At 43.7% G+C, this 288,358-nt stretch overlaps 3 protein-coding genes and 1 long non-coding RNA gene across 33 annotated transcripts; 2 read left to right on the forward strand and 2 right to left on the reverse strand.

Annotated features, from left to right (window-relative positions):
- Nucleotides 1–7,731: 7,731 nt before the first annotated feature.
- Zcwpw2 (zinc finger CW-type and PWWP domain containing 2) lies at nt 7,732–152,607 on the reverse strand. Of its 23 annotated transcripts, none has more exons than XM_087563663.1 (12): nt 152,196–152,591; nt 150,769–150,857; nt 140,070–140,371; nt 131,780–131,955; nt 130,978–131,357; nt 122,903–123,062; nt 87,516–87,630; nt 82,877–82,923; nt 76,527–76,585; nt 74,381–74,448; nt 65,291–65,388; nt 60,192–60,803 (listed from the first exon to the last, which is right to left on the reverse strand). In XM_087563663.1, the coding sequence occupies exons 5-12, from the start codon at nt 131,283–131,285 to the stop codon at nt 60,642–60,644; spliced, it is 1,017 nt and encodes a 338-aa protein (XP_087419789.1). In that variant the 5' UTR covers nt 131,286–131,357; nt 131,780–131,955; nt 140,070–140,371; nt 150,769–150,857; nt 152,196–152,591; the 3' UTR covers nt 60,192–60,641.
- On the forward strand, nt 152,302–176,935 carry Azi2 (5-azacytidine induced 2). Of its 4 annotated transcripts, none has more exons than XM_087562490.1 (9): nt 152,302–152,711; nt 154,741–154,826; nt 159,870–160,090; nt 162,032–162,157; nt 162,741–162,840; nt 163,594–163,742; nt 167,890–167,984; nt 172,404–172,519; nt 175,096–176,935. In XM_087562490.1, exons 3-9 carry the CDS (start codon nt 159,875–159,877, stop codon nt 175,506–175,508), a joined length of 1,215 nt encoding a protein of 404 aa, XP_087418616.1. In that variant the 5' UTR covers nt 152,302–152,711; nt 154,741–154,826; nt 159,870–159,874; the 3' UTR covers nt 175,509–176,935.
- A 1,632-nt stretch (nt 176,936–178,567) lies between these two features.
- Nucleotides 178,568–236,320, reverse strand: Cmc1 (C-x(9)-C motif containing 1). Of its 5 annotated transcripts, none has more exons than XM_087562989.1 (5): nt 236,142–236,222; nt 215,491–215,580; nt 204,507–204,575; nt 185,332–185,422; nt 178,568–178,883 (listed from the first exon to the last, which is right to left on the reverse strand). In XM_087562989.1, the coding sequence occupies exons 1-5, from the start codon at nt 236,158–236,160 to the stop codon at nt 178,763–178,765; spliced, it is 390 nt and encodes a 129-aa protein (XP_087419115.1). In that variant the 5' UTR covers nt 236,161–236,222; the 3' UTR covers nt 178,568–178,762.
- A 43,888-nt stretch (nt 236,321–280,208) lies between these two features.
- Nucleotides 280,209–287,466, forward strand: LOC108351794 (uncharacterized). The gene is made up of 4 exons (XR_015628242.1): nt 280,209–280,315; nt 284,399–284,653; nt 284,791–284,874; nt 287,235–287,466. It is a non-coding gene; the product is annotated as an uncharacterized LOC108351794 (long non-coding RNA).
- Nucleotides 287,467–288,358: the final 892 nt, after the last annotated feature.

A 288,358-nucleotide genomic window follows, 5' to 3' on the forward strand; every position in this document is an offset into this window, starting at 1 on the left:
TTTATGGAATACTGATACTATAACCTAAAATACTAAAACTAGAGGAATCTGAGCAAAACGTTTATATAAAACTCTACTTTTAAAACTTTCCCGCGAGTCTAAAATAACTTCAAGTTGAAACACTTTTTTTAAAATTCCAAATGACCAACAGGATAATGGATTCACCACCACAGCATCCTGTAGGGTGTCGTTCAGACTGTGCCCCTAGTAGGATGTGGCTGAAGGGAGGAGTGGATTCATTTTGTCAGCCAAGTACTGTCTGTGGCATGGTTCTGAGACCCTCTAGGTCAAGGTCACAAGAAGGGACAACTTGACCGGCTCACCAAGGCCTTTGTCAGAATGGAGCGTAAAGGAGCTACCTCGTGCCACTTCATACATGGAGGTGAAGCGAGGGGTCGAGGCAGAAAATAAGGGAGAGGATGCTGTCAAGAGGATGAAAACAAGAAACATCCCCATCACCCACATGGGACCAGGAGAAAGATTTACACATTTGTATGAGTAACTTTGTAACATGGTGGGGGGAGGCAAAAAATGCATTATACAAGTAAGTTTCTTTCAAAAGTTTCATAGTAGACAATTAAAGTTATCTGGTGCAAACAGAACATTTCTAAAGACGTTTAAAACCAGGAAAAAGATACTCAGTGCCTTTGGAAAATTTGGTGAGAACGTTTTGAGGTCAGGTGTTTTAAATCAAGGACAGCTTTCAAGGATTTGAAGGTCTCTTACAGAAAGAATCTTTTAATCTTTGGTCTTAGGACTAGAACAAAAGAGATCTGCCCAGCTTCGAACATCTTTAGACATGAGGAAGAAGGCGGTAGAATGACAGGTGAGGAAATACCACAGTTCTGATTGGTACAGAGGAAGGACACTGCCTTTAGTCAAGGCTTAATGAGAAGGCAGAGGAAGCTAGGTGGTAGACTCAGGTTCTGCTCTGACTCGTGGGGCTGCTGTAATATTTCCTTTGAGAGTAGCTTCAAGAGAAGAACCAGGTAGCACTCCTACAGGAGAGAATGCACTAGAAACATGAGGGAACTCTTAGATTTAAGAAAAAAAACCCCAAAAAACAAAAAGCAAAAGACAAATTCTCTTTTAGGCCAGCTAGATGGCTGTGTGAGTAAAGGTGCTTTGCTGTCAAGCCAGACAACCTGAGTTGACTCCCCAGAACCCACAGGGTAGTAGGAGAAACCTGAAAGTTGTTCTAAGTCCACACACATGTTGTATTACACACACACACACACACACACACACACACACACACACATCGCATGCACACTCTCCAGTATTCTCGACACTTACCCTCAGATGCTACGATGACATGTGATATATGATTTTACATGTAACATTACATGGCTAATTAGGAATCTTCCCGCATGTTATGTTTTCGATAAGACAATGAAGGTAAATTATCCAAGAATAGCGCACAGCCCTGAGGCAGTATCAAAACACAGTCAATGAGCCAAGTGTGGTGGTGCACACGTGTAATTCTGACATTTGATGGACGTCAGGAGGCAGGAGATCCCAAGTCCAAGGTCACCCTCTACTACATAATGAATTTAAGGCCAGCCTGGGCTATATAAGACCCTGTCTCAAAAGAAATCAAAAGCACACAGACAGAAACAACTTCCTTTGCTCCTTCAGAGCTGCATGTTCAAGGTTGCACCCATTCACATCTTATCAGTGGTGCCCAAGTACGGAGGAAGAATTAAGCAAAGAATTTTTGAAGGTTCCAATCATCCTCATGATGAATGCAAAGAAAACATTATGGCCCACCACACTGCACTGCACACGACAGCTTCTAAGTTCGATGTGGCGTTCTACCCGTCTTACTCCAACAGCCCCATGGGCTGCAGGCTATACCATCCAAGGTTTCTTCCATTTTTACCTTCAAGCAGAATAATTTAGCCAGACACTGATAGGTCTTTCTACTCAGAACCAGGGTTTGCTAAGGAAAACAAAAGTAATCTGCCTTCATATTCATCAAAAGCAAGAGCAGTCATTAAGGCTCGAAATGTAACGGCTGCCCACCCTCCCACCCTCGGAATGGCTAGCCAGGACCGCGCAGACGTGAGCGAGGGTTAGCACAGCTGATTTCCAGGTTCAGAGAAGGAAGCCACACGATTTAAGACAAACACCTGGAGAACTGGGTAGGGAGTAGTATTTTGTTTTTACCTCAGGAAAAAAGAAATTGTAGGCAGACATGCAGCAAATCACATCGCAGGGATAGTCAATTATCTGAACACACTAATTAAGTAAATGTAATCAACCGGCTTTCAGTCCTCTCCTTGCCTGGTGTGTATTTCTAAAGCCCCGCTTTTCTCCTTGCTCATAGCGGGCAGACCGTTAGACCGTCTACATGGTGCAGCAGAGGGAAACAAACATGCACAGAATTATTTATTTATTTATTTATTTATTTATTTATTTATTTATTTATTTATTTATTTATTTTTTGCTGACGGCAGGAGTTTCTTCTCACGCTCAGGGCGAAGGAACGCACACTATGGTGAAGGCAGCACCAGCCATGGGTTTTAATTACCCTCCTCACCAATTTCGCAGAGGAGGCTTAAAGTTCAATTAGGTCGGATGGTGCTTGGTTAGGGTGTTTTCATAAAACTGGGCACAGGCTTTCAAGGGGTAAATATGCGGCCATGACAGGATTAAATATTCATGAAACCAAGCTCGACTGGAAGGCTGGGGGTATCAGACTATTAAAATTCATATAGTTTTCACAATGTAAATCTTGTAACCACTCGTAAGGTGCCCCGTTCTGGCCTGGTTCGGAGTGTGTTCAGATATCAACTCTGTAGCTTACATTTAAATAACAATATTGATTTTTGTAGATAAACAACAGCCCCGATGCTCACCTCAGGTTTCAAAGTGCAGAAACAATTTTAAGCATTTGCAAACCCAAACTTAGGGAACCGTCTGCTGACCAGGAACAGCAACACTCCGTGTGATCCCGACATGCACCAGCTATCTGTTTAATCTACTGGTGTTTTACCAAAGGTCCAAGGGAAAATCGTAGTATTCCCCAGGAGGAGCATTCTCCGAGATGTGGGTCGCTTCTGCCTAACACGAGTGCCTGTCTGCCCGCACGCTTCCTTGAGACAACGTGGAAATAAAGTACATTGACTCTTCTTGGGTTCCAATATTCTGATTTGCTGAACCAACTTTCCCCCAATATTAGCAGTCGCTTTCAAAATGCTTTAACAAACACACGTGCGCACTCGACACAAACGGAACTAAACAACTAGCTTCCACCGAACTCAACTCCGAGCATGGGCAGAGGCAGGAACCTCAGAGACAGGACTCTCTGGGTATTACCGAAGCATCGTCTTCCGTGCAATTTCCCCTACTGTACAATTTTCTCAGCAGAGGAAACATCAGCACCAGAGAATGACATCTCAACCATGTCTTACTCGAATTCAATTACCTAAAGAACTCCACACAGTCAGGCGCAAGTCTCCCCTGGTCTACAATGACACAGCAGGGCTGCAAAGGACTCCCAGGGTCCATCTGCTGCCAGGCGCTGGGTCCTTGCCCTCCTGGAGAGGAGGGTGCCCGCTGAGAAGGACCACCTCCAGCCCAGAGCTCCGGGAAGCAAGGCTGTCCAATCTGCAACAAACCAAACTTTGCTTCCACCGGTAGAAGCATGGAGCCTCCCCTCCAAGAGTCTAGGAAGCCACTTGCCAGGTCTTAAGGCACACTTCCCTTAGACCCACTGCAATCTAAAGGCGAAGTCTCAGCCCTGCCCCTCCCGTGGGCTCAGCCCTGCCCTCAGCCTCGCACCGTGTGTACCACGACTTCGCCTGCACACATCACTGAACACCGAAACCAGAGCAGACTTCTTTCTGCACACGCCTTCCAGTTGAGAAACTCACTACCGGCGTGGATTCCTTTAAATCCCACGCCTTCTCCAATCTGCCACCCCACCCCCCACACAAACGGAGGTAAGGGGGTTGGGAACGGAGGGGTTAAAGAGACCGGCCACTACTAGTCCTCCTCCGTCTGGTTCAAAAGATGTCACGGCGGCCACACCGCGGACCTTACCTTGCTCTCCCCCCTCTCGCCGTTGGGTCTCGCCTCCGGATCGTCGCTGTCCTCGGCGCCCGCACTCTCGCTGGGCACTTCATCCTGAGCCAGCTGCTGCTGGGGCTGCGGCTGGGGCTGGGGCGGCTGTGGCGGCGCCTGGCAGGCTCCGCCAGCCCCCTGGGAGCGGGGGATGGGCTCCGGGCGCGGAGAAACTCCCTCCACATCCATCTCCATCTTCCCATTCACTGGAGGGCAAGACAAAAGCGGAGCGGAGACTTGGCAGCGGCGCCCGGCGGCTCCTCAGCGGCCCGTGGCACGCATGGCTCGCCGAGGAGGGGCCGCCTCGCGCGCGCCCTCCCTCCTGCCACCCTTCGCCCGCACTCCCCGCGGCTCGGCTCCGGCGCTACGGGGCGTCTGGGCCCGGGAGCCCGCGAGGAGCGGGTGGCCGCGTGTCCTTGGAGCGCTGGCCTTCAGGCGCCCCCCGGCAGTCCCGCTACACCGAGCGCATCCTGGCGGTGGCAGGGCGCCTCCCAGCCGCGCGCCCCAACCAGCCCTGGGGACAGCCCCAGGGACTTGTTCTCCTTATCCTCGATCCTAGATCCCAGATCCTCGATCAGCCAGCGTCTCCTGCCCCACCCCCCTGGGTGTTTCACCTCCCTTCCAACCTTTTGAACAAAGTTACTGGAAGAACGAACCAGATGGGCCGGGTTTGCCTGGCAGCACTGACAGAGATAGGAAATGTCAGGTGCAAGTGAGATAGGGTTCGCTGACCAGGCAGGAACCCTATCTGTCGCCCCCTTCCCAGCGCAGAGGAACCAAAGAAAGGAGGGTGTTTCAACCTATCCATGAGTGTGTCAGTGAACACTAGGAAAGCGGTAAGGGGAGGGCTGGTGGCTGAAGAGACCACTCCAATCCCAGGTGACTACCACCTCCTGACCCTGGTTTTCCCTCCTCTGGCCTCCAAGTGTCTGGAGGACCATTCCCTCCCTGCGTGCCTGCATGTGGCTCCCAGAGCCCAGCAACCCGGTCCGCCCTGATGCTAGGTGCAGGGGTGCAACCCTCTACTAGGGACCCAGAACACAGAAGCAGCCAGGATCAAATACCAGCCAGGCAGGAAACAGTCCTACCAAGACCGTCCTTGTCTTGGGCACATCACTGGTTAAAACTGGGGACAGGTGGGGCTCCACGGATGAGGATGCCACTGCACTGACCCTGGCCAGCCTTCAGTGCTGGGTTTGGCACCAACGTCTGCCTAGAGGGTCAGTGGAGGAGGAAGAGAAGTAGGGTGTACTTGGCTACCAGGTTTTTACTGCAACGTGGCCCTGGGGTGGGCGCCAGCTGGGCGACTGCTCTCCCAAGCGGCCAGTTCTCTCATGCAAGCTGAGCATATTCTATTGGAGGTGAGTTAGGGGCAGGCAGTGAAGTGCTCTGTAAATACAGAGTTGGCGAGAATGCGCCCGGACAGTCTTAAGTCGGGATTCCCTGTCAGTCCCGTTCATCAACTCTGTGCTACTCACATACAACTTAAGAGTTGCTGGGATGGTGTCAGCCGTTCTGGGCCCCAAAGTGACAAAAACTCATAGGCTGAGCCACTAGACTTAGCTTCTGCTTCGGAGTCCTAAGAACTGGAGGGGCAGGGCTGGAGGCTTTGTGAGCCGCAGTCATAAGGCTGTGGATGCTCAGGTGGGAGGCCTGCTACCCTGGGCTCTCATTCCCAGCAGCCTGACCCTGCTCCGCAAAGCTAGTATCCTCCTTGGCGTGCAGAGTTGGAACTCACCAACCTTGGGTGTGGGGAGGGCCCGGGAGCATCTGCAGTCAAGGGTCAGACTCCAGAGCAGATTCCAGACCCTCGCCTGCAGGGACTGGAGCTCTTCCAGCAAGTGGCCACATCCCTGTCTTCAGCTCTCCAGAGGTCTCTGCACTTCTGCTACCCACCATCCTCTCCGCTTCTCTCACACCAAACTCATCGGCTGCCTTTTAACTGATGAGGGAGGGGCTGCCACTGACTGTTGTTGCTGTCTCCTCCGGAAGTTACGGACAAGACTCTCTCCAATCACAATGAAGATCACAGGTGAGTAAGGAAAGGGCGGTTGGCAGAAACATTTTACTGGGTCTAATGCTGTAACACCAGAGTGTGTTAGCACAGGGGGAGGCTTCAGTCTTGTGACAAAACCAGAAAGGGGGTGTGGCAGAGCTGTAGCACGTAAAGGTGGCACTGTAATTTGCACCAACCATAGCTTCCAGATCGAGAACATTCTGTAGAGGTGACCAAGGAGGTCTTCTCCCTGCCTCCAGTCAGAACAGCGGTGGGTGAGCAGGGTCATCTAGAGCTCACCCTTGCTTGTGTTGAAGTTGGTGTCTTCCTGCCCTCCTGTAGGTTGTTAGGAGTGGATTGTACATCCTGCCTCCTAAAGGGGGGAGTGGTGTCTTTTGTAGTATCCATGGTTAATGTCACCGCACAGCCCAGATGCTCAAGTGTTCTCACAGGGACTGGACAGTGTTAAAGGCAGTGTGGGAGGGGTCTGTCAAACCAGCTGCCAGCACAGGGGCTGCTCTGGGCTCACGGCCATGAGATCTGTGGGAAGAGTCTGTCACCTGCCACTTCAGGGATCTGGCGATGTCTGGGCATGAAAGGTAGGTTACAGTAAAGGCATAAGCAAAGGTTCACACCAAGCTAACATTCCCAGGGGCGTTTAACAGGGAGCAGATAAGCAGAGCCCTAGGTTGGGCTGAGTGAATCTGATCCATCTCCGAGTGGGCAGGGTGACTACCGCAAGGGCGTGTGTGGAGGGACTTGCAACCTCAACTGTGCACAACACTGGGAGGGACCCTGGAAAAGCAGCGAGGGGAAGGAGGGTATGAAGAACCTGTTTAACATTAAACAGTCGTTTGTTCTTGGTTTTGAGTTCTAAGATGCCCCCTACTGATCAGAAGATAAATGAAATGCCCATGTGTTTTCTAGTAGAGAGTGGCCTTTCCCTCAACAGGCGGTGTGGACTGCACAATGTGTGCCTGAGAGAACTGGGGGGCTACGCTGCCCACCCTGCTGCTCTTCAGTGTCTGACACACATCGCACACAAGTACGATGACTAAGTTACACCGGGTCCCTCGGTAGAATTTCTCCTGTCCTTCTGTCTCTTACTCTCCAGGTTTTGGCGTGAGTATGCAAACATTTGATGGCTGCTTTAGTCAGTACAGACAGGTCAGGGAAGGCCACCGGGCCTGCTCTGAGGAGGCACAGGGTTTGGAGGATGGCTTACCAAAGCTCCATTGTTGGGTTTTTAGTTTTGTTATTTCTAAAAGCTACATGTCAAGTTTATTTTCTAGATTGAGAACTCATCGAAGACGCAATGAGTTTACTTGTAAAAGCCGATGTACCAGGCTTTTAAGTGACATTAGGACCCCACCCGGAGCACTGTTATGGAAGAGCCCAGATAGTAAAGCTGGGGCTGTACGAGGGCTCTGTGAGTAAAGGCTCCCATCGCCAACCCCAATAATACAAATCTGGTCCCCAAAGTGTGGTAGAACGAACCCCCCAAAGAGTTGTCCACTGACCCCCTGACATTTGCTGTGGCACACCTGCCCCCCCCTTCCAAAATATTTATTGTAAAATTTAAAAAACGTAAGGAAGCAGAGCTGTGTTCCTTTGAGGACATTTGTTCCTTGCCCCCATTTCCTCTCAGCACCCACTAATAAACCAAGAGTTCTTACAGGGGTTTTATTAAGGTAAATTAGATTATCTGTGTAATGTGCTTAGAAAATTACATAGCACGCGGCCCTGTCTGTTGAGCTGGGAGTAGGGAGATGATAGAAATTCTCCTTGAACACAGAGCTGAAGACCTTGGTTCAGGAGGAAGTAAACACAGTTAGTGCCACTTGATTTCTCTGCAAGATGGTTGGCATCTTCGGAGAAGAGGGAGGGACTCAGCCTTGTTGCGAGGAACTTTTGAATTTGACAGATTTCTCCTTCCGTACTGCAGAAATAAAAACCACATGTCAATTCAGACAGGAGCTGGGAGAGCTGTTAATATTCTTCCACGATTGTTACTTCCAAAATGTGTTTGTGAACTTTTTTCAAGGCTCAGATGAGGATTAAATAAGTAAGAAAGATAAAATACTGTAACTAAATTCGTTCTAAATTTAGGCATGTGCTTTTAAAGGTCCCTATTGTTCAATGTGAATATTATTTTCTTTCCCTTGCCCCTGTAATTATTTGGGGGGGGGCGCATGTGTGTCTTTTAGCATCTGTCATAAGTAAATATGGACTCGGAAAATATATTACATTTCAGAACTGTTGATTGCACCTAATTATGCATGTAAATTGCTACTCGAAGCCTGCAAACAGCTTGCAACATTTAGAGGATTTTGCCCTACTAGTTGTCTGAGGTGTTTGTGTGGTGCTTCGTGTTGCCTGGAATGACCCTTTACATGCCTGCTAACTCCCCCTTAATGGTGAATCTGAGTAACTGGGACCTTTTGCTGTCTCTCTTGGAAGACTAGGATTCCTGGGTCATCACTTTTAACAAACTGTACCTTCTTCCGATTGACACCTGAACATTCGATCTTTTCTTGACCCACTGCGACCACAGAATGTCCTCAGAATATAGTTGGTCTAGACTCTTGTTCCTCAAATAGTAGTCAGTAAACCCATGGCAACCCAACTCTCCAGGAATTTGAAAGAAATGGGTTCTTGGGGCCTGCCATAGGTCAGCCACTCAGAATTTGCATCTAACAAGACCTGCAAGTGATTCCTGCCCATTGTGGGTTTAAGGGGAACTGTCCAAGAGTCTGCCCTGTGGCTCTTACCTACTTATGTGCATCCACGGTCATTCTCCAAGGCTACCCAGAAAACACTCACTAGGAAGGCTCAGGGTGGGACTGTGAGATGCTCCATGGGTTAAAGGACAAGCCTCGAAAAGCCTGGTGCCTGAGGCGGATCCCAGGAACCCAGCCATGGAAGTGAACCCACTGTCAAAGTGATCTTCTGACCCCTTTATGCACCTGGGTACATGCAGACACACAGACACTGACACACCCCCACGCACAGACACTCACACACACACAGACACAGAGACACTCATACACCCCCCCACACACACACGCGCGCACACACACACAGACACTGACACACAGAGACTCATACACACATACACACATACACCGAGACACACACAAACACACATGCATTCACACATACACACACACAGAGGCACACACATACACTGTGACACAGAGAAACACACACACAAAGCACATAGACACATATACACAAATACACACATATATACTGAGACACACAAACACATATACACATATACAGACACATTCACAACAGACACACCATGATAAGATATGTAAAATGCAGGGTAACTCCTTTTCCCCTCACGACATTCTTGGTCTCAGCCTCCCTCGCATACTTAAAAGCTTCATGAAGGAAGAGCAGGGCTATGTTTCATATTCTGGTGATTGAATAAGAATCATGAATTCTTCTAAATTCAAAAGGCATTAGCCTAAGAGCATTTTATCTCGAATAACGAACCTTCTGCAAAAATGTGACAAGTTTGGTTATCTGTGTTCTCCTCGAGACTGGAAACTCCGGTGTCTCTCTGCTGGGACTACCGTAGACTTGAGGCACAATAGAGGCCAGCAAGGACAAAGTTTGTGTCTACGTAAAGAAACATCTAGCAAAACCTCCATAATGTGAAATATTTTTTGCACTGAATTACGCAGCCCAGTGTTTTTAGGAAGTATCAGAAGTCGCTAATGAATTCCTCTGAAGCACACACATACCTAGATAACAAACTGGTCTTCTCAGTTTTTACCAGTCTCCCTGCAACTCACTTGGAATTTGCTATGTACGTTTGTTACCTTCAGACTCCCAGTCCTCCTGCCTCAGCCTCCCACAAATCCACGCATCCATGTGTAGACGTAAGAAGTTGATAAAAAGGGTTTTCCTCTATAACTCTTTTTTTAAAGCATCTATCAATGAGCTTGGAGCCCTGAACTTGTCACTTGACCTTCTGGCTACATTGTCTGGACAGTAGGACCCAGATTGGCCTATCCCTGCCCTCTAAATCACCCCCTCCTGGAATTACATACTGTGCCACCATGCCTGGTTATTTGGGGGTCCAAATTCAGGTCCTCGCTCTTGGGTAGGAAGTACTTCCCGTCTCTGAGTTGGTGATTTCAGGGCTTTGGGAAACAGCATTTGGGAAACAGCAGGTCTCACGGCTAAGGCATACAGACGTCACCTGGAGAGTGCAGTGGCTCTGCAGGGCTAGGGCTGAGCACCCACAGGCCATCCAGCATCCACGTGGCCCTGTGCTTGTAGTCTTCCTACCTTAAGGACTTATATCCATGATCTCCATGCCCACATCACTCAGGGAACTTTTACAAGCTTCAGCTCCTAGAGACTGAACAGCCGAAACTTCAGGGCATCTGGAGGTGCAATGTAAGCAAAGGTAGGGTGGGGGTGGAGCTGTTTTGTTTGTTTTCAGACCAGAGTTTTATGTAGCCCAGGCTACCCTCGAACTCCTGATCCATCTGCCTGTATTATGAGTATGCAATACCACATGTGGCACATGGGTGGTTTTTAAGCCTTATAGGTGGTAACCAGGAGTGGCCACAACTGAGAATTGCGCCTTCATGGACTAGCAATAGCAGTTGGGACCTTCTTACCTTCCTTCCTTCCTTCCTTCAGAACCTAAAGAGGACAGAGTGCTGTGCCCTTTTCACAGGGCGATGTTGTGATGCAACCTCGGGTTTCAGGGCCATTGCTGTGATTAAAGGCTCTCTATGGCTATGTTACAGTCATTGGGAAGGTGTCCAAAAAACACTGATTTTCCCCATTAATCAGTGAAATGAAAATCTGAGGGCAAGATGGAGCCCGGTGATGTTAAAAGTGCTCTCTGGTGACTCCGGTTGGGCAGACAGCAAGGAGCAGTGTCCCTACAGACTGAATCTTTATGCATGCAAACTCTGTTTCCCTGGAGCAGCGCTCTCTCTCTCTCCCTCTCTCTCTCTCTCTCTCTCTCTCTCTCTCTCTCTCTCTCTCTCTCTCTCTCTCTCTCCCCTTTCTTCCCTTCCTTTCTTCCCTTTCTTTATTTCTTTCTTCCTTCCTTCCTTTCTTTCTTTCTAGTTCTTCCTTAATCTGAGGAGATGGAATGACCAGGAAGGTAAATGAGAGAGACTTCCAGCCCAATTAGCACAGGTGCAAATTAGCCTGCTCACCATGGTGTTTTCCAACAAATCATCCCTTTCTTTCCCACCCCTTCTCCACTCTGGTGACTGCACTTTCTCCTTGCTGCCATAAGACTTTGATGTGACAAGTCCCAGTTGAGGTGGACCAGCCTGTGGGGACTCAGGATTCTCTCCTTGGGTTTCTGAGTCACCACAGAGGATGTCCCTGTGGATGAGAGGTTTGAGAGAACCTTGCCACCCAAACTGAGGTTCACAGACCTGCGGCACCGACAGCACCAAGAGATGAGGCACAAGCGTTGCAGTGTGGGGGCCCTGGCTGTGTCCTCTGAATCAACGCGTGCGCTTTAAGGATCCCTGGTGGGTGGCAAGGCCATGAGCCTTCAGACACTGAACTACAGTAGACGCCTGTAAGACGCAGAGGGCCTTTACCCGCCTACCTGGTCCTTACTCATCCAGCATCCTCAGAACTCCGTAAAAGAATGCTTTAATATTTATATTATGTATAAGAATAGATGTGTACATTATATATATACTATATTATTTATATTAGTATCTATTATATTGTTATATTATATACACGTATTATATATATATTTTGCTTATATATATTGCTTATATAATACTCATTGTTTATAGTATATATAAATGATGTTGTTTTTAAATGTAAATATAGAAAATTGCTTTAAATATGCATGTGTATGAACATATGCATAGTTTACATAGATTACATGTACTGTTTATAATATACAGTTTTCAGTTTCCGACATGTATCCATTGTGTGCCGGGCATTCGGCCATGCCTCAGGGCCCCTTTCTTCGCCCCTCCTCCCATTGATCCGGTTTGTTCCCTTAGCCATCTTGTAATCTATATGATCATGACCATGTATGAGGCTATAAAATCCAGGAACCAGAAATGAGGGGAGACACGTGAACGCAGTCTGTCTGAGACTGGTTTAGTTCACTTAATCTGACCGTTCCTGTTTTGTTCATTGTCCGCAAAGGATGTAACTGTGAGGAAATTGCCACTGAGTGTAGACACATTTTCCTGGTGTGTCCTCTGATGCTGGGCACCAGGCTAGTTCCATTTTGGCCACAGTGACTAGTGCTGTGGCAGACACTGATGTGCGTGTGTCTCTGTAGTCCTTCAGAACCCTCTAGAACACGTGTGGATGCTGTTCCAGTTGACGAGAAAACCCCATCGATGCTGCTCATTCTGTCTGAGGTGAACATCGTTGTCCACTGGAACCTTCTTCGATGATGGGCAATGCTCTTTCTGTGTTTCACTGGGGAGCCTCCCTCCTGTGCGTGGCTGTGAGCACACGAATTATGGCTAGTGTGACTCAGAAACTGGATTTTAATTGTATTTCTTCCTAATTGATCTAAACTTAAATAGCTTCATGTGGTTAGTGGCTCCAGTGTGTTGGACAGCACAATTCCAAAGCAGCCACCCTTCCTCTTGCTGAAGCTCATTCGTGTTCCCAGGTTGAACACTTGCCCATCCCACCCTGCCTTTGGATGTATTAACCCCTCCTGAATTCGCCAAGATGAAAAGCATCTGCTTTGCCACCTAATTTGCATAATAAGTAACATTATGCTTATTATTTTGAATGAGAAGAGTTTAACTTGAATTAAACGCCACCAAAAAGTTGTCAAGACCTCTTTCATAGTATTCATAATTGTGGAGGGTGAAATGCAAAACCAGAGGGATCTCCAAGCCAGAGAACACCAAACAAAAGTTCAAACAGAACAGGACTCCACAGTGCGTCCGGCCATAAGTGTCTGTTATGTGGAACTGATGGAACAGGCACCATGAGATGGGTTAAGAGGAAAGAGAAGATGAGAAAGGAGGTCTCAAAACAAAAGGACTAAACAAACCCTGTTTAAGAAGTGAGAAGAGTGTTCATTCAGTACACACACATGCACGCATGTGTGCATCCACACGTGTGCACACACGAACATACGTGTACGCACACATGCACTCACTCACTAGGAGAATGCACACTGCTTCTAAGCCAGAGCAGTCACAGCCTATCTTAGGAAGGAAAACGTCTCACCCGGGTCTGTGCGTCCCCAGCTGAGACTTGCTATCGGGAGTCACAGTGATCCCTACAAAGAATCGTGTAGCTAAGGGCAACAGCCTCCCTTCTGGAGGGCAGGGCTACTTCATAGCAACTGAAGCCAATAAATAGGCCACCGCTGTCATTCTCAGGAAAGAAAATTCCACGGAGTCCACGCGGCATTACCTGAGGACAGGCTGGGCGCTCAGACACCACCGAAAGCATCTGGACCTGCACCCAGGCATCTTAATATCCATTGCATCCAGACCCTCTCGATTCTCCGGGACTATAGGCTTCTTCATAGTTCACATCAATCCACCTTTAAAAGAAGAGAGAGAGAGAGAGAGAGAGAGAGAGAGAGAGAGAGAGAGAGAGAGAGAGAGAGAGAGAGAGGAGAGAGAGAGAACAAAGTGAAGGGCCCCCAAGGTGGTTCAGATGCTAAAGGCACCTGGCAACCTGAATTCCAACTCTCTCGGCTCTACATGGTGAAAGGAGAGAACCCATTCCTGCATGTTGTTCTCACATCGCCACAGATGAACCCAATTTAATTAATTTAATTAATTAAATGAGTAAGGAAAGACAGGTCTGAGAAGATGGCTCAGCTGCCAAAGTGAACACGCTTCAGCTACTGTGTGTGAGAACCAGATCCACACGGTTGTCCGCTGACCTCCACAGGCATACAGGCATTCTGTGGTATGCATATCCTTATACACACACACACACACACACACACACACACACACACACACACACACACGAGACTTCTAGAGCCCTGACTTTACTGGGTAGCTAGAACCAGAGAGTTCAAGGCTAGCACAGAGCTGCTGGGAAAGATACTACTCAGAGATAAATTATAGTTAGTTCCATGGGGCTTCAGGATGCTGACATGGAGCAGGCACTCCCTGTGTGCTGACTTCTGACCCTGTCTACTCCCTGAGTGCTGGCCTCCTAGCTTGGGACCCCATTACTTATGAACTACCTTTCTCTATGTTAGTTTTGTTTTCTAGTTTCTTTGTGGCCCATGGGACACGGAGATGAAGCAGATTGTAGAATTCACCTTTAGAACAACAGCAACGGGGCTAGGAGATGGCTCAGTCAATAAAGAGCTTGCCCTGCAAGCATGAGGCTGACCACTAGAGCCCTGCAGAACAGACGGCCTGGTGTGGTGGCCCCCGCACATCTAAAGCCAGTGCTGGGGAAACAGACTTAGGGGTCCCTGAAACTTTCTCGCCAGGCAACCTAGCTTACACAGGAAGTCCCAAGACAGTGAAAGACCTTACCTTAGGTTCCTATTGCTGTGATAAAACACCATGACCAAGAACAAGCTGGGGAGGGAAGGGGTTATTTCGCCTTAGGATTCTCAGCTCATGCTCCACTGCAGGGAAGTTGAGGCAGGAACTCAAGCAGGGAGGGAGCTGACGAAGAAGCCTTGGAGGAGTACTGCTCACTGGCTTACACCTCATGGCCTGGTCAGCCTGCTTTCTTATAGTTTCCAGGACCACCAGCCGAGGGATGGTACTAGCCAGAGTGAACTGGGCCTTCCCACATCCATCAAGAAAATAAACCAGGGCTGGAGGGATGGCTCAGTGGTTAAGAGCACTGACTGCTCTTCCAGAGGTCCTGAGTTCAACTCCCAGCAACCACATGGTGACTCACAACCATCTGTAATGGGATCTGATGCCCTCTTCTGGTGCGTCTGAAGACAGCTACAGTGTACTCTCATACATGAAATAAATAAATAAATAAATAAATAAATAAATAAATAAATGATTCTTGAGAGAGAGAGAGAGAGAGAGAGAGAGAGAGAGAGAGAGAGCGCGCCACAGGCTTCCCACAGGCAATCTGGTGGAGACATTTTTTTTTTCAACTGAAGTTTCCTTTCCCAAATGACTCTGGCTGGTGTCAAGTTGACATAAAAGGAGCCAGAACAGATCCTGTCTCTGAAGGAGGAGACAGTGCTGCTGAGGTACGGCTAGAGGGATATAGGTAGACTAGGACCTGGAAGCAGGCTTCCTGAGACAGCTGCTTCTGGTTCCCAGCCAACATCCGAAGGGGCGATGATGGAAAGGCATGGGGGCAGGTGTCTAGACAGGACCACGATAAAACACCAGCAGCCCGCATCATTTTCATGGCTTCTAGACTTAAGTTTCTCCCAGCTCGGATGTGTAGAGCTCTTAGTTTCCTTCTCTCTGCAGCTTGCTTCAATCCTTCATGCCTTGGAACACATTCGGGAATTCACCCGACAAACAACCACCGCCAATCTCCCCACCCCGACCCCGTGCCTTTTTACAACCAAGGTTGTCCTGAGCCCTGCACGTGCACAAGCACACATATGTACACATGCACTTGCACACCCACCAGCAACAGAGACACAGAGTACACTACAAATGACCATCAGAGTACCAGGAAAGCTAAGACTGTACAACGCACTCCAGTGTTCCAACAGCCGGAGTATTTCTGCAAGATCCTATAGGCAGCTCGGACAAAGCACCTATGGGGGAGCTACTTCCTGTCCAACGAAGCACCGATGGGAGCTACTTCCTGTCCAACGAAGCACCAATGGGGGAGTTACTTCCTGTCCAACGAAGCACCAATGGGGGAGTTACTTCCTGTCCAACGAAGCACCTATGGGGGAGCTACTTCCTATCAACGAAGCACCTATGGGGGAGCTACTTCCTGTCAACGAAGCACCTATGGGGGAGCTACTTCCTGTCAACGAAGCACCTATGGGGGAGCTACTTCCTGTCCGATGCGTGGACATAACCATCTTGAAGATCTGCAAGGGTCTCGTGAGATGGGATCCATTAACGTTTCTTCTTACAAGTGAAGACCAGTAATTCACTGGTTTAAAAGCTCCTCTTTTGTTCATTTTTTTGTCAGCGCCTATGAGTAAGACACCCACCTTGGATTGGTCTGTTGAGACGTGATCTTTGTGTGCAGCACAAGCTGGTCTGGAACTAGGGCTCTCACTGCCTCAGCGAGAACACTGAGATCATGGGTGTGAACTGCGAAGCAGGGCTCCCGTTCCAGTGGCTTTAAGTTTTGCCGTTTGGGATTGGTGTTTTCATTTGATTTGGGCTTTTTTTTTTTTTTTTTTAAAAACAGGTTCTCCCTACATATACCTGGCTCTTGGCTGGCCAGAACACTCCTGTTAATTCCAGACTGGTCTCAAACTGATGGCCGGCAACCACTTATCTCTGCCTCCCCTAAGTGCTGGGGTTCCAAGCATACCCCATCGCGCCTGTCTCTACCAATGTTCTCACATTATGAGATAAAACCGGGGAACATCCAGAACTAAAATATCCTTCTATTACTCATGAAGTCGGGCTTAGAGGACATTACTTTTTGTTGTAGGCAAATGGTCTTCCTATTTCTGAACGCCAGAGCCAATCAGACAAATCTACTTAGTCATAGCAGTGTGGGCGCATGCCCTGATGGCAGATAGCTTCTAGCAGGTCAGAAAGGGAGGCTGGCAAATCCAGAGCTTTTGCTCCACGTTCCCTAAGCAGCTGAGACACATCTCCTGCAGCATCGGGATGGGGGAAGTTGAGTGAACTGGGGAATTTATGCTAAACTTGCTACACCTGTTAAAAGAAATAAAATCAGAACTAAAAAGTGCGGCTTCCCCTGAGGGAGTTCTGTATCAATTTTTGCCCTCTCTCCTAGCTCAGATCCCAGTTTCTTGCCTACCTGGTATATCCTGTGGCAGGGAATTCTGGGAGACTGTCTAATGAGGGTTTCTATCGCTGTGATCAAACACTGTGACCAAAAGCACCTTGGGGAGGAAGGGGTTATTTCACTTCACAGGTCTTAGGTCCCAGTCATCACTGAGGGAAGGGGGGGGGGGAGTGCATGAATGAAGCAGAAGCTAAGGAAGAACCTTGCTCACCTACACTCCCCAGGGCCACCTGCCAGGATATGGAATCACCACAGCGGCTGGGCCCTCCTACAGCAATCATCAAGGCTTGTCTACAGGGAACTCAAAGGGAGGGGGGCATTTTCCTAGTTGGGGTTCTCTCTTTTCAAATGACTCCCACTTGTGTGGAGTTGACAAAAACAAAAACAAAGCAAAATGAACAAACAAACCCCAGCAAACACAGAGGTTAACCTGAATTGCTTCTTACCCAGCCTCTTATCCACTTCCTGATCCTTTATGGCTGCTAATTCAGCATCTCCAGCTACAGATCTTACTTCCTGGATCCTGGACATCCCTAGTACAAAGTGGGGAAGAGCTACAGCTACTGACCCAGCTCTCCCAGCTCTCCCAGCTCTCCCAGCCCTCATTAGTGCCGTCCTCCATTACTCTGAGCAGACTTGCAGAAGAGGGAGATGCTCCCGCCGGTACCCTTTATATTACGAGTGCCGAATAAACATACATTTTCATAATATGGCCTTTTAAACCAGAAATTATCTTTCATTTGCTCATATAAGCATATTTTAGAAGACTTACCTAATGCCGTATCTTGTGCATTGTGGGAACTAAACAAATGTTTGAGAATGAATATTAAAAACCTTAGGTGAAGGCAGAAAAAAAATGACTCTGCATCTCATCTTGGAAATTTTCATCTTTGAAAAGAAAAGTTTAATAAAAAAAAAGGCTATTTTGGGGCTAGCGGAGAGATGGCTCAGTGGCTGAAGGTGCTTGCTACCAAGCCTGAAGATCTGAGTTCCATCCCAGGAATCTGCAGGGCGGAAGGAGAAAACCAACTCCCACGTGCTGTCCTCTGACCTCCGCGTGAAAGCTATAGTTCCTAAACGCACAGGCATCGTCTACGGCCATACCACCCTGAACGCGCCCGATCTCGTCTAAACTCACAGACTCCATGGTGATAATAACTAAAAAAGAGAGAGGGGAAAAGAGAAAGAGGGAGGGAGGGAGGGAAGGAGGGAGAGGGAGGGAGGGAGGGAGGGAGGGAGGGAGGGAGGGAGGGAGGGAGGGAGGGAGGGAGGGAGGTCTAGCTATTTAGAAACCAGGCCTTGATACATTGTGAATCTTGGGATCCTGTACACCTTTCCTTTCACCAAGCTATTGCAACAAGTAACCTTTCACAAGTACATTTCCTAAGTCTCTGGTCCCTGGTTTATTAAATGAGGAGCTCTTAATTCCTTTCAGCTCAAAGTATCTCAGAGAACAACCACACATGCTTCCCAGCCACCTAAGTGCACACCCAAAATATCAAGCCACCAAATGGGGAAGAGAAACCTATGTTATCCTTAGACACACTTTCATTAAAATAATTTGTTACGTTTATCTATTTTGTGTTCCTGTATATGTGTAGGTACACACATGTCACTGACACATGCAGAGCACATATCATGTGGGTCACAGGGGTCAGACTCAGGATGTCAGGCTTGGAGGCAAGCCACTGGGCCATCCCATGGGGCCTAGACAGGCCTGGTGATTATCAGCTGCTATTTCTAGTTGTGGCCGTCCGTCTGCTTCTTGGGGGTGTTCTCCCTCTGTGCACTTCGCTTTCCAGTTTGAAGCCAGAGTACAATAAAAACATAACTACAGCTAATAATCTGCTGCTGAGAAAGTTTGGAAAAATGGGGGTATGAATATGAAACGCAAGCGGAATAATCACGGAGGCATAATGAATGGAATAGTAAGTGGACACGTGAGAAGCCAGCAGGCTAAGGCTGATGATTACAAGTCCACCTGGAGCGGCTCAAATGGAGTCTCAAGGTCCCACGGTGAAGAAGGCTATATCATGTGGTAGACAAACTGTCCCAGGCTGCTGGCTGGGAGCTAAGAGGCTGGGGGACCGGAGCCCCGGTCCTTTCCACATGAGTTACAGCATGGTGGCTGGGTTCCATGAACCTCCTAGAATAAGGCAGAAGTGCAGGTAGCCCTGGAACTTACTGGCATGATACCAGCTCTGGTAAATTTTGTACATCCAGGCGAGCACAGAGAACAACCCAAGTTCAAGGTCAGGGGGCACAGATGCCAAGATTTGACAAGGTACCAGAAGCAAAAGACTGTGTAGCACAGGAGGGACCACTAGCCGTACTCAGAGCAGCGAGCTACCACATAATGATTCCTCTGTAAATCACACCTGTAACGGCAACTTTCAAATCCTTTCTGTGTGCTTGTGTTAGGCACATGTGTATGCAGGTACGTGTGCCTGTGTGTATAGATGTGCATGTGGGCAGACATGCATACTGTCATGTGCAGGTTGTATACCTATGTGTGCAGGTGTGCATGCCCATGTATGTGTGCCCTTTTCCATGCCTGTGTTCATGTAGACATCCTGTTGTGTGCAAGTATGCATATCTGTATCAGTGTGACACCTGTGCACGCATGACTTGTGTGTGTGCAGATGTGCATACCTCTGTGTGTGCACATATGTATGCCTGTGTGTGCAGGCCTTGTGTGAAGATGTGCATACCTTTGTGTCCATGTGTGCATGCCTGTGTGCACATGTGCATGCCTGTGTGTGCAGGCCCGTTTGCGTGGATAGAGGCCAGAAGCTGCTATTGAGACATTTTCCTCTATCAGTCTCCACCTTGATTTTTGAGGCAGTGTCTCTCAATGAGCCTGGATCTTGCCAATCTGACTAGACTGGATGGCAGGTGGACCCCTGGGATCCACCTGTCTCTGCATCTCACTGCAGGTACGACAGATGCATATCTTTAATAATGGCTGGAGAGAGGGCTCAGCGGTTGAGAGCACTGACTGCTCTTCCAGAGGTCCTGAGTTCAAATCCCAGCAACTACATGGTGGCTCGAAACCTTCTGTAATGGGATCTGATGCCCTATTCTGGTGTGTCTGAAGACAGCTACAGTGTACTTATATGTAATAAATAAATCCTATAATAATGTCTAGCTTTTATGTAGCTACTGGGAATCTGAACTCATATCTTCATGCTTGTGAGCGGAACGTTTTTCTTACCCTGCCACCCCTGCAGCTCAACCTGCGATGCTTGAACTCTAATCCCTGAGTCTTTTCAGAGGCAGTTTCTGCACTTCTTTTTTTTTTTTTTCTTTTCTTTTTTCTATTTTTCAGAGCTGGGGACTGAACCCAGGGCCTTGCGCTTGCTAGGCAAGCGCTCTACCACTTAGCTAAATCCCCAGCCCCAGTTTCTGCACTTCTAATTAAAGTCTTCCCCCTTCTCTGTGGTGTTTTCACTGTCAGCATTTCCTCCATCGTCGAGGCTGAATGGCTCATGTGGGGCTCTAGCTCTCCTCGCCTCCATCTCCTCCTTCCCAAACACATGCTGAAACTTCTTCATCCAGGCTCACTAAATAACGCAGGTGCCCATTTCCCCCTTCTTTTAGTGATGGAGACACAAGTGTACCCACGCATATGTGTGCATGACTATAAGATGTATGTGTGTACTATACACCATACATCATATATTCTGTCCTCTTCTGTATAAGCACATGCTGAAAGAGTAGAAAAGTGAACCACGTTTTAAAAATGATCTTAAGCAGGGGCTGTGGAGATCACTCACTTGGTCAAGTGTCTACTATGCAACCATGAAGAACTGCCTTCCTCCCCCCAGAATCCGTACAAAAAAGGCAGGTACATGGATAGTGCATGCCTGTGATCCCCACACTTGGGATGGAGACAGGAGGGGCCCACTAACTGAATGGGGGAGCTCTGGGTCCAGAGAGACCCTGACTCAGACATGGGAAGGTGGAGAGACTGAGGCACCCACGCACATGTGCACAGAGATGAACACGTGTGGTCCTTACAGATATTGTATTCAAATGCACTGAGGGGACTGAGGTGGGGGAACCACGGCAAAGGCTGTGAGGCTGAGTGTGGGACAAGGGAAGGGAAGAGAGGGAGAGCCACTGAGGAGAGGATTGAATTCTGTTCTACTTTAGAGTAGCTGAGTTCTTTCGTCTGAGCTACTCTTTTCAATGCAGAAAACAAATGAAACCAAAGGCTGCCATTTCTCTCAGATGACCATCGGGTGGCCTTCCAAGAGACATACTCTGAGCCCTGACTGATACATAAAGCCAAGCCTCTGAGTGTTTGTCTCTCTATGTTCTTTTCGGTTCGCCCTACAGAAGTAAATTAAATTGATCGCAATCGGCACTGCTGAGCTTTCTGGGGGCTGAAATTCGGCAGAAAGAGTTTGTTTAAACTCTCTTTTCTAAACACGTTATATGTGCAGTGACAGCGCACAGCGCAGTGATCAGAGACTTGCAGAAACCTTGGTAATGAGAGGGAAAGCAATAGTTTACATCCCGTCGTGCTGGTGTGTAGCCAGCTTGATCTCAGACAAGTGACCCGCAGCCCTTTCGCAGTTCTCTTGCTAACTCCTGAGCAATGGCTTTAGTCCACAGGAGGCAGTAGTGGGTGACCCTGGGGTAGTCTCCCTATTGCTGCCTTCCTGTGCCTGCCGTGGCCCATCCCCTCTGGCTGTGCCTCCTGTCAAACAGGCTGCGGGTACCACAGCACAGTAATCCTCCGTCACTGTGCGTCTACGCTCCCGAACCGCCTGTGTGTGGACTTCGTCCTGGGTGGTCTCTCCCCACTGGTGGCCATCTCCTTTGCGACCAGGACTGCTGTGTGGCTGCCTGACTGGGCCTTGGCTGATAAACACCTAATGTTTTAAAAAGCATGCTAACTGACACACAAAGCCAAGATGTATCGCTTGCATACTTCTAGGCGTGCAGGTCGGCAGCAGTGGCTTACACTGTGAATCGCCGTCACCAATTTCTATCCCTCAAACTCTCTTGTGAAAACCAACCCACACCCACTCGCAGCTCCCTCGTGTCCACATCTCGGCCCAGCAAGTGTCACCCAACCTGTCTCCCAGTGCCCTTGCCCTCTTTAGATACCTTGTGTCAGCCGGATCACACAGTACTTAGCCTTTTAAGATGGTTTGCTGCACTTAACCTAGTGCTCCCAGGGTTCTTCCAACACACACGGTATAATGTTTTTATAGTGTCAGAATTTTACTCTCTTTAAACACATCAATATATGTTATGATATGTTTATTCATGATACACATACTTAGATAACACAAGTTTTTACTCTAATAGTTAACGTATGTTTGTAGACACAGACTCTTTGCATCTGGTCCTTTAAAGGAATGTCTAGGCTCCTCCCACATTTGGGTTACAATGACTAATACTGCTGTACATGTTGGTGTACACATCTCTTTTTTAATTTCTTACTTTCAATTCCTTTTTTTCCATTAATTAATCTATTTACTTTACATCTGTTATGACTTTATACGCTCAGCCCAGGGAGTGGCACTATTAGAAGGAGTGGCCCTGCTGGAATAGGTGTGGCCTTGTTGGAGTGGGTGTGTTACTGTGGGTGTGGGCTTTAAAACCCTCATCCTAGCTGCCTGGAAGCCAGTATTCTGTTAGCAGCCTTCAGATGAAGATGTAGAACTCTCAGCTCCTCCTGCACCATGCCTGCCTGAACACTGCCATGCTCCTGCCTTGATGATACTGGACTGAACCTCTGAACCTGTGAGCCAGCCCCAATTACATGTTGTCCTTATAAGAGTTGCCTTGGTCATGGTGCCTGATCACAGAAGTAAAACCCTAACTAGGGTAGCATCCCAATCACAGCACCCCTCCCTCCTCTCCTCCCAGTCACACACTTACAAACCCTTCCACCATTACTCCTTCCTCTTCTCCATAGAGAAGGAGAAGCCCTGCTTGGGTACCACCAGCAGGACTAAGCACATCCTCTCCCACTGAGGCCCAACGAGGCCGTGTGACAGGACAGGGACCAATTCTTTTTTGTATATAACCTGAGGTAGAAATACTGAATGGAATGAGAACCTGGCCCACATTGCCCAAGTGGCTATGCTATTTTACAGTCCTAACAGGTGTATACCAGAGCTCTGATCGCTCCACATTTTGGTCAACACCTATTTCCTATCTTTATGCTACTCAATATTCCAGTGAGTGTAAGGTGCTTTCCACTTACCTGCACTAGGATGATGGTCTTTGATGACAAAAATTGCTCACTGACCCATGCCTCCTGGTCACAAGGTGAGTAGTAGGTGAGTAGTAATCACAATTGCTGGCTGTAGTTTGTTGTTTATTGTATTTCCAAGACAGATGTCCCAGTCAGCTCTTACTGTCGACATGATCCAGTTTAGAGTCATCAGACAGGAAAGTCTCAAAGGATGGATTGCCCAGACCAGACTGATCCTGTGGGCATGTCTACTGGGGGCTGTCTTGCTAGTCAATTGGTGGGGGAGGGCACAGTCCACTGTGGGCGTCACCATCCACAGGCTGATGGCCCTGGGCTGTACAGGAGAACTGGTCGGGCCTGAATGAATGAATGAATGAATGAATGAATGAATGAGTCGCCAGCAGGGTCCTCTAGTTTCTACCTGACTCCACATTCCAATCTTGAGTTCGTGCCCTTCCTTCCCTTCCCTCAGTGAGGGAATGTGATCTGAAAGCTTAAAGCAAATCAACTGTTTCCTCCCCAGGAGGCCTTCGTTCAGAGTGCTTTGCCACAGTGGAAAGAGGAAACCAGAACAACTCACTGTGCCCAACTACTGACCCCAGGAGAGATTCTGGAGAAGATGGGTCTTTGTCTGACTCCACCTCAGGCACTCGTGATGAGCATCATGGGTGCTTTCCCTCCCATCCTGCTCTGCTTCTCCATCTGTCCATCAAACGCTCTAAGCGTCTACTTGAGGCAGCTGGGAGAAAAATGCCTCCCGTATGTGTTTACTTATATTTCAGATTCTCCCTTTTAAATATGTGATGCTTCACGTCTTGCTAGCATGTTTATATAGTTAAAACTTCATATGCTTTTGTTGATACAGTACCAATAAAAAGAGCTGAAAACGTACATGTGTTGCTCTCCCTGGTGGCTAAGCTTCAGGGGTGGTTAATTAAGAAGGCAAGTCCCTGATGTCTGCCAGAGAAAGTGAAAAATCCTCACTCCACAACCAGGGGATGTGTGACTTTGGAAAGTTCCCTGCATGATTTACTTCCTCAGATCCTCAGGGTGGCTACCATTAAAACGGGGTGGGAATGTCTGACACCTTTGGGCTGTTGGGGGATCCTGTGTCATGGTTAGGTGGAGCCATTACGAGACACGTTTGTAAATAAGCCTCAGGTCAAGAGAAGATGCACTGAAGTTTTAAGTCCCAAATTTAACATGTTCGTGGGTCCAGTGGGAAGGATCCTCTGAAGCCCTCCTCTGCCGCAGAGGGATTCTAGTTCAGGCTGTGACCAGAAACAGCACAGATGGCCTTCTGGAGGTACAGACCTGTAATCCCAGCTACTTAGGAAGCAGAGACAGGAGGATTGCCAAGGTCAAAACCTGCTTGGGATGGAGTGTGTGTTCAAGGTCAGCCCTGGTGACTACGTGAATTCCTGTCTTGAAGTAAAACTCATTAAAATGACTGAGAGTGACAAGGGACACTTCTTGTCCATCAGGACATTCCCAACTATGCCCTGCCCAATTGATAAGAATTCCCCTTGCTCTTAAGGATCTCCAGACAAACCTCCCTGAGTCGCTCGCCTTCCTCCGGTTCTTCAAACCCACTGCACTAAGAAACCCATCCTCACTGCTACTTCTGTCCCCTCGTTTGGTGTAAGATACTGGTTGGCCTCAGGTGAGCTCCTGCTAGTGCACACCTGACGCATACTTGCGCTCACCTGGCTCTTCTGGATACAGATGGCCTCTCTCTCTGATAGACCAAGGTGGTGACACTTGTGTGACTTCCTGCAAGTCACCCTTTCCAAGTCCCACAGTTGTTACAGTTTGAACATAGAAATGTTCTGCAGCTTCTGTAAACATAGGATGTGGGAGTTACCTGGGGTGGACCAGGAGAGGCTGGTTTCCAGGGTGGCAGTTCAGTCTGGCTTCTGTCTCATTTCTATGTGCTGACTGGATGGCCCAAAGCTGCCTCATGTTCTTCCTCCAGTACTGCCTCAGACACCACGATCACTGTGTCCCCTCAATGGGTCAAACAGATCTACCTCTTCTTCAATAGAGCTCTCCTCCACTAAGTTGCTTCTGTCAGGAATTTGGTCACAGTTACCTAAAGTAACTAACATAATGCCTGGCCATTCAATACGTGCAGATAAAAGATTATCGAGTGTCTACAGCAGCAGTGGATCTCACTCTTCCTAACGTGAAGACCCCTTAATACAGTTGCTCAGGTTGGGATGACCCCGAACATGAAACAATTTTCATTGCTACTTCATAAGTGTAATTTTGCTACTGTTATGAATCATAATGTAAACACTTGGTATGCAGGGTATCTGATGTCCAACCCCGGTGAAAGGGTCTTTCGACCCCCAAAGGGGTCACAACCCATGGGTTGAAAACCACTGGCCTTTTGGAAGATTGTTCACTCTGAATGTTACCTCTAGAATTGAGCCCACTCTCAAACACTTTCTGTTCATCTCCCTTGCTATTTTTATAGAATTAAACAAACAAACGTGACATCCACTTGGGATTTTACAATCAAATATGCTTTTTTGGTTTCAGGTTATATATCTTATAAGTTCCCATGTCTAAGGAGGTCTTACTAAGCTGGACAATCAGATTTCCCCACAGTCAAGAATGAACCTCATTTTGGGGAGATGCTGAGCCTTGGGTACAAGGCGATAGAATCCAGGGTTGGAACCCCGCAGAGACATGAAAGGAAAATTAAGAATGAAATGAAAGATCAATTCAAAGCTGGATGAAGAAAAAGGTACTTTTTTTCCCAATAAAGATATTTTAGGCTTTAAGTGATGAAAGTAACTGTTTCAACAAAGACAATGTATCGATCTGTAGAATGAAGGTCTGGAGAAGTAATACAGTTTCTGCAGTAGTGTTAAGTGGGTTCTGTCTGCTGTCTCACTGGGCCTATCTTTCTCTGCTGTGTGATCTTTTTGTCAGGTTGTTTCACACTCAAGGAACTAAATTAGTCATACATGCTCTCGTGAACTAATCACCACGGCTGGGCGGACACTACAGTGTGATTGGCACAGCCGATCATGTCCTGCCCCTAGATGAAGTGTAGTGGTTCAGTGCCAGCAGACCTAGCCCTCTGGTACAGGACAGCCTCAAACTGGAGTGGAGCTTGCCTTAGATGGCAGGGTGATTATATTATTCCTGTGTTTCTGGTACCTAAGAATAACTCCTAAAGAAGACTTTGTGACAGGCATTTCCTGGTTTTAATTGTTAAGGAAAGTGCAGGGATGGGTATAACATGTGAGCGCTTGTGACAGCAAATCGCTACTCTAGGGAAGAAGGGACATTCGGGCGCTTTTTTCCCCCTTCAAGCAATAAATGGACTATTTAGTAGATGTCTGCTCTTAAGGACCACACAGAACACCAAACATTTCATTAAATAAAATAGCTCATTTCCTAAGAACTGCACTGTGCGCAGTGACAAGATGTTCCAGGACTGACTGATTCCTTTGACAGGAACAAGAAGTTACTCCCTGATGTTGAACAGGGAGGCAGGCAAAGGTCATAGCCACTGAGTGAATGCATGGCATGACGTATGAAAGCCACAATGCAACTGCCATCTGGTTTGTTGTTGCTTGTATGAGGACATTTTCTCTGAAATTGTAATTGGCAAACACAGTACTAGGAGTACCCAGCAAGTGCTCTGTGGATTTGAGAACAACTTCTAAGTAGTGTGGCAAGGAGGGGCTCAGTACAGGTTCCCCAGCATTTTCTGTGCCTAAGAATTCACATGGCATCCCAGACTGTAAGAAGGCTAAGTCAGTATAAAGCTGGGGTGGTATGAAACACGGGAACGTTGATGTCCCAGGGACACATCCTAATCAACGACCTCTTAATCAGTGGCTGATTATGTATCTAGACAGCAAGGTCTAAGTTTCATGGTGTCTCACAGAGGTCCTGGGCAGAATTAAGCTTGGTTTCCTGTAGCATTAACTTGCTGTACTAGCCCCAACCCTTCCTTCTCACTTTCCCACTGTCCTGCACAGTTGCTGGGGTCCCTCCTGATCAACTCCCTCACATGGTAAGGTTGCCTCATGAGCTCAAGGTCAGCTTCAGGAGAGTAGCACCATCCTGGTAGCTTTCTCCCTTCCTTCCTGGCCAAGTGAATGCTTTGGAGACAGGCAGTGTGTTACCAGTCCAGTAACTGTGATAAAACGCTCTGACAAAAGGCATTCTGGGGGGGAGGAACTGTTTCAGCTCACAGTGCAAGAATACGGTCCATCGTGGCAGAGAGGTCAAGGCAGCAGGAGCTCGAATCAGTTGGTACCTGACTCCCGCCAACAGGAGTCAGAGCGATGAATGTTTGTGCTCTGCCCACTTCCCCTTTTCACACAGTCTAGGACCCCAGCCAGGGAATGAATGGTGCCCCTATTTTTAATGTGGATCTTTCCGTCTCAACCTAGCCAATACAGTTCTCCCGGGCATGCCCAGAAGCTAATCCCTCCGGTGACTCTGTCAAGCTGACAATCAACACTAACCATCACACGCAACCACCGGAGTCCCTCGATCCGGGTTGTTCCATGTTAAACATGGCAACATGGAGATCTTGTTTGCCGACTTTCCGGTCATGCTTTCAGCCACTTGGGAGTGGTACGGTCACTGCCACCGGTCGAACATAAACAAAAGGCTGATGATGGAAGAGTTCTTTACATACTCATAAGAACTTAGATGCCACCGTGGTTCTTCTGCACTGGATATTCTCAGTCCACTGTCTGGAGCATCAGCCAAGACATCCACAGCGAAGGGTCTGCCAGTGTGCCAACATCACTGACCCACTGACCTGCTGACCCACTGAGCCAAGGAGAACAATGGCCCACCTCCGTTACTGCTTGTTATGGGAGGTTTTCTTTTTCTTTTTTCTTTATTGGATACTTTTTTATTTATTTACATTTCAAATGTTATCCCTTTTCCCAGTTTCCCGTCCATAAACCCCCTATCCCATCCTCTACCCCGCTTCTTCTATGAGGCTGCTCCCCCACCTATATGCCCACCCCTTCCCGCCTACCCGCCCTGACATTCCCCTACGCTGGGCGTTCGAGCCTTGGCAGGACCAAGGGCTTCTCCTTATGGGAGGCTTTCTAAGTCAATTTCTTAAAGTCAGATTTGTTCCAACTCTTGCTGCCTTTGTGTAACACTGTGTAAGGTCTGAGAGAGACTGCGTTTAAAGGGGACAATTCGTTACTGCTACACTAGGGAGTGAAAACTCATTTATAAGATAATTAGAGTCATTTTTATTAACTCTAAGTTAATGGGTGTTATATATTCAAGCATAGGTTGAATAATGACTGCAAGATTACCATGGCTTTAGTGGGAAATGTCCCCTGTAGGCTCATGCATTTGTACATGTGGTCCCCAACTAGTGGTACTATTTGGAAAGGTTCTGGAACCCTCGCCAGTGGGTCTACCAGTAGAACGTGAGTTTCTGGAGAATGGGGGTTAACTATTGTACCCAGTCATCCTTCCAGCCCAAGCTCTCCCTGCCTCCTTGTTAGTACCATAAGATAAGTCACAGCACAAAGTTCTTGGCACTGTGGACCACGCCAGGCTTGTGCCCTTTGGAGGGCTGTGTAAGAATGTGGATCTTCAGCTGGCAAAGCCCAAGAGTACTGAGTGTAGACCTTAATGGGAGCGTTCTGGTGAGAGTTTGGAAGATTGGGGGTGCAATAGGAAGAGGGACAATGGAAGCCTGGCTCATGAAGTCACAGAGGGATACGAGGACAACCTTGAGAACTGGGCTAAAGGCCACTAGCGTCACACTAGTGACGTCACTGTAGGTTACATGTCCTGAAAATATGAGTGAGGCTGGATTCAAACTAGGCTAATGTACTGGCAGGGGAAACATAAATACGGCGCAGCACCCAGCCTTTGGCATGCTTATAGCTCATGAGTCTTTTACATAGATAATTGTGATTTCTTTTACAGCGGAGCACAGAGGTATGAAACTGTAAATTAGTGAAGAAATGGGAGGGAGCACATTTAAACTCACAAAGGGGCTTCAAAAGAAGAAGGTATTGGTGAAGCCCCTGTAACTGCTAGAGAGACTGCTTCGATCACTTAAAGCTTGACCTGTGGATGGGGGTCCTGGGCACGGTGACCTGAGGGTAAGACTCCTTCGATCAATGGCTCCAAAGCTGATCCAAAGCACTAGGACGAGATGGGGTGGGGTGGGGAAGGGTTCCCCAGGCCCAGGCTCAGTCACAAGGGTACTTAAGAGGTTAAAACAAAGTGGTGATGGGAGGGAGCAGGCTACGTCTCAAGCCCACAGCAGAACGTGAGAGCAATGTCCTCGGAATGCAGGTCTAACAGCCATGTAGAATGTAAGGGTTATCGGCCTGCACTGAGGTTCCAGGCAGACACTGAACCACACACAGTGTGTAGGCACAGGCTGCGGAGAGCCCCCGAAGCCAGCGTGTGAAGATTTGAAGGCAGATCTAGAAGTTGCAATGGGGACCACAAAATGAAAGCAGAGAAGGCCATGGAACAGCAATGCAGGCATGGAGAAAAACTCACGCCAGAGAGGCCAAGGTACGGTGACACTGGTGTGGGCACTGGGGCTTAGACAGGGAGGGACTTGGGAACCGTCAGAGCTGGAACATGGAGCGAGTTCAGCGTTTTCCCTGTTGGATTTTGATCTGGCTTTCACCACGTATCTGTCTGAGGTTCTGTTTCTCCCTTAGGGGTAGGAATGTCTGTTTACTATGTGCCATTGTACACTGAGAGCATGTACCCCCCATTTTATGGGGGGCAGTCACAGTTAAGAAAGAGACTGCCTCGAGTCTCAGAAGGGATTTTTAGACTTTGGCCTTTCAAGTACCTTTGAGACTGTTACGACTATGGAGACTTTTGAAGTTGAAACGAACGCATTTTGCATGATGAGATGGCCAGTGTGTAGAGGGCCCAGGGGGTAACGATGCGGTCTGAGTCATGAATGGCCATCGTGGACTCTTGTGTTTGAACACTTGCCTCCTAGAGCACTGCATTGACCTAGGAGGCTGTGGAGCCTGTAGGGGGTAGAATGTAATGGGATGAAGGGATGGTCTGGTCACTGTCTCATAACTAGCCTTACTAGAAGCCAGTCCGGCTTCTAGTCCTCACCATGGTGGACCCTTAAACTACAAGCCAAAGTAAATCCTTCATCCCTTAAGTTGATTTTGCAACAGCAATGAGAAATGTGGTTAAAAGAGACATATTTTAGTGCTGTATGATGTTTGAAAGGGAGGCGCTCTTCTGGTCTCCTTCTTCCTTAACTTTCTGACGCTCTCTTCCTGCAGAGAAGTAGAAACGTCAGAGTGGCATGTAGCACTGCTGGGCCAGCAGGAATTTCAGTAAGGTTTGCAGGAGAGGAGAAGACAGAAACTGGCCTTGGACAGACTGACTTCAGTGAAATAAAAGCCCGTGTGCAGTGTGGAAACCTGTGATGCAGAAAGAGTGCCTGCCACGTGCAACCCTCCCTCTCGGAACAGGGGTGGCCTTGTGCCCCCAGACTAGGGAGGCTGCAGCTGCAGACAGCGGGTTTGACTTCGGTCGGATGCAGACGCACACTGAGGGCTATCCTGGAAGAGTTACCTGGAGCAACTGCTGTCCCCGGGGTGAGCCCATCCTGATCTAAAATCCTGTAGGAATCTCAGAATCTGCTCAATAGATAAAGACAGATGTGTTAACTTTGGTGACACCGTGCTCTGAAGACGAGTCTAGGATGTTATCGGGTGAGCTGTTAAACTCCACTCTGGAGAGAAAGTGGAAGAGAGGGATGGGGCAGACACCAGACCCCCGAGGGCAGCCTGTTGTTACTGCTAGGCATTCAAGGGCCCTGATTCGTTAGCCGTTCCCGAGCAAAACACTGTGAACTTTACTCATGTCTTTTTAATGAAGAAATCAAGAGAGGATCAAGCACGAGCGGAAGGAAACAAGAGATCTTTTTGGTCGTGAGGTAAATAAGTGTTATCGACAGTCAGGATGGCGTGGTCCTACAGCTTGGGAAACTGTACAGTCCCAGAATTAGGACTATCTACTGCGTTAAAAGAACACAAACAAAACCAAGAAAACTACTGACATCTATATTTTTTTTCTGAGGTGCTGTGTCCTGTTACCCCAGTGGAGCTCCTAGAGGTTGGTGAACCCGGAAACATTCACTCTTCCACAGCTGAGAGACTGAGAGGCCCCAAATCAAGGGATTGACCGAAGCCCACTTGGCCGGTGAGGGGCAGGGATGGAAGGCAAGCTCTCACTCCCCGTCACTCCGCTGTGCCATGCAGATTTGAGGTACAATCAGTCAGTCTGGCAGCCAACTAGGGTTAGTGTCCACATGCGGCTGTCCTTAGGGAAAAAAGGGCCCTTCTTAAGGGGCTTGTGAAGGCTGAGGGACAGTTTGAACTGGACCTGACTTTACCTCACTCCTGTCCCTTTGCCCCTGTATTTCTCCTCTGTGGGACAGTTCTCTTTCCGGAGACTGGCTCCGCATCGTTGAACTAACTCAGTCATGCAGCCCACCGTGAGCTGATCATCCCACTCGAAAACATCAGTTTTATTGACATAAGTCAATCATGGGATGACTGGGTGAGGGCTTTTTCCTACTGAGCGCAGGATTTAATCTCACTTTTGAAAAGCTTACTACCTTATACCTAGAACAAAATGTATTCCCTAAAACCACATTTTTATCTGCCTTAGAATTTTGTTAAGTGGATCAAGAAGAATAAGGTGATTCCAAAAACTGAACAAAGGAGGAGAGCGAGGAGGCCAGGAATGAGCCCCAGAACTCAATAGCAGCACTGACCTACAGAGCTGTCGAGCACAGGGGAAACCCAGCTACCTCTCTCCCATGTGGCACCTGTGCCTCTGTCCTTTGAAATGTGGCTGGTGTATGCAGAGAACCGAATTTCACATCTTGTTCCATTTAATACCTTAACAGCCGCATGGATCTGGTGTCTCTCACGCCGAGCACAAAGGGTCTCTGAGGTAACTGAAGACAGAAGAACTGGAACTGCTCACCTCAGGGTGAGGAACTCTGTGTGGTAGTTCAGGGTGAGGAAGTGCTCTGTGTGGAAGTTCAGGGTGAGGAGCTGCTCTGTGTGGAAGGTCAGGGCAAGCTGTGGCTTCTGTTTGTTCAGAGGCTCAAGTACATTTTCTAAGCAGTCAGTACTTCCGTTCCTACTGAGAAGAGAGGTGTCATTCCTGGAAGACCACTGTGGTGAGCTGGTGGGAGAAAGACTGGGGCTTCTGGGAACTGGCGTCTGAATCCAGGCACTACTGACATTTAATGATTGAATTCCTACTCTCTGCTGCAGGGTTGGCACCACTTTTAGACCATTAAAAGAGACTTGTGTGAGCTGGGACTGCCAAGAACTCCTGCAATCCAGCACTCAGCAGGTAGAAGCGGAGGATCGGGAGTTCGAGGCCATCCTCAGCTACGGGTCAAGTCTGAGGCCATTTAAGCTACTCGAGACCCCGTCTCAAATAAAATGAAAAGCAAAACAAACAAACGAAACTGCACCCCAAACAGAAGTGAAACAAGAGGAGACTGTGGTCATGCAGAAGGCAGGCCCTGAGGTCTGTGTGCCTGTTCTGGGTATATGACAGATGCTAATCTCAGGCATGCGGCGAAGGGAAGGTTAAAGCCAGGAGGGCTGGCTCTTTCTCTCAGACTGATTTTTCAATCCATGGCATAAAAATATTTTTCTTTACCCACTAGTAAAATAACTCTGCTATGCAAATGTTTCTGTGAACAAAGCCAGGTTGAAATGCAGGAAGAAACTAAGGCCTACGACTTCCAGCGTGAGGTGGTATGGTGAGAAGCTTCAGAATTGCAAGGAACAGACTCCATTCTTGGGGAGCGGGGAGGGTGTGCGTAGAGATCGGAAGAGTCTAGATGCTCACAGAGCCAAGGACAGAGAGGATAAAAGTCTGTGAGAGCAGAAAGCCAACACGGCAAACGGACAGGTTGTATGGAATTCCAGTCTTGGCTTCCCGGTGGAGGGAGAGGAACCAGAAGCCACATCTAAAGAAATTGTAAGGCAGGTGGCACAGGTGAAGAGATACAGATCACTCAGCTGACAGGAGGAGCCACAGCTCTCTCTAACAATGAATCCACTTGAGGATCTTGGTAAGACAATGACTGCACCAGGGGAACGGGCTGGCAGTAGAGAGGTCCGGGTGGTGCCTCTGTGAGAGGCTTAAGACAGAGCTACCCTGTGGGCTCACAGCTGAGGAACCTGGTGGTCAGCCCTCCTGGGAGAGAGCTGCAGGACAGTGGGACAGGGTAAGAACCTGACACCAACACGACACACACCAGAAAGTGCAGGCGGCAGGACACCAGCCAGGCACTGAAGGCATCCTGCACTCAGCCCCTACCTTGGTGTCAAGGACCCTGTTACCTGAGGATAAATGTGGACCCAACGCTCCCTCATGTCAGAGGACAGCACAGCCTCTTCTGCTCGCACATGGACCTCTGAAGCACCTGACTTCCACGGTCTCATCCCTCCAGGAGGAAGGTGGGTAGTGTTCAGTGGGCTTTGAAAACAGTGGAGCCATTAGCCCCTCTGTATAGCTCTCAGGACTCAAACTGTACTCCTCCTCCACTCCAGGCACACTCGGGAGGATGACCCCTGGCTATAAAACTAGTCACTCCCCAAAGTGTGACATTTGGAGTCTTGGAAGCTTGGGCAAACCTGCACTGGCCCAGAGACTGCAAAACTAAGTGTGACCAGTAGAGGCTCCTGGTACACAAAGAAAGGAAGTAAGTAAAGCTACTCCTGTCAGACATCTCAGCAGCAGCCTAAATGACAGAAAAGACAAGAGTCCTCCAGTTAGGCTGACCCCACGCTGCCTCAGCTGGCAGATTCCAGTTTGGAGGGAGTCATTGGGATGGACTGTGTCTTGCACAGCCTAACTTCATTTTTCTTCTTGACTAAAGGCTAGTGAGATTCCCACTGTGTCTTATTGTTTAAACGCTTGTGTTTTTATTTTCACTCATCCCCCGATCTTAATTCTATGCATTTTCATTGGGACGTCAGACGTCTTTAATGTCCTGCTCTGTCCCCTCCCTCTTCATAACAGGCGTTCCTAACTGTCTCCTGTCCTTATTTTCAGTCATTGACTTCCCTTCCTTCATTTTCTCCTCCCCCTGCCCTTCATTTGACTTCGCTGATACAATATTGTTACATGTGTCCCCGGGCTTAGGTGTGGCCCTGAAAGTTCTCATGTTGCAGACCTTAGTATCCATTTTGTAGTTTGTGAGGGAGGCCTAGTGGATGAGGTTGGGTGATGGGGGCAAGGGGTATCTTCAACCCACACTTAATGTGTACGTCACAGGAATGATGTCAGTTTTGTGGGAGTTCGGCTCTCTGCTGGCTGGACTTATGCCAATCTGACACAAGCTAAAGTCATCTGAGAAGAGGGAACCTTAATTAAGAAAATTCCCTCATAAGATCAGGCCGAGGGCAAGCCTGTAAGGCATTTCTTAGTGATTGGTGGAGGAGGGCCCAGCCCACTGTGTTGATGCCATCCTTGGGCTGGTCCTGGGTTCTCTCAGAAAGCAGGCTGTGCAAATTTTGGAGGCCAATAAGCAGCTCCCCTCCACCACCTCTGCACGAGCCCCTCCAGGTACCTGTCCTGTTTGAGTTCTTGTCCTAACTTCCTTTGATAATGAACAGAGATGTGGAAGTGTGAGGCGAGTAGCCCCTTTCCTCCCCAATGTGCCTTTTGGCCATGGTGCTTTGTGTCAGCAAAAGAAAGCCTGAGTAAGATTTGCTCCTTGTCTGCCATCCTCTGTGTGCTCTTGCCTGCTCATCTGCTTTCTGGTACAGGGGAAGTCACATGAGGTCCCTCCCAGAGGCCAAGAAAATATCAGTGCTGGCCTCGTGGACTTCCTAGCCTTCAGAACCATGAGCCACACACCCTCTTTTCTCTGTAAATGTTTCATCTCGGCTATCCTGCTGAAGCTCAGAGACCTGATGTACTTAGGAGGACACAGATTCACGGGAAGGGCACTGATGGCCAAAGTCAGGGATGACAGTAGGAGTGGCCAGCGATGGTCAGGACCCAAGTCTTTGCCACTGCTCCGAGGTCCACTGCTGGCTGAATGTGAAATCCCAGTGTCTCTATTTGTCCATGGACAGACCCATTATTAAAGGAGAAGCTGGGGAAGCCCAACTTACAGGGCCAGTTTCTCTCACCACCCTCTCTCCTTGGATCCTAAAATCCCACCTGTTTCATTAAAGACAGCCCTCGGGGGGGGGGGGGTTGGGGATTTAGCTCAGTGGTAGAGCGCTTGCCTAGGAAGCGCAAGGCCCTGGGTTCGGTCCCCAGCTCCGAAAAAAAGAACCAAAAAAAAAAAAAAAAAAAAAAAAAGACAGCCCTCGGCCTGACGGCTGACTCACTCATGAGTACACACTGAGCAGCAGACATCTTGGAAGGGCTCCTTAACTAGCATGGGAGAGCAGTTGCCGACAGGTAGCTGTCACCTGGGTATGTGAGAAACTCAGACATGTGAAGTGCTCAGAAACGAGAAGAGAAGAGATCGTTGACTTGATCTGAAATTGGGCTTTTCTGTGCACTGTGGTTCTCGGACAATGAGCTTCTCGTCTAATTTCAGTTTCTGTACACCAGACCGACTCCGCTCGCACTGAGTGAGCTGGAACAGAACACAGTTGGCACCATCCCCTGAGTCATCTTGGTCCTCGCACCAAAGGTTCCAACTGTGGCAATCGGTCTTCTGACCATCTACATCAATCCCCAGAATGACCCAGATAATCTGGTCAGCCACAATGTAGCTCAGTCACAATTCACATCAGACCATCTGGTGACTGTGTCTCCTCCAAGGGTAGCCTAGGAAGACCATCTGCCTTAAAACTCTGTGTGTCTTGCCCACAGAGGCGAGAGCTGAGGCAGGTCACACAGCCAGCGAGCCATTCTCCCAGTGCCTCTGCACGAACCAACTATTCCGAAACACCGTGTGGCTCAGCTGCTCTCCAACCTGCAGAGCCTGCTTTGCATTCTCAGCGAGTGTGTAGGAATATTCCAAATGCAAATCAAACTTTATGGGTGCCATAACCTTGGCCATTTATTACAGCAGATCCTGTAATTGCCTGATGTTGCAAAATACAACCGAGGATACTCTGGCTACTCCTCCTCTCCAACTTTAAAATATCCAACTGTCACGTTGAATAAGCCGCCTTCCTGTTTCCTTACACCATTTCTTTGTTTAGTGCTTTTGGTGAGAGCCCTTCTGTATATAAGCAATCAGAGCCAAGCTCAGCAAGACATGGGCTGGAAAACTGGCAGGAAAACCGGCAGGACCGCACACATCAGTCCTGACAGTAACTCAGAAAGAAGTGGGGTTAACACGCTGAGGGAACACAGACTTTCAAAAAATGACAAGGGAAGTTAGAAAAGAACAGGTCAGGTAAAGTGGTGATTACAGAATCTATGGAGATCAATATTATTCAGTTGTAAGAAAAAATGTAATTTGTAGGAAAATGAGTAGGCCTGGAAAAAAAATAAATGTTACGGGAGGCTGACCCAAACGGAAAAGGAAACCAAACCCAACCCATATGTTCCCTTCGTAGGTGGCTCTTGACTTATGTGTAAACACATCTGCATGTACACGAGTGTAAGTGTAGGCACAGTATAACATTTAGGAAGAAGACTGAGAGAGGGACCGAATGTAGGCAAAAGGACTCGTGCAAGAGGATGCAAAGCTAAGTTTTCCTACTTCCAACTCTGTCTTGTTTTTTTGTTTTGTTTTTCTAACGGTGGATGAGAATTTACAAGAGCCAGTTTTGCATCCAAAAGGACCCAGTATGTGCTATTCTTCCTGGCAGAGTTAGTGCTGTGTAGATCTTATCAAGGGCTGAAGTGGTGGCCTTGATCTACAGCTGCATTCACCTGGTGTCAAAGCTGGGCTGACCAAGGGTCAAGGGCCACTGTGCCAGCACAGGAGGAATGCAAATCAGAAAATGCCTGTGTCCTTAGGGGCTTCTGTTTTAACATGGTTTCCCCCAAGCCCTGGAAGGAGCGAGTAGGGGAATGCAAAAACTTCTCTAACTCGATTTGGGATCCTGGTTCCTCTGTCTTGGTGGATAGCACTTGGCTTCCCCAACTCCTGTTGGTCTCTCCGAGCACTCTCTTTCCTGTGCCATAATCTTCCGGCCACTCTTCCTCTTTAACTAGGATTCCACCTTTAATTTGGTTCCTTTTTATCTTCTCCTTTTAGGAGCAAGGTGGTGCCCTGTGCACTTGGAGATTTCGTCTATAAATATCCTGTTCTATTGCCTTTCAATTCTGTTTCCACAAAATAGTAAGATGCTGACATAATTCAACCAAGTTCTTTCCCCTGGTAAGAAAATCAGCCTTTCCTCCAGGCCCCCCAAGATGCCCCTCACCATGGACCAGGAAAGCATCAGAAGAGTTGTTTCCCCAACTTTCAGCCCGGCGTTCTGCTCACAAGCACTCAGACAATCTCTAAGGGTGACATGGCTTCCCACAGCTGCTACAAGAGCTTCCCTTCCCACCCTAGCTGTGATAATTTAGACCTGTTCTAGCCTACGGGATTGCAAAACAAGTGGAAATGTGCCAGGTTTGGTAAAGGTAGGCTTGGGATTCGCTACTGTCACAACAAGGTATATTGCCGAGCACAGGGTAGCTGTGCCAGCCTCTGCCCGTGACCCGTCTCCAAAGAGGAGTTTGTCATAGCAACATCCCGCTTCTCTGGCACCTTGTCTAGGACATCTTAATTTGTTTGCACTTACGTAACAAAATTAAGACTGGGGAGTGGAGAACAGAAAGAAGTTCATTTTCTCACAGCTCTGGGGGTTGAAAAGTACAAAATCGTGGTCCTGGTGGAGGCAGCATTCCCTGTTGTGGTTGTATCCCCAAGGGAATGGACACTATGTCTTCACAGGGTAGAAAGAGCTGAAAGACAGTAAGCCTCCTGATTGTTCCCTCCAGGTCTTCCCTAAGGCACTAAAGTAAGAGCTCACAGGACCAGCACTAAGGTGTGTGTGTGTGTGTGTGTGTGAGAGAGAGAGAGAGAGAGAGAGAGAGAGAGCATGCATGCCTGCCTGCAGCATATTCTAATTATTGGCAGCATCTTTGTGCACTGTGATTTGTTTAGGCCAAGTTAAAGGTGACAGAAAGGATGGTGTGTACGTCTGTGCCTAGGCTTCAGGAGAACACGAATGCTCCTGTTTGCTCTTCTGTGCTTCTCTGGCTTTGTCATGGGATGACATGCTTGTCCATAGGCATATGTCCAAGGGAAACAGACATATGCCTCCATATGCCATAGAGTGAGTCCAAGGAGGGCCGGGCAGTCCACACACATGTGCACCATATTAAATGCATCCCTGTTGTAAGCTACCGAGGTTTGGGGTGACTTGCTATATGCAAGGAGCAAAGGGAAAGACTCAAGAATTCAGTTTTGTGGGCCAAGTTCACAGACTCCCGTAACTTGCAACAACTCCAAATTTTTGCAGTTCCGTCCAGTTGCGAGCCTCTGAGACAAGTGGCTGCATGGAGTAAAACCCCAGGGGACCTGAGTCTTTGGCTGCTCAAGATAGAAAAGTTCTGTGATGACAGCTGCCACCACTGGGCCATCAGCCCATGCCATACACAGGGAGCAATTCCTTGGATGGACCCATTTCTCCTGGTGCTGCTGGATATCAAACGCATTAAGGTAATAAATCAAAATGCCATCCATCCTCATGTCTGCGTCCTTCTCTGTCACGTGCTCTCCCCTCAGCACAGTTGTGGTCAGTGGCCATGTGTGACCTCTGGACACTAAGTCCTCATAAAAGTCGGCCTCTCTGTGCAAGCTAGCGCTTGATCCGTTTCTACCCAGAAACGGGTGCTCTGTGCCTCTGGATCCTAACTGTCCAGGAAGGACTCGAGCCAAGCCGTGCCCGCTCTGTGGAGTTTGCCAAGTCTTCCACATGCTCTCAACATGCAGCCAGACCCCAGTCAGACCCCTCCCCCCCAGTCCTGTCGGTCCCGCTCTTGCTTCCTCTGTTCAAGAACGCAATGGCCAGGATGACGTCACTTCCGGAAGAATCTGTGCTGATAACGCCACTTCCGGAAGTATCTGCGCTGATTGCCTCCTTGCATTCTGTGCTGCTGAGAAGCTTGGAAACAACACCTAAAAGCAGCTTTCCTGGTGCTTTGCGAGAACTAACCACCCCATCATTGCAGGGGGCGGGGAGGTTGCCTTTTGTTTGTAAAGATGAATAACTCATCTTGGCCTTTTGGATGCCTGGGTGATGACATTAAAGAATTACATTGTTTATTTTGTGTATGCCGTATGTGGGTGGGTAGAGGGGATGCACGTAGAAGTCAGAGGATAACCTGTACAAGTCAGTTCTCTCCCACTACGTGGATTCCTGAAATTAAACACAGGTCCTCAGACATGGGGGTCTTTACCCACTGAGCCATCGCATCACCCCACTTTCTTTTTGAAAGTATTTATTCTGTATAGGTGTGTCTGGTATGTGTGTACATATGTGTATATAACATATGTTATAAACATGTATGCACATGTTTATATAAGGATGTATGTGTGCATACATGTATATAAGTGTGTGTACATATGTTTATATAAGGGTATGTGTGTGCATACATGTATATGAGGGTGTACGTGTGTGTATGTGAACATATATGTATATGAGGGTGTATGTACCATTTCACACATGTAAAGGTCAAAGCTTGGGTGACAGTCCTCGACTCCCACCTTGTGGGATCACATCAGGATCTGTCTTGGTGTCCCTGCTGCACTGGCCCATAAGCTTCCAGGGGAGTCTTCTTTATCCACCTCTCATCTCACAGTTGAAGTGCTGGGACTATAGACATGCACCATGCATGCCATGACCCTGCCACCCTGTACACTGGATAAAACAAACACACTGTCTTAGGGTGTCACTGCTGTGGATAGACACCATGGGCAAGGCGACTCTTATAAGGACAAGATTTAATTGGGGCTGGCTTACAGGTTCAGTCCGTTATCACCAAGGTGGGACCGTGGCAGCCTCCAGGCAGGCATGGTGCAGGAGATTAGAGTTTATCTTCATCTGAAGGCTGCTAGGATGAGGGTCATACAGCCCACGCACATAGTGACACACCTACTCCAACAAGGCCACACCTCCGAAACCCCCCCACCCCACACACACACAGAGTTTCCGGGACCCTTGAGCTTTTCCAGTGCCGGCTTTATAGTGTGTCTGTGTGTTTGTCCTTTCTTCATTTCCTCACTGCCCCAGTTAAGCCAATCCCTGAAGCCAAGCAGGACACAGAAGGACAGAATAGTAAATCAATTCATAAGACTTAGCGTTCTACTCACCCATAGGTCAATGCATCTCTCAATCTGTATCTGAGAGCTTCTATATCCAGTAGATCGTGATTAACACAGTGGCACACAACTGTGTAAAGTACAGAAGATACATGTGATGCTTTGCATGGGAATGGCCCACGGACTTATTCTCCAGGGAGCAGAACTGTTTGAAAGGATTAGAAGGATTAAGATGTCTGTTCTTGTTGGAGTAGGTGTGGCCTTGGAGGAAGTTTGTTACTGAAGGTGGGCTTTAAGGTTACAAAAGCTCCAAGCCAGGTGCAGTCTCTGTCTCTGTCTCTGTCTCTGTCTGTCTGTCTGTCTGTCTGTCTGTCTGTCTCCCTGCCTCCCACCTCTCTCAGCATGTGGACCAGGAAAGAGCTCTCCGCAACTACTCTAGTGCCATGCATGATCCCGTGCTCCCTGCCATGATGATGGCCGAAGCCTCTGAAACTGTAAGCAAGCTCCAATTAAGTGCTTTCTTTTATAAGAGTTCCCTTGGCCATGTTGTCTCTTCATAGCAATAGAACAGAGTAAGACAAGACTGGAAAATACTCAGCCCTAAAGGGAACATTTATACTGAAACCCCCTAACCCAAGGCTTGTGGTCACTGTAGGGGCAGAAAGAGTGTATGAGTCAGAGGTGGTAGCAGACCGTAAGGGAACAGTGTTTCCTAAACATAGCAAGGCAAGATACACATATGAATTCAGTGTTTGTGATAGCATGTATGAACCATGTGCCATCCCATGTGCCATCCCAAGCCAGACTAAATCCCGGCATGGACTGGGAGCCAGGCATACATACCACTCCTACTTGTGGGGAAATTAGCAATTTTTAGCTGCTAGGAGAGAGGAGAGACCACTGTTCCAAGAGTGTAGCCGCTGGTATGTCAACCATTCTCCACCGGATCATCACGGTTGGTCACTCCACCCAGAACAATACAATAACTCTCTTCTTTGTCTATCAACTCAGAAGCGTAAGAAGCCCAGAGTGGCCAGACAGAAACCTTATCTCCTAGTTCAATAGAATATAAAATCATGCCTCCATTTAAAACTAAGAGATTTAGGAAAGGAAACTCGTGCTGGTTACTTTTCTTACTGTGAGGAAATGTACAGCAAAAACAATGACAGGAAGGCAGGGTTTGGGTCTGAGGTGTGAGTCCCTCATGGACGGGAAGGCTTACAGGTGGGCCTGCGAAGCAACTGGCTGTATTGCATCTACAGTCAAAAAGCAGAAGGAGATGAATGTTCTACTCCACTCTGTTTTATTAGGCCAAGGACTCCAATCCTGGGCTGATGCCATCCAGAGTGCATCTTCCCTCCCAAGTTAAACTTTTCTAGAGACTCCCTTAAAGGCATACCCATAGGTGATGGCCAGACTAGTCATGTTGATAGCAAACAATAACCTAATCATCACAGAGCATAAGCTAAAGGAATGGCAAATGGCATGTGCGAGTGGTTCCAGGGGATGGGACCAGTCTTGCCAGTCCTGTGTCCAGTCCTTTATTCTTGGCTGTGAGAGTCAGGCACATATAGCCTTCTTAGAGCCTTGTCCTCCCTCGGGAAGGTATTTCTATCAATTTAGTACCAAGCGTGCCCTCCAAAGGCCGTACCACAGTTCCGGCCCTGAGTAGTGGGGAGCCTTCCCCTGCCCAGGTATACCTCAAAACTAGCATGTGTTGAGTCATTTGGTAAATGGCCACACCAATAGACAGAAGGAGAGAATTCATTGCCTCCACCAATACAGAGGGGCCCAGTGAACATCATGCTTCTTTCTTGGCTGCCAGAAGTAGACACAACAACTTCTCCTTCACCATAGAAGAGATACTTCAACACTGCCCACACCACTGGCACCTGAGAAAGTTTACTCACCAGGATGAACCGGGCCCCACTGACTGCTGGGTGTGTAATCCCACTAGCAGCAGAGAACAAGCCCAAGTCCTCAATGTGGGATCACTGCTTAGCACGACCACCTACCTTCTTAGATTACACTGGACAAATTCCATCACAAAAGGAGCAGTTGTTTCATAGACACTACAAATCCAGACTTACCCTTTCTGATAGCTCTATGTGTGCCATCCACGGGCTTTCGGAAAGTTCTGCAGTCCTCGTGGAGTTTTTGTCGCACCTCTGGGACGCAGATGCTGATAGCTGTGCTTTGGGCTCCCAAGGTCCGAATAGCATGAAGTCACCACTGCACTGATCTGCGACATCTGTGGGAAGGAGAAGTAATCAAGATACCTTCAAGCCTCAGTAGGACACGGGACGTAATGCACCACACCCTGAGGTGGGGTGGGTACTGCTGGCCTTTCCAGGTTAAAACTCCCGGTTCTGACGGGCTGTGTTGGTAGGGATGATAAAAACACAGAGGTAGGGGATCCAAGATTTCAGATCATCCTCGACTATATGATGAGGTTGAAGTCAGCCTACTCTACATGAGGCTCTGCCTCAAAACACAGACTTATCAAAAGAAAAGGGTATTTGACAGATCAGTAATCAACATTGTTTAGTGGAGGCCATGTTCATTTGATGAAGCCATGGGACCACGTCTGGCAGGAGCTATGTGATGCTTTGAGAGTATTCTCTCCCCATTCAGGTACACCAAGCTGACAGTAGGTGGCATTTAGGTCATGGGAACCCCTGACTTAAGAGTATGATAAAGGCTCTCCCAGGAGAGCTTTGTGCAACACTCACTTAGCCATCTGTCTCCTACCTTGTGAGAATGCAGTGCTCATCTGCTCCACTGGATGTGGCCATGAAGGCCATCTTGGAAGCCGAGAATAGCCCTCATCCTACAACTGAAACTACAGGTGCCTTGATCTCAGAACTGTAGTGGTCTTGATCTTAGAACTCCCAATCTCCTCAACTGTGAGAAGTAAATTTTCATTCTTTATAAATTACCCAACCTGTTGTATTCTGTTATAAATGCACACTGATACGAAGAGACAGCAATTGGGGCACCCGTGGGTAAGTTTAGCGTGATATAACACTGTTCTCTGAGGTCTGCCTGTATTCCTCACAGGCAACATGGGAGAGTAGAGAGTGGTTATGTGAGGGTAGACACAATGTATATTGTCCAGGTCCCTTTCAGTGGCACTAAGTTTTGCAGTCCCTCTAGAAATGGAATGTTGATTTAACATTTTCCTAGGCCTAAGTTTTGTGGGAGCAAACGCTTGCAGAGGTTTCCCCTGATCTCAACTCTTAACGTGTGAGAACCAACCAGGGCTCTGGCAGCTTCTGATCACATTCATTACTAATGCATTCTGGGACTGGGGAGACCACTGTAGGACCATCGGGTGCACAATGAGCTCACTGTGAGGAGGAGCCCCCTGGGAGGTGCACCTGAGCGGATCTCCACCGGTTGGTTACCTGGCTTGTGGCAGCACGCCAGTGGTGTTCAGGGCCTCCAGGATTTAGGTCAGTTCAGAGCCAGGGTCCACAGTGTCCAAGCCATCTCATTTCTCCCTTTCCCCAAACGCCAAGTTTACCTTAGTAAGAGCCCAGAAGCTCCTCTGGGATACGAGATAGATTACTGGTGAATATTCTGAGCAACGTTTTCGAGTCTTTTCTCAAAGGGACCCAGTGTCTGCTTCTGTGTACTTGCTGAAGGCTGGGAATTGAGTGCAGAGTTGTAGCCTCATTATTTTCAATTTAAAATTTAATTCACTTGACTTAAAACTTCTGTGCTTAGGCAGATCAAGTAAAATTTGCGTACGGTTCCTATCTACCGTCTGAGAATACTGTTCTAATTACACCTCTGTGGCTGTGGTAAACATACTAACTGACAGCAACTTTGGGAAGGAAGAGGTACATGTCCTCCTTCGGGTTTCAACTCACCACTGAGAAGTCAAGGCAAGAACTCCGGGGCTTGCTTGCCATCCCATACAGTATTACTCATGGGAAATATGTTGCTTGAGGGCTCACTTGCAGGCTTGTGCTTAGACACTTAGCTAGCTCTCTTATACGGCCCAAGACCACTTGGTCAGGGAATGGCGCCTCCCACAGTGGGCTGGGACCTCTTTGTAGCACTTGATAATCAAGACAACCCTTTCGCAGACCTGCTCATAGGCCAATCACATCTGGAAAAATCCCTCTACTGAGACTCGATTCTAGGCTTTGTCAAGGTGACCATTAAAGTGAACAAGAACAAAGGCCGCAGTCAATGGACCATCGCTGTAAGTCTTAGAAGTCAGACCACCATGACTACTGCCTTTGCTCCGCCATCCTTCATAGCAAACGTGACCCCCTGGCCTTTGGTGGTTGAGTATTGCTACATGGTTTCTTCATCTCTGGGATCCAATTAGTCCAAACTGCATTTGGGTTTCCCAGTCCAATCACTGAAACCTTCACTCTGAGATCTGGCCTATAGTGAAGTGACCATGGACAGCTTCAAGTGTGATTAAGGAGCCATCTACAAATTTAGCTCACAACATGCTCTTGGGAGGTACCTCTAATAGACTCCTTCCTGCAGGCGTATCTTAAATGACAACTATGCTCGTCTATCTCTCAGCCTCTGAACCCACCGTTCTCAGGTTCTTATCTCTCTCAGCCTCGGAACCTATTCCTCTGGCCTCATGCAGAGCATTGTGGCATTCTAAATTCTCTCTTGGTGTTACATCTTGTAGTCAAGTTTTAATCAATCATAAATTCCACTAGAGTCCTTCCTAGCTTCACTTTCAACAGTAGATGAAGAATTTCTGCCTAGAGAACTCACATTGGTTAATTCAGCTTGACCACCATGACTTCTTCCTGCCTTTACCCTATGCCTTCACTGTCCCTAAGCGCGTCCAGATGCAAATGTATACATTAGAAAATTTCAGTAGTTTCTGTTTTGTATAGTTTACTTGCTCTTGGATCACAACTTGTACCTTACCTCAGAGAGACTATAAAATGGTCAAGTTACAGTTATAGATAAAAGGCTACAGTTGTAGATAAAAATATTTCGTTACTGACACATCCAGAAATAACGTTTATTCACACATTTGGGCACTACACTGACATTCAAGTTGACACATAATCTTACCCATCATCGTGCTGAGGAAATGGCTAGGCAGTTATTCACTGCTCTTCCAGAGGACCTGAGTTTGGTTCCCAGTACCAACTGTTGGTAACTCCAGCTCCAGAGGATTTGACACCCACTACAGGCTTCTGTAGATACTGCACACACACACGCACACACACACACACACACACACACACACACACACACACACACACGTACGCACACACACGAGGGGGAGAGAGAGAGAGAGAGAGAGAGAGAGAGAGAGAGAGAGAGAGAGAGATGCACAGACAAAGTTAAAAGTAAAATAATTTGAAAAAGAAAGCCTATTGCCCCATTTGCTCTCTCCAGACTCCTGATCCTTGTGGAGTCCTGCACCGTGGATCCCAGGCTTCCATCCATTTTTCTGCTTTGCCAGATGCGTGGTGTCAGTGTCCTGTGTGACAAACTTAGGCACTGCTAGCTTCACTTGTCCAAAACTTACTGTCAGACCAAGGTACGTGTTTCTGAAGTCAGAATGAATTTTAATTTTTCTCTATCATTAGGCCTTGAGGGACAAACCTTTTCATGAGTCAATGTCTCTCTCTATGAAGTGCAGAAAATAGTGCCTCGCTCACTAGAAGTGGGAATTAGATGTTTTATTCTGAGCTGAAACGTTCAAGGGAGAAACGGGCATATCCAATAAGGTTTAATTAATGTTAAGTATTATTCATAAAAATTAAAAGATATCAGCATGAATATGCCCTGAGTTTGGTTTGAACTAAGCAACAAGGTCTTCAAATCATTGGTTTGCAACAGCCACAGCTTTTGGCCAAAAAAACCATATTGAATCAAACAAAATTTAAATATGTAACAAAGAAAACAATTTAGGTGACTTTGCCTATGCATTTTTAGGCTAATTTAAAAATAAGACTGCAAAATGAGGAGCACACTGTTTTCGTAAACTACAGGAGTATTTACAGCAGAGAAAGAGTAATTGTAAACCACACTGTGTCACACATTTTAGTTTGTTTTGGTAAAATGCACAAGAGTAAGTTTTCAGGTGAGCTATTTGGGAAGTGTGTGTCTTTTCAGTTATTTCTAATATTTTGCTTACAGTCTGAATGGACCCATTTTTACTAAACAAGAAAAAGAATGTATGGTAATTGGTTTTTTTCCAGTAGAAATGTTCAAAAAAAATAATGATGGACACTTCTTTCTACAAATAAATCCGAGTCAAACAGTTTCCTTGTTCCTTTCTGGTTACATCTCCATGGCTGTTTCTTTTTCTCTCTCTGTCTGTCTCTGTCTCTGTCTCTGTCTCTGTCTCTGTCTCTGTCTCTGTCTCTCTCTCTCTCTCTCTCTCTCTCTCACACACACACACACACACACACACGAATTTGTGTTCACACAGGGAGACAAGGCTTCAGCATCTGGAAGTGTGTGTGTGTGTGTGTGTGTGTGTGTGTGTGTGTGTGTGTGTGTGTGTCTTTCTGGCTTCCTGTCTTTAATTCTCTTACTCTATCCTACCTCAGCCCACTCTTGCCATGTCCCTTTCTGTGAGTTAATGCACAAATGACACAGTTCATTAATTTGCCAGGCTAACACTTATAAAGGTGGAGAAGCAGTAAAGAAGACCAAGAGCTCATATGCGTGAAGAAAGAGTAATGGTCACTCCCAGCTGAGCAGTGAGAGGGTACTGTTTACACGATGGCCTGGAGCACTGACTGGAAGCTTAAGCTGTGCTTCTGTGTGCTTACCTACGTGTTAGCGGTGCTGGCTCAGGATACTTCCCAAGCCCTTTGTCTGTCCTCTGCTTTGAGGCAGCGTCTCATCGAATTACCATGGCTGGTGTTGATCAGTGTTCCCACAGTCTCTGCCTACAGCTGGAGTCACAGCCTATACCGCTGGGCCCAACAGATGTTTACCTGAAGTGCAGTGTAAGAGGGAGATATTCAGGTGTCTGTGAGTGGCCACTTATGTGTGCTCACCAGCACGCTGTTATCATGGGAGGATCTATTATTCATCAATCGCCAAGCTCCACATGCAATGAGGGAAAAGAACAGTCAACCCCATTGCATGGGACAGCAGAACATTGAGGAAACAGAATTGTCTTAGTTCTTCTCTAGGGAGGGCTAATTAGATGGTGTGACATCTTATGTCTTAGTAAGTGTAACTAAGCTTGATTCTTTCGTGCCGTGTCAGTCACCTCAAGCATATCTGTGTTATCCCAGAGCTGTGCGCCTTATCAATGGATAGTAATGGTCTTAACGAACGCAGAAATCAGTGAGAGGCAGAAATAACAAAAGACTGCAATCAGCGCTCTTCCTTTTTCTTGCAACAAATATTAGCTGCGTTGACTCGTTAGCTGTGTCTATCTTTATACAACGATGAATGTGCACTGACAGGTCTGCTTAATACGGACTGGTGTCTAGCATTCCGTCAGGAGAGACCCTAATGACACAGGTGCAACTGGGAGGGACTCGACTGCCTGAACTGTGGTGTCTTGAACAGAATGACCTTGGCCCCGGGCACTGCCTTTCTGCCCGTGCCAGGCCTTTCCAAGCCCCTGGGCTGTGCACATATGGCTCCTTCTGCTTTGGATGCTCTGTCACAGGCAAATGCATAGCCCTTCGCTCAGGTGTCATTAGAGAAGTCACTCAAAGCTAAAACACATAAAACAGCATCTCCTGTCTCCTCCATTATTGCTTCCCACTCCCAGTGGCCCCAATGTCTACTTTACCTCTACCTTGTGTGTGTGTGTGTGTGTGTGTGTGTGTGTGTGTGTGTGTGTGTTCATCTCTGTGTGTGCTCTGTGGGAGCCACAGGCCAACCTTGAGTGGCTTTCCTCAGGAACTACCCACCTTGTTTTCTGAGACAGGGTCTCTCTGGAGCTTAGCAAATAGGCTAGGCCATCCAGCTAGCACGTTCTACGGATCTTGCCTCTGCCTCCCTGCCTGTGCGACTGTAAGACTGTACCGCCATTGCAGGCTTCTGAGTATTGCTTCTGGGGATCAAACTTAGATTGTCTTGCTTCCAAAGCGACATTCTACTACTGGTCAGTCTGTCTGCCCAGCTTTACTGATTTCTGTAGGGGGAGGTGTTTCCCTGATTGGTTTTGACTGTGTCAATAAAAAAGGTGAAAGCCAATCGCTGGGCAAAGGGGAAAAGGTGGGACTTCCAGGTTTTTACGACTAGAGAAAGGGAATTCGGACCAGGCTGTGGAGTGGGTAGGAAGACGCAGATGCGTAGGTCTTGGGGCACCTAGAATATGGAGCCTCTGCTGCAAGGGCAATGGAGGGAGCTAGTTTCTAAGATAGGGCAGGAAATTCTTTGGCCAGCCATTGGGTTATCTGGCTACTCTTAAAATAATAAAACTGTCTAGTGTTTTCCATCTGCAGTGATAAGGTAAACAAGAGAAAGCCAGGGTGGTTATTGGTGGGTCAGAGAAGCTAGCTGTGCAGGACCACTGGACTGCAGACAGCAGCTCCCAGATTTCCCAGATTGGGGGATGGTCATAATCAAGTTAGAGCGAGGGGAACCTGGAGAGGTCATAGTGCTAAAATTACATGCAACAGGTTTCCATAGCTCAAGAAGAGCGTCTAGCCGGCATTCCATAAATGCATCCTGACTTGCTTAGGGGTTAATTATAAAACCTTAGCATCATTTATTGAGACCAATAATATCTCAGTATTGCATAGCTGCAGGTCACTGTCTGAAACGAACGGTGGGTTTTCTGGTTGATGTGTATCATCTATTTGGTGAGACAGGCTCATCACATGTTGTATTAGTTACCTACTAATGTACCAATGACATCACTAACCACTGGCAACATGGCTTAAGAGGCTTTTATTACCTAACAGGGTTTCTGTGGGCCAGAAATCTGAAAGCAGTGCTGAGGGACTCTAGTTCAGCCTCTCATGGCTGCTTGCATCATAATTTCAGCCTCACATCTTGTCAGATGAAGGCTTGATTGGGGGTGGCTGATGCCCTTCCTGAAAAGCAAACCCACATGGCTCTCAAATTGGTGCTGAGTAAGGGCAGAAAGCCTGCTTTCCTTCCCACACGGACACCTCTCTCTATAGAATGGCTCAAGTGTACTCACTATGTGGTGGGTGATTCACCCAAAGGCAAATACAATGGAAGCCAGCTACAATGCCCTTTATGACTAATCCTTGGAGGCTACCCAGTCCTGTCTTCAGGACTGGTTGATGAAAGGCAACATTATTCACTCTGGAAGGAGATTGAGCATAGCAGAATATAACTAGAAAAGGTAAGGAATGTTCAGAATACTGGCTACCCTGCACTGAACTCAGAACTGGATCACACTGGATCACAAGCAAGTGAGAACTAGGCTGCAAATGGCTCACGTTGGAGCACTGCTGGGAAGTTGAACTTTTGTCCATCTATTCAATGATTCTAAAATTTCAAAGTCCATAAAGTGAACCACTTGACCTGGAGGGATCCATACTCTATTGTGTAAAATGTGGTATTAACAATGGTTTTGAGAAAGACAACACTGGGCTATGAGAAACACCAGGAGTAGGACTGTGGCTCATTCTTATTAACTATGGTCTGAATAAGAATCCCTCCATAGAGTTGAAGAGTTAGTCATCAGGAAGTGAAGCTATTTGAAGGGATTAGAAGGATTAGGAGATGTGGTCTCATCAGAGAAGGTTTGCCATTGTTGGAGGAAGTATGCCACTGGGAGTGGACTTTAAAGTTTCAAAATCTCAAACGAGGTACAGTCTGTCAGTCTGTCTGTTTCTCACTCCTCTCTCCTCTCTCTCTCTCTCTCTCTCTCTCTCTCTCTCTCTCTCTCTGACTACAGATCAGGATGAAGCTTTGAACTACTGCTGGAGTAACATGCTTCCTGCCGTGATAATGACAGACTATGCCTCAGCAGGCCCCAGTTGAATGATATCTTATGAGAGTTGGTTTGGTCAAGGTGTCTTGTCCTAGCAATAGAACAGTGACTAAGACAGATTAGAAAGCAGCCCTAGAAGTAGTTTTCCTCTGACCTTCTCCTGACCCCATCTCTTATGTCTTAGTCTCCCTTCAGGTAAGCAGGAGAAACCAGAATTTCTCTTCCCAGCATGGACCTGAATGCCTTCTCCTCAAGACTAGCTATAAGCACTAAAACAATTATTCTAGCCACCTCTGATCTCTGAGGAAGAGTTGGTCATAAAAGCCTTCTCTGTCCTTCATTCTGGAATAGGTCATGAGGCTCTACTTTAAAAAAAAATCCCTACTTCAAACCTAGCAGACTTCTTGAGAGGTTAAGAATGGTCTGCACAGAGGTTTCCCCCCTCTACCACTCCCATGACTATCAACATTACATCACACACCTGTCTCACTGTGCTTCTATATGATGCATTATTCACTAGACCTAAGCATAGAAAGTGGAGTATCCCCAGGATTTTTGGTTCTTCATTCTAGAAGCTTCTTGGTCACAGAAAACTGTGACTAATTACATCGTGTGCTAGTCTTTTGTCAGCTTGCCTTTGTGATTGGGGTGTTGGTCATGGTGCTTACAGTCAGGAGACAGGTCATACCTTTCAACCCCAAAGAGGGAAGGATGAAGGACCCAAAGGCAGGTCTTACAAATAGAAGCTATAAAAACACTAACCAGGCCTGCGCTGGTCCTGTGCCACAGCTCTCTGTACCCAGATCCCACAGGAAAGAGCTAGTCTCATAGGAGTGCTGACAGGCAGCCCTACAGGAGGGTAAAGCCACTATCAGAGACAGCAAGACCAGCTAACACCAGAGATAAGCAGATGGTGAGAGGCAAGGGCAAGAACCTAAGCAACAGAAACCAAGGCCACTTGGCATCATCAGAGCCCAGTTCTCCCACCACAGCAAGTCCTGGATACCCCAACACACCAGAAAAGCAAGATTCTGATTTAAAATCACAAGTCATGATGATGTTAGGACATAAATGACTCCCTTAGAGAAATACAGGACAACACAGGTAAACAGGTAGAAGCCCTTAAAGAGGAAACATAAAAATCAACCAAACAGGTGAAGGAATTGACCAAAACCATCCAGGATCTAAAAACAGAAATAGAAACAATAAAGAAATCACAAAGGGAGACAATCCTGGAGAAAGAAAAACCAAGGAAAGAGATCAGGAGTCATAGACACAAGCATTATCAACAGAATAAAAGGGACAGAAGAAAGACTCTCAGGGGCAGAAGATAACATAAAAAAACATTGAAACAACAGTCAAAGAAAATACAAAACACAAAAACTTCCTAACCCAAAACACCCAGGAAATCCAGGACACAATGAGAGGATCAAACCTAAGGAAAATAGGTATAGAAGACAGCGAAGATTCCCAACTTAAAGGGACAGTAAATATCTTCAACAACATTATAGAAGAAAACATCCCTAACCTAAAGAAAGAGATGCCCATAAACATACAAGAAGCCTACAGAACTTCAAATAGATTGGACCAGAAAAGAAATTCCTTTGGTCACATAATAGTCAAAACAGAAAATGCACAAAACAAAGAAAGAATATTAAAAGCAGTAAGGGAAAAAGGTCAAGTAACATATAAAGGCAGACCTATCAGAATTACACCAGACTTCTCAACAGAGACTATGAAAGGTAGACAATCCTGGGCAGATGCAACACAGACCCTAAAAGAACTCAAATGCCAGCCCAGGCTACTATATCCAGCAAAACTCTTAAATTAACATAGATGGAGAAACCAAGCTATTCCATGACAAAAACAAATTTACACAATACCTTTCCAAAAATCCAGCCCTACAAAGGATAATACAAGGAAAACTCTGACACAAGGAGGGAAACTACACCCCCCAAAAAGCAAGAAAATAATCTAATTTCCATTATCCCAAAAGAAGATAGCCACACAAACATATTCTACTTTTTACAACAAAAATAACAGGAAACAACAATCATTGGTCCCTAATATCTCTCAACATTAATGGACTCATTTCCCCAATAAAAAGGCATTGATTAACAGACTGGATAAATAAACCTGACCCTACATTTTGCTGCATGGAGGAAACATACCTCAGTGACAAAGACAGCTACTACCTCAGAGAAAAAAGCTGGAAAACAATTTTCCAAGCAAATGGTCCCAAGAAAGAAGCTGGAGTAGCCATTCTAATGTTGAATAAAATTGACTTTCAACCAAAAGTTATCAAAAAAGATAAGGAAGGACATTTTATATTCATCAAAGGAAAAATCCACCAAGATGAACTCTCAATCCTGAATATCTATGTTCCAAATGCAAGGTCACCTACGTTCATACAAGGAACCTTACTAAAGCTCAAGAATAAATTGCACCTCACACAACAACAGTGGGAGACTTCAACACCCCATTCTCATCAATGGACAGATCATGGAAACATAAACTAAACAGAGACACAGAGAAACTAAGAGAAGTTATCAACCAAATGGATTTAACAGATATCTATAGAACATTTCATCCCAAAACAAGAATATACCTATTTTTCAGCACCTCATGGTACCTTCTCCAGAATTGACCATATAATTGGTTACAAAACAGGCCTCAACAGATACAAGAAGATTGAAATAATCTCATGCATCCTATCAGATCACCATGGACTAAGTCTGGTCTTCAATAACAACGAAAACAACAGAAAGCCTACATACATACACATGGATGCTGAACAATGCTCTACTCAATGATGACATGGTCAAGGAAGAAATAAATACAAAAATTAAAGACTTTTTAGAATTTAATGAAAATCAAGGCAAAACATACCCAAACTTATGGGATACAATGAAAGCAATGCTAAAAAGAAAACTCATACATCTGAGTGCCTCCAAAAAGAAACTGGAGAGAGCATACACTAGCAGCTTGACAGCACACCTAAAAGCCCTAGATCAAAAAGAAGCAAATACACCCACGAGAAGTAGATGCCAGGAAATAAACAAATTCAGGGATAAAATCAACCAAGTAGAAACAAAAAGGACTATATAAAGAATCAACAAAAACAGGAGCTGTTTTTTTTTTTTGAGAAAATCAACAAGATAGATAAATCCTTAGCCAGACTAAGTAGAAGGCACAGAGAGTACATGAACTAACAAAATCAGAAATGATAAGGGAGACATAACAATTGAATCTGAGGAAATTCAAAAAATCATAAGGTCCTACTACAAAAGGCTATACTCAACAAAACTGGAAAATTTGGAGAAAATGGAAAATTTTCTAGACAGATACCAGATATCAAAGTTAAATCAAGATCAGATAAACCATCTAAATGACCCCTTAAGTCCTAAAGAAATAGATGCAGTTATTAAAAGTCTCCCAACTAAAAAAAATTCCCAGGACCAGATGGGTTTAGTGCAGAATCCTATCAGACTTTCATAGAAGACATAATACCAATACTGTCCAAACTTTCCTCAGTGTGACGCTAACCAAGCAAGTGAAAGATCTGTATGACAAGAACTTCAGGTCTCTGAAGAAAGAAATTGAAGAAGATCTCAGAAGATGGAAAGATCTCCCATGCTCATGGATTGGCAGGATTAATATTGTAAAATGGCCATCTTGCTGAAAGCAATCTACAGATTCAATACAATCCCCATCAAAATTCCAACTCAATTCTTCATAGAGTTAGAGCAATTTGGAAATTCATTTGGAATAACAAAAAACCCAGGACATTGAAAACTATCCTCAACAATTAAAGAACCTCTGGGGGAATCGCCATTCCTGACCTCAAGCTATATTACAGAGCAACAGTGATAAAAACTGTATGGTATTAGTACAGAGACAGGCAGGTAAATTGATGGGAGATCACTTGATCTTTGACAAAGGAGCTAAAACCATCCAGTGGAAAAAGGATAGAATTTTCAACTGGTTCAACTGGAGGTCAGCACGTAAAAGAATGCAAATCGATCTATTCTTATTGCCTTGTACAAAGCCTCAAGTCCAAGTGGATCAAGGACCTCAACATAAAACCAAATACACGGAAACTAGTAGATGAGAAAGTGGGGAAGAGTCTCGAACAAATGGGCACTGAGGAAATTTTCCTGAACAGAACACCAGTGGCTTATGCTCTAAGATCAAGAATCAACAAATAGAACTTCATAAAACTGCAAAGCTTCTGTAAGGCAAAGGACACTGTCATTAGGACAAAATGGCAACCAACAGATTGTGAAAAGATCTTTACTAATCCTATATCCAATAGAGGGATAATATGGAAAGAACTCAAGAAGATAGACTTCAGAGAATCAAATAACCCTATTAAAAATGGGGTACAGAAGTAAACAAAGAATTCTCAGCTGAGGAATATCAAATGGCTAAGAAGCACCTAAAGAAGTGTTAAACATCCTTAGTCATCAGGGAAATAGAAATCCAAACAACCCTGAGATTCTACCTCACACCAGTCAGAAGGGCTAAGATAAAAAACCCAGGTGACAACAGATGCTGGTGAGGATGTGGAGAAGGAGGAACACTCCTCTATTGTTGGTGGGATTGCAAGCTGGTACACCCACTCTGGAAATCAGTCTGGAGGTTCCTTAGAAAATTGGACATAGTACTATCTGAGGACCCTCGGACTATCTATACCACTCGGGGAAATACCCAAAATATGCTCCAACATACAACAAAGACACATGCTCCACTATGTTCATAGCAGCCTTATTTATAATAGCCAGAAGCTGGAAAGAACCCAGATGCCCTTCAACAGAGGAATGGATACAGAAAATACAGTACATCTACACAATGGAGTAATTCTCAGCTATTAAAAACAATAGCTTCATAGTCAAATGGACAGAACTAGAATTTATTATCCTGAGTAAGGTAACCCAATCACAAAAAACATACACATGGTATGCACTCACTGATAAGTGGATATTAGCCCAAAAGCTCAGATTACCCAAGATAAAATCCACAGACCACGTGAAGCTCAAGGACGACCAAAGTGTAGATGCCTTTAGTCTTTCTTAGAAGGGGGAACAAAAATATTCACCAGGACAAATTACAGAGACAAATTTTGTAACAGAGACTGAATGAAAAGCCATCCAGAGACTGCCCCACCTGGGAGATCTAGTCCATATACAGCCACCAAACCCAGACAACATTACTGATACCAAGAAGTGCATGCTGACAGGAGCCTGATATAGCTGTCTTCTGAGAGGCTCTGCCAAAGCCTCTCAATGACAAATACAGAGGTGGATGCTGGCAGCCACCCATTGAACTGAGAACAGGGTCCCCATTGGAGTAGTCAGAGAAAGGATTGAAAGAGCTGAAGGGGCTTGCAACCCTATAAGAACAACAATACCAACCAACCAGAACTCCCAGAGACTAAAGCACTACCCAGAGTACACATGGACAGACCCATGACTCCAGCTGCATATGTAGCAGAGTTGGACACCAATGGGAGGAGAAGCTCTTGGTCTTGCTAAGGCTTGATGCCCTAATGTAGAAGAATGTCAGGGTGGGGAGATGGGAAGGGGTGGGTGGATGGGTGGGGGAACATCCTTACAGAAGCAGAGGGAGGGAGGATGGAATAGGGGCCTTATGGATGGGAAACCTGGAAAGGGAATAACATTTGAAATGTAAATAAAAATTATCCAATAAAAGAGAAAAACATCAACCAAACACACACACGGGTGGAAGAACGGGCTTTTATTATAAACACTAACGATGTGACCCAGAGGAAGGTAGAGTCTAGTAGGAAACACTCAGTGGTCAGGCTCATGATGCAAGAGGCAAGCTGCATGACCAGCTCATCGAGGACCTTCACAGTGATGTCCCTCTGGAGTGCTAGCTACTTCCCTGTCTATGCCTACATGGAAATGGCCCAAAATTCTATCATCCCACCAGACTGTTTCATAGAGAAGTGATTCTCCACTGATATTTCTTCATAATGATTTACTGAAAATACATGTCACGACTGAAGCAAGAGACCAGTCATGTCTTCTAATATATGCTGTCCCTACCGACCATCTAATTTATTACTTTTATATGATGTTCTTCTATGAGCTACTCTGAGGCTCGTTTTGACCACTTTTTAAGGAATTAGCAAAAAAAAACAAGACAAAAACTCCAAAGAAAACAGCAGCCTGCCCATCTCATAGTCCCTGGTTGTAAGTGAAGCTTAGCCCAACATAGTTATAAGCAATGTCCTCCCTCAGAAACCTGTGTATGCCTGACTTGGCTGATAAAACTCAGTGGGCACAGATAGCCTTAAAACTGTACGTTGGTACTGGACCATTAATTTGTCTCTCAAGACAGACTAGGAAACACTTGTACATGCATGCAAGAATGGAATGATGGATTTTTGTTTATAATTATGAAAATTAAAACAATTTAAATGTCCAGTGTAAGAGGATAATTCACTATATGTCGATATAAGTGTAATAAAATATCAAGGGACTAGTAAAACCATGTTGTAGAACAATTTTATAGTATGCAAATATTTACATTAACTGTTAAAAAGAAAAAGTGGGGACTTCTATTTGGCTATAAATTCATAAATGCTCTTCAAAGTACATATTCACCTGAAAGTAAGTTTGTGAGGGTTTCAGCCATCAACGACAATTTGTCTGACGTTCTTAAGACAGCAAGTGAAACATTCTCTTCTTTAATGAGCAAGTGGCAGGTACAAACAGAAGCATCCTTCCCTGCCTGGCACTGTCACTGGGGTCTTTCTCTGGATTCTCCTCATCGCTCAGATCATTGCGCCTTCCATAATTCAGGTAAGGCTTAATGCTATGTAGAACATAGGTAGGAGATAGATCAGAGTTATGCGGAACCCATTCTCGAGGGGTAAGACTAGACAATGTCCAAAGGGGCCATCGTACTGATCTATATCCCAAGCATGTCTTATGTCACTTTTCTACAAGCAGATCTTCTTGTGGCGGGGGACATTGCTTTGTCCTGGTGATTGACAGACCCACTTGGGTTCCTTCTAATGAGATGAGGAATCACCATATGTCCTTGTTCTTTAATCAGAAAGCCCACTTCTAGATGGAAAGCATGTAGGATTTGGGGCTCTGAAACCCACTTTCGTTATCTATCGATGACCCATGGGCAGCTGAGGACTAATTAGAACCCTGCTGCTCTAGTCCTTGGCTTTGTATCATTGTAATTATTAGGGAGAGGGGTCCAGAAACCCTGTCCTCCAAGCTTGTTAATATCTAACCAACTACCTGACAGTGAGGCTCTTTCTTACTCTGGTTGCTTTGCTGTCTTCGTGAGAACAAGTCTGGGTTAGCCTGGGGCAAGAGGGAAAGTGAAATATGAAGCAGAATCAAACTGCGCTGACATCCCCACCTAGGGATGCTCTAGGTCAGAGAGCAGTTGTCTGCTCCCCAGACATATGAGGGGGAGCCTACAAAGGTCAATGGAGCCTTGGCCAAGCAGACTTGAGGCTGACCACAGACATAAGTGAGATTCACTGAAACCAGCCGAGCAGATGGACAGAGCCTTGTAGACGTCCCAGCTCAAAGGAGAGGTTTTAATTGTCTGATCGTAGCGCTTGGAGCTTGCTGGATACCTTACAGAATTGTAGCGGATGCCTGTTGTAAAGAGTCTGGGAGGAGTTAGGGAGAGCAAACAAACAAACAATCCCTAAAGGTATCTAAGAATACAAAGCGACACATTCCTGCTAGACTGCCAGCGCCAGGAAATGTCAAGTCAATATCAAAGTGGTAACTGTCAACATGTAAGTCATGCACTGGGCAGGCAGGTCATAAAACTCATATAGCCCTCACCTCTAGGAACACGCACGCACACACAGACACACGCGAACGTGCACACACACACAGACACACAGACACACACACAGACAGACACACAGACACAAACACGCACAGACACACACAGACACACACACAGACACACACAGACACACACACAGACACACACACAGAGACACACACACACAGATACACACACACAGACACACACACACAGACACACACACACAGACACACACAGAGACACACAGACACACACACAGACACAGATACACACACACAGACACACATACACAGACATACACACACAGAGACACACACACAGACACACACACAGACACACACACAGACACACACACATACACACACACAGACACACAGACACACATACAGACACACACACACAGACACACACACACAGACACACACACACAGACACACAGACACACACACAGACACACACACACACACACACAGACACACACACACGGGGAACTCCTGTCATAGCCACTGCTCTCAGAGAGTTAACAGCAGCTGTCTGATGTGTCTGATGCACTACAGACCAGACCTTTCAGTTGCTTGAGTTGGTTAAAAATCCATTAGCTCCTCACCAACGCGATTCTGAGAACAGAGAGAACCAAGGGGGCTGTTGTAAGCATCCGATGAACTTGAAGTAATAAGGTTTGTAAGTTTGACTTGAACAGACGAAAATGATACCAAGCTTTCATGGAGGACAAATGAAAGTATCTACCTGTGACATCCCTGTCAGGCAGAGACCCTTGCCATTGAAAACTCTGTTGTGGTGGTGTGCTCTTTCCAGGCAGCTGGGGGTTTAATAAGACTGTGCAGACACCTCACCAGCCAGTCGCTGGCTGCCTGCTGACACCCCTAAGGCTCTTGATGTGGAGGCTGACAATCTGAGCTAACATCAGGGCAATGGATTCCCTCAGACACGGGGGCAGAGGCTGGCACAGTAATGTCTGTCTGCTGCCCTCTCATGCATGCCAGCCTCACTATGGTCTGATTACAAGTCAGTCCCATGGTCAGACTGGGCATTTAATTCTAGACATGGCTCTTCTGCCCGGAGCGCTGCCCTTCGCTGGGACATCCAGGTCTTCCTTGAACAGAACCGGCCTTAACTCTGTGGTCACCAACCTGCCGGCCCCTCACTAGGGTTGCTTACTTGCTCCCGTTTCTCTCACTGGTGAGCTACAGACCCTTCAGCTGCTTCCTGTTCTCTCAGAATCAGGCCGCACCCCTTCCTGCAGTTCTCTCTCCTGAGAAGAGCTGATGATAAAGCAGGCTGTGCTGTGGCCTTGTATTCTCCCTCCCACTAGCTGCTGAGAGCAGGCTCCGCTCTCACTTCTTAGACCAGGAACAACCTTACATTACTGCTGGTCTTTATTAGTGCCTTCCTGCTTTGGGCCACACAGGGTAGGTCAGATTTAGCCATGGGAATGGAACTTGCTACCTGCTTCAGTGTCTATGAGTCAGAGGCCTTTGTCCTCTGGTCCTGAAGGGTCTGTCTGTCATCTCAGAGCTTAGGATGTGACAGTAGGCAGCTGCTCTCACAGCGCTGTCCCTCTTCGAGGCCTGATCATGGTTCTCCATGGTTTGAGGCTCTCTCCTAATGAAGCTCATTCTGAGGGTAGTTTCGTGTCAGCTCTTCTCTGTGAAGCCACATTCCATTTCTAACACCTCCCCGCTGGTGTGTGGCTGTTATCTTCATTAGGTGGCCCGCTATTTTTATCTTCAAGTACGGACATGCACTGTGACTGCTCATGACACCATTGAGGAATGGCATGCATTTGCCTTCCCTGTAGCACGGGGCATCTCATACAGAAGGCGCCGACTTGCCTTGATGTGCTTTCCGCACCCCAGCCTCACCCGCACAGACACTGACTCAGCAGGGAGGGGCCAGGACCCGGATGTTCCAAAGTTCCAGAGTCTGCAACGCTTAGGAGCCATGTGGAGGAATAACTGTTTCCAATGCAATAAAACAACTGACATTTTTGTCTTTTGAGAATTCTCAAACTTTATTATGACTATATCTTTAATATTTCCTTATAGCTTAAAAGTTCCATCGAACTACAAAAACACTTTGTACATGTGTTACATTTGAGTTCTCACTGAAACTTGTTAACAGAACAGGTAGCCATTCCAATAGTCATATTTAAAGAAGGGTGAAACACTCATGTATAGCACTTGTTTACGATTAAGTTTCATAAACAACTGTAAAATAAAAGCAAACAAAAAGTTTACAAATACAAACATAAAGATTTTTTAATCCTAATTATAACTTAATGCCATTTGATACACTCCCACAGTCATGGACATTCACAAAGTAAAATTTATAACAAATACCAATTTTTATCCCTAATTCATTAAACATTTTAAGATATTTGAAAACAAAATATAAAGACTGTGACTGTTTTTATAATTAACTTTTGGGTACCACCCTAAAATTCAGATATTAGGGCTTCTATCATTTTTAAACCGTTAGTTACAGTCTCAATACATTCCCCAGCTTTAAGTCCTGTCCAGTCAGACACAATACAGTCCTCTTCATGGCAACTCTCAAATGGACTGCCTGTCGGAGCTTCCAGGCTGCACTGAGACAACTGCAAAAAGAGCCGTACAGTTGATCAAAATACAGCAGGTCCTCCACACAGCTCACCACAGCTACAGCAGGTCCTCCACACAGCTCACCACAGCCTCAGCTGCTCCTCCACACAGCTCACCACAGCCTCAGCAGGTCCTCCACACAGCTCACCACAGCCTCAGCAGGTCCTCCACACAGCTCACCACAGCCTCAGCAGGTCCTCCACACACCATAACTACAGCTGCTCCTCCACACAGCTCACCACAGCTACAGAAGACTGCTTCATTTTTGAGGTCAGTATTCCTCCCACACATCAGTGCACAGGGTTTTCTGTGCAGGTGGTCAGGTGATAAGTGTTGTATATAACATGAAGTCCACTAAAGACATGCACAGGTGCATGTGTGTATGTGGGAGTGTGTGTGTATGTGTGTGTATGTGTGTGTGTATGTGTGAGTGTGAGTGTTTGTGCGTATGTAAGTGTGTGCGTGTGTGTATATGTGTGTGTATGTATGTGTGTGCATGTGTATATGTGTTTGTGTGTGTGAGTGTGAGTGTGTGTGTATGTGTGCATATGTGTATGTGTGTATATGTGTGTGAGTGTGTGTGTGTGTATATGTGTGTGTTTGTGTGTGAGTGTCTGTGTGAGTGTGTGTGTGCGTATATGTGTATGTGTGTGTGCGCGAGTGTGTATATGTGTGTATATGTGTGTGAGTGTGTGTGTGTATATGTGTGTGTTTGTGTGTGAGTGTCTGTGTGAGTGTGTGTGTGAGTGTGTGTGTGTGCGCGTGTGTGTATATGTGTGTGAGTGTGTTTGTGTGTGTATATGTGTGTGAGTGAGTGTGTGTGTGAGTGTATATGTGTGCGTGTGTGTATATGTGTGTGAGTGTGTGTGAGTGTGTGTGTGTTTGTGTGTGAGTGTGTATATGTGTGTATATGTGTGTGAGTGTGTTTGTGTGTGTATATGTGTTTGTGTGTGAGTGTCTGTGTGAGTGTGTGTGTGAGTGTGTGTGTGAGTGTGTTTGTGTGTGTATATGTGTGTGAGTGAGTGTGTGTGTGAGTGTATATGTGTGCGTGTGTGTATATGTGTGTGAGTGTGTGTGAGTGTGTGAGTGTGTGTGTGTTTGTGTGTGAGTGTGTATATGTGTGTATATGTGTGTGAGTGTGTTTGTGTGTATATGTGTTTGTGTGTGAGTGTCTGTGTGAGTGTGTGTGTGAGTGTGTGTGTGTGCGCGTGTGTATATGTGTGTGAGTGTGTTTGTGTGTGTATATGTGTGTGTTTGTGTGTGAGTGTGTGTATATGTGTGTATATGTGTGTGAGTGTGTGAGTGTGTGTGAGTGTATATGTGTGCATGTGTGTATATGTGTGTGAGTGTGTGTGAGTGTGTGAGTGTGTGTGTGTTTGTGTGTGAGTGTGTGAGTGTGTGTGTTTGTGTGTGAGTGTGTGAGTGTATATGTGTGCGTGTGTACATGTCTGTGTGAGTGTGTGTGTGTGTGTGCGTGTGTGCGTGTGTGTGCGTGAGTGCGTGTGTGTCTACACTGTCACACTGCCCATGTCATCTCCTCATATTTTCAGTTATATCTTGGGATACTATGATCTTCCATCTGAGTTTTCTATATTGGTTAGTTTTTTAAAATATTATATGAAATACATATTAAAATAGCTTTAGTTACATATTCTGTGGCCATTTTTAATAAGTATTTACTTTACCCACAATAGTCCTTGTTATAGCTTAGATGGGAAAGGCAGTAGTGACGCACTGTGCACACATCTACTAACATGAGTCTCAGTTTCAAGACCAACTACAGAAAGACCAGCTCATGCGATGAAAAGACAAGGATATGCATGCAGTTCCTGATATAATATGTGTCTTTTAACCCAAATAATTATTTGGCAAACATCCTTATTTGCATTCAGATTATCTATTTAAAAACGAGGTGGCTATACCAAAGTCTGATTAACTTCTCATCGTTGCCAAGTCAGACCAGCTTGTCAGCAGTGTTCACATTAGCTAAAGAAGAGCGTCCTTGGGAGGGGCTCAGGGGAGGAAGCTCATCTACCAGAGCACACAGAGAAGAGCTTTGATTGTGGGTGGGCATGTGCGCTCTCTGCCTTCATGACGAAGAAAACAGCAAATTCACAACTCTGAAAGGGGTCACATGGCATCTGCTCAGAATCAACACAGTGCAGATTGGGAACATCTCCAGTTTTAAGTAGAAGCCACATTCTTTGCAGAAACAATGAAAAGAAAGAAGAAATAAAAGAACAAATCCCAGGGGGATGTGATATTTCTTTACTTTTAAGGTGGAAATCGCTGCACTTTAATGGTTGGCTTCATGGCTGCTCTGCTCATTAACAGTGAGGAGGCCCAGGCATCCAGAGCCCTTCAGGAGCTACCAGTGAAGCCTGCAGGAGCTGCTCACCTGGTGGTGAGGTAAAATAAGTAACTCCCACACTTCCTAAATGCCTTTGAAACACAGAACAATATAAGAATCTAAAACAAAAGAAGGCCTACCTGGGGCTGTATTAAAACTATGCATGTGAGCATTAGAAATAAAAATCAAAAGTGATTTCTATTCCATCAAGCTACTAGTTCTAATGGCAAAACAGAAGCGAATCTATGGCTGTAAAAACCCCAGGATGTCACTATAAAAACCAGTCAGGCTGTATTTTTGAAAAGACAAACTGCTGGGACTGAAAAGGAAAGAAAAAAGGGGGAAAAACCAAAAACCACAAAACACAAAACACACTGCATAAAACCATGCAGTGTTGAACTGAGCACACAATGGCTAAGGAGGAGTAATGTGTGTACTTATATTTGCATTATAATTTGTATTACCGTATAGATAGCTGTATATTACACACACACACAAATACATATCACACACACACATATCACACACTCACACATCACACATGCACACATATCACACACGCACACATATCACACGCGCGCGCGCACACACACACACACACACACACACACACACACAATTTGTATATAACCCATGTCACCAGTCTACACACCCTGTTTACAAGTGCAGCCATACATGGGAAGAAGCCTGTGTACTGGAAGCATGGCGGAGAAGCACTGTAGGCTGACTCAGCCTGCAGATCAGGGCAGCTGCGCTGCTGGCACTGACTGGGAGCTTTCTGGGTTTTCTAAGTCAGCAAGGGCTGATGCTTACTTCCTCTAACACATTCATTTCCAGGATGCTAGATTCTGTATGCTTTCCTTAACCTTTAACTTAGTAAGAAGGGCGTTAAAGACTCATCTTTAGCTGAGCACCAATGATTCCAGCACTCAGGAGTTACAGCCGAGACAGGCAGACTCATGTGAGGCCAGCTCCTACTGCACAGAGAGCCCACACCACCAGGGAAGGCTCTGTCTGCAGGGGAGCTAGAACAGGATGAAAGAGCCACGTCTCCATCCCGGCTAAGGGACTAAGTGAGGCTGGTCTAACTCTTCAGACAGTTCTTTGGGTAGGACATGTCCTTAGAGCAGTGGCACAGTCCTCAGCAACAGAACCTGGATGTACACTAGGTCCACGTTATTAACAAGTAATAATAAGGTAATGAAGCTCCAGTGACTGTACCGGGGACTGGCCTGGTGTGCTCTCTTGACTGGGGCGCAGTATGCATCGGAATGAATTAATGAAGCGTGTTCTGGTGAGCTCCACCTCTGCTTGGTTAACACTGGGGGGTTTTTTGCCTTTCAGTGGCCAAGACATGCACAAGTCTCAGTGCATCGATGGGATAGAAAAGGTCCCACCAAGCTACTCCCCTGTTCCAGGGATCTGCTACTGTGTACCTCACTTCTCTCACCTGGAAAGATTGCAAGCATGGGGGGAGTCGACTGCTATTCATCTACAACTGTCAACATCACTGGGTTAAGAAATCTCCATAGAATTAATGGCATTCGGAAAGCAGGTGTGTCAGTTTGGGCTTCTGTAGAGACAGCCCGTGAGGACTTTGGGCTAACCAACCATGAGTTCTATGACACATTCATAACACAGCTGACCTACTCAAGTCAGAATCCAGCGGTGTTACTGGGAGATAGGGAGTGGCAGGCCAGAGGGCCCCGCTGCTGGAAGCAGGTCACTGGGAGCACGCCCATGCTCCCTGCCCTGGGCCTCTCCTGTCTTCTCTCCCCTGCTTCCTGTCTCACCCGGATATGACGTGCCCTGCACCAGCACAACCTCCAAGATGAACTGGGAACTCTTGTACTCATTTCTCCTCATTTAGGTCAGGCATTGTTTCACGATGGCCAGATGAGTGAGGTCCACCTCTGCTACAGGAAGCCTGCACCTTCCTTCATCCCAACCCCAAGATCTAAACTTAGAGCTACCTCGTGCAGACACTTAGTTTTCCAGGAATATAGTTTGGTTTCTTGACAGCTTCTAGTTTATTAATATCATGATGATCAAGCTTCAGACATGGAGAAAGGTGCTGTGCCTGATTAAAGTGGACAGAGACCCTGAGGCTGGGTGGTGCCTCCGCACACTGACCTGCTCGAGCCCTGGCCCGTCCTCTCTTGCCGTGGGCTCCTGTACTTGCTGCAGCATTTTCTCCAGTTCTTTCAGCAAACCTTCTGTCTCGGAGACAACTAAGGGAAATTATGAACACAGTAATAGCTGCATCTTTAATCAATTCCATCTAATTCATAACCTTAACCACCCAGAGAGAATTCTTCTAAGTAACACAGAAATAGAAAGAATAAACTTTAATATTTTTTTAAAAAATTTATCTTTACTTAGCTTAAAACGTAAAAGATTTTGTTATAGCTTTTCCTTACCTGCTTAATTTGGGTTATCATATGGTTTTTATAGCTTTTCCTTACCTGCTTAATTTTGGTTATCATAAGGTTTTTATACAGGACCTCTGCTTGTTGCAAAACTCTATTATGAATTTCCAGGGTAAATTTTTATAATTCTTTGAAAGAATAGCTAATTTTCTTGATATGTATTTAGTATAGAATGCTTTTGAAATATAAAAAGCTCATTAAAGTCGTTGCATATTTCTTCTTAATTAGGGCTCTAGGGTACCAAGTTCAATTATGTTTGTAAAGCTCACATCACAAGCACGGAGCTATAGGCAGTTGGTGGTGGGGGAAGTTGGTTTTCTTTAAAGGGTATGTCCTCTGAGGTCCACAGTGTTCCTCTAAATGGCCCCATCGCCATGAGCACCGAGACTAGACTACCAGATTATTTTTTTGGTGGGGGGACACAAAGTTAAGAGAGCTGAGAAGTAGGGCATGGACTTCGGAGGAGAGGGTGTGGGGGTGACGATGGTTGGAATGCTTTGTACCCACGCAGGGAGTTAAAGGCTGCTCTTCGAATGGGAAAGCACACAGCAGAGCAGCTGGGCTGAGTGCACACTTGTCCTTTCTGTGTGAGAGGGGCCTCTGCGGGTGCACACGCACTTTTGTGGGTGCCTGTGGAGGCCTGGGGTTGGTGTCAGGGTGATCTTCCCTTGTTCTGTTCCCTTATTTACTAAGAAAGGAGTCTGAGCTCCTGGACATGGCCAGTCCTTCTGGCCAGCTTGTGGCCCACTGACATTTGTCATGGTTTCTGGGGATTCTGACTTCGGTGTCACACTTACAGGGCTGGCAATTTAACTACTGAGCCAGGTCCAAGGCTCCATAGGTCCATCCATTTCTAATCCAAGTGACAACATATGTTAACTGCCCAGCATGATTTTAAAAAGAAAACATTATCCTGATAAATGTTTTTTTGATAGCTATGAAGTAAAAAATGTGTTTACTATTTCATTTAATATGTTGAGATAAAACAAGAACCCCAACACCACCTAAGAAAGAGCCTATGATAATGACAGAATTGTATTCTGATTAACAATATGCAGTTGAATTCTCTACCTATATAAAACCAGTTTTAGTTGACACAAAGTCTTGCTGAAGCAAAGATCAGAGAAGACAGCTGCCTGGCACCAGAGACAGAAGCCTGCCCAAAGCCAGCGTAACCCAGAGGGAATGTCACACCCTTGCCTTCCACTCTGATCCCTGCAGTCTGACACAACACTTCCTCTTCTCTGCCAGGGCAGGTCACCACAAGTCATAGCACTTGGCACAGCTGGAAGGCCAAGGAACATCTAAATGTAACCAGGCAGGACAAAAGAAAGGGAATTCTAAATCCCGATAAAGCACTATTAATAGCAGTGTTGACCAAAAACCAGCAGTTGAGAAACAGAGCCCCCGTGCTTATTGCTATACCACAGGCTGTACGACAGGCAAACCAGTTTTCCTTACACACACCACGATCTGCATAAATGTGCTGACCAGCACCTCTCTGCAGAAGCACCGTCTGTCTATTCAATCAATACATGTGCACAGTGCACCCACTGTGGGCCGGGAACTCAGGGGAGTGCGCAGAGCCTAGGAAGCCTCTTACTGTGGACTCTGCACAGCCGACATTAGGGTATTTGCAAAACTTGTTTTGAAATAACCCAAGAGAAGCTCAGGAGTAAGCTCTTACGTTTAAAAGCAAGACAAACAAAGCTTGCAGCTGACATGTTGGTGACCTCCCAAAGCATCTGTTTTCTTTGGTTACGGCTGAAGACAACAGAGTACTCCATTCTGGACGTGGAGTACTCAGAATCACCTGGGTGATTCATTTTAAACATGGATTCACCGTGTCTACTGAATCCTCAACTTGCTAGAGGTATGAATGCTTGTACTAAAGCATATTGAATGAAATTAATGTTTACTTATTTACGTGTATGTGCGTGTGTGTGCATTTGTGTATGTGTGTGCACGTGTCTGTGTGTGTGCGTTCGTGTCTCTGTATGAGTGTGTGTGCATGTGTGTGTGTGTGTGTGTGTGTGTGTGTGTGTGTGCCACAGCATGCAGGCAGAGGTCAGTAGACAACTGTGAGAAGGAGGCTCTCTCCCTCTGCCTTGGTAAAGCGGGATGTCCATTGCTGTTGGTACACGCAGCTCGCCCAGGCTGGCTCCAGTCTCCTGTCTCCTCCTGTCTCTTGCTGGGGGCTGCAGTTACTGCTGGGTGCTGCCCAGCCTTTCCATGAGCTCTGGGGACTCAGTTCAGGGTGTCAGGTTTGAGCCACAAGTGCTCCGACCCATGGAGCCGTCTCCACTGCTTCAACTGTGGTAGATTCCTTTTCAGTAGCCAAAGTTGTTAATTCACAGGCCACTGTTTGTGCTTACCTCGGGCTGACTCTCCTCTCACAATAATTTTCCTACTTTACATTCTGAGTTTATGAAAACTGACACTGAAATTTAATACCCTGTTGAAAAGATGGATTTTAAGCTATGCTATAAAAGAAAATGGCAAGCAAGCATCTTTATACTTCTAACACTGGGCTAAAGCACAATCAGGTTACGATGAGGTATGTCATTGCCAAGTTCACTGTAATCTCTGTTTGCAAGCACTCTGGAAAAGTGTCTGCACTGCCTTTTGATCAAAGGGTAGACAGAATAATGGAGGGCTTCAGCACTTGGCCAGGACTCTGAACAACTTGACTGATGTTGATTTCTGCTTCCAGAGCCACAGGAAGCTTGCTTTTCTATAAGCATTCCTGTATTGTAAACAGAAATTCAAAAAATAATTCTTAAGAAATGGCAGTTACTGTAATCTGCAGACTCCATTATCAGAATTGGTCAATGACATCCTCCAAAGCTGGAGACAGAAGAGATGCCTTTGCTGATTGTACAACCAATCGTCGCCTATCTGATGACTATCCTTAGTTTCCTGACTTGATTCAACTCACTGTTGAGAGTAGAAAGGGAGAGGGAAGAAGGAAAATATGGGAGAGAGTAGGGAGAGGGAGGGGAGGAGGAGAGAGAGAGGAGAGAGGGAGGGAGAGGGAGGGGAGATGGAGGGGAGGAGGGACATTCTATCCCAAACAGTAAATCTGAGGCAGGAAAGTAAGAATCTATCATGTGAGTATGAGACGAATTGTGGCCAAGAACTTGGACACAGGTCCCTTCCTTCACAGAGCAGGGCTGACCTCACCCTTATTGGAGCCACAGCAACGCTTTTGTCCTGTTGCCTGCATTTGTCCTTTGCAAGGTGACTTCTCTTTCCTTTGCTTGGCATTCATATTTCTAAAGCAAAGTCACAACAAAACACCTAAGTGGCCAAAGCCTATTGAATCTGAAGACAATATAAAGATTGTATGTCCGTGACTAAGGTGCTAGCTGTTAAATTATCTCTCTCTACACTCATAAACCCTACAAGGCTGGCTCCTTCAGGTTACGACCACGCCATGAATGATCCTCCTTGTCCTTTAGTTCTTCAAGTCAAGTAACACAACACATGTCACTCACCATGAAGCTTAATCTACAGAGAAGAAAGGTTGTCTAGAGAGCAGCAGGAAGTAGCCTTAGAGGCCAATTTTGCACCTGCTGGAGAAGAAAAAAGGAGACTCTCGCCCTGAACTACAGAAGCCACTGGGCATCAGTAGATAGCCCTCACAGGAGCCTTGTGCCCTACTCTCCCTTCTCTAACAAAGCTCTGTGTATATCCAGCTTCTCAAAGTGGGTGCTTTGATGCTGGCATGCCCTTCATAAGCAAGGATTGCCCCTGAATTAATGACTTCTTTTCCTCACCAGCTCTCTGTTCTGAAGAATTGGCTTTCAAGCAGCAAGCACTAGAACAGAGGCCCACAATGCTGTGAGGAAATTGGATGTGGATGCTTGGACGCCATCTCTGCATGTATGGAAAAGCCATCAAGCATACTCAGTAAAGACATCACCCACACTCCTGCCGTGCTCTATCAGTAAGCTCAGTAAAGGCCTTGGTTCCCTGTGGTAAATCACATGCTGTGTTGTTAAGGCCTTTGGAGGGAGAGTAGCACTGCTCACCTCACCCATCCACTAGCCCCAAGGAAGGGACTTTAACAGTAGGGATGGATCCACAGAAACACTAAGAGAAATGCCAAAGTTTGAAAAGTGTTTTGCAGTTCTTCAATGCTGTTGGGTGTTTATTTTTATTTATCTGCTTTCATTATCATTTTTATTTTTTCTTTGATGATCCTGTACAATGGGTTTGATGAAATTCACTGCCCCCCCTTCCAGATCTATCTCACCTTTCTATCCACACGGCCTGACCATCTCTCTTGTTTTCTTGATCAGCTGACACCTGTACCCTCTGGTATGTGTGGTCATCACTGCAGGGTGATGTCTACTGGCCATGGCTACATCTGTAAGGGACACCAACTCTCTCCCAGCAGCTACTACTTGTGAGGAGCTCCTCAGCCAGCAGTCTGATGTAGTGCCCTCCTTCCATCTCCATTCTGGAGTTCTGTCTGTCATAGCCTCACTTGTCTTGTGCAAGATGTCTCAAATTGCTGTGAACTCTTAAGAGTAAACTGCCCTGCTTTGTCCAGAAAAGTTTCCTTGTAGTCACCCAGCACCTCTGGTTCTTATTTTTCTGTCTTCCACCATGATCCCTGAGCCATGCATGGATGTGTACAGTACGCCTGTGTGTATGATTTAGGGCTTCACATTCCACAGTCCCTTTAGGTTCCTTTGCAATAGATGATGATTATTTAGTTTTTGCACAGGATCACTCATGCATCCTTGGCTTGCCTGAGAATGACCTCAGAGGCATGTGATACCACACCAGGCTTCTCTGGTGCTGAGCACGAGATCCTAGGCTTTGTGCTTGCTAGGTGAGCGCTCTGCCAATGGAGCCCTACCCACAGTCCCAAGGAGTGTTGAGGATGAAAAGGAACCACTGCTTCCTGATGTTTCCTCTGGGAGAGAACTCCATGGAGTGGTTTAGTGACTCCTACTCTTTAATTGTCAATGACGAGATAGAATAAAGTGGATTATTGAGTGTTTTCACATCTTTACAGGGAAGTCATACCTAATAGTGTTAACCTTCCATACTTAATAAGGTCATGGGCCTTAAGGAGTACCTACTATTACTATTACTATAAATATTACCACTTTCTCCAACCAATATAATTCCTAACTGCATTCTAAAACTTATCCTTATATCCAAAGGTAAGTGTATATCTCACTCATCACCAAAAAAGCTGCTTCTTTTACAACAGACTGAGTCTTATCCTCAAAGTGATGTCCTCCAAGACCCAGGTGGAGTGTCTAGGTGGTCATGACTGGGGTGAAGCCTTCTGGAGCAGGAGTCCTGGCTTCCCTAGCTATGCTCCCCGCAGCTAGAGTGAAATGTTACTCATAGTGCTGGTGGTGCATTGAAAATAACTAGGCTCTCTTGGAGGCCATCTGGTTAACTGCCAATGGGCTATCTGGCTGTTCAGTTCCCACTTGGGAAGGTTTCTGACAACTGTTCCTTGGATTAATTTTCTCATCATTGTGACAAAATACCTAGCAAAAACAATATATGGAGAAACTATTTTTTTCAAGACTCAGAGGGTTTCCACCTCTGTTTGCTTGACCTAGTGCTTGGGTGTGCGGCAGAGCAGAGCAGAGCAGAGCAGCGTGCTTCAAGGCCGAGCAGGGATCAGAGTGGGGCTAGGACTTGGAAGCTAACGTAACCCTCAAAGGCATGCCTATGGCTCTATTTCCTCCAGAGGTGCCTTCCCCAGAAAGCCTCCAATGTCTGAAACATTAGCCTCTGGGGTCATTCTGCATTCAGTCCACAACACTGCTCAAGTGATGGAATAACTTATTATCAAAAGTCTAAGTTACTCAGAGGACTTAAGAAAACTTCTTATTAATGAGTGTGTGTGTGTGTGTGTGTGTGTGTGTGTGTGTGTGTGTGTGTGTAAGGATTTACCATGAAATCACCGTTCTCTACAGGGTCTGTTGAAAGTTCTTCTTACACTGCTTAACTATTCTTGTGTACCTGACAAATGGTCCTAGGAAGGGCTGGGTTCCTCTAAGCCTTCTTCAGTTCATAACCCAATTTGCCTCCAAAATTAAAGTTGGCTGTCGCATTTTCTATACATTCACATGTATAGTGCACATACTGCTTTGACCTATCCTGTTACAGTTCCCACTGTCAATCCTTCATTCAATCTGTGTTTGGGCTGCTTGGTGCAGGCTGCAGATGATGCTGGGGACTTGGAATGGAAGGTCTTAATGTGACGAGATATGTGTAGATATCTTCAGCATCACTGAGGTGAAATCTTCTGGGAAGTGTTTTCTGAGAGCACAAAGAAACTGCTCCAGTGATAGCCAAGGTTGTACCTTGTACTGCAGCTGGACTTGGTAATGTATAAGAGTCTCCTAGATGGTACCGGTTTTGAAGGCATGAAGGGGTCATGGAGAGCAGCTGAGGCTTGGTGCTGTGAGAGGCCATGGAAGGCCATTGGTGAAGGTGCAGCCTCAGTTGCAGTTGATGGCCTAGGACTGAAGGGGTCATGCAAAGGAGCTGAGCCTTGGCACCATGAAGAGAGCATATGAGAGTCTATTGTTGAACCTCTGTTGCAGTGGAAGACCCCAGTGTATTGAAGATGCCAGTACCATGGGATGATCCCCAAGAATAGCAGCAGCAGTGGAGTAGATCAACTTGAGCTTAGAGGGCTACAGAGGACAGAGCTGGAGAAGTGAAGCCAGCCCTCTGGAGGAGCCCAGAAGATCATGTGTGGATCTCACACATTGAAACAAGAAAATGCAACATTGAAGTTGCTTTGGAAACCCCAAAATGTTTGAGATGCCAGAGCCATGGGCTATCTACTGAGGAAAGCTGCTAACAGGGATTGGAACCAGCCGAGGAAAAGAAGTTTGTTGCAGTCAACAAAGATAAAAAAGATGCTGGAGATCTGAAGACCGCTTTGACATCAGACATGGAGATGCAGAGTTTGAAGTTTGCCCAGCTGGTTTCCTGTCTTGCTTTGGAGATTACAGTTAAGTAATTGTATGACTTTCAGAAGAGATTTTGAACCTTGGGCTTTTAACACTGTTGAGACTGCTATAAACTATGGGGACTTTGGAAGTTGGACTAAATGTATTTTGCATTATGCTACGTTTAGGTATCGTCCCCGGGGCTGGGGATTTGGCTCAGTGGTAGAGCGCTTGCCTAGGAAGCGCAAGGCCCTGGGTTCGGTCCCCAGCTCCGGGGGGGGGGGGGGGGGGAAAGAAACAAAGACATTTTAGGTATCGTCCCCATTGACTCATATGTTTGAAAAAGCCTATGGGGGCCACGGAGTAGAATGTGATGATTTGTAAATGTTCAGCCCAGTGAGTGGCACTACTAGAAGGTGTTGCCCTATTGGAATAGATGTGTCACTGTGGGTGTGGGCTTTAAGACCCTCATCCTAGCTACCTGGAAGCCAGTATTCTGCCTTCACATGAAGATGTAGAACTCTCAGCTCCTCCTGCACCAGGCCTGCCTGGATGCTGCCATGCTCCCCCCTTGATGATAATGAACTGAACCTCTGAACCTGTCAGCCAGCCCCAATGAAATGTTGTCCTTATAAGAGTTGCCTTGGTCATGGTGTCACAGCAGTAAAACCCTAGACAGAGCCTTTTGGAAGGTTGGCTCGCCCTTCTCTGTGTATCCATTTAGGGACACACAGACCTTTGCCTCACGATTGGAGCATAGGAATGAAAGTCAAAAGGAAGAAGTAGCCAAGAACAGACGTTAGGACTATGAAAGCTACAGCAGACTCTGCTCTTGGCAGTTCCTTGGCTATACTGTCATGGACTCTAATCCTCTGGAACCATAAACCAAATGAAACATTTTTACCTTGGTCATGGTACTTTATGACATCAATGGAAAAATAATGAAGACAATTACCAGTGGCAATTAATTCAGCCTAGGCCATAGACTACTTTTGGTTCCATTTTCCCTCTTTCTTTGGATTCCAATGGGTTTGGGATGGAAAGGTCTGGGTTGAAGCACAGTAGATAGCATTTTCTTCTGCAGTTGTCAGTACTTCATTTTAAAACACTAAATATGTGGCAATTTCAGAGACATTCTAATTAACACAGAAACTCAAAGAAAACTGAAGACCTCCCATTTGACACAAAATGACCCATTAACCTTTAAAACACACACACACACACACACACACACACACACACACACACTAGCTTTGATTTCCTTAAAAACAAACAACTACAGTTTTCATTCTTTTCCCATGCAGACATATTGACCTCAGCTTCTCTCTCTCTCCTCCTGCCAGTCCTTCCACACACCTCACCTCTCCCCTACCCCTATCCCCACCCCACCCCCATCTCCTCCTAGAAGAGACCAGGCCTCCCAGAAACGTCAATCAAACATGACACAGCAAGACAAAGTAATACCAGGCCAACCTCACCTCAAAGCTGAGCGAGGGAACCCAACAGGAGAAAAGGGTCCTAAGATCAGACAAAAGAGTTAGAGACACCCCCACTGCCTCTGTCAGGAGTACCACAAAAGCAGCAAGCCACAACCATATATATACATACATATATATATATATATATATACACACATATATATATATGTATATATATATATATATACACACATATATATATGTATATATATATATATATATATATATATGCAAAGGACATGCAGCACACCCTTGTAGGCTCTGTGACTGCTACTTCAGTCTCTGTGAGCCTCCCTGAGCTCCACTTAGAACAACTACATTTTTTTTGAAATTATATCCAGGCAAAGAAACTAAAACCATGACAGCTTCACATACCCATGTTTTCCTTTGACAGGGCTTCATCGGAACAAAAAATGTCAACAGAGTACTTTAAAGCAGCATCCCTAAAAAAGATTTTGATAGATTTAGTTTCAAAAGAGAAACCCCCACATACAGACATGCATTACACATTATGTCCATACATACAAATGCATACATCTCACAGGGAACAAGTATGACCTGTGCTCTCAGTAGCTCCCAAGCACAGAGAGGCTAGTCCAACAAGCACTCACACTGACAGTCTTCATATAATTATCTTCCAAAAGCATGCATTAAATAAGCATTTCTTCATTGTGTAAGAAGCTGAGGTGCTGAGACTAGAGAGGCGATGAGAAGTCCAGCAGCACAAATAAATTGGTGGCATGACAGAGCCTGTTCTGTCAGATACCACAGCCGTGCTTCCCAGTCACACTGCACTCTGACAAGAAAATGTCTGTGCCAATGCACTGCTGCCATCAGGAGGTCCCAGGAGTCAGTTCTGCAAGCCATAAGCTTTGCCTTTTAAATGGAGGTAACTGTAAAATGCTGTCCACTCTATGTAATGGGATCACTGTGGTGTGTAACTAGGGCAACCGAAGCCTGTTTTTAAGAATGAGTTATCTAGGGGGTGGAGATAGCCTTGCACAGGCCTGACAACCTGAGCTCACTACCAAGACCCTCTAAGGTGGGAGGGGAGAGTCAATTCCTGAGACTTGTCCTCTTCCCTCCACACACGTACATGGATACATGCCCCACACACTTCTAACATACAAAACAAAACAAAGTAAAATAAATACATAAGTAATTTAAAAACGAGCTTTATTCCACAGAGGCACAGCAGCCTTCATTTGTGAGTGGGAATCCTCGTACAGCCCTGGTCGCACACAGGAAAGTGCATGCTGTGCCCAGCTCAGTGCAAAGCACTGGGTCGCATTACCAGTGTCCTGCTGTTTATTATGGAGGTCTGACCCTGCCTGACCTACGTTAAGCTAAAGACTGCCTTGAATATGTGAATGATAATACTCTAAAAGGTCTGCTTCAATCTGGGAGGTGAGAGAGTCTAAGGACTTAAGGGGAGTGACCTCAGCTGAAATACCCAACAGTGGGGAGAGGGAACTCAGAGTCCACCTCCAGTAGATAGACAGGGCCTCAAGTGGGGTTACCACCCTGTCGAAATTTCTGACCAAGAATTATTCTTGTCTAAAAGAACTTCAAGGACAAAAATGAAGCAGAACTGAAGGAAAGGTAGTCCACTGTCCAGCCCAACTTGGGATCCATTTCATGGTGGGGCATCAAAGCCTGACACTATTACCTGATGCTATGTTGTGCTTACAGACAGGAGCCTAGCATGGCTGTCCTCTGAGAGGTCCAAACAAGGGCTGACTGAGACAGATGAAGATACTTAACACCCAACCACTGAACTGAAGTCAGGGACTCCTTCAGAATTAGGAGAAGGCTTGAAGGTGAGAGCAACCCCATAGGAAGACCAGCAGTCTCAACTAACCCAGACCCCTGGGAGCTCCTAGACACTGAGCCACCAGCCAGGAGCACACAAGCTGGTCTGAGGCCCCCAGCACATACACAGTAGAGGGCTGCCCAGTCTGACCTCAGTGGGAGAAGAGAGACTTGAGGCACCAGGGTTGGGGAAGGCCTGGTGAGGTGGGGAGCATCCTCTCAGAGACAGAGGGGGAGGAGGAATGGGATAAGGAACTGCAGGAAAGGGGACAGAGAGGGGGAAAAGGCTGGATTGTAAATAAATAAAATTTAAAAATGAAATAGCTGATAGACACACATACCCTGAATGCATATGCATACATATGTAAAAGAAAAGTTCTGGTTCAACATACTTATAAGAATATAAAACTTTCTGAGCCAAGTTCTGTGACTTGTGCCTGTGATTCCAGCATCCAGGCTGAGGCAGGAGGGGAGGTAGTCTGAGGGTAGCCTGGGCTACACAGTGAAACCCTGTTGGAAAACCAAACCAAACAAAATAAAGCATAACTTTCTCTGCACTTCCAACTGATACTTTACGAGTTCTTTCAAAGAGGTTTAAGCACAATGTTTACTCAGAGAAGAAAAAAAGCAGGGAAAATGTCATACAATAATTAAACACAATTTATACATCTCAATTTTATTCTAATACTTTTAATTTCACAAAACATACCTTTTCCTCTTTCTAACCCTGGGCCTTTTCTTTTCAGTATTATTTTTAGAACCTTGAATCTATAAACAGAGATCAAAAATGAATTAGTTCACATTGTTTTAGATCTGTTCAATATACTAGTGGGTTGTGTGGCCCAGATTCCCCAGTGACACCTTTTGGTCTAGCCTGCACCTCAGCCATTGCAGAGGCACTGGCCTGCCTGACCCCAGAGGAGAATCTTTAAGTTTGACAAACCTTTGGCTTTAAGGAAAGCAGAAGCACTCAGCCCACGGAAGTGTAGGGTGCAGAGGTACCTGCTGGGAAGTGGCATCATAGAAGCCCCCACAGTCTGCAGCAATGCACTGCCCAAAAGACATGGCTGCCTTTTACATCTGAGCCACAACAAGCTCTGTGCTCTCTGTGACATGGTCGGATAAGGCCTGGGGTCAACAGGGATTTTCTGACTATAAAAAGAACAGGCAAGTTTACTTACTAGAGCACAAAGCAGGTGTTACATATCTGGCCTGTCGGGTTAGATGGGAAAAACAGTGCTTTTGACATAAAGAAAACACTCAGCCTATACTATTAAAGTAAAAATCTAAAGTTATGTCTCCTGAGAATATTACGGTTTCCAATTCTAACAAGCATGCACGTGCACACACGCACACACACACACACGCACACACACACCACACACCACACACACACACACACACACCACAAACCACACACACAGGTTCTCTAGGATTCCTAAACTAGGAGAGGCAGAAGCACAAAAGCAATTAACATAAAAGACTCACACAGGATCTCACACACCACCTTCACTAGTTAAGAATAACTAAAATTAAAGGCATATAGAACATGCAAGAAAAACAAAACCCATAAAGCAATGTTTTCAATGTATAGTTCAGTTGATATAAAGTTTAAAAGCAAGCAAAACTAATGAATGGTCCCAGACGTCGTGACAGTGGTTGCTCTTGGAGCACTGAGGAACGGACTACACTGGTGCCTTATCACCAACCGTGCAGAAAAGTATTATCAATTAGATTATACCCAAACAGTGTGATTCCAGTGGGCAGCTCAGTGTCCTGCTGCCTGAGGATGTTCGACTAACACAGCAGAGGAACACGGAACTCTTTACGAGTTTCAGTTGTTAATTTCTATGATTTTTCAGAAAATCATTAAAGCTTTCAAAATAAATGTGAACTGAAATAATACAATTCTCCCAAAAGAGCTATGAAAGGCCATGCTACAGAGATTTAACCTAAAAGAAAAACCAAAAATAAGTGGAGATAAACAAGTCATTAAGCATCATGTACCTCTACATGAACTCAAGACCTGGGCCGGCTCAGGCCATTCAGAGGGGATGTGGGTAAGAAGTCCCACTTCCACATGAGGGGCCATTGGCAATGAGTAGAAGTCACACCTCCAAGTGTCATGAACAGTGACAACTTGATTGGTTTAACAAAATCCAACAAAGACAAAATAGAAGCCAAAAATCCTGCACAGGCTGGGGCAAAGTGGTGGATCTGGGAGGAGTTGGGGTGAATCTGATCAAATGCACCACACAGGACGCTCTAAGGACCGCCGAGAAAGGATAAACTAATTAACCATGAACGCCTAACTGACGCTGGGTGTAGAGCTCAAAACTAGAACTTCTACAGACAGAGGTTTATAGAGCAGACTGGAGACCTGAGTTTGATTTCTAGCACCGAGAAAGACTTAAAAAAAACTCATTTGTAGAGAAGTGAAAAACAAGGAAGATTCATAATGAAAGACAGTAAAACAGAAGAGGAAAGGAATCAGAACAGGGCATAATACATATATGGTATTGAACTGTTCACAAAGAAAGATGTAATCACACATTTATGACCAACAGAGGAATTTTAAAAATACAAAACAGGGTTCCAGAAAAGTCATGGAAGATTAATATATTGACAGATAAGGATAACCCCCCAAAGAAGAGGACTGCAGTGTGTAACTTCTAGACTAGTAAGAAGAAAAAGAGGGAATATATGTACATATGTGTACACACACATACAACTAGAAGTGATGACTGGAATGGCAAGCAGTAGAATGGCCTTTAATTCTAAATGAAGAAAATCCTTGGGAATTATACGTACATTAACTTTATATACTCTGACTCAACACTGCCCATCTGACTAAGCCGTCTGGTGTCTAATGAGTCTGTGCTGTGCTTGAACAAGAGCCACGAGCTGCCTGAGGTCTGACATGTAAAGCACAGACAGAGCACGTTGTCCTTAGAGCAGGCGTAAGTCTGTCCTGCAGCCTTCTCTCGAGGGTAACTGCCAGTCGGCACTCACAGAGCTCCTACCTGCACAGACTTCCCAAAGGCGAGGCTGCAGTCTTTGAATAATGTGAAAACTTGGTTCAAAGCTATGCTACAGAAATCTGCAGAGCCAGCGTGCCCATTTCTCTTTAGAGAAGATGCCAGGGCTGTGTGCATAACGGAAGGATGCAAACCAGCTTCCTGCGGCAGGCATAAATGATGGTGGCAGCTTAGCCTGAGCAACGGCAGGGCATGGCTAATAATAATAATAATAATAATAATAATAATAATAATAATAATAATAATAATAATAATACAGTCCAGAGTGGACAGATTGCCCACAGTATTTCCTTGACAGGGATGAGAACTGAAATGATTGTTTTCTCTCCCTATTTTGGATGCTATTTTTAAAGTATATAATTCTATTGTTCCTTACGTAAACATTACACATCAATTAGCATAATTAGCATATGCAAGCCCGGTCAATTTGCAGTAGAGTCTGGCATTCCCATGACCTCTGGCCAGCATCAGAGCCCAGTGCCTGGCAGTGTGACTCACAGACGCCTTGCTGCCTCCTGCTCTCTGCAGTTGTAGTTAAGCTCTGTGGGCTTCTTTGGTTGAGGGTCTCACCAGAGGGAACAACTAGAGTGTGCCTTCAAGCAGTGAACAGAGGCACAGAGGGAGTTTTCTCTAAAAATAGAAGCTGGCTCCCAGTGCCACCTTGAACAAAAGCCGTGAAGGATTTCCTATTAGCACCTCCAACTGTGGCTACGGATGAGACTGGCATAAAGCTTCAAGGGGCTCTGCAATTCCGTGTCTTAACTCCGAGGTCTTAAAGGCTTGCTAGTCAAATTTTCTACAAGGCCTGCTCAGGAACGGAGCACAAAAATTCCAGGTGGCCTGTCACCCTCATTTCACTCTTATCTGTAAAACCCTTAAGAATGATAAGAGTTAACTCCAACAAGGCACCCAGGAGGAAAGAAGGCCTTGGGATCTGGGTTTGCAGTAGCGCTGCTCAACTCACAAAGGAGCCTGGGATCAGTAGCTGACCTCTGGCTGGTGGCTCTGTGCACATTCGCAAACGCTTCCTGTTTCTGCACAGTCCCTCTCCCACCATTGGTCATTTCAGCAGGGGTGAGCTGGGAGGAGGGTGGCAGGGGCCCTGCTTCTGTGCTGGAAGGGGGTTGACAGGAGACTGTTAAGAGCCCATGTATGGAGAACAGCTAATGGTTATAATACAGCACTACTTTTTGACGACAAAGAAATGGATGTTCAGAATGTTGTTATGTGTTTCACCATTTTTGCTCCTATTAGCCTCAACATTAAGAATACTCGATGACTTCTCATCCTGTGGGGATTGAGTCAAGTCTTGTAAGCCTAAACCCCAGCATAATACACAAGAACTGTTTTCTGATGGGATAGACAGAATCCCCCCCCCCAATTATACAATAAAATGGCATAGTCTTAATCATTTTGTGAGGCTTGAATACTTGGCACCAACCCTGTGATAAATCCAGAGAGGACTCCCTGCACATAGGTCCATGGGGGAAAGGGAGGGCATAACCCCCTGTGCTGACTGTGTTCTCCAGTGTGCACTGGTGTAGGGATTTCTGACGTGTACCTCATATGGGAAAGTTATTTTTGATACATTTGAAGACATTAAACATATAAACAATAGATAAATAGTACCTCAAAGTCATCAGTAGATTCTACAGAAGCCAAATGTTTATACACCAGAGTATATTATAAACACGAATTCTGTAATAAGTCAGTTCTATTAATTCTCACTGACATTGAACAGCAGTTGAGCAGAGAAAGATCATCTAATATCCAGGGACATATCTGCAATCTATGAAACATAAAGTCATTACTCAAATTTCTACTTTATGTTATGCTAATAACCATTATTGATTTTGGTTTTGATGGGATGAAGCTGAAGAGGGGGTGGTGGATAGTATCCCCAACAGACAAATTAAAAAGTATTTTTTACCTTCAGCTAGTTCAAGCCACAGATGCAAAACCCATACAAATACAGAGTAAATTTTAGTAATAACTCAAACTTCAAGTGAATTAATCTCAACTAAATCTTTAAATGAATATTATGCATAGAAAATCAAAAGTAAAAGAAAGTTATTCCTAGAACTTGAGGGTGATTTTCAAAAAGGAAATTTTTTATAAGTAATAAGGACTAGAACGGTTTCTAAAGATGGGATCTGGTATAGCCCTGGCTGGCCTCGAACTCACCTGGAAGCCAAGGATAGCCTTAAACTCCCGATCCTCCTGCCTCCTGGGGCTGGCACTACAGGTCTGTGCCACCTTGCCCAGATCAGTTTTTTTCTTGGTTTGCTTTTGTCATTTGTTTTTATTAATAATGTTTTAATTTTAAAGATTTATCACTAGAAACTTACTAATAAGCAAAAATACCACACACTTAAGTTAGCCAGATCCCAAATCTATACACCCGGATGACCTGTACACAACCAGAACAGACGTTCTGAGCAGAAGCCACAGAGCCTCACATTAAGGTTCACACTTTTAGTATCAAACCAAGTTTATGTGCTCCTCCATGTTTCAAGTCATGTTATTAGTCTTCGGGTGGAGTAGTGTGTGTGTTGTGACGTTTGCACTCATATTTATAATAAGCAGCCTTTCCCTAAATCTGATGCTGCCCTCCTAGGGGACAAGAGTAAATGTGAAGGACGCATGGAAAGGGCTAATGTATATGTAATGTATGTCTTATTCCATCTAATAGAAGAGTGTGAAATCACAAATTCTGCCCACACACTGCAGTGACAGGGCTGCACTGCCTCCCACACTCTGCAACACCCCCGTGTGCACTCAGTACCTGGCCTGGACTCCTACAGAAGATAGCTGTGTCTTCTGTGACCCTGAGCTCCTTCCTGAGGAAAGATAGCAGACTTACTTCACATGTAGGATGTGGTATCACAACTCTATAAAGGAATGACAAGCAGGGGTCCCTGGCCAATGAGCCTGGGGCCAACCTGAGCTACCTAGCAAGACTCTGCCTAAAAACCAAAACCAAAACATGAACAATGACCAAAAAAAATAGAAATTTAGTCTTAAATGAGCCCCTCCTTCCCATGTGCTCAAGTGAGTGAGCAAGTGTACACACACACACACACACACACACACACTCACATACACATTTTCTCTCACTCTCTCTCACACACACATCTCTCACACACTCTCTCTCTCTCACACACACACACACATTTTCTCTCACACACTCTCTCTCTCTCTCTCTCTCACACACACACACACACACACACACACACACACTCACATACACATGTTCAGCTCATGGACAATCTCATGTAGAACAGCCTTTCTGTTCTTCATGCTCCACTTAACCATCTCTGGTCTCTCCCTCAAGCCCAGCCACAGACCCAGGCACGCACACACAGGTTCCTCTTTCTAATACAGGTGGTTTTCCCACGTCACTGATGAATGTGTGTCCAAGCGTGTGTGCTGTAAGCATCTCTCTTTACACCTCAGCAATGTCCTATAATTAGATATTGCCATCTGAGAACGCCAATATTGTAATCATATTTTGCAATAGAATTCAACACTATTCAATATGTAAAATTCAAAGTAATGCATTCATTTTTAAAAATATTTTTTAAATGTTCTTGGGTCTTTAAGCTTCCATTAAAATAGTCTACCTAGAATTTTATTTAGTTGTTCAATGTTATTTTCTATTAAGTTTGATAGCCATATTAAGCTATGAACTTATTAAATTTTCTAGGAAAAAATAATTTCTCATGAATTCCAGTAACATAAGTATGAAAATGTTAATCTGAGTGTCCATGTGAAGCATGATTTAAATAAAGTACTTGTTCCTTAATTCCATAAAATTAATGGAAAACATCACAAACATTGTTCTTAGTCAGCCTAAGAAAGCAATATATATATATACATATATATGTGTGTATATACATATACATATATATATTCAAGTAAACTTCAGAATGAAAAAAACAGATTATATGATTTTGTTAGTAATTTATTTTCCCTTAAAAAAAAAACAGAGTTTGAAGTTAACTCTAAAACACAGTCTTACCCTTTCCTTGGTCACCACAGGAGCTTCTGTGCCTCTTCTGGTTCTGTCTGTAAGATAACACAATATATCTACTTTAAAAAAGAATCCATCTTCCTGCTGAAATAGATGCATAAGTACTAAGTTGGAATTTTCCGCTTTATCTCACATTAGTAACGGACTGTTTACAGTGGTCCTTTTAGCTAAAACACTAATAAAGTCACCTCCTCGGACTTGAGTAGAACTACGTAATCCAAAAGCCATAATGTCAAGAAGGAACTCTTGTCTGGTGGATGTTCCTGAAATATTACTAGTTAGCACGAAGCCTGCTAACTCTGGTTTCCGGTTGGTCTGTGGACTCTGGAGCACATAACCCTGAATAAGTCCACGCTGTGTCTGTGGCGCACCTGCTACACTGGACACTGATACATACAAGCTACTTCATTCAAGCTAGCAACCGTGGAGGGCATACAGTCGTGTTCCCTGTGCAGCTGAGGACATCCTCTCGCACCCTGCCTGGGCTGTGCTGCGGGCAGACGCATCATTTGATTACGCGCCCCTCGTCTGCTTCCATTTGGGACCAGAGGGACCAACGCTGCCTTGAATGTGACTCCACCCAAGTCTGGGTACTGGTATCCGTCCTCAGACTACTGCTGAGATCAGAATGTTTAGTACCCAGCTAGCTCTCAGGAAAATCATCCCAGCACATTATGTTGGTACACAGACTATATGTATGTTAGGAAAAATCAGCAGAGAATCATTTTCTTTGAAGCGGAAGCCACTGGAAGGTTTCCTTTACCCAGTGAACAGCTTGCACCTATACACCTCTGGGCGGCACTGATTGGATAATGTGTTTCTGAAGAAAACATGTTAGTGGGGGAGATGCTAGGACACACAGGGGTAGTTGGAGAGGGAAACAGGGAATGTGTCATGTCACTCTACACATGTATGAAGTGATCAAAGAATATTAACAACTGACAGAGAGTAAATGCCCAGGGAAGTGTGCTGTATTTATATTTCTCACTGGCTTCCACAGTGCACTGTCCTCTTTCTGTATCCCCCTAATACTTAAAATAATCATCCTCCAAGAAATACCATTTCCCTTCACTGGAGAACATAAGACTATCCACCATTGTAAGTGATCTCTCCAACCAGGAGGGCCCCACCGTCTTTCTGATATCTGCATGTGTCTAACATTATGCAACCAGGAGGGCCCACCATCTTTCTGATATTCTGCATGTGTCTAACATTAGGCAAGGTTGGGATAGTGCTCAAAGTTAAGGAGAAGTGTACATGCAGAGGCGTCTGGTGCCACTCACGGCCTCCGTAAGACACTTCTTTACTCCGTAAGGCTTCCTTAAGTGCAGCAGCTGAAAGTGCTTCTCACAAGGGGGGAAAGCAGGGGACTTAAAAGTTGCCGCCACATCTCAATGGTAAGAGCTACACTGAAATCTATAATTATATCAGGGAAGAGGGCTTCTACACTTCTGCTCTCAAATCTGAGGAAACAGACATCAGTGTGGAGAATTATGAGTTACCTGAGCAGAAACACATCAACAGAATCTTCCATGGCAATCAGTCTAGAGGTAAGAAAATCTCAACCCTAAATGGCCTACCCCTGGAGGTTAAGTCTGGACAACACTGTGAAATAAAAACTGCACAGAGACGCAGGGTGGGAGATCTGGCACTCTTCCGTGAGTTCTTCCTCCTGAAGAGCCACCAAGTTCTCACAGGGAAAGCTGGAGAAAACTCACCCAGGCATCTGGCAGAGTGAATGGGAAATACACTCACAAGATCCGCCCACCCGCCCACAAAAGAAGCTGTTTCACTACTGTCCAGTGCACGTGAATCCTCTCAGAGCCTCAGCCCTCATGGAAGCAAAGACAACTGTGATCCCTGCAGATGTCCTTACTACTTCAGTGAGTAAGAAAGAAAAAAATGAGATGCCTTGTCACGTTCTCAGCCTAGAGCTGAGACCTAATACTAGAACAACAGAACCCTCCGGAACCCCACACCTTAGTTCTGTCTAGCTGACTAAAGACTGAGACTGTAGTTTCTGTTGTCCAGGACACCACACCCAACTTTGAAGAGAGATCGATAAATGAATGGACAGACAGACAGATAGGAGGGGAGGCAGGTAATTATAACTGTCATGTTAAGAAACTAAAAGCCAACAACAGCAAAACTGATGGGTAATGCACAGAAGCATGAAACCTCTCAGAGCCGGAAAGAAATGCTAGAGGATCAGCGGTCCTTTAACAGAAGGAAGGGTGTCTTTGACAGGTCCGTGAGTAAACAGGCTGTGGCCTGGGGAATGAAGCTCTAAGCTTGAGACTGTATTAAATGAAACTGACAGAAGTGAAGAAGAGACAAAGAAAGAAGAAAAGGAGGAGGGAGGGAGGGATGGGAGAAAGAAGCAAGGAAGGTTCAGCTGGGCATGCTGGCGCAGTCCTATAAGCCCAGCCTTCATTTGGAGACTAAGGTGCAGGAAGACTGCCATTTAAACAAACGGCCAATGGCCAGAAGGCCTGGAAAGACACTGCAGCAAAGAAGACACAAAGGGACAAGTGCGCATACGGCAGTGCTGAGCACCAGGGAGGTGACACATTTTGGAGAAAGGGAACACAATGCTGAGAGCCTGCACAGCAGCAAAGGGTCTCAGTCACTGCTGACACAACGCTGGCAATCTCATGTCTTCATCGTGGTATCTACAGTCATGGCTGCTGTTTACTACGGGGAGTTGGAACTCACAGCCACAGGAAAACTACACCAATCAGTAACCACCCAAACTTGAAACAATCCGAATGCTCCTAGGTGGATGAGTGGTGGAAAGTGTGGTATGTATAGGAATAAAATATTATTCTGCACCAAAAGAGATGAGCTATAGAATGATGCAAAGACGTGGATGAGACTTAAGTGTGTGTTACTATAGGAGGGACGCCAATATGGAAGGATGCCCGTGAGACATTCTGGGGGACAGTGGTAGCAAACGTAGTTTCCGAGTGTTAGCAGGAGAAAAGATGAGTAAGGAGGACTCAGAATTTTAAGGTCATGAGGTTATTGTGTGCAGTGTGACAATGATGACAGAGTGTAAAACTAGAGTGAAGCCTCATGTACAGCATGAACTCAGGAAGTTACGAGAAGTGTTGGTGTGGGCTCACTGGTTATAACAAATCACATGGTAGGGCTTTGATGGGAGGAGAGGGTGAGTTCTGGGTGGTACAGAAACTGCCTACATCCAATTTTTGTGAACCCAAGATAGCTCTAAACATGAAAGACTATTTTGTAAAAACATGAATAAAATTCCAGGGAGGGAAGTACTAATGGGCAAATCCACTCCAAATGCAAAGCACAGGCTGAGCAGGCAGTCCACTGGAGGGTTTGCCGAGCAAGTGGGAGGGGTTTGCCGAGCAAGTGGGAGGGGTTTGCCCAGCTAGTGGGAGGGGCTTGCCCAGCAAGTGGGAGGGGCTTGCCCAGCAAGTGGGAGGGGCTTACCCAGCAAGTGGGAGGGGTTTGCCTACCAAGTGTGAGGCTCATGAGTATAGTTATGCTTTATCAAGCATAGCCTTTAAATTCACCCACCCGAAAGTTAGTAGGTACGGCATACTTAACTTTAAAAAGATTATGACTGTCCTATAAAATAATTATAATAAACTCAAATATGCTTTAAAATATTTTTGTACAGTGATCACAGTAATTTTACATCCCACACAGCCTTCTGTCTATTACCTTAACTTGGAAAATACAGTGCTTTGTGTAAAGCTCTGGCCTTCAACTGAACCCTACAGGAATGGTGAAGCTTTTTCTCCACTGGAAAAGTTTCATATACATTCTCAGTAAATATGTATAGGAAACTTTTTATTTGAGAACAATCTTAAAAACCTATCTACCTACTACATTTTCAAGTCATTCAGTTGGCCTGGAAGTGAGGAGAACACAAAGGACATGCATTGTGGCTCTGGTCACCATCACCAGAAGAGACGCTGGCTCCTGCAGTTACATGTGAGGAAAACTACTTTCAGAGGAAGCTGTGAGCCTGCGAGTGGGTTCAGGCAGTAAAGGCGCTTGCCTGACTCTGACTGACCCCCAGGACCCACCTCACAGAACTGAGTTAACTGATCCCCTAAAGTTGTTCTCTGACCTCCATTAGAACACCATGGTATGTCCACAATAAATAAGGAGAACAGAATAAAACAATCCTAAAATTGTATTAAATTCACCCCTGCTTTGAAATTATTTTAAAATCAAGCATTTTGAAAACACTGCACTCTCAAAAAAAAAAAAAACAACAACAACAACAAAAAACAACAACAAAAAAAAACCAATACAAAACCCGGACTATCCCTGCAGAACTACCAGAAGAGGAATACATTTAAATCTGTGGTTTCTAATTTTTAATTATATGTTTTGAAGCAATGGTTTGTGGAATCTAAGAGTAAACAAAATAGCAGAAAGCACTAATTACAGGCCTGTGTTGAAACTGAGTTTAGTCACTAAGAATAATCTCAGAGAACAAGACACGTGCTATCAATTCCCTTGAACGTCCCTTCACGGTGAACAGAAGCCTGTTTGTAATAAGGAAAAGACAGAGTCACGTGTGCAGACACAGGAGGCGCACATCCGGGAGCCCGCTTGGATGAGGAGAGGAGGAAGCTCTGCATACCCCGCGTTGGTCGGCAGCACACTGCTAGTCTTTGCTCTGGTGAACACCTGTAGAGTCGGTACGCTTCCTCGAGGGCACTTCTATACCACCTCTTCTTATTCTTACATTCTGCCGTCTACAGAAATGCATAAATTCAGACAAGGAATAGTGTTTAGTTTTAAATGTTAATTTTGTTTTAGAATCTATATTTGATGGAACACTTGCTGGAGCTAAGTCTAATTTGAGCACCATATAAATATCACATAGGCTTGGTATCTGGCTATTATTCTATTGCTTTAAAACTTAACAGTCTTATGAGAATCTTGCAAATTAATAACCCACTCATTGATATGATATAATATGATACACTCCCAGGGTAAGCAAGCAGTCAGAAGAGTTTATCTGAAGGGTAACGTTAACCTCACTTTATGTGACAGAGAATGAGAGTAAAGTGGTAGGGAATGACAAAGCAATGTTTTTAGTGTAAGAACTTTAATTCTATTTGCACTCACTTTGGCATTGTGTCAGACCTACACACACACACACACACACACACACACACACACAAAATTTCACCTGCTGTGTCCAGCCTCTCCATGTATATAATATGTGAGTATGTGAGTCTGGGCACACACACACACACACACACACACACACACACACACACTCCTCCTACTGTGCCCCAGCCTCTCTGTGTATATAATATGTGAGTATGTGAGTCTGGGCACACACACACACACACACACACACACTCCTCCTACTGTGCCCCAGCCTCTCTGTGTATATAATATGTGAGTATGTGAGTCTGGGCGCACACACACACACACACACACACGCACACACACACACACACATACACACTCCTCCTACTGTGCCCCAGCCTCTCTGTGTATATAATATGTGAGTATGTGAGTCTGGGCGCACACACACACACACACACACACACACTTCCCCTGCTGTGCCCCAGCCTCTCTGTGTATATAATATGTGAGTATGTGAGTCTGGGCACACACACACACACTCCTCCTACTGTGCCCCAGCCTCTCTGTGTATATAATAAGTGAGTCTGAGCGGCCAACCACAGACCTTTCATGAGGACTACTGGAGACAATGGATGATAGCTTCTATGACAGGAAGAACTCAGTGTGTGTCATTTTAATAAGACATTGCACATTTTCTAGATGTTTAAAAAAATCTGAGTTAAAAATATAAATCATCTTATACAGCAATTTTTCTAAAATTTTTAATTGCTAGGAAGTTTATGTGTTTAAATATTACAATTTATAAAATGCATGACAATTTTCCTTTTGAAAATGCCATCAAAGAGAATATGGATAATTCTACTGATACAAGTTTACTACCCATGCATAAAGATCTTAAGCTTGTCCTAGATAAAAGAAATGATGCGTGTGTGACACAATTGTCTGCCTCTACAGCAGTCCCTCTCTACTCACAGAATGAAACTGTGTACAAAGTCCTTTTCGAATGCCACATGATTCTTGTAGTCCCCAAATTAATCAACTATGTGTTCCAACTATGCCCAACATTGTCATTTAATGATCTGCTGCATTCTGACATACATCATAGTTACAGATGGCCATGACTATCACCGCTACAAACGAGGATCCATGACGACAGTGGATGTTTCTCTTTGTATCTTTCGTGGTGCCACGGGTCTGACATCTCACTGAGCGTTGAGAACATTCAGAAAACACCTCTTAACTATGCTTCTGAACAATCACTGATAATTGAAGCATTAAAAGAGTTTAATCAAAAATACTTTTTACATAAAATGTAAATTTGATTCATTTGCTAAGTTATTTCTCAGTTTAAAAGAATGAAAATGTAATCAACTCAATTTGTTAACTGTAATCTTTAGTGTTTACAGTTTTTGTGCTTTGTGTACGGCCACAGTGTGTTTGGAAGCTAAAGGGCAACTTGAGAAGCTTAGTTCTCTCCTCCTACCAGGTCAGTTCTAGGGATTAAGCTCAGGTTATCAGGTGTGGAGACAGAACCATCTTGCTGGCTTTCACACTGTAAATGTAAATCAAGACTGTCAGGGAGGGCATGGTGACCCATAGCTTCAACCCGAGCACCCAGGAGGTAGAGAGAGGTAGGTGGATCTCTGTGAGTTCAAAGTCAGTCTGGTCTCCATAGTGAGCTCTAGGCCAGCCACAGCTATATAGCAAGATCTTGTCTCAAACATATATGTTAGTGTTTTAGTTCATATATCTCTGGAGCACTAATGTAGTCATGATGATAATGTAGTCAAGCTGTACAGTGGAAATATCTTCATAAAACCGAACAGATGCTCTGCGACTACCTTTAAAGAAACAGCTTGGGACCGTTAGCTACAATGAACTACAGAGAGTGAAGGGAGCCAGAAAGCTGTGACTCTGTCTGTCTGTCCGGGCTTCTGGAAGAACTTATGGTAGATACAGGACACCTAGTGGCTGGACAAATTAACACTTTTCAAAGGTGCTCAACAGTTGAGCCTTGACTTCACCAAGAATTTTTAATTCTACAATTAGACTCAACTGTACAGTTTTTTTTTTATTCAACAGGTGGCAGGTTCAAGCTCTAGGGGTTTTGAATTTCTGTTTTTGCCATTCTCTGAACTCTTTCTCACTGAGTCAACTGTAAGTAGGGCTTTTTCTATTCTTCAAATACAGTATGCATTTATAAGCACTTGAAAATGTATAGGCATTTATTTTACATTGTTATTAATATATATGTGTTTTATTTTCAACTTTCTTTCTGATTATGCAATTTTTTGATTGATTCAACACAATGTAGCTCCTTCTTGGGGATCTGTAAGTGAGCAGACAATACTCATCTCTGGCCTACTGTGTGAACTCTGTGTGGGGTAAAACAGGCCTACGGGGCAGGAGGCAAGGGCAGGAGGCAAGGGCAATCACCAAGCAGAGTGAGTGAGAGCAGCAGGGTGGGCAGAGGATCCACTAAGATGGTGTCTTTTGAACAAAGACTTGAAGGAGGTTGGGGAGTCAGCCATTTAGCTCTTCAAGGGAAGAATGTTTCTGGAGAAGACATCCTCAAAGATCGGATATGGATACATATTTGGGATGCATCAAAGAACCCAGGGTGGCAGAGAGAGAATGATAAAGAAGGAAAGTGCCAGAACAGTGAGAGCCATGAAGCCATCAAAGGTGTTTGGTCACTACCCACCATGAGCAGTGACACTGCAGAGCTTCGAGGAAATGTTTGCCTGCCTCTTTCCCCCTTTCTGAGACATGGTCTTAACTCATACCCAGGCTGGCCGGAACTTGCCATGCCCGTCTCACTCTGAGAACTGGACTCACACGTACCGCCATACCTGGCTTTGTTTATTGCCCACCAACAATCAGTCTGACTGCTTGGATGAGATCTGCTATGCAGAAGTGAGTGCAGCTGTGGAACGGCTGCTCAGCAGACTACAGTAACAGCCCAGCTAGGAGAGCACGGTGATACGGGCCAGGGAGACACTTTGAGTGTATGGATTCCACTCCGGCTTCCATTCCTGTAGTAACGTTAGAAACAGCTGCTTTAACTGTTAGAGTTTTATCATTAACACCGTGTGTATTTTTTTTTACTTTGTTTTTTAATTTTTTTTTTATTAACTTGAGTATTTCTTATATACATTTCGAGTGTTATTCCCTTTCCCGGTTTCCGGGCAAACATCCCCCTCCCCCCTCCCCTTCCTTATGGGTGTTCCCCTCCCAATCCTCCCCCCATTGCCGCCCTCCCCCCATAGACTAGTTCACTGGGGGTTCAGTCTTAGCAGGACCCAGGGCTTCCCCTTCCACTGGTGCTCTTACTAGGATATTCATTGCTACCTATGGGGTCAGAGTCCAGGGTCAGTCCATGTATAGTCTTTAGGTAGTGGCTTAGTCCCTGGAAGCTCTGGTTGCTTGGCATTGTTGTACTTTTGGGGTCTCGAGCCCCTTCAAGCTCTTCCAGTTCTTTCTCTGATTCCTTCAATAGGGGACCTATTCTCAGTTCAGTGGTTTGCTGCTGGCATTCGCCTCTATATTTGCTGTATTCTGGCTAACACCGTGTGTATTTACAGACCAACACCACCACTCTAAGTCCCAGTTCCCACAAATACTGAGACTGTTCTCGTTCACACTGAGGCTTTGCTAACAGTCAGTCCCACAGACGTCCTCTGAGTTACATCTTCCACCCCGGAAAGTGCACTCTGCTTTTCCACCTTAGGCTCATCTCCTGTCGCTGGAGTAGGATTTTGAAGTTTTACATAGCAGGCTTGACGCTTTGCTTCACACACTTAGACCAGGGCATTGTCTACAACATAGTCATCAAAAATGAGTATCACAATTGTATTTTCAAAATTGTCACTTGTTCACAGCAATCACACTAGCTGAGATATAACTGAATTTCCATTTTAGGTATTATTCAGTAAAGCTCTGTTCGTATTAGGTTTTCTTTTTTTAAATTTATTTAATACATAATAATAATTCTTTGGTTTCTGGGCAAACATCCCCCTCCCCCCTCCCCTTCCTTATGGGTGTTCCCCTCCCAACCCTCCCCCCATTGCCGCCCTCCCCCCAACAATCCCATTCACTGGGGGTTCAGTCCTAGCAGGACCCAGGGCTTCCCCTTCCACTGGTGCTCTTACTAGGATATTCATTGCTACCTATGAGGTCAGAGTCCAGGGTCAGTCCATGTATAGTCTTTAGGTAGTGGCTTAGTCCCTGGAAGCTCTGGTTGCTTGGCATTGTTGTACATATGGGGTCTCGAGCCCCTTCAAGCTCTTCCAGTTCTTTTTCTGATTCCTTCAACGGGGGTCCTATTCTCAGTTCAGTGGTTTGCTGCTGGCATTCGCCTCTGTACTTGCTGTATTCTGGCTGTGTCTCTCAGGAGCGATCTACATCCGGCTCCTGTCGGTCTGCACTTCTTTGCTTCATCCATCTTGTCTAATTGGGTGGCTGTATATGTATGGGCCACATGTGGGGCAGGCTCTGAATGGGAGTTCCTTCAGTCTCTGTTTTAATCTTTGCCTCTCTCTTCCCTGCCAAGGGGATTCTTGTTCCCCTTTTAGAGAAGGAGTGAAGCATTCACATTTTGATCATCCGTCTTGAGTTTCATTTGTTCTAGGCATCTAGGGTAATTCAAGCATTTGGGCTAATAGCCACTTATCAGTGAGTGCATACCATGTCTGTCTTTCTGTGATTGGGTTAGCTCACTCAGGATGATATTTTCCAGTTCCAACCATTTGCCTACAAATTTCATAAAGTCATTGTTTTTGATAGCTGAGTAATATTCCATTGTGTAGATGTACCACATTTTCTGTATCCATTCCTCTGTTGAAGGGCATCTGGGTTCTTTCCAGCTTCTGGCTATTATAAATAAGGCTGCGATGAACATAGTGGAGCACGTGTCTATTTTATATGTTGGGGCATCTTTTGGGTATATGCCCAAGAGAGGTATAGCTGGATCCTCAGGCAGTTCAATGTCCAATTTTCTGAGGAACCTCCAGACTGATTTCCAGAATGGTTGTACCAGTCTGCAATCCCACCAACAATGGAGGAGTGTTCCTCTTTCTCTGCATCCTTGCCAGCATCTGCTGTCACCTGAGTTTTTGATCTTAGCCATTCTCACTGGTGTGAGGTGAAATCTCAGGGTTGTTTTGATTTGCATTTCCCTTATGATTAAAGATGTTGAACATTTCTTTAGGTGTTTCTCAGCCATTCGGCATTCCTCAGCTGTGAATTCTTTGTTTAGCTCTGAACCCCATTTTTTAATAGGGTTATTTGTCTCCCTGCGGTCTAACTTCTTGAGTTCTTTGTATATTTTGGATATAAGGCCTCTATCTGTTGTAGGATTGGTAAAGATCTTTTTCCCAAGCTGTTGGTTGCTGATTTGTCCTAACCACAGTGTCCTTTGCCTTACAGAAGCTTTGCAGTTTTATGAGATCCCATTTGTTGATTCTTGATCTTAGAGCATAAGCCATTGGTGTTTTGTTCAGGAAATTTTTTCCAGTGCCCATGTGTTCCAGATGCTTCCCTAGTTTTTCTTCTATTAGTTTGAGTGTATCAGGTTTGATGTGGAGGTCCTTGATCCACTTGGACTTAAGCTTTGTACAGGGTGATAAGCATGGATCGATCTGCATTCTTCTACATGTTGCCCTCCAGTTGAACCAGCACCATTTGCTGAAAATGCTATCTTTTTTCCATTGGATGGTTTTGGCTCCTTTGTCAAAAATCAAGTGACCATAGGTGTGTGGGTTCATTTCTGGGTCTTCAATTCTATTCCATTGGTCTATCTGTCTGTCTCTGTACCAATACCATGCAGTTTTTATCACTATTGCTCTGTAATACTGCTTGAGTTCAGGGATAGTGATTCCCCCTGAAGTCCTTTTATTGTTGAGGATAGCTTTAGCTATCCTGGGTTTTTTGTTATTCCAGATGAATTTGCAAATTGTCTGTCTAACTCTTTGAAGAATTGGATTGGTATTTTGATGGGGATTGCATTGAATCTGTAGATCGCTTTTGGTAAAATGGCCATTTTTACTATATTAATCCTGCCAATCCATGAGCATGGGAGATCTTTCCATCTTCTGAGGTCTTCTTCAATTTCTTTCTTCAGTGTCTTGAAGTTCTTATTGTACAGATCTTTTACTTGCTTGGTTAAAGTCACACCGAGATACTTTATATTATTTGGGTCTATTATGAAGGGTGTCGTTTCCTTAATTTCTTTCTCGGCTTGTTTCTTTTTTGTGTAGAGGAAGGCTACTGATTTATTTGAGTTAATTTTATACCCAGCCACTTTGCTGAAGTTGTTTATCAGCTTTAGTAGTTCTCTGGTGGGACTTTTGGGATCACTTAAATAAACTATCATATCATCTGCAAATAGTGATATTTTGACTTCTTCTTTTCCGATCTGTATCCCCTTGACCTCCTTTTGTTGTCTGATTGCTCTGGCTAGAACTTCAAGAACTATATTGAATAAGTAGGGAGAGAGTGGGCAGCCTTGTCTAGTCCCTGATTTTAGTGGGATTGCTTCAAGTTTCTCTCCATTTAGTTTAATGTTAGCAACTGGTTTGCTGTATATGGCTTTTACTATGTTTAGGTATGGGCCTTGAATTCCTATTCTTTCCAGGACTTTTATCATGAAGGGGTGTTGAATTTTGTCAAATGCTTTCTCAGCATCTAATGAAATGATCATGTGGTTTTGTTCTTTCAGTTTGTTTATATAATGGATCACGTTGATGGTTTTCCGTATATTAAACCATCCCTGCATGCCTGGGATGAAGCCTACTTGATCATGGTGGATGATTGTTTTGATGTGCTCTTGGATTCGGTTTGCCAGAATTTTATTGAGTATATTTGCATCGATATTCATAAGGGAAATTGGTCTGAAGTTCTCTTTCTTTGTTGGGTCTTTGTGTGGTTTAGGTATAAGAGTAATTGTGGCTTCATAGAAGGAATTCGGGAGTGATCCATCTGTTTCAATTTTGTGGAATAGTTTGGATAATATTGGTATGAGGTCTTCTATGAAGGTTTGATAGAATTCTGCACTAAACCCGTCTGGACCTGGGCTCTTTTTGGTTGGGAGACCTTTAATGACTGCTTCTATTTCCTTAGGAGTTATGGGGTTGTTTAACTGGTTTATCTGTTCCTGATTTAACTTCGGTACCTGATATTTGTCTAGGAAATTGTCCATTTCCTGTAGATTTTCAAGTTTTGTTGAATATAAGCTTTTATAGTAAGATCTGATGATTTTTTGAATTTCCTCTGAATCTGTAGTTATGTCTCCCTTTTCATTTCTGATTTTGTTAATTTGGACACACTCTCTGTGTCCTCTCGTTAGTCTGGCTAAGGGTTTATCTATCTTGTTGATTTTCTCAAAGAACCAACTTTTGGTTCTGTTGATTCTTTCTATAGTCCTTTTTGTTTCTACTTGGTTGATTTCAGCTCTGAGTTTGATTATTTCCTGCCTTCTACTCCTCCTGGGTGTATTTGCTTCTTTTTGCTCTAGAGCTTTTAGGTGTGTTGTCAAGCTGCTGACATATGCTCTTTCCTGTTTCTTTCTGCAGGCACACAGCGCTATGAGTTTTCCTCTTAGCACAGCTTTCATTGTGTCCCATAAGTTTGGGTATGTTGTACCTTCATTTTCATTAAATTCTAAAAAGTTTTTAATTTCTTTCTTTATTTCTTCCTTGACTAGGTTATCATTGAGTAGAGCATTGTTCAATTTCCACGTATATGTGGGCATTCTTCCCTTATTGTTATTGAAGACCAGTTTTAGGCTGTGGTGGTCTGATAGCACGCATGGGATTATTTCTATCTTTCTGTACCTGTTGAGGCCCGTTTTTTGACCAACTATATGGTCAATTTTGGAGAAAGTACCATGAGGAGCTGAGAAGAAGGTATATCCTTTTGCTTTAGGATAGAATGTTCTATAAATATCTGTTAAGTCCATTTGGCTCATGACTTCTCTTAGTCTGTCTACGTCTCTGTTTAATTTCTGTTTCCATGATCTGTCCATTGATGAGAGTGGGGTGTTGAAATCTCCCACTATTATTGTGTGAGGTGCAATGTGTGTTTTGAGCTTTAGTAAGGTTTCTTTTACGTATGTAGGTGCCCTTGTATTTGGGGCATAGATATTTAGGATTGAGAGTTCATCTTGGTGGATTTTTCCTTTGATGAATATGAAGTGTCCTTCCTTATCTTTTTTGATGACTTTTAATTGAAAATTGATTTTATTTGATATTAGAATGGCTACTCCAGCTTGCTTCTTCTGACCATTTGCTTGGAAAGTTGTTTTCCAGCCTTTCACTCTGAGGTAGTGTCTGTCTTTGTCTCTGAGGTGTGTTTCCTGTAGGCAGCAGAATGCAGGGTCCTCGTTGCATATCCAGTTTGTTAATCTATGTCTTTTTATTGGGGAGTTGAGGCCATTGATGTTGAGAGATATTAAGGAATAGTGATTATTGCTTCCTGTTATATTCATATTTGGATGTGAGGTTATGTTTGTGTGCTTTTCTTCTCTTTGTTTTGTTGCCAAGATGATTAGTTTCTTGCTTCTTCTAGGGTATAGCTTGCCTCCGTATGTTGGGCTTTACCCTTTATTATCCTTTGTAGTGCTGGATTTGTAGAAAGATATTGTGTAAATTTGGTTTTGTCATGGAATATCTTGGTTTCTCCATCTATGTTAATTGAGAGTTTTGCAGGATACAGTAACCTGGGCTGGCACTTGTGTTCTCTTAGGGTCTGTATGACATTTGTCCAGGATCTTCTGGCCTTCATAGTTTCTGGCAAAAAGTCTGGTGTGATTCTGATAGGTCTGCCTTTATATGTTACTTGGCCTTTTTCCCTTACTGCTTTTAATATTCTTTCTTTATTTTGTGCGTTTGGTGTTTTGACTATTATGTGACAGGAGGTGTTTCTTTTCTGGTCCAATCTATTTGGAGTTCTGTAGGCTTCTTGTATGCCTATGGGTATCTCTTTTTTTAGGTTAGGGAAGTTTTCTTCTATGATTTTGTTGAAGATATTTACTGGTCCTTTGAGCTGGGAGTCTTCACTCTCTTCTATACCTATTATCCTTAGGTTTGATCTTCTCATTGAGTCCTGGATTTCCTGTATGTTTTGGACCAGTAGCTTTTTCCGCTTTACATTATCTTTGACAGTTGAGTCAATGATTTCTATGGAATCTTCTGCTCCCGAGGTTCTCTCTTCCATCTCTTGTATTCTGTTGGTGAAGCTTGTATCTACAGCTCCTTGTCTCTTCTTTTGATTTTCTATATTCAGGGTTGTTTCCATGTGTTCTTTCTTGATTGCTTCTATTTCCATTTTTAATTCCTTCAACTGTTTGATTGTATTTTCCTAGAATTCTTTCAGGGATTTTTGTGTCTCCTCTCTATGGGTTTCTACTTGTTTATTTATGTTTTCCTGGAATTCTTTCAGGCATTTTTGCGATTCCTCTCTGTAGGCTTCTACTTGTTCTCTAAGGGAGTTCTTCACGTCTTTCTTGAAGTCCTCCAGCATCCTGATCAAATATGATTTTGAAACTAGATCTTGTTCTTCTGGTGTGTTTGGATATTTCATGTTTATTTTGGTGGGAGAATTGGGCTCTGATGATGCCATGTAGTCTTGGTTTCTGTTGCTTGGGTTCCTGTGCTTGCCTCTCGCCATCAGATTATCTCTAGTGTTACTTTGTTCTGCTATTTCTGACAGTGGCTAGACTGTCCTATAAGCCTGTGTGTCAGGAGTGCTGTAGACCTGTTTTCCTGTTTTCTTTCAGCCAGTTATGGGGACAGAGTGTTCTGCTTTCGGACGTGTAGTTTTTCCTCTCTACAGGTCTTCAGCTGTTCCTGTGGGCCTGTGTCTTGAGTTCACCAGGCAGGTCACTTGCAGCAGAAAAGTTGGTCTTACCTGTGGTCCCGAGGCTCAAGTTTGCTCGCGGGGTGCTGCCCACGAGCTCTCTGCGCAGGCAGCAACCAGGAAGATATGCGCCGCCCTTTCCGGGAGCTTCCGTGCACTAGGGTTCCAGATGGCGTTTGGTGTTTTCCTCTGGCGTCCGAGATGTGTGTGCAGAGTGCAGTCTCTTCTGGTTTCCCAGGCGTGTCTGCCTCTCTGGAGGTTTAGCTCTCCCTCCCACGGGATTTGGGTGCAGAGAACTGTTTATCAGGTCTGTTTCCTTCAGGTTCCGGCGGTGTCTCAGGCGCAGGGGTCCTGACGCTCCTGGGCCCTCCCCTACGGGAACCCAGAGGCCTTATACAGTTTCCTCTTGGGCCAGGGATGTGGGCATGGGTGGGCAGTGTTGGTGGTCTCCTCCGCTCTGCAGCCTCAGGAGTGCCCACCTGACCAGGCGGTGAGGTCTCTCTCCCACGGGGTTTGGGAGCAGAGAGCTGCTGCGGGCCGGGATCCGCGGGTCCATATTAGGTTTTCTATTTGGGTCCCACTGCCTTGTCAGGCACACAATCATGCTACACACATTATTGGAACTAGAGATGATTCAGTAGTTCAGAGCGCTGGATGCTCTTCAAGGAGACCCAGGTTTAATGTCCAGTACTCAGATGGCAACTCACAGCTGCTTTTACTCAAGTTCCTATTCACATAAAATACGAATTTAAAACCATCATTTTGCTTTTTTCTTTCCTGTTTGTGCAATTTTGCTTTCTTTTAGCTAATTATATAAGTAAAACACAATATTAAATGTTAGAATGTAGAAATTTAACATACTTTTTTATATTCCAATTTCCTACACAAATGATTAGTTTCTCCTCTAGTTAAAATAGTCAGATGAGTTCATGTGCTTTCTAAAATATGAACTGGATCAAATCACTCTATAGAGGACTTCATAATAAGTGTGTTTGTGTCCTGTACCTGGAGGTGACCCTGTGATATAGCTCTTTGTACACAGATCCGGCAAGGAGAGAGCTGGATTCTCAGAAGTGTGGACAATCCTGAGAGTGCAAAGGAGAACACCACCTCTGAACATATTCTTGGCCCAAGAGGAATCCACCTGGAGCCCTCTGGACACAGGAACCTAGGAGCAGTGTGGGACAGGATCCTTACAGTTTCTAGCCACGCCTGGAGCTGACCAGGTACCACAGCTCTCTGTACCCAGATACCGCTGGGAGACAGTGGGTCTCCAGGAGTGCTGACACACAGACTCAGAGGAGGGTCAAGTCATTGTCAGAGACAGCAACACTAGCTAACACCAGAGATAAGCAGATGGTGAGAGTCAAGGGCAAGAACCTAAGCAAGGCCACTTGGTATCATCAGAACCTACCACACACAACGTACACCACAGCAAGCCCTGGATACACTAACACAATGGAAAAGTAAGATTTTGATTTAAAATCACAACTCATGATGATGTTGGAGTAATTTAAGAAGGACCTAAATGACTCCCTTAAAGAAATACAGGACAACACAGGTAAACAGGTAGAAGCCCTTAAAGAGGAAACACATAAGTCCCATAAAGAATTACAGGAAAACAGAACCAAACTGGTAAAGGAATTAAACAAAACCATTGAGGATCTAAAAATGAAAATAGAAACAATAAGGAAATCTCAAAGGGAGAAAACCCTGGAGATGAAAAATCTAGGAAAGAGATCAGAAGTCATAGACGCAAGCATTGCCAACAGAATACAAAAAATAGAAAAGAGAATCTCAGGGCCAGAAGATACCATAGAAAACATTGATACAGCCGTCAAAGAAAATTCAAAACACAAAAAGTTCCTAAACCAAAACATCCAGGAAATTCAGGACACGATGAGAAGACCAAACCTAAGGATAATAGAAGAAAGTGAAGACTCCCAACTTAAAGGGTCAGTAAATACCTTCAACAAAATTATAGAAGAAAATGTACCTAACATAAAGAAAGAGATGCCCACAAACATACAAGAAGCCTACAAACTCCAAATAGATTGCATCAGAAAAGAAATTCCTCCAGTCACATGATAGCCAAAACACCAAATACACAGAACAACAACAACAAAAAAAAAAAATACTAAAAGCTGTAAGGGGGAAAGGTAAAGTAACATAAGGGTAGACCTATGTTACTTCTCACCAGAGACTATGAAAGCCAGAAATCCTGGGCAAATGTCACACAGATCCTAAGAGAACATAAATGCCAAGGCAGGCTAACTATATCCAGCAAAAGTCTCAATTACCATAGATGGAAAAACCAAGATATTCCATGATAAAACCAAATTTACACACTATCTTTCTAAAAATCCAGCCCTACAAAGGGTAATAGAAAACTTCAAAACAAAGAGGGAAACTACACCCTGGAAAAAGCAAGAAAATAATCTAATTTCAAAAGAAGATAGCCACACAAACATAATCCCAGCTCTAACAAAAAAGGTAACAAGAAACAACAATCATTAGTCCCTAATATCTCTCAATATCAATGGACTCAATCCCCCAATAAAAAGACATAGACTAGCAGACTGGATATGTAAAGAGGACCCAGCATTTTGCTGCACACAAGAAACACACCTCAGTAACAAAGACAGACACTACCTCAGAGTAAAAGACTGGAAAACAATTTTCCAAGCAAATGGTACCAAGAAACAAGCTGGAGTAGCCATTCTAATATTGAATAAAATCGACTTTCAACCAAAAGTTATCAAAAAACATAAAGAAGGACATTTCATATTCAGCAAAGGAAAAAATCCACCAAGATGAACTTTCAATCCTAAATATCTATGCTCCAAATGCAAGGGCACCTATATTCATAAAAGAAACCTTACTAAAGTTCAAAGCACACATTGCACCTCACACAATAAGAGTGGGAGGCTTCAACACCCAATTCTCATCAATGAACAGATAATGGAAACAAAAACTAAACAGAGACACAGAAACTAACAGAAGTTATCAACCAAATGGATTTAACAGATAACTATAGAATATTTCATCCCAAAACAAAAGAATATACCTTCTTCTCAGCACCTCATGGTACATTATCCAAAACTGACCATATAATTAGTCACAAAACAGGCTGCAACAGATACAAGAAGATTGAAAAAGTCCCAGGCATCCTATCAGATAACCATGAACTAAGACTGGTCTTTATTAACAACAAAAACAACAGGAAGCTTACATGCATACACATGGAAGCTGAACAATGCTCTACTCAACGATAACTTGGTCAAGAAAGAAATTAAAGACTTTTTAGAATATAATGAAAATGAAGGCACAACATACCCAAACTTATGGGGCACAATTAAAGCAGCACTAAGAGGAAAACTCATAGCTCTGAGTGCCTCCAAAGAGAAACTGGAGAGAGCATACACTAGCAGCTTGACAGCACACCTAAAATCACTAGAACAAAAGGAAGAAAATACACCCAAGAGGAGAAGAAGGCAGGAAATAATAAAACTCAGGGCTGAAATCAACAAAATAGAAACAAAAAGAACTATATAAAGAATCAACAAAACCAGGAGCTGGTTCTTTGGGAAAATCAACAAGATAGATAAACCCTTAGCCAGACTAACCAGAGGGCACAGAGAGTGTATCCAAATTAACAAAATCAGAAATGAAAAGGAGACATAACAACAGAATCTGAGGAAATTCAAAAAAATCATCAGATGCTACTACAAAAGCCTATATTCAACAAAACTTGAAAATCTGCAGGAAATGGACAGTTTTCTAGACAGATATCAGGTACCAAAGTTAAATTAGGATCAGATAAACCAACTATACAGTTCCATAACTCCTAAAGAAATAGAAGCACTCATTAAAAGTCTCCTAACAAAAAAAAGCCTAGGACCAGATGAGTTTAGTGCAGAATTCTATCAGACCTGCATAGAAGACCTAATACCAATATTCTCCAAACTATTACACAAAATGAAAACAGAACGAACACTATCCAGTTCCTTCCATGAAGCCACAATTACACATATACCTAAACCACACAAAGACTCAACAAAGAAAGGGAACTTCAAACCAATTTCCCTTATGAATATCAATGCAAAAATACTCAATAAAATTCTAGTGAACGGAATCCAAGAACACATCAAAATAATCATCCATCATGATCAAATAGGCTTCATTCCAGGGATACAGGAATGGTTTAATATATGGATGCAGGAATGGTTTAATATATGGAACTCCATCAAAATAATCCACTATATAAACAAACTCCAAGAAAAAAAAAACACATGATCATCTCATGATATACTGAAAGAGCATTTGACGAAATTCAACACTCCTTCATGACAAAGGTCCTGGAAAGATCAGGAATTCAAGGCCCTTACCTAAACATAGTAAAAGCCATATAGAGCAAACCAATAGCCAACATCAAACTAAATGGAGAGAAACTTGAAGCAATCCCACTATAATCAGGGACTAGACAAGGCTGCCCATTCTTTCTCTACTTATTCAATATAGTACTCAAAGTCCTAGCCAGATCAATCAGACAACAAAAGGAGATGAAAGGGATACAAATTGGAAAGGAAGAAGTCAAAACACACAACTTGCTGATGATATGATAGTGTATTTAAGTGACCACAAAAGTTCCACCAGAGAACTCCTACAGCTGAAAAACAACTTCAACAAAGTGGCTGGAGCTAAAATTAACTCAGACAAATCAGTAGCCTCCTCTACTCAAAGGATAAACAGGCTGAGAAAGAAATTAGGGAAACAACACATTTCACAATAGTCACAAATAATATAAAATACCTCACTATGGTTCTAACCAAGCAAGTGAATGGTCTACATGACAAGAACTTCAAGTCTCTGAAGAAAGAATTTGAAGTTCACAGAAGATGGAAAGATCTCCCATGCCATGGATTGGCAGAATAAATATTGTAAAAATGGCCATCTTGCTGAAAGCAATCTACAGAGTCAATGCAATCCCCAACAAAATTCCAACTCAATTCTTCATAGAATTAGAAAGAGCAATTTACAAATTCATTTGATATAACAAAAAAACAGAATAGCAAAAACTATCCTCAACAATTAAAGAACTTCTGGGGGAATCACCATCCCTGACCTCAAGCAGTATTACAGAGCAATAGTGATTTAAAAAAACAAAACAAAACTGTATGGTATTGGTACAGAGACAAGCAGATAGATCAGTGCAATAGAACTGAAGACCCAGATATGAACCCACACACCTATGGTCACTTGATCTTTGACAAAGGAGTTAAAACCATCCAATGGGAAAAAGATAGCATTTTCAACAAATGGTGCCAGTTCAACTGGCAGTCAGCGTGTAGAAGATGCAGATCGACCTATTCTTATCGCCCTGTACACAGCTCAAGTCCAAATGGATCAAGAACCTCCACATAAAACCAAATACACTCACACCAATAGAAGAAAAAGTGGGGAAGAGCCTCGAACACATGGGAAAAGTGGGGAAATTTCCTGAACAGAACACCAATGGCTTATGCTCTAAGATCAAGCAGGAATTGACAAATGGGACTTTTGCATAAAACTGCAAAGCTTATGTAAGGCAAAGGGCACTGTCATTAGGACAAAATGGCAACCAACAGATTGTGAAAAGATCTTTACTAATCCTACATCCAATAGAGGGCTAATATGCAAAGAACTCAAGAAGATAGACTTCAGAGAATCAAATAACCCTATTAAAAATGGGGTACAGAGGTAAACAAAGAATTCTCAGCTGAGGAATATCAAATGGCTAAGAAGCACCTAAAGAAATGTTCAACATCCTTAGTCATCAGGGAAATAGAAATCCAAACAACCCTGAGATTCTACCTCACACCAGTGAGAATAGCTAAGATAAAAAACGCAGGTGACAACAGATGCTGGCGAGGATGTGGAGAAAGAGAAACACTCCTCCATTTTTGGCGGGATTGCAAGGTGGTACGACCACTCCGGAAATCGGTCTGGAGGTTTCTCAAAACAAAACAAAACAAACAAAAAAAAAAACATAGTACTGCCTGAGGACACAGCTATATCACTCCTGAGCATATACCCAAAAGATGCTCCAACATATAAAAAAGACACATGCTTCACTATGTTCATAGCAGCCTTATTTATAATAGCCAGAAGCCAGAAAGAACCCAGATGCCCTTCAACAGAGGAATGGATACAGAAAATGTGGTACATTTCACAATGGATTACTACTCAGCTATTAAAAACAATGACTTCATGAAATTCATAGGCAAATGGATGAAACTAGAAAATATCATCCTGAGTGAGGTAACCCATTTAAAAAAAACACACATATGGTATGCACTCAGGGATAAGTGGATATTAGCCCAAAAGCTCAGAATAGCCAAGATACAATTCTCAAACCACATGAACCTCAAGAAGAAGGAAGAGCAATGTTTGGATGCTTTAGTCCTTCTTAGAAGGGGGAAGAAAAATATTCATAGGAGGAGATATGGAGACAAAGTTTGGAGCAGACACTGAAGGAAAGGCCATGCAGAGACTGCCCCATCTGGGGATCCAGCCCATATACATACAGCCACCAAACTCAGACAATATTGTGTTGCCAAGAAGTGCATGCTGACAGGAGCCTGATATAGCTGTCTCCTGAGAGGCTCTGACAAATACAGAGGCAGGTGCATGCAGCGGACCATTGGACTGAGAATGGGGTCCCCAATGGAGGAGTTAGAGAAAGGACTGAAGGAGCTGAAGGGGTTTGCAACCCCATAAGAAGAACAACAATATCAACCAACCAGAGCTCCCAGGGACTAAACCACTATCCAAAGAGTACACATGGACTGACCCATGGCTCCAGCTGCATATGTAGCAGAGGATGGCCTTGTTGGGCACCAATGGGAGGAGAAGCCCTTGGTACTGCCAAGGCTCGATCTCCCATTGTAGGGGAATGTCAAGAGGTGTGGAGGTGGGAATGGGTGGGTGGACGGGTGGGGGAGCAGCCTCATAGAAAAAGGGGGAGGAAGGAGGGGGTAGAGGTGTTCATGGACAGGAAACCAGGAAAGAGGAAAACATTTAAAAATATAAATTTTAAAAATTCCAATTAAATAAAAGTGTGTTTGTAACCATCCTTAAAAACAGCTGCCCTAGACACAAGTCATTCACTTGGAATCCTCCAGGCCGAGGCCTCTGGGTTGTCAAGAGAGGCCCAGTACCTCACTAAACAAATTCATCCCACATCCTCATTATTAGGTTAATATGTATCGAGAATGAATAAACACCAAGCTTGAATGTATTGCAATGGTAACATGGTGATTCATGTCACTTCCTAACACAAATAACAGTCATGAGGTGACATAAGCCTTTGGTTTCAGGATTCGGGAGGCATAAACAGGTGGTCCTCTGTGAGTTCCAGGCCAGGCAGAGGTATACAAAGCAACCCTTTCCAGAAGGAAAACATTTTTTAAAGATGAATACCTACAGGAGGTCATTTGACTCTTCTGCTTGTCTACTAACTTTCAAAGGATAAAATGTCCTCCAATTGCTGTATCCCTCACAAAATTAAAAAAATTTCCACTAATATGTTCAAATTGTTTAAATTTCTTTTCATGCCATCTCTTGCACATCATGTACAAGAAGCACAGCCCAGGCTGCCAGTAGCCCCCGTGATCCTCAGACCACTCTTCTCCCCAAATTACTATATCCTCTGGTGTTAAAATGAAATAGAAGAGAAGCCAAAGAAAATGTTTTTGTTGATCTGCAATTATACAATGTTATGGTTGATACTTTGTAGGCTTGAAGAAAGTATATTTTTCATGGTACTTTTTAAAATTTTTTGAGATAATTAAAATAATTACATCATTCCCACCTTCCCTTTCCTTCTTCCAAATCCTCTCGTGTACCCCTCCTTGCTCTCTTTCAAATTCACAGTCCTTTTTGTCTTTAATTGTTGTGAATGTATGATGTGTGTGTATGTGTATGTGTGTTCCTAAATAGAGAAATACAGCTGCAAAGTACACATAGTATTGCTTGGATGTCTATGTATTAAGGGCTGGCCACTTGGTATTGGATACCAATTGGTGTGCTCTTCCTTGGGAAGACTATTTTTTCCACTCTCAGTATTCCTTAGTAGTTCTTTGTCTAGGGTTGAGGCCCCATGAAATCCCCCTTCCGTGTAAACACGTCTGTTGGTGTCGTCCTTTCTTAGGGCATATTTACCTAGCCATGTTTTTGAGACTTCACAGGTGTAACTTCATAGGCCTAGCATTTTGGGGAGACCCACTTCAAAGCAAACTTCCCATTCCTGATTCTTTTAATCTTTCTCCTCCTTTAACATAATGATGCAGAAATTGCACTGTAGAGGCATCCATTGGTGCTGAGCGCAGCAGTCTTCCTTTTGATTAGTTGTGGTTTGCTACAATTCTCTTCATCTGTGGCAAAGTGTTTTCCTGAGGGGTGAAAACTATACTCATCTGTGTATACAAGGATAACTGTTCAGGACGTAGTTAGAGATGCTGCTGGTTCAGTAAGGGCCATGACGTAACTGCCCCAGAGGGTCATGACTTAACTGCCCCAGAGGGTCATGACTTAACTGCACCTGAGGGTCATGACTTAACTGCCCCAGAGGGCCATGACTTAACTGCCCCAGGCAGCTGGTTATGTTCCTAGCACCAGGCAGGATGTCCCCTTGTTGAGCAAGCCTTAAGTCTAATTACAGAGATGCTGCCTACCACCAAGTATGCTTGCCACTCCTGCGCACTTAGGGTTATGGTGCCATACTGGCCATTGAGGTGGTTTATATGCAACATTGCTAGGTCAGACTATTGGTTGCTGCCCTCCCTTGGGAGCTTGCATGGTACATTCTAGTAACAGGAAAGAGAATCCTCATGAAGGAGGCTTTCAAGTCAGATCCAGCTCAGGTCTCTGGGCCCTGAGTCCAAAGTACATTCTGTTTTTGACAATAGGGACTTACTTTAAAGAAATTTATTTTTCTGGCTTAAACGTGTGGTCTTAGGAATGCTGCCCCAGTCTCTGTGGTTTCCAATATGAAAGACACTGTTTCCTTGGATCATCACCTCTGGCTTTTAGAATCCCCTCCACATCGACTCCTGAGCCTTGGATGGGAGGCAGGAAGGTTTGATAGAAACATCCCATTTAGGATTGAGAATTCCAAAGTCTTTCACTCTTTGTACACTGTACTGTCTTGGGTCTCTGTGTTAATTCTCATTTACTGTGAGACGCTTCTTTGATGAGGGTTGAGAGAAACATTAGGAGTCGTTTTATTGCTCTGCTCCTTCAACAGATTTAGGGCGTTAGGGTTTCCCCTAGACCCATGACTAGCTAGCCTCAGGTTGATGGCCACTTTAGCAGTGTCAGGTGTGGCTTCCATTCGATTGATTAGGCCCTAAATCCCATCAACAGCTGTTGTCCCCATAATGCCTGTGCCACTACTGCACTAGTAAGACCCTGTAAGCAGGCTCCTGCTGAGGGTTAGCGTTTGTAGCCAGGTGACACTGATGCTTGCCGTTCTCTCCTGTAGTGTGCAGGGCATCTTCTAGCACCAGGAATGCTGGTCAGCGGAGGGGAAGCATCTAGTTAGGCACAGCTTGACTTCTGGGTCTGAACACAAGTAAGTATTGTTGGAAAGAATTTTTTATTGTGAATGTTCTGTGGCATGTTGGTTGTTTTGTTTGTTTGGCATTTTGTTTGTTGGTTTGTTGTCTGGGTTTTTTGTTTTGCAAGTCTATGTGTGACTGGTATGTCTGGGAGCAGCTCCATTGGCGGGGCAGTGTCTTCCTTTTAGCAGTTACTGTAAGCACATATCTCACTGCTATTCCACATCGTTCTATTTGGATGGCATGTGGACTCCTTTTTAAGCTCTGCATCATTATCTCTAAGCACAGTCCAGACTGCCGGCCATTCTCAGTAGCTTCATCTCTCTTCAGCTGTGATGACCAGAAACCCTCACTCTGCACAGATTTCCTGAGGGAAGCTGGACATCAGTATGCGGTGTTACTCAGGCTCTTGGGTACATGCATCGCATGGTCAAATGAACAACTCTTGTACTTTGCATGACGTGAAGGAAAACAACCACCTTTCTTTTCCCTCCAAGGATAAAGGTGCAGGAAACTTCCGCAGCATTCTGATGTTTTCTCTCAAGAAACATTTGTATGTTAAATGTCAGTGGTATAGACTTAGGTAAATTAAGCTGTTTCGGCAATTCCCTTTGCATGGTCTGCATAAATTTCTGGGGGGCAGGGGAGTGGAGAGAGGGGAAGGGAGAGGAGAGGGGAGGGAAGGAATGGGAGAGGGAAAGAAGAGGGGAGACGGGGAAAGGGGGAGGAGAAGGGGAGATGAGGAGCAGTGGTAGATGTTTGCATGGTGTATGTGCAGGTACTTATGTGTGTACCTGTGGAAGTGCAGAGCTAGAGAGAAGAATGTGTTTCCTAGCCTGCCACTCTCCCTGCTATTCCCTGGAGACAGTCTCCCACTGGACCTGGAGCTTGCTTGTTGTGCTGGGCTGACTGACCAACAAGTTCCAGCAATCGTCCTATCTTGGATCCTAATACTCCTGGGAGTACAGGTCCTCTCAGCCAGGCTCGGACTGCTCATAGGTGCTGACATCTAAACTCAAGTCACAATTCTTATGCAGCAAGTGTGCTTAGCCACAGAACCATGAACCATCTGTCTGACTCTCTCTCTCTCTCTCTCTCTCTCTCTCTCTCTCTCTCTCTGTGTGTGTGTGTGTGTGTGTGTGTGTGTGTGTGTGTGTGTCTTATTTTATAATATAGAAATACAATTTTTGTCCTTGGATTAGAGGTGTAAAATCTCACATAGTTTACTAAAACCTGACTATCTGTAATTAATGTTTACTTTCAAACTAGCTTTATTTCCCATCAACACAAAATTGTTTAAAGGTTTATTTACTTATATTTTATGTTTACAATGTTTGCTTGCCAACATGTATATAAATGAACCACATGTGTGCTAGGTGCCCCTGGAGGCTAGAAGGGGCTATCAGATCCTCTAGAACTGGAGTTACAGACAATTGTGAACCACCATGTGGGTGTTGGGAACAGAACCTACGTCCTCTGTAAGGGCAGAAAGTGCTCTAAAACGCTGAGCACCCACAGAAAGGTTTCTTAAACCTGCCATTTAAGAAGGAAATGTCAAGCTCATAACATGCAGGGTTAAGACCAATAACCTCAGCCATGACTCTGACTCTAGAAAACTCCATGCCTTTGTTACTTCTCTACTGCCCCAGCATTCAGGCTCTCTCCATTACTGAACTCCGGGCAGAGGAGGGAGCGGCACTGGAAACTTGGGCACAGTGTAACTCCAACATCTGGAGAATGTGAGGCAGTGAGACAGCCAGCCTAAGGCCAGCACAGACATCTTAGGGAGACTCGGCCTCAAAAATCACATTACAAGGCTTATCTTATCAGTAGTTGAGTATTTGCCAAGCAACTGTAAGGCCCTGGGTTCGATCTCGTACACTACAGAAACAAATTTGTGGGTAAACAAACATAAAAAGAAGCAGTAAAGAGAGAAGGGAAAGGGTTGACACCTACCGTGATCTCATGAGTGTAAATTAGATGAGTTTGCAAAGATGAGTGTGTGTGACCATTTCCAGAGTCGGGGAAGCTTGAGACTGAAGAGAGAGGTGGACAGGGAAGGGAGATAGCACAGTATGTCTGAGAAAGTCCTAGCTGTGTCCAATTCTTAAGTGTGTAAGTCACTGTCCCATGTAATCTTGTCCCAGTCAGACACCACTGGCCAACTAGAGGCTCTGCATCATCTTTCTTCCCTCTCTCAAGACTTGAGAGGCTGAATGTCCCTTATGAATGATGCTTAACTGAATGTCCCTTATGAATGATGCTTAACTGAATGTTCCTTATGAATGATGCTTAACTGAATGCTTTCCCTGTTGCTTTACACTGGTATGGAGGGGAGCTGAAAAGAGGATGGCAGTGTGTGGCGCGTGTGCACGCCCAGGACAGTGGGTGTAGAGAATCCTTCAGTCTGGCACAAATTCAAGTTTCTGTTGCTTTGTACCTTAAAGATCTTTTGTTCACCAAAGAATTAATCAAGCTGTGAGGACCTGGAGAGTAAAGAGGATAAATCTTGCACCTCAGGAAGCAACAGCAGTGTTACACTACTTCATTTTTGCTAAATCAAACCAATTTGTGACATGTTTCACCTAGCCAAGGTGGGAAGTTTGATCTCGGTCATTGTGAGGCCATGCTAGATATGAGTGAATTGTAAGGACATATATAGATCTGCAATGCCACAGCAGGTAATTATCCTGCCCACCATGGCAACATGAATACACAGTCCAAATTATTTCCTGCCACACCAGGACACAAGTACCGAGTATCTTTGTGACAAGGGCTCAAGTCCCCAAGTCACTGTGCCACTCTCCAAGGTTCTGCTACTTGCCCATGGCACTGGCAGGGCAAACTGCCATCCTGCTTCAAGTAGAGAATATGTCTTCTGTTCCTTCCCAGGCTGACCTTGCTAGTGACAGCTTAATCTGCCCACCAGTGAGAAAAACGGGAGGAAAACAGGAAAACCTGAAGTTTGACCAGAGATACAGAAAATGCTTCTGTATTGGAAGACAAAATCTTAGTTACTTTTGAGAATGAAAGAAGAGAAAAAATAAAATCAAAACGAGAAGTCTTGTTGCCCAACCAGTGTGCTGCTACTGCAGAGAAGAGCACTGTGCTTCTGGGACTTGGACATTGCTACATCCTTCCCCTCCTTGGTCCCCTACAATGCTTGCATTCCTCTTTATGGCTGCCCCAGATTCTTCTCTATTGCACTTACAAACGAGTAGCCGGTATCCTCTATTTGTCTTCTGTGTGTCATGGCTGCTAATTTAAGTCTCATAGGGGAACCAAATTCATGTTTTATTCAATCCCACATGTTTAGGAGTCTTAAGTATGAGAGCTCAGTAAATACTGAGTCTTGTAAAGACAGATTTTGTTACATGTGGCATTGGTAAACCCAGCCCAGACTCTGAAGGTGAAAGGCAAAACCATACAGCACCAACGAAATCTAGTTACATTTCGTCCTCTATAAAAGTAAAGGGAAACAATCTAACGAATGACCATCTGGCACAATGATAATGTTACTTCTAGATGATCTGGAACCTCATTTCCATATTACTGCAGATCTATAAAGTCTTTTATGAAGCACTGGTTTATCTCAGGGTCTATGACCTTGGTGGCATTTATTTTAAAGACTTTTTAAAATGTGCATGTGTGTTTTGTCTGCATGTATGTCTGTGTGCTGTGTGTTTCCCATCCCCCCAGAGATGAGAATAGGGTGTTGGAGCTCCTGGAACTGGAGATATGTGTGGTTGGTTGTAAGTCATTCTATGGATCCTGAAAGTTGAACCTAGGTCCTCTGCAAGAGCAACAAGTACTCCACTGATCAAAATTCTGGAAAACTGAGAGCATATTAGAGGATGCTTTATTTATCATCCTAAATTCACCAAAACAACTTAAAATATTGACCATAACTGTGTTCATTCACTCATTCATTCATTCACTGAAGTGCTGGGATTAACCCCCAGGCCTTATGAACGCTAGGCAAGTGCTCTACAATTGAGCTGTTTCCTAACACCTTTGTTAGGAGACAAGGTCTCATCGAATTGCCTGGGCTAGCCTCAGATGTACTGTGTAGTCTAGGCTCAGTTTGAAAGCCTATCTTCCTGTCTTTGCCTCCACAGCTGCCAAGACTATGGTGCATTAACTCACCTAGCCTTGTACATGACTTTATATTATTTCTTATGTATTACAGTTTTAGAAACACACAGTTATCAGCCATAGATATCGTAAAGAAACACACGTGACTTTTGGAAGGCATCTCCAATAAATACTTGAGAACATTCTCACTAGTATTAAGATGCTGCAGGGGGCTGGAGAGATGGCTCAGCGGTTAAGAGCACTGACTGCTCTCCCAGAGGTCCTGAGTTCAATTCCCGACAACCCCATGGTGGCTCCCAACCATCTGTAATGGGATCCGATGTCCTCTCCTGGTGTGTGTGGAGACTGTGACAGTGTATTCATATACATAAAATAAATAAACAAATAAATCTAGGATGCTGCCTAGCTTGGAGGCAGGAATCAGCGGCAGTCCTGCCACTCACATCCTCAAACTGTAGATGACTCGCTAAGCCAGCCACATGCTGTCCTGAGGCACTGTTCCATTTTACCGAATCCCCACCCTTTTCTTCTGCCAGACAGACTGCTCACACATAAAGCATTTCAGTAGAACGTTAATCCCAAGGGTGCCCTGTCTTCCGTAACGGGTTTCTCCCACAGAGGGGACAACAGGAGTGTTCTTGTTCCTCTGATGCGAAGAGAAAACAGCACAACATCTCACCTTGTGGGCATGGAGAGCACACTGTGGGCTGCTCAGCTTCTGAGTGAGCCTCCTGTAACCTGCCGTCTTTTGCAGGCATTCCGTATAACCAAGGCTTCACTACTTAGGATGCTGACTTAAGTAGGTGAATACTTCAAACAACTGCTGCTTGTAAAATCTAGCTCCCTTGTCTCGTGGTCTAGACGCAAACAGAAGTCTTACTAAGTCTAACTAAGTGGGATTTAAAAATCAAACTAATTTACGCATTTCACATTTCATATCACCGGTAAGCATGAGCCGGTTCAGGAAAACGCCCAGCCTCATGTACTGGGGTTTTTATGAGACTGAGAGGTAATGAGAGCACCAGAAGAAATATGGAAACAGAAGAGATAGGAAAATTTGAGAATAAAATATCGACAGTGTATTTTTATTATGTGTCTTGAAATACCAAAAATGAGTCCACCAGGAGAACCACTTCCGTCCCTTGCTGGGTGCTCCCTGCAGCATTAGGAGTAGGGATGCAGGAGTAAGAGAGTAAGCGGTCTCAGAGAAAATGGCCTAAGAGGTCAGAGACACCACTCAGTCCTAGATATGCTTCTCATTAATATAGACTTCCACATGTATTTCAGTGTTTTTATGCCTTCAGATTTCCATGGAACGTGAAAATAACAACTGCTATAGGCTATGACTGTTCTTAAGGAACCCGCCTGACACTGCAGGCCGGCCGATCACCCGGAGTGAGGCGCTCCAGAAGACAGTTTTCACCAGTGCGTGACTGGCGCTGGTGAAAGAGACTTGAAAGCAGAGTTCATGAGAGGCCAAGGGACAGGCCCCAGCCAGGGAGAATCAGATGTCACCTAAGGAAGGACAGCAGTGTTCAGAAGAGCAAGAGACTCTTCTGTTTCAGTTCCCTTAAGTTGCATGACCAAAGCCTCATAAACCATCCTCTGTTCCACAAAGTCAGTACAGTAAACACAACACACATTCACAACCCTGTCTGTTTGCTCCATTACACAGAGGAAAGCATCCTTACAATGCTATAAAATAGGTTTTCAGGGTCACCAAGAAAGGGATGGCCAACTGGTAAAAAGCACAGATTTGTGGACGGCTCCCTGGGGAGCAGGTTCAAGACTATGAAAGCCAGTGTTAGGAGCTTTACAGTGGCATGTGGTGTAAAGAAAGTTTGGAGAGCAACTGTGAAGAAAGAAGACAAACTGTGGTGTCTGTCAGAACCGCAGCATCTGTATCACTAACAGCAATGTATTGCTAATATCACATGGAAATTAAGTGAATTCCAGGTTTAAAATCAGTGAGGAGCAGCGCCTTCCTGGTGAGGAAGCAGTGTGCTAAAGGGAAGAAGAAGCCACTTGTAACTCTGACTACCTGAAAAGCTAATGTAAGGTTCTAAATCAAGCTGACTAAATTAAAACAGCAAGAAGGCCTTTTGGGGTTTTCCAGTTGGCAGAGAATAGTTCATTATGGATTCCACATGCTTATGAAGGTTAACAGATAACTCAATGCAAATTACAAGCAGGCTGACACAGACTGAAAATTTGGAGTTTATGGTCACACGCCTGGGCTGAGGCCTCGCTGCACTGCTGACTGACTTCAGGTAAGGCATGGGATTTGCGCCTCAGCCATCTTAACAGTGAGTTGGAACCAGAGACGAGACATTTAGCCTCTGCAGGCCCAGAAAATGAGACAAGAACTCTGTTCACATCAGGGAGAAGTTGATGGAGAGAATATTTCATTTATAAAAGAGTTCTATTATTTAAAGAGCCTATTACTATTTTTTAATTTACTAGCCTATCTAAAGCTTATGTAGTTTTGCCAAGCACCATCCTAAACACTTCACAAATGACTCATTTAATGAGTCCCTCATAAGCGTGTGAGGGGTGCGTTATTACACTTCAGAGATAAGGAGGCCGAGTTTACAACTTGCCGTGCCTGTATAGCTATTAAAGCAGAGCTGGAATGAGCGTGCCGGCAGCCTGGCTCTGACTCCCAGTGCTGGTGCAGCTCTGTTGCCTTAAAGAGTTCTGAAGAGCTCCTAGCACGCACTGTGATAGATAAGTGGTGTTGAAAATTATAAGATACATCTTAAGTGTTGTGTAATTCTTTCCAAATCAGAAAGGACACTTAGTAACACTCCTAGGGAAAAATGTTTCTAGGACTATTAATCAGTAGTTTAAAACTCAACCACTGGGCTGTGCATTAAAAACAGCCAAATTGATAAATTTTATGTTATGTACATGTTAACATAATTTTAAAGGGAATTTTAAAACAAATCAACATTGATATGTACAGTTTTAAGTATGTTATATACTCAGATTTCAAGTTGTAATATTTTTATTTTACAAAATTGAATTAAGTTCCATAGCAAGAAAGCAATCATAAACATTGCTATGCAAACTGATAGTAAAGCCATCGTAATACATTAACAAACGAAGCAGGAAAAATCAACCAATCATAGGCCAGGAGGTATAAATTCTAGATTTTTTAAAATGTATGTTTGTATGAGTATTTTGCCTGCATGTATCTATGTGCACCAAATGTTTGCCTACTGTCCAAGGGGGTCAGAAGAGAGTATTGGGTCCCCTGAAACTAGAGTTATGAATGGTTATGAGCCACCATGTGGGGGCTAAAAATCTTCCTGGGTCCTTTGGAAGAGCACCAAGTGCTCTTAATTGCTGAGCCATCTGTCCATCCACTCCCAGTAGGTAATGCTTAAGACCAGTGTCTGCCTAACCTGCAGGTCTCTCCTGCAGCTGGAGACACAGGGCAGGAGTGCTGGGTAGAGCTGACCAACATGGAAAGGCTTAAGTGAGTCCTGAACACAAGTGTGTACTCATTTGTTCTGAGCCTCTAAAGGGTCAGGACTGGCCCATGGTATCTAAAGTAGCAGGACTAATGGGTATCAAGGTCTAAGCCTATGAGAACACTAACATGCATGGCCGCTATGTTCTAACCTGCACCTGCTTGACTGTCTATGAACAATGCATTTGTGGGCAAACACTAGTTATAGCTATTGCAGACAAATGCTCAGACTGTGTGCAATGACAGTGAAAAGAGCAGTGGAGATCTGGTGAAGAGGACAGCTCACATGTGGTGCCCAGACAGTTCTCTGCTCTAAATACAGAAGTGGCCATTCAATTTATCTAATGAGGATTATTTAGGGTTTAAGGATTACAGATTTTACTGAACTCATAAATAGATTTCAGTCCTTTGCTAGACTATACTTCAAAAAATAAAACACAGAAGGGAATTTTTAAAAAGAAAATGAAAGTGACATTAATATATCAAAGTGTACACTTAGGATTATGAGTGTGGGAATTCACCACTCGCTCCTGGAAGAGTGTATCAATGAGTTCGTTCACAACTCTCCCTAATTTAAAGGCTTCCATGGCAGGCTCACTAAAAGGTATCCCCACTTTGCTCATATGGGGTTATAACTCTGAGGACAATTTAGTGAGTCTTATACATCGTGAAGGTGGACACATTTCCATCCTTTTCAGAAACCTAATGAAGTTGCTCCTGTTGTTTTGATTTGGATTTAATGCAGCACGAGCTTACAGCTATCTAAATTCATAAGAGATCAAGGAGAGACCTCGTTCACACAGCTGACTCAGCACATACGAATAAGAGTTAAACTGAAGAGATATAGAAAAAGAAACTGGCTTCTCTCAGTCACAAAGAACATGGGAGACAGTGGTTCTTGTCCCTGTACAAAGTCCATCGAACTAGCCCCAGTGTGCTAGAGTGAGAGGTTGCAGACGGTGACTCCCATCATTCAACAGGAAGCAGACTGCAGAGGCTCTAGCTTACCTCCTGGTTTCAATAGATTCTAGCACGACTGTCTACACCACAGTAGAAATATGCTGCGGTTATGGCCTTAACGAAGATCATTAGCTCTATTTCCATTTTTTTTTTCAGAGCTGGAGACCGAACCCAGGGCCTTGCGCTTGCTAGGCAAGTGCTCTACCACTGAGCTAAATCCCCAACCCCTCTATTTCCATTTTTGATAAAGAATATTCTCCACCCAATTGTTCCTTCTATCTTTTTAGAACTTCCTCCCATTCACATGGATTCTATGAAAAGACTATATGCAATTTAACTTGACATTAAAGAACTAGCTAACATTAACTGACAATCTACTATAATTGTCAAGAATTCTGATTGTTCTTCATGACTTCCTCAGAGGAGGACACTGAGTAGGAAGTCAAGAAGGGTGAGTTGGCCAAACACAACCATCATTCCACATGTACAATGAAATTAAAAGGTGAACACTGTCCTCATTTTAGAGGCAAATATTCAATAAATAAAATCAACCACTGCTTGTAAGCTTGTAAGTTGGCAGCGTGCACACAAGGAGAATGGGAGCTTTGACTGAGACAACTCTGTGTCACTTAGCACTTGGCTGACCTTGTAGACATAGTCTGAACTTCATTTCTACATCCCAAGTGCATCAAGCAGTGGGGGTGCCTACCCTTGTGAGGTTACTGAAGACTGCATACAGAAAATGGATGTACCGATCCTTGCCTTCAGAGCACTTGTGGGAGAATGTGTCACAGAGCAAGCTATGTTTAATGCTCCAATCATCTCTTGGTAGTTCCTACTCATTTACAGAATTCTTACTTGATACATTACTGTGGACTAACAAGTTCTGTTTACAGGCAGGGAAATCAGAAGAAAACAATGAATCCTTGAGCCAAGTTCTAAAGAGATTTCAGGAAGCTCACTATCACAAGGAAAGAAATAACTGTAAGTTTTGTTCTCACACCCAAGAGATCCAATGTACTCTTCTAGGTTCTATGGACACTCACACAGACACACCACAAATAAAAGTAACAAAAAGAATCTTTTAAACAATTCCAAGGGCTGGAGAGATGACTCAGACATTAAAAGCATTTGCTACGGGCTGGGGATTTAGCTCAGTGGTAGAGCGCTTGCCTAGAAAGCGCAAGGCCCTGGGGTTCGGTCCTCAGCTCCAAAAAAAAAAAAAAAAAGCATTTGCTACTCTTGCAAATACCTGAGTTTTATTCCCAGAATCCTTACAGAGTGGCTCACAACTTCCTATAAGTTCAACTTCAGGGAATCCTATGCCCTCTTCTGGCCTTTTGGGTGCTGGAATCAATTGCACATACCCACACATAGGCACACACATATGCATAATTTAAAATTATGTGTATTAAATAAGTATTTAAAATGACACTCTCAAGGGTACAAGTGAAAGGCAGAGAACTGGGAAGTACTCATGAACCACAGCAATGACTACTGTCCTCTGATGCTGTTAGAACGACCTCCCCTCAGCTTATTCAAGTTAGTGAGAGCAATGCAAAAGACATTCAGATGGTGACTGTGTGTCCTGTGCTCAGCTTAATTCATGTTTATTAATTCTAACATGTGTGCATGTGTGTGTGTGTGTGTGTGTGTGTGTGTGTGTGTGTGTGTGTGTGTGTGTATCTTGGGAATACATAAGAATTTCATACTCTCTGTGAATAGACATGATTTCCCTTGCTTCTTTGCAATTTTGATGTTTGTGATTTCTTTCCTCTGGAAGAGTAAGTTAACTAGAAGTGGCAGAAAGGACACCTGCATCTTGTTCCTGACCTTGCAGGGACAGTCTTCAGTCTGTGGTCAGGGGGCAGGATGCTTACACTACAGGGTTTCATACATGACTTTGCTATATGGAGGCAGTCTCCTTCATTGGTGAGTGCTTTTATCATGAAGGGTGTGGAACCTTGCCAAATGCTTTTTCTGCATTGATTGAAATTATGTTTTTCCTACATCCTGCTAATTTTGTATACTGCCCTGATGGATTCTCATAGTGGATACATCTTTGCATTCTGGAGTAATCCTATTTGGGTATAATGAATAATTCTGGCAAATGCTCCCTATCAACACTGATGCAACAAATCTCGGCAACAAGCGAGTAGGAAGCCCTAGAGCACAGGATACAGACATACACTGCTGAACATCTACCCCGGCTAGTCTGCATTTACCTTTGTAGCTGTTTCCTATGTGATAAACAGGAAAATTAGATTTAAACCCTGAATCATGGGATCTGGAGTGATGTCTCAAGCATTAAGGGCACTTGTCGCTTTTCTAGAGAACCTGGATTCAGTTCCCAGTACCCACATCACAGCATCCTTAACTCCAGTTCCAGGGTTTCCAGGACCCTCTTCTGGCCTCCATGGGCATGAAATACCCATACTGTGCCCTTATATACACACAGATAAATTACTCAGAAACATAAAATAAAAATAAATACTTTTAAAACCTGAGTTTGTGGGTTGGGGATTTAGCTCAGCGGTAGAGCGCTTGCCTAGGGAGCGCAAGGCCCTGGGTTCAGTCCCCAGCTCCAGAAAAAAAAAACAAAAAAAAAAACCTGAGTTTGTAACCTGAGGTTAATTTACAACAGCCTATCTTTGACAATAAACAAAGTTTCACTTCTTCAATAGTTCTACGCCAATCCTTTCAGCTCTTGATGGTATAAAATTATGTTTTTATTTCAGTCTACAGTATGAACTAATTTTAATTCAGTTAGTCTTTTCTGCACATAAAAATGTAAATAAAAATCTATAATGATACCTGACTCAAAAATATTTTAAAGTATCAATCTCAATTCATCTAGCATATAAAAATGAAGTTACAAGATATTGTTACAATACTGCCTTTTATATTTTCTCATGTGTTTAATTGAGAGTCTTATTATGTCTTCACTAGGCTCCACGGTTTTGTCTAGGGTCCTTCAATTCACCCCACAGGTTCCTATATTTCATGCAGAGCAGATTTCGTGACAACGAGCTCTCTCGGCTTCACTATCTGGGAATGCCTTTGCATCTGTCAATTTTGAAGGACGGTTTTGTCAGACTAAGCTTCTTTATTGACAGTTTTTTCTTTCAGTAATTTGAATATGTCGTCACATACTGTGTTGGTCCAGAGAGTTTCTGATGGGAAGCTGCTGACTCTTACTGACCCTGTGATACCCGCTGCATCCAGCCTCTCCCTGCCATTGAAGCTATGGCCGCCTCCTAGCCACTGTGCTCATCCTAGTTGAGTTTTCTGCATAGCTAGATGCATGTCTCCCATCCCATTTACATAGCTTGGGGACATTATTTTTTTTAGATGCTCTTTGGTCCCATCTCTCTTGTGCTTCTGAAACGCCTACTTACTGGTTTTTTGGTTTTGTTTTGTTGTTTTACTGCTTTCTGAAATCTGCTTCTAGCTCCCTAAAATAAATGTTTTATTTAGTTATTGAATGTGTCTGTTTCTGGATTTCCTTTTGTGGGCAGGGAGCACAATTCAATGGTAGAACATTCTGAAATCAAGCTTGAGGATGCGGGTTCAGACAGCAGCGTCACGTACACATGCACAAACACACATGCGTACACAGAGAGTGATAATCTGTGTTTACTCCTGGGTTTCTGTCTCCTTACTGATATTTCCATGCATGCCTCCTATGACATTTCATAATTATCTTCCTTTAGTTCTGTAAGAACTACCCACAGTCCTCTATTTCCCCTTGCAGACGCAGTCACTCTCTAGAGTCTTAGTCTTCTTATCTTTAATGTCAGGTCCCCATAAAGAGAAAAAAAGGTGATCAAAGATGAGGAAGAAAGTGTTTCAATCTCTTGCCACACTGGGAGCCACTTTGGCTGAGGGGAAAGGAGCCTGCAAGAGGGAAGGAAGCCGGCAACTCACTTGCCCGTCCTTCTTTGTATGTGACCTGGTAATCACTTGGACTCCTGGGAGTAAACATCCCCAGGGCACGGGGGACAGGGGCCTTTTGGTCAGCTTATTTTGAGGGCTGTGTAAGTTTCTCCAGGAACTGTGACCACTGCCTGACACAGGGATAGGTGGGGGTCTGGAAGCTGCTCCTGCACTAAATCCTCAAGTTGACTGAAATGAACTATACATAGCCCAAGCCTTCCCTGAGAGTTGCAGGCCTTTACTACCCATGGGCTCAACACTAGTTACACTGGGCAGATCTGCCACTTCAGTTAGTGTCCAGGTAAAATCAGATCCTGAATGTCTCCTGGTCCATTATCACAGACCCTTATCCCTGAACACCTAAGAGAAGCGAATGTTCTTTACCAGGGGAGGAGTTGGTTTAGGTGTCCTTACAGATAGTGATAAAGGGGAGGCATGAACACTCTAGAGTAAATTACACTCTAGAGTAAATTAGGTGTCTTTACAGATAGTAATAAAGGGTAGGCATGAACACTCTAGAGTAAATTACACTCTAGAGTAAATTAGGTGTCTTTACAGATAGTAATAAAGGGCAGGTATGAACACTCTAGAGTAAATTACACTCTAGAGTAAATTAGGTGTCCTTACAGATAGTGATAAAGGGCAGGTATGAACATTCTAGAATAAATTCCAAGTCTACACTCTAAACTAGGAATGGCTGACATTGTCCAGTACTTTGGAGATAGAGAAGATAGTGTCTCCAAGTTACAGTTTTATTGCCCAGATTTCAGAGATTTCCAGAGAACTAATGATGCTTTGGTCCTCTGTGCCCTGGAGAGCCTATGCATGCCCTGACCTAACTCTGCATTGCCTTCGACCCTTTTTGGAGTATATCTCAGTGTAACAATCGCTAAGTGTAATAATTATTGGTAAGGAAAACCTGCTACCTTTGTGTAGAGACAGTGAAATTCGGTCAGCAGACCCATAAACAAGTAAGTCAGGTAAAAATAACTATTCCAAAAACTTAAAACCAAACAATTGTGACTGAATGAAAGGGAGAATACTTTTCATTTTGTAAACTAGAAAAATTAATGTTCACACAAATGCATATAAGAATAATTCTAGACAGTCTGTATTTCTGTCTCATAGTATATAGATAGTACAACATGTATAGTCCATAGTTTACAGGAATTCTAAAAATATTTAATTACCCTTTAAACTAAGCTGTGAGGTAAGCTCCTGTCAGCATAGACAGATGGTCTACTGCTGGAATTTTTCACCTGGAGTTAGAGAAAACTGATCGTATGCTTGTAGGACTTAGGTTCTTCCTCCCCTGCCCTGAAAAATTTAGGAAAGCCTGTATGGTCTTGCGTCCCTTATAAGGTAGTACAATACAGGAGCTCCAGGGTGCAGAGGACCACACAGCATTAATTTCCCAGGAAATCTGGGCAATAAAACTGTAGGCTGGGGTCACTATCATCTCTGTCTCCAAAACATGGGAAAATGTCAGCCATTCCTACTCTGAAGTTAATCATGTTCAACCAACTCCTCATATGCCCGTCAGCCTTCCCTAAATCCATCTCCTTGCATTATTTTCTGAGCAACTGAAGCAACAAGCTCCTGTCATCCCTCAGCTCCCTGTCCTAGTGAGCTAACTCTAGATAACCAAGAGCGGGGGAGGCTGGCACAGGAGGACAGTCTGGCATACAGTAGCTCAATTTGAGAAACTTCATTTAGTGACGTAGAGACCCCGAGAAGGCATCCTCATTCTCTCGGCTGCAAAGGCACGAGAACAGGCTAGAAATAGGAGTGAAGGGCGGCAGCAGCAGAGCCCTGTGCAATACCCACAGTCTCTCAGGCCTGTGTGCATCTACCGGAGCCGAAACCTTCAGTAAGTTCCAAACACAAACGTGTATCTCCTGACTCCTGAGCTTGGCCATCTTCTCTATCTGATCTTTTCCTTTCCCCAGGGAACAGTGGTAAGACAACCCTGATAAAATTCAAACATGGAGGATATTCTAGATTCAGATAACAGAATACATTTTGACTTTTGTCAATATAACCTTAATGTCCCCAGCTTCATGAGCAGCTGGGTTCCCACTCCTTAGGAGGAAGGAGAGGACAAAGAGAAGCAGTTGTACTGTCTGTGGTTCTGTGGTTCACCAGCACAGCGGTCTAAGGGGAGAACAGGGCTCACCCTGAGGTGGTGGGGTTGGCTAACATGAAGAGGTGGTCTGCCAGGGTTACCTTCTAACAGCGTTTGAACTAAACGTTTTAAAGCTACATGTGCCAAAATAAAGCAAATCCACTTAAAACGATCTTAAATTACCAATGTGATTGAACTATGTGCTTTATCTATACACATACTGAGATTTGCACCTGAATACATCTTCTCACTATTAAAAAAAATAAAGTATATCAAAACTGAGTGGAAGGTATCAGTCTTCACGGTGCCGACTATGTTTGACACGGGTTTTAATGACAGCATGGTGCGCAGACGAAAGACTCCAGGGTGGCTTTCAGCACAGACAGCCTATGCTCACGATGGCTGCTCTGTGGGTCCAGGTCCAGCTTGCCTTGTGCATCCCCGGCCTGAGAATCTGATAACTAATTCGCTGGAATATGTGAGCTAAGGTTTAAAAGAGTGAAAAGATACTAATGGAGTCAGTGTAATGAAAACCCCTGTTTGAAATTTGAAAAGCTTGTTGTGCTCCATAATTAATTTTCTGTGACTGATGCTGACACTTAGAGGCTTGGGAGAATTTAAAAATGACAATCTTAAGACCATGTCAAAGGTGCGTTCTTTATTTGATTTTCACTGCATTGCCATTGGCAGAGAAAAGCTGTTAAACCCCACAGCTATTTCATACCCATGATTTCCTTAAAATACTCATGTTTCGATTTAAAGCACACTATGTATGACTGCTCTATAAATGCAGATGTAAATACATGTTAAACCTGAAATAAGAATTGACAGTGACGAAAAGAAACCAGAGAAAGGATGAAGTTTCGTGGTACTGCACCTACCTTTAACGTGAGGCTAAAATGTCCAACGAACGCTGCGCTTATCCATGCTGTTGAGCGGGGGTGGCCCAGAAACTCTATGTAATACTTATCAACATTTCCATCCCGGTCATAGGTTACATAGTTCCCTTTGAAAGGATCAGGACAAAGGATTCCTGGCCAACTTGAAAAGAATTAAAATAAATTTTATTATGTTAAAAATGAAGCTATTGATACATTTATCACAATCAAATGTTGAACTTATTTCTTTGAATTTTAATGATTTCTGCAAACATAAATTCATTCCTACTTACACTTTTCAAAGATAATAAGCAAGTGATAAATTGCATCTTTGTAACAATAAAATGTCTTGATATTGTTATAGACAAGATGAAAAAAACTAAAAGAAATGATACCCAGAATCCATAAGAAACACCACTGACAGGCAAAGAGGGGTAAAAGATACATTGGATTCTCTGCAGAGTTAACTCTAGCCAAGAAAAATGATTAATTACCAGAATACTAACCACTGACATGGCTTCTGCCAAAGTGAGAGAATGCTGTGTGCATGGGTGGGTGGGTAGATAGATACATAGATAGATAGATAGATAGATAGATAGATAGATAGATAGATAGATAGATAGACAGACAGACAGATAGATAGATGATAGATAGGTAGATAGATGATAGATGACAGATACATAGGTAGGTAGGTAGGTATGTAAATGATAGACAGACAGGCCAACTGACAGATAGGAAGTAGGTAGACAGGTAGGTAGGCAGATAGATAGATAGATAGATAGATAGATAGATAGATGATAGATAGGTAGATAGATAGATGATAGATGACAGATACATAGGTAGGTAGGTATGTAAATGATAGGCAGACAGACAGACAATAGGTAGTAGGAGGTGGGTAGGTAGGCACTGTAGACAACAGACATGACACATGGATGGCAGGTGGTCGGTGAGAGGTAGATGATAGGTGGTTGAGAGACAGATGATATGCTGGACAGACACACTTGACAGCTTATAGGTAAGTGATAGATGTTTAGATAACAAACGACAGCTATAAAGCAATGATAGCTAACAATAAATGGTAAGAGAGATGAAGAATGTATAGCTATAGTTGTAGGCAAACAGATAGCGGATAGATTGATAGGCAGACAACCCTCAGAGCTCAAACAGTGATAACTTTGCCAACTACAGAGAAACAGGACATTGGCTCCGCCTTTCTAAACTGTTCCCTCCTCTTCATCACTCCAGTTACAAGCCATTAATCTGCTACAAAAATTTCAGAACTTAAGTAAATTTTTATTTAAAATATTTGAATATGTTTAGAGGCTGGAGGGGTGATGGGTTCAACTCCCAGCACCCACATAGCAGCTCATGACCACCTGTGACTGCAGTTCCAGAGGATCTGAGCCCTCTCCTGGCCTCCAGACACCAGGCACAAAGGTGGTGCATAGACAAAAACATCCACACACATAAAATAAAATTTAAACAAAAAAGATGTGTTTATTGTGGCAGAAACCTCTATAGACCTCCAATTCCCAATTAGGTAGCTTTCTATTTTTCTACTTTCTGTCTAATTTATATTTTTCTTTTAACTATCACTTTTTAATATAGATATGTATAACACTGCTAATTGCTAAGCCATCTCTCCAGCTTCTGCTTTTTCTTTTCCACATCAACAGCTCAAAGCTGAGCTCCATGACAATATTGCTAAGCAAAACCTGAAAACAATATCCCATGTGGAGACCCAACCAGAAATTAGAGAGAAGTCCCGAGTCACACCCACTCCATTTATTTGATGTATTGGATTCTATAAGGAAAGGTGAAAATGAAAAGACACACAGCCACAGTCATCTCAAACATCCTGACTGTGGTATAAGTGGAAACAGACTTAGACTGGGACATACAGGCATTGGCACGGTAGAGGCGGGCGGTCTCTGTGAGGGTGGGGCTAGCCTGATCTACATCCAGTTCCAAGCCAGCCTGGCTACATAGTGAGATCATGTCTCAAACAAAGAACTTTAGCACTAAGAAAACCGACCGTTTCAAATAATGCATTTGTTCAATATTTTTAAAGTAATTTCAAACTTTTATTTAATGCTACAATAGAACAAAGCAGAGTAGGCTTGGCAACTGTGAACTCCTTCGTCCTGACCTGGGCTCCGGGATAGAACTGGCAGAGGAGAGAATAGAGTCCTGGGCAAGTTAACCGGCTCCCAGAGGATTCTGGGGCACCTGCCATCACCACTAACCTCGCATCAATCTGATGAGGTGGGAAACTGTCGTCTTCTTTATTAAACAAGAAAACGGGGTTTTACAGACAGAACTTTCAAGAAGAAAGTTTTTGCTGCTGCTGCTGTTTTGTTTTAGTTCAGTTTAGTTTTTCAAGAAGACACTTGGTAAGACATAATTCAAAAGAGGTCTTCTTGATCAAAGGACATGGGTCACAAACAGGCCCACAAGCAAGAGAGCCACAGAGTCCATACTCAACTCTGAAAGAATGCCTACACCATGGTTACATCAGAGACGGAGTACTTAGCCTCACAGCAAGTACTGGTTAGCAGCAGAACTTAGCGGCACAGCTCTGACTGGGCAGATTTTCATTACAGGCAGCTCCTCAGATCAGAAGCTCTAGCGGTCAGCATTTACAGGTACTGCTGCTCGAACGAGTTGACTCAAGAAGGTTAAAGAGAAATTTATGTAGAATCTAGGAATGCTTATTTAATTTTTGTATAATAAAAACAAACAGGTCTCAAGAGAGTAGTTCTCTGTTGATATCATAATTAGTTTTCTTCCACATTGTGGCAAACCACACACCTAAGAGCCTGTAAAGGCACACACACAGCCTCTTGTTAAACAAGGAATGCTAAACATTCCCTACTGGTTCTCACTCTAAATGGCCTCTGACGGATGTGGGCTGTGGTTTAGGGTGTGTATGGTATGGTGTAGGGTGTGTAACGTACAGAGCTGTGGTGTAGGGTGTGTAGGTGTGTAGGTGTGGTGTAGGTGTGTAGGTGTGGTGTAGGTGTGTAGGTGTGGTGTAGGTGTGTAGGTGTGGTGTAGGTGTGGTGTAGGTGTGGTGTAGGTGTGGTGTAGGTGTGGTGTAGGTGTGTAGGTGTGGTGTAGGTGTGGTGTAGGTGTGGTGTAGGTGTGGTGTAGGTGTGGTGTAGGTGTGGTGTAGGTGTGTAGGTGTGGTGTAGGTGTGTAGGTGTGGTGTAGGTGTGTAGGTGTGGTGTAGGTGTGGTGTAGGTATGGTGTAGGTGTGGTGTAGGGTGGACATATGTCCAATATGATCATCACACAGGAGTAGGACCACCACTTGGCTTCTCCAGACTGCCTGCTCTGTGATAAATCTGAAGTTGCAACACAGTCAAAGGTAAAGTTACTAAAATATGAAAAAGTCTTTCTCCATTACCCAATCAAGCAGTGGAAAACACTGCTGCCTTAAACTGAAGCACAGAACAAGGCCTGCCTCCAGGTCCTAACACCGATCAGGATGTAGGTAAGTCTGTCTCAGAAAGGCTACTTTTGGCTTTCAGATATAACATGCTAATTACTGCCATGTATCCTGTTTATCCTATTACTAAATCAACATTTTCTAATTCATATTTTACCTTACATAAATAAATTGATTATTTTACAAAACTGCACCTCTGAAATTAAAATTATTATTTTGTATTTAAGTGGCAAAATATAGATTGTTGGCTTGAAACACTGTGTTGGGATTCAATCCATATTTTATCCAGAGCAAAAATTTTATACACATACATTAATTATCCCATCTAGCCTCAAATGATCCTCCTGCCCCATCATCTAGAGTGCTAGGACTACAGGTGTACAGGCATGCCCAATTTTAATTAAGTTTTAAATAATTTTACCAACATCCCAACAGCTGGCCCAGCACTCTGGAACTACAGCAGGAAGAAAAGGCAGAAATCAAGTGAGGATCCCATGATAGGGAGTCCTGGCAGCACTTGGACAACAGTTCACAGCTCAAGCTCTATAGATTATGCACAGTTAACGCTGCAACACTGAACCGCACACCTGCCCAGTTCTGCGCAGCCAGCAGTGTGAAGTGGGAGAGTCAATGGCCGTCAAGTGAAGAAACCCAGGCTCTCACTTGAACCTGCAGCTCTCGGCCTTTCTGATGGCATCAAGTTCTTGCTATGATTCCTCATGTGTTAGGAAGTTCAAATAAATGTGTGGTTTGTACATTTTTGTTTTGAGAATTAAAAGTCTGTCATCATCACAGGGCTTTAACTGTCTCCTGCCAAATGTAGATGTTGAAAACCGAAAAGACAGCTAAGGGAATGACTGAGAGAGCTGGACACAGAGTTGTGTGTGTGGATCCCTGCAGTCAGGAATAGAGGCAGGAAGATGGACTCCAAGGCCAGTTCAACTACTTGAGGGCCTATCTCAAAACAACAACAGCAACAGGTAACTCAGTTAAAACCCAGCTCACTAGGACAGACTCTGTCCAAGATAACCTGTCTCATGGGAGAGATCAGGACACAGACATGCTGAGCAAAGGAACATGGCAAGAAGGTGGCCATCTGTAAATCAAGGAGAGAGCCTTGAATGAAATTAGCTATGCGATACCTGCTCTCAGGACTTGCGCCTGTGGAAAGCACACCCGTGTTATGTAAGGCAGCTCACGTGTGCTAGGAACCCTTGGAAGCTAATATGACTATCTATGCAGAGTAACAGGTCAGCTGACAACAGTGGTTTAGAAGTATCTCCCCTTTGTTTAGCAAGAGGCTGTGTGTGTGCCTTTACAGGCTCTTGGGTGTGTGGTGTGCCACAATGTGGAAGAAAACTAATTATGATATCAACAGAGAACTACTCTCTTGAGACCTGTTTGTTTTTATTATACAAAAATTAAATAAGCATTCCTAGATTCTACATAAATTTCTCTTTAACCTTCTTGAGTCAACTCGTTCGAGCAGCAGTACCTGTAAATGCTGACCCGCTAGAGCTTCTGATCTGAGGAGCTGCCTGTAATGAAAATCTGCCCAGTCAGAGCTGTGCCGCTAAGTTCTCTGCAGGCAGCAGCTGTCTTTCTGCTTCAGCGTCTAGAGCACTGCTTAATTAAGATCCAATATTTGACTTTTCTTCTGGGTTGATTCTATCTTTACATTGTACTATTGTAATTTGTCTTGTTATTATCATTCTCTACCTTTGTGTCACTGAAGAAACAATGCACATAGATTTCAGTTTCTTGATTAAAATTTAAATTTGTGCTCAGCTTAGCTCATGAAGGAGAAGGAAGTGACAGGCAGTCAACTTCTCCAAGGAGCGAGGGTGCAGCTGTGTCAGGCATGGCCACAGCAGCAGTCACACACTAGAGATAACTTAGGAACTGGTTTAAAATACTTTTCATATGAAAGTTTAAGTCCTTTGCCTCAGTTACTAATTCCTAATGAAACTTTGTTTTTCAGATATAATGATTGATAAAAGCAAATTCATATCCTGAATTACAGTTACTGAAACATCAAATTTCCCTTTTAGGAATTGCTTTCAAAATGCATTTTCAACTCTGCTTTCAAAATGTTTGCTTTAGAGATGAAAAATAGAGAACTATAAATCTGTCTTTGACAACTTCCGGAAATGTTCATGTTACACGCCCCTTAAAATGCTGGATCTTCCATAACTGTTGGCACCATTTTGCCTGCTAGGCAGGGTCAACACAGAACAGGTTTGTGACCTGGCAAGAGGCTCAGAAGGCAGGCACGTTTCCTGGCCCACTGCGGCATGGAGTGATAAGAGGAGATACACTTGAGGCTCAAGGCGAGGGGCCTCCGGATGGGAACAGATATCCTATGGACGTCGGTCATTGTTTCTGCTAGCTTGTGCTTTTGCTTCCCAGGGCACTATGGGGTATAAAAAGGCTGTAGTAGTCACTGGACAGTCGTCCCGATTCTAACTCTTGTCTCTTTCTTTCTGTCTTTCCTACAGTCATCCTCACTCCCCGCTAGGAGGCTGTTTGACTTCAGGCCAGCAGTTCCGGTACACACTCCATTAATGTTTGTGCTAATTATTAATCTGGGGGAGATCTGCTAATATGGGAGAGAATAATAACTTTTACAATACTGTCACATTTGGTCCCCAGAAAAGCCCTCATTTAAAAAGGGCACAAAGGGCACCCATTCGTTAAGACAGTGAGTATATGAGTTTCTTATGGCTGTTATAACAAAATATTATAGACCTGAAGAATGACGCAAGAGAATCTCACTTTCTGCAACTTCTGTAGGCTAGTAATGCAAGACCGGAGTAGGAACGGTTTGTTTCTTCTGGTCTCTTTCTTATTTTTCCCCCTTAATTTAAACAAAGCTACATTTTTTTAAGAACGGTGATAAACAGATGCACAGTATTTTATTGTTCATCTTGAAATAGTTGCTAAGTCTTTATTGAAATAAGTTATTTAGAAGTATGTTTGTAAATGATAACTATTTGAGGATCTTAATTATTTCATAGATGCTTAAAGTATTTTTCATTTAATTTATGTAGCTTTATTATATTTCAGAGTTTGGCATTCTTGGTTGAGTTTTTCTAAGTATATACTATGTATCGTCAGTGTATAAATCTCAGATTATAGTTGAACTTTCTAGAAGTAAGGCACTTACTTGCACTGTCTTATCATGTGGCTTTGGCTTTTTACTCCAGGACTCGATGTTACCTAGACGACTGTTTCTATCTTTGGTATTTTCTTTCTTGAACTCGTTTTCATCTTTTGGTCCTTTAAATTTTTAATTTTTTTCTTGACATATTTTATTTTTCAGAAAGCACTGGTTGTTTTTTATTCCTTGCAATTTAGCATTTAGTTTTGAAGTATTAAAAAGGTTTTCATTAAACTTTCCCCAAATCTTTATTCACTGTTTTGATTTTTTTCTAGTTTACACACAACACACAACACTATTATCTACACTATTTTTTTATTTGTTAGCTTGACTTGAAATCTTGAGTACAATCTAATATTTTGAGAATACTTTGGAAATCATTCTTCTGTGGCAACCTTTCAAAATCTTTAGCGTTTCTGCCTCACACTAGGCTAGTATTAGCTTCTCCTGTGACGTGCGGAGACAGAGGAGGCTGGAGAAGTCAGTTATTTGCTGTGCGGTTAGCCTGACCTGGTCTCAGAGCCCAGAGAAGTGCTCCTGCCTCAGCACCGAGGGCGAGGTGGGCAAACACTTCTCCTCACAGTTGCCTCGGCTGCTCCAAAGCTTCTCACTGTAGGCCCAGCTTCCTCGTCTCCGGGTGCCCTGTGGTAGTTGCATCTGTTGCCCTCAGTTCGGCTGCTGGATGCCCCCAGAAAAGCTTGCCGCTGTCTTGAATTCTCATTTCTCAAACGTGTCAGAGGACCTCTGTGCTGCTCATACTCGCCTTTTATCCTCTCACAGACACTAATATGCCTAGGTCTCATAGGGAGTTGTAATTATTGATCCTATTTTGGTGTATATAGCAGCCTATCTGAGGTTTATTGTAGGCGTTATCTGGCAAGTGTAGAGGCCACCTCTCGACTGCATTTTCACACAGACTTTCCATTCTGCATGTGCATCCCTAAATCCGTCTTATAAGAATGCCAACTGGATGAAGGCAAACCCTAATGTGTCTCATTTGCAATCGATCACTTCTTTAAAGGCCCTGCATCCTCATATGGTCATTCTAAGGTGATAGGAGCTATGGCAGTGTTCAACATAATTCAGTGCAAAGTAGTGCGAAAACAAGAACCTCAGTCTACATATTGACTGGATCACCTATTGCACATACGAGCATATCAGAATTTCCTCTAAAATACAGAGAGAACAAATAGATAAATAGACAAAGATACTCCAAATATAAAGCAAAGGGCTGAGCATGTAGCTCAGCAGAAGCTCTTGGTATTGTATTTACTGAAACACAGAGATAAACAGAAACACACACACACACACACACACACAGCACACACGTGCACACACACACACACACACATATACACAGGCTCTCAAGCATGCAGGCACATAAGTAAATGTAATATAAAATATTAAAGAAATCAGTAATTATGTAATGATTAATTAATAAGGAATAAGCAATAAATAAATTCCTACCTTGGCCAGTTCTGCAGTTTTACCAGAACCAGGCTTCCGAGAGGAAGCTGTGAGTAGACGATCTTATACCCACTTTCGAGGAGCTGCGATTCTTCAGGGAAGTCCTGCTCAGAAGCCGCACAGCTGTTGTAGCTGGAGTCAGCATTCATGGAGCAGAACCAGGGCTCACCCAGGTCCACCCTGGCTGCAGCCGCAGGGGACAGCAGCCTCCACTTCAAGCAGCTTTCATTCTCACACTGTACCCACATTGTGTTCACAAACTCGCTGCTCCCCAGGGCCGGGTCCATTGGGCTGGTGGCACTGACCATTCAGCTAACTTGCTGCTTTATTTCATTTGACTTCGCTTTGTCTTTGTTTTGTTTCTCAGAAGTGAATCAAATCTGGAAAATAAAAAATAATACAGACTCAAGGGTACAAGATATAATTTCAAACACATGAAGAATTTCTTTTATATTTTCTGCCCAATCCTATGCCTCTGGCAGAGATGTGTCTGACACGATGTGTTCTCCTTACAAGCAGCAACAACACATCAGACATGTAAACAACCCTAACGACAAGGGCTCTGAAACTACAGACCGGGCAAGTGTGCCCCTGCGGAGAGTCTAGTTCAGCAGTGTCTACTCCTGACACTCATTATGTACAAGGTATCGCTTGCTGTTTTTGAGTCAGCCTATGCTGTAGCCCAGGCTGGCCTAAAACTCTCCATGCCTTTGCCCAAGCCTCCTGGGTGCTAGGATGGGCATCACACACACAGAGCTACTACATATCAGGTCGCAAAGCCTCACACACAGCTCATATTTACCCATTTTGCCAAGGAAACTGAAGCTAAGCAAAGCATTTTAAGCCCGCGGCTGGTACCCTGTAGAGCTGAGGTTTAAATGCACAGCTGGGCTCTGAGCTCCGTGGTCTGTAGATGGACGGACAGCATCGTGCACTGCTCTAGAACACACGGACAGCATCGTGCATCGTCCTGTTCTTCTAAAAATGAGGAAAGCCAAATGGAGCAAATGCTTCACATCATGAAACTTAATTACTTAGAAGCCAGAAGAGCAGCCTCTTCCTTAGGAAGGCCTGCCACCATCTCACTAATGGAGTCTCTTCTCAGGCTTCATATGAGGAGTCCACATACATGAACAGAGCTGTATATCAAAGCTCCCCAAGTTCAGCATCAGCAAAGACACTGAAATATACACTAAGAACATAACTAAAATACAGACAAAATTATTGTTGACAATGTATTTCACAATAATCTATTTTTTAAGAAAAGAGATGTGGGGGCTGGCAAAACAGCAGTTGGTAAAGACACCTGCTGCCAAAACCGACCACGTAAGTTTGATCCTTAGAACTCATATGGTGAAAGGAGAGAAAGAACTGATTCCATAAGTTTTCCACATACATGCCATAACATATGCGTGCTCACACATATACACATTTGTACACATGTATGCACACTAAGTAACTAAATAAACAAATGTAAGAAAGACTGTGGTCTCCAACAGTGATGGATCAGCACAACACTACCATCCAAACACTGGCACCATGCAAACCGACCTTCAATCCCCACAGTAACCAGATCTCCTCCTCCTCACTCATGTCCTTTCATCATGCCCCTGACTTGAGCCCCTGCAGCTTAGTTAGCCAGCGATTACAGTGGTTTGCATTTAAACTTTTTATTAGCTGCATTTTCATTTGTTTTTATTTCCTATGCATGCTTTAAATTCTCCGTGGTATATGTTCGTTGTGTCACGACTGTCACATAAGCTCATTTTCATACAGGTAGAGATTTTGGGTTGAGCGTGTTCCCCCTCGGAGCCTTCTACCATGCTCTTCCTGTCCACCCCTTCTCCTTCCCTTAAGTCCTGTTTATTTCCTGAGAATCCAGTTTCATTTTTATATTTAAGTTATGCATACATTGATGACTTTACATATCTACATTAAACCTAGGTACCATGAATCGCAAAAACATGTTTACTTTCCTGGGACTGCCTTAATTCATCTGACATTATTATCTCCAGTTACATACATTTTCCTAGAATAACATAACTCCAAACTTTACAGATGAAAAAAAAAAACCATTGTTTATACATCTTAGATTTTCTCCTCCTTTTCCCCATCGTCTATTGTTATTGGAGATGTAGGTTGGCTCCATAACTGAACTACTGTAACCACTGCTATAATAAATATTGCTGTACAAGGGTCTCTATGATATGTCGTCTTGGGGTTCTTTGGGTAAACGCCCAGAAGTGGTAAAACTAGATCACGTAGAATAATTATAGTCTTTTGGTTTTTTTTTTTAGAACCAGCATACCGATTTCCATAGTGGATGTACTAGCTCACATTCCCACATGCAGTGTACAAGCATTCACTTTGGTTCACACCCTCACCAGAATTTGTTGTTTTCTTAATGACTGATATTCTGTATGATAGAATCTTAATGCAATTTTAATTTGCATTTCTCTGATAGTTAATGAGGTTGAACATTTTTATATGTGTTTATTGAACAAATGTGTCTTTTATTGTTTGAGCACTACCTGTTCATTTAGCTAGCCCATTTCTGGACTTGGTTGTTTGAATTCGTAGGTTTTTAGTTCTTTGTATATTCTAGGTAGTAATCAGGTCATGTGTACAGTTAGCACATATTTTTCTCCCAGTCTGTAGGCTATTGGTAAACTGTTGTTCCCAAAGCTGTGCAGAAGCTCTTTGATTTTATGAGTCCCCCTTTGTCAACTGTTGGCGTTATATCCTAAGTGAACAGTCTCCTATGTGGGAAGCTATTGCCACTGCTTATGTCTTCAAATAAGTCCTTTGTTTTTTCTTCTAATGGTTTTAGTTTCAGGTTTTATATCAACATCTTTCATCCATTTGAAATTGACTTTTTGTACAAGGTAACAAATCTAGTTTCATCCTTCCATGTGTGAATATTTATTTTTCCACAGCATTTGCTATAACAATACTGTCCTTTGTTCATATATGTGCATGTGTGTATGTGTATGTGTGTGCGTGTTTGTGTGTGCACGTGTGTGTGCGTGCATGTGTGTGTACAAGTGTGTGTGTGTATGTGTGTGTGTCATTGTCAAATCATGTGACTATAGATTTATACCTGTGAATCTGTATTGGGTCTTCTATTCCATTGACATCTGGTTTTGTGTCTGCACTATAATGCTTTTGTTAATACGGCTTTGTAATATAACTTGAAATTGGTGACACCTCCTACATTAATCATTTTGTTTATGATTTCTTGGAGTACCTGGGGTCCTTTATGCTTCTGCATGAATTAAACTTTGATTTTCTATTGCTATGAAGAACGGCATAAGGATTTGAATAGTATTGCATAGATCACTTCTGAGAAGGCAGCCATTTTCACAGTGCTAATTCTTCCAATCCGTAAGCATGAGTTTTTTCAATCTAGTATCTACTTCAGTTATTTTCCTCAGTGTTCTAAGTTCTCATTGTCGAGGTTTTGCAATTCCTTGGTTAGATTTTTTTTTTTTTTGTATTTTTGGCTTGAGGTAAAAGTAAAAGGAGTAATGATTCTATTTCCCAATTTCTTCCTCAGAATGTTGGTTATTGGAACTCAAACTCTATACCCCATCCTCCCTTCTCCATTTTACATTTATGACTCTTTTATTTAGTATCCACTGTCAATTCAGCAGGCTATCTCTGCCCCATAGATGTTCAGGTCTATCCTGTAACCTGGCCATTGTGACTAGTAGAATGACAGAGGTATTTCTATAGACACTTGGCTGCATTCTTTTGAATGTATATCCAAAATTGTATAACTGGATCAAAGTATAGCTCTCGCCTTAGGTTTTACAGGAATCTGCATGCTCACTTGTATGTTGTATTTTATAGTATATTGTAGTTTATAGTGCCATCAAGAGAATGCAAGTGCTCCTTTCCCCTCACTTTCTCACCATCATGTGTGGTTTACTTTTCTTGATGTCAATTCTGGTTGGGTGAGATGGACTCTCAATAGATTTTTAACTTGTATTTACCTAAGCCAATCCAATTTTAAATTCCTGTTATTCTTCCCTGGACTGTTGGAGTCTTATTCAGAAAATCATTCCCTATGCCTGGATCTTAAAATGGTTCCCTACGCTCTCCTCTAGAAGTTTCAAAGTTTCAAGTCTTTAAGTCATTGGTCAATGTTGAATTGGTGATCTATTTGCCTTTTACCCATGGATATCCAGCTTTCTCAGCACCAGTTTCTTTTCCAGTCTAAAGTTTGACCACTTGAGAGATTAGATGGAGGTGGCTGCAGTCATGTTTCTGGGTCCTCTGTTTTACTGCACACCAGTTTGCTTTTACTTCATTTCACACTGTATCACTTTATCACAATTTGGAATTTGGTCTCAGGCACTGTGATGCCTCAAGATAGCTTTAGCTATTCATGATCTTTTATTTTTTCCATATTAATGTTTCCCTAGTTCTATAAAGAATGTCATTGGAGTCTTAAAGGGGATTATATTGAATCTGTAGGCCACATTCAGTAATATGGCCATGTTCTCAAGACTAACTTTGCTAATCCATGAACATGGGATACACACACACACACACACACACACACACACACACACACACACACACATATATATATATATAAAATGTTCATTCTTGATTTTTATGTGAAGAGTTTGCATCCTGCTATTTTGATGAAAATGTATATTTGAATTAAAATTTTTTATAGTTTTTAGGGTCTTTTACAGATGAGATTAGGTTGCTTCAAATATATTTTTACTTCTTGCCCTTTGTAACCCTCTTATTTCTTTCTCTTGGGTTATTGCTATGGCTAAGATTTCAAACACTGTGTTGAGTAGTGAGAATGGATACTCTCATCTTATTCTTGATTTTAAAGGAAATGCTTTCAGTTTCTCCACATTCAGGATAATGATGGTTATATATTTATCATAAACGACTTGTCTTAGATACAATCGTTCTGATCTATTAATCACTTATTTGGGTTATTGATCATGAAGAGATGTAAGATTGTTGCAGACTTTTTTGGTGCATCTGTTAAAATGAAATGTTTTCTATTGTATTTCGCATATTTTAAACCATTCTTGCACTTCTGGCAATGAACCCACTTTATTATGAAGTAGTTGTAAATATGTCATTGAATTTGCCTTGTAAATATTTTGAGGATTTTTCCTTTTAAGCCTACCAAGGAAAACTATCTGTAGTTTTCTTTTGTGTGGTGTCTTTTATCTTTGTTGAATACGCATGAAGGAAGGTACTGTTTTACAGAGCATGCTGAGGAGCATTGATGTTATTTCATTAAAGGTATCAAAGAATGCAATTCCATGCTGCCTTGGGTGAGCCTTCCTCGGGACCCTATCACTGCTTTGTTATTATTGCTTCTCTGTTTGGGATCTTACATGACTTAGTTTGATTTTGGAAAGTTACATATATGTATAATTTTATTCATTTCTTCTAGATTTCCAGATTTTTTAGTACAAGTTTTCAAAATATCTCCTGATTATCCTCTTGGTTTCAGAGGTCTCCACTATAACATGCTCTCTTCATCACTAATTGTATTGGTTTGGATAGTCTCTTTCTTTTGGCTAGCTTGGATAGGGCTTGTATATCATGCTTATCTTCCCAAAGAAGTAATTCTTCACTTCAGCAAACCTTTGCATTCTTTGCTTAGTCATCATTTCATACCTGCCTGGTTTATTGTTTCTCAGCTCTTGAGATGCATAGATAATTTGTCTAGTATCTCTCACCCAGAATTCTCCATGTGGATATTCATATCTGCACACTCCCCCCTTAGAACTGTTTCTTTAACCCAAAGATCTGGGAATTTCATTTTCAGTTGATTATAGAAGTTTTCATTTTCCTGTGTGTGTGTGTGTGTGTGTGTGTGTGTGTGTGTGTGTGTTTTAGTGACTCACCAATTATTCAAAGGAATATGGTTTAGTTTATAGGTGTTTGTATGTTTTCTGTAATTTCTCTTGCTTCTGCTAATGAAATTATGATCCAATAAGGTACAAGAAATTATTGTCGATGTTTGTTGTTATTTAATAGCTCTCTTTTTCCATCTTATATTGACCACCGAACAGATCACTTTCCCTGTCTTCCTTAGAACACTGATTCGGGGCTACTAGAAATCATGTGTACCACACTGAAATTTCCAAAAGCCCCAAATCAATCCTCTTACATTTGTGATTTCTGGCTATATAGTTTGACAAAATGCAAAGTAATCAAAAAAGTGACACCACATTTGTACAATAAATAGAATATTAATTACATCACCACAACTTTTATAAGAACTGAACTCTCCACTTTGTTTTTATATTATTCTTAATATGTTTACATTAAGAATATATGTATGTATACTGAAAGAGAATATTGTAGCCATTCAACCTTGGTTCTAGTAACCCGATTCAGCTATAATTAACTGGCTGCTACAGCAGAAAAGGCTTCAGTACCTTCCAGTTGCATCTAAACTGTCTTCAGCTTTATTAACTCTGCCTTAATGCCTGCTCTCTTTACTTTTAGTTTGTTGAATAGAATAGTTTGCTGACTGTCATAACAATGGGTCAGAACTGACCAAATACATAATGGAAGGAATACTGCTTCTGAAGGAAATCTCCCTTTGTGATATCTGACGAAGGAACAGTTCCAAGACTGACTTGGCATTTTTCTGCCCTTGGTGGCTTTAATTATTTAAAGGCTTTTCTTAACAATTGCATCTTTCAAATATGATCAAATATTTAATTTTCCTAATTATTGATAAAATATTTCTTATCAATATCTTTACCTACATCCATAAGTTAACGTAAGTTAATCACACATACCACTCATGTTTCTAATATAGACATTGACTATTTTTGTGGCTCTCTCTCTTTGTTTTATAGTTCTTTCCTGAGGGCAGCATATCAATTCATTTCATGCCTATGAGCTTTATACAGCATAACATTAAGTCAACGCAGCATGCACAGTATGACTGATGCATTTAGTCAAAGGACTCTGTTTTTCTTTGTTTTGTTTTGTTGTTTTTTCAGTTTTGGGCTAGTAGAAGCAATAATATAGCAAATACCATTGCATATTTGTTAATCCATGTGTTTGAACATGCATACTTCTACAACAGAAATGCTACATTAAAAGGTATGCACATTTTCAAGGAGACAATTCTGAATAGACCTCTGGAAATCTATTCTAATTTTCTATTTCCACTAACAGTTTATAAGTACCAATTTCCTCTTAGTGTCCCAACAATGGGCCTTAACAATGACTGTTCAAATCTAATTAACTGAGACTTATCTCACTGTAGTATTAATTTACACTTCCCTGACCACTAATTAGGTTTTATTGACTATTTGTGTTTTCTCTTCTTGGAGAACCTTGTTTCTACTCTATACTTGGGTTTTATTGTTTTCTTTACAGAGGTTTGGTAGAGCTCATGATGTATTAGGGATATTAACTCATGTTTCACATGTTGGAAACATCTTCATATAGTTTGTCATTTTTAAACTTTATATTTTTATTTTCTAAAGCTAAAATTTTATAGAACTTGAATTTATGTGTGTTAAATACTGCTTATCTGTCCCTGAGATTTTAAATACAATTTTCCATATATTTGTCTCAATTGCTCTGTTTCTTACATTTAGGTATTTAATGCAACTAGAATGTTTGTTGTGCTCACAAATATTGAAATAAAATACTTTTACCTGTGTAGCTAGTAAATTATCCAACCGCATTCATTAATTAGTGCATTATTTTATCATTAATTTGAAATGTATTTATTTTTATACATACACATGAATCAATATCTACATACTGTATTTTACTTCCTTGATCCATGTTTTTCCTTGCACCAATAAAGACTATCTTTTGGGTTGTTCCAATATCTGATACAATCATTCCTCCTTGCTTAATCTATCTTAAATCTCTTGGTATTTTAAATTGATATATTTTATCATGGCTTATATAATTCATAATATAAACTATAATAAGCTTCTTATTTTTACAATAATTCCCTCCTTCTTCAACAATGACTCATTTTGAAAACAAGTTTTTACTCCATGCAGTACAGAAGAACAGTCTATTTTCTTTAGTTTTTAACATTTCTAGCTGACTTGTTCTACAAGTCTCTAGGACTTCAAGGAATGTGCCTCCAAACACTGGCGATGCTATGACAACGTGTTTAATACTAAAAGTGTACCTTAAAGCTTTTACATTGGCTCATGAAGAAGGTAAATGATATCAATATTACATATGTCTTAATCTTGTTGTGGCTTTAGAATCTCCGAGGCATGAATCTGACCACCAAAACTAGAAGATATCAACTTATTATTTTTGCCAAGATTTTCTTCCAGTTATAAGCCCCAAATATTAACATCCATCCTTCATAAGTCCTCCCATGCTGAAGCAAGGAAATAGGCTACAAGGCTGTGTGCTGGGAAAGAGGTGCAAACCTAGAAATCAAGTGTAAAGAGAGATACAGAAGATTCCAGGTCTAAAGCAGATACTAGGAGACATTATGTTTAACTGAACTGATGGAAAAGCATTGAGATACAATTCCAGAAGGAATAAGAATATCAAGTTGATTCAAGAGATTTCTGTTTATTTTATTGCATGTGTGTATATGTGCATATGGACCATGTATGAATGGTATGCGTACCATGTACATGTCTGACACCTCTCATAGGTTATAAGAGGTGCAGATTCCCTGGAAGTGGAGTTACAGATGATCGTACACAGTCATGTGGGTGCTAGGACCCTGGCACTCGGTTAGAGCATTTGGAGAGAGTGCTCAGTGGTTGAACACTAGTTGTTCCTGCAGTCCCAGCACCGACATGTGGCTCACAGCCATCTGTGACCTCTGTTCTAGATGATCCAAGGCCCTTTTTTGCCCTCTGCAGGCACTGCATGAATTTGGTGCACAGATATATGAGCAAGCAAAACACCCATAAACATACATTAAAAATAACTAAATCTTAGGGAAATTTTATAGAAAAGATTGGGCTTTTATTAATATTTAACATGAGTCAATACTTGAATCCTATGTGTCGGATGAGTTATGATGTCACCTGCCATCCAGGATGGAAGTAACATAACTAAAAGTCACAGACATCCCTTTGGTCACTCACCTTTTCCACACTGAAGGTAACGGAGTACTTTACCAGTGGGTTTAGCAGGATTACAGCTCATTGGCTTAGACCATCCCTCACAAAATGGAGTCACTTAAAATATTTACAAAGAAACAGCAATGCTGTATGAAACTAGATAATAAGAAGAATGCCAGCAGAGTGGGGGAGACACGAAAGCCATCCCGTGCCAGCCAGCTGCCCTGGAGCCTGCCCATCTGACACGCACCCACTGCCAGGGCAGAGAGCACGCTCCATCTGCAGCAGGACCTCACCGGAGAGCGTGTGAAAATCCTCTGCAGTGCCTATTACAAAACACAAGAGGATTAAAAGATTACTTTTGAATGGTAGATACAGTTTCTAGATGGCTTCAGTCCCATAGTGGATAATGCTGAGAAGATAAATTAACACTAAGAAAATGTCATTATTACTTGGTGATAGTTTCAATTGCATCTAACTTAAAGCTCTTGGTAATCTGGATTTGAGACATTTTTATGCAGCCTAATAGAATCCATACAGATTACAAAATCTTCCATTTCTTCAAATTAGACTCTCATTATTTGTTACTTTTTCTCACACACTTTGCTTGTTCACAAACTTACTGCCACATGCAAAACACACAGTGGCAGAAAAGACAAACTCACCCCAAGAATGCTCAGCACTCTGAAGTCTCAAGTCACCCGTAAAGAATCCATACCTGAGGCCTTGACACGTGCAACCTTACCCCAACCACCTTTGCTTTACTAACCCACTTTAGAGTTTCGTTTTCCAATTTAACATACTGACTTAGATTTTTTTAAAACTTACAATTAAAAAAAATTGCCAACAGAGTGGCTATGTAAGTTCAGCCCTGAGCTCAGGGTTCCTGCTCGTGTTTCTCTGTTCAGTGCCGTGTAAGTTTCCTCACTCTGTCCTGTCTACAGCCGAGCTCTCACTGACTGGCTCGGCTGCCTGGTCAGTGAGCCCCAGGGACCCTCCTGTCTCCCTCTCCAAGCCTGCAGCTCCAGGTGTGCAGCTCCATGTCCAGCTTTCCTTGTGCTTCAGGGAATCAATCATGTTCAGGTGCTCGTGCTTGCACCACAGGCCCTTACAATGGGCCTCCTCCCATCCCCAGACTACTTCTATATATGGAGATGTTTATACAATTCCTTTTCTTAGCCTTTCGTCTAAAATCAAGTGAAAAACTCCTTAACCACCTTACTTCATTTCTATTTCCCTTGTTACACATACAGAGAGATAAGGCCACAAGTTGGTGTCCATTCAAAGGGACTTTTAAATAACTCAAAAATGTTTTTAGTAATTAATACAGTATACTATAATTCAACCCAGCAATTTTTATTTGTGTTAAAGACAGATAAAATAATGAACAGAATATTGCGATTTTAGGGCTCTCTGCCGTGACCTGGCAGGTGCTAACAACACCGCCTCATTTGCTATGTGTTTAAACTTGACTGTAGGGAGGTGGGTTCTTTGGGAACCTGTCATAAATAGGGTATAGCCCTCATGATAGAATTAGTGGGCTTAAAGACAGAAACAACAGAGAGCATGTAATTTCTTTCTGAATGGCTTGCCATCATACAAAAACATCAAGAAATGTCAGGCACCTCAAAGTGAGGAAACAAGTCCTTACCAGATATGGAGCCCACTTGTCACCTTCCTCATATACTTCCTTCTCTCTAACACTCCATGAAAGAAACACTTGCTGTTTTAACTACCCCATCTTCAGTAGTCTTCTACAGCAGGCCACTGGCTAAGTGCCTTACACTCATTCAGTGTTGCAAGAATACAGCTCCAGAGAATAGACTGTAAAGTGCAGAGAAATTAGAAGAGCTAACCAGCCGGCAACACAACTACTACCAAGCACATACAGTGACACGGACCCCTGGGAATACAGGAGATGATGCTGTGTAAATGAGAGGCAATGAGAACTTGCTCAAGGATAACGGCAACAAACTGACAAGCATGAATGAATATGAAGGTGAGAGCCAGTCCCAAACAGTTGTGTTCTTCTCCCTGTGTGACCCTCTGTCCACCTCCTTCTACTGTTACGCCCGGTGCTTACATCACTCGACAATATACTAGTGCACACCACCTATCTAACACCACTAGACCACAGGCTCTTTGAGAGCAAAGACGCTGTTTTTGTATCTCTGGAAATGAGTGAGTTGATTTGATAGACATGCTGTTCTCTATGCACTGACCCTTAAATACCTCGACAGTATTTAATACCCTGGAATTCACTGATTCTGTTCTCCCACATTTCAGCACAGCATCTGGAATTTGCTAAATATTCCAACAGATGGGTAAGGGATCAGGAGCAATGTTTTATTTGTAACAAGTTAAGCTGAATTTATCTGAATTTATTAAAGAGACCACCAAAACCTACATAGTCACTAAACAACTCTAAACTTAATCCAGTATATTATAGATATTTATAGCCTTCAAGTAAAATTCATGAGCCAAGAATGTCTATGTGAAATGAATATATATATATACGGTATATATACATGTTCACATATATATTTCATATATATCATATATAAATATATCACACATATATATGTATACCAAAGATTTCTGTATTCCATGAATATTAAAGTATTATATTGCAGCAGCTTTTGAAAAAAATCAGAAAATACATTATTTGAGTTGATATATTATATTGTCCTATTGTTGAACGGAACAAGGACAATATAAAATGGAGAATCACCAAGAAAATCTGATGAAGCATCAATTTTTATTACAATGTATATGTATTTTGTGACTGATGTGTCCCAGATGGTGAAATTACAACATACCCAAGGAGTTCTGAACAGCATCAGAATTTAATAAGACAGTATGAATAAATACATACAGAGTAGGAATGAAGATAAATGACTGCTTATAATAGAAATAGTTTTTAGTATTTGTGTGTGAATGAGAAAAATGATTGTTCTTTCAAAATGAGAAGGAGTAGGAAAAGGAACAAGAGCAGCAGGAGGAAGACAAAGAGAGGCAAGAGGAGGAGGAGAAAGAGGAGGAAGAGGAAGAGGAAGAGAAGAGGAGGTGGAAGAAGAGAGGTATCAAGGAGAAGGAGGAGGAGGAGGGGAGGGGAGGGGCAGGGAGAGTGGCGGTGGGAAGAGGAGAGGGAAGGTTTCGCTACACTGTCCCTGCACTGTGGTTAGAGGAAGAGCACCCGTTTAGGTCGGGTTCTCACAGATGATGGGAGTCTCCTGGATTGGAGGAAATAATGGCATCCATTCCACTTCTTAGGAGTTGGCCTGTGTCTTTAAGCAGGGGCTCCCTATGTACCTGGAGCTGCTGTGGAACTCAAGATGCGCCTGACTCACCAGCTTACTGAGATTGCAGGCTTGTTCCTCTCCAAAGCACACAACCGTTTTGAATTTTCACCATTTGTATTTTCTGGATAACATCTCACTTATAATCAAAACCATAGTTTTTAGTATATATCTTCAGTCAATCATTTATTTTAAAAATAAAATATGTAAATAGTATCATTTAGAAAACAGGCAATATTACAGGCTGCCCGTGTGTGTCCTGCCTACCTCCAGAGAAAACCTAACATGATGAATAAGATACATTTAATGTTCTGCATCAGATTTCATAACACAGCAGAAAATGATCGGGACTTGGTCAAAGCATAAGGCTGACACCGGGAAAGAGGGAAAATGCCTAAAATATGCAAACTCATGAACATGTAAAGTGCATACAGCAGAGGTCTAGAACAACACAGAGTGGGAGTGGTTGGAGTAGAAGTGACAGAGTCAAGGTCTGCATCCCTCATTGGGTTGAACACCAGGAAACAGAGATGGTGACTTTAGTCAAGTGAACCAGAGATGGTTGGTGTTGTAGTGAGATTAACCGAGGCCTTCAGAAAACCAACAGCTGCAGCTGCCAACAGCTTTCACATGCGGAAGCAACTGCCTTACTCCGTGTAGGAGCTCATCACACAAAGTAAAGAACTCATAAACAGGCTGACAGTCAATCTTAAATACACAGATAGCCACATGGTAATAATAATTAAAAACAAACAAAAGAGAGGAAACGTGAAGGAAGAACTCATAGCCCATAAAACATGATTTTAATAATGAATAATACAAGAGTCATAATTATATAGCCTCGATTTAAAAAAATTACAGAAATCTAAAATCAGAACATTAAAACTGTAAATCAATTCCCATGTTACTAAATAGTAAAGCAAAAGTCTTATTAAGGAGCTTAGATTTCAGTTTTAGGACAGCAAATGAAGATAAGTGGGAAAGGGCACTTAACAGAAAGCCGGAGACTTGCTCTATGCTGAGAGCCAACATGGCGGAAGGAGAGAACTGATTTCTGCAAATTGTCCACTGACTGCCACACATATCCCATGACATACCTATCCCCAATACGTATATATTCATGCATGCACATACACACAAATAAATAGTTTTAAATGAAATTTATAAAATGCAGTTAAAATTTTTTCCCAAGACATATCCCAAATTTGAGAAATGGATTTATAAGAGAAATAGACAAGCAATCAAAAGCAAACAAAGAGCCAGTAAGTTTTATCAATGTATTAGTTTATGATTGCCACCATAACAATAATTTTGTTAGTAATGTAGACTAGTCTAAGACACAGGTTCTAACTGTCTGATTTTCTGGTAAACATTCTCTTGGCTAGGAGACCAAGACTTGTTAATTTCTCACTATGGCATTTCCTTGTTGTGTGCAGGAGAAGCCAGAATGAAATCTTTGGTGTCTCTTCTTGTGAGAAACTGATTCTATAAGGACTTTTGTATTATATTTTGAAGGTTGTGGGAGATTTCATTCACTTTACTAGGTAATTGGTATATAACCTGTTTTTTTTTCCAAATGGAAAAACTATACAATTTTAAATTTAGATAAGTAACTATAAAATTGGAGGTTTCAAGGTGGGTGTGATAGCTCATCCCTACAATCCCAGCACTTAGAAGCCTGAGGAAGAAGGATTTGCTATGAATGTTTGAGGTTAGATTAGGCTACATAATACAATTCAGGACAGCTTGGACAATAGCATGAAATCCTGTCTCTTAAAAATGGAAAAAAAATATTACAAAGAATGGCTGCTTATTATTGGTTTTATCCATTTTAAAAGTCCAATTTTTAAAAACAATAATGAGCAACAAGTCAAAATTTTAGCCAAAATATTTTTCCTTTCATGGGAAATCTCCAAGTTGGTGATTTTTTTCCCCTGAACCTTTAGGAAAGGCGAAGTGATGGTTCTTCAGCAGGCTTTAAACAGGAGAAGGTTTTAGTAAAGAACTCCAGCATCCATGACTCAGCAGGCATGGAACACGAGTGACTAACGGAAGCCACACCAGACCAACACCACCTCAGCAGCACTCAGCATTAGTACACATCTCTGCTTCCAGCAGTTCCTTTAAATATGAAGTGAGGGGAGGAAAGAGTCCTTTAAAACAAGCCAAAGGTCCACTCTGCTGGCGTAAAATCCTCACAAAGACCAACCGAATCCATAGATGAACCCAAATCATGCAATTTACAGCCAAATCACCTGCCGTAGTCTGGTACTACAAGTCCGTTACACACATAGAAAGTCATCTAGACACAGGACGCTGTCCACTCCTTTCCCCCTGCTGTGATGTTCTGATAGTGTGTGTAGAGCAGCACTGTTAGGGTTGGGTTCTATGCATCCCAGAGCATAATCAAAACCTAGCATTATGATTTGCCACATTCCCAAGATAAGTTGTTTTTTTTTTAAGCCACACATGAATTAAACACTATAGAATATTAATACACGGAGAGGCGACACACAATACCACACAGTCAAGTGCCGTGCTTGAACATTTAGGAGTCAACTTGCTGCACCGGTAGCCCTGTCTACCCTGACGAGGATTTTGATAGTTAGAAGAGTGAGTGAGCGGAACTTCAGCAGACCGTCACTCAGAGTTGCCAGCAGCTCCCGTGTAGGGACTGTGTGTGTGAGTTAGTAAAGATCTGCTGTTCAGGAAGAAAACAGGCACCCTGGAAAATGCTGCAACCACAGCCTCCCACTGTAGAGAAACACATACGGTCTGTCGTTCGATGAATACTCTTTCTGTTGCCTGAATCTCACCTACTTCCATTCATTAGTGGAGCATTTGAAAAGGCACAAGAGCATACCACAGCACTAGCCAGTATTTCTCTAGGATATCCAGTATCTTAAATGGCAAATAGACCCCCTTTTTTTTATTAAGATAGACACTAGCTTGATAGATGGTGAAAATGGAGGGAGAATCAAAAACATTGTAGAACTTGTCTTTATCGGAGTAACAAGTCAAAAGTGGGGAAGCCACTTCTATGGACTGAACTATACCCCTATTTCCCATCCACAACCATCAAATTCATATGCGGAAGCACTAGTTCGCCAGTAACTCAGAGTATACTGTATTTGGAGACAGTGTTTTAAAGTGATAATTAAATGTGGGTCAGCAGGGTGACCAGATGTGACTGGTGTTACTGTATAAGAGGAAATCAGAACACAAGCATACACACAGAGCATGATGTGAAGGAACAAAAATGTCCATTCAAGCCAAGAAAGGACATCCTAACCTCCCTGACACCTTGTCCTCAGACTTTTAATGTTAACAGGTACTTTACATGTCAACTTGACTGGGGCAGGGACTGAATTAGTTAAATGATATTATTATTATTATTATTATATAATTATTATTTTATTATTATTATCATTATCACTATTACTATTATTTAGTGTATCTGTGTAAATCTCCCCAAAGGACATCAGCATTTCTTTCGGCTGCTGGGGTGGATAAAGCAGACAGCCAATCTCAGTGGCACCAATAGAACAAACGGCAAAGGAGGACTGACTTCGCTCTCTTGATGTTTCTGCCAGGATATTCGTATTCGCTCCCATCTCTCCTGATTTTGGAGCTTTCAGAACCTAGAATGAAACCTCTATCATTGGCTAACTGGCCTTCAAATTACAGTACTCCTACATTGGCTTCCCTAGCCTCAGCTAAACCTTGAGATACAATCTGGGTACCCGACACCTAAGTATATGGCTAATGAAATCTAAGTCAGTGGATAGCAGAGATACCTGCACTCCCATCCTCACTGCGGCACTATTCACAATAGTCAAAGCACAGTTAGCCTAAGTGCCCAGCAATAAATCAGTGGATAGAGACAATGAGCTATATATGCACAGCACAGTACTATTGTTACATAAAGGAGAATAAAATGTCATTTGCAGGAAAATGTTTCTCTTACATGCAGACTCTACATGTTTTTAAAAGAAAACAGGAAAGTAAAAAAAAGCTGTTTGTTGATGACGGGGAGCACAGAAGGAGGGTAGATGGGGCCAAGACACTGTGCTCAAAGTGCAGTTAGTAGGTACGAATGTCATGCTGAAGTCCATTATTTCATACAAATAATATACACCAATCAAAATAAAAACTTTTAATTATTTTTATTAATGAAAACATAGATTAAAATCCAAGGGAGACACCTGACATCAACTTGAGCCTCCACACACAAATGTGCACACACATGCAAGTGCACCTACCCAGACATTCATATTCCCATAGGAGAACATGCAGAAACACAGATATGCATGCAAAAATAGTCTATGAGGAAAACCCATTTAGTGCTTGGCACATTGAAGATACAATAAATCAGAGATTTCCCTTTTAGACTCCTTTTAAATGTAGTTAGATAAGAAAACTGAAATATGCTAGAACAAATGGAGAATGAGAGCACTTTAATTATCTTGTCTTTCATAATTTTTTCTCAAGTGATGAACTTAAATATTTAGTTTGCATCTAATCTTTAAAGTGCATTTATCCTTAATCTCCTCTATGATGCAAATTTAACATTCACTGTTCATTCATTTACCTAATTAACAAATTTGTGCCTATAAGTCAACTGTAGATTACACTTAATGACTCAACAAAAGCTTATTAACAGCCTATTATCTGGGAGAGACTATCATTTAGAGGATAGTTTATGCAGATACTACTGGGTAGCTCCTAGCACAGTTTGGAGATGCTTAATAATAATTTTTCATCTGTTCAATAGTGAAGATCACTAGTGGATTTCATTCTGTTTAAGAAATCAAAGTAGCAGGAAAATGAAATGTATTGGCATGATTAAAGGCTAGGGTCCACTATAGCAACTATATTCTGCTCCTTTAGAAATTTTCAAGGCGGGGCTGAAGAGATGCTCATAGTTAAGGGCATGTACTGGACGGGAATGTAGTCCCCAGCACCCACACTGGGTGGCTCACACCACATATAACTCCAGCTCCACATGAAGACACCCACACTCATATTTACACACACACACACACACACACACACACACACTCTCTCTCTCTCATACAACTAAAAGGAAATCTTTAAAATTGTTTCAAGAAAAAGTAAAAACCTAATAAAATGAAAAGCATAATCTCTGAAATCTCATAAACTGTATTAAATGCCAATTTCAATCTGAGCAATCCATCTGTAGGCTACTCGGGACACCCGCCAGTGAGGGACTGCTTTGATCAAAGCGTAGGAGCTCTGTCTTTGAGTACCTGGCTAACTTTAAATAACCCAATGTTCTCCACTTTCACCCATGCTGTTGCCAATGTCAGGGTTTCCTGTTGGAAGACCAGACAACATGCGAAGTCTGTATTGCAAACACCGTTTTCATCATCCAGTCACCGATGGCTTGCGCCACTTCTTAGTAATCAGAGCACCATGAGACAAACATACCTCCTACAGGTCCCACTTCAGTCTTTCTGGGAAAACGCGATGCAGCAGGATTACTTGATTAGTGTTATTTCTATTTCTTTTTTTTTAATTTTATGTTTTGCTGTTGACTTTGTTTGCATGCTTATTTATTTTATTTTTTCTTTACTGAACTATGAGGTGCAATGAGAGTGGCTGGGATTCACTGTTTAGCCCCAGCCTAGCCTAAAAGTCTTACGCTGCTCAACTTCACATCAACCTGATGGGATTTAGAAACACAGTGGAAACTGAAGTCTGGCCAGGGCGTTTCCAGACTGAGTTATCAGAGAAGGGAAAACCAGCCATGTTTGGTGTCATTTCATAGGTAAGAGTCCTTGACCACAATAAATGTAAAAAGTGAGCTAAGCACCAGATTTCAAATCCCTTCTCTGCTTACTGACTGTGGATGAAATATCAACAGTTGCTTCAAGCTCTCCCTACCATGATGTTCTTGACATGATACCCTCAAACCATGCACAAAAATCTAAAATCAACTTTTTTCTTAAATTGCTTTCCAGGCATTTGTCACAGCACTGCAGACAGGACCAAGGTAACCGTGGTTCAAGCGGTCAGACACATCTTAAGCTGGTAGCAGAACTTGACGGTGTTTTTCTATGTGGCATTGGCTTGAAAGGCACAAAAGGTGCAAGATTGAGCGGGACACTTCAGAGTGCCGCTGGCTGGCAGCGTGAAGCTGTGAAAGTGAAGCCTATTGCAATGGAGGCCCAAAGTTGTATAGCTGTCAGAAAGGTTGTCTTCTGAGGAAGGCTGACAGGGCAGAGTAAAGATGCATAAGAGAGAGGCTGTATTGCTACTGTCGTCAGAACTGGGTGGGAATACTTAAGCCCCTTGAAATGCAAAGGATTCCATCACCAGACCCAGATATTAAACATGGAGCCAAAAGACTTGCTGTTTACCCTGCTGGGCTTTGTCTCACTTGGGCTTGACCTGTCCTGACCATGCCCTATTCTCCTCTTTTGGAAGGGACTATTTATTCTGTCTACTGGATGCTGGATGCAATGTGGGATAGGTACCACTTACATTTTTGGATAATGATGTTATTGTTAGTGACTATGAAGACCTTGGAAGGTAAAATAAGTATTTTTTCATTGTGAGATGGAAACACTAGGGGGCAGGGATGAGATGTTATGACTTTAAAGTGATATGATTGTCAAGTTGGCATGGGATGTGTTGATTATTCTTGATCCTCAATTTAGTGGGATTTAAAATCACCCTGCAAACAAACCTCTGGGCACATCCATGAGGGAGTTTTAGATTGAATCAAACAATAAGGGAAGACCATCTTAACTATGAGTAGCACCATTGATGCACTGGGGTAGCAAGCTGAATAAAAGTGACAAAGGGAGCAAAAAATCATCACTCCTCCATCTGATTCCTGACTGCAGACACCTGCGGTCAGACACCTGTGAACAGACACACCTGTGATCAAGACACCTGTGAGCAGACACACCTGTGATCAAGACACCAGTCTCCATGCCTTCCCCACCATGATGCACTGTACCCTTAAACTGTGAGCCAAAATGAACTCTTCATTCCTTAATTAAATTACTTTTGTCAAGAGCTTTGTTTTTGTTTGTTTTGTTTTGTTTTTTGCTACAGCAATGAGAAAGGTAACTTACACATCAAGTTTTCTCATGTACCAAGTTTTCTACTTTTGGCAATATTTTAAAACTTTTAATATTTGATATTTTTATTAAAACCATTCCTTCCCTAACATACACATGACATGTAGATAGAATGCTTCTGAAGAGAAATGTAGATAAAATGACACTGAAGATATTATTAACATGAAAACACTCTGCTATTACAACTTAGCAAGTCTGACACCTTAATTCTGTTAAGGGTACAGTACTCAGAATACAGAACAAACCACAGAAAAATGAGTTATAGTGTGGTATGGTGAAATTTCAGTCTACAATTTAAATCTAGAAACTTACTTAAAACTTTATTTTTCGGGGTTGGGAATTTAGCTCAGTGGTAGAGCACTTGCCTAGCAAGCGCAAGGCCCTGGGTTCAGTCCCCAGCTCTGAAAAAAAGAAAAAAAAACTTTATTTTTCTAAAAATATGTTGTTACTGTTTCTCTATAGTATTCTTCACAGATGCAGCACTTTTAAAAAAATTAGGGAAAGTGGGCTGGAGAGATGGTTCAGTGGTTAAGGGCACTGCCTGCTCTTCCAGAGGACCTAGGTTCAATTCTCAGCACCTACACAGAGGCTCACAACTTCTGTTAAATCCTGACCCAGGGAATACAACGTTTCTGGCCGCCACGGGCACTGCATGCTCACACACATATATGCCGGCAAAGTACAACACACATTAAAACCAATGAAAAACAAAAACAGTTTCATTGCTCAAACAAGCTATGATTAAAATAATACTTGTACTAACCCTAAAAGTAAATATTTGCCCCCAAAGAGAGCTGAGCCACAGTTGTAAGTTATAGCAGGGTATATATATATATATTTGTTCAATCCCAAATCTACTCCAGTGAAAAAGGTATCCACCCATAGGCAATACTATATTCCCAAAGACCTTCCACAGAACACTGATGGAATTTAGCATACAATGCTTGCCTAGCATGCACAAGGCCTCTGGCTCAATCTCCAGCACTACATAGCTTGGTAACGTATATAAATCCAGCACCTTGGAGACAGAAGCAGGAGGAACCAAAAAAAAAAAAAAAAAAAAAAAAAAATCAAGAATTTGAGGGTAGCCTGGACTACTTGAGGCCCTATCCCAAATATAAAATTATATATAGCAAACTACAGGCATGGAGAATTGTAGATGACTAAAATGCTTCACCTGGTGACGGAGACAAGCGTGTTTGTGGCCATTACGGGATGCATAAGACCCTGCCTCAAAAAAGGAAGGATCATCACCTACATATAATAACCAAGAGAGGGGACCGCTCTAAGGTGGCCAGTCAAGAGTTGGCCATGGTCGCCTTTTTCTCCCGCTACATAGAAGAGCATGCAGGAACCCCAATTGAGTCAGCGAGGGATCTTGAGCAATACACAGCGACTTTGCTTTAAAAGATACCCAAGGACACCGCCACGGGACCCGGAACACCGGGCCTGAGTGGAGATTCCTGGGACCCAGACGCGCATCAGCTCTCGGGTTAGCACCTCCTCGGTGACGCGCGCCTCCTAGCTGAGCCGCACGGACCCACCTCACGGAATCCGAGTGGCCGCTGAGTGGAAAGGACGCGCTAGAGGGCGCCCTGAACGCGAGCCTCAGCCCAACAGCCGCAGGCCTGCGACGCTTTCTCAGCTCCACTCCGCCTCCCCGCGGCTGGGCGCGACGCCTCACCCGCCGCGGAGACCACTGGGACTGGTAGTACGTACGCCCCGCCGCGGAGACTCACGGGACTCGTAGTGCGCCTCAGCCTCCCGCAGAGACTCACGGGACCTGTAGTACACCCCGCCCGCTTAGCGGCACCCCCTTAGACCTCAGGTCCGGCTTCCGGTTTCGTTACGCTGCGCTGGCACACAGCCTGAGCGCAGCGGCGACACCTTTGTGGGCTGCGGGGCGTTCCTAGACCCTTCTAGAACCCTCTCGGCCTCGCCGCCCCTGAAGAGGGCAGCGGGCGCCGGCGGCCCCGGAGCTGGCGCGCGAGCTGCTGGGTAACAGGCCTGGCCGCCCCTGCTCCGGTCGTCCGTGACCTCCAGGGCCCCTGACTGCGGGAGCCGCGGCGGAAGACATGGGACTCCCTCCGTGCACCTGTGACGGCCACCTTGACTGGGGAAGCGGCGGCGTCTTCGAGGAAACCGGAAGCCCGTGGTGACCCCTGGCGACCCGGTTTGTTTTCAACCGGCTTCCAAACACCGGGGAAGCGAAACCCGGTGGCCTTGGGGACCGCCCTACGTAGCCAGGGTTCAGGGTGAGTGGATCGCTCGCGCTCGCCCGGACGGTGCAGACAGCCAGGAGGGGCCTGGTGGCTGTCGCCTGGCCAGACGCACGTCGTTTTCCGCCCCGGCGCCCCTCTGCTGGTCAGAGCGGCCCACTCTAGCATCGCTCCCACACAGCCCCACAGCCCGGCTGCCACAGGCTCTTCCATTTAGCTTTCGCTGCTCAGGGATTGCTCAAGTTCTGTCCGTGCTCTGGCTCGCGGGGAACGCCTTCAGTTTTAATTCCTGCACTGAGGTGGCATTTATATCGGAGAGGGAAAGAGGGACGTGGGTAGTGTTGGTGGCGTCTGGGAGTGACCGTCAGTCTAACTTGTGTGTTTCAGTCCCGTTTTCCGGCTGGGTAGGCTAACTGTAGCCCTCCTCGCAAGGAACTCGGAATATTCAAAAGTAAGATAAAATAACCCACGGAAGCTACTGGAAATCAGAACAGAATACCATGTGATGATCAAAAACATTGACACACTGGGGTTGAAATTGATCTGTACTCTTAAAATACGGAAGAAGCCCCCGGCGTTTGAATTTTAAGTTAGATTGAACAAAATGAAACATAGTTTCATTTCTAGTTCTCAAAAAAATTTTCTCGTTACCCTGTCCATAGTGATCACTCCGTCGTCTCAAATGGGCACTAATTGGAATTATTCACTGAATGGCTATGAAGTGTTGACTGCCCTAGGTTTGTAAATGGTGGTTTTCATGTAAAGTCGAGCATTTCATATCTAAAAGGCAGCATGCTGTCATGGAAGTGGGAGTGGATTATAAGCATTGAGTTTTCCACTTCCTCGTTTACCAGGAGGAAAAGGTTAAGCTTCTTACTCTGACTTTCTCCTTCCCCCTTTTCTGAAGCACAGTGCTTGCTTACTTCACAAGGCACCCAGATACAGTTTCTAAGAGCCATGCTGGCTCCGAAGTTGGTAACTTATTTGTATGTTAAATCACTTCACCTGTAAATTGAAGCGTGCTTACCCATCTTACTGTTTTTACGTAGACTTAATACATTCTTAAGAGCAAGTCAGGGGTGGTGGCACATGCCTTTAATACACCCAGCGCTAGGGAGACAGAGGCAGACTGGTTTCTGAGTTCCAGTTTAGCCACTGCTATACAATGAGACATCTTCAAGAAAAAAATAAGGCGAGGCACAGTTTCTAGCATCTACGCACCTCTACCAGAAGTGCTTCATTAATGGTACCAGAGCATGTCATGCTTCCTGAGTGAAACAGTATGATTTAAGGAAAAGCTGAATGGGATCAACATAACTTTAATGGCACCTACATTCTAAACTGACATTGTTTTTATTGTCAGGAAATGTTATTAACATTTAATGTAGGTGTTTGGTTGTGTTGAGATACATTATTCTAGACAAGGAGTAGAAAGAAGGCCTGCTCTTGGAACTGTACTGTGCTTGAGTCTTAAGATTGCACAGCCATAAAAACTGACCTCTATTACTGCAGTCAGTGAGTCAGGAGCATAAAAACAAAAGTTGGCATTTTTCATATTATATGTCTGATACTGGTTTTGAACACTTAATGAATTACAGAGCATTTAATTACTGAGGCACAAAGATTTAAGTGCTGGCATTGTTAAAAAAGGGCACTTCAGGTATCCCTTTTAGAGAAGAAGCCATTCCTGCCCCTTATTATTTAAAGTGACAAAAGAAAAGGAAGACCTTGTTATTTCCTGGTTTTCTAAGATGTATTCTTTTTTTTCTCCACTGTTTCTAACTAACCTGTTTGAAGTAGGTTCTTGAATATCCTGGCTTTTCAGCGATAGAAAGCCAGTGGAAACTGTAAACAGGACTCACTTCAGGCAATGCACAATAGGCGTTGGTTAAAGCCCAGCTCTTCCTTATATGATGATAGACAGGTGTGCTCAGCTTTTTATGCCTCAGTTTCCTCACCTGTGCTGTTGATGGTGCCTTTCTAGCCAAGTTTAGTGTCAAGATAAGGTCTTTATTCAACTTAGTAGTTTCTGGCACAACTCTTGAGTGTCTTTTTATCTGTTCAGGTTCCCTTTCTGTATTTGGATTGAAAATTCGCCTTGGTAATACAAGGAGATGATATCTTGATACACTCCGACTCTGTCGCACACAGGTATGAAAATTAAGATCTAAGAGCTGGAGTGGTGATAATCAAGGTGATAGATCATAGACTAGAATTTGAGTTTCTGAACCATTGTACTACAGACAGTGCCTTGTCTGGATTCTTACAGGGAACAATTACAATCACAACATTCAGATTATTTTGTAAAGAACCTAGATTTGACCTGATCACTAGGTCTAACTCACATCCCCATCTGCAGAACTCCCAGTGCAGGCAGGTAAGAGCTTCCGCGTCCTCCCAGGCCCAGACCACTCAATCCAAATTCTTTCTGTCAATCCTGCTGCTGGCATGGGCAGATCTGTACTGGGTCAAAACTTGATCAGAAAAACTTCCATTTGTATAGGTCAGCAGAGAGATGTATACTGGGTCACAGTGAGGAGAGTTTAAGAGTCTGCATGCTCAACCCCGAATGGGACCAACGGAGGTAAAAAGAAAGAGCAGAAGGAAGGAGAGAGGTGCTGTGAAAAGCTGCCCTCTAATACCAGATGCTCATCACAGTCTCATAGCAGCTCTTGTTACCTTACAAGACTTAACACAAAATCCCAGTGTGGACAGGGTATATAATCTTCAGGCTTTACCCCATCCTCAGGAGTTATGATGATGGATAGTGACAGGGAGGCAGAATCATTCGCTACTGCAGAGATGGCCAGTGCTCCAGTCGATGGCCCACATGCATGGCACATATGGGCAGCACAACTGCACTGGGGCGGGGGGTGGGGGGTCACCAAAGGAAATGGGTAGGACGCATGGGCATGGGAGGGCTGTGGGGAGGTCAGGTCATGTCACAGTAGTTGTATTAAAAAGAAGCCCAAGGTTTAGGAGGTAGGTTATCTAGGATCATAGCTCAAGTGGATCTCTGATTTTTTTTAAGCTTTGTAAATTGGGTTAATAGTAGCCACCTAAAAACTAGGAATACATATGTACAAGCATGAGTGGTTGGCACCTGACAAATTATCTAAAAGGCAGGCATTGAAAATGGCAGAATAATCATTAATTCCTTGGAAAAAAGATAAATCTTGTGTCAGGAGATATTTCTGGGTTTTGTTTATCAAATCCCATCATATATAGACTGATAGAGGCCATCTCGGTATTGATTCAGTGAAGATGGAAATTACAAATAATTTTGATTAGTAATGATTGAGTGTCTTTTTCTACGTATGTCTCCATTGGTCATAGACACTACCCACCTTATCTGGCAAACTGCTCATTACCATGCCTGGCATTTTACTGCTCTCCGCAGTAATCGGCAGCATGATTAACCTCAGTCCTTCCTGTTCCTCCTCTACTTTATGTTTAGTTTACACTAAACTAAATGTCAATATACAGTAAACTAATGTTAATATAGTCATTTACTCTATACTCTAAGGTATGGCATTGTCAAACACGAGATGTTTGCACACACAGCTATTTTTGTAGCATTTAAGTGTGTTATACCTTACTCTCTAACACTCATGATGCAATGATTACGCTCAAATACTTCCGGAACTATTACTATCTTAATGCAAAAGGTCAGTGGTCACCAGTTGATACCACAAAACTAACCTTGCCTGTAGATAGTAAAGAACACTAGTTATAATTTGGATTCTATAAATCATGTAATACTCTTTACTTCTTTTGCATCTCCATAATAGTTCTCAAATAAGAATAGGACTCAACATAACTTGGAATGCTTATTGTAGAGTACAGTTTGAAGTTGTCAACCCAGATATTCTGATTTACATGGATCTCCAGTAAAACCACACAATATTCTTATCAGGACGGCCAGTAAGTCTATGCTATAGTCTCCGCCTTGTCAAACACTGGATTAGACTGCTTCCACCATCCTCTTGCTCTTGAAAAAACTAAACCTGTTTACTGCATTCCCTGGAATACATTACAACTTCATTACTGCTTTTATAGTTGAGGGTGTAGACATAATGTTTTTGTGCACTGTATAACAATTACCCTTGTATTACTCAAGTGCTGATTTCTCTGTCCCCTTATCTAGTTGCAATCCCGACACACAGCATTGTGATGTTTATTCTAAGTATCTCCAGTCTGAAGTTTGTGTGAACCTTGTTCCCTATTTATTCTCTGACTTGTCAATAAAAGCTGATCAACCAATGGCCAGGCAAAAGAAAGAATAGGGCGGGACTTCAGCATCCTGGAGACACCCTGGGAGAGCACCCCGATGTAGGGTCTTGGCTGGGAGGGAGAGGGTTAGGTTAGACGGTTAGGATAGATCAGTGACTCAGGTATTGTACAGTAAAGCTCAGTTAAAGAGATCTAACAGTCTTTGACTCAGCCCTAGAGAAGCTAGCTGGGGATAAAGAAATACTGCCACTTTTAAACTTACTTTTACAAAGAGGAGGGACCCATTTAGGCTTGTCTTTGGAGAATATGTTTACATTGATTAAATTTTGAATTATTAACCAGTTCTGGCTAAGGAATATTCAAAACATCAAAAAATTTGAGTCTTTCAGTTAATTTTTTGGGGGGATATAAGGGTGGTGGGATTCTCTTTTGTAGTGGTAAAGATTAAACCCAGGACCTTCTGTATGCTAGAAAATGCTCTCCCACTGAGTTTCAGCCGCAGTGTAATAATCTCCAGTGATTGTATTTTCTGAGTAGTTATGAATGAGTTTCTTAAATGTACGTGTTAACATTAGCTTGATCCATTTCAATATAGTACCATTTATCCAGAAAAATCAAACTTCAAAGCCAGCTGGCTGGTTTTGTAAATACATTTTGTCGCACGGTTTCATACTGTAGCTAGCCCAAGGCTGCTTGGAATTCACTATATAGCCCAGGCAGCTTTGAACTGGTGGCAGTCCTTCTACCTCAGACTTTCAAGTGCTATGCTTACAGATGTCTGCTACCTACCCATTCTCTAGAGTCATGATAAATGTAAGGTTTTCTAAAGAAAAGTTCATTGTGGGGGAAAATATTACTAACTCTGGTCCTAAAATCAAACAGCCTCCACTGCACTCTAATCTCACCTGACTACATTTATGGCCCAGTTTTCTCATTTGTAAAAAAAAGCTTTAGTAAGGTTTTATACCTCGTAGTGTACCCATGAAGATATAAATGCAAGCATAGTGCCAAGTAGTTCATTGGTGATTGTCTGAATTGGTTTGTATGGCTGGTGGGAGGTAACTATGAAGGGTTACTTAGGAAGAAAGGAAAGCCTTATTAGGTAACCGTTTTAGAAGTTCTGAGTTTTTATAAAGATCGGTGCCCGAACTTTCAGCCTCTAGCAAGGGTAAATGGGTGGTCCATCATGATGGGTCACTGAGGAGTAAACTGTTCCCATCAGGAGTTAGGAAAAGAGGTTGAGGACTGAACCAGGGTCCAAGAGACTCCTTTAAGGATATGCTTCCAATGACCTGAGGGCCCTCCATAACACCCCCACCTCTGAAAGATATACCATATCTACACTGCCACTGTGGACTATAACAGTTGTGAGTATTCTTAACAAATGTTGTGTCTGGGCTTTCGATTTTATAGAATAAGGGCCAAAATTGACACCCTCTTCTTCATCAAGAATCATCTCACTTGATCTCCAGTTACCTCTTTACCTCCTGTCACTCCCTCTCAGCTCCTTTCTCCCCACACTTTTACATGTCTTTAGAGTTGTTCACATGCTGGAAGCTAGCAGCATGTAAAGGTTTAAGTGTAAGGGTCAGCATGCCCTCTTCACTTGCAAGGGTAAACTGATGTCATTTTGGTGCCTTTTTTGCAAACTATCCCTCTGGTTCTGTTGTTGTAAAAATACAAAAATAAAAAAAGTATGGTTGTCTTTTACCTCACTGGGTCCTGCACCGTGGTGCCCTAAGATGTCTGCTAGGTATCTTGGCGGAAACACATCCCCACTCCTTGGCGGCCCAGTGTCTCTTGCCGCCACACACTTTCCTACACTCAAACCCTCACATAAAAGAACATACAACACAATAACCTTTGACCCAATTGGTAAGATATAACTGCCCACCTAAACATAGAAAGCCCAGTACCATCCATCCCTTAAGAACATTCGTAACAACCTGTAAAGGTACAGCGTGGAGTCTTAACGTCACCCACCATATTGTCCTGCCACAGCTTCTCTCTCTCTCTCCTCTTGTCTCTTCCTCTTTTCTGTTCCAGTCTCCTCCTCTTCCTCCAAACTTCTCTCCCGCCCATCCTTCTTTCTTGTCCAATGACAGGCCTCCTTCTATCTTGTGCCTGCCTCACCTGTGACATCATCCTACATGGCTCCAGAACACTTTGCATTTTTTTCAGATATATTATTTGCCTATACAGTATAATGATTATTTTTTTCTGTATACCTGTCTCTCACATGGGTTATGAAGGTTTTATTTTGTGTTTTTGCTTAGAATATGATTAATGGTAAAAACAATTGATTTAGAACTTTGTTTAAAACAGAAATGCAAAAGCTCGGGTCTTTAAAATTATTTCTTTGTAGAGCAGTTTATTAGTATTTGGTTTTTAGAGGATACTCAATTCATTAAATTCCATCCATTTGGGGTAGGGTTTTTATTTAAATCAGATGAGTAGTCTGGGCACTGTTTTTACCGCTCCTGAAACTAGTCTGCATTATATATAATAATATTATCTTCATACGTGTGTGTGTGTGTGTGTGTGTGTGTGTGTGTGTAGTGTTCTTTTAGGTTAAACAGTACTTGACACTTTCATTTAGCCAGGGATCAGGGATCAGCCCAGGACCTGATTCATGTTTGACAAATGTTCTACTGCTGACCCATTCTCAGTCTTACTTCACTCCTTCATAGACCTTGTCTATAGTAATTGTTTACGGTTCTAAGTGTTTGTCTGTATTCGTTTTCCATTTTTCAACTCTAAGAGCGGTTATCCCGTTATCAGCTGTCCCACCAAGTCACACAGCAACTGACCTGGAGAGCTGTGCTTGTACAGCAACGACGCTGTGTTGCCTGAAAGAAAATAGTTGGAAGTGACGTTCAGTATTCACATTGTGAATCCATCATTCCTTCCCCTGCCCACTGACCAAAGACAGATAACCTTCATACCTTTTCTTCTCCGTAGCTGCCATGGACACACTGGTAGAAGATGACATCTGCATTCTGAATCATGAGAAGGCCCACAAAAGAGAGGCAGTGACCCCACTCTCAGCGTATCCTGGAGATGAGTCTGTTGCTTCCCATTTTGCCCTGGTCACTGCTTATGAAGACATCAAGAAGAGACTTAAGGATTCAGAGAAAGAAAACTCCTTCTTAAAGAAAAGAATAAGGGCTTTGGAAGAAAAGGTGGTTCCCCCTCTCATTTGACTATATTTTTGACATAAAAAATAATTCCAAATATTTGAAATTTAAAAAATTTCTAAACAGTCTTCCAAGAATAAGTAAGAATTTCTAAATTCTTGTCTATTAAATTAACTATGCTGTGTCAGCCCTACCATGTGCTCAGTGATACTGTAGACTAGATTTTAACAACTTAAGATGTTGTCTTCCAAAAATGTGCTTGTCCTTTTGTCAGAGTCCCTGCTGTCATTGCTGTGCTCTCAGTGCCTCGGGAGCTTTCTACTTTCTGTTCTGAGACAGACCTTTCACTGGGTCCTTGACCCATCCAGCAGGTCCAGTTATTCAGGGTCCCAAAGAGGCACTACCTGAGGGTCAAGAGGGGGAGAAAAGAAGGAGACCAAGCAAGGTTCTGTTGTCAAGGTCTCGTTTATTGAGAGGAATGGACAGCATTTAAAGCTCTGAAGCAGGAATTGAAGCAGGAACTGAAGCTTAGGGCGGGGGAGTACTGGGAAGTGCCCAAGGACATAAGGTAAATCATTAAACTGCAAGATATTCTCCTTAGACACTGAGGCAACAGTCTTCCGGGGACATGTTCTTTGAAAAGGTCCAGCCCTTCTCAGGGATCTGCTCAGGGGAGGGCTCTAGCTTTGCTTAGTTCGGATGTCCGGTCCCGACAGGTCCTAGAGCTTACTAATTAGACTAGTCCCCATGTCCCTGTCACTGGGATTACAAGTACACATCACCACACCTGGCTTTACCTGAGGATTGAACTCGAGTCCTGCAATGAGCAGTTTACCAACTGAGCTGTTACCCAGTCCTGCTATATATATGTAACTTAGAATTTTCAAATCTGTACAAAAGAATAAAATACTAGTAAAGGAAACTGTTGATGGGGGGGACCTTCTGTGACATTGCTTCACTGTGTTTAACCAGCTCTTCACCAGAGTAGAACTGTAGGACTAGAATACTTCTGTATTCTTTTTGATTTTCTTCTCACAAAGTAGGAGTGATACTTTGAGCTACTAATGGCGTGTTTTTCTATGCTGAGTGTTGCATTCCTGAATGCTGTATAAGGTTATTTAAATGCATTCTAAATCATCAGACTTAAGTTGATTTTGTATGTTGGAGTTTTTCTTAGTTCCCATTTATGGCATTGCAAGATTTGAGTTGGTTTATAGCTCTTCAGATTTGTATTTGTGTCTTACAAACACAAGAGCTTCCTTCCAGTGGTCAAAGAAAGGAGTTCTTAGCAATCAGAGAAAGGATTTTCCTGTACTTAAAACTGAGGGTGGAGGTTGTTAGAATTTAATTTGTTTGTTGTGTTGGAACAACAAAGGAAGTCATTTATTAGTAGTATTACAGTTTCTTACTAATTTTATCTTAGTAACTAAGTATATTTCTCATTTATTAAGATAAATTACTGAGTGTAACTTTATAACTAATTGTTATGCTTTTAAAATTAAATAGAAACGTGGAATTTAGTACATAAGCTAACATAAAAAAATCTATATGTTGTGACCATATAGTGACCAGCCTATTAATTTCTGTTTTTAGAGTATGTGAGGTTTAATGAAGTGACATGTCTATTCCTTAAGTATGATTTGATACTTTTCTGATGATAGAAATGAGATACTGTAGACTGGGAAAACCCCCAGACACGTCACAGGACAATAATGCTGTACTATAGTGTGATGGTTGAGTCTGTTATAAAGCGAACAGTACAAAGCATACATTACTGATGAGCAACAAAGCATTTGCCTTTTTCTTTACTCTTTGTCTTCTTAATAAAGATTGCGTGGCAATGAGAGAGTCCGTTATACCCAAAGGTAGGCTTTAGCCTTGCATTACACTGAGTAGGGTAAGATATAGAGCCATCTGGAGATGGACTGACTTGGTTCTACAGAACTCCCACTGAAGATTTGCCCCCTAATTTCTTACTGTTATTAGCTTGTTGGAGCTCGAGTAGAAGAAGAAACAAGTTCTGTGGGCCGAGAACAAGTGAACAAGGCCTACCACGCTTACCGGGAGGTTTGCATCGACAGAGACAACCTGAAGAGCAGACTGGAGAAGATAGTAAGTTGGTTCGAAGATAAGACTTTATATTGAATTGTCTGTCTAGCAAGAGGCTTAGAATTAAAATAATGGGTTAAACAATTATTAATTAAAATATATGTGTTTACGGATATGGAAAGTTTTAATAACTATGTTTTCCACTAATGTACAAAATACTTAGAATTTCAGGATTTCAGCTCTAAGCATGTTAAGCGATGTCTCAGCATCACTAACTTACTTTGAAAACAGTCATGGCGAGGTCGTCACTCAGTCACTGGGGGCTTTTGTTTTGCTTTTAGTAGAGTGAACAGTGATATCCTAAGAAACCGAAAGAATTTTTTTCCATCTTGTTTTTAAACGTTAGAATGAGGTTTACTCAGTATTGACCTAAAAATTAGGAGATAGATATGGATATAGATACAGATATAGATATGGATATAGATACGGATATAGATATATGAATGATATGGATACGGATATAGATATAGATACGGATATAGATATAGATATGGATATAGATACAGATATAGATACGAATATAGATATGGATATGGGTATATGAATGAGGCGTTACTAACTGTCGTTTGGCATCCCCCTTGGCTAGAGTAAAGACAACTCGGAGTCCTTGAGAGCGCTGACCGAGCAGCTGCAGTGTAAAGAAGTAGAGCTCCTGCAGCTCAGAACCGAGGTGGAGACGCAGCAGGGTACGCCGCTTCCTGCTTCCATGTTCAGCTCCCCTGAGAAAACCGATCCATCTTCCGTTGTGTGAAATCCACAAGTGCCCTCTGTCTGTGATAGAGCCTTGATTTTTTTTCTCTTCTTTTTTTCATAACTTCCTGTAGCTGAAAATTGTACTTTTCCTACAGAAGCTGTGGTGTGTCTATTCAGGGGCAGTGTGTGATAAAGGGGTGGAGGGACAAGCCCTCACCCTAACTTAACTGGGCTCTCGCCCCACTGCCATCTCCTCATTTACTGATATCACTGCCGCCCCTGGTTAAACACTTTGTTATGGAGCAGCTTCAAGAAGACTCGTGATTTTTTTCTTCCTGAAAGTTGATAAACTGCACAGATAAAATGCTGAGATGGAAAGGTCTTCTGGGAGTTGGAATAGTCTTGTTCCCATCAACAGTCTTATTAATTAAGCAAAAGAATCAACTATTGAAAAACCCTTTCCAGGAAAATGGTTGGGGCTTCCCAGAGCTGGAGAAATGAAGGAGTCAGATAACGTAGGCTCCAGCTGTTCTGTGTCCACAGTCAGGTGTCTGTGAGTACGGTTGTTCTGACGCGATGTTAGACCTGTCAGTCAAGTCTCAGACCTTGATGGAGTAGGTGACACTGAGCCTTCAACCTGCATGTTTAGTACTAGTCACTTACTGACACTTGTACTGGTGTCACCTAGGGACTGTAATTGGTGTAAAAAGCAGAGTTAATTATTTTGTTGTCTATCCTTTTTCTAGTGATGAGGAATTTAAATCCACCCTCGTCCAACTGGGAGGTGGAAAAGCTAAGCTGTGACTTGAAGATCCATGGTTTGGAACAAGAGCTGGAACTACTGAGGAAAGAATGTAGTGACCTCAGAACAGAGCTACAGAAAGCCAGACAGACGGTACCCAAACATTGTTAATAAATGGAGGAGAACATCTGTGTGCTTTGTGCATCAAATATAGGATTTGTAACTAAGTACTAAATCATAGATTAATTAATTATAACCATAGAATAGTCTCATTTCCTGAAAAATTCATGTTTATCTTGAAATTGTTGCTGCTGAAATTCCATTCATTCTGCACATTCACTTTTATCCCAGAATATAGTTTTACGATTTGATTTAAAATGTATGTTGGGTTGTGTCTTAGTTACTTTTCTGTTGTTGTGACAAAAGAAAGCATTTAATTTTGGACTCATGGTTTTCATGGCTCACATTTGATCCACAAGTACAAGGTAGAAAGAGAAGGAAAGCTACCTGGGAATGCCATGGGCTTGTTAAACTTCAGAGCCCACTCCCCTTGACGCAGCTCCTCCAACAGGGCCGTACCTCCCAGCCATTCCCAAATAGTCCTGCCAACTGCAGATGAGCATTCAAATACGTGAGCCTGTGGGGGACGTCCTTAGTCAAGCACCTCGGGGTGTTTTAACAGTTTTTCAAACTCCTTTCCTTCCAGTTCTCTTGTTTTGAATGTCTGAACATTTTAAAGAGCGCTTAGTCTAAGCCTTGCCCTTTATTTAACAATTTGGTTAGCTTGAACATAGGAGACTACATTATAGAATGCTTGAAAAACAACAAGCTTACGCTAACAAGGAAGCCTGACTTACACGGCCTGTTTCCTTTCAGAAGACGGATAGATTTAGCCAGCTTGAGAGTAAATTAGGAAAACCAACAACAGAAACACGTGCCGGGTCTGCCGCTGTGCAGGCCTCTTAGCTCCTCCCCAGGAGTCTGTCCACTGTAGGGGGACAGTTAGGAGAAAGGGGAGCATGAGCAAAAGTATTGGGTAGTTGTGTGTTTAAACTAATCACAGCCAGTTAATCTTCAGCTCAGCCGTTTGCCCGTCAAAGCCTTGCATACGGTTGAGAGAACTCCTCACCTTGTTCCTTTGCAGGTCACCTTCTAAAAGTGGGGCTACGAGCTCTCCTCTCTATGTACCCACATCCCAGGCGGCCTTGAACGCTGCTTACACATCTCACTTCTGTCAGTGACCACTGGCTGAGAGTGAGTGAGCTTCAAGGAAGACTGCAGCGTTCTGCTTCCTCTGTGGTTCACCTGAACTGGACGTGAGAGCCACATTGGAAACTGGATCTGATAAAAGAAACCACATACTGCTATCTAGTTGGGTTGAAGCCCAAGTGGGCTTTGTTTCTTTATTACTTGACTGCAGAACTTCACTGCCCTACCTTTAAGTGTGTAGTTGGTCACACACCATTTCTTCAGACTTCCAGTATTCTATTCCATACTCCCAGTTACCATAGCCACTAGCAAGTCCCTTTTAGAATAGCTGCTTGCACAAAAAGATTGCACTGCAAAGCTCTGAGTAATTGTCAGTGTTTACACTTTTCATGAAATAATTGATAGCTTTAATACATAGAGTATGTTTACATTTTACACATAGTATATTTCACTGTAGAGTAAGAAACAGTCCCATGTGATTATGGGACTTTATCTTATTGTGATTTTATTAAATATGGAATATAGGAATGTCATTTTTAACTTTCAGGAAATTTATTTCTAAAGGCATAGAGTACCTCTTTTCATAAACATTAAGTTAGGGATTGTAAAAAGAGGTTAGCATACTACCTGGACAGAGCATGTTCATACATTAAATCAAGCCAACGACTTTGTTTAGAGGAATCTATGAAGGCAGTGCCATTAGTTGAGTCTGTTGGGGGCAGAGAGTCAAGTTGTGGTTCGATTACTCCTGTGCTCCACTAGGTGGCGCTAGGGAATGAAGACGGTGTTGGCTTACATTTGCCGCATGCGGTTCAGAGACAGGGATTATTGGAAGCTCAGGAAATATTTAGCTTCATCAGGTTAAACTGGTGATGACATTAATTCCAAGAAGCAGGAAACTTTTAAGATTTTTATGTGAGATGAAGGGAGAAATGTTGAAAAGAAAAAAACTGAGCGTTTTGTCTGTTTTTGTAGTGTGTATTACTGACAGCAGGAGATTGGGAAGTGGAAAAGCCCAAACTGGGATCATGAAGCAAACTGAGAATAATTGAAGTGACATTTTTCCAAGATTTCCAACTTAAAACCATGGTGTTTTATGTCCTTTTGGATCTGGTTAGAATCCTCTTGGATATGGGAATGTAGGAATGAGCCAGTGAAAGAAGTCCATGTTCACATTAATAACTTGCTGTATCTACTCTGGCCATATTTTAAAATGCTAAGACATTATATAACACATACTTTAGGTGTGTGACAACATCCCTTATTGTCACACTAGTAGTAGCATTCTGGTTTTGATCATTAGCAACTTTGTCCACTAGTGGTTCTTGTTAATAAGGTCAGCATTTCAGAGACCTTTCTGCTGGGGCTTTTCCAGTTTTATATCCTCACTGTTCACATTCACAACAGTTGATTTTGAGACTTCAAAGTCAGCCAAAGTGAAGTAAGAAACAGTGGTTCAAAATAAATAGCCTGTGAGGAGTTCTAGTTAGTGTCCTGCAGTTTGTTAAAGTACCAGAGAAGCTATATTGCAGGGACCTGTGAAACCTGCAATGAATTCCTTAGAGTGGCCTTCAACACAGTGCATCCTGCATACCTGCTGTGAGGCAAGGTCTTTGCGTTGGGGCGGTCCTTGTGAGGACTCGTGTTGTTGGTGCTTCCCAGTCAACTTTTCTGAACCGTCAGTTGGTGTGAAATGTTCCTATTGTAATATACTGTATTTTCATACTGTTGGCTTTAAAGAACGTTTCCTGGAAGCACGTGTGTTTTAAGTATACACTAAGGAACATGGTTTTTAATTAGTGATACAAAAAACTAAAGGCTGTCTGGGGACAGTTTTATTTCTTATGGAGAGCAGTAAAGAACAATACCAAGGACGCCTACCTACCTTTATGGTAGTTTTTGAGATAGAGTCTCACACCATAGTCCAAGCTGGCCCAAGAACTCACTCTGGAGCCAGGCTGACCTGACTCCAGGGCAGTCCTCTTCAGTTTCCCAAGTACTGGGATTGTGGGAGTGATCTGCTCTGCCCAGTTTATAATTACGTCATGTAAGTAAGACTGAATAGTAAATATTGGTGTTTCCACTTGTACCAGCAGTTCCTGTGAGTTTATACTTGTGAGATTGATGTGTTGTTACAGATTCTTGAATAAGAATACATTGTAAATAGTTATGATACAGAAGATCTTGAATATATTAGATTTAAAAGTATCTTTTATAGATGTGGGGGTTTAGGGTTTGTTTTGTATTGGTTTGGCTTGGGGTGTTTGTTTGATTGTATCACACCTACAATATAAACAACTTAAAAGGGTGTGGGGACTTTAAGACGTTCTTGCCGAAGCCATGCCTTGCAAGGCAGTTTAGGAAGTGTGGGCTTAAGCCGGGGACACTGTGTCAAACCCCAAATCAAACTCTGTTGTCACTGAGAAAACGAGGACACTTGCAGAGAACTGCTATATTCACTGGGAATGGTTCTTTGTCTAATGTAGCACAGTGTCTTAAATAATAGTGTATGTAACATATACCGTTTCTACCTCTAAACCGGGGTCCATGGGGTGTCCATGAGAAACAATAAAGCTCAGTAGCTGCAGGGCTGCTCCAGCACGGTTCGTGGTTCTTCTCAAGGTAGAGTAGCATTCTCTCACACTAAAATCATCTGCTTTTGAAAGTATGGACCAAAGTATTTGCACACACAAGAAATTTCTTTAGGGGGGAATTTATGCTGTCATAAATTATGCTTGTTCATTTTCTGCCGGTTTTGTGTGCAGAAATTGCCATTTCCCCATAGAGTTGACATAGATGTCCTTTGAGCAGGGATGTGATAGATGTGTTCCCTTCGCGTATCTTCAGAAGTGTGTTTATAGGTTCCAACTCCACAGGCATGTGTACAGGGAGTGAAAGCATCAACACTCAGGTGACCGGAAGTGAGTCACACAGGGACAGCTGGCAGTGTCTCATCAAAACTGAGTCTAAAATGTAGTCTTATACTTTATACAACTGTAGCTGTATTCTATGAATGCTGAACATCTGTAGTAAATGAAGAACTGAAAAAATTGAAATAATTCCTGTCCTTTCCTTTTTAAACACATGACAGGGTCCATCTCAGGAAGACATTCTGCAGGACAGAGATGTCATCAGGCCGAGCTTGCCGAGGGAAGAGCACGTTCCACACCAGGGCCCTCACCACAGGTCTCCTGCGTGCATTCTACCTTTCTAATGTGGCTTAAGTTGAGCAGCACTCTGTGTGCCGCTGTAATCTCTGACCACTGCATAAAAATAGTTATAAAATGATAACTATAAAAATGATTATATGGTTATAAAATGATTATAAAAATGATTATAAAAAGTTATAAAAATGATTCCATGGTTACTTGCCAACCTAACTTGCTATGCCAGCCTGTCAAAAAAAATACTTGAAAGACATTTGTTTGAGAGAAATCACAGTTGTCAAAGTACACATCTTTTAGTTCTGTAACAAATCCCATCTTTACTTTTAGTTCCTTCAAAGCCATGGTTCTCAACCTTCCTAATGCAGCAACCCTTTAATATAGTTCTGTAAATGTTTTATTCTCCTGAATTAATTGTTGTCTGGAGGCTCACTGCCTCTGTCTGCTAACCTAGGCCCAGTCCTGGAAACTTCTAGTCTTCGTACCATCTTATCTAGGCCTAGAATGTTCTGGGACTTCCTACTGAATAAGCTCACCCTTTCTAGTTCTTTCTAACCTCTGGCTAGGTGGTTCAATTCAGCTGTTGTGGCTCAAACTCCTCTCCAAACAGACTGATTGTAGTCTGGCTTCTGTCTCTCAGGCTCTCCCAAAAGGCTCTGCTTGGCCTTACACTTACCGGCAACTGTTCTAATCTTCAGGCTCATTCTTTCTTCACCTGTCTTCACCTGTCCCATTAGAACTGCGCTGCCCCTGACATAGTTTCCCTTTCCCCCTCTGAGCATTGGGCTTATCCTCTTCTGTCAAGTAGGATTTGTCACATTGTCTGCCCCTCAGTTAGACATCACTTTCAAGTATGGGTGCTTCCTTCTACAAATAACTTTACCTTCATCGTTTGGGATTAAAGGTGTGTGCTAGGAGTGTGTGTGTATTCCAGCCAGAGGGATAGAGGTGTGTGCTAGGAGTGTGTGTGTATTCCAGCCAGAGGGATAGAGGTGTGCGCCAAGGCTAAAACCATGCCACACTAGAAGCAGCTCTTTTCCGAGTAAACACACAATGTCACATAGTGTGAACAAGTATCCTGCAACACAGTTCTCCTGCTTGGACCCCAGTCATAAAATTATGTCATTGCTACTCCATGACTGTGATTTGCCTCTGTCCTGAGTCGTGATGGAAAAACCTGACATGCAGGGCGGCTGATGTGCAGCTCCCAAGGGGATATCGACCCACAGGTTGAGAACCATTGCTTTTAGGAAACATTGTAAATTGTCAAATGCTAAAGAAAGTTAAATCATAGAGAAAAGTAGCACTTTTTAGACATGAACAGTGTTCATTTCTTTTACAAAAAGGTTGGTATAAAGTGTCAGTCAGCTCTAAACAGGGCGGGCAGTGCTTTCATGAGTGCTGACAAGCTCCGGAACACCAAAGTCAGGTAGAAGTTCACACATGGGCTGAGCATGTCTGTGTGGGCATCAGCCACTGTACAGGTTCTTTGGTGTGTATACATGACAGTGCCCGTAGGACACAGGGTCCCTAAAAGGGCAGTGTGGTCAGTACTTAGGAGTGGACAAGTACCACACTTCGAGAAAGGAACCTTGTGGCCTGGAGCTGACTCTGACTCCTGAACCTGTCTCTTCATGAACAAAATGAGATGAGATTTTCTGTTGTCCTCTGCAGGGTTACTGTGGCTGTGATGAACATCATAATCAAGACAGTTTGGGGAGGGGTGGGTTTATTTAGCATACTCTTCCACATCACTTCATCATCAAAGATCAGGGTGGGATCCTGGAGGCAGGAGCTGATGCAGGGGCCATGGAGGCGGCTGCTCACTGACTTGCTTCCCTGGCTTTCTCACCTGCTTTCTCATAGAGCCCAGATCACCAACCCAGGGATGGCTCCACCCACAGTCAATCACTAATTAAGACAGTTCCCTACAGGCCTGCCTACAGCCTGATCCTATGGTGGCATTTTCTCAATAGCAGCTCCCTCCTCTCCAATGACTGTAGCCTGTGTCAAATTGACATAAACCCAGCCAGCACAGCCATTTTGCCAGGCTGGTGCAAGAAAATGGGTGAAGTGTCTCATACATAATGAGTATTCAACTATAATTATTCTTATGTTTTTATGTTTTACATTACTGTTTTTCAGAGCTCACAATTTGATTAATAGAATTTTAGTACTCAAGAAACGGCTATATACATTATTTAGAGGCAACCATATACTTGACATTTTTTTAGGTCATTTAGAGCAAGTTCAGGTTTGTACTTGCATTTAAGAAAGTAGGTATGCAGTCCACATATAGTCTCAAAAGCACTTGGATAAAACACCCAATATTCACAGGGATTACTGCTAAGAAGTGGAGAAGTAACTTGCCTTTTCAGCTCTGTTTTTAAAGGTTTAAACATTGCTCCCTGTATAGAATCTTTTACACACTTTAAAGACTATAACACTCTGATGTTACAGCAACCTGGAATTATTCTGTTATCCATAGAGGAAGACTTGTAATTAGTACCAATCTTAGATACTAGGGTGGCAGTGTGCACATGCGCCACAGAGCCTGTGTGGGCGTCCGAAGCAGCTCAGTGGATGGGTCAGTTCTCATCTCTACTCTAAGTTGGTTACAGGAGTTAAAACTCAGGTCAGGTGCCAGTCTGGAAGGTGTTGAGAGACACGCCTTTTTATGTGCATGTTGTAGAGCCTGCGTGAGTTGATGGGGATGGTAATGCCGAAGCCCATAGAAGCCAGAGGAGGGAGTTAGAGCCCTACAAGTGGAATTACAAGCGGTTGGATGCTAGGAACTGAATCCTTGTCCTCTGCAAGAGCAGTAAGCAGTCTTGAGCTACTGAGCCATTTCTCCTGCCCAGTCGTAGCTGTGTTTTTTAGTCTGTAGTTTTAGTGTAGGTGATGAACAGGGTAGTTGATGATGTAGTTCTATCTAATCTAATTTTAAGTAGTCTTCATTAAATTGAACTTTTAAAATGTATAGTAACTTCTTTATCATCATATTCTTTGTCTAGCTATTTGAGTGATTACATGTACTTGGGGTTTGAGTACCCAAGTATTATCATGAGTATTTTCTTTTTTGTAAGTCAGGTACAGATTCACCATTTTATAAGGATAATAAACTATTTTCAAACTGTTATTCATGCCTGTGTGCCTAAGTTAGCATGTGTACAACACTTCCACCTGCTGCTTTATAATGAGTCACCCTTTGACAAGCATGGAATGTCCAGAATTACACCATGAAGCCAGACTTCACTATGAAACAGTTATTGTAAAAAGCATAGCCAGTGTTTACTGGCAAAAATACACCAAAGATACTTAAAATACTAGGTTTTCTCCAAAGCAGTAGAGTTCGCTGCACTGTTTAGAATAGTTATAGTCTAACTTGGGTAGAAGTCAAAAGAGGTAAAATTTTACCTCACACAATTTGACCTACTTGTTTTTAAATATCTATTGCTTCTTTAATTAGATACCAGATTCAGATTTCAAGATTATCCCTTTGAAGTTTAAGTTCTGTTTACTAGACAGACAAAAACTGCAACAGGAAGTAGCGTGTTTGTTTAGTTTGATTTTCATACCACTTAACATCCCTGACAGTGGCAGTTGTCGTGATACTCTGAAGTCGGTTATTCTTATATTGGCTATTTCAGGTGTCACTGTACAAGAAAGCAAGAATAATATTCTAATATTGGCTATTTCAGGTGTCGCTGTACAATAACATAAGGACATATGCTGAAGGTTCTAGTCCATTTAGTTGAAAATTAAGAACCTAAAGGAAGTCATGAGCCTCGGGGGTTTAATGGAAAATAAAAGCTTTTATAACTAGTTATAGACAGTTTCAGATTCGTTTAATTGTAAAACTGGAAAGGCATTTTGAAGCTCTGTCTCCTGTAACCCGCTTCTCTAGCTGCTGCCTCGTTAAGGAATCATGTGACTCCTCATGTCTGTGCTGTCACGTCACATTGGTTTAGAACCAACAGTACGAGACAGCCCAGTCAGACATAAAGAATGGAATGCATGAATCTTGTCTTAATGTGGCTTCATTTTACAGTGTCAGAGCAATCCAGAGACAAAGACGAAGCCCAAGACTGTACAAGAGTGAATGCAATTCTGTTCTTGATCAGATTGACTAAGGGATGGCATACTCCTTACTAATTATATTAACAGCCCTGCACATTATTGGTTAAAAGCAATCCTTGGTTCTGATAGAGCCAGTAAGCTCACTGGTTAGAGTATTTTCCATGATCTGTTTTATATAGTAGCTACTGCCTGACAGCAGAGCAGTGTTATCCCTAGGTTTTCCCCGTACAACATTCTAAATAAATACCCTTTGGTTTCATTTATATTGTCATGAAAGTATAAATGTAAACCTGTTTGTATTGTAAAGTTGTTGCCCTTCATAAAAAGGATGGGTGTAACTGGTTTTAAAATTCCCTTTCAGTGACCACATGCAGCACGTGTACTGGGAGCTGAGGAGGGAGATGGCTAACCTACACCTGGTGACTCAGGTGCAAGCCGAGCTGCTCAGACAGCTGAAGACGGCAGCTGCGGGCAAAGGCAAGTCACTGCCGGCTGGGAACGCCGCCTGCAGCCACAGCAGCAGCTGCCCACTCACGCTCTGCTCCGGCTGCAGTCTCTGGGCGGGCAGTCCCACGTGCACGGTGCCGCCTTGGTTTTTCTTCAGTGCTGTATTCTTTTCCCCTTGTGACTTCTCTCAGCCAAGTGTTGCTTATGTGTGTATGACCACGGTGTTAGGTTTGTGCTCAGGGGCCTTTACCACAGCTATGTGGATTTAGTTAGATGTTCAAAAGCTCCAAAGTCTCATTTCAGTACTGTGAACTACACCAGAAACCTAGATTTTATTTTCAAAATAACTCTGACTCATTTTTACAAACTTTTCTTTTTCTTATAGGATGTGATTTGAAGGCAGACTCAATCAAAATTTCCACTGCTTTGGTTGGTTGGTTGGTTGGCTTGTTTTCTTGAGACAGGGTTTCTCCATGTAGCTGTGACTGTCCTGGAACAATATATTCATATGTTCTCTTCTCTCCCTCCCTCCCTCCCTCCCCCTCCCTCCCTCCCTCCCTCCCTCCCTCTCTCTCTCTCTCTCTCTCTCTCTCTCTCTCTCTCTCTCTCTCTCTCTGTCCCTCCCTCTATCTCTAGTGTGTGTGTGTGTGTGTTTGTGTTTGTGTGTGTGCGCGCGCGCGTGCCCGTGCCCGTGCCTGTGCCTGTGCCTGTGCCTGTGTCTGTCTGTCTGAGAGTGTAGACCAGGCTGGCCTCAAACACAAGAGACCTGCCTGCCTCTGCCTCCTAAGTGCTGGGATTAAAGGCCTGTGTCTCTACCATCCAGCCACTGCTTTCTTTCTAAAGACAATGTTTGACTCAAGCTTTTTGAGTTCTGTGTTAGTTGGCAGTGGGTATTTGCCAGTGCTGTTTTATATTTTAGGAAACAGTCTGTGCTTGCACTCAACATTACATGATAGATTTACATCCAAAGCATACAGGATACCTTTATGCTTTAAATTTTACATTTCAAAGGAATGTGGTGTGACTTCGAAAGGTGGTCATCATCTAATTTAAAATTGTTACTTGCATCTCTGCTTGTCCTAAAGGAGAACAAAAAACTGTTTATAACTATTCTCAGGAGTGTTTATAAGGGATGTTTGACATTGGGGGGAAAATTAATTCAAAGTCTCTTGATTTCTGTGGAGTTGGGTACTTAAGAATCAAGCAAATTAATGTGATTTTGAGCAAACAGCCCATTTTGTAGTTCCCCTTGCCCTTTTGCAGTTGCTAAGATTACTACTGAAGGTACCATAGGTACTGTGGAGGTACCATAGAAGTAAGACTTGTCCATACAGGGGCTCGGCTGTTACTGAGTATGCTGTCAGTGCAACTGCTTACATCATAAAATAGTGTGTTCTGGAGACTAATAAAGGGGACTAACTTCCCATCCTGTGTTCCTTTTAGTTGACTGTAATACAGTCTTTTGATGCCCTTGCACTATCAGTTACTAGAACATTTCCCTGGACAATGTTAAGCACAGCCACCAGTCCCTACAGCTCTTGTTTTAAGTAGACTGGGTTATGGCTCACTTATCCCTAACCCGTCCGTCACTGTTCCCCAGAAGAATGAATTTCTTTCACTCTATCCACCCCCTTCCACACATTACCCAGATGTTTCCATTTGTTTCTATGATGAGTGAGTTGGTTGGCCAGCAGGATAGCCCAGCAAGTGGAGGAGCCCACCTGCAAGCGTGAGGACCTGCCTCTCCCGGAACTCACAGTGAAGGGAAGAACCCACTCCAGAAATGTGTCCTCTGACCTTCATGCTCATGTGTGTACCTGCATTCACACACGCACACACTCACACACGCACACACTCGAGTGCACACACACAACGTATTAGGTAACATAAAGCCAATTAGCTTTCAGTTGTGGCAGACTGAGAAGCATGATTGCAGGATGCTGGCTGTAGCTAGATACTAACCTCAGCGCAGTCTCTTTCTAAGCCACTGTATGTCTGAAACACCTTTTTATTTACTTTTTAAGTTGGCCTGTTGTTGACCAAAGCAGAGTTATTATGTTTACTGTTATATTTAATCTAAGAAATTGAACTTACAGCTTCTATTTCAATTATTTTATCCACAAAAGCCTTTGAATACATGCTAAATTTTCATTTGACTCTCAAGAATCCAAGGTATACTTATAAAAATAAGTTACTTTTGAGCCCTCTCCTATTGAGAAGTTTCAGTAAGCAAAAGAATATATTTTAAACCTAATTCTACACAACTTTTTTTAGACTGTGGTCTAAAAACAAACTTTCACTAACCACATTAAAGACCAAGAACTTTTCTTCTCTTTGCCTTGTAAAAAAAGTTAAACATTCTTCATCAGCAGGATGACAAAAGCAAGAAAGGATTCTGACATCCATTTTTTAAAGCAAAGCGGTTGGTGAATGACCTTAGCTCAGGGTCAGTAAATATGTGATCTCCGAGAACACAGATCTAAGTTATCTCAGATCAGTTTCCCAATTGGAAATGCTAATTTTAGTGTCAGTTGTGAAACTGGCATATGACATGTTTACAGTCTGAAAAGCTAGAAGACTGACGCATGGCTGTGCTTTCTTTTTAGCCTGTACCCAAGTGGGATGTGTTGAAGACCTTGGGAGAGACAGCGCAAAATTGCACTTGGCAAATTGTACTGCAGCTTACAAAAGACATCCCCCTTTGTCACCACATGGCAAAGCTACGTGTTATGCTCCACCCTCCACTTTACCAGGAGATAGGAAGGCTTTCTCAGACAAAGCAGTTCTTCAGTCATGGACAGACAACGAGAGACTGACTCCTAATGACGGTGCAGACTTTCAGGAGCACAACTCCTACGGGAGAAATTCTCTGGAAGATAACTCCTGGGTATTCCCAAGCCCTCCTAAATCAAGTGAGACAGCATTTGGTGAAAATAAAAGCAAAATCTTACCTTCACCCAACCTGCCACCCCTGCATTACCTGGATCAGCACAATCAGAACTGCCTGTACAAAAGTTAATTTGACTTGGGCTTTGATCGGGACACTAACTCACTGGTTCTCTCAGACCGACAGTGGACTCTGACTGACGTCCTGTGGAGCTCTCCAGTGTGTACATCTGTACAGTCTGCAGCATTATGTATGTAGTTGATTTTCCAGTATGGGAACGGAACCTCCGCGGTTGGACCTTTGCTAACAATTACAAATTTTTGCTTCTTGGAACACGAATGGAAATGAAAATTTTAGACATGGTTTCATAAACTATGACCTGCCTAAATATCCAGTCATTAAATAAAAAGCAGCCTTTAATATAAGAGAAAAACCATGTCTGCTGGTTCAGATTGTATCAAGAAGCAATTGAGAGTGTGACTAGGTTGTGCTTCTGTAACTTCCTGATGCATAAAGATTTGAAATATGGAATAAAAGTAGGTTATGACACCTCTGTGCTATTGTTTCAAGTTTTAAGATTTAAAGTCATTTTTAAGTAAAATGTTTGTATATATAAATTTAAAGTGCAATTTGAATTTTAAGACTTGAACTAAAGACTATTGAAGCCAACTTTTCCCCAGTATATTCAAATCCCAAATAGTTTAAAAATGATGTGGTATGTGAGTAAACTATTAGAGCTTTATACAATGCCCAGTTAAAGTAGAAAGAGCCTCTCACAGCAGGGCAGTCTCCTCAGTGCTTCATGGCGAACTCGCCGTGTGGCTGTCATCAGCAGGACGGCTGTTCATTTTCCACAGAGCAGCTTACAGGCTGGTAGACTATGACATTTGAGAAAGTAAATGCTAATTAGCTGCATCTAGAACTAAATTTTGTGCTGTACAATTACGAAATATCCCCAGACTAAGTGGCCAATCACTTGTAAATAAGTAAAGAAAGAAGATGGCTTTATGTGGAAATTCATCTAAATCCCTTCAAGGTTGAAGTATTAAGAGTATTAGTGATCATGCACTACCTATTTGATGTGAGAGGACTTTGTCCTTGGCATCTCACGTATGCTGAATTCAGAGGATCTCCGACCTCTCATCACTGAATACCATGCATAGCCGGCACTGCTCACTGTTGAGTCATCTCACTCACCCCTGCCCGTGATTAATGGGATTGATGTCAGATGCTGGAATGTGTTCTGACCAATGAGCACGGCTGACTCAAGGGAGTACAGGCTCCTGCCAAGTAATACAACAAGGCCCAATATGCATAAAACAAATGCAAGACTCCAGGCTCCCACAGAAGGAGCTAACTGTCTGTGTAATAAGAAAGCAAACACATTTCTCCTGTGGCTGCAGAGGCTGTCCATCCTCTTATGTCTAATGCAGCTTACTTCCTCGTTTGCCTTTTTTAAAACCAAGATGGGAAGTTTTCTTTTGTAAAAAGAGTCTTATGTTTTTGAACAATGCCAAGAAATTGTTTTAATTAAAATTATTTTTGTTTTTAAAATGGAATTCGATGTGAAATACTGTCCTTGCCTATGTATATTTCCAAAATCTGGTATTAATTTTATTTCTCCAACGTTTCTGACTGGAGCAAATTCCCTCTAATCAGTAGTTACAGTTATCAAAAAGGATTGCTAAAACAGTCTGATTGGTGTTAACAGTTGGAAGTGTCATGGCCTGTATAAGACTCCTTAGCTAGAAAAGATAAACCCTAAAATATTTTTACCTGGTCAGAAAATGTTTAAATATATACTTAGTCAATGGTACAATCTGTATTTTGTGATTCATTAAAACTGACAGTTCTGTTGATCCTTTTCATACTAGCTGACAACCCCAACGAGCTTCCCTTGAAATTCTCTATAAGAGCTGGATTTCTTTTCTAAGAAAAATCCAATTAAGTACACCTGTAACTCAGTAATACTAGGACACAACTTAAGCAGCCACCTGGTCCTTCCTCTTGGTCCCTTACTCTCTTGAGCCAAGGCCAAATAGAACTGCCCATGAACTGGTAAAAGCCCAGTATCCAGACACATGTGCAGCAGGTACACCAGTCAGAGCAGAGGTGAGCATGAGCAGAGTACATCTACTTAGTACCTATCGGTCAGGAGACACAACAGAAATAGCGTTACTATGTCCCCGGCTGCTTGTAGTAACCGCCTTTTCTTTGAGTCACTGAGAACAACTATAGCCTTGTCCACTAGGAATATGCCAGTGCCAACAGGCCAGCTCAGAAGTAAGTCGGCTGCTGCCCCTCTCCCCACGCTGCGGTCTCCTCACTGTGTTTGCTCTCCTTGGCCTCGGTCAGCTTTTGATTGCAGTCTAGGAGAATGGATTTTTTTGAGTTTCAAACTAGAGTAATCTAGTTCTTTGGTCAGTACAGTATGAAGCTTTAACATGCTCTGGGTTCATTTCATTTGAATGAGGAAAAAAATTGTTTTCATAGGATTGGAGCCAAAGTTAAATCTTGCCTTCCTGTTTTTTTAAAATGGCTTTTAATATAGAAAGCTTAGACTAAGGTAACACACTAAAACAGAAACTTAGCACAGTTCCTCCCAAATCCCTCATGTTACAAAACAGAAGTTCGCACTTAACAATGCTAACTTCGTTTTTTTTATTTTTTTTAAGATTTATTTATTTCATGTATGAGTACACTGTCGCTGTCTTCAGACACACCAGAAAAAGGCTTCCAATGCCCATTACAAATGGTTGTGAGCCACCATGTGGTTGTGGGATTTGAACTCAGGACCTCTGGGAAAGTAGTTAGTGTTCTTAACCACTGAACCATCTCTCCAGCCCATACAATACCAACTTCTTAAAACCCAAGATTATACAGTATTTTTGGGTAGCCAAATTCAAAAGATCAAGAAATAATGCAGAAAAACTTCTATCAAAGGTTTCAGTAAAATAATTTGCCTAATCTTGTTTCCAAATAAGCCCATAGGAAGTCTGCAGCCCTGCCCACATGCCTCTGATGGGGTAACAGACTGCTGGGTGGCCACCGCTGCCGTCAGCAGTGTTGAAGGTGGTCCAGTCCTCCCCTAGGGCTTTCATCCCACACAGGCCGTCAGCCCGAATGAGCAGAAGGAAATGCACACATGAAACTATGACAGTTAGCACTGATTACAATTAGAGGTGAAGAACTTGGGTTAAGGCCAGGAAAACTTTATTTATTTTCCCCATCCCATATTTAATAAGCCAGAACTCTGAAATAAATATTTTTATTTCATTAAAAAAAATGAATGTTTTCATGATTAGGATGAGCAACGTTGTTCCAGTCCATCGTTTGATTGACACTACAGATGGCTTCCATGATGGGACGTCTGACTCACTGTTTGCCTACATGCTTGTGGGAAGCTTCTGGAGCCTTTTCTTGGTAGGAACTCCAGTTCTTCTGAATTCTTCCCTTTCCTTGAGATACTCCAGTTTGCATTCTTCATAGAAGGCTGGATCATTATAGCTATAAGAAGTAAATCCATATATTTCACAATAGATAGAATATAAGCTTTAATAACATTTAGATATTCGTGAGGTTTAATCTTGAAAAGCTGACTTTCAATTTCAAGACACAATAAACATAAACTAGTGAGAAAAACAATGATTTTTAAATTTTGTAATAGTAATACAAGACCTTGGGTTTGGTCTTGCACAGGATGGAACGATGAATGATGCCGCCTTCTAGAAGCCCATGGTTCAACAGACACGGGCTGGACTAGAACAAAATATTAGAAGGACAAGGAACGGCATGGAGACAGGAGGAAGGAAGGGGAGGTGCGGGTGAGAACCAGGGCGAGCGCTCCTTGCAGGACCACAGAGGAGACAGTGAGGGAAAGTGAGAGGCGGGAGACACTGCAGGTGGGCTGAAGCTCACAGTGGACTGTGCATACGGCAGGACGAGCCCAGGAACACTGAGTGCACAGCTACAGATCTGCATAGGCCACCGATGTCGCACCACAACAGTCTCCTGAGAGCAGCAGGACAAGACTTAACTGCAAATAAGAGTCTTGAATGAATGGCAGTGTGTGGCAGGTAGGCTAAACGGGAACAGCAAGGACTTTAAAGTTGGATCTCAAATCATAATATTCAAGCAAGAAATGGTGGGCACGTAAGCTAACCCAAAGGAAGAGATCGATACGGGGATGCAGAAAAAAATCACCCTTTTGCTGATTTGGTAACTAACCAGAGTTAGAAGAGATGACTCTAGATTATAGAAAACTAATTCAAGCCACATGACACAGACTGAACAAAAACATTCCCTAAGATGTTTAGAAAATCAGAGAAGCAGAATCTAGTGATTTAATCCAGGGGTACAAACTACACTTAGATTTAAGATTCTTAACAGAACCCAAAGAAAGTGACTTTAAGCAATAGCTTATGGAAGACAAGGCTGAGTGGAGAAATGTGCAGCCAACTGGACAGCATTTCTAGGGCAATGAAAGCTACCACTATGGGAAAGGTTGGGAGAAAGAGGGTGCTTCTGCTTCTTGGCTTTGGCCATCAGCAAGCACACTAGACTAGCAGTTTGAGAGGGGTCAGAACTGGGTCCTACTATAGTGAGAAGTGGAGAGGGCAGACATAGTGAAGGAGCACACAGCGCTATCAACATGTTGCTAAAAGGGAGCAGCAGCCACATGCACGTTGTGACCTGCTATAGTAATGAACAAAGAGTGCTTTCTGGGACTTAATGCCAAAGAAAAATTTCATAACTTTCCATCATTCTTCAGATAATGTCAAATCCACCTTTGGCTGCCTTTCTCGATTCAAAAGCCAACAGCAAGATTCCTCCTTCCCCACAACAAACTAGACCCTGAGGTTCATATTTCCAAGAGTAGGAAAAGGATGTTCAAATAGTAACAAGTGCCAGTCAAATAAGAGTCCATCAAAAACGTAATGCTTACTAAGCGCCTGCCGTGCACCAGGCACCCTGGTCCATGTGCTATGTATGCACAGTACTTCACCACCACGCCTAGAGGAACGGTCCCTTCTCGCTAGAGGACAGTCAAGGTTGCAAAGCTGGCCACGTTCTCCCTGAGCCAGTCGGGCCCAGGCTGCCCTCTCTGTAGACTCTTCCTGCCTCTCTGTTCTAAGGCTGCCCCACCTAGAACAGGTTTATGTACAAATAAAGACAGGCTACTTTATTAGTGAATTAGACACAAGAAATCACATATCAAAGTAGAACCATAGGCATTTAGGGAAATGTTTCATGAAATTTGCTAGTGCCTTCAGGACCTAGCTGCTGAGGCCAGATCGTTCCTATCTATACCTCCCACTGACAGTGGATTGTTGCTGTACATGCACCACTTCATGGCCCAGCTCACAAGGGACAGCTCAGGTTTCCTGATAACTTGTGGTCCATTATCAGATATCCAATTTCCAGTAAGACCCCAAGCAGGTCAAGAGCTCTCTCTCAGAGGGAAAATAATGTACTCAGATGAGAGTACAGCCTTGCTCCCAAATCCCAAAGTCCTCTGAGACTGACCCAAAGTGGACCCAGAGGCTCCAAACAGCACCCCTCCTGCCACTGACACCTCAGTAGCAAGTCTGCTGGGTCCTGTGGTCCAAGGGGTAGAGCAGCCTGCACAGCAGCCTGGCCCTGCTCAAGAGCCTTCTGCTCCAGACCCCACTCAAAGCTAGCAACTCTCTGTGTCACTTGGTAACAGACCCAAGTGAGCAATGTGCTGTCTGTAGAATCCAATGAGGTCCACTAAACATTGCACTTCTTTCTTGAGGGTGGGAAGGCCAGGCACACTAACTTATCCTTCATCTCAGAAGGAATAGCTCTCTCTGTATGCCCCCACACCACTGACTAAATAGTCCACTGAGGCAGTAAGCCCTTAAATTTGGTTGGATTTATTTCCTATCTTCTAATACACATATAATTACCAAAGAGTCCATAGTGGCTGCTACCTCCTGCTCACTTGGTCTAATCAGCATAATGTCATCAATGCAGTGCTCCAGTGTAATACTCTACATTACAGAGACGATCACGATCCTGTCAGACTGTTATGGCACAGGGCTGGAGTTAATATATACTACTGAAGGGACTATAAAAGTATACTGCTGGCTTTCGGCAACTGAGAGCAAACTGCTTCCGATCTCCTCTGTGGACAGGTAGAGGGCGGCATTGCTAGACCAACAGCTGCATACCATGTACCATGTGGTACAACTGTTCAAGTAAGAACACCCCATCTGGTACCATAGCTGCCACAGGAATCACTACCCGTGGTTTCTAAATGAAACTGGCCCCCATGGGCTTGTGCATTTGGATGCTAGAGCCCTCCTTGATAGGAGGACTATCTGGGAAGGATTAGGAGACGCCTCCTAATGGCCTGGGAGGAGGTATGTCAATGTGGGTGTGCTTTGAGGCTTCAAACTTAATGGCAGACTCAGTCGTCTGTCTCTGTCTTGTTTGTCTTTCTGCCTCCAACTTGGAGATAAGATGTAAGGTCTCAGCTACTGCTCCAGTACTATGCCTGCCTTCCTGCTTGTACCATGCTCTCCGCCATGATGGTCAGAACTCACCTCTGAAACTGTAAATGAGCCCCCTAATTAAATGGTTTCTTATATAAGTTGCCTTGGTCATGGTGTCTCTTCACAACAATAGAAAAGTAACTAAGTCGCTACTTGACTAGGTTTTTGTGGCCAACTGTCTGTCATTCATTCCCCACAATCCATCAGTCATAGGCAGTGGCCAGAGAGTTAAAGGGAATGTGATGAATCAATCTATCATCCCTGCACCCTCTAGTCTTTGAACAGTGACACTAATTCCCGCCATTCTTCCAGGGATGGGATACTGTCTATATTCACTACTTTCCGTGGTAGGGCCAAGTCTACTGGTTTGCATTTGGCCTTTCTAACCACACTAGCGCTCACTCCACAGTTATGAAAGCAATGTGAAGTCGGCCAGCTTCGCCGTCATCTGTCCACTCATGCATCTGTGACTGGGAAACAACCACGGGATGATTTCTAGGAACTATACCTGCTGTGGGTTGGATGTCAGTAAGCAGCTGCCTTCAACTGGAGGTCCACACTGCTTCTTGGGGTGTCCCAATATCAGTGTCAATTCAGAACCTATACCCAAGATACCCTGGAAAGTCTGATTATTTCCTTTCCCCAGTGAACAGTTACCCTTCTAAAAGGCTGTAGGTCCATGTGGGAAAGGATAACGGTAAAACTCAGGTATTTCCACTATATAACGCTGTCGTACATGAGACAGTAATATCATGTTAAACACAATTATGATTTTTTTCAATTTGGAAACTAAAATTTATGTAAGGAGATATGATTGTGTGTCAGATTGACAACTTGTGATGACTAATCTAGCTTGTAGATGCGTCCTCATCTAGAATCAACTGAAATCCAAACACCTGGGCACACCTGTGAGGACTCTGTCTTGATTGGGTCATTGGCGGTCAGAAGACCCACCCTAAGTCTGGGCCACACCTCCTGGTGGAAGCGTCTTTCAGTGGACATGGTAGAAGGAAGCTTTTGCTTTTTGCCTGCTTGCCTTCATCTCTCTGGCAAGCCCATCTATCCTCCTGCGGAGGCCTTCCTTCATGGGCAGTGGAATGGACATCTCTAGGATCCAAACAGACCAAAGACCAGCTGAGACACCCAGCCCTGAGGACTGATGTCTATAGATCACTCCGTCAGTTCTGTTCCTCTGGAGAACACGTATGTAAAACAGTGTAACAAGTTTCAGATCTGAGCTACAGTTGAAGACATTTTCCTATCAGATCTCTACCATGGTCAATGGGAAGTCCCCACCAAACTCCAAACCTCGTACCTAAGTTGTGGCAGGTTTGTTTGATTTAATCACTGTTTTACTGCTGGGCAAAACAGCAGCTATTCCAACCCCTTCCCCTCCCAATTTTTCTGTCACCATGGCTAACCAAGTGCTACTCGGGGTGATTTTGTAGTAGTCAAACAACTCCTGAGGAAAATATTCATGTTGTAATTTCTGTGATAAATGTATTTCACGACAGGCTTCCCACATACCCTTTTCTCCTAACATGCCCCCTTCCCCCACATTTTGCACCTCTTGAATCTGTGTAGCGTGGACTAGCCTTGAACTAGCATCAATCTTATCTCAGACTTCTGAATGCTGTGATGACAAGCAAGTGCCATCATGGTTTACTCTGCACTTTTGGAGAAAACTCAGAGATTCTAGGCTGAGAAGGCAGAGGGTTTCTCTGATCAGGCAAGATAGAATGACATCAGACATGGTTCCTCCTCTCCAGTGGCTGAGGGCATCGTGTATCCGAGGGACATCCCCCATTCTTCCATATACCCAGCCTATGGAGAATGCGCAGTGGGAAACAGCGATTTACAACCCTGTGTGACATGGGAAGAGCGGTCTCCTGGCCACGGTGAGACTCTGATGATGGGAGCAGAGCTGTAGTTTTCATTTCCCATGATAACTCTGGACTGACTGGCCAAGGCCTGCAGGAGCTGGCTCGTTCTGTGTACAGCCTCGGCCTTTGAAAACTGGACTTGACTCTCACATCGCTGTGCACATACATCGTCTGAGGGAGTCTAGGAAAGGCAACTGCAGTTTGTGGGAACTTGTATCGCCTACAGACTTAAATGAAGGTGTTCTGCTATGCAGGAGTGTGCAATACACTCCTCAAGCACGCACTTCCTCCTGTTGAAGGGCTCTGATGCCTTTTATAAGGTCACACAGGAAGCACACACTGGCATTGGCAGTCACCAGGGCAAGGGAAATTCGAGGTTCAGGGAAGAAATTCCAGCTGGCTTGTGCCCAGGGTTCTAAGTGCTGAGCAGATGATCTCCAATAACAGCAGCAGTGGCTTGTCACCAGGACTCCACACTGCTCACTGGCTTCCTGTACACAGACAGGAAGGGCCATCGTGTCTATCAATGACCAACAGATGAATCAGGCTAGGTTAGGATGCTCTTGAGCCCTGCAGATGAGCCTACACGTCCAGGAACATTCCAGGCTGGGAATTCAGGCTGATAGCCTAGACCTGTCCTCCAGGTGGAGAGCATAAACCTGCAGACTGTTGTGTTGAGGGCCTATGTGATTTGGTGGGCTGGCTTCCTATCACCCTCAAGGACAACACACTGCAGCGAGGGACTTAGGTGTGCGTTCAGTGTGTGGTTTTTGCCCCTTAGCTGACGGAAGGTGGAGTTACATGTTGAGGAAGAAGAGGCATAAAGGCTTCCCTGTCTCAAGTTTCCTAAGGGTCTGAGCTTGAGTCTAAAACTGCCATACAGAGGGGAAAGTACAGAGTTCTAGCACAAAGGACTTTGGTGGGAAAAGCATCAGGGGCATCAGGATTCAGAACAGTCGTCTGTCTCCCCGTCCCAAGGCTCCTGTGAGCCCGAGTGACGGGGAAGCAGCCACCTACACACGTAGCTGGGTGCGCTGCAGCCAGGCGAAGGGAGGCACTTCAGACAGAGCAGGCACTCACTGTGCTGGCTGGTGCTACACCAACCTTTGAACATTTGAAGGATTTCCATGGGAGGCCTGCCCTTTTCTGACTTGATAAAGCTTTAGAAATTGGAATTTCCTTTTAGAGCTCCCACATCATTGCTGCAGCGTTCCCAGGAGTTGAATGAACAAATTCAGCAAACCGCCAGGATGAAGAGTTCCCAGGGCTTGTCTAGTTCAGCTGCTTCCCATAGAGGACTAAAAAGCAGGCTGTACTCACTCTGTAAATCAACCGCTGTAAAAAAAGTATTTGGTAAGCCATGTGGAAAATCATGCATACGATTCTGCCAAATATAATTTTTAAGTCCCTTCCTAAATGTCTTTTAGAATAACCTGTAACATACTAATGTCTTAACCAGAGGTACAGAACATATTGCAGGTGATGAGCTAATAACATTCTCCTACTACACGTGTGTCCAATCACAGAGCCACAAGCATTGAGGTAACAACTTACTAAGCAGTTAGACAGTCTTTCAGCGCAGAATTCTCTTTACGGCATTTTAATACCATAAGGATCCCGGAGTCCTTGCAACATCTGGTAAAATCTGAAAGTTAAAAAAAAAAAATATATATATATATATATATAAGAAAGGCAAACACTACGTTATCATGATTTAAAAATTCTAACAGTCCCTCGCTTAGAATCCACGTCCGCACTGTATGCCTTCCATGGTCAGTTAAAACACCGTAGTAAGGAGCAGACTGCGAGTACTGCTCACTTTCTAGAAAAGGATCTGAGAGGAAGACTTGGAAGATAAAGCAGGAAAACTGCAGAGACACAGACCACAGTGACCTCATAGGATTTCTAGTGGGACAAGAATGTACTCTAAGGGGAACAAGTAACAGATGTGGTGGTCTGAAGAAAATGGCCCCACTGGCACACAGGGAGGGATACGAGGCACGGCTTTTTTGAAGGAAACACGTCCCTGCCGTGAGTGGGTTTTGAGGTTTCAGCTCCTCAAATGAGGCCCAATGTCTTGCTCTCCCTGCTGCCTGCTGATCCAGATGTAGAGCTCTCAGCTTCTCCAGCACCATGGCTGCCTGTGTGGTGCCATGCTGCTCACCATGGTGACAATGGACTGAATCTCTGAACCTCTAAGCTAATCCGGATTAAATCTTTTCCTTATAAGAGCTGTGGTCATGGTGTCTCTTTAAAGCAACAGAAACCCTAAGGTAGAAGTGTTCAAACCAGACCCAGGTAACTGGCATCCACCTCTGTTTCTCCTCTGATGGCAGCGTAGCCTCCCCTTTCTGAAGATCCCTGCGTGGGGCATTAAATTCTAGTGCCAGGGCTCTCATCTATCCAGATCCTAAGACGCCATCAGCACTGCGAACAGTTTTCTCTGTTACGTCTCCTTCTGTGACCACACCAGTTACATGTGCCGCCACCATCTACCCACAGCCACTGGACACTGCCTTACACTTGCTCTGGGTCTGATCAGTAGCCCAGCACCCAGTCCTCCCCACAGGCCAATGTGCTTTGCCGTGTATCTGCGCAGCCATGCTCCTAACTGCCCGGCTACTCTGTGGCTCCGAGCAGTTTTAGGCTCTGCTGTCCAGTTGCCAGGATTACCCACTCAGGTGTTGAACAGGACACCAGCCTCACGAGGAAGCTGTCGGGCACAGCCTTGATGCTTTGATAGTTTCTGTAATATAAAACCATGGTTCCATATGCCCTCGAGCCATGGAGCCCTCGAGAGGTCTAGTCACTAACGAACATAACTCATCATTAGCTTAAAGCAAGCAGGTAATTTCAGGAGTCTCTGCAGAGCACATACCTATATGTGACACAACATTTTTACGTCACAGCAACACTGAAATAAATGTATACACAGTTCAATGGGAGGGATTTGGCCAAACTAGAGCTCCACAGCAGACAGAGCAGAATCCACCAGAGTAGCAGAGCTAGACTCCGGCAGAACAGGAACAGGGGCAGAGACGAGATGACCTTAAGTAGTGCATAGGATGTGACCCCTTGTACTCCCTCACAGCCAGAGTGAGTGGTCTTTAGGTCTCAGCCCTCCATCCCAACTCCACCTACCTGTTTAGTCTGAACATTATCCATCGTTTCCTTCATCCCAACTACAAGTATTTCTGTTCACTATACAGATAAGCTGGGCATGACGGCTAAGTCAAATCCAGCGAGCTTTTGTTTGTGTCCTTTGGCGAAGGACTTCCATCTCAAAACACAAAGCAGACAAGGATAGCCCATTACCAGTAGACACATCGGGGGCATGATCATGGATATCAAGACACTTTACTTCTGATTTCAGAATGCCTATTTTTCTTACATATTTGTTTTTGTACTTGGAGCACTGTATTAAGATATGATCAAAAATAAAGACATAGCAGTCCTCAAAGGGAATGTGGCCATAAAGTTAGTGCAGAATTGACCACCTTGACTACAGGGTTCTTTAAGAGAACTGCCATCTTCAACAGAGGTGATGAAGAGTAAGCTGGAAGTCCTTCCTGTGCCCTACTGTGACCTCATCACACCTGCGCCCAACTGGTCTACTCAGAATCGCTGGAAGAAACACTGTTACCGAACTGAGCTCTGCCTGAAGAAAGCACGCTAGCTGGCAAATACCAAGTCCTTTTTGGAAAACACAGTGGTTACTATCAAAAGTCTAACTCATAATTAATAACAAACCCAACATTCTGCTGCCTCCGTTCCACGCAGAACACATGGGCACTGCATCGTAAAAACAATGGAAGTACACTAAGTTAGTTGGAAGGTGGCGGCAGGGTTTCTTTGTTCTCCTCACAGAGGAGGAGCTGTCCAGGGTCCTCCTCTTCATGCCCAAATCTCTTGGGAGTAAATGTAACAGACCTGAAGCCCCAAGTTGTTTTATTGGGCCTCCATCACATTTTAATGACAGTCTTTCTTTCCTCCTGCATTAGCATATAATCATGTAAAACTGGTGTTGCTAATACTGCAAACTGACTGAAAAATGATACTCTGAAAGTCTTAGAAGTAAAGAGCTTCCTTCCACCTATCAGTTTTGTGTGAAATGTTAAAGTTTACATGCCCAATTCTATCAATTTTGAATATTAATGAAACCATAAAAAACTATATAAATAGGACCCAAAAAAGAACTAAAGATTAGTAACCATTAAAGTAAAATTATGGACTACAAAAATTAAATTTCATTTAATCAAACTTATGTTAAAGTAATTCAAATGCACATGAACAAAGAGACTGAAGAGACTATTGTTCTGAAGGTTAATGAGACATGCATTCAAGACTTTTTTTCCCCTTTCTGTAAAATACCAAGAACATGAAAATCTTTTAAACTCAGTACTCAAAGCAAAGGTAGGCAGATCTCTGTAAATCTAAAGTCAGCCTGGTATAGAGGGCAGGTTCCAGGACAGCCAAGGCTACATAGAGAGAACCTGTCTCTGAAAACATGGAAATCGATATATTTGTACAACCTTCATTTCTCTCAAATAAACTGCCTAGTATCAAACTACCATACTACTGACAAAACAGCTTAGTAGCCACCAAAAACAAAATAGCATCGGATACCTCAACTCCTGAGTCTATATCCTATTCTGAAAATTTCTCATAAATGTTTTTAAACATTTTAAGCAAGAATTTTACACATTAAATATGCTTTCTTCTGGGCAACTTGGTCTTCATGTGGGTCTTGAACATCTGGAGCAGGGACTGTCCCAAAGGCTGATGCTTGTCTGTGGGATGTGTTCTTCTAGCTGGGCGGCCCTGTCTGGCCTCAGTGAGAGAGGATGAGACTAGCCTCATGGAGACTTGATGTGCCAGAATAGGGGGATACCTGGAGGGTCCCCACCTGCTCAGAGGAGAAGGGGAGGTAATATGGGGGTGGTATTGTGGGAGGGGGTAATCGAGAGGAGGCAATGAGCAGGATGTAATAAATAATAATAATAATAATAATAGAATAAGTAAATAATAACAATAATAACCATTATCATTATTACTAACATGGCTTCTACTGAGTTAACTTTACACTTTACTTACTTTCCCTGTGACCCAATGAGTTTAATTAGAGTCTCTGCCATGAGCATGGGGGAGGGGCTATCGATAGGAATGGTGGCAGATACTTTTACTGTCTATTTGAAGAGGCCACTGAATAAATTCACATATGCACTAATGAAGCCTCTTTTCCTTTCATAAGCTTCTCACAGTAACCACACAAAATGATAAATTCTGCATTGTGGATTTGAAGTACATCATGAGCACATTACACTAGAAATCTGGGTGCATTTGTCTTTGCACGATGTCAAACCATTCTAAAGAATAATGACACAACCACAGGCTGCATCATCAGTACATTGACTGCACTTGCCAAGTGGTCCCAATTTCCCTTGATAGCTGGCTGATAAAAGATTAATTTCAATCTTAATTACTAATATTAACTCTCAGATCACACATCATATGGTAATTATATCTCTCTGGGTGTTCGTATGTGGGAGGTTACAAAAGGGTTAAAGAGGGGACAGAGTTTGAAGAGGTGCAACATAGACACAGACACCAACAATCTCGGGGTCACTGCGGGTAGTTAGATCATTAACCTATCAGCTGGAAAGCAACTTCGGGGTCTCAGGATGGAGTGAAGCTACAGAGGTGAGGTGTACAGGAGCCTAGACACCAGCCCTGGACACGTGAGCACACAGACACTCACAGGGCACTGTAAGAAGGCCTATCAAGTGGATACGTGAGCACACAGACAGTCACGGGGCACTGGAAGGCCTATCGAGTGGACACGTGAGCACACAGACACTCACAGGGCACTGGAAGGCCTATCGAGTGGACACGTGAGCACACAGACAGTCACGGGGCACTGGAAGAAGGCCAATCGAGTGGCAAGGTCCCAGCTGAGCTGCCACACAGGGCTCTCCAGTGACGGCCAGGCCTCCGTCTCCACTCCCGTGTTAAGAGTCCTCTGTGAAACATAAGTGAGGTGCTGCGCCATCCCACGTGTCACATGCCCAGGAAGCTCTTGGTCTGGTGTGTTTTAGTGTCTGTCTGCCCACATGGTCTTCAGGAGTTGTTATCAACCTGCCCTTCACAGATGCTGCTGGTACGGCACACACAATGACTTGCGGAATCATCCTTCCTCTGTGCTCACACTGAAAATGGAGCCAAATGCTGCTCTGTGAGCTGGAGTCACCAGAGCAAGACACTGTCTGAAAACCAACGTTCCCAGCATGTGGAGAACTTAGTGCAGCTCAGAGGAGCCAGATCCCAACAAAGTGCTGCGAGAGCTCGAAAGGAAGGTATGGTCCAGTGTGACCAGCAAAGCAAACACCTGACTGAGCACCTGCCTTTTGTTAGAGATCACAGGTGGGAAATGGAGCGACCATGGCCAGCACTAAAGATGAGGGGTGGAGGACTAAGAAAGCAGTCAGGCAAAAAGCCAGGGAGTCTGTCTCCTCCGTTTTCCTTACATATCCCACTCTGGGGCCTGACACAGTCTACTCACAAAGCAGGATGGTCACGAGCGGCTTTTAAACAGCTCATCCGAAACAAGAACGAGGGCCTCGAAGGTAACACAGGAGCAGGCTCATTCACCCCCTACGAAGATAACTATCACATGTATCTTCCTTAAAATGCATTATTTTGTGGATAACCATAAAAGGAATATTATATAGATATTCACTAAAGGAATAGCATGTTGATAGTCATTTCCTATCTTCTTGAAACAAAAGATGTATCTTTTGTCAGCATCAGGTCTAACTCTTCTATCACCTGCCAAAACAAAATACCTCACCACAGAACAGCACAGCATTACAAACAGCTCACTGAGAGGCGCTGCTCTTCACGGCTCTGTTCTTTTCATTTTTTGAGGGGTGTTAACAATCTTCAGCTTGCTGGGCTCAAACAATCCCCTGCCTTTACCCCACCCCAGAGCTGAGACTACAGCAGGGGTGGGTCAGCACTAGCAGTCCCCGGATCTAAGGGATGTCAGTAAAGGGCACATGTCACTGCTCAGACACAGACACAAAGCAGTGGGAGGGCACGCAGGCACTGCGGTGCTTGTCTCACAGGAGGGACCTGAAGACCTGCTGGTTTGGGGCATAGAACAACATGTAAACTTAAAAAAGAAAAGGAGGAGAAAAGTAGCTATAGGCTACAAGAGAAGGAAATGGAAGCGGGGCTGAGGGGCTGGCGTGAGGAAGCCAGCCATCTCTCCATATTCTTCTTCTCCCCCAGTCTCTGTTTAGCAACAACTGGAGGGAACCCCACAACTCACTAAGAACTCCCCATTCATCACCTTCCAAGGCTGTTTCCGACGTATAGCTTAATTTCCTTAAATAACTGTTCTCAACTACAAATTTAGAAGATTCTTTTTTGTGAAATGTATGTCTACGTAGTCCCGTCAAGTGAAAAGCATCATTTCAGGGTAAAAAGACACTCCCAAAAATCACACTGTAGCTTCACTCTAATCTCACACAGTCACACCAGCTGTCAGATGAGAGAGCCCTTGCAACAGAATGTGCTGCTACTGTCCTGGTAAATAGATCTAATGTCTCCATTATGAAGGGAAAAAAGGGGGAAAGGGGCAAAAGACATGGTGCCGTAAGCTTAATTAGACATTGGTAAGCGCACTGTCCCTGGTTAACAAGGCAAATCTATCCTTTCCGTTCTGGCTGCAGTTTATTTAAAGACTTTCCAATGTTACTACTGAAGCTCAGGTCCTATGGAGGTGTTATCTCACCATTTATATTTTCACAACACTTATGATATTGCTATCACACCCTTAAAATAAATGAAAAGCCCATGGCACATTTCAGACCAACAAAACGCTACTGACTGTATTTTTATTTCAGGAAATAAACATTAAAATAATTCTGTACTGCTCACTTTTTTCAGTGTTGAACAGTTAAATGACGATGTAGGGTTTTCATCCGATGGCACAAATATTCTTCAGAAGTAGGTATTTAAACACTTGGCTTTAAAACTCAGCTCTAGATAATGTATTAGAAAAAAATCATGACAACAAAAGCATTTTTGACAAAATTATTATGCTTTTAATTTTCTATTAGATTACGATTTATTAACATTCTACACTTTAAAGATTAGTCTGTGTATAGAATGAATTTAGTGGTGCATTTAATGAGACAAGAAGCTAGAAGGATGAACACAAAAAGATTATTCTATTCTGTTAGTGCATGAGCTGTTTGACAATTCTAGCACAGTCCAACAGAAAGCTTCTTTCTAGATTGATCACGGCTCAGTTAACAGCACTGAATATCTAATACCTCCAACTCAATTAATTCTCACCTGATTAGCATCAGACTGATATTCAAACTAAATCATCTCTCCAGTCAAGTAGAAATCAATATTTCTGATTTTACTTTTAAATTACAATACGAAATAAAATGCATGCATCTTCAATATGCCAGAAGCTCCCCTAGTCTGCCATGGCATGGCTAACACAGTTGATTAAAGTATTATTCTAATTTGAGCACCACTATGTAGCAGGATCTGATTAATCTGAACACAGAGATGGAGTAAAGTAATTATATATCTTATACAGGGCAAATAGAAAATTGACAAAATAAACTTGACTTCTTTAAAACAAACCTTGCTGTTTATCAGCTCAAGTAGTTAAGAATATAGTTTCATTAGAGACGGATCACTCTCAGGAAAGATGGCATGCCGGGCACGTTTACAAGGGCTAAGGAGCAGCAGCCACCCCTCTCCAGGCCATACTCTTTCTATGGCTGTCCTCTCAGGAAGGCAGGCACACACTTGAAAGCAAGCCAACTGTTTCTACGTGACTTTTCAGACAGAAGAACAGAGTGGACCAACCTTATTGAGTGGAAAGAACACTAAACCCCCATAGAAAATTCTTATGCATGTGTAATTGTTACTATAAAAAGAAGGTGGAATTGACCTTGCCCCCCATTTCCTTCAAACTTAACATGAAGACAAACTATAAGGCCTAATTATTGGCTATGTTAATTGACCAGAAGTGGCTATTTTGCTTGTTAGTAAACTCAAAAATTTAGAGGAAAATTAGAAAAACTTAAAATTTTTAGAATGAAAATTGTACTTAAATGTATAGTTTTCTAGAGTTGAGAATAATATACTTCCAAGTAATGTAAACCAAACTTGTGCTGTACATACAACACAGATATATAATGTAACTTTATGTTATAATGTTACAATGGTATACATTTTATATATAAAAATCTTATATATACTATAAAAACATATATTTTTGTTTCTATGCTTCACAAACATATATTTGTAGATAGGGGAGTTCAAAGAACCACAAAACGATGAACTTTTATGTTTTTATGCTACTGAATAGCCTATCAAACAATATGAATACAGACGATGAAATAATTATTTAAAATTCTGCTGATACACTTACAGTGTCACACTTGAGACTAATTATGTAGTGCACACGTGCAAGCATACAGCATCGCGCTATGATCTAACTAGTCAAGAGTCGATGCCAAGCAGAGTCTTGAATACTTAAAGGCACTACAGAGAAATATTTTGATTTTATTCTGTTTTATCAAAAAAGTAAAAGGGAACCAGAAGATATAATTCATCTCTCCAAATATGTAAATGTTTTGCCACAGAACAGAGGTAGAAAACGTAGCTATCACAAAGTCTGGTTTGTTAGACCCCACAAAGAATATTTTTTAATTTTATGCCAGAATGTCAACAGGGTCGATTGAAATAAAGAGAAATAAATTAATGCTAAATACCTACTAAGGAAGTTTGTTTATGGAAATGAATAATTCAGTGTTTCACAACTAAAGTCAAGCAGCAGCTGGTTTTCTGGCATAACCTAAAAATGTACAAACTCAAACACCAGAGAATCATCATACTGTTCAACTCTAACAGGGAATGTTACTTCCCAGTCTTCTGGGTTTGCTGTAAAATATCCCAGTTACAATACTAAGCAGTCAACGATTTACAGAGTCTCACCGTGGTGGTCTACTTAACTGAATATATGCATAATTCCTGCCCTGTGACATCTTATAACAGCTGGGAGGAGAGACTAATTCGGAGTCCTAACAGTCTGCTCCCGATCTACTTGGTACTGGATTTTATTGTAATTCCAAAATGAGTCCGGACTGCCTTACAGTCAAGGCTGCTTCAGTTTGTCTCCTACTCATCAAAGGAGCAAAGAAGTGAGCCCAGGTTAGCCCAGAGAAGAGTTGCTTCACCATTACTCTCTTTACATGTGAGCCTCACTGGGTATGCAAACATGGAAATGTTCAAACAGTTACAATTAGTACCCCAAACCAATCTGATGTCATAATAAAACACAATAAAACACAGTCGCAATGGAAACCATGTCCTGTGCTTATGTAATTTTTGTTTTGGGTTTGCCTGTTGTTTACGGCAACTAAAGCCTGCAAGTCTTCCGTGGTCACTGGCCTGGCAGTGGTGATCCACCTTCAATCCCAGGACTTGTAACACAGAGGCAAGTGGATCTCTGCGAATTCAAGACCAGCCTAGCCTACAAAGCAAGTCCAGGACAGCCAGGGCCACAGGCATCTCATCTGACACCCGTCTTACTTTTGTAATGAAAACATTTCCCCACTTCTCCCCTTTGGTTTTATGAGACAGTCTGACTGCATCACCCATGTTGGCCTGAACCTTGCTGTGGGGTCAAGCTCCAAGATGCCACTCCCTGGTCTAGTGCATGCTCTTATCCTTCTGATCCTCTTCAAAGTCTACCTTCCCAACTCACTCTTTTGTGAAATATGCATTGAGCATATTTCTCCATCAAGCTGTGCTCTAGCTGCTTGGAATGTAAGCGTAAAACAAACCAGAGCTGTCATTGCAAGCTTATTCTCAAAGGCAAACAAGAACCCTAAGGACTGTTAGTGTTGGAAGAGGGACAGTGGGAGACAGGGCTGTGAGGAGCAATATGGTGCGTTTTCAGTAGGGCTCTCCAGGTAGGACCTCTGAGGGAACTGTCAGAGGAAAAACTTAGAAGGAAACCAACCTGATAATTTCATACCCCATAACCCAAATGTCTAATTCTGTGTGTGACAACCCAAAGATATATTTACAAAGAAAATGAGCGTCAAGGAAGAGTAACCGTAGATGAGACTACTCATTTGCTGAGCATGGCCCAAGCCACTCTACCCACCACTCAAAAGGCCTGGCTGCTAATGCTAACGCCCCGGTCACTCTCTGGGAAGCAGCCAGGATCTGAGTTCTAGAGCTAAAGTGAAAGGAAAAGATGAAGACGCGAGACTTACATTTAAAATCCTGCACGGTCAGCCCTGCGATCACACGCATACACAACAAGCAGGCATTGTTTATGTACTTGGAAATGGGGGGGCAAAGACAAGGAGGCTATGGATAGGAGACCAAACAAATGGGGTCCATGGAAAGTGTTGGAGAGAGAAAAGGGAACAGAGGAATGACATAAGTATAAATTCAAAAAATAAAAATCATTAAGAAATAAAAATAGAATGTTTGTAGTAGTTCTCTCTGTGCCTGTGCCCCCTTCTCTCTTTCTCTCTCCCTCCCCTACACCACCTTTCTTGGCCTTGGTCCTCGGGGCTAGTGAACTTGCCCACCCGAGAGCAGCTTCCCAATAAATCTATCTTTAATATATATATGTATATATATTTATATATGTATCTGTATATATATATATATATAGGTTTATAACAAGGGTCTTTCTGGAGAAGTGGAATGTAGAAACTCAACCTTCCGCTTTTCTAAACAAAAAGCGGCAAAACCTCGCATCAGTGCAACGTCTCCACGGTAACAGGATTGAGAGGCGCTTGGCTCGGAGCAGCAGAGCATCTCTCTCCATCAAGCCTTGGAGTAAGGAACGGAGACCTGGCTGACGGGCTGGGTGACTGATCTAGTATTACAGTCTGTCCCAAGAAGCTCCATGCTACACAACTCAGTGAACACAAAGAACTTTCTAAAGAGAAGATGGGTCTGGAAACAGCTTAGTGACAGAGCACTTACCTAGCAAGGATGCCGTCATGGTTGACAATTCCCAGCACTGCAAAGCAGAGGCGGGCGGCAGCTGACAGATGTGTAACAGACAGAACAGAGGACAGATGAAAATCTAACTCATAGACATAAGGCTAAAGTGATTTATTCCGTTTTCAAAAGTAACTGTGATGCTCTGAACAAATGTGCGTTTCCTGGAATCCTGTTGTCTGTTGGCTTTAATTGTGTCCATTTCCATTTGTTTCTCAGCTTGCAATTAAGAACTGTCTTTGTACTTATGAAATAAAAGCACAGTAAGTCTTAACTCCCAGTACTCGATGTCTACATACATCCTTCCATTACACTTTTAACCCGTTTCTGTTTTAAAAACCTCCTTCAGGAGCCATCCTCACTGTTGATGCTCCACACATCCCGGCCACAGGAGATTGGCTCAGAAAGCAGCACACCGCTTGGTGGGCAGGGCTGTGCGAGGCCGTGTCTCCTTTCACATGTTACTACTCTCGGTCTTTCCGTCCTCGGGCTCGGGTACAAAACTGAGCCTGAGAAACATTCCCCAGCACATTGCCAACAGATTTAACAAATTCCAACTCTGATTGGCTAGGCTGAGTACTAAACATTGGTGCTTTAAACATTTACATTGCATAAACGTCTGCATTTCTCTACAGCTGTACACTTCCAGTGCATACAAATTTAATAATCTGGCTCAAACACTGAGTGCCCAAACTATTGTAAACACTGAATATTTTCTGCTCTACAATATATAAGAAAGAATGTTTTCTATGATCCTAAGAGTCAAAACACACACATAAAAAGACATTGAATCCAATATTTAGCCCAGGAAAACATAAGCATGAAGAATACAAATCCAGGTTTATGACGGGACAGCAACTGATGAGCACCACTATCCTCAGCCAGGAGCCTCAGACAGGGAGTGTCTATAGATAGACTGTGCAGAAGACAAGGTCACTGGCGCTATAAATGAGGGACACTGTGACAGGGCCATGAGACGAGACCACCAGGCAGTTCCCTGTAGTCACTCCACACCAGCTTGGAAAGCTGTGGTCTCATAGTCCTCTAAAAAGGAAAAGCTTTCAGGGCTGGACAGATGACTCAGCAGTTAAGAGCACTGACTGCTCTTCCAGAGGTCCTGAGTTCAAATCCCAGCAACCACATGGTGGCTCACAACCATCTGTAATGGGGTCTGATGCCCACTTCTGGTGTGTCTGAAGACAGCTACAGTCTACAGTGTACTCATACATAAAACAAACAAACAATAAATAAATCTTAAAAAAGAAAAAGGAAACATCTTCTACACCACTGTAGGTAGTGGTTTCACTGTAAATTCTTAACCACAGCACAACCTTCGAATTTCTTGCACACTCAGCTTCTCATGTTTCAGCCTTCATGGCTCTGGCAGCCACGTGGCTCTCCTGAATAACCAACGATAGAGCTGCTGGATCCATTCCTTGTTCCCAACACAGTATATACACAGTTTCCATATCTAACCTAGCATCTAAAATCCTTGAAATCTCAAATAGGTAACCCACAGCCCCTTTACCACAGAGGCACCAGGACCACTGCTCCACGATCTTCCTCTTATCTGTAAATCCTATTCTAACATTCTAACATTAACTCTGCCTAACACAAGTGTTTATCCTACACTGTTGACGGGCAGGGACTTACTCTATGTAACAGAAAGGAAGAGCCACCCTGAGCGATGGCATATGGCACCCACTATTCTGGTAGCTAATGAAGCAACTGTACAGAAACGCGCACTAAAGGTTATCAAGCTGGATGGTTTTTCAAGGCAGGGTTTCTCCCTGTGGCCCTCACTCGGTAGAGCAGGTTAACTCTGAACTCAAGAGATTCCCCTGCCTCTGCCTCACAAGGACTGGGGTCAAAGGCTGGGCCACCACCTTCCAACCAAGAAGGAGTACTTTTAAAAGACAATTTTGACCAGTTAACAGTTCAACCTGTAAAGGTGCCTGTCACCAAAGCTGATGACCCGTGTTTATACTTGGGATGCACATGATAGAGAAAAAGAACAGATTCCTACAAGTTGTCTGCTGACCTCCAAACTATCACTGCTTCCCCTCCTCTATACATAATAAATAAATGAAATTTTAAAGGCATTTTGATTGCAAGCCTAGAATCCACCACCGAAGGCCCTGTTTCTTCAGAGGCTGCTTAACCCACCCCTCTCTGCCACCCCTCAAAGGTGGCATGCCCACGCCCATGACCTGGCTTCTCCCCACAGCTCTTCTCTTTACACCCGGTGTGAGGATGGTGTTTCTGAAACTCCATTGGCATTGTCATCTCTCACAAAGCAGACTGTCTGCTCACGGCTCTGCTCAAGGCAAAGCCTGTCTTCAGGATCAAGCATCCCATCCACCTTGTCCCCAAATGTGTCATGGTGCGGAGACGAGCAGAAGAAAATGACCCACATGAGACTAGGAGGCGCAACCATGAACCTGCTGCGGTTTCTTCCCAGAGACTTACTGCTGCATCAGAGTCCTGGATGACACCCAACGTGCACAACTGACATACAGAGAAGACCATTGTGAAGACTGCTTGGCACTCAAAATAATCCTAAAAATATGGAAAATCTGGGGATGGAAAATGCGACTTCTCAGAGAGTGCAAATACTAAAACCTTAGAAGTGGGCTGTCACTTATAAGGTGGACAAGATTCAGTGAATGATGGTACCTATGGCAACAGGAGCAGCAACCTCGCACTTCTGCTGCATCCTGGGAAGGGGCATCCACCACATCTACCTCTGGAGACGCCCTAGACAGACCTTGCCAAGGAAAACGGTCCACAGTGGACTAAGCAGGCCTTGTAATCCTCACGGGGCATGCATGGGAAGACAGATGTATTTACCTAGGACATCAGTCCAACTGATTTATGGCTTTAATGTAAGAGTTCAGGCTCAATCCTACACAAGGTGGCAAGTGTCACTGAGATGCATATCCCAGAAAGATCTACCTAGCAACCGAGTTCCAGATGAGATTAGAAGAGAAAGAAAATCTTCCAGATGGAGAAGATGTCTGTGTGCTAACAGAACAGATCAGGAAAAGAGGACGAAGATAATTTTGAGTAAAAACTGCAAAATACTAAACGCATAAACTTTTCCTCAGTGTTTAATAAAAAAGAGCTTTTAAACAGCAAAAATTGGCTGGCTGGCTGCCATGTCCTAAATGGAGACCCGCATGTCACAAACCTCCAAGAGCAGTATCAGAGATAGATTCTGTGCAGAGAGGGCAAAACAGACCTCAGCCCCAATTCCACTTCCTAGGATGTGCGACTTAAACATGTGTTAATATTCTCCTCACTCTCAATAAAGCACTGAGGGCACAAATATTGGAAGTCTCAACAGTCAACAGAAGGAAACAAACACAAGAAAAGCACTGGGTACGAGAGCTTCTCCACACCTCCAGACGACTTCGGCAGGCTCAGCAAACCACCGGGGACATGTCATTCTTCAGGGATCCACACTTCCTAGAGAGGAAGCACCAAATGTAACCTTGTGGGGAAAGAAAAATCATTCCTAAAGGCTAAAACAAGAGCACTGCGCCGTCCCCTGCCCCTGTACCCTTTAGGCGCTCCAGAGTCCTCACAGCAGCCCACAGGGGAGGACAGACATCAGAAAAGATGGCAACCGTTAAAGAGCATTGGTTCAGGATGCTTCATTAGCACAGGACCTCTCTGCGGAGATGCCTGAGGAAAAGGGGGGCATCTCGGATGTCACACTAGGTAAGCACTTATTAAACGCATAAATTCAGGAAAACTATTCTTCAAGGAACAGTTGACAATGGTGAGAGGGCAAAGAGAAGAGAAGAGGCTGAAAGCCAAGGTAAGTCCCAGCAGTGCTAACAATGCAGCAAGAGACAATAGGACCGCAGCCACGGGTGAAGTCCAAGTGGGATGTTTTATAAAAACGAGTCAAAGTAATTTCTGTAAACACAGAAGAAAGCAAGGAATGGCCAGCACCTGCAAAGGCAAATGGCCTCTGGCAGCTCCCCAGGGCCCCAGCTCCTGCTGAACACCAGGGCACATGCCTCCACAGAGAGGAGGGCACACATGAACCCTCCTTACTGGCATCTAACCAAGGAATATGGCAAAGTAAATGTTGCCACCTCCATAGTTAAGTTACAAAAGGCTGTGGCTGTCTCTTTGTACACGCTCTCTCCTCAGCCAACAGCTTTTGGTGGTACATACTGCTACATGGACTAAAATGTTACTGATCAGAACTAAGGAATAAATGTTGCCAGCAACCATAGAGTAAGCAGATCCTTCCCATCCAGGCTCAGAGCTCCCAGAGCAGCACCCAATGTCTTGAGACACTGATGCGAGCGAGGTGTACAAATCTCTGCAGTGGAGAAAACAACCTGACCACAGCTCATCCACACAGACGTGAGAGCCTAAGGCAGCACACGCTTCTTCCCAGGTCAGAGAGCAAGCGCTCTACAACTGGTTTTTAGGATAAAATTGTTTCACTTTCAATTTTGTGCTATAGAAATATGACGAGAGCTCAGCTGAAAACCTCAGGAGCTTGGTAGTTTGCTTGAAGATGGTTTTAAACCAGTGACAACAAAACACAAGCAAGGGATCAAAAGTACTAAGCTGACGGCGGGGTGATCAACGCATTTATGATTTCAAAAGATAATGTCAATGCTGTCCAGTCAACCAGTACTGTTCAAAATCAGAATACACAGTCAAGACAGACGGACTCCGCAAGCTTACCAGTGTGTTCCATAATATTTTCATGATGGAGGCTAGTATCATGCCTTAAATAAACACAGAAACATTAAAATATTCTTTAATAATGCTCAGAGCACTCCAAGTTCTGTACTTTAAAAACTTTATGTACAGTTAACTATGCAATAGATCACATTTGTTTGAACTGAAAAAGAAAAAAGTAAAGTCACCTCAAAGAATGAAATAACTCGAAGTGGCTTAAACACTCCAATTGAGTAAAGGATACCGATCAACCATTTAAAAGAAAATAAAGGCAATTAAAAACAGCCTGGTCAGAAACACAGTCTCAAGCCACTGTGCTCTCCCTGCAAGAGACTTTCACTCAAGCAGTTCATACTGTGTGTGACCACAGCTTGCTATAGCTTATAACCTATAACAGCAGCCATGATTCTAAAAATAATCTTATCAGATCCATATAAGGATGTGAACGTGCACACTTAGAACTTGGAAACTGTGAAACTGGAATAAAAAAACAAGCAAACAAAAACCCTTGTTGGGGACTGAACGTAGGCTCTGTACATGCCTAATAGTGTTCACTGAACTCCAGTTCCCCACCAGCTAAGAGAACTGAAAATTCATTTAAAAGTTGGAACCCGCAGTCTTCGTACTCAGTAAGAAACGGCTTTACAAATTTAACATGTAAGAATATTCGGTGCAATTCTTTTAGCACAACGCTACTTTTCCCAGCAGACACCTCAAGTTTTATTTTTCCTCTTAGTCATGATTAAAATGTTTAGATTCCTTGTCTCAACATTCTAAGACTTATTTGGGATACAGAACCTGTGGTTCAAGATTTCCTTTTAATACTAATTATAAAACTTAAAATTATTTTCAGTTAGATCCTTGAAAAGATCTGCAATTTTCCAAGTAAACTCTTAACATCGTATGTTCAACTTGGTGATGGAAGAGAAGGGGCAGGAGATGCAGACAGCACAAGCACTGCCCATCCTCCAGACTGGCCTCTGTTTCTACCACGAGACAGAGATGGAGTCAACGTACTTACGTACGGCAATACTGTATACTACTAGTTCAAATACAAGCTATCATAGCTTGTAATCAGAAACAGTAGAAACCCACTGCACACACGGCTTTGTAGGATCCCCCAGGGATTAACATTTTAAATACATACAAATTAACATACAAAAATCTTTTCCAAATGTTAATAACCACAGGAATTTTCACATCCAATATAGACATGTGCTTAAATACTCAAAACATTAACATATCTGCATATAAACTCCCTATGTACTCCTTACACAGCCCAAGTTTAGCTGATACTGTCAATAACAGAAAAGCAAATCGCTTCCCTCTCCAACCTCTGCGGCCTCAGCGCAGTGCTCAGCACTGAGCACCAGCAGACAGCGCCCACAGGGGCAGGAAGAAAATGCCCAGGAGCATAGCTGAAACCAACGGACACGTTTCCTGATGACAGTCCGGCCCCAATCTCATCTACCTCACTCCCCATCTGTTATGGGGAATGGGCGGTACACTAAAAACACTAAATGATGGCTTAGTCACGAAATAATTCTTGAAAATCCGTAACCGGCTTGACCCAACAGAGGCATTAGTTGAAATCTGACAAAGTACTGGGTGTGCTTTCACTGTAATGACTGCTGTGACTGGTGTCACAGTGTCCACATGGTGACAGCGTGCCTCTGTGCAGCACACACAGGCTCTCTTTTTCAGCTCCTGCCTAGGGAATCTTTTTATAAACATGGACTGTGTTAAAACCGAACCCCTAGAGGGCAATGAAGCTCCACTTTTTCCTCCATAACCTACTTGGTTTCTCACCAGTTTATAGATCTGTGACCTACTTCCTCACATCCTGGACCCTGTCCTTTAGAACAAAGGGGAAGTGGAAAGGAAAAACTGGGTATGTCCTATACACAAGTTCTTCAACAGAGAACAGACGGAGGAGGGACATGGACAAACCTGTCCCTGAGAGCACATCGCAAAGGAGCATTTGAGTATTAACACTCAGTGGGGATCCGACGCCAGATAGGAAAGATACACTTAGCCAGTCTGTTCAGTGTAAATGCTTTGCATAACTCTACATTCATTAAATAGCATGTTAGGATTTATAGGGGAAAAAGGTGAGGAATCCAATTCCTATTGCAATTAACCCTACACAAGCTACCCAAACAACACTGAATAGAGTTCTTCCCTTCAAAGTCAAGAGTCAAGAATTCTGCTGAGTCCCCGCCAATGAGGGAGCAGTGTTGGTGCTCAGACACTGCAGGCGGAGGAAGCTGTCTGACATTATGAATGTATAGTATGGTATGTTTTGTAATGTTGAAAGACTGTCACCCAGAAAGACCACCAACCTGAAAGGCCAGCAAAGATATTTTAGAGTCTATCTTTTTTAGATACATTAATAAAAACTGGGCATATACAAGCCTAAAATATACATCTCGATAGAGCAGCAAGACAGAGCGAGCCAGGAACAGGCTATAAGAACATGAGCATGGTCCTTGTTGTCTTCTGTGTTTCTGCAGTGCTGGGATTGAAGGCAGGGCCTTACACACCTAGGTAACACTACCACCAAGCTACATTCCTCACCCAGTTTTCAAAGACAGGGCCTCCTCAATAGACTGGCCTTGAATTCAGAATTCTCCTGCCTCAGTCTCACAAGTGCTGGAATTATAGACCTGCACCACAACTCCTGGCAAATCCTATGTATTAAGGCCCAAAAGAAAAACTTAAATCACCAGCTCTTCTTTTCATGAGTGTGTTTGTACAAAATGTATCAGAACAAATTTATCACTCAAACCACGAACAGTTTCAGGCTGGGATGGGGTGGGGTGGGATGGGGTGGCATGGGATGGGATGGAGTGGAGTGGGGTGGAGTGGGGTGAGGTGGGGTGGAGTGGGGTGGGGTGGGGTGGTGGGATAGGGTGGGGTGGGGTGGGGTAAAATGGGGTGTGGTGTGATATAATGGGGTGGGGTGGAGTGGGGGTGGAGTGGGGTAAGGTATAATGGGGTGGGGTGGGGTGGGGTAGGATGGGGAGGTGAGCCTATTGTTCTTTCCTGGCAGGAAAGTTCACCAGAACCTCCTTATTTCCAAGGATAAAACCATCTAACATCTTGCAAAAGACCACAAGAAACTGATTCAATACCCTTCTTCTAAGCCACAATAATTGCTTACACCCATGTGTAGCCTGCTACACAGGAAACTAAAATAATTAGAGATCAACCTCTGGCCTAGTGTAGTGGCAGATGCCTTTAATTCCAGCACTCACTACCCTGGAGGCAGAGGCAGATGGATCTCTTCTGTGGGTTCGAAGCCAGCCTCATCTACAAAACAAGTCCAGGACAGCCAGCCAGGGCCCTGTTACATAGAAATCCTGTCTGGGGGTGGGGAAAGAAAAAGCAGAAATCAACCACCACAGATAAAACCTGATAAATCACAGAACAAACTGACAGAACCCAGGGAGGGAGGTGTGGCTGAAGACAGTGGAGCTTCGTGCTACTCCAGGAAGAGTGGACATAAAGTGTCTAAGATAACAAGGTGATGACTTACGCTTGTAAGAGTATCTTTGGCCAGCTCACTTGCTAAAAGAGATCAAAACGCTGGCCTACATGATCTGTAACTCAATCTCTAAAATGAAAGAAAGGACAGTCAAACTGCAAATATCTAGAAACTCTACACACACCAAAACCAACAGCAACAATCACAACAAAAGTGTAGTGTGTGTAGACAAAAGTAGTCCTGAACCTGGGTCACTGGGATACTGTTGCCCTGAGGCTGCTGCTCTGTGTTCCTTTAAGGAGAGGCGCTAGTCCTTTCCCACTGTCCTACTGTTTCTCACTCACTCTACCTCAATGCGTTGCTCTTGGTGTGAAAAATGTTTGAATACTCACTGGTAGGCTTTATTGCTGTTGTCACTTTTTTTTTAATTTCCATTTAAGCTTATGTACAGTGAGGGATGTGGGCCACTGACCTGACCTGGGTACATGATGTCTGGAGGTCGGAGTAAGTTGTATGGATATGACAAGCTGCAGGTCACCATCTAAACTCAGGTCATCAGGAAAGACATAGGGAGAAAATACAGCATGGAAAAGAATTACATGATGTCTTCAACCTGAGCTATGAGTAAGATTTGAAAATCATGGGGTATTAATGAAATGAATTATAATTCAATCACAGGTAATTGGCCATACTGCAGTTCCTTAAGGCCACGTTACTAAGAAAAGAATGGGTCATGGCTTTACAACATCAAAAAGCATGGTTATTGAGACTCTCAATGACATTAGATACTCTAAAGTTCCAAAACTTTTAGTTTCACAGCTAAACACAAAGTATCCCTCTGAGTGATACGGCAAACAATGAGTGGCACACAACAACCTACATTTAACTTTGTATCTTATACTGATACACTTATAAACCAGGCTGCCAGGACTGTCTAACTTCTCTGAAAGAGGGCTTAGACTTCCAAAAAAGCACTAACTTTTCTGAGCCAGCTTGTTCAGTTTGTCTGAGTGATTAAAAAAAGAAAAAAGAAGAAGAAAGAAACACACAGAGAGAGAGAGAGAGAGAGAGAGAGAGAGAGAGAGAGAGAGAGAGAGAATGCAGAGCTATGCCCAGTTGAGCTTGTACTGAATTGTAATAAAGCTGTTCCTGATGATCCATTGAAGATATGCTTTTCCAAAGAACTGGGTTCAAATCCAGTTCCTTGTATCGATCTAGTTTTACCTAAGGCATGTCGGCTGCCTACCTTTTGCATAAAGTACTGTGCTTCACTTTAATCATAGACAGGGCTTGGGTCTTAGGCAATATCACACGAAACAGCTGAACCAGAAAAATTCTTTGTAATAAACACAGGGTGAGGTTCCCAATGTCAAATGAACTTGACCCTGTGTGTGTGAGACCTGGAAATCTTGTAGAAGATGTGGGATACTTTAATCAAGTCACATTAGATTTTCTTGGCCTTTGCCAGTACAAATAGTTGAACTGTGGCAAGATATCAAATAACAGAGGTTCAGAGCTGGGTAGGTTTTTTAGCACAACTGTCATTAAAACTGAACTTCAAAGGTTATGGTGAAGTCTTAAAGAGATGAAAAGGTTCAATCTACAAAAGCATGGCTATGTATTTCATGCATTGTTGCTGTAGTTGGTTACTCCACTGCATTCTCCCCCAGTGGCAGCCCACATGTGTTCCTTGCTACTCGCCCCAATGCTCTGAATTCTCGAATGAAAGGCACACGCATGCTTGCACGCAGCCTTCTATTTTAATATGCCTTAAACAGCCCAATGGCTGGGCCACTCATACACTTCCATGCTGCTAACACCTCCCCTCCAATACTCTTGAATCATTACTTACTAAAATCTATATTCTATCTTAGCTACCCGGACCCAATAGGGAGAGGGGCCCTGGGGCCACTCTTCCCCAGCTCTTACAAGGTTGCATGCTTTCCTTCTGCAGCTCTGAAGCCTGGTCCTTCTGCCTCCTGGCACAGCGATGTTCAATCCTTCCTTCTTCCCTCGGTACCACGCCCAGGAAATCTAAAGTCCCCCCCTCTATCTCCCTGCCCAACCATTAGCCGCCAGCAACTTTCTTTACCAATTAGAACCAACTGGGGACAGAGACCCACAGCCTCTTACCTGAAGGATTCTTTGGAACCCAATTAACATAATACAAGCAATAAACCAAATCAACAACAATACATGGTTGTCAAAATGCAGATTTAAACATGTTAACTGGGAGGGCAGCATGGACAATATGGAATTTTATACTATTCACATAGAAATCAGCTGTCAATAACATAAGAAAACAGTGTAGTCCCCCTCCCCTTTTCCCATGGGGGACAAGTTCCGAGACACCTGTGGATGCCCACAACTGTGGATGCCCACAACTGTAGCTAGAACCAAACCCTACGAGATGCTATGCTTCCTTCTATCATGCCCTGAGTGCTGTATACAATGCCAATGTTAATGTGCCTTCCAAGTGTGAAGCCTGCTGCCTTCTTTGTAGCACCAGTCTTGCATTTTGGGGACACTTTGAAGGGGACACGAATACAGTACTGTACTGCACTGCTATTCAGTTAGCACTTGAAAAGACTACTGAGTAACTAATGGGTGGGTAGCTTACACAGCATAGCTACACCAGCCAAGGAGACAATTCACATCCATTTAACATTTCTGAATTGTAGCTATGCTAGTAACTTAAACATCACAAAGTGATACCATAGGCAAGAACTATTGACTATATGCTAATGTTATTTAGTGTCTTAGGGTTTTACTGCTGTGAGCAGACACCATGACCAAGGCAACTCTTATAAAGTACATTTAACTGGGGCTGGCTTACAGGTTCAGAGGTTCAGTCCATCATCATCGAGGCAGGAGCATGGCAGCATCCAGGCAGGCCTGGTGCAGGAGGAGCTGAGAGCTCTGCATCTCGTTCCAAAGGCAGCAGGAGAAGACTCACTTATAGGCAGCTAGGACATGGGTCTTAAAGCCATGCCCACAGTGACACGCTTCCTCTAACAAGGCCACATCCCCTAGTAGTGCCACCCCCTGGGCCAACCATATTCAAACCACCACATTTAGCAAGTCTTAAACCTAGAGAACTTCTTAGAATTTAGAAACCTAAAATGCTTCATTTAAAAATCTGATAAATCTTGGCAAAACGTGTCTTTAGAGAAGATAAAGAGCAATGCATCGGCTGCGAAAGTCACGGTCCACATCACAGGGGCTGCTGCCTTGTAGCTAATGCAGCCATGTGCATCTATGTGCCCAACGTTCCAGCGAGAGAATGGGACACAGCCCTGGAGAACAAACACCACCGCCTGCCACTACTAATTAACAACATCTAGCTTTAAAAGAATGTGCAACATTGAGAGAAATGTTATCAACGTCCTACATTCTGACGTAAGACTGATCTTTCCATTGATTTAAAGTCAAGCTTGGTGGTGCATGCCAGCAAGGATGGTGGTTCGAGGCTTCCCTGGGCTACATAGCGAGACTGTGTCTTTAAAACCAATTCTATTTGTATCTTTTTTTAAATTATAGAGAGAAGACTGGATAAAAGAAGATGGGAGGGAAAAGGAATCCATATGCTCTAGGTTTCTATTAAGAAGCCAACTTCTTGTTTTAAACAGTACTCTGAAGTCTGCCTTCCCTTCCAGCCTTCATGAGCAACCTTTCTCCCCACTCACTGCTGCTCTTAGCTCAATCTTGACCACATCTGGAAAAGGCATGCCCGCGCCTGCCTCTGCAGCCCAGAGTCTGCCAGTCTGAAATGTTTTTCCTGTTTCCCTGTACTTACCCAACCACTGGAAATACTTTTATTCAGACCCCGCTTAAGTCAGAACTGCTCTGACTTAAACTAATATCTAAGAATACTACACGTGGCTCTCGTGGTACAGCTCTAGTTAGGTATGGGGCTTAGGTCTTATCAGCCTGACTAACATAATCAAAAGCCAATTTCACATTTATTTCACTTTTATGGCATTTCCCATATATGGTAGGCTGTCAAGAATTTTTTTTAATTCTATTAAACTCAGTTTCGGGGCACTGAAGAGATGGCTCAGTCGGAAAAGTGTTTGCTGCAAAGGCAAGAAGATCAGAGTCTAAGCCTCAGCAGCCATGTAAAAGGCCCGACAGAGATGGATGCTCTGGGGAGGAGGAGAGAGCGTGGGTCCCGGGGGCAGGCACTGGCCAGACAACTTATCCAAATCAGGGAACTCTAGGTTCAGAGAGAGATCCTGTCTCAACACTCAACATCACCTGTCCTCCAGGTGCACACATGCCTAAACATGTACACACACACACACACACACACACACACACACACACACACTTAATGATTTTCAAATTCTATGAATTAAAAGCAACATATTTTTTTAATTTCTAAAGAAATGTTTAATTATCTATTCAGCCCTTATTACCTTTTTACAATAAAAAAAGTTGATAAATGTAAAAACATTTCTAGAAAATTTAGAAAAGAAACATTTAAATCATCAGCATCGCCAGCACTTGGAAGAGCTACTGATGTCCCTCATGACTACTTCCCACAGCGTCTGTCAGGGCTGTAAGCATCGGCTGCTGCCCATCTCCTCCCACACCATGCACCTCTTTCACACTCCCGAGCAGTGAGGACTAAATCCCTTTCAGCCACATTCAGTGGGCATTTACACTATACACAGAGCTGTTCGTTATTGGTTACTTTAGTAAATCCTCCCTACACCCTTACAGTTTAAAAAAATGTGAATAAACCATGGTTAGGAGAGTCCTTTCATGAAGCACCTACATGCCTTTGGCCTCACAAGTCACATGATCACCACTGCAGGGGTGTGGTGTGAGCAGCAGGGCCTCACCAGAGACAGCAGCTGAGCAGATCTCACCGTCAGTGCTGTCCTGGGTTAGCCCCTGAGTGACAACTCACCACTGCCCCAGTCTCCCCACCATTAGTGAGACTCACTATGCATTTACTGTATGCGCACAGAAAGGTGACTCTTACGTCACTCTAGGTGTTCTAGCTGAGGTATGTGAGAGTTTGGTGGAAACCAAAGGTCTCTGTACCGTCTGTGTGAGAGATAAAATTCCTTAGTGCACTGTATCTTAGAGTACAAAGTCTGCAAGTGTCTGTGAACAGATAGACAGGATTCCTTAGCACACTATGCCTTACTCAAAATACGAAGTTTACAAGTGTTAGGCTGTTTCCCTGGAAAGAATGCAATCGCCGCAGGAGGATCACCAGGTAGCATGAGCAAAGTGTGAGCTTTAACGGATTTTAAATACGAGGATTTTAAATGCAGTACTGTTTAAAGACTATAACTAATTTTCGATTAATTTCTCATAAGATGAGAGGATTTAAGTCTATTACAAGAAAATAATTAAAAGTAGATGTTTAGGAATATCAGGATAATAAAAACTTGTTAATGAAGTAGTGGCATAAAAGTGATATCGTATTCTATAATGATGTTTATTCGCTGTAACAATGCTGCTAAGTCTTTGCTGCTGGGTTCAAATGCAGACTTCCCACACTGATGCTTATCTTCAAGGATTAGCTGCACACATCATTTGTTTAGAATATTGTAGTCACGGCTGGGAGGCAGCACAGTCAGTCAAGAGCTTGCTGTACCAGCATCAAGAGCTGAGTCTGGACCCCACACCCAAGTTAAAAGGCCAGGTATGCGGCCATACGCCACTAATCCAACCGAGCACTGGGAAGGCAAAGCAAGAGGGTCCCTGGTACTTGGGACCAGCTAGGCTGACCCACGTTGTGAGTTCCTTAGTCAGTGAGAACTGCACATCAGAAGACAAAGTGGAGCCACCTCCATTCCTGTCTTCCATGCACAAATGTGCACATACACACAAATACCCTTCCCATAAATATCTGCGTGTATAAACCATATAAACACAGAAATAAACAAGGAAGCATTAAACTCAGCTGCTTAAGACAAAAGTCCCTTGTCACTATTCTCATCTAGGTATTAAAAGTAACCACAATATTCAAGGGTATCCGCGTCTGATTACATATGGCAGTCTCAATAAGCCAAGAGGCTGACAGCGGAGGCCTGAGCTTACAATTGCAACAACTAGGTCAGTGTATCTCTTTTCAGTTATTACAAAAATTAACTCAGTTGTTAACATAAGCAAGGCAAGAATGCGGCTAATTAACTTTTATTACGCTCATTCACAGAACAGAGATAACAGCACACCTGGCACTGCAGCCATACCTGGAGAGGTCACTGTCAAGGCTGGCTCTAAACTCACATCTGAGAAGCTGGACTTGGGGAATGTTGCCACCACTATGCACTGATCAGAGTGGCTCAAGTTGTCTGTGCAAACGATGTGGTCTTTGCTGAACAACCACTTTCCTTCCAAGAATCTGAAATCATGGTACCTGCTATGCAGCAGTTGCCCACAAACCCAACTCCCGGGAATAATTCTGTGCATGGAATCTTTAATAAACTCCCCTGGTAGACATACCTGGGACACAGAGCCACGATCATCAACAGGACTCTACGACTATGTGTAAGTCTTAAACACTGTCGTCATATACACAAAAGATGCCCGTTGTATGGTGAGCTATGCCTCTCCCAGCACACAGACTGAAGGTATGTCACAGCTCCCCTTCCGTGTCAGTTAAGGCCGACAAACAGACGGAAGTGGGAAGAACATGGTATGGCAAAGGTAATATGGCAAATATCTAGGCTAAACCACAAAGGAAAGAACGTGTGGGCAGCTTCAAGCAATGCAGTTAGGGAGAGAGGCAATCACACGCAGCCTTCACTGCATGTGACTCAATGCTCTTCCAAATGCTCTCCTGCAAACGTCCCAGGTTGGTTCTCACGCTCCTACTTGATTGTCTGCCTTGTCTGCTCACACAGCACTACAGTGTGGCATAAGCATGTGTTTCAGCTGTGAGTGACAAAAGAAGGCAGGCATTCTCTCAGCTCCATACACACTGCTGTACTGTGTAATATGGTGCACTGCTCTGTACTCCTCCAACCACGTTCTAACCACACAGCAAGCCATACTGCTCCGCGTTTTATGTGTGCTCCGTTAGACTGCATCTCCACTTTCTGGCCAAAAGATCAAGACCACGACGACCACACAAACACAGGTTAAAACAAGGTAAAAGAAGACCCAAGGCTCGGTTTAAAGAGAATTATAGGCCACTCCTGAAACAAATTTTTTTTATCTTGCTAGGAAAAGAGAAAATGTTGTTATTTTTTAAAACAAACAGCATGCTGCAACATAGTAAATTTGTATCAAATGTCAACTACCCACTGGGAAAGCCAGAAACATTACAAGAAATTTAACTACAAGGAATTTAACCATGGTCTCCTAAAAACAGCAATTCTAGAACCGTGACTGAAGAAGTAATGAGGCCTCATTGCTCACTGTGTCAGGAAGGAACTCTGACTGGGAATAGGGTAGGGCTTGTGTCTAGAAAGTCATCCCTAGGGTTTCCCCTCAGTCCCGTGCTGTGTGCTGTGAGGTGAGGACAGCTCGCAGACTTCAGTCATTTGTTTTGGTTCCCTCTTTCAAAAACACCACTGGCAGAGGAGGCTGCTATAAAGTTGAGTTTTCTTTTGATATATAAGTGTTACAAATTTATCAAAGCTTAAACAAAGAAGGTCAGAGTTCTCTTTCTGTCTAACCTCTGTATCAACTCCTCTTACATAATCAAGTCAAAGTTCCAAAGATGGTAAGTAGTACATTTCTAATAAAACAAAAAACCCCACACATATGCTTTTGTGTTTCTTACTTTATATGTGTGTAAAATGCACAGGTGTGCACACACACATTTTAGACAGGGTTTCACTTCTATGGCATCCAGAGTTTGAGACTAACATATGCCTCCATCTCCCAAGTACTGGGATTTCCAGACACACACCATCCTGTCCAGCTTACAAATATACAGCCAGGCCTGTGGCACACACCTTTAATCGCCAGGCCTGTGGCACGCACCTTTTAATATACAGCCAGGCCTGTGGCACGCACCTTTAATCGCCAGGCCTGTGGCACGCACCTTTAATATACAGCCAGGCCTGTGGCACGCACCTTTAATATACAGCCAGGCATGTGGCACGCATGCACCTTTAATGCCAGTGGCTAGTGGGTGTACAGCATCGGAATCACATCACTGTATATCAAATGTTATAACTTGAAAATGCAGTAGTGAAACGTCTTAATTGTTAGCTACTGCTCTAAATTTCAGAGATGTGCAACTGAGAATGAATGGGGGAAAGTAAAGCCCAACAGCGCATAGACAACAAAGGCAGTGTAGACGCTGGTTAAATCCTAATGAAGAGAGCGCTGGAGAGAACACAGCAATGTGGCTGAAACTGATATTCATTAGGGTGCTCTTCACATCAATGCAGCCATTTGGACTCTGTGGTCTTTATCAGTGTCCCAGCTGGTAATGGTTGAAGGTTAATGCCTTACCCCATTCTGTTCAATTTTCTACCCTAATTAGCCCTCCAAATCTATAGCTGTGAGTACCAAGTGTCTGTGCTCAAAGGAAACTAATTAATGCTAGCAAATTAGATCAAGTCCAAAGATCCAACAGGCGAACTCTTAGTTAAACGCTCCCTGTTAATAGGAAGTGTAGCTGTCAATGTCTGCTGCTGGTGACTCCTGCGAGGCACACGGCTTTCACTGAGAGTGATTCATCTCTGTCCCTAGACAAGCTTCTATCTCTTTCACAAACCCAAGCTGCTGGCAGTTGGACCCGGTTCTCACAACGAGCTGGGATGAAAGACATGGGAAATGAAAGAGAAGTTACAGGCGTTGAGCAGGAAGTCAAATCGCTTATTAAAACCCCTCCACCTTTACCCAGGAGCCACATCGTTCGTGTATGTAATGGTCCTACGTGAACTCCTGTAGTCGTTTAATATGCAGACTACACACATACATAATCGACAACGTCCTGGCTCCAACCTGTGACTCACGGCTCTGCCTGAGCCCAGCCCCACGGGCAGGACTAACACAGGAGCAGATGAAGACTGGGGAGTAGGATGTGTCCATAAAATAATTTTACCTTCTAAACACCTTTTAGGAACAGCCTTTAAAAAGTCAATATTTAAATATTCAAAAATCAATCACAGCATACTTTCTAATAGTGGAAAATCATAAAAATAGTGTAAATGAATCTCAAATTCTAGATGCTTTTAAAAGTGTGTCTGTATTTATGTGCCTACTTACTGTGCACGTGCGTGTTTTGTGTTCTGGGGAGGTGAGAGGACAACTTGAGGGACCTGGAGATGAAATTCAGATTCTTGGGCCTAGAGGCAAAGGCCTTTACCACTGAGCCCTTCTCTAGTGGCCACTAAGATGCTTTTACTGGTCTAAACACTGTAGTTTTTATAAGACCAAATTTTAACATGCTGAATAACTCCAATTTTGACAAAACTTGGAGCTGCATTACTTCCTGCCACTGCAACACAGTCCTTGTAAAGCACAGACACTTCATAGCCTTCTCCTTTACCTCAGACACCGAGGCAGCTTCACTTCTAAAAGGAAGTTCAGTTCAGAAACCCAAAGTCCCGCAGTTATTTTGCATTTTTATCAAATCTTACCAGGAAAAGTTAACAAAGAACACTTAGCTTGCTTTCCTGCACTTAAAGTGTCACAGGGCAGTGGGCTACAAATCAGAAAAAAAAAAAGAAAATGCACTCGAGTTTGCCACTCTGGACTGGGGCGGGAGTGGGGTGTCTCATAACAAATTTATTTCCCTAGTAGTGGAAAGTTTTACCCCAATACTTTATTACACTTTCACCATTTCCCCTGCATCGCCTGGATGAGGATGTGTTTTGAAAAGTCCCATGAGGCAAGTGGAAAGCTGCCTCTTGGGATTGCTAGTGTGACACCTGCCAATGCCAGATGTGCCCTGAACCCTGCAGGTGCCAATGGGCTAATTTCTCCTGACACCTGGGGTGGGAGAGCTGACGGAAGGTGCCCTGATTAAACAACTAATCTCCAGTGAAAGCAAGAGCAGTGTCACGGGATGACTTTTAAATTACTAATTGATAGAGGATTTCAAATATAAGTCATACAAATCACTCGATACAAGCAGCACAATGCTACCACAGGGCTCCTGTCTTACAACCTCCACTGTTCTACAGAAGTCAATTCCAGGGTTGGAGGAGGAGGAGAAAGAAATCTGGAGCGCATTCACTTTTGACAGTCATAAAACCAGAGCTGACACAGCCTGATTCCCCAGAAAGAAATCTACAGTGATCTGTGAGGCAACTCTCTCACTAAAAATTACTGTCGTGCTTAGACGAAGGAAACTGTGGTAAAGGGAATGGGTGTGGGAATGGGTGATGGAAAATTAGCCTACACAATCTCTGCACAAAACGAGACAGAAAGAAGCTTCTGTCTATTGTCATTTCATATGCTGGGAGCATTTTGCCTTATATACTTCTGTGCACAGCATGCATTTCTGGTGCCCAACAAGACAAAAGAGGGTAGATGTCCTGGACTGGAGCTACAGACAATTCTGAGCATCCGTGTGAGAGCGGGGATAGATACCCTGGGCTTCTGCAAGAGCAGCCGGCGCTCTTTAACCACTGAGCCATCTCCCCAGCTCCAATAACAAAATTTTACTGCTTTTCTTTCAATGGCCATCCCAAGAGGTAGATTATATTTAAAGACATTTTTACAATACAGTTCCCACCTACTTTTCTAAGAGCCCATCAACTCCAGACCTATGAGGGGCCCATTTTAGTTACCACTGTCACTGTATGTGCACTTTACATATCAATCAACAATGTTTCTAAAATTACCATATACAGGAATAGTGCTGTGAAGAGCAGTTTCAAAGGCATGCATGTGTGGCTATCCCCACATGCATTTACATAAGTAACTTCTACTTCAGAGCACAGGACAAAACAGAGAATACACAAAGCAAATTCTGATGCACTATAAGATCAAGCAAGACTCTCCTAGTAATGCAGTGACGTGATACTGAGGAAAACTATCACTGTGTGAGTCTGTGTGTACACATCACAACAGGCTGTCTGTGTGTACACACATCACAACAGGCTGTGTGTATGCACACATCACAATGGGCTGTCTGTGTGTGCACACATTACAACAGGCTGTGTATGCACACATTACAACAGGCTGGCAGTTGCCTCACAGGTCCACACTAGGTTTGATGTTTCTTCTTCCCCTCTCAAAATGAACAGAATAACTAGCTTCTCCTGAACACTCACGTCAAGGCTTTCTCTATAACACTACACTTCCAGGAAGAAGGGGTTTTGTCCCCTAGTTTGGAGGAATGCTTTTAAATTGTAAATGAACAGACACTGACTGGAAGTCTGCAAGCTGGGATGCTAGTATCTCGGTGGAAGTGTGAGAAGCAACTCATACATACTAATTCATTTCCTTGACTTGGAGGTAAGGATTAAATTCACATCATATTAGTACAAATGAGTTTGATCTTTTTATGAATATATGAATCTTACCTTCAACTTGTTCAGAACACCTTTCCCTGGCCTTCTCTCTCATTATCTTTGGGATCAGGACATCTTTCTCAACATGTCGGAGATGCTGCTCTGGAAAAAGAGATTTCATGGTAGTCTCAAGTCAATAACCAGAACGAAAAAACAGTAACGCTTTAGTTTATTTAAAATAAAAGTCTAAGCAAATACACTTTAAATAGCTCTTTTACCACCAGATAAAGTTGTGATTACTTTAATTATTACAAATCACTCTAAATATTTTTATATAAAAATGGAGGGTTACGAGCAATATCTTTCTAAAACTGAAAATTTTACTGCAACTCTTCCCCACCAATGTAGCCTTCTCAGAATGGCACAAATTTAAAGTCTGAATGTCATCTTCTTATTAATGTAATTTGCACATGTTTTGATCTTTACAGACGCTGAGATACTGAGAGAGATGAATAGACAGACACAAAATTGAAAGACACAAGACGCTTGTCCTACCATGAGGACGAATGGCCTAAGAAGTACATAACTAGCTGAGAAAAAAAACACTGGAGGGCCTATGAGATTATGTAAGATTTCTGTGCCCTCTAAGTACACCATCTACCATGGGCTGAGACTGCAAACCCAGCAACTCCAACCACAACCCACACGGTTCCTAAGTTCTGAGAGCCATGGAAGTGAAGGAGTGGTTGCCTTACACCACCACACACAAGGACTCCAGAAGACAAAAGGCAGGGGAAGTCTGATTAAAAGAAATGGCCATACTTCCATGAGTCCCCAGGAAAACCAATGCCAAAGTGGATGTTACTCCACGCAGAAGCTATCTAGGTCTAGGCAGAAACCACAGGGTACCAACCTTCTACCACAGAGTAAAAGAAAGGTTTTAACCCTCAAAGCCCAGGAAGTTCCTAAGAAGATTTGGAGTCCCTAACCTCTTTCTGGTACCATGTCAATAGCTATTGTATGGGCAGCCATGACTAAATATATATTTATAAAGACACACACACACACAGCACTCTACTGCCCCTTTGATCAATACAGATGCAAAATTCTTAACAATAAGCAAATTGAATCTAACGATGTTAAAAACACACACAGGAACAAAGGCAGCAATACTTTTTGACCAAGCAGTATCTACTGAAGGACTTCAAGGGCCACTGAACACACAGACATCAGTAAGTGAAATTCACACGAAAAATAAATAGGGGAAACATGGTAATCACAACAGGCATTGAAAAGTTCCCTGGCAAAATGCAATATCCATGTAGAATAGAGGATCTCAGCAAAGAATAGAAAAAGCTGTCAATGTGATAAGTAACATCTAACTCTACCAGCACACTCAACTCCAAACTTCTCCTGGAAAGCAATCAAGACAGAGAAGACAACTCTCACCCTTCCCGCCCCAGGCATCGTCCTAGACTTTCCAGACAATACAATACAATGGGCAGGGGGAGCCAGATTGGAAAGGAAGAAGTGCAATTACAGCTAATGAAGAAAAAATAATTCCACAGAAAAGACAGAAACGATCTTTTCAAGAAAGCTACTAGGTTTACTAAAAGAGCTGGCATGATTGGCAGACACAAACCAATAAGCAACATTCAAACAAAAAGGGCACAGGGAAAGAGATCCAGGGGGTGAGTCAAGAAATACTACAATCTGAAAAGTTACGTAGAATGGAAAGAAACTCTGGAAGGAAACTTAGAACAAAAACAACGGAGAAAGCAACAGAAAGACTAAGTGCAGTAAATTTCTTCAATTTTAAACAGAAGTAGAAGAGCATTCTCCATTCAAAAGCACTTTTGGTGGTGATTAAGACATCTATGCTTGAGCTGGAGAGGTAACTCAGTGGTTAGAGCACTGGCTGCTCTTCCAGAGGACTGTGTTCTATTCCCAGCACCCACATGGTGGCTCACAACCATCTGTAACTCCAATTCCAGAGAGCTGATGCCATCTTCTGGCCTCAGGTACACAGACGGTACACAGACACACATAGAGGCAAAGTACCCATAAAATAAAAATAATGCAATTTTTAAAAAATATTTGCATTCCAGCCAGGCATGGTTGCAGATACTTGCACGTCGTTTGGAAGGTTCTAAGCCAACCTGGGTTACAAGTTACACGATCTCAAAGGGGGGCGGGGCAGAGAGATATGGGGGGATGGTTTATCTCGTAAAGTGCTTACTGTGCAAGCACAAGCACCCCTGGACCCACATAATTGATCTGCCAGTCGTGGGAATGGACATGCACTTGCAATCTCAGTACTGAGAAGGTGAGGACTCGCTTGGCAGTCAGAGAAACCTAACTGGTGAACTCCAGGCCAGTGAGAGAGATGCAGTCTCAAAGGAAGTGCACAGAGTTCCTGAGGATGACAACCAAGGTTGTCTGTCCTTCAGCTCCTATGTACCTGCTCACACCTGAGCACACCTGAGCACACAACACACATGCACACATACATTTTAGGAAAAAGATCCAGATACCTACACCTACATTTCTCTTAAATGATAAAATGTAGATGGTAATAGAGACCTTGATAAATTATTCATACATATTGTCATCTATAGTAGAACCACGGGTTGGGGTACATTTAAACTTAGAGAGCATTACACATAAGAAGAGTCCAAGTAGAAAGCAAAGCAGTGTCAACAACATGGACACCCACACTCTCACAGCGACAGCTAGCCAGCATGCCAGTCTGAGATGTGTCAGTATGCACGGGAGAAAAGCCACTGCAGCAAAGCTCACAGTAGAAAATGAACTCTAGAACCCATAATCTAACCTTCCATTTATAAAACTAGAAAAGGAGAAAAGTGAACTTCATATAAGGAGACTAAGAAAATACAAAGAACAACACACAGTGAAAAGGGTGGGGAAAAGACAAATGAGATGTTAGAAACGGTTACTTCTTTTTACATCAACAGACTGGCCAAGGAGCGTCTTTCAACAAATCCTGCCAAGTACTGAAAGAATGAGTAATATCAACTTTAGTCTCTTCCTAACACACTTCAGAACAGCAATATTATGCTAACACCCGAAGCCAAGGCAGTATTTACAGCAAGCACACACACACGGTTTACCTCAGCAACACAGACATAAGTATCCTCTAGAAAACACCAGTGACTTAAACCCAGTGTATAAAATGAAAACCACATAAGTAAGTTGGGTTTATCTCAGAAACTCAGGGTTGGTACACTATTTTGAAATATAATAAGTATGTATAATTCACCCTATTAATAGTCTAAAAAATAAAAGTATACATCAATTGATTCAGTTATAGCACAAGACAAAATTAAACATACATTCGTAAAGAAAAATTTATAGAAGTAAATTTATTTAATTCAATAAAAAAAATATCTAAATATCCAACAAAACACACACCAGCAGAACAAGGTAAATCCAAGAGCTAGTTCAAGGGGAACACAGACCACTGGAGCACTTACAGAAGTAAAAGGCAAACTACAAACACACAGACTGCCTAGATCACCGCTCACAGGGAGAGTGTCCGTCTAACATGTTCAGGATCCTGGGTTAGGTCCCCAGCATGTCAAACTGGAGAAAGGTCAAGAGGGCTACTGCATAGTTAATAATACTGTACCAACTCAATTTTGTGGTTTTAATATCACCTTACAATTATATATCATCCCTACAAAAATCTGTCACAAGGAAATGTAGGGGTCTACATGGTAATTTTGGTAACCTCATGTGAATCTACAATTTCAAAATAAAGAACCAAAGATTAAAACATCTAGAAGCAATCACAGAAAAAATGTCATCAGGACTCAGAATCAGGAAGAGCTGACATGTATAACATCAAACCTATAAGCCAAGAAAAGGAGTTTAAAAAAAAATCAAAGGCTTAGACTTTCAGTAAACTTTCAAAATTCTGCTCTGTGAAAGTACCCATTAAGGTAAGATATCAGGGTTCAATGCTTGGGTCAGCAGGTGCACCTGGGGTCTAGGATCCCTACGACCCGGGCAGTGGTCATTATCCCGGGCAGGGAGCAGAAAGGTCATTATCCACAGCCCTGGCAGTAGCTCTTCAGATGCAGAACCAGCGTGAGCGGTCAGTCACAGTGACCAGGGAAGAAAGTCAAATGAAAGTGTACACTAAAGTGTGGCTCAGATAGCATTTGTCCGGTATGTAGAAGACATAGGCTGCAAATCTCATCTGACAAAGGACTTATAAGCACAGCAGTAAGAAAGCAGCCATACAAGGCTGGCAAGACACAGGCTCAGTGGGTACCGGCTCTTGCTGCACAAGCCTGGCACCCTGAGTTCTACCCATGGAGCCCAACAAAAAGCGAAAAGAGGAAAAACAGAGAGAGAACTGACCACACAAAGTTGTCTTCTGTCCTCCATGTCATTCAAGGCCACACACATATTATCATCTGCACACACAGGTACACACACTATGATGATAACTCTAATTACTGAAAAGCAAAGCCAGTTAAGTGGGTCAAAGATTTGGACAGTATAGAAAGGAGATACGCAGATGGGGGAAAAGCATCTGAAGAAATGCTCAGTACTTACTTTAGAGAAAACTAAAATAAGGGACAAGGGGACAGTAAGAAAGTCTGTTAGAATGGCCATGATTTAAAGGCCGAGAAGTTGATGAAGACAGAGAGAGAATCATCCCCTGTGTGCTGAGAAACTTCTTACCGTGCCACTCTGGAGCGTGAGGTGCACCTCCCCACAGCTGATCATACACTTAGCATACAACGAAGTAGAGTTTTGTGGATTTACTCCAGAAAATTAAAATTCCCATTCTTGTGAACACCTACACATAACCCTCACTGTGGGTTTATTTATATTTATCATACACGACACAAAGCTCCTTCTACAGGTAAGTGGACATGCAACAGCTCTTCAGACTACAGAATATTAGCAGTAAAACAAAGTGACCTCTGACATATGACAACTTGGATAGAGTCCAGGAGCATAACACTGAATGAAGAGAGACCTTAACAGCTGCACATGAGAAAGCTACACTGAGAGGTAGCAGGGGATGCCCTCTGTAGTCAGCAGAGTGGCTCTGCTACTGACTATGGGATACTAACTCCACTTTACTCATGAAAATGTACCACACAACTATAGATAAGAAAGAAGTAGAGATGCGTGTTTGGGCTAAGAAAAGGAGTTTTTCTTGTACTGATTACACAGACACTGAATATGCTTATATGTGTCATGTATGACAAGTTTTATATATGAGAGAATGAGATTCTGGTCTCCCCTCCACTATCAAGCTGGGTCCTTTGAGGGAATATCACCTGCTAAGACGCAGGGACTGTGATTACATAGCTATCCTTAGAGAAAACTGGGTAAAAGGCACATGGAAATTGTACTAGTTTATGGTTTTTAATGAGTATTATTAAATTACTACAAAGTAATGCTTTTAAAAGTTAAGCACTGTCAAGAGCAGAGAACCTAGTACAACCAAGGACACGGAGTGACCATGAAAACAGCTCTTCACCCATGCTCCTTCAGCAACCATGGAACTCACTGGGTCAGATAACAAAAATGACGTAGAAGAGGACCTGACTGGGAAGCAGAGTGGGAGGGAAACAGTGACTGAGGGGCATGGCTGTGATGTATACATGTATGTGTATGGAACAGGAGCAAGCACGGCTCATATGCACTAACAAAAACATACAAACGCCAAGCCAAATGCTGCCTATGGTAGTTCACAACAACCAGAATGACTGAAGTTCTGACACTGACAGCACTAAACAATGGAGAGAAGGTCAGAGCTCGAGTGTGGCTAGTGGGAGTGTGAACCCTTGGGAAACACAAGCTGAGTGATATGTAACCACACACTCAGCCGAGTTCCATCTCTACGGACTCATTTGGTGAAGAACTGAAGCAACATACTGAGAAAACAGTGTGTGCCTCGTCACATTAATCAATACTGACTTACCAACAGACACTGATAGCCCACCACTAACTACCTCAGACAATGCTGGTAACACTCGACATGGGCAAGCACTCCTAAGCCTGGTTGAGCAAAAGACAGACACAAGCGTATGGGTCACTGATTCAAGAACAGGCAGAATTAACCTACACTAGGAAAAAGTGGAGCCATGGTGTCCACAAGGATTGAGGGGATCGTTTCTGGAGGATGGTCTGGGTATATCTGTAAAATGCAAAGTGTAGGCATATATTTTTCACAGCCTACTTTAGTTAGGGGTCAACCTCTCCTCTAGCCCGTCACTCATCAGAGATGGTAGAAAAGAAAGGTTATTAGGATACAGAGTAAGTGGACCTGTTTAGAAATAGTTCTTCAGGGAGATTCCAATCTTTGTTGTTCTCTGTCCAGTCCACTAGCAAACACCAAACATGAACCAGCAGCAGCAGTCTAGTCCACTCGGCAGACACCGCACATGAATCAGTAAAAGCAGTTTGATCCAGAGGAAACCGTGAGACTCGCCCATCAGCCAGAGTCCATCAGCCAGAGTCTGTGGAGGCAGCAAGAAGCCGCAGGAGTTTCACAAGAGTTCTTTGGTGAATTTCTCTCTGTGATGTCTCCACAGGGAAGCTCAGCAGTGTAAACAAGGATAACCAATACATGGATCGTCAACACAGACTGGCGAGGCGGAGCAAAGCCCACCAATGCACCAGCTCCCGCTGTCTGTGGAGTCATGGTTATACTCTTTCTAAACACCATGCGTCCTTTCACAGGTTTGCTATAGCAAACTCCCTTTCACCTGTGTTGGTTTCAGCAAAACATGCTTTCACCTGTCTGCCCCAGCAAAACATCACTATCATCTGAGTCTCCAAAGAAACCAGAAATTTCATTAGCATTGAAATAACATAGCTTAAAAAATAAAAATTTGGGTTGGGGATTTAGCTCAGTGGTAGAGCGCTTGCCTAGCAAATGCTAAGGCCCTGGGTTCGGTCCCCAGCTCTGGAAAAATAAATAAATAAATAAATAAATAAATAAATAAATAAATAAATAAATAAATAAAAAAAAAAAATAAAATAAAAATTTGCACCCAGTGTAAATTCTAACATCTAACTTCTGGAAGTTAAACAATTAAACAGGCAAATTTTATAATCTTCCACTGAAAGATACTGTTCACCTTTTATTAAATTTCTAAGGGTAAACGTGTCTTTTTATAAACAATATGCTACCGTTATGTAAACTCAGCACAGCCTCCCTGACTCCCTCATTACCTCAGCAATGTGGCAACACTTTGTTTGCCCCGTTTCTGCTGAGCAGATCTTAAAGCCAGTTTACGTCCTCCAGGCTCCTGAGGAAAATAGCAGTCGTGACTAGCGCTCCGTCCCGACGCTCGGGCTCTGAGCAGAGTTTTGGTGTTGTTGTTGTCGTTGTTGTTGTTGTTGTTGTTGTTGTTGTTGTCATTGTTGTTGTCATTGTTGTTGCTGCTGCTGTCGTTGTCGTTGTTGTAGTTGTTGTTGTTGTTGTCGTTGTCGTTGTTGTCATTGTTGTCATTGTTGTTGTTGTCGTTGTCGTTGTTGTTGTTGTTGTTGTTGTTGTCGTTGTCGTTGTTGTTGTTGTTGTCGTCATTGTTGTTGTTGTTGTTGTTGTTCAGTACTCTTGATATCAAGATTTCCCAGGGCTTCCTTATCCAGGCTAAGTATCAGAGTTGTACTTCCTGCATCATAATCTCCAGAAAACACTGACCCGACTGAGTATCCCTTATAAGGAATGTTGCGACTAGTGTTTCTGATCTGGTATTTTCACTTTTTGAATATCTATAAAGACACCACTGGGGGCTGGGGATTTAGCTCAGTGGTAGAGCGCTTACCTAGGAAGCACAAGGCCCTGGGTTCGGTCCCCAGCTCCGGAAAAAAAGAACCAAAAAAAAAAAAAAAAAAAAGACACCACTGGCTGAGTGCTCATAAATTGTGTGTCTCATTTCTTGGAAAACGTCAGATTTCATATTTCCAGATTAGGGGTGCTCAATGTGTATAAAGATTACTTCTAGTTTCAGTGAAGTTTGCTACAAAGCACCTGTGACAGTGTTTCGTGGGCCACCTTGTAAACGGCTGTTATTCAAGGAAGCCAGCTGTCATTGCGAACACATTTTGCAGACTTCTATAAAGACTGTGCTGATTTATTCAGTCCAACCATCTGGAGTACAAATATGAGGTTGTCTTCCGCAACTGCACTGACCGCAGGTTCAACACTTGACCAACTGCTCTAAGCCTGCCCTTCCTAACAGCCTACCCAGCCCCACATCCCAAACAGATCAGCAGCCTACATCAATTCCTTGCACTAAATGCCTTCATATACACATACATGTAGATATATAAATATATATCTCCTACTGAAGCTTTCTCTGATAGAGCCAACATATACCGCTTAGCAAGGCTTTGATGTGAGTGAGAGAGAGACAGACAGGCAGACAGACACAAAGAATTTTAAGTATATATTCATTTTCTAAGGTCTTAATTACTGTGGTCAGCTGAAGTTTAAGTGTTAATTCTCAAGGACACCATCCATCTCAACCAAGATTACAGAGTAAATATGCAAAGCATTTCTCCTGATCCCTTTTCTCTTGCCCACACCTACAACTGCACCCAAATTTCCACTGTCTTTGTCAATGAAAACAAACATTTTTTTATGTATCAAGGTGTGGATAGTTTTTACCTTTGTAGGCTACTATCTCTGTTCCATTTGTGTGTTTATATATTTTAACAACATTTTAAAATGTCACTAACCATTCCTGCCTTGCAACACTTACTAAGTAAGGCTCGTGGGACAGTTTCTTAAACTCTATATACTAGGCTATTTATTTAGGTTTATCTTTCTTTCCCTTACTTTTGCTAGATTCTGTCATAGGAATATGGTAAAAGCAAACAGAGATCTTTGAGAAGAAAATAGAAATACAGATGGACATTAAAGGACAGACTTAAAGGACCCTATCAGAGCAGTAAAACCTGAAGGGACTAAAGAAAAATAATGACAATTCAAAGATGCTCCTTGTTCTCTAACTCCAAGTAAAACAATGTGACCACACATGGGGACAAAAATTAAAAAAAAAAAAAAAAAAGAAAGAAAAACCAGAAAGGAGAACTCTGTTGTTGGACAGGCTGAATGTGAAGTGTTTGTAACACACCTTGTCAGTGTCAATGTATATGTGAAACTAGGATTTTTTTTCTCCGTACACCCCTTGTCTTTGTGTGTATAGTATAAATCATAGTCATCAATAATTAACACTGTGACTGTTGAACAGAGTCAAATAATGAGTCCTGATCTACTTTATGAAATCAGTTTTAAAGTTTCACCTTTTTCTTTCACCTAAATAGTCTTACTAAATACCTTATTTATTACATACCCTGGTGAATCCATCCTTTCCTTTCTAAATCCTACAATGGTTTTAGGCAACTAAGAAACTATTTTTTCTGGATCAGTTCTTTGACAAGAGACATAACTGTGGATACTGAACCATTTTTCCATGAATAAACTGTAGCAGAAACCCATCTTTGTTAGGAATCCTGGTTCTCATATTCCTATCAAACACATTCGTTTTGCCTGGGTGACAAAAATCCCTGCCCATCATTCTTCTAAAGATTCCCAGGGCAAAGATGCGATTCTAGAACTGCATGATATCACTTCAAGGTTTCCAACTCAGAAAATAATGCCGCTGCCACACGGGCTCTCTCCACAAATGCAGCCCTCACCCTCATCAAGAAGCTGTTTTCACAGCAGATGGAGACCACTACAGAGATACAGGGCCAATGCAGACAACACGTGATCATGGACTGTACAACTCCAATGGGTGTATCTAAATCAAACCCCACACAGAAGCCTCAGGGAGCACAAGGAAGACGTAGAAGAGTTATAAGAGCCAGAGGCCTGGGCACCTGCTACAAACACTTTCTTCAAGACAGGACAGGAATGTTGCTCCTGTGAACTCTCAACAACATGGCTGATGGCACAAGACCTGTAAAGACCACACAGGCTGATATATAAACAGAGGGAAATTTCACAAAGCCCTACTCCTAGATGAAGCCAATGGCTGCTGAGAGAGGAAGAGTCCACTTTTTCCAGGGATGAGTCCCCTAACTGAGTACACAACTGTCAGTGGTGAGCCCTGACACACCCATATAGTCAAAACTAACTGGATTCAGTAGGGTTTTTATAGGTTATAGCATGTGTGTGTGTGTGTGTGTGTGTGTGTGTGTAAAAATAATCATCATAGAAGGGACTGTAAATTCTAAAGTGATGTGAGGGACACTAGAGTTGGAGAAAGGAAACAAAGGGTAAAGCAATGATGTAAATACAGTATAGCCATTAATGAAATTCTCGAAAAACTAATTTTAAGCTAAAAAATTTAAGATAGCTTTAAACATAAAATTCTAAGATTTTCTCATTTGATAGTATATAAACCATGACAATTATTAACTATAATTTTGCATATAGTACAAAACTATCCTCAATACTACAAATACTATAAAAAATTAGAAACTTATACCTCCTAGAGTGAATATTGCATGCCTATCTTATGCATTTGTATAAGAGCCTGCAGAAACTATCAAATTTATAGTGTGCTACAATGTAGCCATATAAACTTATACTAAGACAAGAATCAGGGTAACAGCACTGGGGAAATTTCCAAAGCTCCAACTTCTCAGCGTTCTATCATCACCTGAGAGTCAATTTTCACCTTTCCCAATGGCTGCATTTGTTAGCTCAGGCTTCGTTTGGGGCTCATGTATTCTGCAATGTGGCAGTGCTAAATTATAAGGCTACTGAGAGCAGCAGCTGCTGTGAATCCACAAGACAGCAGTGAAATAGAGCTTAATGCTGTGGGCTTTCCTAGGAAAGAGTATGGCACATAAAGGCCAGGCCTACCTTTCCAGGAATAAATACGTTCTAAGTTAACCAGGTGAGCTCTTTAGAAGATTTTATTTACTTTTATTTCATGTGTTTGAGTGTTTTACCTGTAAGTGTGTGTGTGTGTGTGTGTGTGTGTGTGTGTGTGTGTCTGTGGTGTGTGTGGGGGGGTGTGTGGGGTGTGTGTGTGTGTGTGTGTGTGTGGGTTGTGTGTGGGGTGTGTGTGGTGTGTGTGTGGTGTGTGTCTGTGGGATGTGTGTGTGGGATGTGTGTGTGTGTGTGGGTTGTGTGTGTGTGTGTGTGTGTGTGTGTGTGTGTGTACAACATATGCATCATGGCTGATGTACACAAAGGCCAGAAGAGGGCATTAGATTCTCTAAAACTGTGAACCACTACATGAGTGCTGGAAACAGCCTAGATCCTCTTCCTTTCAAGCCACACTTGAGCTGACAGCAAGCACAAGGAGAGCTTAACAGGAGAGAATTTTCTCCTCAATAAAATTCTTGCTTGCCTTGAGCAGCAAGATCACCTGGGGCTACAGTCTTCCTAGCAGCCCTCTCTGTATTGTATTCCATTTTGCAGATGGTGAAGGGCAGGCTCACATGGGAGAAACCCACAAAGTTGGCAGTATCAAGATCATGGAATCCAGTCCCCAGTCTTCATGACAGCAGCACGCACAGGGAGCAGGGCCTACTTAAGGATCTGGCAAGTGAGGTTATATAAGTGCCTGTGGTAACCAAGACGTCTGCAAACAACCTTTAGACAGCAAGGTTTCTGAAGCATCTTGGGAGCAGGCAAAATTGAAAACATCAAAGTTCTATGCTTGCTTTTTCTTTTCTTTTTTTAAATCAGAAAGTCAAATAGAATTCTGATTCCTACAGAAGAGCATTTTTTAAAGTAAAAAAACAGCAAGAGAAGCAATTTGTCAATTAGAGGAAATAGCAAAATTTCAAAGAGAGGAAACATTAAAAGTCAGGTTAGCAACAAATTAGTATAATCCACAAGAGCTTCTACAAAGTACATGGATTACAGCAGTGTGGTAGCTGTGTTTATTTCTGCTTGGCTTCTGGGTCCCATCTCCCACAGTAACACACACAGATGACCATCTCTGTGGGCTTCCATACTGCTGCCCACCGCCTCACCCACAAGAACTGTATGTTCCCAGGAGCACCTACTTCTCCACCTCAGATTCTGCAGACTGGCAGCAGGGAAGCTTCTTCAGGCTTCCAGCACTGCTTCAACAAATGTGAGGTTACAATGGATTCATAGCTCAGCAGGGCACTGCCTTATACAATGAGACCTAATAGAGCTGATGCAGACTGTGCTGCAGTGCAACCCTCAGGAAACCGTGATCCTTAAAGGCATTCACAAGCTACATCTACAACAGAACCAAAGACCACCCCTGCTCAAGTATAATTTCCCATTATTTCCAATAGAGAGGACATCAAGCCGTAGGGAACAGAGGTAAAGGCTTGGTAAAGGATTTAAAAACTGCCTGTGGCCTGTTTTACAGTATTCTGCCCAAATGACTTGCCTTTTCTCACAAACACATCTGGGAAACTGTAGACAATCCCCAACTCTGAATGCTTCTCAGTGTCTCTGCCCACGTCGCCACTGCTTCTTTTTGTAATTTTGCATTTTTTCCTAAGATTTCTGTAAAAAGCATGTATGACACTGTAGTGGGGCAGGGAATTCCTGAGAGGCTCTGGGCTCATGTCACAAGTCCAGCTTCCGCTTGGATGATCAAATCACATCGTTTCCTGGTGTGGCGTTCAGAGTCAGGCTCCAATATAACTGGACCACAATAAACTTTTTCCCTTTTTGTGGTGGAAGATGAGGCACATACCATTCCACAGAAAATCATCTGCTTCCGATATCCAATCCACCTCAGCTTAAATGGCTAAGATGCACCTTAAGAGCTGAAACTTGCCAAAATGATATTAAACCTAACTCATTATACGAAGTCTGAAGCAAACTTTCAATGTTTCAAAACATATCCTGAACAATGGTAATAGTACCAAGAAAAAAGGACTAAAGCTGACATGGTGGGTAACTGCTCTGACTCCTTGAAGGTAATCTCACAGGATCAAGTTTTTCTTTCTTTCTTTAATATGGAAATCTTCACAAATGGTTGAGTTATCCTTGCACATGGGCCATGCCAATCCCTGTGTACTTCTGGTTGGCATGTGGGCGGCCGAGGACCACTAAGGGGCTGTCTTCGAGGTGCCAGTGCTAGCAGTCAGGCCCCAGTGCTTGACCCATCCATCTCCTCGCCCTCTGCTCACATTCTCAACTGTCAGGAATTTCCAAGTCCCACCAACATGCCAATTTCAACTTAACTCTGAGCCATCATTCCGCCATTCTGAGTTATATGATCCTACTTTTAAATGTTTACACAGTATGTTTGCAGGTGGCAGGAAGGGAGTGTGTCAGTTTTATAGTGATGAAGTCCAATGTCACCATCGGCTGGATCGGCTTTAAAAGATACAGAGCCCTTCCCTTCTACCACAGGAAATCTATACAGCAACTATCAGCGAGGCGGAAGATTCTTACCAAGATCAAGATCAGCTGGCATCTTGGATTGCCCAACCTCCAGAAAGAGAAGAAGACAGATCATGTCTATTGTTCAAGCCTCCTACCTAGTCTGGGAGTCACCTGGGCTATGGTATTTGCTATGGTAGGGTGAGCCGACTAAGGAAGATTTTGGTATTCTAGATTCTTACACTGGCTGTACCTAAAAACCACCATAGAAGGCAGGTTTTTTCTGATTCTTGGGCTCCATCCACACAGTTATTCCAGAAGTGGAGAGGTATTAAAGGCTCCCCAAATGGACCTAAAGTGAAGCTGATTACCAGGAAGGCATGAGTTATGTTTACTGAGGCCAGAGACTCTCTAGTTGTTTGTTTTTTTTTTTTTTAAACTACTGTCTAACTCACTGGATAGCATACAGCAAATGTGCGATGAAACCTCTTAAATACTGTATGAGAAAGCTTCAAAATTCGATAGTTATGAATATGTACTCTGTTAATAAATACTATACCTCTTACCACATCAGAGGCTATATACAAAGTAAGACAGATAAACTTCCTTATTTGGCAGCACAAACATTTGAAAGTCTATTTCTCAATTAACTGTGCTTATCTTGATCTGTGAAAACTCCCAGTAATAATTCATTATTATAAGCAAATAAATAAATAAATAAATAAATAACTCACAAAACCGGTTCTTTGCAAACTTTCCCAGCAATCTTATTCTTTTAATGTAATGATCTAATACAGCCCTTTGGGCTAGAAATTTGTGTATTAATGTTCTTATCTGAGTACAGTTTCATTAGGTTCACGTATATATTAAGTACTGCCTCGTAGTCTCATCTTCTGACATCTATAAACATATATTTCCACAAGTACACCATTAAATAATGGTACTAATTTAGTTTAATGAAAAACAGCCAGGGTTTTGTTCTGAACTGTCTGTGCTGAGTCTGGGGCCCCTAGCAATCCATGTGGAACATTCAGAATCACACACATCCGAGGCTTGCAGACACGGTAGTGAATATCCAGTCTACCTTCTCCTCCTCCCTCTCATCCTGAAACCTCCTACCATGCTACCTACAGCTGATGGCCCCTGAAATCAGAAGTCAGTCCTACATCTTCCCAACTTGGTGGAGAGTCTATGACCCGCACAACACAGGTGCCTTCTTGGTTGGCCGTCTCCTGCTCTCTCGACCTCTGCAGACATACATGGAAAACCCTACTGTTCACTACCCAGGTAAACCTTCCTGCTTTCCACATCAAGTTTTCCTCTATCTCCAATTATTTTAGACACATCACATCTACAGATTTCATATTATTATCTCAAAAAAAAAAAAAAAAGCTGGACTTAGAGTGAGAGAAACACTATACACAGTCTATATCATTTTTATATGATTCCTGAAGGATGAATTTCAATCACTTTTTTAAGATTGAAGAGGGACAACAATCAGGGAAGTTTCTCATGAAACTTTTAAAGAAATAAACAACAAAGAATGAAAAAGAATGGAAACAAAGAAAGACACTTACACCTACATGGCCGATTCTAGGTACATCTTAGGCCAATGTTACTCAAGAGTTTTTTACTACAATCCTGAAATATATTACAAAATATAGTGTACTTACATAAATACCCCTACATATCTGAATATCACTATCCAAAATAAGATTCCTGATAGTTTCAGATAAATTAGTTTCAGGATGGGGCATAGCAGAAAATGTTGGTGCATTCACCTTTACAATCCTCCCAGAGCTGTCAACGAGCAGGAAACACTCTAAGTTCTCCCTGTGGCTGTCTGCCTCCCAACTCCTATGAAAAATGATTTCTGAGTCCAGCTCCCTTGCCTCCACACCAGGACAAACTAACTGATTTTGGTGCACAGGAAATGACCTGACTGAGGCTAACCTTCCCAGAAACCACATTCCTCCATCTCCTCCATCCCTTGTTTCCCTTATACTTCCCTTTCTGAGAGAACCACATCAATAAAGCTATCTCTCATGACCTTACTATTATTCATAAATTAAAAAAGAAACAAAGCAGGGCTGCTCAAAGAAATGACAAATTCTATGAACCAGTATAGGAAAAATCTTAGATATCTTGTATAAAGAAAATAAAGAAGTGTTCAAAAAATAGGATCCTATCACCAGGATACAGAAGCTGGTGTAAAAAGACTCACAATAGTCACATTTGAACACAAAGACAATTCCATGTACAGATAAGCTGTAAACCACTGAAAATGGGTAACAAACACAGGTAGTGCATCCCTAAGAAAATGCTAGGACACTAAGGGATAGCTCTTACAAAATGTCAGCACTCACTAGTAAGTATCGGTGAAATGCTGATGGCGGAAAACCATTTTATAACCATCACAGGAAATGATAAATAATGTAAGAACCAACTGACGCTAAGTGAAGGGATTTTTAAGGAGTGGACATTTACACAGCACAGTGGTCTTCCTACAGAGCTTGCGTTAACTCCAAGAGGAAGGACGACAGCAACGACAGGGAAAGCTCTTGGTGGGTAATCAAAATCAGTACCACCACAAAAGCCAGTCCCATGCCATGTGACCCCGACATGGCATGTCACATCGCTTACGTGGTAGCAGCTAAGTATGAGTAAATTTGATCTAATCCAGACTCAGAACGACAGAAAACAAGTGAAGTTCTGTTATCATGGAACTAAAACCTTGCGTTCCTCTTCCTCTCAGGACAGAATTCAAAGTTCCTGAGGGTTTTCGGACACTCCTGTATTTACCATATTCACAAGCGAAGCCCTCAGCTGGCTTGGCTCAGGCTTCTAGCTCAAGTCTTCCTTCTGCGCACTCTGTTTATTCTGACCTCTCTATAAAGTTTTCACAGCCACCCATTCGAACACCATCAGGTTAATCCACCGGGACCCAAACAATGCATTTTCTAAGGCAAATACACTTCTAGACTAGAATATACAAACTGCACAAGCTAACTAGTTACTTTTTCACTCTGGAACACCATGGCCATTCATGTCTAAAGAGACTGTGAAATGATGATGCACACCTGTGATCCCATCTTGGTGGCTGGGGGAGGAGGATCACACAAATCTGTTAAATTTCCCATCAGTGCTATCACCTCACGTAATTAAGCACATACTGCTCAAGGGACGGGGGGGGGGGGGGGGGGGGGACTCTTCAAATATATCTAGACAGCTAACTTTCCAAAAAGTAAGTTTCCATAGGTGTAGGTGCTAGTAAGTACACACCCCAATAGGGAGCACTTAAATGAGAAAGAGAACCAGAGTAAACCTGGTCCTTCAGGGCCTGTCGCTGCAGCCTTCTCCCAGGATACACCTCAATGCCACCCACATCTTACTTTCCACCTTGGGGCTTAGCAAGGCCCAGTTTTCTCCACTTACCAGAAGGACAGCCCCAGAAAGACACAGAAAGATGGACGGACACAGACATCTTGCGAAAGGAAGGGGAAAGGAGGACCCTGCGCTGACTGACAAGGGAAGAGAAGCCTTGGCCTTGCTAAGACCTAGGCAAGAAGGAGAGGAGGTGGGCAGGAGCACTCGTGGGCGGTGTTCCCCCTGCAGCTGTCATCTGGGAACATAATAAGTTCAGAAACTTTCCACGAAATGTCAGAATAGGCAAAGGTAGAAGCAGGTGGTTTCTTGATACGTTCAGTTATTGGGTATTTTATACTTTGTTAGGGTCGGGGGCTAATAGAAATCGAAATCAATTTTTAAAGCAATAGCCCCAAAGAGGACCTGATATAAAAATAAAAGTTCTTACCTATAGCTGTAACCTATAAAACTATGTACCTACTTTCTCAAATGTTTCTGGACTAATTTTTGTATCTTACTGGTTCCTTCACTAATTAATGCGTTGAAGAAAAATTTTAACACATATCCATTTTTCGCATGAGTCATAATTTTATGTTTTTGAAAATTACATTTAACAAGCATGAATTTTAACATTTGTTTTTAATAGGTGATAGTGGGTTATATTTTTTAAAAAAATCTTTGAAAGTTTTTTTTAAAGATTTTTATTTATATGAGTACACTGTCACTGTCTTCAGACACTCCAGAAGAGGGCATCGGATCCCTCTTCTACAGATGGCTGTGAGCCACCATGTGGTTGCTGAGATTTGAACTCAGGACCTCTGGAAGAGCAGTCAGTGCTCTTAACTGCTGAGCCATCTCTCCAGCCCAAAGAATTATTTATTTTATGTATGTGAGTGATCTATCTGTATGTACACCTACAGGCCAGAAGAGGGCATCAGAACTCACGATAGATGCTTGTGAGACATGATGTGGTTGCTGGGAATTGAACTGAGGACCTCTCGAAAAACAGCCAGTGCTCTTAACCACTGAGCCATCTCTCCAGCCCAGAAGTTTTGGTCACTAAATTTGACAAGATATTTCTAAAATATACAATGTTTATAGAAAGTTTTATGAGTGTGCAAAGAACCATGCCTTGAAATAAGACATATCCTAGTATAGGAGAACGAGCTGCACTATGAACTCTTGCAAAATTATTGAGATCAAAGGTCCTACTTATGACTGAAGGCGGTAAGAATCTCCTATCAGAACAGGGACTACACACACACACACACACACACACACACACACACACACACACACACACACGGTTAGTGATAGATGAGTCAGCAGAACTGGGATCGTACAGACAGAGCAATATGTCTGAGCCGTCTAACAAGTACTTCAGTGTCAGAGGATCTAAGAGCGCAGTGCAGCTCAGGCAGGCACCAGTACAAATCCAATCCCTCTCACTACCACTTTGCTTAGTACTTTGTCCTTTCTCTAGTCTCTTCCACTTATCACAGTTGAAAACAATAAGTATAACTGTAATAATAATAATAATAATAATAATAATAATAATAAAAGATAAACCTTCAGGGAGTGTGTTATCAACTCTGTAAAAGGGAAAGTTTAAAGAAAAGTCACATGAGAATACAGATGCTGCCTACATCTCACTCTTGGGTCCAGACTTTGAGAAAAACTGAAAGGAAACAGAATTAAAACGCTAGAGCTGGAGAGATAGCTCAGTGGTTGAGAGCACTGACTGCTCTTCCAGAGGTCCTGAGTTCAATTCCCAGCAACCACATGGTGGCTCACAACCATCTGTAATGGGATCTAATGCCTTCTTCTGATGTGTCTGAAGACAGCTACAGTGTACTTATATATAATAAATAAATAAATCTTTAAAAAAAAAAGAATTAAGATGCTTTATAGTAGAATTCAAGTCCCTAAACCAACGAGGTGTTCACCTCAAGCCCACTTTGACAACCTTCTTCCTTATGGTTCTTCTCGCCACTCTGCCCTGTCAGTTCAATATTTTTTCAAGCATTTGCCACATTGAATGCCCACCATGGCCCCAGCTCCCAGCTCTTTTCATGGTAGCTTCTTCTCTTGATATTTTAAAGCAAATGGTGTTTCTCCATAAAAGCTCTTAACAAAAGTAGCTCTCTCCTCACAATCTACTTCATGTCTTTTAGTGTCTGTGAACAAACAGGGAGAGGCTACTTTAGGTGGGGGTCCTTGTTTGTCCTATATGTTACTGTTTCCTAGGTTACAGAACAATATACACCAAGAACACTGAGCCACCAACAAGTTTACCAAAAGGTACTAAAATAAAGGCATGGTTGACAGTCTGGGTTGAGAAAGGAACCAAGTGGTTCGTAACAAAACTTGGTCTTATCAGACAATAGCTATGACGCCTTGAGCACACTGCACATTCAGACGGGGTTAAGAGAACTAGAAACCCGTAGGAGCAAGTATGAACTGTTTGTTTCTTACACTTTCTCATCTGTCTAAATAAAGATCCATCCAGGCCTTTAGCTCAGTGGTTCCCAACCTGTGCATCACCATCCTTTTGGCAAACTTCTATCTCCAAAAAAATTTACATCACGATTCCTCACAGTAGCAAAATTATAGTCATGAAGTGAGGTAGCAATGAAAATAATTCTATGGTTGGGGGGGGTCACCACAACATGAGGAACTGTTAAAGGGTCTCTGCATTGGGAAGGCTGAGAACCACTGCTTTAACCTGAGTGTCCCTATCCCTATCTGTATGAGTATCATTTTCAAGGTCATGAAATACCAAAATTATATGCACTTTACCTGAACTTCCCTTACCCATGCTTCATTACTGCCTCCTACCTTCCAATCAAACTTGTCACCCTCAAATCAAGTAAGACTCTGTGTCTTACCACATGATCACTGCTCAACGATGCCGCTTCAAACTTCAGTCCAAATATTTTGCTTCAAATTGATAAGATCTGAGCGGTGTTCCGCAACTGCTTTATGCTTCAGATTATACTAATACACTTACAGACTCTGGTCAATTACGTGAGGTGCGAAGTAAGCAGGGTGCTGCAGTAGATGAACCAAGGTTGCTTTAGACGGTGCTAAGTTCTATAAGGAACTGACATTTTAATTCAAAGCTGACGGACAAAGGCGCCAGCTAGGAAAGAACTAGGAGGGGTGACTAAAAGCAGCGGCTTAACCTTTCTGAGCCTGCTTCCTACTCTGAAAATGGAGATAAAAGAACCAACCAGGCAAGTACTATTCTGGGACAACTGAATACATTGGCTTGATAATAAAATGACAAGTTATTCAAATGCTATACCTAGTTTCCATCCTATGTGAGGGCTACATGTGACCTTTCGCTTCAGATTCTTCAAAGGTTTGAAAGTCTCTAACCTATCAATACCTGGAGTTTTCCTATCCATTAAGACTAGACTCATTACCTTTCTGTCTCTGCCTTTTCACCGTTACTTAAATCAAGTAAAATACTGGAAGGGCGCTTTCTGAAAAACTTCTGAGGACCTGAACTCGACTGCAAACGTAAGTGATGGGAATCATGCAAATTAAAACGACACGGAAGATGTATTGGAGAGCCTTTCCAAGAAAATGCCTCTAGCCAGTCAGTCGTGGAGCGTTTGTTACACTGACCTACCAGGATGAACTTGGGAGAAGGCATAAAATTACCGGAAACAGAATGTCAAACTGTGCACCAGAGTGAAACTTCAGTTTTCTGGGACAACTTTGTCTACACCCGATACTGTTTAAAAGGAGCCTGTGCCCCAAAGGAGGAAAGAAAAAAAAGCAAAAACAAAAACTAGGCGGTGAAGAGACTGAAGAGATAGTGAAAGTTGACACAAGGAATCCAACGCCCCTCACCGAGCAACTAGAGCCCCAGCGAGCAGCAGATGGACGGCCTGTCACCGAGAGTGGAAACCCAGCCGCCGGGCTGAATGAGGTGCTAACTGCGGAAGCCACGCATCCTTGGAGCACCTGACCCCTGGCGCCTAGGCCCTCACAACCACGCCGACCCCAGTACCTGCGGGGTCCAGCGCCATCTCGGAGGGCGGAGAAGCAGCAAGCCACTCGCCGGCTCTGGAGCCGGGACGGGGAGGAGCCTAAGCTGGACTGCGCGCGCAGCCGCTCGCCCGCCCGCAGCTTCCCGCAGGAGAGCGGGTGCGCGACCTCGGCTGTGAGAACAGACCACACCCCCTTCCCCTGTTCCTACTTCCGGTTTGTTCTACGCCTGCGCCCGACTGCCCTCTACGGGAATCCTGCGGTAGAGTGGGCGGGTTTCTCGCGGAATGCCCAGGAGGGGGCGTGGCCACGCATGCGCCTTCAAGAGGCTGCCTCAATGTGTGCTGCCTGACTTAGCACGTGGGATTTGAGACTTGGGCCTCTTATCTCAAAGGTTCTGAATGTCCTTCTGTCCCTGTCGGGTTTCGGCCTCAGTCTTGAGTGCCAGAGGAAAAGTAATAAAAATAAAGCCCTTATTCTTGACGCGTTGTTCCCGGGAGGAAAGCCACCTGCAGGAGGAGTCCTGTCCAGGAGACGTGTTTTGTGAACACACCCTGGGCAGTCCAGTCTGGGTGATGTGATGGATCTTGACTCTCCTTGAAAGCTGTGATCTGTTGCTGACATAAGGGAAAGGAACAGTTGCCCGAAGGTAACTTTCAGGGCGGCCCTTAGGCCTGTTTCCACTCACTGACCGACCTTCAGTTCTGACTGAGTCTGTCAGATCTCCATTTAATGAACTCAAGCCTCCAAATGGTGAGTAGGGCCAGGGACAGATGTTTGGGAAAACGTGGAGCAGCTGCCTCTTCGCTACGAGGGATTTAAGGCTTTCAAAATGATTCCCTTCCCACCTACCTGCAGTCCCTTCTTCCCTGCTGCTGAGTCTGCCTGGTCAGTTGGCAGAAAGGATACCCCAGTTGAACAGGCCTGGGAAAGTGCGTCTCTGCTCAGCAGGGCTCCGGTTTAAGGGCCTGTTTGGACATAACGCTCTCATTACAGCTAGAGGCTGAGGTGCCAAGGTGGAGAATTAAACCTTCACTCAGCCGGGCAGAAGTCGGTTCTTTTACTTGTATGTATTATAAATGTGCTGAGAAACACACAGAAGCTGCTATGGGTCCCCTTTTTATTTTGCTGGAAGCGGATGAGTTAGAAAGACCAAAACGACGTTTTGTTGCTGCCGTTGTTGGATTAGGCAGATGCTCAAGCTGACCACTCGCTGTGTGTAACAAAGGCACCTGAAGATTTAGAGACTATGAGATGAGTTATAAAATCAGAAGTCGGGCATCCAACACTCAAGTAATCAAACCACATAGGCAAAACATATCTTGATAAATGGGATGCTTTTGGTCTGCTTCAGTTAGAACTGTGTACGCTCTCTTGAATCCTGTAGCCACGCCTGCGGCGTGAAAATAAGTTCCAGTGTTTTATTTCTGGACTTCGGTTTCATTTCCAAGGTCATTCCTAGGAATACACTCAAAACAGAACACACCTCATAAACTTTGAGGGACCTCTTCTATAGTTTCTGCCATGACTGTCACAGGAAACATGATAGTATTTCTACTTAAAACAGTTCACCTTTCAGAATATCTAAGCAGTTGCTTGTTTGCTTTTGCCCTACCCTAGACGATATTATTTTGGAATTTTTTGATTTTTCAGCGTTCCTTAAAATTGACTGCTAGACTTTCCGTACCTTGAAAAGCTGAGCTATACACCTTGACGCCTGGTACTTGAATGCCTTCCTCATATGCCATTCTCACAGTAAACGGAATCCTTTTGGGGAAAACATGAATACAATACAAATCATTCTTTTTTTTTTTTTTTCCGGAGCTGGGGACCGAACCCAGGGCCTTGCGCTTCCTAGGCAAGCGCTCTACCATTGAGCTAAATCCCCAACCCCAATACAAGTCATTCTTAAGAATTAAGTCTGAAGAAATTGTTGGGTTAGGGGTGAAAGCCAAGGAAACTCACTTTGGAGACAGACACTTATAAATGAAAGCTTTATGTGCTGGTTTGAGATTATCAACTTGACACAAACCTAGAAACGTCAGAGAGGAGAGAATATTAATTGAAGAAGTGCTCTCATAAGAGTGTCCTGTAGTCAAGTCTGTAGAACATTTTCTTGATTAACAATTGATAAGAGAGGGCCCAGCCCCCTTGAGGGCAGTGCCATTGGTGGTGTAAGGAAACAGACTGAGCAAGCCATACAGAATCAAGCCAGTGAGCAGTGCTCTCCCACGGCCTCTGGATCAGCTTCTAACTCCTGGTGGGTTCCTGCCTTGAGATCCTGCCCGGACCTCTCCCAGTGATGGAGTATGACCTAAGAGTTGTGAGGTAAAATAACCCCTCTCCCTCCTGAGTTGCTTCTGGTTATGGTGTTTTATCACACCAGTCCAAACCCTAGCTAAGACAAAGGAACTGTGTGAACAACTCCATGGGTGTGGGGATACAAGGGCTGATTAGCAGCAACGGAGCAGGAGGGCCTCTACACCCACCGAAGAACTTGCCCAGCTTGAGTAGGTATGAGATTATACAAGAAGAACCCAGAGGCTTACAACTTAAACATTAGGCACAGGGGTGTATGAACATGTCACATGCAGTCTAGAACTTACATTAGGCTCAAGGGTGAATGAACATGTTATCACACACAATCTAGAGCTTATGCACTATTATTTGAAGGCTAAAGTTTAAAAAAAAACAGCACTGGAGTCAAATTTTTTGAAGATTATTTCATATCCTTTCCAGTGTGTGTGCAAGTGGGAGCACACACGCGCGCGCACACACACACACACACACACACACACACCCTAGCTAAAGAGCATATCTTGCAAGGTGGGTCGTTAATGTAGTTTACAGGCTCAGAACTGCAAATCTGTCCCCCCTCCAGGAGCCAGCTTAACACCCGTAGCACTGTGGAAGCTGGCCATCAGAGAGGTTTCCAGGTCAGTACCAGTTTGATTCCTCCAAGTTCTGTGGACAAAGCCCATGGTATCTTCAGCAATAGGCTTTACCCTCAAGTCCTGATGGGTAACTACGTATAACGTTGACAGCCTGTATTGTTTCGGGAATCTTGTGACACCCCACCACCCCCACCCCACCCCCACACACACCCAGCAACAACCTGAAGGGATGTATCTCATGTGTGGGGCTGAGCATTTTGTTTGACTCTGGTATCTAGGAGGAGCGGCAGCGGCAGCCTGTGGGGAGTGATAATTCCAATTAAACTATCTTAGAATGTGCATTAAAAGCCTATAAAATAGGTTTCCACATTAATCAGCAATTTCTGTTACTTTAACTTACATATAGCATTTTATCTGTTCATTCTTCTGGGAAAAAGGGTAAGGGTCTCTGTTTAGTCTAAAAATTTGAAATTTACCACAGAAAGGGCATGTAGCTAGTAAGAGAGATCTTGCAGCTACATGGAGGCTACCTGGACAGAGCTCAACTCATTCTTCCTCAACAATTTTTATCTATGTATGACTCAGACATGTACACACACACACACACACACACACACACACACACACACACTAAAAACCAATCTTTGTACAGGTAAATGAGTTTTTATGTGTGAATATATAATTGTGTGTTAATGGCCTAGATGGTCCCATGATTTAACTTCCTAGTAAACTCCCTGGCCATGGAAGTGACTATGTTACCACTGGCTGGCTTCTGTGGGTATTCATTAGGTTTGCCTGTCCTGGGTCCTAGTGCAATCATACAGGAAAGACTTTGGGATTGGCTTCTTCTGACCAGCATCAGAGCTGTGAGATTTCTGTCTATTTCTCTGACTTTCAGTGTGGCATTTGGCAATGATTTGTCCTCTGTTTCCTAATTTGCAGATTTAAAACACAAGCCTGCCTGGGTCACCTGAGCCTTATAGGTGGCCCATTAGAAATCCTGACAGTCCCGTCCGGACCTCGTCATCCCTTTCATAATTTAGAGCATTCATTACCATGAGGTGTATCTTTTATGTCTTCTGTTTTTCCGCTTGGAAAACTACTCATACTGTGTATGCTAACCCTTTTAAATTTAATTACTCAGCACTGGCCTGCCATCAGGACTAAAATCTAGCCACTAATATGTTTAACTCAGTGTTCTGCGAAACCGCTTCAAGTGAACGGAGGGTACCTAGCAGTGTGCCCTCTCACGTCAAGGGAGGAGGGAGAGAGGGGGCTGTGGTGGTGGGGAAGGGTTGTGACAAAGTCACCTCTTCTATGGAGAGCTTCCTAGGTTCTTACTTTGTTTGTCTTGTGCTTTTTGTTTTCTGGGTTACCTCCTTTGAAACAGACCACAGTTTTCTCTTGGGTCAAAGATTTCAGTTCATTTTTTAAGAGGAGAAGAAAGAGGAGGAGAAGGAGGGCCTGGTGTGGTGGTGCACGCCTTTAATCCCAGAGCCCAGGAGGCAGAGACAGGTGCATCTTTGTGAGTGCTGGGCCAGACTGGTCTACAGAGTGAGCTCCGACCCAGCCAGGACTATGTAGTGAGACCCTATGTCAAAAGAAAGGATGATGGGCTTAGATGTGGCTTAGTGGCTAAGAGCATATGCTGTTCTTGCAGAGGACCCCAATTCACTCCCAACACCCAAGTCTTGCAGTTCACAACCTCCTGTAACTGTAGCACTAGAGAATCTGATGCCCCTTTCTAGCATCCCCCTGGCCACTGCTGTCATCTACACACACCCTCCCACACATACTCGTAATTTAAAATGGGAAAATGCAGCTCTAGAAATAATACCAATGGGATATTGAGGGATGTGAGTCAGTGGCAGAGGACATTAACAGCATTCACAAGGCTCTGGGTTCACTCTCCACATTCTCAAGAAACCATAAAAATGATGGTAGTCCACCATACGTGAGGCTCACTGGAGTTCTCCTCACACATGCAAAGGCCCGAGTCTCACTGGAGTTCTCCTCACACATGCAAAGGTCCTTTGCAAAATTTCTCACAGGAGCCAAGAAGCCTGACAAACGAAGAATGGTAATGCCTTTTGTTTTCATCTGACACCGAAATACGAGTGCGGTGACACGTTCAGACGACGTTTTCTGTCCTTCCATTCATTTGCCTCCCTGGCTTCAACATCCTGTCAGGACAGCACAAGAACTTTGTCAGATCCAGTTTGACTCACTGATCCCTCAAGTTTGAAACTAGAACTGCGGCTTATTCAGCTGTGGGGACGGCGCTCTGGGCCCTGGATGGAGACTCTCTTTCCCCACCCCCTGAGGTTCACCAGCAAACACGTTTTATTATCCCATAGCCCCTTCAGTTCATCATCTGACTTGCAGGAGACAAAAAGCATGACATCATGTTCCATATTTCTGCTCAGAAATGTTTGCTAATACACTCTGAACCGTAAAGGGGGAAAGGGCTTAGGCAGAAAAATAAATAAATAAAGCTCAGACATCACAACCCATCTGTGAAGTATTACTGATGACAGCCTCCTTGGCTTACCATTAAGAGGGCAGCACGGGCTGGATTTTCAGAGAAGATAAATGACACAACTCTTCCTTAATTATCCCAGAAGTATTCCAATTATAGAAATTATTAGCCCTGAAAGATTATCTATTCTGTTTACTTTCGGGGTGAACTATGCCTCGGATTTTCATATTACTTTTACTTTGAAGGTTGGTTTTCGGGATAAATGATTCTCTACAGCCTACATAAGCTAAACAGATTTAAGCCAACAAAGAAAACCTGTCAAATTCTGATGAAACAGATGCAAGTGATAATAGCTAGGCCAGGATGTCGAGCTCCAAATTAAAAGTTTTAATTGTGCTTGGGCCCAGTAAATTGACTTTGAGAGAAATCCCTTACACCTGGCAGTGATGGCGTTCACGTGCACAGAAGTTCAGAGCAGCGTCCACTGGATCGGATGTCTCACAATTTGTCATTTGAGATACTCACTAGCAAACCAGAAGATGGCGCATGTCCTAATAAACCTTATTCTTTAAAGCTAATTTTAACATTTTGACCCTTTGATCTGTTTGTTCCAAAGTCCGACTTCACCTCAGCCTTACGAGCACAACGATGCTGTTTTCCACCACTGGGAACAAAACAGGTTTTGAGACACTATTTTTTAATGGGGAAAACTCATAATCTGCTACGTAATTCTCAATATTAGAGAAGATTAAGTTTGGAAATACTAGGCAGTGCACGGCTAGCATTTGGTGCCCAGAAGATGTTAGATATTCTGTAGCTGTTGTTGTGAGCTTTGAATCTCTCCAAGTACCTCCGGCTTCTGTGGATTGAATCTTAAGAAACAGAAGTGGCCATAACCATACCTTTGGTCAAGGAAATAATTTTCCCCTTAGACTGTTCCAAGTAGAACACTAGACATGGTAAATGTCCCATCACATACTATCCATGCTCTAGAAGGTCTTTGGGGAAGAGCTGGCCAAGTGCCCAGCCCCGGGAACTTGCATTTTCCAGTGCAAAGCACTCGTACTCACTAGACAATGTTCAGTGTCAAGAGCTTAAGCAGTAAGAAATCAGACTCGTGCCATTGTGCATGTGTCTGAATGCTGAGGTTCACTCCTTTCCCAGAATCATTAGCCTCTGTGTAGCACCTGACCCTAATACTCACTTCCCTATGTTTTCATTTTGAACCCTACCCCTGCTTTGGACTAGACTGAAACCACATAAACTCATGTCTCCTATTAATTCATTATTTTCTCTTTGACTAGAATTTTTTCCAAATTCTTGACCTGAGGATTCAGGTTTTCAGTCTGGTCTTTTTCTCATAGATCCATTTTAAGGAGCACAGCCGCTGGATCTTATGAGTTCCAATTTCCTGTTTCAAGTCTGCTTCTCCAGCTTCACTTTGATACTTGGGGCTGATATGTTGCTTATTGGATAGTCTCATGCATGAAGGACACAACCCTCTCTCATAATGAGCATCCTACATAGCCAAGGACCACAACAGTAAGGCTCTCCTTACTGATCAAGTGAAGGAAAGACCAGAGTCATGTCTCTAGCCTTAGAGTCCTGGCATCAGGAGCTGCCCAGGATGTCATCAGCAAGAGCTAACTCTCTCTGCCTGATTCTGGAGTGTGGCGAACTCTTGCCAAGCTTTCCATCTACACCAGGCTTTCTGATAAAGAGCAAGGACATACCGTTGTCTTCTCTCAGAAGCACTGGTCCACATGGGCAGGCACATCAATCGCTGAGACAGGTCAACATCCCCTGGGAAAACTGTTGGTTCTAGAGCCTTAAAGGTAATCTAAAGCACACCTCAGGTCAACACAAGATCCCTTCAGACATTGTCCATCCTTACCCCTTTAGAGTATGCCCTGCCCCCTCATCAAATGACCCTTTTAGCCCTTGTCCATTCTAACTCACAAGAGAGTTCTCTAACAGTGGTGTTGCCCACTCTTACACATAGGATGCGCTAATTAACAGCCTCTGGCTGCTTTCCACTCTTCCCTCCACAGGGCGCTCCCTTTGTTCTCCGGCTCTGTGGGCCATACCTGAATTCTTTCAGTGGAGATCATAAAGACCAAGGAGCTGCAGAGAATCCAGACAAGAGCTCTCTAACGACACCTTAATCTTAACACACTGACTGGGTAAAGAACTTAATTCCTCAGTATGTGAAGAACTTGACTGCTTTGAGTATAAATCATCTTTGAACCTAAGTTCTCCACTTCATGTCACAAATCCAAACTGTACTGCGTAATTTTCAATGCTACAGATTTATCCTCCCTACAGCAGCTCAGAGCCCATCCTCTCACACTCAAGAAGTTTGCAGTAATTGAAAAACTTGACCCTTTTTTTTTAAATCTAACAACAACCAAAATTGTGTCAGAAACAAGTAATGGTCAAAGAATGGACAGTAATTAACCAAGTCGTTTATCGCGGTGATAAGATAACCCAAAGCTTGAAGGAGGGGAGGGACACGTGCTCGTTTCAGTTAAGTTTAAATCTGTTGAGTGTCTGTTAACTGTAAGTTAGGTGTCTATTAAATATCACTTGATAAGATTTATCTTTGGTCTTTGAAGCAAGGTCCTAAGTGGCCCAGACTGGTGTTTAGCTCTGTATAGCCAGAGGGTAACCTTGAACTTCTGACCCTTCTTTTCTTCACCTGCTGGGTGGGGCAGTGACAGGCACCAGCACCATTCCCAGTTTACCTGGTGCCAGAGCTTCCTGTGCTCAAGGCAGGCAGTGTACAACTACATCCCCACTCCACATGGTGACCGTCCCAAGGAACTTTCCATGTCTCCCAGACTTCACAGATGAAAAACATCATTTACAACAAAATGTAGGATGCTGGCTGATTGATTTCCATACATTTGAATGGATTGTTTCATCAAGATGCCAACTGAAAGGTCATGATAACATAATTTCTTAATGCTATACCTTGTGAATTTTAGTGAATTACTTGGGAAAGGGTAGAGAGGTTACTGTCACTGATAGTGTAAAATTTCTGCTCACCACAAATGGTCACTTATGGAATCAAAGCTTCTCAAACCCTATACCAGTCATTATTGAAGTACAACCTATTCTCAGTATTCTAGAACTTAGCAATGGTTATCCACAGACACTAAACTAGTGGAGAAAGCAAGCACTGTGAGAGGAGGGCTGAGCGGAAGCACTGGCTGTTGGGAAGCGCTTAGCTCTCCTAAGAGACCACTTATGTTAGCTTACTAAGGATTCTGAACATACAATCTATCTGTGCCTTCCCACCGGCCCCATGCCAAAGCACGAAGACCAGAAAACGAATCTGCACGGCGTCATTTAATACTAAGATCATATGTGACAAGAGAAGAACAAAACTCTCAGCTCCTATGCATGTTTTTGCTGTGGAAAATAGGGCATTTGGGAAGAAATAATATATTTGTATATTAATATAAGTATTCATATATATCTTAAAAGATAACATTTGTGGGAAACATGAATAGAAGTCTAAATTCGAGGGCAAAGGGATAAGTGAAGTAACCACGAGAGAAGAACGTTCTCATGTTTGTCCATTCCTTGGTTTTTGAGACAGGGTCTGGTCTCACTGTGTAGCCCTGGTTGGCCTGGGACTCACTGTGTAGCCCAGGCTGGCCTGAGACTCACTGTGTAGACCAGGCTGGCATCAAGCTCACAGAGATCCAGCTGCCTCTGACTCCTGAGTGCTGAAATTAAAGGCACACCACCTCACTGGGCATGCTCATTTTTTTTTAAGATGATGATAATATCAGTTCTTTCTTACGACTTATATCTACTCACAGTAGGGCACATCTAAAGGAATATTCTATAGGGTTTTTCTCCATTAGTGCTTACATTGTATTTTTCATTTTCAATTACTTAAACTTACACCAGATCATTCTCTGCCAACCTAAAAATGCATACAAAAAATATTTATTTATATTCCCAAATACACATCTGTATTTCTGAAACTTCACTTAGAGAAATCGCTTTAATACTTATGACAGTGAGCAGAAGGGAACAAAGCTAGAAATTAAAGCGGCCACTAGTAACACGCAGAGACGCTGAAAATGCGCAGGACCAGACAGCGGCTGCCCAGACCAGAGTAGGCCTGCGAAGGTGTGCAGAGATGAATCCAAGAAATACCATACAGATAGAATTCATCCGGTATTGTAAGAGCTTCAATGCGGCCATGTGAAAGCTGATACCCAGACTTCCCCAGGGATAGGAGAATAAGTGGCTCCTTTGATACATCATGAGACAAATAGGAGTGGAGGATGAGTAAGGAACCTAAGGAAGTGTGTGCCCTCCTCCATCTATGGTGTGTGTGAAGACAAAGCCAGAAGAGGTTAGGATCAAGGTTTAACCCTGGCAGCCTTACGAGTATATCACAGATCTGTGGAACTGGATTCAGAGTCTAGGTGAGGTCGCCCAAGAAGGGATCCAGAGCCTGGTGTGCAACCAAACAAAAGTGACATTTATAAAAGGACATACTGCGCTGAGCCAGTGCCTCTGAGAAGGGAAGGAGATGGGAAAGACCTGAGCCTGAGCGGCCACAGTGTGGAAATAGAGGCAGAAGCCATGTTGAAATAGCATCGGATACAATTTAATAACAACCATAAGGTCGAATATGCACCGATATGTAAACTGTTGCTAAGTAATATGTCTTCATTTCCTACGTAGCAAGGAAATATATGAGTAATTTATTAATCGAATGTGGTGTCTTTATGCTTTAAATGACCAATTTTTTCCCATGAAAGTATAACTTTGTAAGCACACCAGAGCATCAGCAATAGTGACAGGGCTTGAAGCCTCTCCTGCTGTCCTCTGAGAGGCCCAAGAAGCATCTGACTAAGACAGACACAGATACTTACACTCAACCATTGGACTGAAGTTGGGGACCCCTGTGGCTGAATTAGGGAAAGACCGGAAGAAGCTGAGGAGGAGAGTGACCCCATAGGAAGACCAATAGTCTCAGCTAACCCAGACCTCAGAGATCTCTCTGAGCCACCAACCAGGCCCCACACAGGAGCTGAGCCAAGGCCCCCAACACCTATATAGCAGAAGATGGCCTGGTCTGGCCTCAGTGGAAGAGGATGCACTTAACCCTCAAGAGACCTGAGGCCCCAGGGAGCAGGTAGCACTGGTGGTAGTGGGAACCATCCTTTTGGAGCCTGGGGAGGAGGGATGGGAATAAAAAAAATTATAACTTTGTAGCCACTAACTATATTTAGTCAGTAGACAAAGATGCCTAATTAGTATTAGAGTAGACTAATGGAACATTCATGAAGCCAGATTTCAGAGCATGATGGGGGGGTTAGGACATCCTTGAAATATACTACCATAGGCCAAAGGAGTATGAGCCATTTACAGAAGTTCATTCCCCTTTAAGAAACGAGTATGGGTAAATATTTTTATTTTAGAGGCTTCTGTTTTTTCTTCTGCTATTTGATTCTTTTTTTTTTTTTTTTTAGGATAGCAAATAGCCCAGGTTGCCCTCCAACTTGCTACGTAGCTGAGATGCCTCCAAACTCCTGATGCTCTTGCCTCGCCCATATGCTGCCACATGCAGCCCTTCCTAAGGCCTGTGATGCACTGTCTGCGGAAACTGGCCTGAAGCTTCAGAGACTGGATCTGCTCTCCTCCAATGTCATCATCATTTTCCCACCAGCCAAGTATGTAAGAGAAAAACACACAGCTAATTTTTTTTTTGAACACAAAATCGTGAAGACAGTGGCCCATCTCCCGTTTTTGGTTTTTGCTCACCAGCTAATCTGCAGGGACCTTGCCATGATAAACAATGTGTTGAATTTCCTGTTTGGGTCAGTTTGTATTTAAAATGGGACTAATGAAGTCCAGAGAGAAAGCGAACTGACTATTCACTCCAATGTGATTCTCTTTCCTTGGCTTCTCCTTGCCTGTGGTCTTGAACTGTACCCCACTCTCTCTCTCCCTTCTTAACCTCCTGAGTGTAAAGTGCCTAATTAGAGGGGAGTCTGAACTCACCTTCGTTCTCTTTGGAGGAGTCGTGTAATTAAAAAGTTGAGAATCTGCTCGGATGTTTGGGGAGCATGGATTATACTGAACAATCCACCCTTAAAAATTAAATAGAATGTTATAATCATAAATACCTCTGCCTTGCAGTCATCTCTGTAATTCTACCTAACATTCATATTGTCGTTTGATTAGTTAATCATCCATTTTCAAAGGTGTGAATGTGTCTTCACACTTCTGCTAAGACCGTGTTAACTATGAAACTATAGATAGCAATAGAGATTAATTATCCATTGCACAAGTTCCCACACCTTGTGCTTACCAGATAGAGGAAGAGACTGCACATCTTAACACAGGTGTGATTTCAAAAAAACTGGGGGGGGCGGAGGGGGAAACGCTTGGTCAAATGAGTTCAAGGAGTGCTTTAGATCGACGTGCCTTTAAATGTTAACCGCTTTACACGTTTAATTCCATTTCATAAAACAATGGGGGAAGTTCCACGCAAGTCCTCAGCTGTGTGTGACCGAATGGAAGGAGACGGCCTACGGACGTGTCGATCTTTCATGGAATTGGAAAACAGAACGGAAACTTGATCGGATTTTAACAATTTCTCCAGCTTCACTAGAGCAAAGCCAGAAATTGGGAGCTCACCCTCTGAAATATTAATTAAATAAGTAAGCATCTGTCTAAAAGTCAGGTACCTCAAAATAACAATCAAAATAATTGGAGAGCACGCAATCATTATAGCTATAATAAGCTCTCTCCAATTGGCTTTTGATTTCCCCAATGATGAACTCTGTTAATTTAGAATCTGGCTCAGTGAGTCTCAGGGGACCTGACTTTTCTGTCTCAGTGAATTAGTGTTGACGTGTGGGGTAGCATGCCAGAAGAGAGGAACCAAGAGCAGAGTGTGGTAATGCATGCCCGCCACCCCAGTACTGGGAAGGTAGCAAGAGGATCAGGAGTTCAAGACCAGCCTTGGATACTTAGCGTGTTGGAGGCCGGCCTGGGATATGTGAGCTCCTGTTTCAAAGGAAGAAACGGGGACAGACGAAGAAGATAAGGACTTTAACCATCTTCATTCAGATAAGCTCAGATATGTATCCATCCTGAAAGTAAGAATTTCTAGGCCATCCTTGCTTACACTAACACAGTGGGACTGATCCCTGATATGCCATCAGTTTTATTTTAAGTCAAATACTAACTGAACTAAAGACACTCAAGTCGTGTCTTCTCTGTGTCAGTGTTTTCTTCCCACTGTAGCTACTCGGGTGCAAGCATTCTCCCAGTGTGACTTCGCATGGACTCGGGCAAGTCTTGAGAACTTTGAGCAGATCTTCCCTGTCTTCAATTGTGAACATGCAGCCCCAAATTGCTGCTTTTCTCCTGGTTTGGATGTGGCACTAGGTGATCAGCTAAGCAACTAGGTTTTGTAGAAGCAGGAAAATGAAATAAGAGCCGAAGGGCGGTGGGATGCATGGGACACTCTCTAAAAACAACACCAAAGAACCCAATGGGTAGAGAAAGGAACCTAACATTCGAATATTTCTAACTTCTCTGTGGGGAGCCTCCTATATGGCATCGTTGCAAATGGCCGGTCAGCAGGTCTAATTCCTTTTCCTGTTTATAACTCCATGCTCACACATAGGATGCCTGTCATTTATTAGTATAACCCCACAGGTCAAAACACCCATGACCTTAGGACACGTTAGCTCCCAGGCATCTCATGAATTTGTCAGACACCTGAGAATGCTTAGGCCGGCAATATCACTGACATAGTCACAGCCTCAAAAATAAACAAACAAAACAAAAAACAAGCAATGCATAAGGGAAGTTCGCTTAGTTGAAATATGACCAAGGTCAGAGCAGAGGCTCGGGCCTATCAAAGAGATTCGCTGGGCCTGCCTCTGGAGAGAGGGAAGTTCCACGCCCTCCTGCACTCACTCCAACCCTCTGCTTGTCCAGCAAGACGCTTACAAAGGAGCAAGCATGAAAGGCTGGAAGAGGCGTGGGTGTGAGATGTCTTTCCTGAAACAAACCTTCAGGTTCAGACAATCGGCTCAATCCAGAAGTTGAGTAGCATCATTGAGCCCAAACACTATAAGGTGTGCCCAGTGCAACCAGTGTCTTACAGGCCCTTTAAGATGTGACAAAAAGAAACTATTTGTAAGTTGCTCTAAATCGTAGTTTTGTTCCAAAAACTGATTGGAAAGACGGCCTTTCTCCTATTTCTGTGGTTCTGGGGGTGGAGCTCAAGACCTTAGGAAGGACAGGCAAGTGTTCCTCCACCGAAACCGACTTTTAGCCCTGAAGTATATCACAGGCTGGCTGGCTACTCAAAGGTCCTCTGGCCTCCTCCTCTTCAGAGCATTTACTACTGCCGTGTGTCACTGTAGCAAGCTTTACTCTGTAGTAGCGTGAGTCAGAGAACACCATGTGGATGCCACAAATCTCCATTGCTTCCCTGGGTTTGGACCTTTCCCCAGAACAATCCCGACACCCACTAGGATAGTGCAAAGATTTAGGAGTGAAAATCAGCGTTGTCCAAAAGTGGACTCACATGCGTCAGTGTCCTTCCAAATCACTGTTCACAAATACAATTTACCTACATAATCATCTATCAAGCAACAATCTTTCAGTCATTGATAAACTGTGTGGCAATTCTCTCAGAAGAATATACCTCCTCACGAGGCCATGGTAACAACCCATTTCTCAGAGCAGATCCCTTTGTTAAATGACACTTGGCTTCATCCGAAGGCCAATGACAAAATCAAATCAGCTGAGTTAGTAGATCTCAGTTCTCTCTGTTTTGCTGTTATTGTGTGCTACAAACAATCCCAGCATTCAGAGACAGAGGCAGGAGGATATCTGTGAGTTTGAGGCCAGCCTGGTCTCCCTCCATAGCTAGTTCTAGGACAGCCAAGCCAAAGTTACAAAAAGAAATCCTGTCTCGAAAAAACAAAACAGATCAAAAGCTTCCTTTAGGAACAATGACAAACGTTATCACATATCTGTATCATATATATTATGTAGACAAATTACATATGTATTATTATACTTTTACCAAATGCTATATATACTCATCATCTGAATTTGATCACCACACCAAAGTAAAATAAAACCATCAATTTAATCATATCTAAATATTTCACCATTTACAAGATGAAGAAAGTGAATTTCAGAAATCTCAAGTAAGTTTCTTATGCAGAAATTACTCTTATCAGCTAAAAAGTGGGGCTGAGAGACAGTGCTTGTCTGTCATGCACAATGGTTTTGGCCCCCCCCCATCACTACATAAAACAGGTGTGGTCATGCGTGCCTGTAATCACAGCACTTAGGAGGTTGCCATAGGAGGGTCAGACGGTCAAGATCATGCTCAGCTACACACATAGTGGGTTAGAGCTCAGCCTGGGACACATGGACACCCTGTCTCATCAAAAACGTAACTAAATGGTGAGTGTTCTCGTCTGTGATTGGACGGGGAAGGACGGTGACACTGCACCTCGTGTAGCCTGCCACCTCGTACCATGAATGATATCAAAGCCTCCGAGGACTGTCCCCCCAATAAGCCATGTCTTCCTGTCCCTCCCTTGCAGCCCACACATAGCAGGTAGAATGTAGCAGAGTGATGTTCATTCCGTCTTCAGAGCTAGGCCAGAAGCTTAGGGAATGCTGCTTTGCTTCCCCAGAGCACGCTCGGGAGTCTCAGTGTACAGCCCTGGCCACGCTCTCATGGGTACTGTTTGAAGGCATTGTTTTGATGTAGTTTTTTCTCTCTTTTAAAACAAGGTTTCACATAGCCCAGGCTAGTCTCAAACTCACCTTGTAGTCAAGGATAGCTTTAAACTCCTGATCCTTACACCTCTGCCTCCTGAGTGTTGGGGTTACAAGTATATGCTACCATGTCCACTTCATATAGTATTGCTTTGTGCATGCTTCTTCAATGTTCTGCCAACAAGGCTACATTTCTAGCCCCTTGATATGGCTTTTGTACAGATACGGTACATGGAAAGAGGTTGCTCCTTAAAACAGCAAAGCTCACACACTTGACGTTGGCATTGGGAGCCTTAAGAAAATAAATGAAGGAACAGCATTTGATCTTCCTGTTTATTAAACACACGGGAGACAGACAGAGACAGAGAAACATACAGATACTGAGAGACCGACAGACAAACACTAGAAACAAAAAGTTTTATCTTCAAGCCTATGAAGTCAAGAATATTTTCTATTTCCTCTAAATTCGACTCAAGACTTAACAGTTCCTTTTTCTTTCAACTCTCCCTTGAAGTTAAGAAGCCATGGTTAGAAGAAACCACCAGCTGGCACTGTCTACACTTTGTGTGTCTCTCCAGCCAAGTCTCCGAGTGCTTATAAGTCACCGTTGTTTCCGTTCCCTAGGTTACCACAGACAGCAGCACTGCCAAGCTGTGCCACACATGACAAAGGTGCCCTTTTCCTTCTCTCAGGCAGAACTCTCCTCGCCACTGTGCTGGCCCTTGCCACCACTCCCAGTGGCCTCTTGGGTATACTGTGCTTTTGTTTAGAATCCCCTTCAGGCTCCCAATGGCAACATCAAGTGTGCATGGTTGTATTGGTTACCTGAAGCTGCTGCAGTGTCCTCAGAGTGAACGTAGTGTCAAAAATGGGCAAGCCTCCATGAGGGGGGGGGTCCAGGTGTTGCTAGGAATAGAGCTACCTGGCTGACACTTCCCTGCTGAAGGCTTCCAGTCCTTCAGGAAGGGCCTGTCAGACAGCCGCTCAGGACAGTTGGAATCATTCACAGGAAGTGTCTGAAGGGATTCTTACAACATGGCTGTCTTATATCAATTTGTAGTAAACCCAGTGAACAAAGGCCACCCACATTTCTTTCTGAGACGAGTCCTTCAGTATCTGAGCCTGCTATGGGATAACAACCGGAAAAGCTCCCAAAGCCTCTCTGTTCAGCAGAAAGCCCTGTTCACGCCTGTTAGAGATCCCAACAAAAGGTTTACGCATACATGAGGGGGGCGTTTGCCCTGACTCACCAGCAGCTGCAGATAACCAGCTGATCAGAGACATGCTCGTCACGACAACTATACTATAACACAGCATGCCTTAGAAAGCAGCATTCAGCCTTTGCTAAACTGTAAGTGACCTACAGCTGTTGCATGCAAGCCATAGCGGGGTGCACTTCCCCTGGTAGACCAGAAGTCTTGTGATTGGTGCATATCTCAGTCCTCCATCTGCTAAACGCTGTGCCATGATTGATGCCAACAACCTTCTACTTCCTCCTTTCTGGCGATGTAAGGAGGCTGCTCTCACGTTCCCAGTAAGCTACATGCATGCCACTCTGATGTGCCGCTCTCTAGTGTCCTAACACTGGGCCCACTGACAACTCCTCTGGACTGACGTTCCTCACTCTAGACAAAGGAAAGCTGGTCCATGAAGAAGATGGGACAGAAGTGTCAATAGAGCGGTCACAGTGGTAACAGCCATAGCTTCATTCGTGGTGACCTTCAAAAAGGAACAATGTAGATCATTAGTGTGGTGGTTTGTATGTGGCCCAGGGAGTGGCACTCTTAGGAGGTGTGACCTTGTTGGAGTGGGTGTGTCACTGTGGGCATGGGCTTAAGACCCTCACCCTAGCTGCCTGGAAGTCAGTATTCTGCTAGCAGCCTTCAGAACTCTCAGCTCCTCCTGCACCATGCCTGCCTGGATGCTGCCATGCTCCCACCTTGATGACAATGGACTGAACCTCTGAACCTGTAAGCCAGCCCCAATCAAATGCTGTTCTTATGAGAGTTGTCTTGGTCATAGTGTCTGTCCACAGCAGTGAAACCCTAAGACAATTAGCTAAAAGGGAACTGCATTTTTGCGATGGTGAGTCCCAGTACAAATCGTATGATGTAATGGGGGTTTATGTGCTTTGTCCTCACACACATCAGGCATCTGCTGCTGATGTCTCGCGTTGGACTCTTCTCCACTCTGGAATCTATTGCTCTTCCTTGTCACCTTCATCATCCTTCCATGTCAGCGTTTTCCAAATCAGGCTTCAAAACGAAGTCTTAGCAATTCATAAGCAATTAGAGCCATGCCTTACATACAAGCACTTGCTGGCTATATGCAAACTATACAGCGCTGTCACCTTCATAACTAGAAGATGTCACCTTACCTTATATATTAAATTAACATTCCATTTAAAAATGAGTAACTTAAGCTTCTTTCTTCCTTTTTTCTTCTTTGCCCAAGATAAGTTCAGTGCACCTTGCATGTTCCAAATTTAAACCTGACACCTAGATAGAAAGCTGAGAAACAGGAAATGACTAAAGGGAGAGGCCCTTCCTATCCTGTTTGAGACCATCAAAGCGGACCCTTCTCATAAAAATTGGGTTTGGGTTGGGGTAAGAAAGGGTGGGGCAAACACAGTGTCGATCACATTTGTCTTGTGATCTAGTCATAATGGAATTGGCCAGGTCACTACAGTTCCCTCTAGTTCTTGGTTTACAGTTTGGACTGGGTGGAATTCTTGACTGAGATTTGGTTTAGATCGTTTTGTTCTTGTGTCTTTTGCCTGCAGACTTGGAAAGCCAGCAATCATTAATAACGATGAAGTGCTGTGTCTTCCTGTAAGGCCTTCTGCCTGGACTTTAGTGAAGGGTAATGGCATTCTCCTGGTTTTTCCATCCTTTAATGGAGGAGCCCAGCAAGTGTGCACATACATAGAGGAGTCGCTTGTCTGTCGCAGGCCTGGCCTTGCAGTGAACCGAGGCACAGATGCTCCCATCCCATAAGCAAGAGTGAGACCTGGAAACAGCCAGAGACCTAGGTGCGAAGTCCAGACTGTTCTGTTGGTAACACAATGGCTGCCTCTGCACCTCCTTCTTAATTAATATTCTTTCCCATTATAAAGCTAATTCTTATGCCGATGTGGAACTTATACTGTAGAGGATTCCTCCTGCCCGCACTGCCTCTGGCTTCAACTCCTTCCCACACAAAGTAACCTACTCCATTAGCAATCGGGAGGGGAGATTCTCCTGTGTTCCCGTATTCCTCCATTAAATGCAGTATGCATCAGGCAACAGATTTTCTGTTTCAACGAAGTTTTGCACATTGTTCTAGAAAACGCTCGCATCCCACTCTGGGACAGTTATCACATTCGTCCCTTGTCTGTGTCTTCAAGCAATTTAAAGTAAAATGCTTGTGAGTCACCCTTTGCCTTTTACAAACCATAGAAATTAAAATGCTACACAGGGTGTCAAAGACCCTTTTGAACCAACTTTGAATTTCACTCCTCATCTTCAACTTGGGGGCACATGTGGGCAGTAAGATAGCTCCGTGTGTGGTGGCGCTTGCCTTAAAGCATGATGGTCTGAGTTTGACTCCATGTGGTATAAAGTGAGAACCAAGTCCCACAACCTGTCCCTTACCTCAGCACACAAGCCATGGTAGAGAAATAGGAGCGCACATCCACACATGTGGACACAATCAACCAGTCAGTCAGGAGATGTTAAAAAGTTGAGAAGTCCAAAAAAAAAAAAGTTGAGAAGTCTTTGGGTCACCACAGCTAACTACTTTGTAAATAAATAAACTTACTCTTTATATGGATTTGTCAGATATGTACAAATTCATAACAAGCCATTGTACTGTTTTGCATAATTACTTTAAACCAGATCTCACTGTGTATAATATTCTGCCATGTTTTTAAGCCAAAACCTTGTCACATAGACCAGTATATTTAGTTAACATTTATAAACTTATATCCATCCATTCTTTAAGTGAAATTTAGTACATTTTCAGTTTTTTCTTCATTAATATTTACATTGTCTGTTTTTCATAATTATAAATAATGCTTGATACAAGCCCTCGTATAACAGTTCTTTGTAATAATGATATAAAACTATCATTAGTCATGCTAATATGTAAGGATGTGTTTACCAATGTTTATGAATTGTAACCAGTAAACAAAGCTGTGTAACTACGTGTCTTTGTCAGGGCTTTATTGCTGTGAACAGACACCATGACCAAGACAACTCTTAAGAAAGAAAACATTGAATTGGGGCTGGCTTACAGTTTCAGAAGTTCGGTCCATTATCACCATGGCAGGAAGCATGGCAGCGTCCAGGTAGACAGGGTGCCGGAGAAGGAGCTGAGAGGTCTACATCTTGTTCTGAAGGCAGCCAGAGACTCTTCTGTAGGCAGCGAGGAAGAGACTGTTGTCTGCATTAGGCAGAGCCTGAGCATAAGAGACCACAAAGTCCAACTACATAGTGACCTGCCGCGCCCAACCTCGACCAGCAAGGAAGACACGACCACAGGAGATCTTCTTCAAGCAGTTTTACTCAGGAACCTTGATACAACCTTCTGATTCTCTCTCTTCTGACTCTCTCTCTTCTGACTCTCTCCCTTCTGACTCTCTCTCTTCTGACTCTCTCCCCTGATACACTCACTCACTCACTCACTCACTCACTCTCTCTCTCTCTCTCTCTCCCTTTCTCTCTTCTCCTTCTCCTCCTGGGGAAGGCCCTGCACCACACTTAAATAGCTAGCACTGGCCAGTCCTAGCAAGCCACGTGGGTCATGTAGATAGGCTGTCACTATGCGGAAGCTAGCGGGCCAGGCAGACATAGCCAAATAAGGACTTGTTTACTGCAAGGAGCGCTCACCGTTGGGAGGGTGGAAGGAGGAAACCAGCGCCATCTTTGAGGCGTGGCATGTCGCAGCTCTCTACAGTGACCAACTTCCTTCAACAGGGCTACACCTATTAGCACCACTCCCTATGGCCAAGCACTCAAGCTCATGAATCTATGGGAGCCATGCCTATTCAAACTGCCACACCACCCTTAAAGTCAAAGCAAATAGATGGGACTGTGTCTCTTTATTTGACAGAGCAAAATTCTTTATTTTGCATAGTAGCAACATGAATTAGTGAGAAGTAGAGTCTCTGAGCTACAGATGCATATAATTTGGGTCGTTTGTTTTGTTTTTTGAGAGGGGTGCTGCTTACTGGCTTGCCCCCATGGCTTGCTCAGCCTGCTTTCTCATAGAAATAGGACCGCCTTACCAGGGGTGTCCCCACCCACAGTGGTTAGGGCTCCTCCAGATGAATCGCCACTTTAGAAAATGCCCTAAAGTCTTGCCTTCAGCCACATCGTCTGGAGACATTTTCTCAGTCCTGGAGACTCCGTAGTCAAGTTGACATACAACCAGCAACACTACAGGAAAGAGGAGGATCTACTCTGCTGTTGGCGTGGCAGCTGTCTATCTGGGAGAAGGCAAGATTATAGTGGATCCTTATAAGCCCTGATAACATTTAAGGTGTGTCTCAATTTTACGTAAGGTTAAAAATGATCAAAGCTATTTAACGCCACTCCCATTGAATCCAGGCTAGCCCGTGGCTGCTCGGACATAGAGACAGAGGTAGAGATGACATGTTAGTCTTAGACCTAGCCTGTTAGAGAGCTAGAAGCTTTAACTTTGTTCTCTAGAAACACTTCAGTCTCCGAGTGGCAGCCTGATAATCTTTCTGGAAAATGACAGAGAGGACACAGTGAGCCCACTCCCCTGGCCAAGGCTCTAGGCATGTACAGGAGACATGTGTCCTGAGTATTACAGATCAACTTCGAGGCTAAGTGAACACCACATAGCAACCCTGCCTGAAGCCTGACCCAGAAAATCTCGAAACGCACCAAACTTGTTTATGCTTTAAATTAGCAAATTCTGGGATCATTTCTCATGCAGTGGGTAGGTAATTGGAACAAAAACTAACATATGAAGATGGTTTAAAAAGAGAAAAAAAATTTCAGTTTTAGTATATGGATTCTTAAGATGAGAGTGTTTAGCCTTATTATTCCGTGCAGTGTGAACCCTTCAGTTACTTTACAGCACCGCACCCTCTCACATATACTTTTGCTGTATCAGCATACTATTTTCAGAGTGAAAAATAAGTCCTCATGTAAATCATCCCAAAATAAACTGTGCTTGAGGTAACTCAGCTGCTCTCTTTCCTTCCCTCCCAGCATCTCCCCACGATAAGCTCAGTGTCGTAGGAAGCAGAATGGGAAGGTTACTGAGGGTTGCTTCCCAACAGCCTAGCTCTAGGCTCAGAGACTCTTTCTCAAGGGGAAAAGGTAGAGGGTGATAGAGTCAAACACCCAAGGCCCTCTTCTGTCATGCACATAGGCACCCACACATGCACGTTTCAGAGCTGAACTTACTTTTCAAGATAATTATGTTTTGAAATGAAGCAAGGAAAAGACATGGCCTAGAAAATGGGACAAAGGAAACGAGGAAGGAAATTCCTCATTACCTTTCAGCTTGGTGGCCACAAACTTCCAGTGGCTTTGGATGACGTAGCAGTGGTATTTTACAGGCTATTAATATGCCTTTATATGCAGCATTAGCTTTCCCCTCCCCACCTTCCTCCCTCTTTCCCTTCCTCTAATCCTTCCTTCCTTTCTGTCAGGACTTTTAAAAGATTTAATATCAATTGCCCTTGTGCTGTAAGAAAATATTTTTTCTACTTAGTGGATACCGATTAACGATGCATTTGTATGGAGTGGGACATTTCAATCCAGAGAGATACTTGGGAATGATGGTATATCTACCGCCTCAAACATTTGTTACTTCTTTGTGTTGGGCGGATTCAAATTCCTCTCTACTAGCATTGATGAAATACTCAGCTAATCATTACCCTGCTGAGCTAAGCGGTTACAAGTCATTCCTCTCACCCAACTACACCTTAACCAGCCTCCCTCCATGGCCGTCATCGCTTCTCGGGCTCTGGCATCAGCGTTCTATCCTCTGGTTGTAAGAGATGGTCTTTCTTAGCTTCCACTCACGAATGAGAATGTGTCATGCTTGCTTTACTGTCCACCTCAGCACGCTTCCCACTAATGCTCCCCACTTCTACTCTTGGAACATTCAGTGTCATTGGTAGGTCCAATCAGTTAAAACCGTGACTAGATTATCAATAGGCCTCTTTGGGCCTATCAATTATTTTTTGCTTCCTATTCCGATTAAGGGTTTCACTTTTATTTATTGGTTAGGCAGCAGTTTGTGGATTGCTCACATTCTTACCACACAACAAGCTAAGATGGTAATAGGTTATTACCCTCATAGAAGTGATAGCCTTATCTGGTTACGCAAATGCTCATCAAGTAATCGAGTGGAGCTGGGAGTCCTGAGAGTGGCTGACTCGGTGAAAATGAAAGGGGCATTTGCTGAATCTGTTGTCAGAGGCTAAGAGACATTTCCCTGATGAGGGGATATCTGAATCAAAATCTAAAGCATGAGGGTTACATTTTTATTGTCACTATAATAAATTTCTATGAATTTGGTGGCACAAATGAACACATACTCATTCCTGACTAATCTGGGACTCCGGGCTAAGATAAGCGAGGAGGGATGTGTTTGCTCTGGAGGCCTTAAAGGAGATTCTGTCTCCTTGTTCTCCTTACTTCCTACAAATCATGCCATTCTGTGGCTCTCTGCCCTTGTCTAATGACAGCTGCACTCTGTGTTCTGCCTCTGTGGTCATAGCACCAGTCCTCTCTCTGACCCTCTCGCCTCTTCCATATAAGGACTCTGGAGATTACACAAACCCCCTGCACGACTCAACAAGACCTCCCATCATGGAGATTTTTTTTATGTCATTAAAAAGCTCTCTGTGAGGTACAGTGGTGCATACCTTTAATCCCAGCACCCAGGAGGCAGAGATTGGCAGAATCTGTGGTCACTGTGGTCTGCACAGTAAGTTAACTATCCAAGCCTATGGAATGAGACCCTAACTCCAAATGTTTACAGGTCTTAGAGACTGAATGAGAACATCTTTGGAGACACTGTTGTATGTTCCAGAATTCAACCGAGAAGACATGTTCTCAGGAAAATCAAGGTCAAGGAGCTCTGCCCTGGAGCAGTGACCTTAGCAGGCTTGGAGCAGTGACCTTAGCAGGCTTGGAGCAGTGACCTTAGCAGGCTTGGAGCAGAGACCTTAGCAGGCTTGGAGCAGTCACCTCAGCAGGCTTGGAGCAGTCACCTCAGCAGGCTTGGAGCAGTCACCTCAGCAGGCTTGGAGCAGTCACCTCAGCAGGCTTGGAGCAGTCACCTTAGCAGGCTCAGAGCAGTGACCATAGCAGGCTCAGAGCAGTGACTTAGCAGGCCAGCAAGAAGGGCGAGAAGGGTAATCCTGAGTCTTACAGAAGAAGACGCAGGCTCTTCCTCCGAGTCACACTTGTGATTATTCTATGAACCTCTGGATGAATCTCTGCTTATCAGGGGAAAAGGGAGCTCAAATAGAATTTTAAGGTTGTGTCTAGCCCTGAAGTGCTGTGGTTTTCAAAATGCCCCAACTAAAAATCTGTTAATTACCTCAATCCTATATGGGAGAAACAATTATAGCCATGCCCACTACACAAGGTAGACAGGAAGAATTAAAAGCTTGGTTAATGCAAAGCACACACAGCGGCATCTGGTGCGTATGGAGAACCTACACAAACACAGGTTATTGCCTGACTCTGCAGACGGAAATCTTGCGCTGAAAGAGGAGGCGTTACCCTCGAGATGGAGATGTAGACTTTTAAATGAAGAGTGAGCGAGATGGAATTGGGCGGAGTATATGACAGTATAGACTGAAAAGGAAATGGGGAGAGTTCAAAAGGGGAAAGAAAGGCATTTGATGGTCCCCAGTGCATCCAGTTCAAGTAGACAGGCAGACTGAGTGCATATTAAACAAATGAACCAGAATTGGAAAATCTCTGAGACCTCTGAGCCGGCTTAGGCTGCCCTCGACGGAGCCAAAGAGTGTTGGGCTCTGGACCCACAGTGTATTGTCAAAGGACAGGGAACCACCTACTCAGGTTAAACACTCGGTGCTGTCACACTGATGTGACAAAGAGTGACACCCAAGCACAGACAAGATCAATATTCCAGCGTGTTCAGGTCCAGTTGAAATTCGTTGAGGCACAGAGGCTTTCTTAAAGTTGAATGGTAATTTTACCCCATGTCTTACCATGAAAGCAGTACACAAACAGAAACTAGGAGGTCGCATTTAGCTCAAACTCCTTTGAATTTGCACTGTCTTGCACTGGGTTTCCTCAGAAGTCACCGATACAACATAACTTGCTTGGGCAGTGATCCCAAGACACTGAATGGAAGCAGAGAAATGACATAGAGAAGGGAGTACTGGAAGGATAAGTGCCTTGGCGGTTAATAGCACTGGCTACCCTGGAGAATCTAGTTCAGGGTTGAGCATCCAAGTGGTGGCTCACTGGAGCCTCTAACTCCAGTACCAACGGATCCATCACTCTCATCTGGACTCCACTGGCTTCTGTATGCACATAAACTCATTCATAGATGTGCATGCTTGCATACACACACACACACACACACACACACACACACACACGCAGGGTCGAGGGAGAGGATGAGATTTAAAAGATAAACACAAATAACCTTAAAAAAAAAAAAGGAAGGAAAAACAGGCAGTACTGGATGAACAGGAAATACATGCTGCTATGGAAACTGAGGCCAGTCCCACAGACTAGCCCTGAGAAGTAGCAGAATCTCTATAGAGTGCCAGCACCCCGGTACCCACATGTCTTTGGCTGAGGTATGCTTAGCGGGGAGGAGGCTAACATCCGTAACCCAAACTTGCAGAAAGCCCTCTTGCTGTGCCTAAAGCAGCAGCCATGTGCGGGTAGAAGACAGAGAAGCCCAGAGGCTTTGGAACTCTGCTAAATACTTCTTACACTGCATCGTTGAACGTCCACTGTGTACACTGAAGCACACAGTGATGGCTTCAAAATCATGGTTCACTGACGTCTCTCCTACATCGCCATAGTTTTCCTGTGAACTGGTAGCCTGTTCCTCTGTTCAAACTTCTTTCCATTGTGATACTACACCCGGCTAATGTCTAACTTCCCCTTCTCTTCTGAGCAAAATCACTGCAATTCCGTTACCTAGATTTCCTAATTACCTGCTTCATTTTGTTTTGTTTTTCTTATGGGGAGTCCATTGAGGATTTGGGGAGTGTGTGGATCAGTGGTTAGAGAGCTCGCCCAGCATCCAGTTCCTTAACTGTTGGCTGTGACCCCCATGTGAGGTCACACACATAACTGAAAGTAGCATGTGAGGGGGTCAAATATCATTAACGGCAAAAGGTTTCTGAATGTGTGCCCTGGTTAGCTTTTCCTGCCCATCTGACACAGTTAAGAGTCACTCAGGAGGAGGGAATCTCAGCTGAAGAATTGTCTCAAGCAGATTGGTCTGTGGACAATGTATGTATATGCGATTCCTGCCTGTCTCCCCTCAGTCGGGGACAACAAACTGCGAAGATAAGCTGATACAAAACCTTTCCTCCTCTAAGCTGCTTTGGCCAGTATCTTGTCACATCAATAGAAAGCAAACTAGAAAGGCTGGGACAGACCCAACCACATTGCTTTGTCGGAGGACTGTGGAATGTTGAGCTTTAGGCTGGAAAAGCCAGTCCCTGATGGCCCAGACTCCATTGGACTGACCTATGGGAAGTTGGAAAATAAGAATGTTGAAAGAAAAAGAAACAATGTATCAACAGGAAGCAAAGACCTGTCTGGGCAATGCTTCAGATTAAGAGTCTGTGTGTATGGCTTAGCCGGAGCTGAAGAATCAGTGGTGATAAACAAAACCAGCACCACCAGAGTGAAACCTTCTGTGTTTGACTGAGACGCCGGATACTGGTCAGCTGGCACCAAAGAACCAGCTGGGATCAGTAAGAAACCACCATCATTGAAGTGAAATATTCTAGGAGAATGTTCTCAACCTTCCTAATGCCGTGACCCTTTAATGCCGTGCCTCATGTTGTGGTGAACCCCCAACTGTAAAACGATATTCATTGCTACTTCATAACTATAATTTTACTACTACTATGAATTGTAATATAATAGTCTTGAAGATAGAATTCGCCGAAGGGATCACAGCCCACGGATTGAGAACTGCTACTCTAGGAAGTATTTCCTGGAACTGCTGCTACTCTAGGAAGTATTTCCTCGGGGTCAGCACAAAGAAACTGTAGCTCACATGGAGGGGGGTTAGCATATATCTCAAGCATGGTAATACTTAAAAAGTCTCCCACATGGTCCTGGTTTTGAAGGCATGAAAGATGCAAGATTGATGGAGGAGGAGTGTGGCTGGTGTGGCCGCTGGAATGCGTGCAGCCTCAGTAGTTCTGGAGAGTCTAAGATGTTGGAGATGCCAAAACCACAAGACATCTACCAAGAACCTGGGCAGGTGCAGAGTGGTGCTGGCCTGAGCCTACAAGACAAACCATGTGTGGGCTTCAGGGCTCCCAGCCCTTTGGAGCCCTGAAGATCATGGATGACTCTAAGACACCAAACACAGAGCTGCAGGATTTATTTTAAACTGCTCGACCTGCAGGTTTGCTTTAACTTGATTGTTCCCTATCCCAAAACTTCCCTTTGGAAATAATACTTTTTATTTATAGGACTTTTTAAAAAAATTTGTGTGTGTATGTGTGTGTGTGTTCTCTATGTGTATCTGTGCACTGCGTGCATGTATGATGCTCAATGAGGTAGGAAGAGGAGGCTGGATTCTTTGGAAATGGAGTCATGGATGGTTTGTGTGGGGTGAGAGTGTGTTAGCATCTCTCGCTGAGGGGTCCTTTGTATTTTAAGGGCTTTCCCAATCGCACCAGGCACAATGCCTTGAAGAGAGAGCACACTGTGTGCATGCAGATATCTTTGACATTGAAAATGAAGCAGAACATTTGTGAAATGGGAGATCAGTAGCTAACAGCCATCTGCAATTCAGTGCAAAGAGAGGTGTTGCCAGATTTAATGTACACATGGTAAATGGTGGAGCGGTGTAAGCAAAGCTCAGAGGCTCGTAAAGAACAAAGCATAATTTGTATTTAAACCACACAAGCAGCACTGCACTTTACCCTGAAGATAGGTTCCTTCCAACTGGTACAGTCCGCTGCGAGATGCAAGGAATGGTACCTGCCAGTGCAAAAGGAAAGAAATGAAAAAAAATCATGACTATAATCCCGCCCTGTAGTAGCAAAACTAGGCAGATTTCTGGGGCTTGCTGGTCACTTTACCTAAATTGGCAAGTTCTGGATCAATGAGACTCTATCTCAAATGACAAGGTAGATTGCTCCTGCAGAAGGTTCCTGAGGTTGACCGCTGGACCTTGACCTACACACATGCACACAAACTCTCTCTCTCTCTCTCTCTCTCTCTCTCTCACACACACACACACACACACACACACACACACACACACACACACCACTCATACCAGTGTCCTTGTCTGCACCTTCTGTATATAATGTTTCCCTGGAGTTATATTATTGCAGAGGTGTCTCTGGATAGATGTCTTCCTTTCTGTTCTGGTGGCAAATATCACTGTGTTTTTGTCCCTTCTGAAAGGGACTTACTGATACAGATTTCCAGGTGATTTTTCAGTTGATTTTATTTGACATCACCAGCCTGGATCATTTACCTGAGGGGAAAGTGAAAGACCCTCAGAGAGAATCTTCCCTCAGGAGGGAGATCCTCGAGCCCATTGACCAGTCCGAGTCCACAGGCTGCAATCAGCAAGAGGATTTTTATTGATCAAGATACACAGATATCTGTGGGCGTCTCAGTCAATTTGGAAGACTGGCGCGCCTAGCAGAACCAGGGATGGGCTTTTTATAGGGTTCTGGGAAGCAGAAGCAAGCATACATAAGCAGATGCATGGTTACAGGGGTCAGCCCGGGGGCAAGTTCTCTATAGTGTCTTCTTGGAACATAACGGCTGACTCGGCCTCCTACCAGGGTGTGGGACCTCTCCCGGGGCTTTCCACATTTCTTTTTCATTGTCAGGCGCTCAACCGCAATCATCCTGTCGCCAGGCTCTCCACACATATCCTCCGTGGCAGCTGCTGTATACTCAGTGTTCTGACCTTTCCCTGAACCAGTCTTCCTAAATACAGCCTTGTAAAATGGCGTTACTACTGCTGGGCTGGGGTCTTTTCGTTACTGCTATTAGGCTGGGATCTTTCATTCCCCTCTTCTTCTACTAAGTAATTCTAATCTTAGAATTTTGATATCAAGTCTCGTATTTGATTTTACCAGTTGTCCTAACTGACTGGTACTGTTGTCTCAGATGGCCCAGCTATAGCAGAGAGTAGGGTAGTCATCCAGGGAGACTGAGTGAACCAAGACTCAAACCAACCTTGTTGAGCGTCTCTATCTTTTTGTAGGAGTCAAACCTATTAACTAGTTTCTTTAACACACATGGACCTATAATCAGAAGCAGAAGCAAAACTAAGAAGGGTCCCATAAGGGAAGATATCAGAGTAGTCATCCAAGGAGAGCTACTAAACCAGCTCTCGAACCATCCCTGATGTGCTTCTCTGTCTGTCTTTTTCTAAGTTTTTGTCTAATCTTTTTCTAAGTTTATTCATGGAGTCTTTAATTACTCCTGAATGGTCTGTATAGAAGCAACATTCTTTCAGTGTAGCACACAGGCTCCTTCTTTAAGGAATATCAGGTCTAATCTTCTCCTATTTTGAAGGACCACCTCTGAGAGGGAGGTTAGGTATTCTTGGAGGTCAGCTAAAAAGTCTTTTACTCTTTTTATATCTGATTCAATGGCAGTTCTGTATTCTCTATAAGCCTTGTATTGTAGGGCAACAGCACATGTCCTTGTGCTGCCCTTGCAGCACCTAGATAGCCTTAAGTAATTTTTAACTCTTTTTTTATTAAGTTTTTAGCATCAGGATTCTAATCTGGACACTATCTAAACCTACACACCAAGGTCATGACTAGCTTTTAGAACTTCTAAACTTATTTGTAATAGAAATCAAGCCTATCCCCACACCTATCTTGATAGAACCCAGGGCAAACATGAAATTAAGTCTAGGGAGCTTTTTGAAGATCTGAGTTTCCCTCTAGGTCCCAGCTCTCAGCCCCAACAGCTAGTACACGGCTGGTGAGGGCTGAGAATTGATGGCTGTCAGGGTGGTCAGCAGCACCAGGTACGGTCCTTTCCAGTGAGGCTCAAGTATCTGGGTTCGGTGCCATCGTATGTAGCCAAGTCTCCGACCTGGAACCGATGAGATGTCTCGGGGGTCCCCAGGGCATAGGCTGCTGCCAGCTCTGAGCAGATTTCTTTCTGTATCACCTGTAGGTCTTTTAGCCTGGCATACAAATCATTATTACTATGACATGTTGGTTCAGTAACATCATCTAATACAGTCAGAGGAGTTGAGGCCCCATATAAGATCTCAAAGGGGGTAAGGCTGAATCTGGAAGGGGTATTTCTTGCTCTGAAGAGAGCAAGAGGGAAGGAGTGTCACCCAGTCTGTGCCAGTCTCCATGGTCAATTTAATTTGGTCAGGGTCTCTTTTAGAGTTTTATTTATTTATTCTACCTGTCCTGAACCTTGAGGTCTGTAAATACAATGTAATTTTCAATCGACCTCTAAATACTTGGCCGCACCCTGGCTTACCTTGGCAACAAAAGTAGGGCCGTTGTCTGACCAGATTACCTTGGGCATTCCAGACCTGGGGAAGATTTCTTCCAGTATCTTCTTGATGATTGTAGAGGCCATCTCTCATTTGGTGAGGAAAGCTTCTATCTATTCCTGAAAAAGTATCTACAAGCACTAGGAGATACTTGTGATCATATTTTTCTGGTTTTATCTCAGTGAAGTTTACTTCGACTTTTTACTAAACTCTCTAGGTCTCTTTGTCCTGTTTGCTTGCTAAGCATTCACTACTGACATATCTTATATTTTTTTTTACTGCCTCTCTGGCTAAAATCTTAAAGTCTATTATATATACCTTAACTACTTGGACAAACTTTTTATCTCTTAAATGAGTCTATTTCTGTATTTGGCAAAGTGAGTCTTTTCTTTGTTCTCTGGGGAGTATAGCTTTCCCATCAAGTGTGCCATTGTCCTTTATCTTGATCTGCTTCGTTATTGCCCCATGCCACTGAATCTCTTCCCTCCTGATATCCTGAGCAATGAACAGTACTCACAGTTGTTGGCTTCACCAGGGCATCCAAGAGATGGTAAAGGCATCTGTGGCACTGATGTGCTGGGGGGTTGAGGTTCAGCCATCCCAGATGACAGACATTGTTTTGTCCACCATGGCAGCACCCACTTATCTCTGACCTTCATGAAGAGAACTGTTCCCATCTGTAAACAAGGTAGCCTCAGCTTTCAGCAGGGGTCAATCAACCAGTCGCAGAGGTCTTTCCTCCACCCATGGGCTTCTGCCAGTGCTTGACACTCATGTTGCAGTGGCTCCAGGTCAGGATTGGGCAGCAAGGTGACCAGATTGTCCCCAACCGGTGGAGAATCTAGTCCATGGCAGCTGACCAGTGGTCCCATCTTTTGGGACGTTCTATTCAAAGGCAAAACATCAGCCACACTATTGAAAGACCCCAGCTTAGCAGCAGTAACGCCATTTTGCAAGGCTGTACTTAAGATGACTGGTTCAGAGAAAGGTTAGAACACTGAGTACACAGGCTGCCAAGCAAGATGTGTTTGGTTGAAGGCCTGGCAACAGGACGACTGCGGTTGAACACCTGACAATGAAAAAAGCCCCGGGAGAGGTCCCACACCCTGGTGGGGGGCCGAGTCAGTCGTTATGTTCCAAGAAGGTAGCTAAGAAACTTGCCCCCGGGCTGAACCCTTGGGGGGGGCCGAGTCAGCCGTTATGTTTCAGGAAGGTAGCTAGGAAACTTGCCCCCGGGCTAAACCCTTGCCATATTAGAATCCACCAATTATATCCCTGTAACCATGCATCTGCTTCTGTATGCTTGCTTCTGCTCCCCAAAATCCTATAAAAGCCCATCCTTGGTTCCGTGGGGCGCGCCAGTCCCCCGAGTGACTGAAGCGCCCGCAGGTGCCTGTGCCTGTGTATCCCGACAATAAACCAAATCCTCTTGCTGATTGCATCCTGTGGTGTCTCGGTCTGGTCTTTGGAGTTGGAGGGTCTCCATCCCGAGGGAAAGTTCTCCCTGAGAGCTTTTCACTATCACAGTTTAAGTCCTGGATTGGGTGATAATTGTTAGTGCCAAGCTGGCAGGAGTGATGTGTTCTAGGCAGAACAGGACTAAGCCACACATCTCCCAGCATCAGGTACTGGTGCACTGAGACAGGTCTTAAGCTCCACATACACAGTCTGTAGATATGCATACACTTGGCCTTACCCAGCCATTTTAGCCCACGCAAGCCATTTTGGAGAGCAATTTTCTCATGAGCAAGGGATAGGGGCAGTCAGGGATGACTATGAACTAGTGGGTTACCCGGCCCACGCCAAGGTCCACTGTTCTTCGGGCAGTCCATAAGTATTGTTCGTTGTCAGTAGCCTCTTGCACTCAAGGTCTTCGGATATTGGCCCACTGGGGGGCATAGAAGCACAGAGCATTGGGTCCCTGTATCCACACTTCTCTTCTATCTCTGTACATAGCCAGCACTCTAGGACCAAGAAGCTCTCCAGTGGCCCCTCTTGTTCTTCCCCTGACCCAGCATTCTTTTTCTTTGTATTAGGCACACTGATCTTTAGCCAGGAATTCTCTTCTGTTGCCAGGTACTATCTTCTTAGGTTCCCTAACTACTGTGGCCAGTATATGTTCCTCTCCCGTCTTTTATCTCTCTTTAGCTCTCTAACTTCTTTTTTTTAACTTTCTGTCTCTCCTCTTTCCTAGCTTCCTGCTCCTTTTTTTAACCTTATTTTCTCTGTAACTTATACTCTCAGCAACTTAGCTTAACCTTTTAAATTTCTGTAACTTTTTCTTTATATCTTTTTCTCATCTTAGCCAGATTGGTGGGGCACTTTCTAGCCCCTCAGAGACCCACCCTTGGAGCCTGGCGGCAGACCTGGAGCACTCCCTACCTTTAGGCGTAATGAATCCAACAGGCAGAAGTAAGGGCCTTCTATCCATGTCTGGAACATTCTTTTTGGCCTCCAGTAGGATTCCGTCTTTATCAAGCACAGGATCACAAACATCATCGTCCTTCAAGAGCATCTCAATCTCTTCTTCTGTGAAACTGAAATGGCCATCATCTTCTTCTCCGTCAGAAAACTCCAACAAGGAGTTATCTAACTCATCTTCATCTGAGGAACCCCAAGAAAATGAGGCATTGTCTTTAGGCAGAAAAGATGTACCAGAAGACTGTTCAGAGGGTAATAGTGAGCATGTCATATCTTGGTTAGAGTCTCCTGGGTCTTCTATATGAGCAATGACTTTGCTGAGATAAATGTCCTTCTGTTTTTCTAGATCTGATTGTGAAAACATCCTAGTCCTGGTTTGTAGCACAGAGATGACTTGCCTCTCAAGAGAACCAGCCTCCAAATGACACTAGGCTTCTAACTAATAACAAAAGGATAGAGAGATGGTTAGAACCTGGGTGCTAGATGCCAGGTGGCTGACAAAAGAATCGTAACCAGTTCACCTGGGGCGCATTTTGACCACAGGGGCAGGAACTGGCTGCTGTGGAATAGGATCAAAGGCACTCTCCATATTAATGATGACCAACGAGAAAAGTAATTTAATGCTGGAGACTGACTCCTCCCTTGGAATAAGGTCAGCAGATAAGGCAGGCTTCCTTAAAGAACTTCTCTTAATGAGCGCTCTCCTTCTGTCAGAAATTCCTTTCTTGTTCTTGTTTAAAACACTATGTTTTAAAAATTAACCTTGGCTATCAACCAACACACCGCCACTAGAGCGGGGTCCACAAAATTAAGTTTCTTATTAAGCATTAAGGGGACCAAGTAAAACTCTTCGGCGAACAAAGCAAACAGTTTCATAATTTTAAACACAGTCGTCAGTCCAAGATTTCAAACATAGTCGTCTGTCCAAAGTCCAAAAACGAAACAAAAGCCAAAAAGATACTGGACAATACCAAAAAAACAAACCAGACAAACAAGACCAAGACAAAGCATCCTATAACCAATTTCCACAGATGTTCAAAGAAAATTAGGACACAAAGAAGACAAACAATTCTAAGAGTCAAACAAGCAACAGACAGCCACGCCATGCGGCTTCGGTGTCAAACTGAAACCAAAAGTTCAGTGGATCCGGCTCTCTCCTCTCTCCTCCAACCCAAAACCACGTATCCTTCCGATACGGGCTGAGCCCCGAAAAACCGGGCTCCAAACACCCTTGGAACATCTTCCAGGGCTGCGGGGGAGAAGTCCGAGCTCGTCAGCTCCTTCTCTGGCCCACTCAAATACAAACGGTCTAGACCCAAGCCAAGTAACTAAGCATTTACAGAACAAGTCACAAAGCAAGACAAGACAGGACAAGACAAAGGCTGGCCAGCTTACCTCCCGGTGGGTGGTTGGCGGTCTCTGGGTAGAGGATCTCCCATCCCGGACGAGCCCCCAAATGAAAGACCCTCAGAGAGAATCTTCCCTCAGGAGGGAGATCCTCGAGCCCATTGACCAGTCCGAGTCCACAGGCTGCAATCAGCAAGAGGATTTTTATTGATCAAGATACACAGATATCTGTGGGCGTCTCAGTCAATTTGGAAGACTGGCGCGCCTAGCAGAACCAGGGATGGGCTTTTTATAGGGTTCTGGGAAGCAGAAGCAAGCATACATAAGCAGATGCATGGTTACAGGGGTCAGCCCGGGGGCAAGTTCTCTATAGTGTCTTCTTGGAACATAACGGCTGACTCGGCCTCCTGCCAGGGTGTGGGACCTCTCCCGGGGCTTTCCACATTTCTTTTTCATTGTCAGGCGCTCAACCGCAATCATCCTGTCGCCAGGCTCTCCACACATATCCTGCGTGGCAGCTGCTGTATACTCAGTGTTCTGACCTTTCCCTGAACCAGTCTTCCTAAATACAGCCTTGTAAAATGGCGTTACTACTGCTGGGCTGGGGTCTTTTCGTTACTGCTATTAGGCTGGGATCTTTCAAAAGAAGATAACATCTAAGCTCTGGTATACGATGTATGTGGTACATGTGAAAGAAATGTTTTTTTTTTTTAAAAAGATTTTGTTTATTGTATATGAGTACACTATAGCTGCCTTCAGACACACCAGAAGAGGGCATCAGATCCCATTACAGATGGTTGTGAGCCACCATGTGGTTGCTGGGATTTGAACTCAGGACCTCAGGAAGAGCAGTCGGTGCTCTTAACCACTGAGCCATCTCTCCAGCCCGAAAGAAATGTTCTTTCTCTTCCACAGCCCATTTGCAAAGAGCAGGAGTGACATTGGGACCCTCCCAGGGATGGAGGTAAAACAGACTCTTTGAAATCCACAGTTCTCTGGGGAAGAAAATGGGCGTTAGTAAACAAATCAGAAGGAAGCAGCTTTGGGGAAGATAATGTTCTGCTGGGAATCCTGACACAATGTGTAGTAGTGTACTGAGTGCTGGTTTTGCGTGTCAACCTGACACAAGCTGGAGTTATCACAGAGAAAGGAGCCTCAGTTGAAGAAATGCCTCCATGAAACCCAGCTGAAAGGCATTTTCTCAATTGGTGATCAAGGTGGGAGGGCCCAGCCCATTGTGGGTGATGCCATTGCTGGGCCGGTGGTCCTGGGTTCTACAAGAAAGCAGGCTGAGCAAGCCAGGGGTAGCAAGCTGGTAAGAAGCACCCATGCATGGCCTGTGCATCAGCTCCTGCTTCCTGCCCTGTGTGAGTTCCAGTCCCGACTTCATTTGGTGATGAACAGCAATGTGGAAATGTAAGCTGAATAAACCCTTTCCTCCCCAACTTACTTCTTGGTCATGATGTTTGTGCAGGAGTAGAAACCCTGACTAAGAAAAGTAGTTTGCCTGGGAGAGGAAGTCAGAAAATGCTATGGCAATGGGCAAATGGGAAGACGTAAGCTGCTCACAAAGGACACTGCAAATCTGCCTGCTGGAGCTGGGATACACATAGTAAGTTGCTTGCCTACCATGTCTCTCATATAAACTGGGTGTGGTGACACATGCCTGTAATCCCAGCACTCAGGAAGCAGAGGCGGGAGGCCAAAGGTCATCTTTGTCTATAGAGGGAGTGGGAATTCCTGTGACCTGGTCTTAAAATCAAGGAGTGGATCAATCTGCAGACTGAGTGATGAATCCTCATATAGCTGAGGAGTGTGAGTTCACTGGATACACGGCCTGGAGTTGAGGGTCAGTGTAGACATTTTCTAACCCAGTTGTGAAGAAGTCACAGCGGCTACCTGCCAACTCTCATCAACCATTGGATGAAGACCGTTCCCACCGGCGTTCACCCCCACCACTTCCGGCCTCCCCTAAAGGCAGGCCTCAGAAAGCCCTCGAGCAGAGTCGAAGGCTTGGGCACAGAGGGATAAATGCAGGACGCAGAAGCTGACGGCATCTGCCACTGCCAGCAGCGTGGTTTGTTACATCCATCATTCCATCGTCAAAGTTTTAGAACATCAGTGCCAGCCCCCAGACAAATCTAAAATGCATGTAGCCTTCTACTCGTCTCATAAACACTAACAGTTGTTCCAAACCAGGAGCAGCGATCTGGGGGACGAAATCCTTGTTTGTGGCTGCCCTCGGGATAAACATGTCAACTCTAGAAACAAGCCAAGGCAGAGTGCGGTCCTGCGGGGAGGTCCACATCACATTCTTCTGCATTTTAATTCTTCCTCTAATGTTGTATGTTGGTTTGACTGTTTCACAATGCTAGATAGGTTTTCTGCGGGGGTTGGGGGGGTGACATCGCTTTGTAGTTTTAGCGGAACTCACTAAATAGACTAAGTGGCCTCAAACTCACAAAGATGGTCCTTCTTCTGCCTCCCAAGGGTAGGGATTAAAGGTGTGTACCACCACACCCAGAAGGTTAGCTATTTTAAGTGGGAACAAAGTTTGAAATAGGAATGTCAACTAGGAGAAACTTTTTGAAAGTCCTTGTTTTCTTCTTTAACTAGAAAGATTGAGAGTGTATTGCATGGGGTGGGGTACACACAACACAAAATGAAGACCTCTCATGTCAGTCATGTGAGGACTGAGTCACGGTCCCCCCAAATTCACATGTACAAGTGACCTCATCTGGAAATAGGGTTGTTGCAGATACAGTTTGCAACATGGCGAGGGTTAGAAAGATGAGGTCTTATGGAGTGGAGCAGGCTTGTCACCCAACATGTCTGGTGTCTTCTTGTGAAAAGGATTACCACGTGGAGAAATCCCTGCACACAGAACATGTGGATGCAGAAGCGAAGACTAGCAAGCTGTGTCAATAAACTATAAAATACCCAAGACTTTCTGAACATTCAGGGGCTGGGAGCGGCACGGAGCACAGAATGAGCTGCCACAATGACTGCTTATGCATTCAGCCCCTTTAGATGTAGATAACTGTTCGTAGTCCTGGTCCCTCATCCCTCATAGATCACAGGGATTTAGGTCACTTACTGGAGTTGCTGGAGTGAATGACTTATGCGAATATCTGTTTCAGGAATAGTTAGGCCTGGCCACATTTTTCAGGACAGAAAAATAGTTCAACTGGAAAAAAATTAACCCACTACAGCAAAAGCTGGAAATGGTGAAATGGTTGGTGACTCCGTTTACTCCTTATGAAGTTACAAGACTTACCAAGCTCTGCTTTTGCCTGTCAGTCACTTACAACTTTCCGTTTGCTGATGAAGACTGGAGACCAGAGGGTTTGAGCACCAGAAGGAGGAAGCTGTTGAGGGTGCAGCTCAGATGGGATTCCCATCCCAACTCTAGCTCCCCAACCTCTCTTTCAAAGGAGCCTTTCGACCACTTTGTGAGAATCTCCTTCTAGGGGCTGGAGAGGTGGCTCAGTGGTTAAGAGCACTGACTGCTCTTCCAGAGGTCCTGAGTTCAAATTCCCAGCAACCACATGGCGGCTCACAACCATCTGTAATGGGATCTGATGCCCTCTTCTGGTGTGTCTGAAGACAGTGACAGTGTACTTATATATAATAAATAAATCTTTTAAAAAGAGAGAGAGAGAGAAGAATCTCCTTCTAATGCATGTTTGAAAACTCCGGTGTGTGTCAGTATGGGCTTCGTTCTAGAGGCAGAATATGTTGTTTTAACAGTTTTGAAGAGAACTTCAGAGTGTCCATGTGATTTTATAATCCCTTCTCATGTAGGACAACATTTCCAAGTAGCATCATTGAAGACCACTATTTAAAACTTGAGGAGGGAGCTGAGGATATAGCTCGGCTGGCAGAGTTTACCCCAGCATACAGGAAGCTCTGGGTTTGTTCCCCAGCACATGGTGTGCTGACATGCCTGTAGTTCCACTACTCTCGTCCCGTGGGAGGCAGAAGCGGGAGAATCAGAAGTCCAAGGCCATCTTCAAGTAACCGCAAGTTTAAGGTCAGCTTGGGCTGCTTGGATTTTGATGTCTGAGAAAGCTCATTGTGGGTATCAAATATCGCAGGGATGTGAAGGAAGGAGACTGGGCAGAGAAGCTCTTGCAGGTTCCAAGATGATGCAATTTGGAGGGGAGGGCCTTACACAGCTGCAGAGCCAGGGCCTTACACAGCTGCAGAGCCAGGGCCTTACACAGCTGCAGAGCCAGGGCCTTACACAGCTGCAGAGCCAGGGCCTTACACAGCTGCAGAGCCAGGGCCTTACACAGCTGCAGAGCCAGGGCCTTACACAGCTGCAGAGCCAGGGCCTTACACAGCTGCAGAGCCAGGGCCTTACACAGCTGCAGAGCCAGGGCCTTACACAGCTTTGGCAGGCCCTACTGCCACCTTACAGAGCATCTTCAGGTTGTAGCTGAAACATCTTAGAACTTGAGCAAGATTCTAAAACAGTCACTATTAACAACGAGTGAAACGGGGCTGAAGAGCGCTCACCTGTTAAAACCGGGACCATCTTGGACCAGGCTGGGCATTTGGTCAGTCTTTCTTTAGGGTCCAGCTTGTCCCCTGGTCACTCCTCTGAAGTCACGCCTCTCGTACTCCTTCCAGTCACTCCCCTTGACCACCGACCTGGCCTCTTGCTGGTCCTTCTGCTCAGTCTTCTCCTGGACTCTTTCTCATTGTTCATACTTTTTAGTTCACACTTTTCCTCTGTAATGGAGGCGATTTTTTTCCCCTCCTCCTCTTTCTCCTTATCTTCTTTTTTGAGACAAAATTTCATGTAGCTCAGGCTGGCCTCAAACCCGCTCTGAAGATGACCTCATGCTCCCAGACCCGCTTGTCTCCCGCCTTCCTGTCACTCGCATTATAGGTGTGAAACACCATGACTACCTGGTCGTCTCTGTGTCCACAGTAGTATGAGTGACACACTGTGATCATTACCTGCTTGATGTGCTGTGCTTTGTTGTTATTGTTTTCTTTTCTGCTAAAACTGCCAGCTTCTTTGGGAGCTGGAAAGAAGTTCAGTGGGTAAAGAGCTTTCTATACAATGGTGAGGACTTGAATTCAAACCTCTAGCACCCATGTAAAAGCCAGGCATGGTGATGTGTATCTGTGATCTCGGCACCGGAGAGGCAGAGACAGATGGACCCCCACGGTTCACTGGCCAGCAGGTCCAGCTAGTCAGTGCTCTCCAGGTTCACTGAAAGACCCTGTCTAAAAATACAGGAAAGAAAGAGAGAGGAAAAGAGGCCGATATCAACTCTAGCCCTCATACACGTATGTACAGGCTTTTCCCTCACATGCGTGCAGGCACACAAGCATACATGTGCACACACACACACACACACACACACACACACACACACACACAAATAAAAGATGAAGTTAAATACCAGCTCCCTCTGAAAGGGGCTGTGTCTTTTGCGTGAAGCTCTGTTTGCTGACACATGGGATGCTGCTCAACGCATAGGCTTGCTTGGAGAATGGGAAAGAACACAGTGCCCAGCCTTCTCCATGTTTCTGCCTCTCTCTGGCACTGTCTTGTTTTTTTGTTTGTTTGTTTTGTTTTTTTTTTTTTGTTTTTGTTTTTCATCTCTGCCTTTATCCTAAAAATATAGCCGTTCCACACACCAGGCATGAGCACAGGATTTATCACCACCCCCTGATCCATTCTCAGTCTCAGGATGTCAGGATAGCCTGCCATCCACATAACAGTGCCAAGACGAAAGCCTTCAGCATCTCACTAGCTCTCGACATCTAACAAGTCACCACATGTGACACTTGTTTTGAAGGGTCTTTTTTTCCCCCTCCTCTGCCTCATGCCAGATATCTGCTCTCGTGTCCCCATAACAGAAAGTCTCCTTATTGCTGTCATTATGGTCAAAATTGATGAGTGCACCTGCTGTCAGATTTTAGTGGATCTCATGGTGTGCAGTCAGCTGTTGCTTGAATTCACTAATGTCACTGTTAGAACACTGGGGGACTCTCCTTGGCAAACGGTTTCTTAGGGCCCACAGAGGCTAGTACACGGCTCTATAAACAACCTAGGTATGAACTGAAACTGCAGTGTCGCGTGAAAACAGATACCTAAGTCAAAATCAGGAGCGTTAGTAGCCTCAAAGGCTAATGAGAAATGATTATAAACCCGTCACTCTTTTGAGTTGGACCAATAATTGTGTTCCTAATTCTGTAAGGGACGGGAGGTACACATCATCCAGGACAGCCTGAGACTCACTATGTCGTACGTACATAAGGTTGACCTTAAACCACTAAGTGCTAAAGTTGCAGGTGTGTACCTCTGTGCCTAGCAACTTTCTAATTCCCCTCCTCTCTTGTTTGGTTTGGTTGTTTGGTTTTTGAGACAGGGCCTCTATATACTAGGCCGGCCTCAAGCTTCATATATCAAGGAAGATGACCTTGAAGTATGGACTCCCTCTCTTGGAGCTGGAACCGTAGGTGTGTGACACTGTATTTAGTTAGTGCAGTGTTGGGGATTGACCCTGGTGCTCATGAATGCTAAGACGAGCCCTCTATCATGTGAGCTACAACCCGGCTTCCCTAGTTCTTTTTAAGGATATGCTCCTACATTCACAGAAGCCACCCCTCACCAGTCTTAGAGAGAAACCAGACTGTAAGCGCCCTGTATCAGAATTCCTGTAGGTCAAATTTCAGCTTCACTTTAGTGGTTTGTGGGGACTGGAGGAAGCCCCGAGCGTGTGAAGTCCCGAGAATGAGCGTTGTTGATGTGGGCATGGCCATGCCCACAACCCTAGCCTCAGATCCATGGGAAAATGACACACTCCCTGAAGACTACTCCTGTAGAGACTTTAGCTAAGCACATCTCCTCAATACACCTCCATACCACAAAGCCTGCCTGATTGTCTCTCTGTATGCAATAACCCTATCTCCTTGTTCCGCTCTAACACGATAGAGCTGACCTCTTCAACTGTATCCAGTAAGCATGCTGAGCTCCGGAGTTGCTCTAGTTTCTTCAGCGGAGAGCCGCAACCACCTGGTCCACTTTCTGTTTGTGTGCCTGTGTGCTTGCCTTCTCACCATTCCCCCAGAGGTGTTAGACAGGCAGCGGTTACATAATACAGATAAGCAGTTTCCTTGACAGCAAGATGAAGACAATAGGCCTGTTGTGCGGGAGACACGCCTAGCCCAGGGCTTAGGATGTTATAAGCGCTCTTTCTGTCGCAAGTGACATGCCTAACCCAGGGCTTAGCATGTACAAGCGCTCTTTCATGACATGTCTAGCCCTGGCTTAGCATGTACAAGCATGCCCTCTGTCATCACTGAGCCCTGAAGAGGAAACTTATTATCCAGGGTAGCAGACAACACGGGACGAGAAATGCCCTCCTGGACAATATTTTTATATGTGTACAAACGATCAAGCTTTTGTTATACCCAAATGGCACTGGGACTTGGGCCAGTTCGCCTCAGAAAAGGAAGAAAATTATGAAAAATCAATCTTCAGGCCTTAAAACCATCAAAAAAAAAAAAAAATCACTGAACTAGGCCAACCTTCCATGAGCCTGCCATGCGTCGTAAAGTCATGCCGTAAAGCCATGCTGACATAAAGTCGAACTGTCGTAAAGTCGTCATGTCATAAAGCCATGATGCAATAAAGTCGTGATGCAGTGATAGCATGCATGACCTTTATTTACTGTGCTGTCCTGACAGACCATTGTCATATACTGTCCCTTTCCTATAACCCTTCACTATGAACCAAAGCAGATATATTTCTTAAATGTATTATGTTTTATCTATTATGTGTGTAAGGAAATTTGTGTTTGCGTGTGTGCATGTGTGTGTGCGTGCGTGTGCGCGCGTGTGTGCATGTGTGTGTGCGTGTGTGTGTGTGCGCGCGCGCGTGTGTGCGTGTGTGTGTTTGGCGGGGGTGGGGAGTACATTGCCGTGTAGAGGTCAGAGGACAACCTGCCAGAATCTGTTCTCTCCTACCCTGTGGCTCTAGTAATTAAACTCAGGCTAGCACCTTCACCAACTAAGCCATCTTGCTGACCCAGGGAGATTTATTTATTCTTCCTTTTTAAAACACCGCAAGAAAAACAAGTACTAATCACAACAAGTATAATCCAAGTCAAGCAAACATACCTCGGGAAGGAGCAGCCTTGTTCATTTCGGACCTGCCCTGCAGAGGCCACCCCCGACAGTGGTAGCTGAGAGTGTAGAGAGTCAAGAGTGGGACCTCCCTCCCAGAGCATCTCAGACCTTAGCTGTATTTTGCTCTGTACACGGGCAGGCAAACACACAATTACGTTTTGTGAATCCTGTACAGGTAGGAGGAGCGCAGTGGCAGGGATCCGCGAGTCTCTCCCCCAGTCCCAGCGCTGGGCTCGCAGCTTCACACCACAGCGCCTGGCTTTCATTTGGGGTAGGATTAGGTGTCTTAGAACTCTTTCTTGCAAGCTGTCTGCAGTGTGAGGACTCTGACTGCCCGGGCTGGAGAGATGGTTCAGCTTTGAAAGCAAGTATTTCTCTTGCAGATAGGTCCTCTACTGCGTTTAGCCTGGGCTAAATGAAACCCTAACCGAAAAACCAACCCTACCCCTGCCCCCCAAAAGAAAAATTAATAAAGTTATGCTATTAATTAAATATCTTATTCCTGTATATCCTTGCTACTTCTCTCTGTTAAGTTTCTAAATTTGTTGACTATGTTGCTGCTTTGCTTCTCTCTCTCTCTCTCTCTCTCTCTCTCTCTCTCTCTCTCTCTCTCTCTCTCTCTCTTTCTCCTGATTTCCTGAGACAAGGCCTTATGTAGCCCAGGCTGGCCTTGAACTCTGAACCCTTTGCTTCCATTTCCCAAGTCCTAGGATCACAGTGCACCCCAGTTCCTGTCCCCTAAGTCCTTGCTTAATGCCATCGAGACTCTCGACTTGAAATCCACACCTAACCTCATCTCATTCTGACAATTTTTAATAGCGCTGTTTGTCTCACATGTGCACTCAGGACATGAGCCCTTTCGCTGTGCCAAGTCCAAAGCATTTACATCTCCTGCTGATTAAACCCCACGCTGTTGTTTATGTCTGTCAGTGTACAAAGGCAACCAAACCACAGAACTTACGCACTTTCCTTTTGAAGGGAAGGCAAGCTTTGTAGTGATTTTCTCTGAAATAAGATTATAAAACTACTTTTACTATATTGTCTTTTAGATCATGTACCGAAAAAAATTGTATATAAATTTATCTTCAACCTGATTTGTGGATAGTATAAAGTAATGATAGTGTTATTTTTTCAAATCAGATAAACAGTTTCCCCAAAGTATTAAAAAACTTCCTTTCTCTCTTTACTCAAAAGGCTGCAAGCCTCAAGCATAACGAAGGTTTGTTCTGGATGCCAATCTTCCACTGATTTTGTTTTTTCCCACTCTGTCCATCTTACTATGCTATACTATACTGTACTATACTAGTATACTTCTTAAAATTATCATAAAATTTTAATAGCATAAATTATTCTTTCCATTCCTAATCTGAAATGACTAAACTGCATGTCTTACCAAAAACAAGTTTATGCACACGTGTACATTAGCACTTACTATCTAAAAACCAACCAATATGTGCTCACGTGGCTTTGTAAACCATATGTGTAGAGGAACACATCTCACTGTAGAGCCGTAAGGACTCAGGCAGGGAAACAGCAGCATCCAAGGAAAAATAGAAAACCCTAAAGTATGTTTTCTGATTTCAGGTAAAATCAGTTTTAAATTTCTCAACCTAGGGGCTTCAAAATCTACCTCCTTCCTTTCTTAGACCCACCAGCCACAGAAAGGTGATGAAGTCTCCATGGATCTGTGAGATTCTTGTTGAGGAAAAGTAAAGCTAGCCGGGCGCAGATGCCAGGGCCCTGTCATCTGGGACTCGAAACTGAAGGATGACAGTAAGTCACGTCCGTTAGCGTATCTTTGGCTTGAGGGTTGGGAAGATGGCTTAGTGCTTAAAGTGCTTACCGGATGGGTGTGCAGCGCTGGATTCAGATCCCCAGTACTCATAAAGGCTGTTAATTCCAGCACTGGAAGGTGGGAGACAGGATCCCCAAAGCAAGCTGGCCCGACAGCGCCGAGGTTGATGGACAATTCCCAGCACTAGCCATGGGCCACTCATTTTCCTACATGAACAAGGGTGCTCTGCCAAGAGAGGGGCACTATTAGAAGGTGTGGCTTTGTTTGAGTGGGTGTGGCCCTTTTGGGGTGGGTGTGGCCTTATTAGAGGGTGTGGCCTTGTTGGCATGGGTGTGGCTTTGTTGGAGGCGGTGTCACCTTGTTGGAGTGGGTGTGGCCTTGTTGGCATGGGTGTGGCTTTGCTGGAGGAGGTGTGGCCTTGTTGGAGTAGGTGCGTCACTGTGGTTGTGGGCTATAAGACCCTCATCCTAGTTGCCTGGAAGCCAGTCTTCCGCTAGCAGCTTTCAGATGAAGACGCAGAACTCTCAGCTCCTCCAGCCCAATGCCTGCCTGGATGCTGCCCTGCTCCTGCCTTGATGATAGTGGACTGAACCTCTGAACCTGTAAGCCAGCCCCAACTAAAGGTTGTCCATTAAAAGAGTTGCCTCAGTCATGGTGTCTGCTCACAGCAGAAAAACCCTAACTAAGACAATGTGTTTGTTAGTTTGTGTTTCATGAATTTCGAGTCCTCTGGTAAAACAATAAAAATCTAAAAACCCTGAGACCTAATTTTCTAGAGCATCGGGGAAGTGTTGGAAGAAGTTCTCTGGCGTGAATATTGTGTGTGCCTGGGGCCTCAAGCTGCAAGGGCCTAAGTGGATGTGAGCCGTGGACTTAGCTGCAAGAGCATAAGCAGACAGACATCAGCTGTGGACTTAGCTGTGTGCTTAAGAACCTATAAATGCCCATATAAGCTAAATCAGGCCTTAAATATTTCAGAGACACTCTCCACCATTTGTGACAGTCCTCTCCATTCTCAGTACCTTCTGATAAAGTTTATTCCTCTTAGGAGCAAAATACAGTGCGAAGAAAATTTCAAAAATCAGGAAATAATGACCCATGAGGCTATCGCCAAGAGGCAACCGTTGCTGAATATTTTCTGTTATTCTCAGAGCTGTTTCTATTGTTTGGATGTTAGTGCTCTCACTAGTAGTAGAACACATGTTCCGGGTTAGGGATTTAGCTCAGTGGTAGAGCGCTTGCCTAGCAAGCGCAAGGCCCTGGGTTCGGTCCCCAGCTCCGAAAAAAAAAAAAAAAGAAAGAAAAAAAGAAAAAAGAAAAAACCACACATATTCCCTGCCTCTTTGTCTCTGAAATATGACACACACGTCTTTTATCTTTAAGCTTTATTGTTTTTATTTATGTGTGTATGTGTGTGTGTATGTGTGTGTATGTATGTGTGTGCATGTGTATGTATGTGTGTGTATATGCATGTATATGTGTGAGTGTGTATGTGTGTATGTGTATGTGTGTATGTATTTATGTGTATTTGTGTGTATGTGTGTGGGTATGGGGGGGTGTGCATGTGTGTGTATGTGTATGCGTGTATGTATGTGTGTGTGTGGGTGTGCATGTATGTGTGTGTATGTGTATGTGCATGTGTGTGTATGTGTGTATGTGCATGTATGCGTGTGTGCATGTGTGTATGTGTATGTATGTATGTATGTGTGTATGTGTGTATGTGTGTATGTGTGTGGGTGTGCATGTGTGTGTATGTGTGTGCGTGTATGTATGTGTGTGTATGTGTATGCGTGTATGTATGTGTGTGCATGTATGTGTGTGTATGTGTGTGTGCATGTGTGTGTATGTGCATGTATGTGTGTGTGCATGTGTGTATGTGTATGTATGTATGTATGTGTGTATGTGTGTATGTGTGTGGGTGTGCATGTGTGTGTATGTGTGTGTATGTGTGTGTATGTGATTCCCATATTACTTTGTGTGGGAAACAGGCACTAGCATGGCATAGCAGCCAGAAAAGGGCATGGGATGGCCTAGAACTAGGGTCAGAAGCAGTCAGGAAGCACCTGCTGCAGTGCCAGACGTCCTGAGCAAGTGCCATGAGCACTCGTAACTGCTGAGCCATCTCTCAAACACGCCGACCATCCACCTCCGCTTACACCTGGGCTTCTGAAGATCAACATCCCACGATACAGTCTCAGATTTAGAGGTCCACACGGATGCCGTCTTAACTGCTTTCACTGTTTGCATTTGGACTTCTGAAAGTAGACCTTGCTCCCCTCAGCTCTACGTTCTTTGTGCAAAATTGTCAGGAGATAGATGGGACCAGGAAGCATGTAAGTAGGCATAGACTGTTGGAAAGGAGACCAGCAGCAGGGGGGAGAAGAGACATTGAGGAGGGAGGGGAAGGACAGCAGGACACATGAGACAGGGAAGCAGAGTGGAGGCTCTGGGGTGGGATTGGAAGACAGGGTTAGAGATGGAGGAGTGGAGGGAGGAAGGAGAATCCACACACAGAACAGATTTTCTTTTAAATCACACAAGGATGCCTATAACTCTCTGTGTGTGTGTGTGTGTGTGTGTGTGTGTGTGTGTGTGTGTGTGTGTGTGTGTGCTTATTTTAAAAAATTCGTTTAGGGCTGAGGAGATGGGTCAGTGGGTAAGGTACTTGCAAGCATGGGAGTCCTTAGTTTGGATTCCCAGCAGCCATGTAAAGCCAGATCAGGTAGCATGCATCTATGATGCCGGTGCTACTGTAGTCGGAAGAATGCAGGGACTACAGATGCTCACGCGTGCCCTACTCCAGCAGACACAGCTGTGGGCAACAAGGAGCCCTGTCTCCAGGAGGCTGGAACGCAGGTACTGACACCTGAGATTGCCTTCACTTCCAGTGCTCAGGTGGTCACTCACAAAAAGGCATATGCACTTCAGACACACAGGCATGGACACACACACACACACACACACACACACACACACACACACACACACACACACGGGGGATTTAGAAAATATTCTTGAAACAGCAACATCACATAGCACTTTCACTTAAAATGTATTACTTTGTATTTTGTGTTTGGGTCCACACACCTGTCACTGAGGAACTTCTCTATTGTGGTAGTTGAGGCTCATCCAGGTGCAAAGGCTTCAGTCAGAGCTCCTGCCAAGTGAGATGAGTCAGTCCCTCAGTCCATACAGAAGGCGGAGGCGGTCAGCATGGTCAGGCCAGACCCTCCCTGTCTCCTCACCTCTCAGCTCAGCTCTTTCCCAAATTGTGTTTGATAATGAAGGAAACATTTAAGTGAAAAATATGCCCTTTATACTTTTGAAATTACACCTTATCCTTAGCAATAAACATGAGTATGAAGCTGCAAAGGAAACACAAATGGGTTTACCTTGGGTAATTGGTCATAAGCCTACAGCCTTGGTAAGGGGGAGGGGCATGTTGATTGGCAAACACTAGTCCTGTGCCCAATGCTGTGGCTGACCATGGACATCGGAGGAAAAGCAGAGATATATGCTAACAACTGGATGTCTACTTGATCCAGCTTGGGATTCCAGTGGTGCGTGGGCAGGGTTGCCTGGAGTAACTACTCAAATGCTTGCTGAGTTCAGTGGGTCCACTTATTCACCCCTCTCTACCCAGGGTGAGCAAGAACGTAAACATAAATACTTTTCTTGATGGACTCATGAAGAGGACCCCAACCACAATTGCTTCCTGAAAGAATTCCTGCATTGATTGTGCATACAAAGGGAAGAAAACTTAAGGGGAAGAGATGACCTGATCTATGGACAAAAATAGGGAGAGAAGGGGGTGCTTCTCTGCTACTTCAAAAAAGAAAAGAAAACGCCCACTTGTTCCTCCTCATTGCCTTGTTCCTGGAAGGCTGTTCTGGGGGAGTGGCACAGCTGTCCTCACTCCTGAGTTTCTAGTGAGTGTTTTCTAACCCAACAGCTCTACAGAGGAGCAGGGAGAGGCAGAAAGAAGGGTTGGGTATTGCTGATCTGACCCTCTATTTCCTAGTTGTGTGGCTTACAGAAGCCATAGCCATAGTCCTCTCAGATTGCTTCAGCTCTAGATTTGACACCTGGTTTCTTTCTTTTGCCTCTGCAAACCTCGGCCAGCCAGCAGTACTGACTACCCAGCCCTTGCTAGTTTTCATAAACCTTCTCCACACTGTGTCAGAATCCCTGCGACGAACTTGCATGTATGTGTGTGTGTGTGTGTGTGTGTGTGTGTGCCCGTGTGTGTGCCCGTGTGTGTGCACGTGTGTGTCTATGCATGTATGTGTGTGTGTGTGCCCGTGTGTGTGCGCGTGTGTGTCTATGCATGCGTGTGTGTGGGGCTGTTCGAATGTGTTCGAGAATGAGTGCATATGTGTGCATGTCTGTGGGTGTGCACACGCACATGCCAAAGTTCAGCCTCAGGTGTTTTTCCTCAACACATCTTCCACATTGTTTGCTTGTCTGTTGTTTTTGGTTGTGTTTTATTTTGTTTTGAGATAAGGCCTCCTACCTCTCACTGTCATAGCACTGGCCGACAGAGGTTGGGCTGGCTGGGTTGGCTGGCCTGCAAGCTTCTGGTCTGGTGCATTTGTCTCCATTTCCCTAGTCTGAGATCACGCGTGCACACCACCACACCCTGTCATACAAACTCTGCTTTTTAACTGGGGTCCTCATGTTTGCAGGACAAGATGGAGAACCAGGCCATCTTCTCTGTCCCTAATGAACCATTTTGGGAGGAAACTATGGAACTGTCCTAACTGTCTGTAACTAGGGTGACAGAGCATGAGCCTGAAAAAAGGAAAAGAAAAAAAAGAGAAAGTGTTGCTCTCGTTCCAGCGAACGCACATTGAGCTGGTTTGAATGGCTATCCTGCGAGCATTGTCATCAGCAGTCTCCTCACGTTCTTTGGTTTCGATGTGAATTACTTTTGAAGGAAGGTAGGATGTATTATTCTCCTTTGACTGTGACATTTACTCAGAGCCTGTTTATACCAATGCAGCTGCTGAGTAAGTTGGGCTTTTTCTTTAGTTCTTTATTTCTTTTTTCTCTCTCCACTTCTCCTTTCATTTTAAAGGCATATATGCAAGTCATCTGACCCAGGTTGTACGCGGGCTCCGCAGCATATGGCTGGGGGAAAGAACATCGCATCTTTTGTTCGGTAGGTTTTGTATTTCTTTCCAGTCTTTTGCTTTTTCTGGTCCTCAAATAAGGCTAATTACAAAAGGGATATAAAAAAGGGAGAAAAAAAAAGGAAAAAGAGGTGGGCTTGGTAGAGAGGGAGCCTTTAAAACCATTCCTTTTGCAACAAGGAACAAAAGAGTGTACCAAGGGCATGGCCAGGCCTCAACAAAAAGAAAAGAGAAAAAACCACCTAATGAGGATGTCGAGATAAGTGCTTGTGAGGGAAACTGGCAAAGAAAAAAAAAAGAGCTTTTAGTCTCCAATCCATAAATAAGTGTGCATCAGATGGCGCCAGAAGAGTTTTAACAAGGCAGGCCACAGAAACTCCGTCCTCCTGTGCAAGGGCTGCGTGCCACAAAAATGAGAAAGATCTCTCTTTCCAAGGCATTCTCTCTCAATGCTAATTCAAAAGGCAATACCTGAAAACGAAGGTGTTTTATTCATATCTCTGAGTCCGTTACAGCATGAGTACAATATGAAGGGTTGGCTCTGAGACATAATTAATCACTAAGGCTGCTGGCTATGCAGGGGTCACAGAATTTGCCTGTGCATGTGAACTTGCCTTTTTACTTTCACAGTGGGAGAAGAAGTCGGTACAGTAGGAGCCTTGGGTAAGGGAGTGCTTGGTCACACACCATGAAATTTTTAGTAATTTGTAAAGAAAGTTTTCAGATTATCCCACCAGGTAATCAGATTTGTTTATACCACAACCTCGAAGCCATACCTATGTGTATTTCTCCACAGCCTAATTAGATTTTAGTACACACACACACACACACACACACACACACACACACACACACAGAGACAGAGAGAGACAGAGAGAGACAGAGAGAGAGAAAGAGAGAGAGAGAGAGTTATATTTAATGTTTTAGGTAGAACACAGGGATAGAAATTATGTTATCTCAGTTTCAGTATGCTGTCGTTAAATAATGCTCAATAATTTTATATTTGACTTGCAGTATTTCATGTTCTATTATTATATGGTATATAAGGTTAGTATGTGAGTATAGATTTCCTGTGAAGTATTTCCTATTTGTTTTTAAGACCATGCACACAAGAACTATATATTATGTTTACTAACAGCTCATTTTCAGAGATTTGTGTGTGTGTGTGTGTATGTGTGTGTGTGTGTGTGTGCATATGTATGTGCATGCATGAGACAGAGATGGGGAGGGGGAGAGACACACACAGAGATACAGAGAAAGGGAGAGAAACAAAGGGCGGGGGAGAGAGGGATAGGAAAGAGGGAAGAGGGAAGAGGGGAAGAAGACGGAAGAAGAGGGAAGAGGGAGACTGACTGTATGTGCACATTAGTGTGTAGGTGCCCTCAGAGGCCAGAAGAGGGCAGCAGATCCCCTGGAACTGGAGTTGCAGTCGTGCGTGGTCACCTGATAGTGGCTGAGAAAACAAACTCATCAGGCCTTGGAGAACAGCAGCCCCTCCCCTTGCTCCCTGAGCCTTCTCTTATCCTGTAGGTGTTTTCCTAGCTCTCATTTATCTTTATAGTGTTTATTTTTCTTTTATACCATGGTAACTGAGTTCTTCATTTATAACAAAGTAGGAAAGTTGCATCCACCTTTCCTACTTGCATTCCCAAGTCACTTAATTCCATGAAAATGAACAATTTTCTATACCATGGATACACTTAGATTTGAAATTTATCTTTAGATCTTTGCCTTTCTCTCTTCTCTCTCTCTCTCTCTCTCTCTCTCTCTCTCTCTCTCTCTCTGCATGTATGTGTGTGTGCATGTGCATGTGTGGGTGCATGCATGCACGTGTGTGTGTGTCTGTGTGTGTGTGAGTATGTGTGTGTTTGTGTGTGTGTGTGTCTGTGTGTGTGAGTGTGTGTGTGTCTGTGTGAGTGTGTGTGTGTTTGTGTAGGCTAATGGTTGACATTATGTGACCTTTTCAACCACTCTCTTTTTTGTCTTTTTTTTTTTTCCGGGGCTGAGGACTGAACTCAGGGCCTTGTGCTTGCTAGGCAAGTGCTCTACCACTGAGCTAAATCCCCAACCCCTTCAACCACTCTCTTATACACTGAGTAGGATCTCTCACTTGAACCTAGAGTTTGCTAGTCTGTGCGGCCAGCTTGCCCTAGGAATCTGCCTTCCGAGGGCTGGCATTACAGTTAGGCTGCCGTTCCCATCAGAGGGAGGTGGGTTAGCCACGTGGAGGTTAGGAAGTGGCCCAGCCATTGAGCTGCTTAAGACACATCAAAATATGAAGGCCAAATGTGTGTATATTTCATTTGAGAACCCAGAACACTGGGGCATGTAGCAAGGAACATTGCTGTCTCTGGGATCAACCTGAGTATTTTTTTTTCTTTTTTTTCAGAGCTGGGGACTGAACCCAGGGCCTTGTGCTTGCTAGGCAAGCGCTCTACCACTGAGCTAAATCCCCAGCCCCCAACCTGAGTATTTAAATGGGCACCGCTACACATATGTTCTAAGTTTCTGGACTCCAGCCCTCACACTGATATCACAAATGCTCTGACTTCAAGAGTCATCCCTGCCCTCCCTTCCCACGTCTTTACTTTCTTAAGAAATGGTCTGTAGATCAGTGCTAACCTACTGAGTCAGGGTCTGCCTTTATTTTGACCTCTAGTGCCCATCAACATTTGAGAAACACCTTTTAGGTAGTTCCTCCCCTCGCTTGAAGCTGGGAGTCTGGCTTTGTGGTGTTGGAGATAATGAGAGCACACACAGTTAGCACCTTCCCTGGGTTGTCCTGAGAGCAGGTGACAGTCCATCTAGTAGTCTAGCTCTAAGCCCAGGCTGACTTGGTCCAATATTCCCTCTGCCATTTACTAGTTCTGTATTTCCAGAATCATTTCACCACTATAACCTCACTTATCCCCAGCACCATGTACATGGTGCACACCAGGACTTGCAGCACTCTGGAGGTGGGGGCAGGAGAATCAGAAGTTTAAAGTCATCTGCAGCTACTTATGAAGTTCAAAGAAAAATACTGGGAAAAGATTCTTCATGTTCGTTTATGAGAGAGTAGCTTCTCGCTGAGATAGTGAAGGTGTTTTAGTCTCCGGGAGGCTGATGAGACACTAAAACTTGGTGAACTTCTGAGCAGTTCTTCATTACTCCAACCCATTCCACACACTGCAGCACAATTGGTCTCCCTGGCACTGGCTTCTAAGACCCAGTGGTGCCATCCAGTAACTGGGATTGCCAAGTATACCCCTACCTGCACCACACACACACACACACACACACACACACACATGCACACACAGACATATGCACACGCACCACACAAATGCACATGCAAACACACATACACACCATACCAGAAACATACTACACACACACACACCACAGACATACACACAACACATACACACACTCGCATCCCATACACACCACACACACACACATACACACCACACCAGAAATACACTACACACACACCACACAGACATAGACACACTACATACACATACACAT

The sequence above is a fragment of the Rattus norvegicus genome, chromosome 8 (assembly GCF_021556685.1).
Source record: "Rattus norvegicus strain SHRSP/BbbUtx chromosome 8, alternate assembly SHRSP_T2T, whole genome shotgun sequence".
NCBI classification, from domain to species: Eukaryota; Metazoa; Chordata; class Mammalia; order Rodentia; family Muridae; genus Rattus; species Rattus norvegicus.

Excerpts from the sequence above, each read along its gene's own strand:
- Zcwpw2 (XM_087563664.1), bottom strand. The coding sequence starts at position 131,285 with ATGGTCAGTGCCACCAGCCCAATGGACCCGGCCCTGGGGAGCAGCGAG. Across the intron at positions 87,631-122,902 it reads ATTTTAGCCTCACGTTAAAG|ACGGCAGAATGTAAGAATAA; the intron begins GTAGGTGCAGTA and ends GCATTTCTGTAG. Across the intron at positions 60,804-65,290 it reads ACGGGCCAGGGCTCGAGCAG|TTGTCTCAGTGCAGCCTGGA; the intron begins GTCAGTGTGCGG and ends CTCTTTTTGCAG.
- Azi2 (XM_087562490.1), top strand. The coding sequence starts at position 159,875 with ATGGACACACTGGTAGAAGATGACATCTGCATTCTGAATCATGAGAAG. Across the intron at positions 160,091-162,031 it reads TAAGGGCTTTGGAAGAAAAG|CTTGTTGGAGCTCGAGTAGA; the intron begins GTGGTTCCCCCT and ends TACTGTTATTAG. Across the intron at positions 162,158-162,740 it reads AGAGCAGACTGGAGAAGATA|AGTAAAGACAACTCGGAGTC; the intron begins GTAAGTTGGTTC and ends CCCCTTGGCTAG.
- Cmc1 (XM_087562989.1), bottom strand. Across the intron at positions 185,423-204,506 it reads ACATCATGTACCCAGGTCAG|ATTTTACCAGATGTTGCAAG; the intron begins GTCAGTGGCCCA and ends TTTAACTTTCAG. Across the intron at positions 178,884-185,331 it reads AAAGACTGTCTAACTGCTTA|CTATAATGATCCAGCCTTCT; the intron begins GTAAGTTGTTAC and ends TACTTCTTATAG.